A 284,838-nucleotide genomic window follows, 5' to 3' on the forward strand; every position below is an offset into this window, starting at 1 on the left:
ATCCTCAGAGGTCAGGGGCGGGAGAACCGGGGCAGCTAGTGACTCTGCAATGGAAATATTGCAGGTTTCCTCCCCCGGGTGTCATTCGGCTGCATGTCCTGGGAGCCCATATTCCCTGTAAGCTGCGGGCATGCCTGGGGGCAGGGACCTGGAGGTGGGAGCTGGACCAGGCACAGCAAGCCCAGGAGCAGCTCACCCTGGCAAGAGAGACACGAACGGCTGGGACCCCGCTTCCCAGCCTGGAGATGGCTGCACCTTACTAAGCCTCACTCCCCGTGTAGAACACCCAACCCCAGACCCCATCCCTCCACCGCCCCGTTCAAACTGAGCTTCTGTCACCTCTGCCAGAAGTGCTGGGAGTGAACTTGCCTTCTGGGGAAATATGTCCACGAGTTCTTAGCCCACCAGGGTGCTGGCAAGCGTTACGGGTCCCCAGAGAAACAGCCCAATAGCATAAGATTGAAATGACCAGGAACCGGGACCTGTGTCTCTTTCACCTCGTTGTTTTAATGGCTGGATGTTGCTCCTGGTTTCCAAAAGCCCTTGGTCTTGGCTCCTTCAACCCTACAGTGACTGTAATGCCAATTCTGAGCTCCCCTTCCCATCCCATGAATTATGACAAACACCCAGAACATCAAGAAACATCTAGCAACTTCTGCTTGGGGAAATCAGACCTGTTGGCCATCATGGAATGAACAGGAATAAAGCTACATCTCCCCTTAGAGACAGGAGTTCTCCGGGAGATCTGTGCATTGCATGCCCATGCCCATATCCTGTCCTGGCTGGACAGAGGGGAGCACTGGATCGCTTTCCACCAGGGCTTTGCAATGCAGGGCTATGAATTTGGGGGGCTGCTAGCCCTTTTAATGCATATCATACTGCCTCACTTAAGCCGCTCAGGTCATTTCCTCTAATGCCAGGCTCACCTGCTGCTGCTGGAAGCTGCCTGATTCCCTGAGCACAGCTGTGAAGAAAAGCTTTCCGGAGGTAATGTTCAGCCTCACTTTGACGATCTCCCTCTCCCATCCCCAGGCTCTTTCTCTTTCTTTAACTTCTGCAACTTTTCTGGCTATCCTCACGCCCCTGTCTGGTGGCCACGATCCTGCAGTGCTCACTCAGGCAAGAATTCCAGGGCAGTAAATGGGAATTTTGGTCATGTGTTTCTGCTCTCCTTTATTTGGGTGTGTTCTGTCCCTGATTTGCTTTGGCTGCACAAATACTGCTGGTTTCCTGGGGATCCCCCAGTAGAACTGGGCTAAAATGTCACTGCACTGCCTGGATTTAGGTGCAGACTATCTCCCCCATCTCCCTACAATCCTCTGCGTCTTAGTGAGGTTTGCACAGCACCTAGCACAACGGGGTCCCTCGTAGGTGCTACCACAATACAAATAATCATTGATCCAAAGTAACAGCAGCAACATGGTCCAGAGCACCGAGCAACAGGACTTCTGGGTTCTTTTCCCAGCTGTCACTATATAGGTCATGCAAGACCTAGGTGTTGGGATCCACGAAGGGACTTAGGCGTTGCAATGCTGAGTGTGACAGTGCCTAGAAAATCACAGGCACAACACCATGATTCACAAAGCCGAGGTATGCCCCTAGCCTCCCTCCCTATGAATGGGGAGTGAGAGACCCCTTAGCCTGTGCTCCATAAACCCAGCAGGCTAGGCAGGGAGCCGCCTGAGCTGGGCCATGGGAGATGCTGAGAAGAGGGCCATGTGCTACGCTAAGCCCCACCACTGTCACAGAGCTGAGCACCAGCGGCCAGGCTGCAGGGCACACCCAGCTCTGCTGGCGATTCACGAACAGAAACCCGCTGCCTCGGTCAGACGGCTTCTGGGCCTAACACATTCCTGCAAGGAACACCTTAGGTACTCCACCCAAAACAGCCCAAGGAGGAGGAGGTGCTGCAGCCCACCTCATAACTTCTAGCCTACTGCTTAGAGCACGCACCTGGGACAGGGACCCAGGTTCATTCCCGTATCTCTGTCAGAGAGACAAGAGGATTTGAACAGGGGTCTGTCATCTCTCAGGAGTGCTCTAATCACTGGACTCTGGGATACTCTACAGTGGGGCTTCCTCACTCTCTCTCTGCTGTGGACAAATAACGAAGGAGTGATTGGCCTGGACCCACCCCCGGACTCTCTCTCACACCTCCAGTGACTGTTCCACGCAGGCTAAATACTGCGACAGTCAGAGAGTGAGTGTGCAAAAGACTCTGTGGTCCAGTGTCTAGGGCACCCAGCTGGGAAGTGGGAGACCCTCGGTCCATGCCCTGCTCCAATCACTTTTTCATTGTTTATAGGGTGACCATATTTCCCTAAACTGAAAACGGGATGCCCCCAGTTGAGCCAAGTAGCAAAGCTGGGGGCGGGGGGCAGAGGAATGGGTACGGGCTGGGGTCTGGGCAGCAGCGCATGGTATGACTGTGTGTGAGTATTTGCGAGCTCAGAGCCAGGAGGTGAAGAAGGGCAATGCCCCTTTGGGGGCTGGGAGGGCAGAGGGGCAGGAAGGAGGCTCCAGGTAGCGGCAGGGACCAAGGCGACTCCAGAGAGCAGCCCTGGGGAGGTGGGGGAAGGCCAGGATGCAGGACCAGCATTTCAGATTTTGGTATGGGGGAGGCAACTTCCGGCCGGTGAGGGGTGGGGGGGAGGAGCGAGCGACAGAGTGGTGTGTTGCTCCTGGTTGGTGGTGGGGGGAGCGAGCGACGGGTGGCGGGGGAGGGTTGCTCCTGAGGGGTTGGGGGAGAGGAGCGAGTGACAGTGTGGGTCGCTCCTGGCCAGTGGGAGGAGGCCTGCAAGCAGGGGGGGAGAGGAGCAAGCAATGAGGGGGATTGCTCCTGGTGGGTGGGAGGCGAGTAACGGGGGAGGGGTGTCACTCTGGGGGGTGAGAGGGGAAGGGGGAGGAGCAAGCGATGGGGCAGGGGAGGTGTTGTTCCTGGCCAGTGGGAGGTGAGGGGAGAGGAGCGAGTGACTGTGTGTGTGTGGGGGGGTCACTCCTGGTCAATCGTACAAAACCCAGGGAGGGCAAGTGCCCCCCACTGCCCTCCCTAAATGGCAGCCAGGTTGGCTAGTAGGGCCTGGGGACCACCAGTCAAGCTGCGGCTCTGCGGCCTGGCCAGAGAAGAGTTTGAATTAGGGCCCTGCCCGCACTTCCCTCTGACTGGGCTGCGGAGTGCGCATTTGACATGTGTCGCATTGGAGGGGCAGGGCATAGTGGAGAAACATGGGCCAGACTCCTGTCCCCGAAACGTCACTGCTTGTCCCCCCATGGACGTCGCTCTTAAGAGCAAACAGGATAAATGCCCCATTTTGCCAAAAAAGTCAAGGTGTCAGGGACAGGGCTTAAAAAGGGGACTGTCCTGGCCCAAATGGGACACATGGTCCTCCTGATTTACCAAGCGTGGAAGAGCTCCAGTGGGAGAGGCTGAGGGAGCCCCCGTTGCTCGGTGGGTAGAGCAACCTCCTGTGACATAGGCAAGCCCGAGTCAAACCCTTTCTCCCCTTCGGGCAAAGTAAGGGGAACTGACCCTGGGCCTAGGCTCCAGTGAGTGCTCTAACCACTGGGCCAAAGGGTGTAAGGTGGGCACCTTCATCTCCTCTCCTGTCTGGATTCGGGATGGGATCTAGGCCGGGAGATGTGCTCAGAGATCAGATCGGGCCCTGCATGCAACGTAGGCAGCCCAATGCCCTTCTTTCTGTGGATCGCTCAGGGAGCGGTGCCCAGACACCGAGAGCGAGGCCGCAGTGTGTGTGCCCAGAGGCAGGAACACAGGTGCTGAGGGCACTTACACCCAGAAAATGTAGGCACCAAGTGAACCAAGGCTCCTACAGGGTTCGGTGGGAGCTTTGAGGATCATAGTGGAGCCAAACCTGGACTTTGGCACCTACCTGTGGGGTGTGGTGGCTAAGTCCCTTCGCAGACCCTGCCTAGTTTGTCTGAGCCTCAGTGACCGGGGGATACTTATACAGATCTGCCTCTGTGGGGCTGGGAGGGTTAATTGGCTCCCATTTGCAAAGCACTAATTACTAGTCACCTCTGCCCATAGCCATGGGCCAGCTCTGTTCTCAGTTACGCACCTGCACCCCGAGCACCATGGAGCCGCCCCCTCTGCCCGTTGTTCAGTGGGAACCACGGCGACTCTGGTCCGGAACGCTTATGAGCCTCTAGACTTGGCCTACCCACAATGCTGAGCTGACGACCTGCCAGGGCTGCACCTAAGTGCCTATCACAGCTTAAACATGGAAGTGCAGCCACAGAGAGGAAGCTAGAGCAATGCAGGCTGAGACCTGGAGATCCTCAAAGGTACTTAGGCACCTAACTACCAATGATGTAAATGGTAGTTAGGCACCTAAAAACCTTTCAGGGTATGGTTCTTTCTGTTTAAGGAGGCCACAGGGCTCTGGGCTGCATTTTGCCACCATGCCCATGGGCCTTGGTTTGGCTGCCCCTGCCCTAAAGGAAGATCTACATGGATCTCTTTAGGGTGATGTCGTGGTGGGAGTCTGCTATAGACCACCGGACCAGGGGGATGAGGTGGATGAGGCTTTCTTCCGCCAACTCGCAGAAGCTACTAGATCGCATGCCCTGGTTCTCATGGGAGACTTCAATCATCCAGATATCTGCTGGGAGAGCAATACAGCGGTGCACAGACAATCCAGGAAGTTTTTGGAAACTGTAGGGGACAATTTCCTGGTGCAAGTGCTGAAGGAACCAACTAGGGGCAGAGCTCTTCTTGACCTGCTGCTCACAAACCAGGAAGAATTAGTAGGGGAAGCTAAAGTGGATGGGAACCTGGGAGGCAGTGACCATGAGATGGTCGAGTTCAGGATCCTGACACAAGGAAGAAAGGAAAGCAGCAGAATACGGACCCTGGACTTCAGAAAAGCAGACTGTGACTCCCTCAGAGAACTGATGGCAGGATCCCCTGGGAGAATAACATGAGGGGGAAAGGAGTCCAGGAGAGTTGGCTGTATTTTAAAGAATCCTTATTGTGGTTACAGGGACAAACCATCCCAATGTGTAGAAAGAATAGTAAATATGGCAGGCGACCAGCTTGGCTTAACAGTGAAATCCTTGCTGATCTTAAACACAAAAAAGAGGCTTACAAGAAGTGGAAGATTGGACAAATGACCAGGGATGAATATAAAAATATTGCTCAGGCATGTAGGAGTGAAATCAGGAAGGCTAAATCACACCTGGAGTTGCAGCTAGCGAGAGATGTTAAGAGTAACAAGAAGGGTTTCTTCAGGTATGCTGGCAACAAGAAGAAAGCCAAGGAAAGTGTGGACCCCTTACTGAATGAGGGAGGCAACCTAGTGACAGAGGATGTGGAAAAAGCTAATGTACTCAATGCTTTTTTTGCCTCTGTCTTCACGAACAAGGTCAGCTCCCAGACTACTGCACTGGGCAGCACAGAATGGGGAGGAGGTGACCAGCCCTTTGTGGAGAAAGAAGTGGTTCGGGACTATTTAGAAAAGCTGGATGAGCACAAGTCCAGGGGGCCGGATGAGTTGCATCCGAGAGTGCTAAAGAAGTTGGCAGATGTGATTGCAGAGCCATTGGCCATTATCTTTGAAAACTCATGGCGATCGGAGGAGGTCCTGGACGACTGGAAGAAGGCTAATGTAGTGCCCATCTTTAAAAAAGGGAAGAAGGAGGATCCTGGGAACTACAGGCCAATAGCCTTACCTCAGTCCCTGGAAAAATCATGGAGCACGTCCTCAAGGAATCAATTCTGAAGCACTTAGAGGAGAGGAAAGTGATCAGGAACAGTCAGCATGGATTCACCAAGGGAAAGTCATGCCTGACTAATCTAATTGCCTTCTATGATGAGATTACTGGTTCTGTGGATGAAGGGAAAGCAGTGGACGTGTTATTCCTTGACTTTAGTAAAGCTTTTGATACAGTCTCCCACTGTATTCTTGCCAGCAAGTTAAAGAAGTATGGGCTGGATGGATGCACTACAAGGTGGGTAGAAAGCTGGCTAGATCGTCTGGCTCAATAGGTAGTGATCAACGGCTCCATGTCTAGTTGGCAGCCGGTATCTAGCAGAGTGCCCCAAGGGTCGGTCCTGGGGCCAGTTTTGTTCAATATCTTCATAAATGATCTGGAGGATGGTGTAGATTGCACCCTCAGCAAGTTTGAGGATGACACTAAACTGGGAGGAGTGGTAGATATGCTGGAGGGTAGGGATAGGATACTGAGGGACCTAGACAAATTGGAGGATTGGGCCAAAAGAAATCTGATGAGGTTCAACAAGGACAAGTGCAGAGTCCTGCACTTAGGACAGAAGAACCCCATGCACCACTACAGACTAGGGACCGAATGGCTCGGCAGCAGTTCTGCAGAGAAGGACCTAGGGGTTACAGTGGACGAGAAGCTGGATATGAGTCAACAGTGTGCCCTTGTTGCCAAGAAGGCCAATGGCATTTTGGGATGTATAAGTAGGGGCATTGCCAGCAGATCGAGGGACGTGATCGTTCCCCTCTATTCGACATTGGTGAGGCCTCATCTGGAGTACTGTGTCCAGTTTTGGGCCCCACACTACAAGAAGGATGTGGAAAAATTGGAAAGCGTCCAGCGGAGGGCAACAAAAAGCATTAGGGGACTGGAACACATGAGTTATGAGGAGAGGCTGAGGGAACTGGGATTGTTTAGTCTGCGGAAGAGAAGAATGAGGGGGGATTTGATAGCTGCTTTCAACTACCTGAAAAGGGGTTCCAAAGAGGATGGATCTAGACTGTTCTCAGTGGTAGCTGATAACAGAACAAGGAGTAATGGTCTCAAGTTGCAGTGGGGGAGATTTAGGTTGGATATTAGGAAAAACTTTTTCACTAGGAGGGTGGTGAAACAATGGAATGCGTTACCTAGGGAGGTGGTGGAATCCCCTTCCTTAGAAGTTTTTAAGGTCAGGCTTGACAAAGCCATGGCTGGGATGATTTAGGTGGGGATTGGTCCTGCTTTGAGCAGGGGGTTGGACTAGATGACCTCCTGAGGTCCCTTCCAACTCTGATATTCTATGATTCTATGATTCGGTGACAGGGCCATTCACAGTTACAGATGTAGGCCTTATAAGACTCAATGCCCAATTACAGTGCAGCACCCAGCCCCAGAACAGTGGGGAGGAGCTGGGATGGAAGGGCCTGGCTGTGAGAGGCATGGGATGCCCCAGTTATGGAGTGATTGAGAGGCTGAGGAGGGAGACCTTCCTCGGGAAGCCCATGCCATACAGTGGAATTCCATTAATAGCTGAGCTAAGTGACTTATTCTTGGGTCAGAAAACCAGTGAGCAGCTATAGACAAACACAAGCAGCACAGAGGGGGAGCCTGCTGTCAAGCAGGGCTGAATGAACTGCTTTGGATAAAATTGGAGCTGACTGACCCTCTGCCCACAGCTAAAACCAGCCTGAACCCTGGATTAATTCTTTTTTTTCCCCTCCCATCTTCATGTTGATTTTTTGCAGCTGCCCTAGCCATTCTAGGTTCTGGGAGTGGATCTGATGTGGGGACCCCTGCTGCAGAAACCCCATGAATAATGAGGATCTGCATCAGAAGTTCCAGAATCCAAGCTTGGCTCCAAGTGGAAACTGAACCTGAAGCCCCTTCCCCAGACTGGCACAAGTGAGTTGTGTTTTAATGTAAGGATTTACCTAGGCTGCAGCTAAGGACAGCTGCAGATCCTAGCACTTCCTCTGGTATGTCTTGGGTATGTCAGCAGTTTGGATCTGGCTTCCTACATCCTGGATCATTCTGGGACCAGAAGCAGATATGCTGTGCTGGAAAGATTGTTCTTGTGAGATTTCCAGTCTTGAAGGCAAATTCTCTGCGGTGTCAATCGGTGGTACTCCACTGACTTTCGTGGCACTGCATTGGTGCGCGCTGGTCGTGCAATGGGCCCATGGTGTGGAGAAAAAACACACTGTGGGGTGCTTACTGGAACCGAAGGTCAATTGTGTGAGGTTTGCCTATCGCTGCCTGAAGGCCCATCAAACCGAGAAGTGAGCCAAGAAAAATGTGACCCAACGTGAAGATTTGCAGGTTAAGACTGTGGAGAATTGCAAGTCCTGGCACAGTCAAGGAACTAGGATGTGACTGGAACAACAGAGACTTGGTGGGATAACTCACATAACTGGAGCACTGCCATGGATGGGTATAAACTGTTCAGTAAGGACAGGCTGGGGAGAAAAGGGTGAGGAGTTGCACTGTATGTAAGGGAGCAGTAGGACTGCTCAGAGCTCCAGTATGAAACTGGAGAAAAGCCTGTTGAGAGTCTTTGGATTGAGTTTAGAGACGAGAGCAACAAGGGTGATGTCATGGTGGGCGTGGCTATAGACCGCTGGACCAGGAGGATGAGGTAGACGAAGCTTTCTTTGGACAACTAACAGAAGTTTCCAGATCACAGGCCCTGGTTCTCATGGGCGACTTCAATCATCCAGATATCTGCTGGGAGAGCAATACAGCAGTGCACAGACAATCCAGGAAGTTTTTGGAAACTGTAGGGGACAATTTCCTGGTGCAAGTGCTGGAGGAACCAACTAAGGGCAGAGCTCTTCTTGACCTGCTGCTCACAAACCGGGAAGAATTAGTAAGGGAAGCTAAAGTGGATGGGAACCTGGGAGGCAGTGACCATGAGATGGTCGAGTTCAGGATCCTGACACAAGGAAGAAAGGAAAGCAGCAGAATACGGACCCTGGACTTCAGAAAAGCAGACTTTGACTCCCTCAGGGAACTGATGGGCAGGATCCCCTGGATAATCTGAGGCTAATCTGAGGGGGAAAGGAGTCCAGGAGAGCTGGATGTATTTTAAAGAAGCCTTATTGAGGGCACAGGAACAAACCATCCCTATGTGCAGAAAGAATAGCAAATATTGCAGGCAACCAGCTTGGCTTAACAGAGAAATTGTCGATGAGCTTAAACACCAAAAGGAAGCTTACAAGAAGCGGAAACTTGGATAGCTGATGAGGGAGGAGTATAAAAATATTACTAGAGCATGCAGGGGTGTAATCAGGAAGGCCAAAGCACAACTGAAGATGCAGCTAGCAAGGTATGTGAAGGGTAACAAGAAGGGTTTCTACAGGTATGTTAGCAACAAGAAAGTGGTCAGGGAAAGTGTGGGACCCTTACTGAATGGGGAAGGCAGCCTAGTGACAGATGATGTGGAAAAAGCTGAAGTACTCAATGCTTTTTTTTTGCCACATTTTTCACAGCCAAGGTCAGCTCCCAGACAGCTGCACTGGCCAGCACAGTATGTGGAGGAGGTGAGCAGCCCTCAGTGGTGAAAGAACAAGTTAAGGACTATTTAGAAAAGCTGGACATGCCCAAGTCTATGGGGCCAGATGCAATGCATCTGAGGGTGCTGAGGGAGTTGGCGGATGTGATTGCAGAGCCCTTGGCCATTATCTCTGAAAACTCGTGGTGATCGGGGGAAGTCCCGGACGACTGGAAAAAGGCGAATGTAGTGCCCATCTTTAAAAATGGGAAGAAGGAGAACCAGGGGAACTACAGGCTGGTCAGCCTCACCTCAGTCCCCAGAAAAATCATGGAGCAGGTCCTCAAGGAATCCATTTTGAAGCACTTGGAGGAGAGGAAGGTGATCAGGAACAGTCAACATGGATTCGCGAAGGGCAAGTCATTCCTGACCAACCTGATTGGCTTCTATGGTGAGATAACTGGCTCTGTGGATGAAGGGAAAGCAGTGGACATGATTTATCTTGATTTTAGCAAAGCTTTTGATATGGTCTCCCACGGTATTCTTGCCAGCAAGTTAAAGAAATATGGCTTGGATGAATGGACTATAAGGGGGATAGAAAGCTGGCTAGATCATCAGGCTCAATGGGTAGTGATCAATGGCTCCATGTCTAGTTGGCAGCCAGTATCAAGCGGAGTGCCCCAAGGCTCGGTCCTGGAGCCGGTTTTGTTCAACATCTTCATTAGTGATCTGGATGATGGGATCTGGATTGCACCCTCAGCAAGTTTGCGGATAACACTAAACTGCGGGGAGAGGTAGATATGCTGGAGGGTAGGGATAGGATACAGAGGGACCTAGACAAATTGGAGGATTGGGCCAAAAGAAATCAGATGAGGTTCAACAAGGACAAGTGCAGAGTCCTGCACTTAAGATGGAAGCATCCCATGCACCGCTACAGGCTGGGGACTGTTCGGCAGAAAAGGACCTGGGGAATACAGCGGATGAGAAGCTGGATATGAGTCAGCAGTGTGCCCTTGTTGCCAAGAAGACTAATGGCATATTGGGCTGCATCAGTTGGAGCATTGCCAGCAGATCGGTACTGGTGAGGCCAAATCTGGAGTATTGCGTCCAGTTTCCCCCCGCCCCCCACTACAGAAGGGATGTGGACAAATTGGAGAGAGTCCAGTGGGGGGCAACGAAAATGATTAGGGGGCTGGGACACATGACTTATGAGAAGAGACTGAGGGAACTGGGTTTGGTTAGTCTGCAGAAGAGAAGAGTGAGGGGGGATTTGATGGCAGCCTTCAACTACCTGAAGGGGGGTTCCAAAGAGGATGGAGCTCGGCTGTTCTCAGTGGTGGCAGATGACAGAACGAGGAGCAATGGTATCAAGTTGCAGTGGGGGAGGTCTAGGTTGGATATTGGGGCTTGGCTACACTTGCAAGTTAGAGCGAACTAAGTCAGCCCCAGGTGCCCTAACCCCTGAGGTGTCCACACTGGCAAGGCACGAAGAGCACCCAGACTCTGCGGCTGGAGTGCCCCTGGTAATCCACCTCCACGAGAAGCATAATGCTTGCTGCACCCTGGCTGGAGCACCGCGGCACCAGTGTGGATGCTCTGATTGGCCTCCGGAACTGTCCCACAATGCCTGTTCTAGCCACTCTGGGCATCACTTTGAACTCTACTGCCCTGTCCTCAGGTCCATCAGACCTGCCTTTAAATTCTCTGGGAATTTTGAAATTTCCCTTCCTATTTGCTCAGCCAGGCATGGAGCGCTCTCAGAGCATCTTCCCAGGTGACCATGCCTCCACCTGCCAGGCGATACCCTGTATGGAGCAATGGCGAGGTGCTGGACCTCATCAGTGTTTGGGGGGAGGAAGCTGTCCAGTTCCAGCAGCGCTCCAGCCATAGGAATTATGATATCTTCGGGCAGATATCAAGGGACATGCTGGAAAGGGGCCATGACCGGGACACACTGCAGTGCAGGGTTAAAGTGAAGGAGCAGCAGAATGCCTACCGCAAAGCCCGCGAGGCAAACAGCCACTCCAGTGCTGCCCTTTCTACAAAGAGCTGGACGCGATACTGGGGGGCGACCCCACCTCCACTCCGAGTATCACCATGGACACTTCAGAGCCCAGTCCAACAAGGCAGGAGGAGGAAAGTGGGAGCGAGGATGCTGAGGAGGAGGGGGACAGCCCAGCATCCCTAGATGCATGGAGCCAGGAGCTGTTTCAAGCCAAGAGGAAGGTACCCAGTCGCAGCAGATGGTGCTTGGAGAAGGACAAACAGCAGAGGAGGTGCCCGGTAAGTGGCTTTTATTTTGGGAAGGAAGTTGTTCGGTGCGGGCTCTTGGGGCGAGGAGGGTTAGGGCTGCATGCATGCATAGATGCGGAATAGGGCCTTGATGTGCTCTCTCACATTGCAGTAATTGGCCTCAGTGATCTCTTCAAAGGTCTCATGCAGAAGCTGGGCAATGCACTTGCGCAGGTTCCTTGGCAGAGCTACTGTGGTCCTTGTCCCAGTCAGGCTAACTTGTCCATGCCACTGTGCCATGGGGGGCAGGGGGACCATTGCTGCACACAGGCAAGCTGCATATGTGGCAGGGCGGAAGCCGCATTGCAGTAGAAGACCCTCCTTTGCTTCCCAGGTCACCCTCAGCAGTGAGATATCTTCCAGGATGATCTCTTGTGGAAAATTTAGGGACAGTGTTCAGTATAGGAGCCCCCTGCCACTGTTGGCTCTCCCCAAGGCACAGAAACCCAGAGGACAGTATGGCCATGAAACAATCAGTCCCCCTTGCCTCTGTGCTTATTCACCCTTTTTGGGGCTCCTGTGGGTTATGTGCCCTCACTTTGGGATGGGAAATTTCTGCTATTGTGTACACTGTACTTGTCTTTAAGTATAGCCGAATCATTGCTCTGTCTGGTGTGAACAATGATGCCTCTGTTAAGTGTTGCATTTTGGCTTTACAGATGCAACCTTGAGATCCCAGCCGTCCTTGTTATCAAAGGCCAAAAGACTTCAAAGAATCAGGAAGAGTCCGTGAAGAAGCAAAGAGGACCTGCTTCATGAAGTCATGCAGCAGTCCCTTAATGAAAATCAAAAAGTGCAGGAGTGGCGGGAAAATGAAAGGAGGCTCCGCCACCAGAATGCGGATTGCCGGCACCAGAGCGGCTGCTAAGAATCATGGAGCGCCAAGCGGACTCGATACAGGCACTTTTAGCAATGCAGACAGAGCGCATCTGCGCCCGCTCCCCCTGCAGCCCTTGTCCCAAAACTCTTTCCCTTGTGTCCCCATGTCACCGCCAACCCACTTTCCCCAACATCCAGGTTCTTATCACCACCAGCTGCCTCCAACACCTGTAGCTTCACCACCCAGCCCTGCAAACTACAACCCTTACCCACTGCATTCAACCCCCATCACCATGCATTTTAGCCAGCCCGAAGTGCAGCATTCATTGCATGGCACTCCAGACAGGAAGGCTGAGTATGATAACAGGATTAACAGGATGCAAATCTCTGATTGTCACATTCCCCACCCCACCCCCTTCCCTCGTCCCACACAGCACAGATGTGTCATGCCCTTTCTGTTTCCCAAGCAGTTGTTTCTTTTCAATAAATGAATTTTGTGGCTTTGAAAACATTCTTTATTATTGCATTGCATTGCAAGTAAGTGCATCATACGTAGCAAACACAGATTCCTACTAACATTGGAACCACTGCACTTCACGCCCGTGCAGGGCACCAAACATTACTGGTGGCTTTCAGCATCAAATTGCTCCCTCAAGGCATCCCTAATCCTTGCAGCCCCACACTGGGCCCCTCTAATAGCCCTGATCTCTAGCTGTTCAAACTGAGCCTCCAGTTGTTGAACCTCCGAGGTCCATGCCTGAGTGAAGCTTTCACCCTTCCCTTCACAAATGTTATGGAGGGTACAGCACACGGATATAACCGTGGGGATGTTGTCATTGGCCAGGTCCAGCTTCCCATACAGACAGCACCAGCGGCCCTTTAAACAGCCAAAAGCACACTCCCGCCACAATGTCACGCACGTTACCCAGAGTCACGGTTCTTCTGAGCAGGATGCGATTAATGGCCCTGCAAATTTGCATCAACACGATTCCAATGGTCGACTTTCCCACTCCAAACTGGTTAGCGACCGATCAGTAGCTGTCTGGAGTTGCCAGCTTCCAGACTGCAATAGCCACCTGCTTCTCCACCGTCAGGGCAGCTCTCAATCTCGTGTCCTTGCGCCGCAGGCTGGGGGCGAGCTCCTCACACCGCCCCATGAAAGTGGCTTTTCTCATCCGAAAGTTCTGCAGCCAGCTCGTCATCCCAGACTTGCATGACGATGTGATCCCACCACTCAGTGCTTGTTTCCCGAGTCCAAAAGCGCCATTCCATGATGGTGAGCATGTCTATGAATGTCACAAGCAATCTCATGTCATATGCGTTACTCGAGTCAATATCATTGTCGAAGGCCTCACTGTCACTTTGGATCTTAAGGAGCAACTCGACTGCCAAACATGACGTGCTGGCAAGACTCGTCAGCAGACTCCCCAGCAGTTCGGACTCCATTCCCGCAGACCGAAAGGGAAGACAGAGCGCACAGTACAAAAAACATTGAAAGATGGTGCCAAATGTGGCTGGAAGCACAGAGACTGCTGGAATGCGAAGCAATGCATCACGGGGTGCTGGGACAGGACCCAGAATGCCCTGCCCCCAGCCCCCTTCCCACAAGCCACAGCGCCAGAATGGGAAGAGGTGCTCTGGGGGATAGCTGCCCACAATGCACCACTCCCAATGCCGCTGCAAGTGCCACAAATGTGGCCACGCCAGTGCGCTTGCCGCTGTCAGTGTGGACACAAGGCAGCACTTCCCTGCTGCGGTCTCCAAGGGCTGGTTTAACTCACAGCGCTCTACATCTGCAAGTGTAGCCAAGCCCTTAGGAAACACTGTTTCACTGGGAGGGTGGTGAAGCACTGGAACGGGTTCCCTAGGGAGGTGGTGGAATCGCCGTCCTCAGAGGTTTTTAAGGTCAGGCTTGACAAAGCCCTGGCTGGGATGATTTAGTTGGGGATCGGTCCTGCTTTGAGCAGGGGCTTGGACTAGAACCTCCTGAGGTCCCTTCCAACCCTGAGATTCTCGGATTCTATGAAATATCAGAGCTCTGTGTGTGGGAGAGGCAGGGCTGAAATACCAGGGGCCCTAATGTCAGCATGGAGGTGCATCATCAGAGCTGTGGATGGGGAGAGCAGGGCTGGGCTAACACAGATAAGGTGGGCAGGGTCAGGACTGGAACAGCAGCGGAAAGGAGGAATGGTGCAGCATTAAGAGTGCTAGCCCAGGCCTCGGGAAATCCCCGTTCAGTTCCCTGCTCTGTCATAAACTTCCTGGGTGATGGCAGGTGAGTCACTCAGTCTCTCTGTGCCGCCCATAAAATGGGGCTGCTGTTGCCGTGCTCCCAGGGGTGAGGCATTAGGGCGTGCACGATGGCTTAGGGCATGCACAGTGCTCAGACCCCAGGGAGAAGGAAGTACAGGGACATCTGCAGGGAAGTGAGTAGAGTGTAAATAACCCTCACACCTGCTGAGTGCCACCTGCCAGGGAGAGCCTGGGCTTGAAAGGGGAAATGTGCTCGAGGGCAGGGCTGGGCGCTGGAATGTCAGCAATGTTGGCAAGGCCTGCTGCCCTTCTGGCGTCCCCATTGTTCTGAGTGTGCTGTCAGTTGACTGGCATTAGCAGCGCCCCAGCCAGAGGGCATCAAAGCCGGCGCCAAGATGAATGGGTCGCGGCTGCCTGTCACAGCCGAGAACCTGGTGCGCCACTGGTATGCCTGGGAAGAGCTGAGCAGGGGCCCTGCTGGCTAGGCAATGGCCCTAGCAATGACCGCGTCAGACCTGGGCCTCTGGAGAACCTCCCTGGGCGTCTGACAAATGAAGATTACTGATGGCCCCGGTGCTTGGGCAGGGGAACCCAAAGGCCAGGGGTGCTGGAACAATGTGTATAGTGGGGGTGCTGCGAGCCATTGGATCAAACTGTAACCCCTGTATATGTGGAAACCACTTCAAGCCAGGGGGTGCGGCAACCCCCACCTCAACCCCTAGTTCAAGCACCTATGCCAAAGGTTCCCTTCCAGCGCCCATCCATATCACTGCAGAGCAGCATGGGGCCAAGTTTTGGAAGCTGGTGCCCGTAGGGTGACCAGATGTCCCTGTTTTATAGGGACAGTCCCGATATTTGGGGCTTTGTCTTATATAGGTGCCTATTACCCCCCCCAGCCCTGTCCCGATTTTTCACACTTGCTGTCTGGTCACCCTAGGTGCCCACAGCAATAAAGTGGGGGCCTCAGTCAGCAGCTGCCAGGGAGTCTTGTTTTCAGTGACTGTATTTCCAGGACTAAGGCCTCGTTGGCTGCAGTCCTCTCACAGCTGTTCCTTGCCCAAGGCAGCCATCTCTGGGTCATGGCATGGCACAGGAATATACTCGCTGCAGCCTTCTTCACAGCTGGTGCTGTGCCTCTCTGGCTGGCAGCAATGCCTGGACTGGGCTCTGAACCTGAGACCGGACACTTCCCTGGGGCCAAGCCCCTGAGGAGGCAGCGTTGGCAGGCGAGCTCCCATTGAGCGGGTGGAGCTGCTGCCCTCCTGACGCGTGATGAGTGCAGACGAGCTGGAATGAAGAGTTGGGGCATCCGGGCCCTGCACCCGTCCCCTTCCTGTGATTCACCTTGACTCTCAGCCAGCCAGTAAAACAGAAGGTTTATTACATAGACAAGAGGAACACAGTCCAAAACTGAGCTTGTAGCTACAGACAACAGGACCCCCTCGGTCAGGTCCATCTTGGGGGGGCAGGGAACCTAGAACCTGGCCCTGGGACTCCCTCCGTTTCCCCAGTCAGCTCCAAACTGAAACCCCCTCCAGCAGTCTCACCCAGCCGCACACTCCGGCTCCTCCTCCAGCCTTTGTCCAGCTTCCCCGGCAGAAGGTGTCACCTGGCCCCAGCCCCGTCCTGGCTCAGGTTACATGCTCAGGTATCATCCCTCAAGTGAAGTCACACCCTGATATCCCATCCCCAATGCAGACAGTCCCAGTAAAACTCCCCCGCAACATCCCCAGGTCAATCCTCCCTGCTCCCCGCTCCGTCACACGAGCCCATTAACAGCCGATGGTTCGGAAAGGAGCTCATCCCAACGGGGAGGGGAGAGCGGGTGGATGGGAGACCTAATCACAACAGCAATAACAAGCCCAGTAGATCGAAAAGTGCTTTAGGAAGGGGTCAGTATTGTTATCCCTGATTTACAGCTGGGAAAACTGAGGCGCAGCTAGGGGACATGCCTGTCCCAGGTCACCCAGCAGCAAAGCCAGGACTAGGACCCAGGTCTCAGCACAGTGCGTTCTCCATTAGAACACACTGCTGGCGCCTCTGAGCTCAGCCTGACTGGCCCAGCTCCACCAAGGAGAACACCCCAGCGTTCGTGCTTAAGTCCCAGTTTTAGACTCCACTGCCATCCCCAAACCCCCATTCGGCTGCCCCTGAACTCAGCATCTACGTGTTCAGGGCACAAGGTGCCTCGGCGCCCATGCTGCTGCCTCTGGGCGTGTGTACTAGGCATCCGGTCAGCCCAGAGCAATCCACAGGGGACTCAGACCTGCAGACTCAAGCAGCTGGGCGCGCTCAGAGCATGCCAACGGGATAAGCCCTATCTGATGGTGTGTCTACCTTACTGCTTTGAGCCCACTGGCTAGAGCACATTCCTGAGTGGTGGGAGAGCCCTGTTCAAGCCCCTTTTCCCTCTCAGGCAGAGGAGGGAATTGAACCCAGGTCTGCCACATTCCACGTGAGTGTGCCAACCACTGGGATGGGCACCACCATGTCCTTCTCTGGCTGTTTTGTGTGGTGCAGGCCGGTAGCTGACTCAGTCCTGCCAGCATGACTTGGGCACCTGAGCTGCCTGCCCCAGAGAGGGGCACCCATTTGTGGCTCCCTAGCAAAGCTAGTGCCTGCCTGCAGCCCAGACATGGTGGCCTAGCTCCAGGAAAAGGCAGGGCTTAGGACACACCTCTCAACAGTCTCCCACTGGCGAGAATAGGCGGGTCCCTGTTAAGCATGCTGGCTTTTGGGGAGCACGTTCTTAGGCGCTGGTGTCTCCCCATTCATCGGCTTTGTGCACCCCAGTATTGTACCCATGGCCCCTAAAATGTAGGCCCTGCAACGCTCAGCATTGCCACATATAAGTCCCTCTGTGGAGCCAGGCATTCTGTCCGGCCCTAACTTCCCTCTAAGCTGCACCTCTCCCCACTGGCCCCAGCCCAGCCCTGGACCTCCTGCGGAGAGGTGCCCATCCTGTGGCCCCAATCCAGCCCTGGCCTGGACCTCCTACAGCCTGGGGAGAGGTACCTATCCTGTGGCCCCAGCCCCGGAGCTCTGCCCGAGCCCTGAGCCCCCTCCCACACTCCGAACCCCTTCGCCCCACCCCGTGCCACACATCACCTCCCTGTTGGGGCACATAACAAAATTCATTCCGCACATGTGAGGGGAAAATCGGAGGGAACACTGGTACGGCCTCTTCTGGGCATGTGACAAACGGCTGGGCCTGAGGGAATTCCCGACAGCCCGTGTAATCTCACCACAGCTGGGAGGCCCAGAGCTGCTGAGGCGCCAGGCGTTTACACCCAGTCATTTAACTCCAGTGCCGGCAGCCGTTGCCTAAACCCCTGCCCACGGCGGCAGGAATTGGCCCAAAGGAGCTGGAAGTGCTGTCAGCACCAGGTCTGAGGATTTGCTCGAGTCTTTGGGGGCCTCAAGTCTTTCCTAAAAGCTGCTGTGTCGAGGTGGGGGAGGGAGAGCTCAGTGGTTTGAGCATTGGCCTGCTAAACCCAGGGTTGTGAGTTCAATCCTTGAGGGGGCCATTTAGGGATCTGGGGTAAAAATTGGTGGTTGGTCCTGCTTTGAGCAGGGGGTTGGACTAGACGACCTCCTGAGGTCCCTTCCATCCAACGCTGATATTCTATGATTCTATGGGGGAGCAAGGGGGCTTTCCCCTATGCAGGCTCACTGAATGGGAACATCTCCTGTTCTAGCAACTGGCGGGGCTCTGCTTAGACTCGGGTATTCCAAAGTCCTTGTCCCCACTAACACCCCAGGAGACTTGGAATTGAATCCTGCACTGATTGGAAATGAATGTTTGGCTGCCTTGCAAAATTCCCAGCCACCTGAGCCGTCTCTTCTCAGAGGAAGCCAAGGCCCCATCAGTGGGTTAGAGGATGGCACCTTTCTGGAGAATGTTTAAGCCAAGCTATTGAAGTCTCGTACAGTGGTAAGCTGCTCTATGCAGTGTCCTAGAGGGCTCTGGACAGGCCTGGTGGATTATTGGTTACATTCCTAATAAATTCTATGGCAAGTGTCCATAATGGCTGGGGGCGGAGAGGTGCGATCAGGCGCTCAGCCGCCATGGGGATGAGCCCACGGGAGCTGTCAGGCTCGGGTGGGAGCTGCCTGTTTCCCAGCGCTCGCCCTGCGGGCTCTACCCTTTGCTGCCCCTGCTTGGCCGCCAGGGACCCTCTGGCTCTGCCGGTGCCCCTGCTCTGGCTGCTGCCTCCTCTGGGCGAGGGCTGGGGCTGGGCCAGCGCAGCCCTGGCCGGGGGCAGACCCCACAGGCCACCGGGGCCCACGGCCAGGCCTGACGCAATAGGGTCACAGCACCATCTAGTGGCTCTTGGGAGTGTGGCACCAGCATAACCCTGAGCCCAAGGACGAGGCCCCAGAGCTGAGCAGGTGCCAGGCGGCCAGCTACGCACCAGGAGGGGGTCCGCTGCGAGGGCTGATCCTGCACCTCAGCTGACACTGGCCGGGGGCAGAAACTGGCGGGGACGAGCACGGGGACAGCTGTTTCCTGGTGGGGAGAGGGAGGTGAGGGAGGGAGCAGGAGGGAACCCAGTGAAGTCCAGCTAGCACGACCCCCCTGATCCAGAGACCCACAGGGAGCAGTGCAGCCCAGGCAGGAAGAGCGCCTGGCCACATGGCTGCTGGGCTCGGCTTGGCCCCGGCGCTCCAGAGTCATTGGGTCCCAGCCTGGTGTCATGGGCTCTGGCTTGAAGCTGGCCCCCGCACACTTTGCCTTACTGTGGCTGAATCTAGATGTGGGGACCCCCCTCCCCACCATCTCCTTTGCATTGGCTGAGGGCTCTGGGAAGGCATGCTGCTGGAGAGCAGGAGAGCGGGAGAAGTGGGGGTTGAGCTCAACTGACTTTAGGCAACTTGAGATGCCGGGGCTTGCTTTGCAGAGGTGCGACTTCACTGAGTTCAACAGGAACAGAGGGGGTAGCTGGCCCTTTCAGAAACAAGGCTCAAGGGCCTGGAGCCTCAAACGTATTACGCCTCCTAACTGCCATTGACTTCAATGGAATTAGGTGCCTCAATACCTCCATGGGTCTGGGCCAAGGTGCTTCAGGTCTGGCACCAAAAGCAGGGAGCACCTTAAAAAATTAGTCTTAATCTGCATCAGTGTCACAATCTGAGAAATGGGGCATGTGGCATGGCCCTGCCTTGGAGTGGGATTTATCCCATCACCACTGAGATCGTTGCCTACAAAATCCTTGAGCTATGCAAAGTATGGTCCCTGTCTGGATGGTCCAGGGCCAGGCCAGATGCCTTGGCCCTCGGCCCCCTGCTCCTCACACCCACCTTGGAGCCGCACAGGGGGTTCACCTTATTTTCCAGCCTGTGCCTCTTAAAAATCATTTTTGCAAAGAGTGTCATCTTACAATAGCGATAAATAGAACTTTATTTTATACATATTTCACCAGAAACACAAACACAATCTCAGATTTTAAAAAAATTAGTTTCTGAACATTAATTTAGAATTGGATCCAATGCATTTTATGTCGCTTTAAAAAAAATGAATACAACACAGACATAAAATACCCCTGGGTGTCCACAGCATAGTTATATTACACAGACAGTCAGCAGTTTAAAATTAAATACACACACATCAGGGAGTTGTACCTTCCTGCCCGCAGAGGAAGCCAGTTCAATATATATTTTTTTTACAATGTGCAGTGCATGCCCCCACATGAAAACAGACCCCCATGGCTACACACCAAGGTCATCCTACTTCAGGCGCTAATGGACTCAGGGTGGCTGGTGACCCCTGTGGAGGCCAGGAAGCTGCGCTGGACAGCAGCGTAGGTCTGCTCTTTGTAGTGCATCGTGCGCGCTTTGTGACCGCAAAACGGCCTGCTGCCCGTAACCCTGGGCAGTGGCACAGAAGAGGTTAATATCACAGCTGGCAGACTTTTCCCCCAAAAATGTTTTTTTCCAACAAAAAAGGTATTTTTCAGCAAAATGACTTTTTTTGGTGGAAAATTTTTATTTTGGTCAAATTTTCCCCCCTGCCCAGTTCTGGGGGACCTTGGCTAGGTTCAGGGACTTCTGGCAACCCTGCATCACTTTCGTCAAAATGTTCCAGTCTGTCAATGAAAAAACATAAACGGAACATTTCTGGGTTAAAATATTTTCACAAAAAATTGGAAATTTGACCAGAAAGGTGTTTGTGAAAACTCACCAGTCGGGGGTTTAGGAGTAATTTTTTTCATCAAAAACAAAAACCAAAAAATAGCTCAGGAAGCTTTTTGGGAAAAAAGTATTTTTTAAAAAAATCCCTGAAAAAACAAATTGGCTTTTCCCGCCCAGGCCTGTCGAACCTCCCTTGTGCCTCTGGGCTCTTGGTGCAGCATGCAGCATGGCAGCTCACTGGCCGGTCACCTGCAGCAGGAGCCGGGGTTAACCCAGGTGGCTGCAATGGGTCTGCTAGAGATTGTCTGTCAGTGTGTCATGGCTCTTTGGGATAAACTTACTCTAAAGTCATCAGGCGTTTGCCCAGTCCTGGGTTCACACACGCTCTGATTCCACCCTGATCGGGCCTGGGTGCCCCAGAGCTGGGCAGTCGTGAAGCCTAATGCAGCCGAGCTCTCACAGACCCCAGTCTGAAGACACTGCCCCCACTTTGCCCCCCACAGCCATCCACGTGCCCACCTGGCTGGCACCAGTAGCTCATGCTCTCCATTTGCTCTCCGCAGGACCCTGCTTCCAGGGCGCAAAGAACAGAGTGGGGGCTGGGGCGCCCCCTGCTGGCCATGGGGCAGAGCTACCATGGTGTTTGTGGAGTGTATGGGCGTCGCTGAGGGCGGGAGAGGAGCAGCGGGCAGAGCGGCTGGCGGACGCCTGTGTGCACAGGGAGCCCTCGTGCTGGGGCCCAGGACGCTGCCGGGCTCATGGAGCAGCTGGGACACAGGGTGCCATGGCGAGGGCACTCTGCAGAGGGACACTGCTGGAAAGGCTGCAGGCACAGCCCTATGTTACTGGGGGGCCTGCGGGGGCGGGGATGCTACCAGCAGTGGATGCTGAAGAGTCTTGGCTAGTGTCCCACAGCACTGGGGCACAGACCACAGGCCAGCCACACCCTCACTGCAAATCAGTCCGGCATGCGGAGATGAAGGGGAGGGGGAAGCAGCCCTCCGTCTGGCAAGGCAGAGCTATTCCAGGCCTGGCTCTTTCCTCCGCACCTGGGCATCAGCCCAGCACCACGGCTGCTATTTGAGGCCATGCTAGGGGGCTGTGTACAGATGTGGGTGGAGGGGGTATATACCCCTGCCACTGGCAAGAGCCAGGTGCTGGCCACATCCCTGCAGACAGGTCAGCCTGTCAGAGAGCTGCAGGGGGGCTGGCAATGCACATTTGGAGGCATGGCTTTCCAGGCCAGGGCCAGAGACAGGCCTTCTCCCTTGGCCCAGGGTCCCACTTCTAGTTTGCCATATCTCCCAATCCCTCCTTCCCCCAGGACTCCTCCCTAGCCTGGGCTCTGCCAGTGATGCTAGGCTGGTTCCCGGGCACCCTTCACCCTAGGTATCATCTACGTGCCACCCTTCCTCCTCTGGGGCTGGGTCAGACTCCCAGGGATGACCCTGAGGGAGGCTTTCGGGGTGAGACTGGCCAAGGTGGCCCCACAGGTGGGGAACGAGGACGCAGCTGGCCAGGAGAGGTGGGGGCTGGAGGATCTAGCTGCCAGAGGTTATTGGCCTGTCACTGGGGAGTTGCTGGGCTCTAACACACCATAGTGTCATTCCTGGCAGCTGGGTGCCTGGGTACAAATGGCTTCCTCTCTGGAGAGGTTCCTTCAAGGCCTGCCAGGTGTTCTGGGCTGCAAGGCATGTCCCAGGGTCCGAGGGCTGGGCATGGGTGAAGTGTCTGGCACCGCATGTCCCGTCAGCAAAGTGCAGAGCAGGTCGAGCTGGTTGGGGGCTGGGCACACGACAGGCAGGCCACTGGGAATCTCTTCCAAGGTCTTGGTCGCTTGCGGGAGAGGCTTTGGGCGTGGGCGGATGGCCTGATGCCCCCTCAGCCATGCGGTGGAGCCTTCCCAGTGTGCCAGCTCCAGCTGTCAAGCAGCCAGCGCCTGGCCGCAACGTGGGAAGGGAAGGAGGGAGCTGGCCCGGCCATCTAGGCCACAGGCTTCGGCTGCTGGCTTTGGCGATGGGCCAGTCGTCTTCGGCTGTGACAAAGCTCGGGGCCCTCCGCAAGCCCTTCAGCTTGTGCTTCTTGTGTGGGTGCTGCAGGGGAAGGAGAGTGGGGCGAGGGCGCTGGGCACAGGCCGTGAGAATTCCCATCTTCTCCAGGCTAGGGGAGAACAGAGATGGGGGTAACCATGGGTACAGAGGTGGAAGGGACGACAGGCCAGTGCGTGGGACATGGGGAAACACAATCCGTGGCCCAAGATCTGGGGAGACCACAGCCCAACAGGAGCAGGGACCCCAAAAATGATCCATATACCAGCTGACCTCGGGGTGACATCCTGCCCCGGTGCTGGCAGGTCCCGGAGCCCTGCAGGCTCTGCACACATGGAGAGAGCTCTATATTCTGGGCATAGCATGGGCCGTATGCCAGTCATGACCTTGAGGTAGGCTGGGAAATCTGAGGATTCAGGGCTGTGAGTGGGGGATTTCTCACCCTCCAGCCTCCCCGTGCCAGCTGTCGACTGGGACTAACAGATGCAATGGGGATCCCTGCCGGGGGGCCTGGAAACCCCTTGCCCAGAAGCACCAAGGAAGCAATACAGACAATCCACAGAACGTGCTGCCCTCCGTTGCCTCCTTCATGGACGGGGCGGGAGTGGGGCAGCCCAGGAGCTCTGCCCGCCCCAGACACAGAGGGCAGCTCAGAACTGGCTCAGCAGCTCTTGGGCCAACATGGCACAAGGCAGCTGCCCAAAGGCCCAGGGCCTGGCTCAAGTGCCAGCCCCCACCCCATAGCAGAGCCCGAATCCCGGGCAGCCGGGCTGGGGGGGCGCTCGTACTCCCAAGAAGAGACCAGCCTCAGCGGGAGGGGGAGACCTGCCCTTCCCATAACCATCCTGCCCCAGGCTCCGGCAAAGCCCTGCCCCCACAACCATCCCACCCCTAGGCACCGGCAAAGCCCTGCCCCCTCCCAACTATCCCACCCCAGGCTCCGGCAAAGCCCTGCCCACCCTCACCCCCCATAACTATCCCAGCCCTAGGCACTGGCAAAGCCCTGCCCTCCCCCACACATAACCATCCCTCCCCAGGCTCTGGCAAAGCCCTGTCCACCCTCCCATAACCATCCCACCCCAGGCTCCAGCAAAGCTCTGCCCCCCCCCATAACTATCCCTCCCCAGGCACTGGCAAAGCCCTGTACCCCCTCCCATAACCATCACACCCCCAGGCTCTGGCAAAACCCTGCTCTTCCCCGCACATAACCATCCCTCCCCAGGTACTGGCAAAGCCGTGTACCCCCTCCCATAACCATCCCTCCCCAGGCTCCGGCAAAACCCTGCCCACCCCCACCCCCCATAACCATCCCACCCCAGGCGCCGGCAAATTAGGCAGGACTGAGAGGGTGCTGACCTTCTGGGGATGCACGTCCACGGAGGCTAGGTGAGGGGCTAGCAGCTCTGCATGGACAGACACACAGACAGGGACATTAACCACAACCCTGGGGTCACAAACAAACCCACAGAGAACCACTGCTTCGGTGTCCATCTGGCCCTGGGGCAGGCGTGCCTTGGGTGCAGCTTGGGTTAAATAGTTCTGTGTCTGGCACACTGGCTAGGCCAGAGTGAGTAGCCGTTCCTGGCCCAGGGATTGTTGCCCCTTGTCCCACGAGCAGGGACTGAGACGCTCGGTGCCCCTGGCTACCATGGCCCAGCCCTGAGCAAGGGAGCGGATGGAGACTCACAGGCAAAGCTGGGATAAGGGTGAGTTAGAAGCATTTGACCCCCAGTGTGGCTGTAGGCCACAGGCTGCCCATTGCCCCAGGGGCTCTGGACAAAAGCTGTCTCCTTGGGGGCAAAGCACTGCCCACTGGTGCTGAGCCTACGACAGCCGCATAGATCTCCGTGAGGGTCTCTGGAGCCCCAGACCAGGGACATGCTCAGGCTTCCAGGCCTGCACCAGGCAGGATGGTGGAATGCCCAGAGCTGGATCTATCGTGGCTTCTTTGCAGCCAGTGGTGCTAGCTACCCCCGGGGGAGGGAGGGGAGTCCCTGCTGAGTGCTTTGGAGAATCCCACTTCGCACGACAAGTTCCAGCCGCCCCCATGTGCCCCCTTCTGCTGCTGTTGGCCAATGCCCCAAAGCGGGGGTGACAGGGGTCTGAGTGTCCTGCACAGGGGGCACAGCGAGGGCCAGAACGCTGCAGCTAGCCAGGCAAGGCTGCCCAGAATTGGCGGGGCATGGGGGCATGGTGCCATGTTCACTGGCCTGAGAGAGATGGTCAGGAATTGGCCCTCTATGCGCCAGGCTGTCAGGTGGGGGAGGGGAACAGATACTGCTTCTCTTCTGCAAAGCCGTGCTGGTGCCAAGGTGCTGAGTAGTGGGGGCTCCTCGGGGTAGCGCTGGAGTCCCTCTAGCTCCCCCGCCCCTCGTGGGCAAGCCCTAGGAGTCCTGCATGTAAACGCCCACTGGCCTCTCCCCGGGCTCTGGCCCTTAGCCCTAGGGCACTCACCAGGTGGGGCGTGTGCTGCTCAGACTTCTCCAGCTGGATTTTGATTTCTGGACATGCAGGGTCTCCAGGTTTCCTGGGCTCCGGCTGGGGAGATTGGGAGGGGCCTGGAAGGCAGAGTCAGACAGGAATGGGAAACGTGAGCTCCCAGCACGGCTGGGAGAACTAAATGCCCAAAGCTTGGTAGCCAGAAACCTGGCGCACAGGCAAGTGGTGGAGCCATGTTCATAATGGACGACGCAGGGGAATGATTCCCATTCGGCGCAGGCCAGAGCTTGGGCAGAACCCTCTGGGAAGCAGAGAATAGCTGCAGGGCAACACCCCGATCGACCCCTGGTGTGCCTCCTGGCCTGCCCTGGCTGGGAGCAGGGCAGGTACAGAGGCCTCGCTCCAGTGTTTCACTGGCAGTGGAAGCCCCCTGCACACGCAGGCTTCACTGGGTGCATTTCTGCTCCCCTTTAAGGCTGCTTGACACTTCCAGAGAAGCACAAAGGAACCTGGCTACACTGAAGCCAAACCCAGCGTGCTTCGCATTACCAGCTAGCTCCCAGCTGTGCTATCTCCAGCAGCGTGGAGCAGCGTGAGCGGAGACGGCAGCTTCAGCCCTGCTGTGGCCTGAACTCAGGGCTCTGCCTTTCCCCGATGCCCCACCGGCAGCATCTCCCTGCTGTGGCATTTCTAGTGCCCCCCTGAGCAGGCTGCCCAGCTGGCAGCAGGAAGATTTCCCAGGCATTTGGAAAGTTTGAAGCCTTGCAGTTCTTTTCCTGATGCTACGGCCCCCTGAGACTCCGCTCCCCAAACTGTGTGTATCCCCCCCCCGCCCCCGCAGCTCTGTACCCCAGCATGGGAAGCAGTGTGGCCTAGTGGACAGTGCATTACACTGGGATTCAAGAGACCTGGGCTCTATTCCCAGCTCTGCCCGTGGCCTGCTGTGTGAACTTGGGTGCACAGTTCTCCCATCTGTAAAATGGAGAGTCGGATTCCCCTGCTAACAGCATCTGAGCGCCCAAGCACTTTGACATGTTATACAAGAGCTAGTGATTATCATCTGCCCCTTTGGCTCTCCCAGCAACCAAGCCCAGATGCCAGGCTGTCTTGCCCATCCCCAGAGCCATTGGCTGGCAAGACAGGTGCACAGCTCTCACGCGGACACATGGGCAAACAGAAGCTTGAGGGGGTTGCTGTGCCATGGTATCGTGCTTGGCAGAGTGTGTGAACAGGGAGGTGGGGGTGGGGGGGCACTCAGTTCCCCTTCCTGCTATGGCTGGGGTCCGGTGCAGTGTGGCAGGTCTGTGGCAGAGGCCAGGCTCCTGCCCCATAGAAGCATCGGGAGGGTCTCAGAGAGGCAGCGCTGAGGAAAGGGGGAGGGGGCAGGTGGCGGGGGCAGGGGCTGGTGGTGGCTGGGGCCGCGATGGGTGGGGTCCCGGTCGGGTACCTGGAGAGCTCCCCCTGCTGGCAGTGCTGAGGCTGTCATCCAGCCAGGTGCTGTAGATGAAGGAGTCTCGCTTGTGGGGCGTCCCCGAGGCCTGGCTCTCCTGCGGCACACACAGGAGAGGGAGGGAGGGAGGGAGGTGAGGCAGACACTCCCCGGCTGATGAGCTCTTGAAATGGGCTCCTCCTGGGAGACTCAGAGCCCCCTCCCAGCTGAGGGTACTGGCTCCACCCCAGCCGCCGAGCCCCCCCGGCCCTGCTGACAGGAACCCCCCACCCAGGGGACACGCTCCGTGGCTGCGATCTTCCCTCAATGCCCCGTGGCCAGCAGGGACCTGCTCTGTGCAGCGAGCACCCCTCCAGACCGAGGCCGGGAGGCAGGGAAAGGGGCCAGTGCGCCAAGCTCCACCCTGACTTACCATGCCCATGTAATCATCGGCACCCTCATTCTCCTCCACCACGCTGCCAAAGCTGCTGGCGCTGGATGACGAGCGGGAGAAATCCCGCAGCACCTCGGGCCTCTGCAACGCCGGCTCCCCCCTGCAGACATGGGGCAGTCAGACCCACTACCGCCGTAAAGCCCCCCCCCCCCAAGACATGGCAGTGAGACCTAGCACCCCCCCGCACCTCCCCGAGACACAGGGCAGTGAGACCCAGCACCCCCCTATGCCCCCTTCAGACACAGGGCAGTGAGACCCAGCATCCCCCTTCTATCCCCCCGAGACACGGGGCAGTGAGACCCAGCTACCCCCCTGCATCCCTTGAGACACAGGGCACTGAGACCCAGCATGCCCTAGACTCCCCCTCCAAGACACAGGACAGTGAGAGCCAGCACCCCCCTGTACCTGCTCGAGACACAGGGCAGTCAGAGCCAGCACCCCCCCTTGCCCCCCCGAGTCACGGCAGTGAGACCCAGCACCCCCATATGCCCACCAGAGACACAGGGCACTGAGACGCAGCACCCCCCTAAGCTCCGCCCTGAGACACAGGGAAGTGAGACCCAGCACCCCCCTATGCCCCCTGAAGACACTGGGCAGTGAGACCCAGCACCCCCCTGTTCCCCCCCCCCCCAGAGACACAGGGCAGTCAGACCCAGCACCTCCCTGTACTCCCCCAAGACAGGGCAGTCAGACCCAGCACCCCCCTAAGCTCCGCCCTGAGACACAGGGAAGTGAGACCCAGCATCCCACTGTTCTCCCCTGAGACACTAGCCAGTAAGACCCAGCAGCCCCGTGACATTATTGACATGAACTGTGACTGTATAGATCATTATTGCAACCAAGCTCCTATAGTTGCACAAAATCTGGTACAAAGGAGGTCAGGTGAGGTGTCTATGAAAAGGGTGTAATTTGCCTTGTAAGTAGCACCAGGGAAGCATTTCCTCAGTTTCCTGAGAAAGAATTCTTCAGATTAAGTGCCCAATCAAGAAACACTTAACTGACAATGGACCTTGGGAGACTCCAATCTACATATGAGGAGCCTTCCTGGGAACATTCAACGTAGCACGTGAGCATTGGCTGCTCCACCTGTAAAGACCTGAGTCATGCAGGGACATGTGACTTGCCCATGTGACTCCAAACTCCATCTTGCTGCTGTGATTTTCCACAGTAAGAACAAAGGGGTCCTGCCACATGGCGGAGGATATAAAAGGCCCTGGAAACCCTCCATTTTGTCTTTAATCCTGCTTCTTACTGCTGCAAACTGAAGCTCTGAACAATGGACTAAATGACCCATCCCAGCTGGGGATGTTCTCCACAGACTTGATTTAAGCCAGCAGTTTACTCCATCGCTGCTGCAAGCCTGAACCAAGAACTTTGCCATCACTGTATGTAACTGATTCCATTTAACCAGTTTTAACTCTCATCTATATTTCTTTCTTTTTATGAATAAAGTTTTAGATTTTAGATCCTAAAGGACTGGCAACAGTGTGATTTGTGGGTAAGATCTGACTGGTCTATTGACCTGAGTCTGGGGCTCGGTCCTTTAGGATCGGGAGAATCTTTTTTCTTTTCCTGGTGTATTGGTTTTCATAAGCATTCATCCCCCTATGGCATGGCACTGGTGGTGATACTGGGAAACTGGAGTGTCTCAGGGAATTGCTTGTGTAACTTCTGGTTAGCCGGTGGTGTAAAACCAAAGTCCTCTCTGTTTGGCTGGTTTGGTGTGCCTTAGTAGTGAAGGACCCCCAGCCTTGGGCAGTGACTGCCCTGCTCTCAGCGATTTGTCCTGAATTGATACTCTCAGTTGTGTCCTGCCAAAGGCCACTTAGTTACACCCACCCCCCACACGCCCCGTGAGACCAAGCACCAGCCCCCCTGCACCCCCCCACACCCGAGACACAGGGCAGTGAGACCCAGCACCACCCTAACCCACCCATAGAGACACTCCCTGCACCCTCTTGAGACACAGCAGTCAGACTCAGCACCTCCCCTGTACCCCCCCCGAGACATAGGGCAGTCAGACCCAGCACCCCCCTAAACTCCTCCCCGAGACACATGGCAGTCAGACCCAGCACCCCCTTAAACTCCCACCTGAGACACAGGGAAGTGAGACGCAGCACCTCGCTAAGCTCCCCCTCCAAGATACAGAGCAGTCAGACCCAGCACCCCCCTGTTCCCCCCCCCCAAGACACAGGGCAGTCAGACCCAGCACCCCCCTAAACTCTCCCCTGAGACATAGGGAAGTGAGACCCAGCACCCCCCTTTGCCCCCCCAAGACACAGGGCAGTAAGACCAAGCAACACCCTAAGCTCCCCTAGGGCCACCCAGAGGATTCAGGGGGCCTGGGGTCTTTGGCGGCAGGGGTCCTTCTGCTTCGGGTCTTTAGGGCACTTCGCGGAAGACGTGGAGCGGAAGGACCCCTCGCTGCTGAATTGTCGCCGAAGACCCGGAGCAGAAGAAGCGGCGGCCGGTCTTTGGCGGCGAGTCCTTCACTCCAGGCGTGTTTGGCAGCACTGAAGGACCCGCTGCCGAAGTGCTGCTGAAAACTCTCGTGGGGGCCCCTGTGGGGCCCAGGGCCTGGGGCAAATTGCCCCACTTGTCCCCGCCTCTGGGCAGCCCTGAGCTCCCCCTCCAAGATACAGAGCAGTGAGAACCCGCACCCCCCGTACCGCCACCCTGAGACAAAGGGCAGTCAGACCCAGCACCCTGTCATAAACATCCAGCTAAGAGTAGCATAAAATCCCTCCTTTACCTGTAAGGGGTTAAGAAGCTCAAATAACCTGGTTGGTACCTGACCAAAAGGACCAATAAGGGAAGAAGATCCTTTCAAATCTGTGGGGGGAGGTTTGTTTGTGTGGTCTTTTGTTGTTTTCTGTGGGACAGATAGGGACCAGGGAAGGAAAAACCATCTCCTAAAACCCTACCTGATATAAGCATCTAGATTACAAAAATTGTAAGTTGTCCTAGAGTCCCCGGGCGATGCTCTGGAACTACTCCCCATGAAGCCAGGCAGGACTCTGGGGGAGCCTCCTCTCTGGGAGCAGACTCTCTGCAGGACACACAGCTCACCCGGCTTCCACCTTCCTGGGTCTGACCGCGGAGCATTCAGCCTCCTCTGCCCCTCCGTGTGCTTCCCACAGCGAGTCCTCCCAGGCGGGCTCCTGGGGAAGCCAGAGGGTCCTGCCCCCCAAATCTGCAGTCAGCCATGACTCTCAGTGAGTCAGTAAAACAGAAGGTTTATTAGACGACAGGAACATGGTCTAAAACAGAGCTTGTAGATACAGGAAACAGGACCCCTAAGTCAAGTCCATCTTGGGGCCAGGGAGGCCAGACCCCAGGTCTGGGCCTCCCTCTCTTTCCCCAGCCAGCTCCAAACTGAAACTCTCCAGCCCCTCCCCTGGCCTTTGTCTCTTTCCCAGGCCAGGAGGCCACCTGATCTCTTTGTTCTCCAACACCTTCAGTTGGCCCCTTTGCAGGGGAGGGCCCAGGCCACCAGTTGCCAGGAGACAGGGTGTCGGCCATTCTCTGTCCGGACAGCCTCACACTGGCCCACTAGGGCTCTGCAACAATCACACACCCTTATCCCACCACCTAGATACTTAAGAAATGCATAGGGAAAACCGAGGCACCCACCCAGTATTCAGAGAAAACATTAAGAACAGTCCCACTTCATCACATAATCTAATGCATTTCCTTACTTTACTTATCTTTTGTTTTTAGCTTGTGAATTTTCCCTATGCTAAGAGGGACGTTTATTCCTGTTTTTGTAACTTTGAAGTTTTGCCTAGAAAGGAATCCTCTGTATTTTTAAATCTTATTACCCTGTAAAATTACCTTCCATCCTGATTTTACAGAGGTGGTTCTTTTACTTTTTTCTTCATAATAAAGTTCTGTTTTTAGGAATCTGATTGGTTTTTAGTGTCATAAAACCCCAAGGGTCTGGTCTGTGCTCACCTTGTTTACCTATTTGGTTGGTATATTATTCTCAAGCCTGCCCAGGAAAGGGGGTCAAGGGGCTTGAGGGGATATTTTGGGGAAACAGGAAATATCCAATGAAGTGATCTGTAGCTCACGAAAGCTTATGTTCAAATAAACTGGTTAGTCTCTAAGGTGCCACAAGTCCTCCTTTTCTTTTTGAGGAACTCCAAGTGGTTCTTTTCCTGAATCTTTGTCTAATGCACTTGGTGGTGGCAGCGAGACCGTCCAAGGTCAAGGAAGGATTTGTGCCTTGGGAAAATTTTAACCTAAGCCGGTAGAATTAAGCGTAGGGGGTCTTTCATGCGGGTCCCCACATCTGTACCCCAGAGTTCAGAGTGGGAAGGGAACCCTGATACCCCCCATACCCGCTCCCGAGACACAGTGCAGTCAGACCCAGCACCCACCCTGCACCCCCACCCCTGAGACACAGGGCAGTGAGACCCAGCACCCTCCCTGTACCCCCACAAGATGCAGGTCAGTGAGACCCAGCAGCCCCCGTGCCGCCCGAGACAAGGGCAGCGATACTCAGCACCCCCCACCCGAAAGCGCACCCTGAGACACATGCCAGTGAGACCCAGCACCTCAGTAAACTCCCCCCGAGACAAAAGGCAGTGAGACCAGCACTCCCCTATGCTCCCCCAAGACACTGGGCAGTGAGACCCAGCGCCCCCCTGCTCCCCGCAAAGACACAGGGCAGTCAGACCCAGCACCCCACCTGTACCCCTACTGCTACAGAGACACAGGGCAGGGAGACCCTGCACCCCCCCTGTACCCTCCCCCCGAGACACAGGGCAGTCAGACCTAGCACCCCCCTGCTCCCCCCAGAGACACATGGCAGTGTCACGGAATATGGGGAGTCAGAGCCCTGCACCCCCCCACTTCCTACGATTCACTGCGACTCTCAGCCAGCCAGTAAAATGGAAGGTTTATTAGACGACAGGAACACAGTCCAAATCAGAGCTTGTAGGTACAGATAACAGGACCCCCTCAGTCAGGTCCATCTGGGGGGCAGGGGCTTAGATCCCAGCCCTGGGGCTCCCTCTGTTTCCCCAGTCCCCTTCCAAACTCCAGCCCCCCTACAGCCATCTCCCCTAGCCTCCCCCCGGCTCCTCCCCCAGCCTTTGTCCAGCTTCTCGGGCAAAAGGTGTCACCTGGCCCCAACCTCGCTCCTGGGCTCAGGTTACAGGCTCAGGTAACGTCCCTCCAGTGAAGTCACCCTCTGCTATCCCATCACCAATGCAGACAGTCCCAGTAAAACTCCCCTACAACATCCCCAGGTCAATCCTCCCCACTCCCTGCTCCGTCACATCTCTCCCTCCTTTGAGATTGAACTGAGCGAGGTCACTCTGACCCGTGACCCGGGGAAGTTCAGGGCCCCCCCTCTGGGAGAGCGCATCCACTATCAGGTTGGCACTTCCCTTCACACGGACCACGTCCATATCATAATCCTGCAGGAGCAGGCTCCATCTCAGGAGCTTGACGTTGGCTCCTTTCATCTGGTGCAGCCAGGTCGGGGAGAGTGGTCGGTGTACACGGTGAAGTGTCGCCCAAAGAGATATGGCTCTAGTTTCTTAAGGGCCCACACCATGGCCAGGCACTCCTTCTCGATGGCTGCATAGTGTTGCTCCCGGGGTAGCAACTTCTTGCTCAGGTACATGATGGGGTATCTCTCCCCCTTTTCATCCTCCTGCATTAACACCGCACCCAGCCCCGTGTCTGAGGCGTCGGTGAACACCATAAAGGGCTTGTCAAAGCCTGGGTTTGCCAGGACTGGGGCACTAACCAGAGCCTCCTTCAGCGCACAGAGAGCCTTCTGGCACTGCTCGGTCCAGACCACCTTCTCTGGTTTCCCCTTCTTGCATAGCTCAGTGATAGGGGAAGCTATGGAGCTAAAGCGGGGCACAAACCTTTGATAGTACCCCACCATCCCCATAAAGGCTTGCATCTGCTTTTTGGTGTGGGGAGTGGGCCAGTCTCTGATCACCTCCACCTTGGCTGGTTCTGGCTTTAGGCAGCTGCTCCCCACCCGGTGGCCCAGATAAGATACCTTGGCCATCCCCACCTTGCATTTCTCAGCTTTTATGGTCAACCCAACCTCCTGGAGTCGGTCCAGCACTTGTCTAACCTGGGACACGTGGTCCTCCCAGGTCTGGCTAAATACACAGATGTTGTCAATATACGCCACGGCAAAACTCTCCGTCCCCCTCAGTAGCTGATCCACCAGACGCTGGAAGGTGGCCGGCGCTCCCTTGAGGCCGAAAGGCAGGGTCAGGAACTCATAGAGCCCCAGGGGGTGATAAAGGCCGATTTCAGCCGGGCATCTGCATCCAGTGGCACTTACCAGTAGCCCTTTGTAAGATCCATGGTGGTAAGGTAGCGAGCTCCTCCCAGCTTGTCTAGGAGCTCATCAGGCCTGGGCATGGGGTAGGCATCAGACACGGTGATGGCACTGAGCTTCCGATAGTCCACACAGAACCGGATCGACCCGTCCCTTTTGGGGACCAGCACCACCGGCGAGGCCCAAGGGAAGATGGCTGGATCACCCCCAAAGCCAGCATATCATTGACCTCTCTTTCCAGGTCCTGAGCAGTTTTCCCTGTGACTTGGAAGGGGGAGCATCTTATAGGCGGGTGCGATCCTGTCTGCACCTGGTGGACAGTCAGATTAGTGAGTCCAGGCTGGTTGGAAAACAGCTGTCGGTACAGATGCAGCACCCCTGTGATTTCAGCTTCCTGGGCAAGGGTTAGCCAATCAGAGAGAGGAACTGTTTCCTGGGAGGAGCCAGCTCCTGTCTTAGGGAATATATTTACCAAAGGGTCCTGCTCCTCCCAATGTCCACACACGGCAAGCACTACATTCCCCCTGGCATAATATGGCTTCATCATATTCACATGTTACACCCGGCGGTGGTGCGCCCGGTTCGACTGTTCCATCACATAGTTTACCTCATTGAGCTGCTTGACGACCTTGAAAGGGCCCTCCCAGGCGGCCTGTAGTTTGTTCTTTCTCACGGGGATGAGAACCATCACCTAATCCCCGGTGGCATAGGTGCGGGCCCGCGCCATGCGATCATACCAGACTTTCTGCTTCCTCTGGGCTCTGGCCAGATTCTCCCTGGCCAGACCCATTAGCTCAGCAAATCTTTCTCGGAAGGTCAGGACATACTCCACCACTGACTCCCCATCAGGAGTGGCCTTCCCCTCTCAATCGTCGCTCATCAGGTCCAGGGGCCCCTTTACCCTCTTTCCGTATAACAGTTTGAAAGGCGAAAATCCAGTAGACTCCTGGGGCACTTCCCTGTACGCAAACAGCAGGTGAGGTAAGTACTTGTCCCAGTCCTGAGAGTGCTGGTTCATGAAGGTTTTCAGCATCATCTTTAGCGTCCCATTGAACCTCTCCACCAGCCTGTTGGATTGGGGGTGATATGCGGAGGCCCAGCTGTGCTGGACCCCACATTCCTCCCACAAGCACCAGAGCAGGGCCGACATGAAGTTGGATCCTTGGTCTGTTAAGACTTCCTTGGGGAACCCCACTCGGCTGAAAATGGTCAGCAGCGCATCTGCCACAGTGTCTGCTTCGATGGAAGATCGGGCACTGCCTCAGGGTAGCGGGTAGCGAAATCTACCACCACCAGAATGTATTTCTTCCCCAACCGGGTCGTCTTGCTGAGAGGTCCCACTATGTCCATGGCCACCTCCTGGAAAGGCTCCTCTATGATGGGCAAAGGTCTCAAAGCCGCTTTGCCCTTGTCCCAGCCTTCCCCACCCTCTGACAGGGGTCACAGGATTGGCAATACTGCCAGACGGTGGTAAAGACCCCGGGCCAGTAAAAGTTCTGTAGCAGCCTCTGCCGGGTGCGCCGGATTCCCTGGTGCCCTGCGAGGGGGATGTCATGGGCCAGGTACAGTAACTTGCGGCGATACTTCTGGGGGACCACCAGCTGCCTCCTGATCCCACAGGACTCCACTTCCCCTGGGGGAGCCCATTCTCGGTACAGGAACCCCTTCTCCCACAGGAACCTCTCCTGGCAACCTCTCCCCATGGTCTGTGCCGCACTGAGGTTGGCCAGGTCCTTAGGTTCCGCAAGGAGGGATCTTTCTGCAACTCGGCCTGGAACTCAGTGGCTGGGGAAGGGATGGGGACCTGCTCCCTCTCACTGGCTGGGTCTGAAGCCGCAGCCCCTCTGAGCCTTGTCCCTGGGCACTCCCTCCCCACTGGGGTAGGGTCCTGTGCCTCTGGTGAGGTACCCTTCGCCGGCTCTGGCTACAGGTCACGACCAGGGCCTTCTGGGGGTTGATTGGCCATTCCTCTAGGTCCCCCCCATCAACACCTCAGTGGGCAAATGGTGGTGCACCCCCATATGCTTGGGAACCTCCTTGGCCCTCCATTTCATATGTACCCTCTCCACGGGCACCTTGAATGGGGTCCTGCCCACACCCGTCAGGGTCAGGTAGCTGTTGGGCCACCACCTCGGGCTGGGCCAGCATCACCTCAGCACCCGTATCCCAGTATCCCATGACCTTCCTCCTAGCCATCTCCAGGGGAACAAGGCACTCGCTCCGCAGGGACAGCCCTGCACCCACTTTGTAAACTGAGAACCTTGAGTCTGGAGCATCCAGCCCCCCAGAGGAACTGGCCTGGGAAACTCCTCCCTCCTGAGCAGTTGGTACACTGCCAACCCCCATTGCCTGGGAAGCCTGCCCCTCGTCCGGCTGGGACCCTACCCAGTTAACTCTGTGCGGGTTTGGTCTGCTCAGTCTGTCCTTGAGCCTGGGGCACTGGGTCCGTATGTGGCCTCTCTGGCCACAGTAATAGCAGTGCATGTCCCATTGGTCCCCTCGAGCTGGTTGGTTGGTCCTGACGCCAGGCGTTCCCCTTTGGAGGGGGTTCTCCATGTTTCCCCTTTGGGAGGTCCCAGGGTGACTCTCTCTGCATCATGGCAGGCCTGTTCCTTTGGGACTCCTCCCTGCCACTCTTTGACCGGCAGTTCACAAACTCGTTGGCCAGTTGCCCTGCGCGTTGTGGGTCCTGGGGCTTTTTGTCCTCCAACCACAGCCTCAGGTCAGATGGGCACTGTTCATACAGTTGCTCCAGTACCATTAGGTCAAGCAGGTCCTCCTTAGTTTGGGCCCCATCTGCCCTCTTGTGGGCGTATCCCTTCATCCGGAGGATCAGTTCTAGATATGTGACCTCAGGGGTTTTACGCTGACTCCGGAACCTTTTCCGGTACATCTCGGGGTACATCAGCACAAACTCGCATAGCAAGGCCTTTTTGAATAATTCATAGTCCCCTACCTCCACCCCTTTCATTTGGCTGTACATCCCTATGGCTTTGGGGTCCAGAAAGGGGGTGAGAAACTGGAGCCTGTCTGCAGGGTCAACGCTGTGCAGCTCACAGGCGTTCTCAAAGGCATTCAGGAAGTCATCTATGTCCTCCCCTTCCTTATACTGGGCCAGGACACACTTATCAAATCTCCATGCCGTCCTGGGTCCCCCATCACGCACCGCAGCTGCGGGCTTGCTGCTTCTCAACCTAGCCAACTCCAGCTCATGCTGTCTCTGCTTCTCTCGTTCTTCCCGTTCCTCCTTTAGTTCCTGCTGCCTCAACTCTAGCTCTTTCAGTTTTATCTCCCTCTCCCATTCCAGCCGCCTCAGCTCCAGGGATGGGGAGCTCCGCCAGGAGGATCCCCAGCTGGCCGCAGGGGTCATGGTGCCCTCGGTATTCGCTGGGCTCCTCCCAGGCCTTCCCCTAGGCATAGATAGGAGGGGTCCCGGGATGCCCTCGGCAGCCGTCTGACCACCCGCAGCTGGGACAGACACTGGTGCCCGCCCTGCATCTGCCAGGCTGCTTCCCTCAGAGGCAGGGATTGGTTCATTGAAGCGGTCCTCCTCCTCCAGCTGGGCAGCTGTTCTTTGGTGAGCCTCCCAATACGCAGCCCCCTCTGCCTGCACAGCTCCACCAGGTCGCTCTTAAGGCGCTCATTATACATCTTCCCGCTGGCCACTCGCAGGCCTGGGTACTCTCAGCTCCCCATGGTTTCCAGGACAAACCCCTAGTGTGCCAGCCCTTCTCCAGGTCACCACCTCTCTCCCAGGGTCAAGCCACAGACTCCTCTGCCACTGAGACGTCTCGCCATAGTGCCCAAGGGGACCCCATTATTGCAACAGTCTTTCTTGCTGGTCACACAGTACCAGAGGTTGAGCGTAGCTCCTCCGACCCCCAAAACCGCTCCTCTCTGAATCTTCAGCACAGCTGGCCCTCGTCAATCCCCCTTCGTTTTACTGCTCCCCAGTCACTTACTGCAGGAAGCGCCATCCACGGGATGCAGTACATCCCACTGCTGCCACCAGTTATCATGCAGTGTGGGGGAGTCAGAGCCCTGCACCCCCACTTCCTGTGATTCACTGCGACTCTCAGCCAGCCAGTAAAAAGGAAGGTTTATTAGATGACAGGAACACAGTCCAAATCAGAGCTTGTAGGTACAGACAACAGAACCCCCTCAGTCAGGTCCATCTGGGGGGCAGGGAGCTTAGACCCCAGCCCTGGGGCTCCCTCTGTTTCTCCAAACCCCTTTCAAACTCCAACCCCACTACAGCCATCTCCCCCAGCCTCCCCCCGGCTCCTCCCCCAGCCTTTGTCCAGCTTCCCCGGGCAAAAGGTGTCACCTGGCCCCAACCCTGCTCCTGGGCTCAGGTTACAGACACATGTATCGTCCCTCCAGTGAAGTCACCCCCTGCTATCCCATCACCAATGCAGACAGTCCCAGTAAAACTCCCCCAGGTCAATCCTCCCCACTCCCTGCTCTGTCACAGGCAGTCAGACCCAGCACCCCCCTATGCCCCAGAGACACAGGGCAGTGAGACCCAGCAACTAACATGCACCCCCCTGAGACCCAGCACCCCCCTATGGCCCCCCAACACACAGGGCAGTCAGACCCAGCACCCCCCTCCCCGCATCTCTCTGAGATATGGTAGTGAGACCCAGCACCCCCCCTGGTACCTCCCCAAATAGAGGGCACTGGGACCCAGCACCCCCCAAGACACCCCCCAAGACACACCCTACACCCCCCTGAGACACTAGGCTGTGAGACCAAGCACCCCCCTACACCGCCATCCTGAGACACAGGGTAGTGAGACCCAGCACCCCCCCTTCGCCCCCCAAGACACAGGGTAGTAAGACCCAGCATCCTCCCTGTATCCCCATGAGATGCAGGGCAGTGAGACCCAGCATCCCCCTAAACTCCACCCCCCGAGACACAGGGCAGTGAGGTGCAGCACCCGCTCTGTACCCCTCCAATACACAGGGTAGTCAGACCCAGAACCCTCCATATCCCCACGGGACACAGGGTAGTGAGACCAACCAGCAGCCCCCCCTGTATCCCCTGAGACACAGGGCAGGGAGACCCAGTACCCCCCCCCACACCACCCTGATACAGAGGGCAGTGAGATCGAGCACCCCCCTGTGCTCTCCTGAGACACAGGGCAGTGAGACCCAGCACCCCTCTGAGACACAGGGCAGTCACACCCAGCAACTCCTATGCACCCCCCCTGAGACCCAGCACCCACCTATGGCCTCCCAACACACAGGGCAGTCAGACCCAGCACCCCCCTGCATCCCTCAGAGATATGGCAGTGAGACCCAGCACACCCCTAACCACTCACCAAGATACCCCCTGTAACGACATGGGGGGTTTTCTTGGTTGTTCCTTGTTTCCTATGGGGGGCTTTCTGGGTTTGCATGCAGAGGGGGTGGGATGTAGTGTTCCTGGGTGTTACTGTTTTAACAAGGGGATGGGAGAGGGAGTTTGTTGTTACAGAGGACCAGCCAGGGAACTGGGGACCCCAGCTGATGGCCTGGAGCATGGAGACCCCAGCGACTGGTGACCCGGAGGCCCAGCTCAGTTGCAGCCGGTTCTGGCCAGCGGGAGAACAAGGGCTGTGAAGAGAGGACCCCTGGGGACCTGACCTGCCAGTTCCAGCCAGAGGGGCGAGAGGGCAGATGAGAGGAGGCCCAGGTGACCCTGTTTCCTGTTTACCTGGAGAGAAGACAATGGACAGTGGGCAGGGGGGGTTTGGGGCCGGTAATATCAGATGCCCAGCTGGGCAGCAGGGGGGTCTCTGGGCTGGAGAGAGGGGGCAGGCAGAGCCCCCCTGGATGCAGGGAGATTTGGATGTGCTGTGCTGAGGGAGGCCAGACCTGAGGGTCCTGGGAGTTTCCTGGGCTGTGTTCAACACTCAATAAACCTCTTGTTTTATGCTGGCTGAGAGTCACTCCGGTCTAGAGAACAGGGTGGCAGGGCCCAGGGGTCCAGAGCGAGACCCAGCACCTCCTGGTACTTCCCCAAACACAGGGCACTGAGACCCAGCACCCCCCTAACCCACTCACCAAGATACCCCTTGTGACGCAGCAGGGAGGGGGGAGTGTTGACCTGGGAATGTGGCAGGGGAGTTTCACTTGGGATGGGAGACCTGAGAGCCTGTCACCTGAGCCAGGAGGGAGCGGGGGAGGTGACACCTCTGCCCAGGAATGTGATCAGAGGCTGCAGGAGGGAGCCTGCTGGGGGGGTTTAGTTTCAGTTTGGTGCTGGGGCGTGGAATGCAGGGAACCCCACGGCTGGGGTCTAAGCTCCCTGCCCCCCGGAAGGACTTGACTGAGGGGTCCTGGTTGTACCCACAAGCTCTGTTTTAGACTGTGTTCCTATTAAGAAAAGGAGTACTTGTGGCACCTTAGAGACTAACCAGTTTATTTGAGCATGAGCTTTCGTGAGCTACAGCTCACTTCATCGGATGCATAGCATACCGTGGAAACTGCAGAAGACATTATATACACACAGAGACCATGAAACAAAACTTCCTCCCACCCCACTCTCCTGCTGGTAACAGCTTATCTAAAGTGATCATCAAGTAGGGCCATTTCCAGCACAAATCCAGGTTTTCTCACCCTCCCCCCCCCCCACACATACAAACTCACTCTCCTGCTGGTAATAGCCCATCCCTCTTTGAAACCTCTCTTTATAATGCGCATGATAATCAAGGTGGGTCATTTCCAGCACTAATCCAGGTTTTCTCAACCCTCCCCCACCACACACCCCCCTCCAAAAACCACACACACAAACTCACTCTCCTGCTGGCAATAGCTCATCTTACAATGTGCACAGCAATAATCCAAGTTTAACCAGAACGTCTTGGGGGGGGTTTGTAGGAAAAAAACAAGGGGAGATAGGCTACCTTGCATAATGACTTAGCCACTCCCAGTCTCTATTCAAGCCCAAATTAATAGTATCCAATTTGCAAATGAATTCCAATTCAGCAGTTTCTCGCTGGAGTCTGGATTTGAAGTTTTTTTGCTTTAAGATAGCGACCCTCATGTCTGTGATTGCGTGACCAGAGAGATTGAAGTGTTCTCCGACTGGTTTATGAATGTTATAATTCTTAACATCTGATTTGTGTCCATTTATTCTTTTACGTGGAGACTGTCCAGTTTGACCAATGTACATGGCAGAGGGGCATTGCTGGCACATGATGGCATATATCACATTGGTGGATGTGCAGGTGAACGAGCTCATGCTCAAATAAACTGGTTAGTCTCTAAGGTGCCACAAGTACTCCTTTTCTTTTTACGAATACAGACTAACACGGCTGCTACTCTGAAACCTGTGTTCCTATTGTCCAATACACCTTCTGTTTTACTGGCTGGCTGAGAGTCACAGTGAATTCCAGGAAGAGGGGTGCAGGCCTCGGAATCTCCCACACTCCGTGACACCCCTACACTGGGCTTTTAGACTGAGCACCCCCCTACACCCCCACCCCAAGACACAGGGCAGTGAGACCCAACACCCACCATGTACCCCCTCAAAACACGGGGCAGTGAAACCCAGAACCTCTCCTGTACCCCTCCAAGACACAGGGCAGTGAGACCAAGCACCTGCCCTGCACCTCCCAACCCCGAGAAATGAGGCAGTGAGACCCAGCACCCCCGTATGCCCCCCAGAGACACAGGACAGTGAGACACAACCCCCCTGTACCCCTACCCGAGACACAGGGCAGTGAGACCCAGCACCCCCGTATGCCCCCCAGAGACACAGGGCAGTAAGATCCAGAACCTCCCCTGTACCCCACCCCCCGAGACACAGGGCAGTCAAATGCAGCACCCCCGTAAACTCCCCTCCAAGACACAGAGCAGTGAGAACCACACACCTCCTACCTCCCCGAGAAACAGGGCAGTGAGACCCAGCACCCGCCATACTCCCCGAGACACGGGGCAGCAGACCCAGCACCCGCCACTACCCTCCCTCCGAGACACAGGGCAGTCAGACCCAGCACCCGTAAACTCCCCCTCCAAGACACAGGACAGTGAGACCCAGCACCCGCCCTGTACCCTCCCCCCGAGACACAGGGCAGTCAGACCCTGCACCCCCTTGATCCCCCCAAAGACGCAGGGCAGTGAGACCCAGCACCTGCTCTGCACCCCTCGAAGACACAGGATAATCAGACCCAGCACCCGCCCTGTGCCCGCCCCGCCCCCGCGAGACAGGGGGCAGTGAGACCCAGCACCCGCTCTGTACCCCTCCAAGACAGAGGACAGTCAGACCAAGCACCTCCCCTGTATACTCTGGAGACACAGGACAGTCAAACCCAGCACCTCCCTAAACTCCACCCCCCCGAGACAATGAGCAGTGAGACCCAGCAACCCCCTGCGCCTTCCCTCAAGACATAGGGCAGTGAGACCCAGAACCGCTCCCCAGCACCCCTCCGAGACAGAGGGCAGTGAGATGGGATGGGATGGGAACCTGGGAGGCAGTGACCATGAGAAGGTCGAGTTCAGGATCCTGCCACAGGGAAGAAAGGAGAGCAGCAGAATACGGACCCTGGACTTCAGAAAAGCAGACTGTGACTCCCTCAGGGAACTGATGGGCAGGATCCCCTAGGAGAATAACATGAGGGGGAAAGGAGTCCAGGAGAGCTGGTTGTATTTTAAAGAATCCTTATTGAGGTTACAGGAACAAACCATTCCAAAGTGTAGAAAGAATTGTAAATATGGCAGGTGACCAGCTTGGCTTAACAGTGAAATCCTTGCTGATCTTAAACACAAAAAAGAAGCTTACAAGAAGTGGAAGATTGGACAAATGACCAGGGAAGAGTATAAAAATATTGCTCGGGCATGCAGGAGTGAAATCAGGAAGACCAAATCACACCTGGAATTGCAGCTAGCAAGAGATGTTAAGAGTAACAAGAGGGTTTCTTCAGGTATGTTAGCAACATGAAGAAAGCCAAGGAAAGTGTGGGCCCCTGACTGAATGAGGGAGGCAACCTAGTGACAGAGGATGTGGAAAAAGCTAATGTACTCAATGCTTTTTTTGCCTCTGTCTTCATGAACAAGGTCAGCGCCCAGATGCTGCACTGGGCAGCACAGCATGGGGAGGAGGTGACCAGCCCTCTGTGGAGAAAGAAGTGGTTTGGGACTATTTAGAAAAGCTGGATGAGCACAAGTCCATGGGGCCGGATGCGCTGCATCCAAGAGTGCTAAAGGAGTTGGCGGATGTGATTGCAGAGCCATTGGCCATTATCTTTGAAAACTCATGGCGATCGGGGAAGGTCCCGGACGACTGGAAAAAGGCGAATGTAGTGCCCATCTCTAAAAAAGGGAAGAATGAGGATCCTGGGAACTACAGGCCAGTCAGCCTCACCTCAGTCCCTGGAAAAGTCATAGAGCAGGTCCTCAAGGAATCAATTCTGAAGCACTCAGAGGAGAGGAAAGTGATCAGGAACCGTCAGCATGGATTTCCCAAGGGCAAGTCATGCCTGACTAATCTAATTGCCTTCTATGACGAGATAACTGGCTCTGTGGATGAGGGGAAAGCGGTGGACGTGTTATTCCTTGACTTTAGCAAAGCTTTTGATACGGTCTCCCACAGTATTCTTGCCAGCAAGTTAAAGAAGTATGGATTGGATGAATGGACTATAAGGTGGATAGAAAGCTGGCTAAATTGTTGGGCTCAATGGATAGTGATCAATGGCTCCATGTCTAGTTGGCAGCCAATATCAAGCAGAGTGCCCCAAGGGTCGGTCCTCGGGCCAGTTTTGTTCAATATCTTCATTAATGATCTGTAGGATGGCGTGGATTGCACCCTCAGGAAGTTTGCAGATGACTCTAAACTGGGAGGAGAGGTAGATACACTGGAGGGTAGGGATAGGATACAGAGGGACCTAAACAAATTAGAGGATTGGGCCAAAGGAAATCTGATGAGGTTCAACAAGGACAAGTGCAGAGTCCTACCCTTAGGACGGAAGAATCCCATGCACCGCTACAGACTAGGGACTGAATGGCTTGGCAGCAGTTCTGCAGAAAAGAACCTAGGGGTTACAGTGGACGAGAAGCTGGATATGAGTCAACAGTGTGCCCTTGTTGCCAAGAAGGCCAATGGCATTTTGGGATGTATACGTATGGGCATTGCCAGCAGATCGAGGGACGTGATCGTTCCCCTCTATTCGACATTGGTGAGGCCTCATCTGGAGTACTGTGTCCAGTTTTGGGCCCCACAATACAAGAAGAATGTGGAAAAATTGGAAAGAGTCCAGCGGAGGGCAACAAAAATGATTAGGGGACTGGAGCACACGACTTATGAGGAGAGGCTGAGGGAACTGGGATTGTTTAGTCTGCAGAAGAGAAGAATGAGGGGGGATTTGATAGCTGCTTTCAACTACCTGAAAGGGGGTTCCAAAGAGGATGGATCTAGACAGTTCTCAGTGGTAGCTGATGACAGAATGAGGAGTAATGGTCTCAAGTTGCAGTGGGGGAGGTTTAGGTTGGATATTAGGAAAAACTTTTTCACTAGGAGGGTGGTGAAACACTGGAATGCGTTACCTAGGGAGGTGGTGGAATCTCCTTCCGTTGAAGTTTTTAAGGTCAGGCTTGACAAAGCCCTGGCTGGGATGATTTGATTGGGGATTGGTCCTGCTTTGAGCAGGGGGTTGGAGTAGATGACCTCCTGAGGTCCCTTCCAACCCTGATATTCTGATTCTATTATTCTATGATCCAGCAACCCACATGCACCCCCCCCCCGAGATTCAGCACTCCCCTATGCACCCCAGATACACTGGGCTGTGAGACCCAGCACCCCCCCTGCACCCCACCAAGACCCAGGGCAATGACATCCAGCACCCCTCCGAGACACAGGGAAGTCAGACCCGGCAACTCCCGTGCATCGCCCCGAGACCCAGCACCCCTCTATGGCCCCCCGACACACAGGGCAATCAGACCCAGCACCCCACCTGCATCCATCTGAGATATGGCAGTGAGACCCAGCGCCCCCTCTGGTACCTCCCAGACAGAGGGCACTGGGACCCAGAACCGCCCTAAGCCATCCCTGAAGACACCCCCTACACCCCTCTGAGACACTAGGCTGTGAGACCCAGAACCCCTCCTTTACCCCACAAGACACAGGGCAGTGAGACCCAGCACCCGCTCTGTACCCCTCCAAGACACAGGGCAGTCAGACCCAGCACCCTCCGTATTCCCATGGGACACATGGCAGTGAGACCAACCACCCCCCCCGTACCCTCTGAGACACAGGGCAGGGAGACCCAGTACCCCCCGCCCCCCGCACCATCCCAATACACAGGGCAGTGAGACCGAGCACCCCTCTGAGACTCAGGGCAGTCAGACCCAGCACGCCCCTAAACCACTCCCCGAGACACAGGGCAGTCCAACCCAGCAACTCCTGTGCATCCCCCCGAGACCCAGTACCCTCCTAGGGCCCCCCAACACACAGGGCAGTCAGACCAAACACCCCCTCTGCATTCCTCCGAGATATGGCAGTGAGACCCAGCACCCCCCGGTACCCCCCCAGACACAGGGCACTGAGACCCAGCACCCCCCTAACCCACTCACCAAGACACCCCCTACACTGGGCTGTTAGACCGAGCAACCCCCTACACCCCCACCCCAAGACATAGGGCAGTGAGACCCAGCACCCCCCTGCATCCTCCTGAGATATAGCAGTGACACCCAGTACCCCCCTGTACCCCTGCAAGACACAGGGCAGTCTGATCCAGCAACCCACATGTACCCCCCCCGAGACGCAGCACTCCCCTATGGCCCCCAGATACACTGGGCTGTGAGACCCAGCACCCCTCCGTATCCCTCCAAGAGACAGGGCAGTCAGACCCAGCACCCTCCCTGTGCCCCCGCACCCCGAGACACAGGCCAGTGAGACCCAGCACCCCCCTGTGCCTCCCCTGAAGACACAGGGCAGTCAGACCCAGCACCCCATTAACCCGGCCCCCGAGACACAGGGCAGTGACACCCAGCACCCTCCAACATGTCCCACCCTCTCCCTCACCCACCCTTGGAGAGACAGGGCAGTCAGACCCTTCATTGGCTGCCCCTGGACAAGTCTCTTTCCTGTGTCCCGCTCATGGGTGCCCAGAGCCCTGCAGCGGGGCTGCGTCCAGACCACCCTTTGATGGGCATTTTCAGAGCAGAGCAAATGAGTGCAGAGCAAATGGAAAGGACCCTCTGCCCCCCGGCCCAACGCCTCTGTGTGGGAAATGCTCCACCCCTCTAAATATTGCCCATGTGTATATTGCTCTCTGCCCACAGCCCATTAGGCTCCCTGGGAATCCCAGCCCTGGGCCAAGGAGGAACTGACCTGTTCTTCGTGGTGGGCATCTCTGGAGAGCTCTGGTTGGACGAGTTCTCCGACTTGGGCTCCTGGGACATGTGGCCGCTGTCAGGTGTCTTCTGGGGGCCTGCTGTGCTCTCCCTGTGAGAGGCACCAGGGACATACTTGGGCCAGGGCAGGGGGAGCCATGCTAGCTGCTGGGCAGCTCTCATCTCCAGCTGCCCTCGCAGGGGGCACCAAGATCTTCCAGCCCATAGCACGGCAGGGCTGGATTGGTGACTGGTGTCCCTGTCCTCACGCCTGGTCTCCCCTGGGCTCAGTGCCAGCCACGGTGCAGCACAAACCCCCGGTGTGGCCAGGCTGGCCTGGGCCTGGCAGTGCGGGAGCTACCGCTGCTTGGCGGCATCCCCACTCCCCTCGGGGTCTAATCCAGGCTGAATTCCAGGTGAATTCCAGGAAGCTGCCCTCAGGGGGAGAGCACATGCCCAGCCCGTCCTGCCCCTGGCAGTCTGACCAGGGGCTAGGCGTGTCTGCTGGGAGCAGCCTTGGAGAGACGGAGCCGCATAGCGAAGTGCCACAGTGGAGGCTCTCTGTGCTCACTGGGGCGGCCCCTCCCTCCTCCTCCCCATCACCGCTTGGGGCTCTCCTTCCCTGCCCCCGCTGTGCCCTGTCACCCAGCAGGCTGCCTCCCATTGGCATGGGTGCAGCACCACGGGGCTGGGGCAGGGCAGGCAGGAAGGACCCAGCTGTCTCTGCCTGGGGGTGGGAGGGTGAATGGAGCTGGTCCTCCCTCTTGCAGGTCTTGGCGCCCCTGCTCCTCCCCTGGCTTCACCCACCTTTTCTCCTGCACCTCCTGAATGTTCTCGATGCCGATGGCGCTGCTCCGCCTGGGGCTGAAGGGCCCTGATTTCTTCCGGGTTGGGCTCTTCCCAGGAACAATCAGCGACTGGAAAAGGTTTGATCCCATCAGCCAGACAGTCCTGGGAAGCCCCGACTCCCTGCGGGGCACTGCCACCCTTCCAGCCCCCCACAGGGGCCCAAGCTGGGGTGGGTTGGACTTGGACCAAGGGCAAAACCAAACTGGAGCTGGAGCCAACCCAGCAAAGGGCAGGCGCCCCCATCCCTAGGGCTGCTTCCCCTACAGCATTCACCAGGGCACCAGAGTCCCCTGCTTAGCCAGGTCCCACGGTTACGGCTCACACACATCTACCACTAGGGAGACCTGTGTGCCCCCAACGCTGGGCATAGGGCTCAGGGCCTCCTCCAGCTGGAGCCCCATCAGAGCGCGAGGGGCTGGGTGGAGAGGAGGAATTCGGCGATGACTCTGCCCCATCACGTGGTGCCAGCTGCTAGCCATGGGGCAGAGACCGGGGCTGGGCGGGGCTGATGGGCTCTGGGGGCCTGATGCTATTGGGGAGTGAGCGTCTGTCCATCTGGAGAATGTCAGCACTTGAGGGGCACTTCTGGGGCGCCTGCACCATGCCAGAGGGGCTGGAGGGGCAGCACCTCGCAGACAGCGTGGCCTCTCAGCCGGGCTTCCTGACATGGGGAGAGGTGACCCGTGCCTGTGGGGCACTCCAGCACAGCTTGAAGCAGTCACAGCCCTTTGCAAAGCCCTGTGCCCACCTCTGGCACCTTTCACCTGAGGATCTCCAAGCACTGCACGGACTGGAATGAAGTCCTGTGAAGAAGGTACCGTCACCCCTCTTGTACAGGTGGGGAAACTGAGGCACAGTGAGAGGACGTGACAGACAGGAGAGGAACACAGGAGTCTGCACTCCTGTGCTCCTTGCTCTAATCACTGGCTTGCACTGCCTGCCAGCTCAGACAGGGCCATGCACGGCGGCTGTGTCCATAGCTGGATCTCTCCTTGGAACCAGCGACGCTGGCTGGGGGCAGGGCGGGGACCAGTGGGGGTTAGGCCAGGGGCCAGTCTGGATTGACCCCAGTTATGCAGATCAGCGTGCAATGAGCAGAGGGGCTAGCCCAGCTGGGGACCCAGTCGTGTCAATGAATTAACATTTGCTAGCCCCCGGCCAAGGTGAAGGGAAGGTGTGGGGCCACATAGGAACAAGCAGGGCTGGGCTGCGGGCACTGAGGGCACCCGCCTCCTGCTGGCTTCTCAGTGGGCAGAGGGCGGTGTGCACTGGGGTTAGCCCGGGCGATCTATGCCAAGAGACTCCTCTGGAGTCAGCTCAGCTCCAGTGAGCTCGGCTACACTGCGGCATAACTCTCCCCGCCATGGCCGCGCAGGCTGAGCCGAGGGCTTGTCACACTGCAGGGAGCTGGGCTGTGCCGCTCCGTGAACACCTTCCCAGTGGATAGCAGGAAAACGTGTCTGTCCTTCCAGGCACAGCGGGCATGGTAGGAAGCTCTGGCAGACTGGCACCACTGACCGCTAGCTGCATCCTCACTGAGAGCACTTGCGGCAGCAGCTGACGAGTGATGCTCACTCAAGCTGTAGTCTGTACCCACCGGGTCAGCCACGGCACGGCGTGTATGGAGGGAGAGGGAGGAGTGTGACGAAGTGGGAATGTTCTTAATGTTTTCTCTGAATACTGGGTGGGTGCCTCAGTTTCCCCTATGCATTTCTTAAGTATCTAGGGGTGGCGGGATAAGGGTGTGTGATTGTTGCAGAGCCTTAGAGGGCCAGTGTGATGGTGTCTGCACAGAGAATGGCCGACACCCTGTCTCCTGGCAACTGATGGCCTGGGCCCGCCCCTGCAAAGGGGCCAACTGAAGGTGTTGGAGAACAAAGAGATCAGGTGGCCTCCTGGCCTGGGAAAGGGACAAAGGCCAGGGGAGGGGCTGGAGAGTTTCAGTTTGGAGCTGGCTGGGAAAAGGGAGGGAGACCCAGACCTGGGGTCTGGGCTCTGGGCTCCCTACCCCCATGATGGACCTGACTGAGGGATCCTGTTCTCTGCACGTACAAGCTCTGTTTTAGACCATGTTCCTGTCATCTAATAAACCTTCCATTTTACTGGCTGGCTGAGAGTCACGGCTGAGTGCGGAGTTGGGGTGCAGGGCCCTCTGGCTTCCCCAGGAGCCCTGCCTGTGTGGACTCGCTGTGGGAAGTGCATGGTGGGGCAGGGGAGGCTGAATGCTCTGAGGTCAGACCCAGGAAGTTCGAAGCTGTGGAAGCTTCTTGCCCTGCAGACAGGCTGCTCCCAGAGAGGAGGCTCCCCCAGAGTCCTGACTGGCTTCGTAGGGAGCAGTTCCAGAGCATCGCCCGGGGACTCCGGGACAAGGGGCAAGGCTGGTGAGAACACGAGTTCACTCTGCAGTGAGGCCAGGCCCGGGCAGACGGCTGGAGGGGGAATTGCTCCACTTTGCCAGGCCTGAGGAGAGGAAAGGCCCTGAGCTGTGAGGAAGGAAGGCAGCTGCAAGGGCTGGACACTGCAAGGCGTGGAAGGCGGCAGGACCAAGGGTCTTTGGGGTGGCCAATACCCAGGCAGGGGTGAAGGCAGCAGGTGCCATGGAGGCTGACATGCCTCTCTCCCTACCCGATGCCCCAAACTGCCCAGCCGGGACGCCCTTCATGCTGGGATGGCAGCCAGGCCCAGCCAGCCAATGTCCCCACCACGGCCCAGCTACCCCATTGCATGTACAGGGCTGGCTCCAGAGAGGAGAGGGGTGCAGGGAGGGGAGGGAGGGAGAGAGAGAGAGAGAGAGAGACATCAACCTCTTCTATGGTTCCTATCCCTATGGCGCTGCCTCGACGTCCGCACCTACTTGGCGCTTTTCCAGGGACAAGCAATGACTGGTAAGCGGACAGAGGAGAGAAGCAGAGCAGGGTGGGGGGAGAAGAGAGGGGGGAGAAAAAGAGAAGAGAGTCATGCAAAAAAAATGGCTTGACCATCATAACAAAGGGCTCGTTAACAGCACCCTGTGGCTGCCCGTCGCTGGATGCGCATGAGGGTGTCATGGAGGGCTATGCGGGGAGACCCTGTACCTGTGGTGGGGATCCCCACTGAGCAGCTACTGGCGCTGGATGGTTGGTTTGGAGTTGGCAGCTCTCATGGGAAGGTCTGGGGGGGAGTTGTGGAACTTGCGCAGTGGGGAGAGAGGAGGGTGGGTGGGGAGCAGCTGGGAAAGGGGGCAGAGCTGCGTGACACCGCAGAAAGGGGCTAGCTCAAGGCAACTTTTGCAGACAAAAGCAAATTCCTCCTTGCACCCCGCCCCGGGCAGGTCAATCTCTCACAATTGGGGAAACAAAGGCACAGAGGAGGCCATGGTTTGCCTAAGGCTACACCACAAGTCAGTGTCTGAGCCAGGGATAGAACCCCAGACTGCTGGCACCTCTCCTTCCCTGAGGCCCAGCCAACGATCCCTGGGCACCAGGGGGCTCAGCTCCTGCTGTCCATGGCTTCCCGTAGGAATAGGGTGACCAGATGTCCTGATTTTATAGGGACAGTCCCGATATTTGGTGCTTTTTCTTATATAGGCACCAATTACCCCCCACCGCCGTCCCGATTTTTCACATTTGCCATCTGGTCACACTATGTAGGAGCAGGAGCCCGTGCTGGGGGACTGGCCATTGCCACGCTCAGCACAGCCATGGAGCCCGGCGTTCCAGAGCAGTAACACCAGCAGGCAAATTATCCTGAGGGCGGCCCAGTCTCCTTCCCCGCCAAACTCTGAGGCCTAGATCCTTCTTCGGAGGCACATGCACGTTTAATGCAAACAAGCCCTCTTTTGCCCAGCGCGCCCAGTAGCTGGCACGTCCCATGCATCCCTCAGACGTTGTCTGGCTGCCGCCCTCACGGAGCTGAGCCAGGGCCGCCACTGGACAAGGGGGTAGCCACACAGGAGGGCAGGAAGCTGGGTGCTGGATTGTAAACTGAGCTGGAGTGCAGTTCAGCGGCATGGCCACACGATGACGCCAGCACCTAAGAGCTTGGCAGCGGGCTGGTTCTGAGGACTGGGTGAACTCACCCACATCCTGAAGCTAGGGCTTCCTCTTCCTGCTCCCGGAAGGGATTGACACCGGTGCTTTGCCCTTCCCTAGCCCCTTCCCTCCGGGATCTCCATGCACTTTGCAGGCATCGATTAATATGCCTCACAGTCCCCACTCTCTCCCTGGAACAGATGGGGGAACTGAGGCACAGAGCAAGGCTATGACTCACCCCACGTCACAGAGCCAGTCAGTGACAGAGCTGGGCAAGGAACCTAGGAGTCCTGACTCCCACTGTTTTCAGTGGGGCAGGGGCAGTGCCACTGCAGGGATGGCAGAGCCATGGGACCCATGTGGGCCCACCCCTTCCCCTCACCCGCTCCATGAAGACACTGCTGCAAACAGAAAAGGAGGACTTGTGGCACCTTAGAGACTAACCAATTTATTTGAGCATAAGCTTTCGTGAGCTACAGCTCACTTCATCGGATGCATACTGTGGAAACTGCACAGTATGCATCCGATGAAGTGAGCTGTAGCTCACGAAAGCTTATGCTCAAACAAATTGGTTAGTCTCTAAGGTGCCACAAGTACTCCTTTTCTTTTTGTGAATACAGACTAACACGGCTGTTACTCTGAAACCTGTCATGCTGCAAACAGCAATGTTTCCATGGAAATAAAGGGCTGGTCCTGGTCCTGAAGGTCGGAGTCCAAGGAGACCTCCCACCAAGGCCTCCCAGCCCCACCCTACCTCCAGCACACACAGGAATTCGCAGCCTGCTCCTTTGATTTAAATGGCAGCTACATTTCTACGCAAATGAAGTGCAGCCCTCGGGCTCTTGGTGGGTTGCCAAGGCAGTCCTGGGTTACACATAGCCTTGGCCTGTTGGAAGAGGTCAGGGCTGCCCCTCCCTTGGACCTGCTCCCTGCCTCCAGGTCTCTGTTGGCCAGCCACCAGCTAGGCAGTAGTGCAATGACCAAAGATCCTCCTGGCACCTCCCTGGGAATGCTGCGAGGCAGGATCCCACTGCCCCCACGAGCTCTGCATGGGAACCATCCCCAGTGTCCCTCCTGCAATGAGAGAGGGGCTGGACAAGGCCCCCCTCTGTGGTGCTGGAGCTCTGGCTGCATCGAACGGAAGGGGGAAAGGACAGGTGCGGTTGTATGGCTGTGGGGGCACAGAAGGGAACAGGTGGGAGACGGGGGGTCAGAAGGGACTGGGTGGGGGCTGGGACAGAGGAATGGGGGGGTTCACTGTGACAGTCACTCATGTGCCCAGAGAAGGACCCCAGGGCCCACACATGTTTTCCCATCCTCAGCGAGTCCAGGCTCCGTGCTGCCTGATGCTGCCCTGCAGGAGGCTGAAGGGTCGGGGGGCAGGCTGGGGGGCGCAGCACTGAATAGGGAGGAGTGGGGTGGGGAAGGCAGGGGCAGCAGGGCTGAGGCAGAATTAAAGCCAGGCACAAGGAGAGGAAATGGGAGGCCCATGGCAGTGAAGTGAGCAGGGGGGCCCACAGGGAGGAAGGAGGGAGAGATGCGGGGAGGAGGAATGGGGGTGGGTCAGGGTGGAGCTGGGATGGAGCACAGAGCAGGGAGTGGGATCAGGTTGGGGGCAGGGCCCTGAACAGGGGGTGTGGTCAGAGCTCACAGCAAGAGGCGGGCCCAGAGTAGAGGCGGGGTCAGATGCACAGGGCTTGGAGCAGGGGCGGGGCTCAGGGCAGGAGGGGGTCAGACAGGCGGGGCTCAGAGCGGGGGCGGGGCTCGGGGCGGGGGGGGGTCACACAGGCAGGGCTCAGAGCAGGGGGCGGGGCTCGGGGCAGGAGGGGGTCAGACAGGCCGCGCTCAGAGCGGGGGTGGGGCTCGGGCAGGACGGGGTCAGACAGGCCGCGCTCAGAGCGGGGGTGGGGCTCGGGCAGGACGGGGTCAGACAGGCGGGGCTCAGAGCGGGGGCGGGGCTCGGGGCAGGATGGGGTCAGACAGGCGGGGCTCAGAGCGAGGGCGGGGCTCGGGGCAGGGGGGGGTCACACAGGCGGGGCTCAGAGAGGGGGCGGGGCTCGGGGCGGGGGGGGGTCACACAGGTGGGGCTCAGAGCGGGGGCGGGGCTCGGGGCGGGGGGGTCACACAGGCGGGGCTCAGAGCAGAGGGCGGGGCTCGGGGCGGGGGGGTCACACAGGCGGGGCTCAGAGCGGGGGCGGGGCTCGGGGCAGGGGGGCTCACACAGGTGGGGCTCAGAGCAGGGGGTGGGGCTCAGGGCAGGGGGGGTCACACAGGCGGGGCTCAGAGCAGAAGCAGGCCCAGCAGGGGTGTGGGGATGGTCACACTCACTGTGACCGCGGTTTTGGCCATGTCCGGGTTGTTGTGGCCGAAGCTGCCGCTGTGGCTGGTGGACACCGTGTTCTGTTTCTTGCTGCTGAGGCCCATGGCATCCATGGACTGGCTGCGGCTGCGGATCACGCGCTGGAAGGGAATTCAGTCACTGTCACTCGCTGCCAGCCCACAGCCGCCGGCCATCCCTGGGCCCAAGCACAGAGCTGCAGCAGGCTGGCGGGGAGAGACACTGGGACACGCTCCGGGGAGCAAGGAGGGGGTTGTGGGGAACAGAGCCTGAGACAAACCCCAGCCCCCAACACTGGGTGGTGGCATGCGCTGGGCCTGTCACCTTGAGCATGGGCTATGCTGGGTGGGACTGGACCACGAGCCAGACCCTGGCAATGGAGAACTCTTGATGCTCCAGAAGAAGGCAAAAGCCCCCTTCCCACTAATGTGCGTAGCAAGGGGTGCTCATGGTGGGCCAAGGCGTTCCTGCCTGATCCCTGCAGCAACCAGCTGCTGTCCTATAGCCTGAGAATTGATAACCTGTCGCCAGCCTGCGTGAATGGCTGTGGGATGACCCACGCACTGGACGTGGCCTATGAGCCCAGGCAACTCCACACAGTGACTTCTCGCCTCGAGAACAGTGAGCTCCTAGTCGCTCCCCAGGACCCTCCCACTGTCCCCACTCCCCAAGGTACCCGTCTGCCTGCTGCGCAGGTTGGGCATCCGCAGGAGGGGCAGCGTGTTAATGGTGCCTAGATCTTGGCCCCAGGACACTTTTTTGGACTCTAGAAACCTGCGTGGTTGGGGGACTGCTGAGGCCAACAACCCCAGTACTGATGGCCCCACATGCTGCCCCCGCAGCACAGAGAGCGTGAGCAGACTGGAGGGGCATTGCCCAGCTGTGGGGGACAGTAAAGCTGCCCACTCCCTGTTGCAGGCTTCCCAGTGCTTGTACCAAGGTCCCAGCCCAGTGCCAGCCCCATCCGAGCAGCTCCTCTTCCCAGCCCCGTCCTAGGGTGCCTGCCTTTCCCCAACACCTCCACCTGGGCTGGGGCAGGCTGGCAGCAGCTGGCTCAGCGCTGGGACCGGGGCAGGGAGGAGATGGGGGCAGATGGCACATCCGGCTCCTGGCCTGGGGCTGTAACTAACAGAAAGGAGCACTGCACACTTCAGTTCACTTGTACGTCCTTGGGGGGATGCTCAGGACTTGGCTGGCACAGCCTGGGACATGTTTCACTTTCCTGTCCCAGCAAACAAAGGAACCCACAAGCCAACGCGGCTAGTGCTGAGAGCAAGGACTGGCACCAGGACTCCTGGGTTCCACTCTCAGCTCTGGGAGGGATCGTGTCTAGTGCTCAAAATAGGGCACTGGCAGCCAGGACACCCTCCACGCCGGAAGGGAGTAGGGTCTAGGGCAGCCAGGACTCCTGGGTTCTATTCCCAACTCTGCCTCCCTGTGTGACCTTGAACAAGTCACCTAGGCTGGTGTTTTCAAAGCTGTGGTGATCCCCTGGGCATTGGGCACCCAACTCCTTCAGCCCCTTTCAACCCTGCAGCCACAACCTCCCAGTGCCCTGATCCCCCTGTGTAGGAGTGACCCCACTGCCCAGAGGGCTGCGATCCTTCTGCTGGGCTTGCCTGGAGGCAGGTGCCATGGCTGAGCCCTCACGAAGGGCTGTTTGCCTGGAGGAGCTTTTGCTGCAGCAGGGTGAGACAGGTGGCAGTGTGGGGGGCTGGCTGCCAAGCAGGGCAGCCGGGCGCGCTGCCAGACTCCACTCCAGCTCCAATGCTGTGCTTCATGGTGAGTGCCACATACAAGCACCGTACCGGCGGGGTGCCAGTGCCATGCAAGGGGAAGACTCAGGCAGGTGCTTGCCAGCCAGGCTGGGAGGGAGACAGACATGGGGAGGGGGGAGACAATGGGAGTCCTGCTTATTAGTGCCCCCTGCTGGCTAATATGGGGAGCTGCGGATGTGCCTGAGAGTCAAGGGAAGACACTACACACCTCTCCGCTAGTCTGCAGCCACGTCCCCTCCCCGTCCTTGGCTAGGTCTGTCCCTATGCCAGGGGGCATGCAGGAGATGGTGCAGCTCCCATGAACCCGCTTAGTGCAGGCTAAGGTCTGCGGGCCAGACCCAGAGTCACCCTCGTCCGCTGTGGATTTAGGGCTTCCCTAAGAGCTGACATTCCCCTTAGGTCCCTGGGGAGCAGCTGGACACACTTCTCTACCCCACCCATCCAGGCCAGGTCAGCAGGACTGGGCAAGTCCGTCTGCGCCCCATGCGTCACAGCGCTGCTGGGAACTTGGGTGTGCCCCCTGGGCTGGGCGGGTAGGAGCAAGAGTCCCCCCCCCAGGTGAGACCCAGACAGCAAAACTGATGAGCAAACTCAGCACACCGGCCACTCACAGGCAACTCTGCCAGGGGAAGCATTGAGCCCTCTGCAGAGATGGCTGGGCCACCAGGTCAGCCTGTGATGTTGCACTCCATTTGATTTTATGAAAATATGCTAATGAGTGTCAATATAATATTACTAGAATATGCTCCATGCAAAAGGTCTCCTGTAAGGTATCATTACAAAGCTTATAATCTATTGAGTGCAGTCATCCTATTTGTATAAATGTATCACTCTTGTATCTGAAACTAGAAATATGAAATATAACTCTGAGGGCCTATTGTAATTATGCAAAGTGAGGGCCATTAATGGTGGTTTGGAATCCCGATGGCTCCCATCAACTAGGACCATTCGTTGTAAATGGCTGTTTACTTGCTAGCCTTCCTGTGAGTCAGGCCAGGAAGAATGAAGGCTTGGGGTCTCACAGGACATATGACCATGTCACCTGGTATTGGAATCCATCTTAAACCTGGTGCTTTTTCATTGAGAAGGAGGGTTGGGGACCCAGAGAGACAAAAGATTCCCGCCCTGTGCCAAGGGGGTAGAACAGAACAAGGGGGTGGAACATATAAGGGAGTGGAACAGAACAAAGGAGGGTTCAGTCATGAGAAATCCCCTAGTTACCACCTGAGCTGGAGCTTACAAGAACTGTACCAGGGAAAGGATTGGGCCCAGACTAGGAAGGAGTCCAGTCTGCAAAAGAAGCTTATTGGAACATCTCTTAGGGTGAGATTTTATCTGTAATCAGTTTCTTCATGTATTAGGCTTAGACTTGCGTGTTTTGTTTTATTTTGCTTTGAAACTTACTTTGTTCTGTCTGGTTTCAGAGTAACAGCCGTGTTAGTCTGTATTCGCAAAAAGAAAAGGAGTACTTGTGGCACCTTAGAGACTAACCAATTTATTTGAGCATAAGCTTTCGTGAGCTACAGCTCACTTCATCAAATGCATACTGTGGAAACGTTTCCACAGTATGCATCCTTTTCTTTTTGTTCTGTCTGTTATTACTTGGAATCACTTAAATCCTACTTTTTATATTTAATAAAATCACTTTTGCTTATTAATTAACCCAGAGTAAGTGATTAATACCTGTGGGAGCAAACAGCTGTGCCTATCTCTCTCTCAGTGTTATAGAGGGCAGACAATTTATGAGTTTACCCTGTATAAGCTTTATATAGAGTAAAATGGATTTATTTGGGGTTTGGATCCCATTGGGAGCTGGGTGTTTGGGTGCTAGAGACAGGAGCACTTCCTAAGCTCTTTTCAGTTAAGTCTGCAGCTTTGGGGGATGTGGTTCAGACCTGGGTCTGTGTTTGCAGTGTGTCTGGCTCAACAAGGCAGGGTTCTGGAGGCCCAAACTGGCAGAGAAAATGGGCTCAGAGGTAGTCTCAGCACATCAAGTGAGAGTGCCAAGGGGGTTTCTGTGATCGAACCCGTCACACAGCCTACAACAGAATGGCAATCCTCCCCTAGCCCCTTCCATGCGGGGAACCCAGAGGCCGGTCAGCACGCTGTCCCCCTTTGACAGATGGGGGAACTGAGGCAGGGTGGGGAAGTGACTGACCCACAGTCACACGCAGAACTGGGAATAGAACCCAGGACTCCTGCCTCCCAGCCTCTGCTCTCACCATTGGATTCTACTACATCCCTTTAAGGCAGAGCCCTGCAACTGTGGCGTGTGCCCACCTAGGGTGGCATGGAGGAACTTTGGGATGAGCGCAGTGGGGCCCTGGCCAGCCCTCAAGGGGGGTGCAGTTGGAGTGCCACGCAGCTCCCCTCCGCCCCCAGGCTCCCAGCTCTGCTCCAGCAACGGCCCCAGCCCCAGCCTCACCCTCAGCCTTCTCCCTCAACTGTGGCCCAGCCATGGCTTCCGTTCCTGGCCCTGGCCCTAGCCCTGCCCCCACATGAGGCTCTGCTCCCAGCCCCAACCCCAGTCCTGCCCCCAGCTTCAGCCTCTGGCCCCGTTCCTGGCCCCAGAACCACCCTCCAGCCTCTGCCCCCCCACCCACCCACCCACTCAGGAGCTGTGGCCCTGCTCCTGGCTCTGGCTCGCAAGGGGGTTGTGGGGGGGGTGCAAAGAGGGGTAACGGGGGGCATGACTGAAAAGTTTGGGGACCACTGCTTTAAGGGCTAAAAGCGTGGGTTCCCCCTGCCCTCCAACACATGCCTAGATCTTCTGTCTTCTTGCAGTGCTCTGAGCTGCCACACAGCTTCCCAGGCCTTGGCAGTCCCTGGCTGGAGAGCTGCACTGCCAGGGACTGTGCCACGCCCCTCTCACCTTGAAGGACTCGAAGAAGCCCCCGCTACCCCCACTGCCGTTCTCCAGCTTGTCCTCGTCCCCGCCCAGGCCCATCATGGATTGGCTATTAACATGCAGCTCCTCGTACAGCGTCTCCAGCAGAGCTGCCCGCGTGCGTTCCTGTGACAGGAGGGGCACAGGAGGTGTTAGTGACATTGGAGGGACGGGCTGGGGGCACTAGGGATCAGAAACAAAGGGGGCAGAGGGAACTGAGTACTGCGGGGAAAGAGGACGAGTTGTGATTCTGCCCCTGGCTCCTGCTCGGTGCCCGGCTGTCGGCCCTGGAGAGCGGGCCATCCCCAGGAGCCTTTGGCACGTGCTGCCCTGCCACAGAACCAGCTCAGTGCCTGTATCCTGGGCCCGGCGTAACAACTGCATGCAAGTATGCAGCGAGGCACGGCCCTGGCCCTGGCCCCAGAGCCGACGACCAAGGGCACCGTCTCGCCATCCTTGCTCCCAGAGCCCAAACCGGGCCCTGCAGCACATTGGCTCTCACAGGAATGAGGGCTTGTGGATAGACAGGTCGGGCCGGAATGAGGCAGGGGCAATGGGTGAGGGGAGGACAGGTGCTGGGCATTGCTGGGGGGGCTAGGGAGGATGCCAGCTCAGAACGCAGCCCCGGCACGTGGCTCCTGACCCACCTCCAGCTTGGCAAACTTCTCGGCTTTGTAGCAGGCATACTCGGCGTTGATCAGCTTGGTCAGCAGGAACTCCTGGAAGTCAAGGCCCTGCGGGAGGAGAAACCCCATGTCAGTCTCTGCCTTTCCCTCGGGAATGAGCTTGCCAGGCAGCCAGTATCCGCCAGGGCGACTTGGCAGCGGCTGAGCACCCCCTGGTGGTGGGACTAGCACATAGCAGGAGGAAGCTCCACCCAACTTGGCTCTGGCCTTGGCCCTGCCAGCCCCAGAGTTCCAGGCATTACCGCAATGGGACAGGGCAGTAACCAGCAGACTCTATGGCTGGCTGCCCAGATCCCTGCTCTGAGGCCTCCCTGGGCTCCCTGTCCAGTGAGAGCGGCATTCCCAGCAGAGCGCGTGACTCCCGCAAGCACACAGCCCCGGCCAGCCTGGTCTGGAAGTGCAGATGGACGAGCTGGCCCCAGGAAGCTCCCTGGAACTCGGAAGTTCAACATGTCCCCTCTGGGCAGGTCAGTGCCTGCCTGGGGCCAACAACTGGCCCTCCTCGCCTCTCACCTTTCTGAAGACGGCTGGGTCAGGCAGTGGGGGGCCAAAGAAAGGCACGTCGTCCCGGGCTGTGACAGAGACCTGCAAGACATGGCGCTGTGAGCCCCTCCTCTGCCACGCGCTGCCAGGCCAGTGGGTACGTCTAGACAAGGGAGGGCCCAGATGGGGTGGGCAGCTCTTTCCTTCAGGGCCCCCTGCCTTGCACCACTTACTGGACACTGGGGTGTCTTCATGGCACAGGGGAACCACCCGCCCGACAGCCTGGGCAGGAGCGCTGGGGCCTGCTGGTGCCCGGGAGCATCCCTCCGAGAGGTACGCCTGCCCAAGAGCTCACCTCCCCGCCCCGCTAGGCTGTGCTGAGCAGCGTCCTCCAGCCCCCTGACGATGGGCCCAGCCCTCTGGCCAGGACTCTGCGGCATGTGGTGACAGCCGTGCTGCTGCCCCCAGAGCTGCCATCTCCCCAGATCACTGGGACCAGGGGCTCAGCATTGAACCAGGGCCTTCCACTTCAGGTCCACGGAGTGTCCTTGGGTCAGCGTCAGCCTGACTCCGGGTCCAAGCACCTCATGCCCAGGCCATGCGCTCTGGACAGGGCTCCCCCTCCTCCAGTGAGCATCCCAGGGGAGCAGTGATAACACCCATGCTTCACCTCGGGACTCACATGATCATTAGCCCCAAGAGGAAACTGAAGCACAGAGAGACAAAGGGACTGGCTCCATATCACACAGAGTCAGTGGCAGAGCAGGAACAGAACCCAGGAGTCCTGACGACCAGCCCCCTGCTTTCATCCTGAGACCTCACCCCCCGCCCAAAGCCAGGAACAGAACCCAGGAGTCCTGACGACCAGCCCCCTGCTTTCATCCTGAGACCTCACCCCCCGCCCAAAGCCAGGAACAGAACCCAGGAGTCCTGACGACCGGCCCCCTGCTTTCATCCCGAGACCTCACCCCCCGCCCAAAGCCAGGAACAGAACCCAGGAGTCCTGACGACCAGCCCCCTGCTTTCATCCCGAGACCTCACCCCCCGCCCAAAGCCAGGAACAGAACCCAGGAGTCCTGACGACCGGCCCCCTGCTTTCATCCCGAGACCTCACCCCCCGCCCAAAGCCAGGAACAGAACCCAGGAGTCCTGACGACCAGCCCCTATCTCTAACCTCTAGGGACTGTCACTCCCATATTAACAACCTTGTTCCCCATTTCTGAGTGTCATGGATTGCTTCCCATGCCCAGTGCTCTGCCCAGTCCTGTTCCCTCAGCTCCCAGTCTCTAGCTGGGAGCAGGTCTGTGGCCCAGCCCCTGCCCTGTTAGTGCCCTGGTAACTCGGTGGTGCTGCACCCATTGGGCTGGGTCCCTGGCGGGCTGCGAGCAGGCCCCTGGGCATGTGCTCACCTTGTAGAGCGTGCTCTCGGAGCAGGGCTTCTCCGCCTGCACCACGATGTAGGCATGCAGGAAATTGGAGGCGATCATGTCCGGCACGAAGGGCGTGTTCTCGTCCTGGAAGACGATGGCCACAATGTCGTTCCCGATGTGCCGCTTCCTCTGCAACTGAGCGCAGCGGGGAGGGCGTCACTCCCGCGGCCCCAGCCCCGTGCCAAGACAGCCAGGCCCAGCGTGGGTCGAGGAGGGGAAGTGGTGGGAAATAGAGCAGGGAGACTGGGAGCTCAATGAGGGGCAGGAGCATGGACAGGCTAAGCCAGAGGGATGGGGGATCCCCTGGCTGCCCCTTGTCAATACCCCACCTCCCCTCTGGCCCGAGTTAGGGCCTCGGCACTAGCGAGTGTCTCTTCACTCCAGTGGGGGGCTGGGGCTGGGTTAGAGCTCATGGGGAGCAGGCCAGGGGCTGCGTGTGGGGTGCGGGAGGGGGCTGGCTTGGGGCAGAACCACTTGGGATGGGAGTCACACTGGTCACAGGGACTGCGTAGAAAAAGGGCCACAGGCGGGTGCATGAAGAGGGTGTGCACATGACGGCCGAGGGGCTGTGCGGGGCTGTACTTTAGGGTGTGTGTACACGTGTGCGCCCACATGTGCAGACCTGCATGTCCGTGCACAGCCCCTGCCGGGGGGGCACTGCAGCTCTCTCCTACCTGCTGGGCGTCACCCTCGGTGTAGGGCAGCTTTGTGGACACATGGAACATGATCTCCTTGCTGCGGAAGGTGCAGTAGACAGATTCTGTTCCCGTCTGGCCATGGGTCACGTCCAGCCCCCCCCGGAACCTGCCATCAAAGAGACCCAGGCCTCAGGCAGATGCCCACCCCGCCCTGTCCCTCCACTCCCAAGGAGCCTGGGACAGCAGCTGCAAGGCCAGGCCGATCTGTCCTGCAGAGACCCACTGGACGGGACAGCGAGTGGCACAGGCTTAGCAGAAAGGGGCCAGAGCAGCGCAGGGGACCAGCCTCCCTCCTCTCCACACACAGGCCTGGCAGAGCCAGGCTGGCAGGAGCTCGCTCACCCCTTGAAATCCTGCAGCTGGACTTTCTGGCCCAGGAAGTTGAGGAACTCCATGAACGCCGGGCTCTCCTCGGTGGTGCCGAACAGCTCCTCCTCGGACGTCTGCAACAAGGCCAGCAAACCAGAGGAGTTAGGACAGGGCCGGGGCCCCTGCCCAGCTTAGCATGAGCCCAGGGCTGTGCCAGGTTGAGGCCTGTCCATACAGCCTGGCTGGAGGGAAGCTGAGTCTGTGAGGGGGGGCAAAGGAGCCCCTAGCGGAGATGGCGCTTGGAAGGGCGCAGGAGCAAAGAGCCTCTGCTGCGGCCGAGCTCCCCCCAAGTCTATGCCGTGAGCTGAGCTCTGACCCGCAGAGTGAACCCGCAATGCCCCTGCAGCACCTGCCGATTGCCGTGCCTGCAGAGAGCATGGCAGCCACTGGGGCCCAGTTCCGGGTAGAAGCCATCGCAATCCTTCATCTGGTGCTGTCGCAGCCCCTAACCAACAGCCTGTACGTTTACCCAGCTTCGGGGTTCTCCCCATTTGTCTGGTGGGGAAACTGAGGCACGGGGACATGACTTGTAAAGGGTCACTGGAGAAGCAGGGAACAGAACTCTCCAGACTCACAGTTCCCAGCCTTAACCATTAGGTGGTGCTCTTCACCCCACCCCAGCCCCAGTAACAGAACCAGGGCAAACGCTATGTAGTCAAGGGTGTGGTTTATCTGGATAGTCCCGGCCATGGCTCCTGAATCCATTATAGCTCTTGGCAAAGCAAATGGGCCGTGGCTGTGCTCAGAGAAAAGCAGCTGGGAGGGTGGGATGCCAGGGAGACGTCCCCGGTGGGTTCAGGCAACCCAGTTCCAGCCGCTTTTGCTCACCAACGGCCATGCTGAGCTGGAGCAGTAGCTGGAAGGTTGGGGGCTCCTGCCCCCGCCGCAGGCTGCTTGTCAGAGGGGAAAGCCAGGGGTGGAGACTGGCAGGCTGGGGTAGCCCCAGCTCCCTGTGGGATCGATTCACTGTCCCAGAAAGCCCAGCCCCCACCCCACGGAGACTGACCCACCTGGCCCAACTTCTGGTAGATGACGCCGAACTTGAAGTGATTGCTGAGGACATGCTCGTCGAAGGTGACGATGAGACGGGAGGCCTGGGGAGACGGGAGAGGCTGATTACATCCGGCTGCCAGGAACCGCTGCTCCCTCTGAGTTGTGACGGGGACCCGGCCCTGGTAGGACTCACGATCCATGCAGGGCAGGGTTGCTGCATGGGGCGGGTTCCTCTCAGGGTGGCAGGTGTGGGGTGTGAGGCGTGGGGCAATGCAGAATCTGGATTTCAGGAGGGGCGGTCTCATGATTTCAACATTTCTTCCATCCCAGAATGAAAACAACATTTGAAATTTCTCACAAAAAAAATTCTGAAAGAAAATTCATCTGGGGCCAATCGAAGCTCTGACAAAATCTAACCTTTCCCTTTCCAGCACCACTTTCTGCCCTATTTTTATAAGATACGACGCTCAAAAATTAAAAAAAAATGGAAGGAAAAGTTGTTTCAAAATGGAAACCTGAAATGCTGCATTTGGAAAAGATCAAAATGGGACACTCCGAATGGGACGCCCTCAGCCCTGCATGGCACCTCCAGCCCCACATCCAGCAAGGACGCCCCACACCTGGCAGGATGCCCCCAGCCCTGCAGACAGCACTTCATTTCCATCTGGAAAGGAATTTACCAAGGCGAGATGATTCCATGGAACGTTTGCTGTCTCTGAACTGGCATTTCCAGAGGAAAAACGTCCCATTCGAAAATTTCCTCCCAGTGGCAGGTGGGTGAGGGGAGCCCTCAGATCAGGAACAAGCCGCACAGACAGGGACTGGGCCGGCTCTAACAGGCTTTTCCCATCTCTGAGATCTAGGACTCTGGTTCTTGTCCCCACCTGGCGCAAGTCCAGGCCCCTCACACAGCTCTGTGTGAACTCCTAGCACAGCGACCAGGAACCCCCGCAGAGCAGGGCCCTGGGGGCAGGGGACCCGCGGAGCAGAGGGTGCCGGGTGCAGCCAGAACCTGAGCTCTTTTCCAAATCCAGCCCTTTGTGCCTTCATCCACATGTAGTTACCCACAGTGCTCTTCTGCCTGTCAGCAGACACAGGATGGAACCAGAGCTCTGGGATATGTGGTGGGAAGGGGGGTCTGGGAGTCACCCAGGGATAGGGTGACCAGAGGGCAAGTGTGAAAAATCGGGATGGGGGTGGGGGTAATAGGTGCCTATATAACAAGAAGCCCCCAGAATCAGGACTGTCCCTATAAAATCGGGACATCACCCAGGGATGCCCCTCTCTTTCCTGCTGGCTGGGGAACCAGAGTGCTTCCTGGCATCCCCCCCCTTGCCGCAGTGGACTTCAGATATGTGCTGTGGGAGGGGTGGACTCTCCCGAGTCCCAGGGCTTCCTCTGACCCCCCACCCCCAACCCAGAGGTGGGAGTTTTGCCATGGAGCAGCAGGACCCCGGCCCAGCCCAAGACAGAATGCCCTGAGCTGAGCGCTCTGCCAGAGGCGAGCTCCCAGCAGGAGCGGCCTTTCCACACAGACCTGCTTTTCGGGCTGCGCTTCACCCCACCATTAACTGCAGGTGCAAATCCCACCCGTCAGTGCCTGGGCACTGGGGACGCCTCAGCACTGGAGTCAGGGGGCAGAAGGAGGCCAGCCCTGTTATAAACCCAGCCGGTGAGGTGAGCCCCTGGGGCGGGGGCGCCTCTCCTGTGAAGCTCCTCTAAACTCCTGGGTGGGGCTCTGTGCTGGGCCGGGAGCACTCTGAGAAAGGCTCCCTGGTGGGGCTTGGCGGTGCCGCTTCTGGCCACCGGCAAACCTGGCAAAGGAGCCAGCCAGGGTCAGGTTTGGGGCTAAAGCTGGACTAAGTTCTGATTGGCTGTGGAATGCCCAGCCTGCCCTTCCGACATCCTGCTGCCTGCTGAAGGCTGGGGTTCCCTGCTGGGCGCCCTGGTGGGAGCCCCCAGTGGTGCGGAGGCAGGCTGGGGGTGTGAGCGTGCGCGGGAGCTGTCAGAAAGTTCAGGCTGGCTTCCCTCCCCCTGCATGCTGCTGCCAGCCTACCTTTGGGTACAACACCGGATAGAACCGATCCACGTTCACGTCCTCGCACGCCAGCTGAAACAGTGACGAGAGAGTGAGAACGTGCGACTCAGAACCGCATGTGTGCACGTGTCACGGGGAGGAGGAGAAGGGGAGCGTGGATGGGAGCAGCCAGAGCCCACATGTGTGGGGTTTTGAGATGACGCTCTCTGCTCTCTCAGGCTCCCTTCAGGGAGCACGGTGGGGGTTTGTGTGTGTGCCCCTGCACAGCCCCTGCCCCCCACCAGGCTATCGACCTCAGTGCCCTGAGAGAGAATGGGCTGTACACCCACCGTGCCCCGGCCTGGCGGTCACGGCCGCTGGACAGGCTGCAGATAAATGAACCCCCGCTGGAGCCAGAAGTGGCCCCGGCCATAGGGCACTAATCGGCCCCCACGGCCCAGCGCTCTCCTCAGCACTCCTCAGGCAGGGAAATGGGGCCTGGCCTGTGCGAGGGCTGAGTGAGATCAGGGTACAGGCTCAGCCCATGGTAACCCTGGGCACCAGAGCTGGAAGGGTCCCGCCGAGGTACCTGCCTTGGCCATCTGCACGACGTTGGGAAACTCGGTCAGGCAGGAGATGGGGATGACGTCGTGGTAGGTTCGGCACTTGGTTCTGCAATAAGAGGCGAGGGTGTCACAGGACCAGGCGGGGTGCCCCGAGAGCCCTGGCACCTGGCCCCCCCCAGAGTGGAGGAGGAAGCATGATCCAGGCTCCTGTGGCTCGGGCATTGCCCCGGGGACGCAGAGGGCCCCTCGCTCACCTGAGTAGCAGCCGCAGGTGCTCCTGGTCACCAATGACATCGTACTTGAGGGAGAAGACGAGGTGGCCCAGTGCCGTGTCCAGGCAGTAGTAGTTAAAGTGCTCCTGGGGGGAAACAGAGGAGCCACTGAGAGACCAGAGAGCAGCCTCCCAGCGGGGTGGACATAGCTCTTTGGTTCCCTCTCCTGGGGGGGCACAGCCACTGGGGTAACGGCTGCCCTCCTGGGCTCACACGACAGCCCAGCTCCCGTGAGCAGGAGCTGAGGATTTCTGCCCCTTGGGCCCCAGCGCTGAGCAGGGTGGGATGCCCCCACCAAGGCCTGGGGCATCTCCAGGCGACAGAGGGAGGGAGGGGCAGTTTGCTGGCTAGGGCCTTGCGCAGCCTGGCAGGTGAGGGCCAGCTGGTGACCAAGGAGCTGGCGGACGGTTAGGCTCAGGCAGCAGGTCAGACACCTGCCACCAGGCATGGGAGGGCGGGGGGCTGCGAGTGGCTGATGGGTCCCATGTTGGCTGCTCCAGCTCATACGCCCGTTGGAAGAGGCACATACCCCTTCCACTCCCCGGCATGCTGAGCGCTGCCCCCCACAGGCTGCTGGGCCAGGCTGGCGTGTCCTGCACAGCCCCCCCTCGGGACTCGGAGCAGGACCCCACGATCTGGAGATGTCCCACAGGGTCTGTCAACACCTCGCGCCCCTCCACGGCCTGCTGCAGGCTCAGGGGTCAACAGAGCCAGGGACCCAACGAGCCTCAGAGACCAGCGGACAGCGCAGCTGGGGGATGCATCCAGGGAACCACAAGGAGTCTGGGCTGCTGTTCGCACTTCCCCGCAAACTGCAGGTGAACTTGGCCAATGAGCCATTCCCAGCTTCCAGCGGCGCACCCCTGCACGCCAGACCCCTCAACTCCCGGCTGCATGAACCGGGGCCGGCCGGGACCTGGAGGTGCCATCCGGGGGGGTCAGATGCTCTAACACAGCGGCACCACAGGGCCCTTCCCAAGTGCCCCGAGCCCCAAGCGAGGGGCACCCAGAGCAGCTGCATTGTGGGATCCAGCCCATAGCGCAAACTGCCCCCTCTGCGATCGCGGTGCAGTGGGTCGGCCTTGCCCACGGGGAGAGGGAAGGGCCGACACACGGGGAGTAAACCCCAGAGCAGGGTGGGCCATCCCTACCCCCAAAGGCAGGGTCTATTTCCAACACTGGCAGAGCTTGGGCTGCCAATCTGATGCCTTTGGATTTGAGCGCCATCCCTGGGACCAGTGGACATGGCCCTGGGCACATTCCAGAGGGATTAGCCATGGGTAGCCCCGACTCACGCCAAGTGACTGGGGATGTGCAGTAATGGTCCGTCCCGCAGCACTGCTGGGGCGTCACACCCTTTCCCCAGAGCATTTCTCCCCACCAAGACACCAGCGCTGGCCAGAACATTGTGACACAGCCAGCAATGCGCTCCAGCCTGCCGCAGGCCCCAGAGTCCTGCCGGCGTGGGGTGGAGCACAGTGCAGACAGACAGCTGAGTCCAGGGAGCATTTCAACCCCACGGGGCGGATACAGCCGGAGCTGTACGGCGTGTAACAAGGCCCCAGCGCAATGCTCTGCTGGACAGTAGGAGCAGAAGGGATGCAGCAATGCAATCGGCAGGGGGCGGGAGACGTTGGAGGAGGGTGCAGGGGTGATTCATGCTAGCATGGCTCAGGGCCAGTCCTCATGAAAGAGACAGGCTGCGGCCAGGTGCCAGGAAATTAATCCCAGCAGCAAGGGGTGCAGAAAAGCAACAGCATGTAAGTACTCCAGCAAACAGCGTGAGATCCTTGGGCAAACAGAGCCTGGGACTGCAGCTCACACCCTGAAGGAGAGCCCAGGGGCCCTCAGGCCATGGCATGGGCTTTCCCAGGCTTAGGCCTGTTTGACTGAGAATAACAGAGTGCTGCGCTTCCAACCATGTAGCCCTAGCAGGATCATGTGATCCGACCTGCAGAGACTGGAGTCGGCGCCAACCTCACCTGCCCTCAGGTACCCCAGTTCTGTGCATGTGAGAGGTAGGGGGAGGCCTGAAGCCAGATTTGAACTCCCCCTATTTGGTGACTTGCCCAGCCCCTGGAGTGGGGTGGAGGGCCCCTGGGAAGCAGAGAACTGCTGTAGAGCAGCAAATGCCAGCCATGCTCCCGATCCACCCCCTATGCCAGGGCTGGGAGTATGGGTGGCACAGAGCCCTGACACCAACTCCATACTGCTCAGGGAGGCCCCCGCATAGGATGGCTTTTCCGGAAGCCGTTTCTGCTCCCTTAAAGGCCTCTTTACGGCCCCAGAGCATCTTAAAGGGGCCTCAGCTCACCGGCTAACCAGACCCCTAAACTGGATCCAAACGCTAGCAGGATCCGCTCCTCCCCCTGAGCCGCAGGAAACTGGCTAGTCCCCAGCTGCATGTCCCCTGGGAGCTGGCGAACTGCCAGAGCTGCTTGGGAGTCCCAGGCCTGGGAGGAGGGATTGGGAGCTGGGAAGGGCAGGGCTCTTGGGGGATCTGAAATCAGACAGTGGTTTGTGTGTTAAGGAGCCCTGACAATGGGACATCCTGGGCGCCCCCGATGGTAAGATGTCCCAGGTCACCATTGCTTCCCCAAGCTGCTCTCCCCAAACAGGAGTTGAGGCAAAGGCCTTTCTTTTCCTTGTTCAATTCCCACAATCCCAGTCCCCCTGTCCTGTTCACACAGGAAATTTGCCACATGGCTTCCTTGGGGGGCCTGATAGGGCTCGGCCGGGTTGTTCCAGGGGCAGAGAACACAAGGATTAGCCCCAGTGTGGGCGGTCCTGAGCCTGCAAATGAAGCAGAGCCCCAGTATGAGCCTGCTCCAAAGTCCATTGAAACCAGAGGGAGTCTGAGTCCCACAAGCACCGGGAGCCAGGGAAACTGGTCTGGTCGGGGAATCACCAGCAAAGGGACAGAGAACGGCCGGTCTGTGCTAAAGGCAGTGCATGGCGAGCGCCTGGATCATCTTCCTGCTGGGCCAGGGCCGGGGGTGCTGGGGGGCGGGTGGGGAAGGAGTGCTTACCTTGCCCAGGAAATGCTTCCTGTAGATCCTGGCCATGTGGTTACATTCCAGTTTCACCTTGGAGGTTGGAGATGGGAGCGACACGCTTTCGGGGATGCTGGTCAGCTCGTGGTTGGTGCCTTCGATCCAGTAGCCCCCGAACTGCGGTAGCAGGATGAGGGGGAACGGCCCCTCGCGCCCCAGCACCTGGAGGGAGAGGGAAGGCCAGGAACTGCACTGGGGCATGCTTACCCGCGATCCTGGTGTGGAGACACAGCCTGCGGAGCATGCGCCCAGGACCTCTACAACACCACTCTTCGGAAGGAGCCCAGGGGCCTTCGCAAACGAAGTGTTCGCCTCGTCGGCCTCAGGGGCCCAAGGGCACAGCAGAGGAATGGGAAGCCGAGAGGGCACTGAGGGAGGCAGGACGGTGCTCACTGTCAGGAACCAGGCCCATAGGGAGCACAGGCTGAGCACTGACACAACGGGGTGGGGGAACATCTTTCTTTGAGCCTAACTTGCACTTTGAGGTGATGAAAGGTCTCCCCTCCCACCCGGCTCTCTAATATCCAGGGACCAACCCTGCTACACCAACACTGCAAACTGCGGAGGGGCTTGGGTTTACCGTCCAAAAGGCAGCGCTGCCAGGAGCACAGCACCCCACGGCGCCGTGCTGGGGCAATCAGGGAGAAGAGCACTCACGACTGGCTAATCACCACCACTCCCCACTCCCCCATCCACAGCCTGGCCAGGCCAGATGCTGCATAGCGTAGGAGATCTGCTAGGATCCGAGCCCAGCCCCACACAGCTGGGAACAGACAGCTCATGGGCTCACCAGGAGGCTTCCAAAAGAGGGGTACACTGAACCCTCTTACCTTATCACTTGCCTTAGAGCAAGATAGCGGGGACTAGTGCTTAGCGCACTGGCCTGGGCCTCAGGAGACTTGGGTCTGTTCCCAGCTCTGCCCCTGGCCTGAGGGGTGACCTTGGCAAGTCCCTTCCCCTCTCCGTGTCTCATTTGTAAAAGGGGGCTGTAAAGTGCCTGAAGAGCTCTGGGTGGCAAGTGTGATCCAAGAGCTACAGCTTGTTCTCAGAGCGGCCTGACACTCAGCAGCACCCTAGGAGATCAGCCAGCGTCGGGCCCAGGATGTCTGTGCAGGAACTGGCTGATGGGGAGGCAGCTAAATTTCAATAGGAAGCACTTCCCTCTTGGTCTCTATTGAAGCAACGCTCCAGCCTGCTGCTGGAGAGATGGACACCTCTGCCAGTCGCTAAGGCAGGGCAGGGAGGCTAATGCTTGTTAAAGACCCTGGGGCTCTTTTCCTACACGATGGAGCCTTGGCCTCAGTACCCTGGCCTGGTAACCATGCCCACCCCTTCCACTCCAACCCCACCCTCCTGGTGCTACGCCGAGATCCCCGGGGAGCCGGGGGATTTCCCAGCGCCCCCTGTGGGTTGGCACCGTCCCCACAAGCGCCCAGTGTACCCTGCGATCTGGCAGGGGCAGCCAATGGCTGCAAGGCTCAGGCACTGGTCTGGCGCAGCAAGGGGAAGATCAGCAAGTGCTGGGGACGCCGCAGAACAGCCCGCCCCTCCCTGCTTGTCTCCTTGTTACTCACCGCACTCCCTACCCCCGCCCACCTCTTTCATCCCATTCACTCTGTGCCTTCCCAGGGACTCCCATCCTGGGCTGGCCACTGCCCTCTTCTAGACCTGCCCTGCTGCTATGCCAGTCGCGGGTGGCTGGGCAGAGCGGGCCCCACCCTGCCTTTGTCACCTGCCTCCTTAGACTGGAAGCTCCTTGGGGCAGAGACCATGCCTTGGGGGATGTGCAGCACCCCAGACCGGGTTCTGGTCTCCACGGCAACACAAATATGACACAGGCAGAGCACAGGCACCCTCGTTACCTCATGGACACTGGGATATGGAATATAATCCTCTTCGGTCTGAAAAACACAAACACACCAGAGGCTCATGGACTGGGGGAGTCCGTCCTGTGTGAGAGCCAGGCCTGCTGCTGCCCTCCCTGGGCCCCGGCCCCCCAGCCAAGCCTGGCCTTCCTCCAAGGACCTGCCAGACGGAGAAGAGGCTTATTCTCAAAGCCTAGCATCCACATCTCCCCTGGGGGGTGGAGCTCAGAGGGCAGAGCACTTTGGGGTGTGCACTGGTAGTGGAAGCTGTAGTGTAGACAGGTCTCTACCACCGGGGAGTTGCAGTGGTGCACAATAATGGGACGCCTCACTGTCGAAAGTGGTGCTGCACAAGGGGCTTGGCAGGCACTTGAAAGGGGAGCAAATATCCCTGATGGGGCAGGCAGGACCCACCAGACCCACTAGGCACCAGCCTCCTGCAGAGGCGATCGAGGAACAAAGCCAGAGAGGTGACTGCTCAGAGGCTATCATGTGACCCCCTGGACATCATTAAAGGTTAACATTCAGATCAGCAGCGACACTGACGAGCGCCATTGTGGGTGGCATGCAGTCAGGCCAATGAACGGTGCTGGCCCACTGTGCATCCTGAAGTGCTTGTTGTCTCTGCTTGCTCTGTCAATCAATGGTCCATTCTCCTGCCAACAGCCCAGCTGGGACGTCTCCGCGGCCACTGGCCTCCCGCACAGCTGCTGCAGACGGTGGACACGCTACAGCCAGCCTCCTGGGAAAAGGTGATGGCTCTTGCGGACGCCCATCCCAGCTGGAGCTGCCCTCTGAAGGCATTAGCTTGTCACCTCTGGAGATCGGGGTTCAAATCCTGCCTAAGGCGACCAGGAGAATGAGTCAGAGAGTCTCATTCCGCTTCCCACCTGAGCACAACAGCAAACTACGCTGCAGAACAGCTGACAGCTTCTCTGTGGAGGCTGCAGGTCACACTGAGGGGGTCGGCAGAGCTGTGTGTAGGGGGTCCCCAGAACTGGAATAGCTGAGGGGGCTGCGGGTCAGCACTGAGGGGGTCGGCAGAGCTGTATGTAGGGGGGTCCCCAGAACTGGAAGGGCTGAGGGGGCTGCGGGTCAGCACTGAGGGGTGTCGGCAGAGCTGTGTGTAGGGGGGTCCCCAGAACTGGAAGGGCTGAGGGGGTGCGGGTCAGCACTGAGGGGTGTCGGCAGAGCTGTGTGTAGGGGACCCAGAACTGGAATAGCTGAGGGGGTGCGGGTCAGCACTGAGGGGGTCGGCAGAGCTGTGTGTAGGGGGGTCCCCAGAACTGGAAGGGCTGAGGGGGCTGCGGGTCAGCACTGAGGGGTGTCAGCAGAGCTGTGTGTAGGGGGGTCCCCAGAACTGGAAGGGCTGAGGGGACTGCGGGTCAGCACTGAGGGGTGTCGGCAGAGCTGTGTGTAGGGGGACCCCAGAACTGGAATAGCTGAGGGGGTGCAGGTCAGCCCTGAGGGGGTCGGCAGAGCTGTGTGTAGGGGGACCCAGAACTGAAATAGCTGAGGGGGTGCAGGTCAGCACTGAGGGGGTCGGCAGAGCTGAGTGTAGGGGACCCCAGAACTGAAATAGCTGAGGGGGTGCAGGTCAGCCCTGAGGGGGGTCGGCAGAGCTGTGTGTAGGGGACCCAGAACTGGAATAGCTGAGGGGGTGCAGGTCAGCACTGAGGGGGTCGGCAGAGCTGTGTGTAGGGGGTCCCCAGAACTGGAAGGGCTGAGGGGGCTGCGGGTCAGCACTGACGGGGTCAGCAGAGCTGTGTGTAGGGGGATCCCAGAACTGCAATAGCTGAGGGGGTGTGACAAAGTGGGACTGTTCTTAATGTTTTCTCTGAATATTGTGGTGGTGCCTCAGTGTCCCCTATGCAGTTCTTAAGTATCTAGGTGGTGGGATAAGGGTGTATGAGGACCCTCTGGCTTCCCCAGGGCTCGCTGTGGGAAGCGCACGGAGGGGCAGAGGACGCTGAATGCTCCGAGGTCAGACCCAGGAAGGTGGAGCCGGGTGAGCTGTGTGTCCTGCAGACAGGCTGCTCCCAGAGAGGAGGCTCCCCCAGAGTCCTGCCTGGCTTCATGGGGAGCAGTTCCAGAGCATCGCCCGGGGACCCCGCGATAGGGGGTGCGGGTCAGCACTGCGGGGTGTCGGCAGAGCGGTGTACAGAGGGGACCACAGAACTGCAATAGCTGCGGGGTGCGGGTCACGCTGAGGGGTCGGCAGGTCGAGGCGGAAAAGCAAGGAGGGCCGGTGGCCGTGCAGTGGCTGGGAACCCTGTACAGCTCCTGCTGAGCAGCCCTCAGAGCCGGGGGCACATCAGTTTCTCTGCCTCTCGTCAGAGCCCCTCTGGTTGTGGGTGCTGAGCTGCAGCTCGCGCTCGGTACGGAGCGCGAGGGGCGTCAGAGCCGGCTGCAGCCCGCAGCGCGCAGCATGGTGCAGAGCGCAGGCCCCATCTGACACTGCAGAGGGCATCCCAGCATAACTGGGTAACCCCAAATGTGCTGGGGGGAGGGAGAGCCAATGCCCCTGCCCCCATGCAGCATCCTCTGGGGCCTACCTTGAGAGGGGGTGGGAAGGAGCATCGCTGTTCATCCATTCTGCTTCCCTGCGAGAGACAACAAGGAAGAGGGAGTCAGTGGTTGGCCCTGAGCGCAGGCCCTGGCACCAGAGTGTGTGTTTGCTTTGCGGGTGGGGGCTGCTTCCTGCTTGGCACCGATCTGCAGGCAGCTGTGGGGCACAGCCGCCTGGCTGTCCCCGCTCTGCAGCTCCTCTGAGTCGATGGCTGTGGGCGGGACTCGGGGGTTGTGTCTACCTGTGGCAGCGCCTGGCAGGAGCGCTCTGCGAGCGGGGGCCTGAACTCACAGCTGGGGCGGGGCGCTGGCTGTCACCGCGGCTGCGCAGCCTCTGCAAGGCTCTCCATATTGCCGTGTGTCCGTGCAGCGCACCAGGACAGGGGCAAGTCCAGGGCACAAAGCCCCAGGAAGCCATTCAGCTCTGCTCACTTGGAGAGCTTGGCTTCGCGTGCTGAACCCGCTGGGCAGAGCCTGGTTCCCAGTCTGGGCCCCGCTCCTGCAGACGCTCCCGCTAGACGACTTAGCCACTGCCAGCAGCCTACTCAGAACTGGAATAGCTGAGGGGGTGCGGGTCAGCCCTGAGGGGTGTCAGCAGAGCTGTGTGTAGGGGGACCCAGAACTGGAAGGGCTGAGGGGGCTGCGGGTCAACCCTGAGGGGGTCGGCAGAGCTGAGTGTAGGGGGATCCCCAGAACTGGAATAGCTGAGGGGGCTGCGGGTCAGCCCTGAGGGGGTCGGCAGAGCTGAGTGTAGGGGGACCCCAGAACTGGAATAGCTGAGGGGCTGCGGGTCAGCCCTGAGGGGTGTCGGCAGAGCTGTGTGTAGGGGGACCCAGAACTGGAAGGGCTGAGGGGGCTGCGGGTCAGCACTGAGGGGTGTCGGCAGAGCTGTGTGTAGGGGGTCCCCAGAACTGGAATAGCTGAGGGGGCTGCGGGTCAGCACTGAGGGGGTCGGCAGAGCTGAGTGTAGGGGGACCCCAGAACTGGAATAGCTGAGGGGCTGCGGGTCAGCCCTGAGGGGGGTCAGCAGAGCTGTGTGTAGGGGGACCCAGAACTGGAAGGGCTGAGGGGGCTGCGGGTCAGCACTGAGGGGTGTCGGCAGAGCTGTGTGTAGGGGGTCCCCAGAACTGGAATAGCTGAGGGGGCTGCGGGTCAGCCCTGAGGGGGTCGGAAGAGCTGAGTGTAGGGGGACCCCAGAACTGGAATAGCTGAGGGGGCTGCGGGTCAGCACTGAGGGGGTCGGCAGAGCTGTGTGTAGGGGGACCCAGAACTGGAAGGGCTGAGGGGGCTGCGGGTCAGCAGTGAGGGCGTTGGCAGGTCGAGGCAGGAAAAGGAAGGAGGGCCGGTGACCAAGCAGTGGCTGGGAGCCCTGTACAGCTCCTGAGAGACGGGAGCCCAGTGCAAAGGGCCTTTCCAGAAAGCACCCTGGGGTTTGCAGCACCCCCATCTCCCCGGCTCTGCTCAACCTGCTGCATCAGAGGAGACCCTCTTCATGCCCCGTCCCCTCCAGGAATGTATTGAACCAGCTGCAGCAAAACACTGAAAAACTCAGTTAAAAGCTCTTCAGGCTCCAGCCACAGCGACAGCCTCCACTGAATAATACGAGTTGACAACCTGTCCAGCCTCCTCCGATCCCTGAGCCCCAAGGGCTGCTCCTGCCCTGGGCTCTCCCAGGGGACACAGGGCCTGTCACAGGGGCCCTGACGGATCTCTCATCCCAGCTGGGGGTGGCGTGTGAGGGAGATCTCTCGGCTGAGATGGTAATTGCTCTCCCAAACCAGCCTCCACTTCTTGGCTGGCTCACCAGAGCCCACGTGCCCCCCATGCCTCCTAGTGTGTATTGCACTTCCTTCCTTCCTTCTGCACTGCTCAGCCAGCCAGGGGCCCAGCTCTAGGGAGGCGACTCACCTGCATCTTTTCGATCATCTCAAACAACTCTGAGGTCTGCAAGAGAGAGAAAGCAGCCTGCATCAGCACGAAGGGCCGAGACCACTGTTCCCTCTAAGCTGTGTGCGTGTGTGTGCGCACACAGATCCTAAACCCTGCGCACACAGCAAAACACAGCGCACACAAACATTTGCACAGAAACTCAACATTTTGCATAGAAGAAATTTTTTGCGCACACGGCCTGTCAAAAATTAGAGGGAACACTGACCCCGGTCTGCAATCCCAGCAGGCCTAGAGCCCCCATTGCCATAGGGCAGCCATCAGTGCCCTGCATGAGATAGCCAGGCTGCCCCCATCAGCCTCAGATGGGGCAGGCTAGGGTAGCGGGAGGACTTTAGGGGTAGGTCTGATGAGACTCAGAGACAGCCTGAATTCCAGCCAGATCCCAGCCCCTGTCCCCTTCACTCCCCACATCTGCCCCACCACTGCCCTCACTAACTGCGCTGGCCTCAGGCCTCTGCTGACACCCCCACAGCCGCGGGACTCCCTCCCCAGCTGAGTCTGATCTCGGGGCAGTCAGTGAATCACGCTGGCTATGTGACCCAGGGGTAACACTCCCTGCTCAAGCCAGTCAGCCTTTGTCCCAAAGGGAATGAGAGCTGTCCTCCTTTTAGGCCATGCGCCCCTCAGCCTGCAAGGTTGGGGCAGTTCTGGCCTGTCCCAGGTGGGAGTTGACTGAGCCATTGATGGTGCTCGGATACAATGGGCTGGATTTCCCGAGACACGTTACATGGAGAGCCCCAATGTGCCCGGCTCTGTGGGCACTAGCAGGGGGTGGGGGCAGTAGGAGCTCGCTCGCCAAAGGATAGAGCTGCTAGATGGGTGAGGCCCTCCCGTCAATTACTGAGATACCCACATGCAGGGTTAGCCCCCCAGCGGATACGTAGCTACAAATGTACACTCACTTGTGTTGAGATACAGCTGTGTACATGGGCACATGGCCCCGTACAGGAATCCACACACAGGGAGAGAGAGAGACACACACACAGAGACACAACTTCCCCTCCCTCCCATAAACGCCCTTGTGCACCTAGACACACTCCTGAACATAGACACACCTGCCAACATGCTTGTGCACACAGACACCCTCCTCAAACACCCGCATGCAAACACCTACAGCCACCCTGCGCACCCCCCCACCCCCATGTGCACCCCTGAGAACTCATTCACACGCACTCCTGGACACACACCCCACATGCACACACACGGTGCGGGCCCCTGCTCACCCCCAGGCGTGCAGGGTTAACCACTTTCCCTTCTAACACAAGCAATAGCCCTTAATTACTTGTCTTGGCCGCGGCTCAGAGCCCCGTGAGTGCTCAGCGGCTCCCAGCTGGAGCGGGCAGAAGGGCTGGAACACAGAGACCTGAACTTCATATGGAACAGCTAGACTGGAAAGGACGCCCTCGTCGGTTTGGGGGCTCCTCCCACCCACCCAATCCCCCTCCAGGCCAGCTCTTCTCACTGCCTCCCCCGCATCCCAGCCCCATCCACCTGCTTTTTGCATCCCCTCCTGCCCTTCTGTCACCCTGGCCTGCAGACCTGCCACAGCATGGACCAGTGGCAAGGGTCGGGGTCACTGGTAGGCACCACCCGTGAAAACCCAGCCAGGACAGACAGAGGCTGCTGGAGGCCCCAGGGTCCCCGACGCTGATGCCGCTGCGTGCCCGAGATGCTGCCCTTGCGCCAGACTCACGTTCCAGCTGTACTTGGCCGAGGGGCTCCTGCACAGCCCTGGCGCACCAGAGGAGAAGGGCTGTGGCCGAGCCATCCTGATGGGCTCGGGCTCTCCTGGGGCACTTCCCCGAGCACCACACAAGCCCTGGCTGCTCTGAGCTCTTGTGGGGCAGCCAGCCACCGCCCCCTCGGCCCCGAGATTCCAGGAGACATGGAGGTGAGTGCTGGCTCTCCCGGTGCTGCGATTCACTGGCGCTCGGCTCCATGTGTACTTTATGGGCGTGGCGGCAGGTGCAGAAGGGAGCCATGCCAAGGGGCAGGTCTCGCTGTTCTAGCCTGCCCCAGGCTGTGCAGAGGAGCCAGGGAGCTGGTTGCAGATCACCTGGATGGCCAGGGGTCTCCACCATGCTGCATCCCTGGTGCCTGGGTGTGTGAAAACTCAGACTGCTCCTGCCAGCTCCCGGACCTGCACTGTAACAGATGGCAGCACCGCTCAGCCCATGCCAAGCTCTCCACTGAGCCCTGGCCCCGCATCCTCAAATACTGCCCGAGGAATTGCGGGGGTGTCACGGTGTGACGGGGAGTCAGGGCCCTGCACCCCCACTTCCTGCAATTCACCGTGACTCCCAGCCAGCCAGTAGAAGGTTTATTAGAGACGACAGGAACACAGTTCAACCCAGAGGTTGTAGGCATAAACAGGATCCCTTAGTCAGGCCCTTCTGGAGGACAGGGAGATTAGTCCCAAACCTTGGGGCTCCCTCCTCTTTCCCAGCCAACTTCCCAAAACTGGAAACCCCTCCAGCTGTCTCACCCAGCCTCCCCCGAGCTCCTCCTCCAGGCTTTGTCCAGTTTCCCAGGCAGAAGGTGTCACCCTGCCCCAACCTAGAGAGGTGGTGGAATTTCCTTCCTTTGAGGTTTTTAAGGTCAGGCTTGACAAAGCCGTGGCTGGGATGATTTAGTTGGGGATTGGTCCTGCTTTGAGCAGGGGGTTGGACTAGAACCTCCTGAGGTCTCTTCCAACCCTGATATTCTATGATTCTATGATTAACCCCCCTCCTGACTCAGGTTCAGGCTCTGGTATCTTCCCTCAAGGGAAGTCTTCCATCCCCAATGAAACCCCTGCAACATTCCCAGGTCAAATCCGCCCCACTCCCTAATGCGTCATATCTCTCCCCCCTTCGAGACTGAACTGAGTGGGGTCACTCTGACCAGTGTTCAGGGCCCCCTCTCCGGGACAATGCATCTGCTATCATGTTGGCACTTCCCTTCGCAAGAACCACGTCCTTGTCATAATCCTGCAAGAGCAGGCTCCACCTCAGGAGCTTGGCATTGGCTGCTTTCATCTGGTGTAGCCAGGTCAGGGGAGAGTGGTCGGTGTACACAGTGAAGTGTCGCCCAAAGAGATAGGGCTCTGGTTTCTTAAGGGCCCACACTATAGCCAGGCTCTCCTTCTCGATGGCCGCGTAGTTCTGCTCTCAGGGTAGCAACTTCTTGTCCAGCTACACAATGGGGTGTCTCTCCCCCTTTTCATCCTCCTGCATTAACACTGCACCCAGCCCCGTGTCTGAGGCGTCGGTGAACATCATAAAGGGCTTGTCAAAGTCTGGGTTTGCCAGAACTGGGCCACTGACCAGAGCCTCCTTCAGCGCACAGAGAGCCTCCTGGCACTGCTCGGTCCAGACCACCTTCTCTGGCTTTCCCTTCTTGCATAGCTCGGTGATGGGGGTGGGGATGGTGCTAAAGTGGGGCACAAATCTTTGGTAGTATCCTGCCATCCCAATAAAGGCTTGGACCTGCTTTTTGATGTGGGGAGCAGGCCAGTCTCTGATCACCTCCACCTTGCCTGGTTCCGGCTTTAGGCGGCCGGTCCCCATCCAGTGGCCCAGGTAAGATACTTCCGCCATCCCCACCTTGCACTTCTCCGCTTTTACAGTCAGCCCAGCCCCCTGGAGTCGGTCCAGCACTTGTCTAACCTGGGACACATGGTCCTCCCAGGTCTGGCTAAAGACACAGATGTCATCAATATATGCCATGGCAAAACTCTCCATCCCCCTCAGTAGCTGATCCACCAGGCGCTGGAAGGTGGCCGGTGCTCCCTTGAGGCCGAAAGGCAGGGTCACGAACTCATAGAGCCCCAGAGGGGTGATAAAGGCTGATTTCAGCCGGACATCTGCATCCAGCGGCACTTGCCAGTAGCCCTTTGTAAGGTCCATGCTGGTAAGGTACCGAACTCCTCCCAGCTTGTCTAGGAGCTCGTCAGGCCTGGGCATGGGGTAGGCATCCGATACAGTGATGGCATTGAGCTTCTGATAGTCCACACAGAACCGGATTGACCCGTCCCTTTTGGGGACCAGCACCACCGGCGAGGCCCAAGGGCTGGCAGATGGCTGGATCACCCCCAAAGCCAGCATGTCCCTGACCTCTCTTTCCAGGTCCTGAGCAGTTTTCCCTGTGACTCAGAAGGGGGAGCATCTTATCGGCGGGTGCGACCCTGTCTGCACCCGGCGGACAGTCAGATTAGTGCGTCCAGGCTGGTTGGAAAACAGCTGTTGGTACGGATGCAGCACCCCCCTGACCTCAGCTTGCTGGGCAGGGGTTAGCTGATCCGAGAGGGGAACTGTTTCCAAGGGGGAACCAGCTCCTGTCTCAGGGAATAGATCTACTAGAGGGTCATCTCCCTGCTCCTCCCACTGTCCACACACGGCCAACACCACATTCCCTCTGTCATAATATGGCTTCATCATATTCACATGGTGCACCCGGCGGTGGTGCGCCCAGTTCGACAGCTCCACCACATAGTTTACCTCATTTAATTCCTTGACAACCTTAAAAGGGCCTTCCCAGGCGGCCTTTAGTTTGTTTTTTCTCACGGGGATGAGAATCATCGCCTGATACCCGGTGGCGTAGGCATGGGCCCGCGCCGTGCGGTCATACCAGACCTTCTCCTTCCCCTGGGCTCTGGCCAGATTCTCCTTGGCCAAGCCCATGAGCTCAGCAAGTCTCTCTCGGAAGGTCAGGACATACTCCACCACTGACTCCCCATCGGGAGCGGCCTTCCCCTCCCATTTGTCGCTCATCAGGTCCAGGGGACCCCTTGCCCTCCTTCCGTATAACAGTTCGAAATGCAAAAATCCAGTAGACTCCTGGGGCACTTCCCTGTACGCGAACAGCAGGTGAGGTAAGTACTTGACCCAATCCTGCGGGTGCTGGTTCATGAAGGTTTGCAGCATCATCTTTAGCGTTCCATTGAAACTCTCCACCAGCCCATTGGACTGGGGGTGATATGCGGAGGCCCAGCTGTCCCGGACCCCATGTTTCTCGCACAAGCACCGGAGCAGGGCCGACATGAAGTTGGACCCTTGGTCTGTCAAGACTTCCTTGGGGAACCCCACTCGGCTGAAAATGGTCAGCAGCACATCTGCCACGGTGTCTGCTTCAATGGAAACTAAGGGCACTGCCTCAGGGTAGCGGGTGGCAAAATCTACCACCACCAGAATGTACTTCTTCCCTCACTGGGTCGTGTTGCTGAGAGATCCCACTATGTTCATAGCCACCTTCTGGAAAGGCTCCTCTATGATGGGCAAAGGTCTCAAAGCTGCTTTCCCCTTGTCCCGAGCCTTCCCCACCCTCTGACAGGGGTCGCAGGATCGGAAATACTGCCGGACAGTGGTAAAGACCCCGGGCCAGTAAAAGTTCTGTAGCAGCCTCTGCCGGGTGCGCCGGATTCCCTGGTGCCCTGCGAGGGGGATGTCATGGGCCAGGTACACGAGCTTGCGGCGATACTTCTCGGGGACCACCAGCTGCCTCCGGTGCCCCCATGACTCCATTTCCCTTGGGGGATCCCATTCTCGGTACAGCAACCCCTTCTCCCACAGGAACCTCTCCTGGCAACCTCTCCCCATGGTCTGTGCTGCACTGAGGTTGGCCAGGTCCCTTAGGTTCCACAGGGAGGGATCTTTCTGTAACTTTGCCTGGAACTCAGCGGTTGGGGAAGGGATGGGGACCTGCTCCCTCTCGCTGGCTGGGTCTGAGACCTCAGCCTCTCTCAGCTGTGTCCCTTGGCACTCCCACCCCACCGGGGTGGGGTCCTGTGCCTCTGGCAAGGTACCCTCCCCAAAGTCAGGGCATAGTGTCCCTTGCCGGCTCTGGCTACGGGTCACAACCAGGGTGCACTGGGGATTGCTCGGCCAGTCCTCCAGGTCACCCCCATCAACACCTCAGTGAGCAAATGATGGTACACCCCCACGTCTACGTGGCTCTCCTTGGTCCCCCATTTCAGATGTACCCTCACCATGCTTACCTTGAATGGGGTCCTGCCCACACCCATCAGGGTCAGGTAGGTGTTGGGTGTGACGAAGTGGGACTGTTCTTAATGTTTCCTCTGAATAGTGTGGGGGTGCCTCAGTTTCCCCTATGCAGTTCTTAAGTATCTAGGGGGTGGGGTAAGGGTGTATGATCATTGCAGAGCTCTAGAGGGCAGGTGTGTGCAGGAGTCTGGACACAGAGGATGGCCGACACCCTGTTTCCTGGCAACTGATGGCCTGGCCCTTCCTCCCTGCAAGGTGAGAGCTAAAGGGTTGGAGAACAAAGGAATCAGGTGACCTTCTGGCCCGGGAAAGGGGAAAGCGAGAGGAGGAGGGGCTGGAGGGAGTTTCAGTTTGGGGCTGGCTGGAGACATGGAGTGAAGGGCAGACGTGGTTGTCTGGCTCACTGCCCCCCAAAATGGACCCAGCTGAGGGGTCCTGTTCTCTGCACCTGCAAGCTCTGTTTTAGACCACGTTCCTGTCGTCTAATAAACCTCTGTTTTACTGGCTGGCTGAGAGTCACGTCTGACTACGAAGTTGGGGTGCAGGACCCTCTGGCTTCCCCAGGAGCCCCGCCTGGGTGGACTGGCTGTGGGAAGCGCACGGAGGGGCAGAGGATGCTGAATGCTCTGAGGTCAGACCCAGAAAGGTGGAAGTTGTGTGAGTTGTGTGTCCTGAAGACCGGCTGCTCACAGAAAGGAGACTTCCCCAGAGTCCTGCCTGGCTTCATGGGGAGCAGTTCCAGAGCATCACCCAGGGACTCTGTGACATTGGGCACCACCCGATCTGGGGCCACCACCTCAGACCGGGCCAACATCACCTCAGCACCCGTGTTCCAATATCCATTGACCTTCCTCCCATCCACCTACAGGGGAACAAGGCACTTGCTCCACAGGGACAGCCCCGCGCCCACCCTGTAAACTGAGAACCCTGAGTCCGGAGCATCCAGCCCTCCAGAGGAGCTGGTCTGGGGCCCTCCTCCCCCTGAGCAGTTGGTAAGCTGCCAGCCCTCCTTGTCTGGGAAGGCTGCCCCTCATCCGGCTGGGTCCCTACCCAGTTAACTCTGTGCGGGTTTGGTCTGCTCAGTCTGTCCTTGAGCCTGGGGCACTGGGGTCCGTATGTGGCCTCTCTGGCCACAGTGATAGCAGCTCATGTCCCGTTGGTCCCCTCGAGCCGGTCGGTTGGTCCTGACGCCGGATGTTCCCCTTTGGAGGGGGTTCTACGTGTTCTCCCTTTGGAAGGTCCCATGGTGATGCTCTCACTGGATCAGGGCGGGCCTGATCCTTTGGGACTCCTCCCTGCAACCCCCTGACCGGCTGTTCACAAACTGATCGGCCAGCTGCCCCGCGTGTCATGGGTTCTCTGGCTTCTTGTCCTCCAACCATAGCCTCAGGTCGGATGGGCACCGCTCATACAGTTTAACCAGGTCCTCCTTCAGTTTAACCAGGTCCTCGTACCATCAGTTTAACCAGGACCTCCTTCATCTGGGCCCCATCTGCCCACTTGAGGGCATATCCCTCCATGCGGGTTGCCAGTTCCAGATATGTGACCTCAGGGGTTTTATACTGATTCTGGAACCTTTCCTGATACATCTCAGGAGTCAGCCCAAACTTGTGTAGCAGGGCCTTTTTGAATAGTTCATAGTCCCTTTTCTCTGCCCCTTCCATTCGGCTGTACATCGCCACGGCTTTGGGGTCCAGTAAGGGGGTGAGAAACCGGAACCTGCCTGCAGGAGCAACCTGGTGCAACTCACTGGCCATGTCAAAGGCAATCAGGAATTCATCTGTGTCCTCCCCTTCCTTACGATGGGCCAGGATGCACTTATCTAAATTCCATGCCACCCTGGTTCCCCCATCACTCACTGCAGCCGGAGCCTCGCTGCTCCTCAGCTTGGCCAACTCCAGCTCATGCTGCCACTGCTTTTCCCACTCCTCCAGCTCATGCTGATGCTGCCTTTCACGGTCCACTCGCTCCTTCTCTCAATCTTCCAGCTCTCTCAGAGAATCAGAGAATATCAGGATTGGAAGGGACTTCATGAGGTCATCTAGTCCAACCCCCTGCTCAAAGCAGGACCAATCCCCAACTAAATCATCCCAGCCAGGGCTTTGTCAAGCCTGACCTTAAAAACCTCAAAGGAAGGAGATTCCACCACCTCCCTAGGTAACGCATTCCAGTGCTTCACCACCCTCCTAGTGAAAAAGTTTTTCCTAATATCCAACCTAAACCAATTTTATCTCCCTCTCCCATTCCAGCCAGGGTGCCCTCGGTATTCGCAGGGCTACTCCCAGCCCCTCCCCTAGGCATAGGTAGGAGGGGTCTCAGGATGCCCTCAGTAGCAGTCTGACCCCTCCCAGCCAGGTCAGGCACTGGGGCCTGCCTTGCATCTGCCAGGCTGCTTCCCTCAGAGACAGAGATCGGTTCCTCCGAGCGATCTTCCTCCTCCAGCTGGGCAATCAGCTGTTCTTTGATGAGCCTCCCAATGCGCAGCCCCCTCTGCCTGCACAGCTCCACCAGGTCGCTCTTAAGGTGCTTATTATACATCTTCCAGCTGGCCACTTGCAGGCCTGTGTGCTCGCAGCTCCCCACAGTTTCCAGGAGGAACCCCTAGGGTGCCAGCCCTTCTCCAGGTCACCACCTCCCTCCCAGGGTCAAGCCACAGACTCCTCCGCCACTGAGACTGCTCACCGTAGTGCCCAAGGGGACCCTGTTATTGCAACAGTCCTTCTCACTGGTCACACACTCCCAGGGGATAAGCATAGATCCTCCACTCCCCGAAACCACTCCTCTGAATCTTCAGCACTCCTGGTCCCTGTCAATTCCCCTTCATTTACTACTCCCCAGTCACTTACTACAGGAAACGCCGTCCACACCTGTGCCATCCCACCTGTAGATCCCACCTGTGCCACCAGCTGTCACGGAGTGAGGGGGAGTCAGGGCCCTGCACCCCCACTTCCTGCGGTTCACCGTGACTCTCAGCCAGCCAGTAGAATAGAAGGTTTATTAGAGACGACAGGAACACAGTTCAAACCAGAGCTTGCAGGCATAAACAGGATCCCTTAGTCAGGCCCTTCTGGGGGACAGGGAGATTAGACCCAAGCCTTGGGGCTCCCTCCTCTTCCCCCGCCAATTCCCCAAAACTGGAAACCCCTCCAGCCGTCTCCCCCAGCCTCCCCCCAGCTCCTCCTCCAGCCTTTGTCCAGTTTCCCAGGCAGAAGGTGTCACCCTGCCCCAAACCTCCTCCTGGCTCAGGTTACAGGCTCAGGTATCTTCCTCAAGAGAAGTCTCCCATCCCCAAAGAAACTCCCCTGCAACATTCCCAGGTCAAATCTGCCCCACTCCCTGCTGCGTCACGGGGTAGAGGGGCAGCAACTTTCTCAGCACTACTGCTCAGGTGTCATGTGAATAGCAGACCAAGGCTGCTTTCACACACAGCCCTCGGCACCGGGGAGCAGCACCCACTAGGCCAGTGGTTTTCAAACTGCGGGTCGTGACCCAGTACTGGGTTGTGGAATGGAAGGCGCTGGGTCGCGGCAGCTCTGGTCAGCACCGCCGACCGGGCCGTTAAAGGTCCCATCAGCAGTGCTGCCCGGCTAAGGCAGGCTAGTCCCTACCTGTTCTGACACCGCGCTATGCCTCGAAAGCGGCCAGCAGCAGGTCCAGTGCCTAGGCGGGGGGCCATGGGGCTCCGTGCACTGCCCCCACCCCGAGGACTGGCTCCGCACTCCCATTGGCCGGTTCCCAGCCAATGGGAACTGGGAGGGGAGGGCAGTGCCTGTGGGGGAGAGTCACATGGAGCCACTTAGGAGCTGGACCTGCTGCTGGCCGCTTCCAGGGTGCAGCGTGGTCTGCGGTGGCAGGACGCCTGCCTTCGCATCCTCACTGTGTCGCTGACTGGGAGCCACCCAAGGTAATCCCGTGCCCCATCCCCACGCCCCAATCCCCAGCCCCAGCCCAGAGCCCCCTCCCACACCCTGAACCACTCATTCCCGGCCCCACCCCACAGCCCTCACCCCCACACCCCAACCCTGACCCCCTCCCACACCCTAAACCCCTCATCCTCAGCTCCGTTGGGTCACAGGCATTAACAATTTTCTTCAACTGGGTCACCAGAAAAAAAGTTTGAAAGCCACTGCACTAGGTCAGCCAGCCACCAGTGCTCCCTCCCTCGTCCCGCCCCACTGATCCAGAGCCACCCCCTGCCCCTCGAGAGTTAGGATGCTCTAGTGCCCCTGCCAGAGTCTTGGAGCTAGGAGCCCAAGGTCATCATCTCAGCTCTCCGCCGACGTGGGTGACATGCAGCCTTCGGTGCCTCAGTTTCCCCTCTCAGGTAAAGGGACCAATCCCCCTTCGCAGAGTGCTCTGGGATCCTCTGATGGCAGGTGCTATAGCAACACGAGGCGCATCCTAGGTGCCAGGGCAGCTCTCGGCCTCCTCAAGTGCTAGCCCCACACGCAGTGGCTTATGCGTTTGCTACTGGCACCTGCTAGGCGAGCTGGGCCGCCAGCTCCAGCTGTAGGGACTCATGCTTTCAGATCTGAGGTCCTGCACTCAGCCTCCACCCACGACACCCAACGGTGGCCTGTCCCATGCTGGCGTGGCTGACACAAGCAGTGGTACGCGAGGGACTTGGGCTTGTCGGAGCCTTTCTGTGGCTGGGATTGTAAGAGCCAGGCTGGCCTGTCTTGCTGTCCCCAGCTGCCCGGAGCATCAGTGATGACCCATGCTACCCCGTGTCTCTGCTTAGCTCAGGATCCAGCGGTGTTTGCTCTGCCAGGGGAGCTCCAATCTGTTGACTCTGGCATCTGCTCAAGGCTTGGCAGCCACGACCCAGCCTGGAAGTGACGGGGGTCTCACCGAACGAAACAAAAATCTCTTTCCCCTCTCGGCAGCTTGCTTGAATCGCGCCTGACGTGCAGGCAGCCAGCCCGCCCACACGTGTGGAGTCCAGACAGGGCTCCCCGATGGGGTGACAAGACAGCACAGGCTGGGTATGTGGGCCGGACAGCCAGAGAGCGCCCCAGCTACACTGTGCTGTAAACCAGGGCTCAGACTGCGGCTTGTGCCAAACCCCCTCCTGTCCACACACAAATCTGTCTAACTCAGGAAGTGAGAGCCAGGGGGACACACAGGGTCAGAGCCCAAGTCCTGCTGCGACTTGGGTCCAAGTCCTGCCTTTGCGCAGTGTGGTCACAACTCAAGCCGCAACCCGGAGTCAGAAGGTCTGCACAGTGCAGTGTGGATGCATTCACATGGCTCAGACCCGCGTCCTGCTGTTGTAAGCCCAGCTTTACAATGCACTGGGGACACTCAAGCGCGGGCCTGGAAACTGAATCCACAAGACCCAGTTTCTGATGCAGTGTGGATCCAGCAGCCACAACAGAGAATCCCCTGGGCAGACATCACAGCCCTGGGGTTTCATTTCCAGCTGTCACTGGAAGTCCCATCCCCAAGTCCCATCCCCACACTGCTCCTACCCCCTGTCTGTGTGGACTGGAAGCCCTGTGGGGCAGGGACTGGCTTGCTGTGGGGTACAGCCCAGCAAAAGGAGCCTTGGCTCTTGGCAGGGACCTCTGGGCACCCCTGCAACATAAGTCATTCCGAATACTTCGAATCAGAGGCAGCAGCTGTTTGGATTACAGTCTCTTTAAGGGAAGTGGCCGGCAGTAGTTGTGTGCTATTAGCCAGGTGAGGGTAATTATAGCAATTAGCAGGCTGCAGGAATGAATTTCCTGCCTGCGAGACATGGCGACCAGAGCCAGTGTGTTTCACTGGCACAAATGAAAGGGAAACACAGGTCCCCTGGCTAGAATGGTGCTGCTTGTGACAGATGGAGCCAGAGAACAAAGCCACAGGAACTGCAGTGACTCAAGGTATCACATATAGCCCGTGTGCGTCATGATACCACATGTCAGAAATAGCAGCAGTTAATCCCAGTACATCCGTCAGTGCTTTATACAGGTATACACAGGATTCCTTTCACCCCCTCTGGGGAGGAACGCGGCAGCCACTCTCTACAAAACTGCACAACATTTTAGGACAGGCAGGGAAGGAGAACGCCACCTCCAATTAAACTGAAGGAATGTAGGTAGGAAGAATGTAGTTACTACTGCCAACTGCAGTGTGTCCAGGACACCAGCAATAATGATCCAGTTTATGTGAACAGTCCCGTGGGATCTTTGATACCAAGTGCTCAGTGCTTTGGTTCTGCAGGCACTTTAACAGGGCTGAACATAAATGTCTATATCTAGCAACAAAGAATGCCGGTCACACTTAGAGAATGGAGGCTCGATCCCGGGCAGCAGTGACTCTGAAAATAATCTGGGGTCATGGTCACCAGTGCCGGAACCGGGGTGGAGGGGGGGGGGGACGGGACAGTGGGCCATGGCCTCCCACTTTTTAATAAAAGAAACGTATGTGCTCTCTGTGGGATATTTAAGTATTAATTCCTCCACCACTTTGACCTTGGCCCCTCAACTTCTACAAAGGTCCCAGCACCCAAATGGCCATTGTCTCCCCGGCCCTTTAAAACCTGGGTGGGAGGGAGCATGCAATGACCTGGCCCAGTTGGTTGGCACCAAGGTCCCGCTTTGCACTGAGCCACATACCAGCATCTGGGCTCTCATACAGGCCGTTGGGACAGGTCTGGGGATCTGGAAGAGCCAGGCCATTGTGGGGGAGGGGTTTGGGGATTTAGGAGGGTCAGGCCATTGAGGGGAGCTTGGTCCCGCACTCTTGCAGTCCTTCCGGCGCCCGTGATCATGGGGGATGATCAGCTGAACATGAGCTGCCAGTGTGATGCTGTGGCTAGAAGGGGCTAAAGCAATCCATGGACGCCTAAACAGGGGAATGTCTAGTATGACATTTTCCTCTCTGCTTGGCCCTGGGGCACCTGCTGCTGGCATCCTGGCTCCAGTCCTGGTGCCACAGCTCAAGGAGGATGCTGATAAACTGGAGGGGGTCAGAGAAGAGCCAGGGGAACGATTAAAGGGTGAGAAAACCAGTGACTGACTCACGGAGCTCCATCCATTTACCCTAACAAAGAGAAGGTTCGGGGGTGACTTGATCCCAGCCTGTAAGTACTTATGTGGGGAACAAATATTTCATAAGGGGCTCGTCAGTCTGGCAGTGACAGGTCTGACCCAACCCAGTGGCTGGTAGCTGAAGCTAGACGCATTCAGACTAAGGTGGACATTTTTACCAGTGACAATAATTAACCATTGGACCAATTCACCGGGGTCATGATGGATTCTCCATCCCTGACCATTCTCAAAGCTCTGCCCTAGGGATTACTGTGGGCAGGTCTCTGGCCGGGGCTATCTGGGGTCACACTAGATGGGCACAAGGGTCCCTCCTGGCCTTGGAAGCTATAAGCACAGGGCAGCAACCCAATGCTAACTGAAAGGGAAGAGTGCCCTCTACTGAATCATCACCTATGTCTCCGCAGCAACTTCAAGTTTTCTTGGTATCCCATCCAAGTACCAGCCTGGCATGAGATCGGCAGGGCCACAGGCCAATGGGCTCGGCGGGGGGGCGGGGGGGCAGGGCTGGTCTTGACTGCAAGCACGTTAGGCAGCTGGAACGGCTAGTGCATGTGATGTTGGAAGGACTGGGATTGGGGATGAGAAGGGTTCAGGTTAGAGCTGTGGTGGTCAAAGATTTGGGGAGGGCTAAGAGGGGATGATTCTTTCAAGCAGAGAGCAAGAAACTGCCCTAGTATCTGTCATTCCATCTAAATCAACGATTCTCAAACCAGGGGGTGGGCTTGGCAAGGTAGGCGTGGGAATGTGGCAAGGGAGGCATGAGTTGTGTGCTTTTTTTTTTTTAAGCGCTCTGGCTCTCAGCCCCGGGTGGCTGGGCTCGTGCAGAAGGACTGTGCACACCAGGGAGGTGGGGATAAAGGAGACAGCTGGAACCCCACCACCCAGGCTCAGGCTCTACTTCCCCTCCCCCCGTCAATTCCTCACCAGGAGGCAGCGGGGTTCTGCTGTCAGCCGGGGGGGGGAGGGGGCAGCACAGAAGTAAAGGTGGCAATGGGGGCTAAGTCTGCTGTGAAAAGTGATACTGATGAATATTGCTTTTCACATTACCACCCTTACTTCTGTGCTACTGCTGGCACAATGCTGCCTTCAGAGCTGGGTGCCCAGCCAGCAGCCGCTGCTCTCCTCTCTGCCTTCAGAGCTGGGTGGCAGTATATGTACTTGGGTGGGGTGGAGTGTAAACAAGTACAAATGCAAAGAAGGGGGGCTTGGTTAAATAAGTTTGTCGCTTAGACCAGTGTTCTCAATAGATAAGCACACCAGCTAGACGGTTCTGCTAAAATGATTGGCAAGAAGAAGTTAAAAATGTTGGCATGTAAACTGATATCACTAGGTTTCAGAGTCAACACCCCATTAAGGATTAAGGATTGCAGTATCTTGACTTTGGCCTTGTCTACACTACAAAATTAGGTTGATTTTATAGAAGTCGATTTTTAGAAACTGATTTTATACAGTCAATTGCGTATGTCCACACTAAGCGCATTAAGTCGGCGGAGTGCGTCCTCACTACCGTGGCTAGCATCAACTTACAGAGCAGTGCCTGATGGGTAGCTATCCCACAGTTCCCGAAGTGTCCGCTGCCCATTGGAATTCTGGGTTAAGCTCCCAATGCCTGATGGGGCAAAAACATTGTGGCGGGTGGTTTGGGGTACATGTCGTCAGGCCCTCCTCCCTCCCTCCCTCCCTCCCTCCCTCCATGAAAGCAATGGCAGACAATCGTTTCGTGCCTTTTTTCCTGGGTTACCCATGCAGACGCCATACCACAGCAAGCATGGAGCCCGTCACCGTACATCTCCTGGGTGCTGCTGGCAGACGCGGTACTGCATTGCTACACAGCAGCAGCTCCTTGCATTCGCAGCAGATGGTGCAGTAGGACTGATAGCCGACGTACGTCTCCTGGATGCTCCTGGCAGACCTCAGTGAGGTCGATCAGGGGCTCTTGGACAGACATAGCTATCCTCCTCTTAGAGCACCAAATGGGAGCCAGCGACTCCAGGTCATTCTCTTCTTTAACTTTCATCTTATGGGGATTCAGTCCTGCCTGAAATATCATGCGAGCTGGAGGCTTCTGCCTCAGGCTGCTCTCCCAGCCGGCAGCACTGCACGGTCACACCTACCCCAGCCTGCCCCTTGCTCCCATGGCTCATGAAGCCTGGACAGTAGTAAGGAGCAGGTCAACTATAGGCTGAGCAAGTGCAGACTGGTGGTCGAATGTGCCTTTGGATGTTTAAAAGCTCGCTGGCGCTGTTTGCTGACTAGGTCAGACCTCAGCGCAACCAACATTCCCATTGTTATTGCTGCTTGCTGTGTGCTCCATAATATCTGTGAAAATAAGGGGGAGACATTTATGGTGGGGTGGAAGGTTGAGTCAAATCGCCTGGCATCCGATTTTGAGCAGCCAGACACCAGGGTGATTAGAAGAGCACAGCAAGGCGTGCTGCGCATCAGAGAGGTTTTGAAAATCAGTTTCATGACTAGTCAGGCTTCAGTGTGACAGTAGTGTGCGTGTCTCCTTGATGCAAACCTACCCCCTTTGTTGATTTTAATTCCCTGTAAACCAACCACCCTCCCACTTTGAAATAAAGTAACTATTATTTTGAAACCATGCATTGTTTCTTTATTAATTTTTAAAAAAATGAGATAATGGACAAGGTAGCCCGGGTGGGGTGGAGGAGGAGGGAAGGACAAGGCCACATTGCTTATTGTAGCCACATTAAAAATCAAACATGACAGCCTTCTGTTGCTTGGGCCATCCTCTGGAGTGGAGTGGCTGGGTGCCCGGAGGTCCCCCCACGTTCTTGGGCATCTGGTGAGGAGGATATGGAAAATGGGGAGGAGCGGAGGCGGTTATACAGTGGATGCAGCGGGAGTCTATGCTCATGTTGGCTTTCCTGCAGCTCCAACAGATGCTTCATCATGTCCGTTTGCTCCCACATTTGCCTCAGCATCGCATCCTGCCTCCACTCTTCGTGCTCACTTAATTCTTTCCTGGCCTCTGCCATTGAATGCCTCCATGCATTAAGCTGTGCCCTATCAGTGGGGGAGGACTGCATGAGCTCAGAAAACATGTCATCGCGAGTGCATTTTTTTTTGCCTTCTAATCTGGGATAACCTCAGGGACAGAGATGACAGGGGGAGTGTAGAAACAGTCTATGCTCTACGATTCTGGAGGCACTACATGGTCACCTGTGCTGCTGAGTGCTGCTGAGTTCGTCACACTGACCAAACAGGAAATGAAATTCAAAAGTTCCCGGGGCTTTTCCTGTGTACCTGGCTAGTGCATCAGAGTTCAAAGTGCTGTCCAGAGCTGTCACAATGGAGCACTCTGGGATCGCTCCTGGAGGCCAATACCATCAATTTGCGTCCACACTACCCCAAATTTGACCCAGCAAGGTCAATTTTAGCGCTACTCCCCTCATCAGGGAGGAGTACAGAAGTCGATTTTAAGAGCCCTTTAGGTCGACGGAACGGAGTTGGTTGTGTGGACACAGTCATTTTTAAACTGACCTAACGCAGCTAAATTCGACCTAACCCTGTAGTGTAGACCAGGCCTTTGTGTGTAATCATAGAATCAGAGAATATCAGGGTTGGAAGGGACCTCAGGAGGTCATCTAGTCCCACCCCCTGCTCAAAGCAGGACTAACACCAACTAAATCATCCCAGCCAGGGCTTTGTCAAGCCTGACCTTACAAACCTCAAGGAAGGAGATTCCACCACCTCCCTAGGTAACGCATTCCAGTGCTTCACCACGCTCCTAGTGATGTATTGGTTGGTCAGCCCACACTGCAAGGATAATGGATCTACTAATGATGGCTCTATTATAGCCAGACTCCTTTAGTTCAAGTGTCAGCTGCCTCATTTTTGGAGCTGTAGGTCCAAGGTTCTAAACCTGGCTCCCTAGAAGCATTCGTGACTTATAGCATCATCATTTCTTATCTGTAGCCATGAATGTGTTCCACTGGGTACTGTGGACCAGGGGTGGGCAAACTTTTTGGCCTGAGGGCCACATCAAGGTGCGAAACTGTATGGAGGGCCAGGTAGGGAAGGCTGTGCCACCCAGACAGCTTGGCCCCCCACCCCCTATTTGCCCTCTCCCACTTCCCGCCCCCTGACTGCCCCCCTCAGAACCCCCGCTCCTTGTCCCCTGACTGCCCCCTCCTGGGACCCCCCACCCCAAACTGCTCCCCAGGACCCCACCCCCTATCTAGCCCCTCTGCTCCCTGTCCCCCTGGGACTGCCCCGATCTATCCAACCCCCTGTTCCCTGACCCCTGACCAACCCAGAACCTCCGCCCCATCCAACCGCCCTCTGCTCCCTGTCCCCTGACTGCCCCCTGGGATCCCCCACCCCTAACCGTCCCCTGCTCCCAGTCCCCTGACTGCCCCCCTGGGACCCCCTACCCAACCCCCCCACCACTGCACGCTTGCCGGGGCAGGAGCTCGCAGCCCTGCTGCCCGCGCGGTGGTGTGGATGCAGGGGAGGGGGAACAGTGGGGGAGGGGACGGGGCAAGCCTCCTGGGCCAGGAGCTCAGGGGCCAGGCAGGATGGTCCCACAGGCCAGATGTGGCCCACGGGCCATGGTTAGCCCACCTCTGCTGTAGACTGTTACCAAAACTCATTCCCATCCGATGAACCCCAGGTGAAATGAGCTGGGGGTGTCAATGCAGTTCCTAGAAAGGTAGCATCCACGTCCCTTCAGCTGCCCCCATTTTCATAAGCATCCTCAGCAATTAGGACCTGAATGGACCCTAGAGTCTGAGCCCTCCACTCTTGGTTCGTAGGCTTGTTCATGAGGCACAATGGCTGGGGCAGGGAGTGCCTGGGGGCTCTTGATCTGCAGCCAGGCAGTTTGCAGAGTGAGTGCCCAGCCTTCACCCCAGCACCTTTCCTCAGCACACACCGCGCTTGGATCCTCAGCTGGTAAGAACCCATGTCCCTCCACTGTCTCAGGGTCATAAAGGACTTTCCTCCCGGGTCAAATTGGTAGCACCCTGGGGGAGAGGTCATCTCCCTCTGCAATATGGGGTGCAAATCACCCGCTGGGACCAGCTGGGTAGGTCTCAGCTAATTAATTTCCTGCAATTTTTAGAGTCTTGAGCATTGCGTTACCAAGGAAGGCGGTGGAATCTCCTTCCTTAGAGTTTTTAAGGCCCGGCTTGACAAAGCCCTGGCTGGGATGATTTAGTTGGAGATTGGTCCTGCTTTGAGTGGGGGGTGGGACTAGATGACCTCCTGAGGTCCCTTCCAGCCTTGGTATTCTGTGATTCTGTGACCGGTGACCTCTTGCTCTCTCCTGGGCTCTGCCAGTGGGTCACAGCAGTTTAGTTTCCTGAGGGCTGAAAGGTTTTAGTCTAACCCAAGTTATGAGGCTCAGTATCAGGTGATGGTGAAATTTAAGGGCCTGTGACACACAAGAGGACAGACTAGATCGGGGTGGGGAACATTCTTTCCACTGACCCACAGGGAAATCAGTTGCAGGCCACACACTGTGCCGCGGGGGGGGCGGGGGGCGGTTGCAGAGGCTCAGGGCTTCCCCTAGGCTCCGGAGTGGGGCCAGGAATGAGAGGATCAGGGTGCAGGAGGGGGCTCCAGGCTGGGGCACGGGTTTGGAGTGCAGGACGAGGTTCAGGCTCTGGGAGAGGCTCAGGGCTGGGGCACGGGTGTGGGTGGGGGTACGGGATCTGGGAGGGAATTAGGGTGTGGGAGGGGGTTCCAACCTGGGGCAGGGGGTTCGGGGTGTGGGCTCTGGCCGGGTGGTGCTTACCTCAGGTGGCTCCCAGTCAGTGGCACTATGGGGCTAAGGCAGGCTCCCTGCCTGCCCTGGGTTCATGCTGCTCCTAGAAGGGGCCTCCATGTCTGGCCCCTAGGCGGAGGAGCCAGGGAGCCCACAGGCGCCACCCCTGCAGCTCCCATTGGCCATGGTTCCCGGCCAATGAGAGCTGCGGAGCTGGTGCTGGGGGTGGGGGCAGCACACGGACCTTCCCTGATCGTCCCTGCACCTAGGGGCCACAGGGACAGGCCAGCCGCTCCCGGGAGCTGTGTGGAGCCGACCAGACTTTTAATGGCCTGGCAACCCCAGCTTCTTCCCGCAGCAGGGCGAGCTGGCGCTCACGGCTCCAGCCCCATGTTGGGGCGCTGAAGCTCGGGGCTTCTAGCCAACAGCACGGAGACTTGCCGTGGGCCAGATGAAATGAAGAAGGGGGCTGGATCCGGCCTGCAGGTTGTAGGTTCCCCTCCCCTGGACTAGACGATCACGTGTTCCCTTCTAGCCCTAGGCACTGTGGTCTCACCCCTGGGGAGGATCTGGGCCATGACAGTTTCATTGTGTTTTAAAAGGGCCATTTCCCTAATGAAATATGGTGGTGCACAGCGTGAGCCAAATGCTAATAAATTGCCCACTCATATCCAGCGCCATCAGCAGAGCATAAGAATGGCCACACTGGGTCAGACCAAAGGTCCATCTAGCCCAGTATCCTGTCTTCTGACAGTGGCCAGTGCCAGGTGCCCCAGAAGAAATGAACAGAACCGGTAATCATCAAGTGATCCACCCCCTGTCCCTCATTCCCAGCTTCTGGCAAACAGAGGCTAGGGACACCATCCCTGCCCATCCTGGCTAATAGCCATTGATGGACCTATCCTCCATGAATTTATCTAGTTCTTTTTTGAACCCTGTTATGGTCTTGGCCTTCACAACCTCCTCTGGCAAGGAGTTCCACAGGTTGACTGTGCATTGTGTGAAGAAATACTTCCTTTTATTTGTTTTAAACCTACTACCTATTAATTTCATTTGGTGACCCCTAGTTCTTGTGTTATGAGAAGTAGTAAACAACACTTCCTTATCTACTTTCTCTACACCAGTCATGATTTCATAGGCCTCTATCACATCCCCCCTTAGCCATCTCTTTTCCAAGCTGAAAAGTCCCAGTCTTTATACTCTCTCCTCATATGGAAGCCGTTCCAGACCCCTCATCATTTCTGTTGTCCTTTTCTGAACCTTTTCCAATGTATCTTTTTTGAGATGGGGCAACCACATCTGCAGGCAGTATTCAAGATGAGGATGTACCATGGATTTATACAGAGGCAATATGATATTTTCTGTCTTATTCTCTCTCCCCTTCTTCACGATTCCCCCCACAACATTCTGTTTGCTTTTTTGGCTGCCGCTGCACATTGAGTGGATGTTTTCAGAGAACTATCCAGAATGATTCCAAGATCTCTTTCTTGAGTGGAAACAGCTAATTTAGACCCCATCAGACACTCATCGGATACTCATTTAGACACTCATCAGAGCAGAGAGTTGCTCCGAGGAAGCCTGTGGATTAGACTCATCTCAGAGCTGCACCAGCCAGACCCCAGGAGTTTTGAACCAAACCGCCAGCCACACAGCAAGCAACCGAGAGGCAGACGTCATGGCTCAGATCTCGGAGTGGACCTGACTCGAGCACTGCCGTCACTCTCCCTGGGGCTGGTGACTGCTCCTGGCAGGTTCCTCTGTTGTCTAATGTTGCTGCTCGTGAGTCGTTCTGCTCCTCAGCTTCCTTGTTAAACATGCCCGGCATGTGGAAAGAACCTGTTCCCCAGTGCTGCCCAGGCTGGTACTGGAACTCCCTGGTGAGTGTGTGGTACAGGTGCCCTTTGCGCTAACCCACCTCCTTTCACCTGCTGAGTTCATTCCTCTAGCCCCAAGTTCAGATGTGGCCCAGCTGGAGGTCACATCGCTGAGCCACCTGCAGCACACAGTGCGGACTCCTCTGCAGCCACCTTCACCTGGATTATGGGACTGTGTGGTTCAGAGGCTACGAGTAAGAGAATCATAGAATATCAGGGTTGGAAGGGACCTCAGGAGGTCATCTAGTCCAACCCCCTGCTCAAAGCAGGACCAACCCCAACTAAATCATCCCAGCCAGGGCTTTCTCAAGCCTGACCTTAAAAACTTCTAAGGAAGGAGATGCCACCACCTCCCTCGGTAACGCATTCCAGTGCTTCACCACCCTCCGAGTGAAAAAGTTTTTCCTAATATCCAACCTAAAACTCCCCCACTGCAACTTGAGACCATTACTCCTCATTCTGTCATCTGCTACCACTGAGAACAGTCTAGATCCATCCTCTTTGGAACCCCCCTTCAGGTAGTTGAAAGCAGCTATCAAATCCCCCTCATTCTTCTCTTCCATAGACTAAACAATCCCAGTTCCCTCAGCCTCTCCTCATAACTCATGTGTTCCAGTCCCCTAATGCTTTTTGTTGCCCTCCGCTGGACGCTTTCCAATTTTTCCCATCCTTCTTGTAGTGTGGGGCCCAAAACTGGACACAGTACTCCAGATGAGGCCTCACCAATGTCGAATAGAGGGGAACGATCACGTCTCTCGATCTGCTGGCAATGCCCCTACTTATACACCCCAAAATGCCATTGGCCTTCTTGGCAACAAGGGCACACTGTTGACTCATATCCAGCTTCTCGTCCACTGTGACCCCTAGGTCCTTTTCTGCAGAACCGCTGCCGAGCCATTCGGTCCTGTGACAAAGCTCTGTCCTTGCCTCTGTGGGTCCCGCGTTTCCTGGCGGATTTCGCTAACCTCAGAGGCTCACTGCGACCCTCCATGTAACCCTTCTTTCTCTAGAGACAAGGGTCACAGTCTACTGAGCCATTTTCATCATTAGCCAGCGAGGGAGGAGAGGAGAAATTATCCTTCTTTGCACAGTCTCTGTTGTCTCCCAGTCTTAGTGATTAATCAGGGGGCAAAGGTCGGGGGGAGCCCGGGCCCAACCTCTACTCCGGGCTCCAGCCCAGGGACCCTAATAGTATCAGCTATGGTAGCTGACCTTTTAGAAACATGACATGTACAATTCCCTGGACTACTTCCCCCACAGCAGCCCTCACTTCCTCAAGCTCCACTTCACCCTTACCTCAGGGCCTCCTTCCTTGTGCCTGATGTGGTGTGTACTACTCTGCCTCTCCAACAGCACAACTTCCTCCCACAGCTCCTGACATGCACACCCACCTGACTAACTGGGAGGCTTTCAACTAGTTTCAGCCAGCCCCTGATTGGCTTCAGGTCCCAATCAACCTAGCCTTCTCCCTGCCTTCTGGAAAGTTCTTAATTGGCCCCAGGTGTCTTAATTGACCTGGAGCAGCTTCCATTTCACTTAACCTGGTACCAGGGATTTGTTTAGCCTGGAGCTAATATATCTATCTCCCACTACTTTTCTATAGCCATCTGGCCTTGCCCCGTCACATATCCTTCCCCTCCCCGCCCGCCCCCCGCTCAACACCATAGAGCTAGGCAACTTGGGACGCCAGGCAGTATGCTCGTGACAGACCATCAGCGTTGCCATGGTGGCATCCAGCCCTGTGCTGTATGCGGAACTGGAATGGTTGGAGGGATAAGAACCACCTGGTGACCCTTGCATTCTTTTCCTTATTCCGCTGCATCCACTGGAGGGATGCATGGTCCGTCACAAGAGTAAATCGCCGGCCTACGAGGTAATAACGCAGTGTCTCCGTAGCCCATTTGACAGCAAGGCATTCTCTCTCGACTACTGCGTATTTCTGTTCTCTTGGGAGAAGCTTTCTGCTTTGGTAGAGGATCGGGTGTTCCTCTTCTCCCACCATTTGCGACAGAACTGCTCCCAACCCCACCTCGGAAGCGTCTGTTTGTAAAATAAATTCCCTGTTAAAGTCCGGGGCTATGAGTACGGGGTCATTACAGAGGGCCGTCCGAAGGTCTGTAAATGCCCCATCTGCTGCGTCGGTCCACTTTACCATGCCTGGACCTCGGGCCTTCACCAGGTCCGTTAGGGGACTTGCCCTCGTGGCAAAGTGGGGAATAAACTGTCGGTAGTAGCCTACCACGCCTAGGAACGCATGGGCCTGCTTCTTTCGGGTCGGCTGGGGCCAGTTTTGAATTGCCTCTAGCTTATTCATTTGGGGCTTCACTATGCCCCTTCCCACAATATATCCCAGGTACTTAGCCTCTGCTAGCCCTATGGCGCATTTAGCGGGATTAGCAGTGAGGCCAGCCCGCCTTAAGGTGCGCAGTACTGCCTCAACTTTCTCCAAGTGGGTTCCCCAGTCTGGCGTATGGATGATGACATCATCTAGGTATGCAGCTGCATAACTAGTATGGGGGCGCAGCAGCTTATCCATGAGGCGCTGGAATGTGGCTGGAGCCCCATGTAGCCCAAAAGGGAGGACGGTGTACTGGAATAGCCCATCCGGGGTGGAGAATGCTGTCTTTTCTTTAGCTTCTTTGGTCAGAGGAATCTGCCAGTACCCTTTTGTCAGATCCAGTGTAGTGAAGAATCGGGCATTACCCAGTTGGTCAACCAGTTCGTCGATGCGTGGTATGGGGTATGCATCAAACTGGGATATTTCATTCAGTCGGTGAAAGTCATTACAGAATCTCATGGTACCATCAGGTTTAGGCACTAGAACAATTGGACTAGACCACTGACTGTAAGATTCTTCAATAACCCCTAATTCTAACATTTTCTTTACTTTGGCCTTGATTTCTTCTGTTTTGGCTGCTGGGATTTGGTAGGGTCTCAGTGTTACCTTGGCTCCGGGGATCATGCGGATATGGTGATAGGTCTCAGTCATCCGCCCTGGTTTTGTAGAGAACACATCTCTGTTGCGATTAATCATGTCGGCTGCCTCGATCTTTTGGATCGGTGTCAAGTCGGATGATATCCTCACTTGCTCGTGTAAGTTATTCTCCTGGGGAAGGGTCTCCTGCATGACTAAGCATGCCTCTCGATCGTGCCAAGGTTTTAGACAATTGATGTGGTAAATTTGCTCCGATTTCCAGTGGCCTGGCTGCCGCACCTTATAGTTCACCTCTCCCACGGCTTCGATTATTTCGTAGGGTCCCTGCCACTGGGCCAACAGTTTACTTTCTGCTGTGGGCACCAGTACCATCACCCGATCCCCTGGTTGGAACCGTCGAAGCTTCGCTTGGTGGTTATAATGGGTTCGTTGGGTCTCCTGTGCTCTCTCCAAGTGCTCCCGTACAATGGGCGTAACTCGGGCTATCCGATCTCTCATCTGCAGTACATGCTCAACTATGTTCCTTCCGAGATTTGGCTCCTCTTCCCAGGTTTCTCTGGCTATATCCAATATGCCCTGAGGGTGGCGTCCATATAGTAGTTTGAATGGAGAGAAACCCGTGGAGGCTTGCGGAACCTCCCAGATGGCAAACATGAGGTAAGGCAATAAGGTATCCCAATCTTTCCCATCCCGGCTCACCACTTTCCTGATCATGGCCTTGAGGGTCCTATTGAACCTTTCCACAAGGCCATCTGTTTGTGGGTGGTATACAGAGGTCCGTAGGGCTTGTACATGGAGCAATGAACAGAGATCTTTCATCAACTTGGACATGAAAGGTGTCCCTTGATCAGTCAATATCTCCTTGGGTAGCCCAACCTGGGCAAAGATCTGTACTAGCTCCTTAGCTATTGTCTTGGAAGCTGTGTTGTGCAGAAGAACAGCTTCCGGGTACCGGGTTGCATAGTCCAGTACAACAAGCACATGTTGGTGGCCCCGAGCTGTCTTCTCTAGGGGCCCTACCAGATCCATGGCTATCCATTCGAAAGGAATCTCTATTATTGGAAAAGGTATCAAAGGAGCCCGCAAGTGTGGGCGAGGGCTATGTAACTGACACTCCGGACAAGGGGTGCAGTATCGCTGGACATCTTCATGTACTCCTGGCCAGAAGAACCTCCGCAGGATCCGTGCCTGGGTTTTCTCTACCCCTAGGTGTCCTCCAAACAGGTGACTGTGGGCGAGACTCAATATGGCTTTTTGATGTTTTTGTGGCACCAGAAGTTGTTGTATCTCTTGCTCCTGCATTTGCACCACGTGGTACAGGAGATCTTTCTTCACTATAAAGTAAGGTCCGAGACCTTCCCATCCATGGGTATCCCATCGATCTCGGCCACCTCTTTCCTGGCGTTATCATATCTGGGGTCCTCCGCCTGGTCCCGCCCAAAAGTCTCTCTCCCGGGACTAACCTGCCCAAGCTCCCAGGGGCCGGCTTCTGCTTCTTCCAACGGCTCACCGCCATCATGGCTGGGGGCAGCTTCTGGCTCACCTTCTGTGGTGGAAGTTTCTCTGTTGGCTGCTTGCATCCATCTGCCTATGAGGGAGGTCTTCTGGCCCTGGGTCAGGATCCGGGTTCCCAAGGCCTTCGCAGCCTTCCTCTCTTTTTTTGTCTTCCGGGTCTTTCAGGGGGCTGAGAACAGATCCTGAGAAATCTCAGCGAACATTGGGGGTTGACATTCCCCCGGTGACAAGCCGCTGTCCTCAGCGTCCCCACCTCCCTCCAGTCTCTCCGGGGGGAGTAAATTATCAAACCCGGGATAGTCCCTCCCAATGACTACAGAATATGGAAGTTTAGGAACTACGCCCACGGCCACCTCAATGGGGTTTCCCTGAACCTCTATCTCCACTGGGACGGTGGGGTAATGGCTCACAGCCCCATGCATGCACCTCACTGCTACGCATATTTTTTACCAGCTTACCCGATATGAGGGTGATAGCACTCCCAGAGTCCACAAGCGCTGTAGTCTCTGCTCCATTTATCCTCACTGGCCTGGTGTAATTATGCGGGGCTAATGCGACCCCCGTGAGGTGGATAAAGGAGCATGGGACCTCCCAATCCCCCAAGTTACATTGCATAGACTCCTCAGTGCTGGGACACTATGCTGCTATGTGTCCCCACTCCCCACATGCATAGCATCTATAATTGCTTTTAATCACTCCCCTATCCTGGGGGTTAGGGGTTTAGTCCCGGGGTTCCCCCCACTCAGGCCAATCCCTTCCTTCTGGGGTCTCCGCTGGTTTTTGGCCCCCCCCCTTCTTCCACCTAGGACTCCCCGGGGTTTGGCTGCCCAACCTTCCAGGGTTGGGGTCGGGTGCTTGCTTCGAAAGGGGCCTTCCTTGGGTAGTTGGGTCAGTTCCCTGGCTGTCATCCATCTTTCTACCAGTGTGATCATCTCATCATACGTGGATGGATCATTCTGGCCTACCCATTTGCAGAGATCAGGCAGCAGTCCCCACATGTAATGGTCGATGACCAGGGTCTCCAAAATCTCCTCCGGCCTGCACAGCTCAGGTTGTAACCACTTCCGTGCGAGGTGTATGAGGTCGACTAGCTGGGACCTCGGGGGTTTGTTCTCCTGGTATTTCCACTCATGGAACCTCTGGGCCCTTATCACTGCCGTTACCCCTGATCATGCTAGGATCTCTGCCTTCAGACGGGTATAGTCAGTGGCATCCATGGCAGGCAAGTCAAAGTAGGCCTTCTGGGCCTCTCCACACAAAAAAAGGGTGAGAATGCTGGCCCACTGCTCCTGGGGCCACGCCTCATGCTGAGCAGTCCTTTTGCATGAGAGGCGATATGCCTCTACGTCATCTCCTGACGTCATCTTTGGCAGACAACCAGTGGCCCTCAGGGTTCACGTCCCGTTGGACCCCCGGGCCTGGGTGGTGAGGATCTTCAGCTGGTCCACCACCTCTCTCAAGAGGGCATGATCTTGGGTCTCAAGAGATCGTCTAGCTCTCAATAATTGATTGGTTTCCTGCTGTAGCCGCATAGCCTCCTGTTGTGCCATTGCCTGAACCCGGGTGGCCTCCTGCTGGGCTGCCGTGGCTTGTACCAGAGCTCTGACCACCTCCTCCATTGTGGTACAAAGCAAACAAACAAAAACCAAAAAAAAAAAATCCAAAACCCTAGTGCACTTTTTTTTTAAACCTCTTTCTTCTGCCACGCTGTGAACGAAATCCCACTTCTTACACCAGTTGTGACAAAGCTCTGTCCTTGCCTCCATGGGTCCCGTGTTTCCTGGCGGATTTCGCTAGGCTCAGAGGCTCACTGTGACCCTCCATGTAACGCTTCTTTCTCTAGAGACAAGGGTCACAGTCTACTGAGCTATTTTAATCATAAGCCAGCAAGGGAGGTGAGCAGAAGTTATCCTTCTTTGCACAGTCTCTGTTGTCTCCCAGTCTCAGTGATTAATCAGGGGGCAAAGGTGGGGGGGGAGCCCGGGCCCACCCTCTACTCTGGGCTCCAGCCCAGGGACCCTAATAGTATCAGCTATGGTAGCTGACCTTTTAGAAACATGACATGTACAATTCCCTGGACTACTTCCCCCACAGCAGCCCTCACTTCCTCAAGCTCCACTTCACCCTTACCTCAGGGCCTCCTTCCTTGTGCCTGATGTGGTGTGTACTACTCAGCCTCTCCAACAGCGCAACTTCCTCCCACAGCTCCTGACATGCACACGCACCTGAAGTGGTTCGGGACTATTTAGAAAAGCTGGACGAGCACAAGTCCATGGGGTCAGATGCGCTGCATCCGAGAGTGCTAAAGGAGTTGGCAGATGTGATTGCAGAGCCATTGGCCATTATCTTTGAAAACTCATGGCGATCGGGGGAAGTCCCAGATGACTGGAAAAAGGCTAATGTAGTGCCCATCTTTAAAAAAGGGAAGAAGGAGGATACTGGGAACTACAGGCCAGTCAGCCTCACCTCGGTTCCTGGAAAAATCATGGAGCAGGTCCTCAAGGAATCAGTTCTGAAGCACTTAGAGGAGAGGAAAGTGATCAGGAGCAGTCAGCATAGATTCACCAAGGGCAAGTCATGCCTGACTAAACTAATTGCCTTCTATGATGAGATAACTGGCTCTGTGGATGAGGGGAAAGCGGTGGACGTGTTGTTCCTTGACTTTAGCAAAGCTTTTGATACGGTCTCCCACAGTATTCTTGCCAGCAAGTTAAAGAAGTATGGGCTGGATGAATGGACTACAAGGTGAATAGAAAGTTGGCTAGATTGTCGGGCTCAACGGGTAATGATCGGTGGCTCCATGTCTAGTTGGCAGCTGGTATCAAGTGGAGTGCCCCAAAGGTTGGTCCTCGAGCCAGTTTTGTTCAATATCTTCATAAATGATCTGGAGGATGGTGTGGATTGCACCCTCAGCAAGTTTGCAGATGACACTAAACTGGGAGGAGAGGTAGATACGCTGGAGGGTAGGGATAGGATACAGAGGGACCCAGACAAATTAGAGGATTGGGCCAAAAGAAATCTGATGAGGTTCAACAAGGACAAGTGCAGAGTCCTGCATTTCAGACGGAAGAACCCCATGCACCACTACAGACTAGGGACTGAATGGCTCGGCAGCAGTTCTGCGGAAAAGGACCAAGGGGTTACAGTGGACGAGAAGCTGGATATGAGTCAACAGTGTGCCCTTGTTGCCAAGAAGGCCAATGGCATTTTGGGATGTATATGAAGTGGCATTGCCAGCAGATCAAGGGACGTGATCGTTCCCCTCTATTCGACATTGGTGAGGCCTCATCTGGAGTACTGTGTCCAGTTTTGGGCCCCACACTACAAGAAGGATGTGGAAAAATTGGAAAGCGTCCAGCGGAGGGCAACAAAAATGATTAGGGGACTGGAACACATGAGTTATGAGGAGAGGCTGAGGGAACTGGGATTGTTTAGTCTGTGGAAGAGAAGAATGAGGCGGGATTTGATAGCTGCTTTCAACTACCTGAAGGGGGGTTCCAAAGAGGATGGATCTAGACTGTTCTCAGTGGTAGCTGATGACAGAACAAGGAGTAATAGTCTCAAGTTGCAGTGGGGGAGTTTTAGGTTGGATATTAGGAAAAACTTTTTCACTCGGAGGGTGGTGAAACACTGGAATGCGTTACCTAGGGAGGTGGTAGAATCTCCTTCCTTAGATATTTTTAAGGTCAGGGTTGACAAAGCCCTGGCTGGGATGATTTATTTGGGGTTGGTCCTGCTTTGAGCAGGGGGTTGGACTAGATGACCTCCTGAGGTCCCTTCCAACCCTGATATTCTATGATTCTATGATGCATCCGGCACCAGCTACTGTCGGCAGACAGGACACTGGGCTAGATGGACCATTGGTCTGACCCACTATGGCTGTTCTTATGGGTGAGAAAATATCTTTTAATGGACTGTCTTCTATTGGTGAGGGAGACAAGCTTTCGAGCTTACACAGAACTCTGGAAAACATACTCTTATGTTACGTTAACCTACAGCCTCAAATCAGCAAGTCCAGACAACCCATACTAGGAGTGCAGGGGGAGAGAGAGGACAGACCTTGTGAACCTCTGCCAACAAGATCTGAAACATCACCGAGAGCTGAAGTGGGCCCAGGTGGTTAAGAGGGAAGCAAACCTGATACTGATCTTCTGAAAGCAATCCCGGCAATTCTCATTGCATAAGACTAACTATAGTCCTGAGTCAAAGAAAGATTAGGAGAAAAAAAACAATCACTAAACAGTCAATAGGAGTTTTTCTATTTGCTTCAAGGCCCTTTGAGTCTGGCCCCAGGGGAGAAACAGACCCAGGAGCAATTAGCATCCTGAGGGTGTACAGATGAAAACCTGCCAGTAAAGAAAACCAACCCGAGTGGCTGCAGGGCTTACAGAGGGTATCCAGTCTGAGGACTGGCTGGGCCTGGATCCTTCAGGAGCAGCTGTGGATTTCCTCAGAACTCTGGCTACTCTGGTCTCCCTAAACTTCACTCCACAATTAACCCAAAAGGAGTCAGAGAGATCAGAACCCTGGGTGTGGCAGATGCAGGCTGCCATTTGGGGTTGGCAGGGGCACTGACCCTGCCCACGGTGGGCGACACCTTGGGGTGTGAGAGGACAGCAAAGCAGAGTGGGGCTTAGAACATGACGTGGCAGGGAAAAGGGCAATGGGCTTCTGGGTCACGTCCTCTGATACATCATTTCAGCCAACAAGGAGGGACCAGTGCCCTTGTCCACAGCTCTCCTGCAGTCACCCTGGGTCTCTGAGGACATGGCACCAAAGGGAGGGACCCTGCCCTGTCAGGAGCTGGGCTTGGTGATGGGTGTGTGCCATCTCTGATGCTCATCCTCACCCCCTGCCCTGGCACCCACTCTATGAGCCAGGCTGGTGAAGCAGGGACAGGGCAGGTCCAGGGCTGGCTGGCAGGGGCCAGAACCCTCTGCCCTCTAGGCAGGCCCCAGCACCAGGCAGAGCTGCAGGCTCCCACCTCTGCCCTGCACTCATTTCCCTTTCAAATACTGAGGGGAGGATCAGCTGGGGCAAATGGGGGAGGGCCTGGGCATGAAGAGGGAAGGAGGGGCCTGAAGAAAGGGAGCCAGGGAGTGGCGTGGGGAGGCTGTGGGGGGAGAGGGGAGGGAGCCTTAGGCAATGCTGGATTCAAGATCAGCTCAGGGACCTGGACTCAACTACACATGGAGCCCTGCTGGCCAGCAGTGTCAGTCTGACACGAGTACGAGGCACTCTGGGGCTCCAGGCTGGGCAGGAGGTCTGGAGTGAGGTTCAGCCCCATGGGAAACCAACGACTCCTGAATTAATCTGGCATCCCCGAGCCACCCCGCGTACTGGCACAGCGGAGTGGCGCCAGGACACAGCAGCACATGTGAGGGTGCACCCCGAGTCTTCACAATCACAAACCAGCGTGCACAGCCCCAGCGTCCACAAAAGACCCTACAACAACAAACCGGAACGCCTAGCCCATCATTCACAAGAGACCCTAAAATAACAAGGCAGGATGCATTGTGGGCAACCCTACAATAACAAACCGGAAGGTATAGCTCTAACATTCTCCAATGACCCTATAATAACAAAGCTGCAGAGCACCCATTAACAACCTACAGCCAAACGCCAGTCCCCGCATCCCAGCCACCCCACCAGCGCACTCTTCAGAAGGAAGAAGCCGGGCCAGATCCCCCTCCTGTCGCTCTGCTGACCCTAACAGGGTTACCCCAGACCTGAATCTGGCCCACTGTGTTTTGGGGGCATTCATCTACTGTGAGGCAGCAGGGACTGAGTGAGGCAGTTTGACCTGGGAATGTGGCAGGGGAGTTTACTGGGACTGTCTGATCGGTGATGAGATAGCAGGAGATGGCTTCACTGGCTGTCACCTGAGCCGGGAGGGGGGTTGGGTCCAGGTGACACCTTCTGCCGGGGAAACTGGACAAAGGCTGGAGGAGGAGCTGGGGGGAGGCTGGGGGAGTCAGCTGGAGGGGGTTTCATTTTTGGAGTGGGCTGGGGAAGAGGAGGGAGCCCCCCCCCAGAAGGACCTGACTAAGGGGTCCTGTTTATGCCTAACCTCTGGTCTGGATTATGTTCCTGTCGTTTCTAATAAACCTTCTATTCTACTGGGTGGCTGAGAGTCACGGTGAATCGCAGGAAGTGGGGTTGCAGGGTCCTGAGTCCCCCAACCTCTGTGACACCTATCCCATGTGGGGGAAGTGTCTTTGGGACAAAATCCCCAGCAGGACACTAGAATGCAAGCCTGCAAACACACAACCTTTCCTTCCTGCCCAGCTTGAGCCCAGCCCCAGCACCACCTGCAGGAGCTGGCACAAGTCCTGGAGTAGAGCGACCCCAGGTAGAGGGAGCTTGGCTCTGTTGTGCCAGTGCAGTGGGGAGCTGGCAGCTACCCACCTCAGACTGCCCAGGCTGCAGACACCTACCCATGACACCTTCACACGTGGTACACACATCCACTAATCAAAGGCCCCAGGCAGCAGCTCAGTATCGAGACCCTCCAACAAATAGAAACTGAGGCACAGAGCGGGCAGGGACTTGCCCAAGCTCGCATAAGTCAGACGCAGGGCTGGGAGTGCAACCTCAGAGTCCTGACTCCAGGCCTCCTGCTTAGGCCACTATATCCCACTGCCTACCATGGCAAGTGCTCCCCCTGCAGAGCCTGCAGCTGGGGTGTCTCCCCCCCCCAGGGCCTGTCTGCAGCCACGGCCCCCGGCTTGGTCACTGCTGCAGGGACACACACCTGGGTGTCCCAGGGGACTCGGAAAGCTGCCGTGACGTGGGGGGGTACGGAGAGGACTCTTACCTTGGGGTGTGGGGGAGCAGAGCCCACCCAGGGCAGCTCTACGGTGTGTGAGACACACCGGCTTGGCTCATGGTTCTTCCTGAAAGAGAAGAAACCCGCATATTACAGCAGGCCCCATGGCTGTGACCTCTCCAGCTGGGCTGGGGCCGGAGGGGCCGGGAGGAGAGAGGCCAGCAGTGGGGATCCCAAAGAAGTCGAGGAAAGGGTCGTCCTGGGGAGCCACCAGGTGCCGCTCAGCTGCCACATCAGAGAGGAGACGCAGCCTGGTAACGCGTCCAGGAGAGACGCGGCGCTGGAGGGGCCCACCAGGAGCTGGCTTCAGGTCACTTGCATTTCATGAAGATCCCCAGGAAAGTGCAGCAGCAGCAAGCTGGACCGGACAAGTTACAAACACGCTACCGAAGCAGCCAGTGGAGAGAGCAGCTGCTCCAAGGACTGCAACAGATGCTCCAACTCCTGCACCTGGTACCTTGCGTCTGGCTAGTGGACTGCAACCTGCGTTCCCCCTTCCATCACACCTGGCCAGGGCCACGCAGAGAGCTACTGAATTGCCACCCGCAGGAGGAGCAACAGCAGTTGCCTCGCTGCGAAGGAGACTGGGTTATTACCCAGGCAGCTGGTACTAGTGACGAGGGGCTCACACCGGCACAGGTGTGGAGCTGCAGCAGGTGGCCCCTTCATGCCACTGCAACTTTGAGGAATTGAACTGGGAACTCTGCCCAGCTGAAAACGAGGGCGACAGCTCAGCCCCTAGCCTGAGAAAGCTGCCTGCTGGATGGCCTGAGGGGAAGCAGATTACAGCTCCCCGGCTCTCAGGCAGCACACCGAGCCACAGATCGCAGCATGCATCATTGTCTGCTCCCGCATGGAGCATCTGGTCTGGGCACCGGTGCTCTCACTGGAGGCACCCAACAGGGCAGCGCCAAGCTCTGGGGTGCATTTTCGCTGCCCCACGGCAAAGAATCCACATGGCCTGGTTCTCAGCATGCAGGAGCCACAGATCCCAGTGCAGGGAGCCCTGGCTGCTCAGACCCACTGATGGGCAGGCCAGCTGAGTTTGCCTTCCTCCAGCAAATATTAATGCTGGCACCGCTGGACGGGCTCACCAGTAATGACAGGGGCAGGGCTACCATGCTCTGCATCCAGTGAAATCCTTCTAATTGCCATGTAGACCCTGCGCCAGTGAGCCTTGCACTCCTGCTCCCTGAACGCAGGGGCCACACTCTGTCACCCCCCTCCTCCCACTAGGGCAGGGGCAGGCAAACTTTTTGGCCTGAGGGCGCATCGGGTTTCAGAAATTGTATGGAGGTCCGGTTAGGGGAGGCTCCGGACTGAGTCCCCAAACAGCCAGGCGTGGCCCAGCCCCCACCCCCTATCCGACCCCACCCTGCTTCTCGCCTCCCTGACGCGCCTCCCCCCCCAGGACCCCTGTCCCATCCAACCATCTCTTCTCCCTGTCCCCTGACTGCCCCTGCCCCTAACTGCCCCCCACCGCCCCATCCAACCCCTCCTCTCCTTCCTGACTGCCCCCCCCAGGACCCCTGCCCCATCTACCCCCCGCTCCCTGACCACCCTCGGGACCCCGCCCCCATTCAACCCCCCTGTTCCCCACCCTCTGACCGCCCTGACCCCTATCCACCCCCCCACCCCCTCAAACTCCCCTGCCCTCTAGCCAACCCGCCCTTCTCCTGCCCCGTCACCACGCAGCACAGAGCCCTGGTCAGGCCGGGCTCTGCAGCTGCACTGCCCCGGGAGCTCGCAGCCCCCCCACCTGGAGCATCGCGCCAGCAGGGCAGTGAGCTGAGGCTGCGGGGGAGGGGGACAGCGGGGGAGGGGCCGGGGGACAGCCTCCCAGGCCAGGGGCTCAGGGGCCGGGCAGGAGGGTCCCACGGGCCAGATGTGGCCCACGGGCCGTAGTTTGCCCACCTCTGCACTAGGGTCTGTCTCACAGCATGGGCTGGGCTCTGAGCCCACGTGTGCCAGCCAACCCCACCCTGGGGTCAGGGAGTCACGCTGGATTGACACCACACATGTTTTCACACCGGTTACAGCAGCGCCTGGAAAGCCCAGCTGCAATCAGTGCCCCTGCATGACCCCGCACAGACACAGCAAGCCGGGCCCTGCCCGCAGGGCTGAGTCTGAGCAGACCAAGCACCTGTGGCTGGCTCCATGGGCGCGCGCCAAGGCTGGGGAGTGACTCACAGGATTGGCCCCGGCCAGGAGAGTCACCAAGATCCTCGACAGGGCCCCCAGTGTGCAGCGCCAGCAGGGACTCCTGGGCACCCACTGCCCTGCCAACCTCCCCAGGGCCCAGATCCACAGCACGCTGGGTGCCCCTCCCCCAGGGCCCAGACCCACGGCATGCTGGGTGCCCCTCCCCCAGGGCCCAGACCCACGGCACGCTGGGTGCCCCTCCCCCAGGGCCCAGACCCACGGCATGCTGGGAGTCCCCCGAGGGCTCAGAGTCATGGCACTCCCCTCCCCCAACCCTCGCAGGGCCTAGACCCAGAGCACACCAGGCACCCCCCACATCCCTTGCAGTGTGTGCGGTGTGACACCCTGGCACCCCAATATTCACCACTGTCATGTAATTAGGATGTGTTTTGTACAAAGTGCTCCTTGTGAGGTGCCATTCTAAAAGTCTTGCTCTGCTAGACAGGCATATCTCGTTGGATTGCACGTGCTACCGTCGTGTGTGACATTATGAAGCTGGGCTACGTATGTGTCACTGAAACGTGGTGTGACGTTGAACGCACCCACAAGCCGCCTTGCGGGTACAACAGTAAAAAGCCAAACAGTGTGAACGGCTCATGGAGGAAATGCACAAGCACCAGGGTTACCCCAGGAACTGTGGACAATAGAAACCTCTCAGAGACAGCACTGCCCAATGGGAACTGTTTGACGCAGGTCACAGCAAAGGTGCTTTCCAGCAAGTTGGAAGAAGATATAAAAGGGGGACAATGACATCCTGGGGGGACCTCACTCTCCCTACAACACCTCACCTGGAAACACCTGAGGAACAAAGACTGAACGGGAGGAAGTGATGGTCTCAGGCTAACAGATTTCTAGCCTGTGTATGAAAACCTGGGAAACCCAAGCTGCAAAGCCAAGGCCGCTTGTGCCTTAAGAATCTGCCAGCCTGTTTATCACTCAGGGTGAGAATTTGCTAATACATCTCCCACCTGTCTAGTGTGTTAAGCTCAGTTTGTGGTTTTGTTTATTTACTAGGTAATCTGCTTTGATCTGTTTGCTATCACTTATAATCACTGAAAGTCTATCTTTTGTATATAATAAACTTATTTCATGTTTTAATCCAAACCAGTGCGTGTTTGACTAAGGTGTCTGGGGAAAATCTCAGCTTGATTTCCGCAAGTGTGCATGGTCCTCTTCACACTGAGTGAGAGGCGGACTGGATATTATAACCCACATACGGCCAGATTTGACCAGGGCAGGACGTACTGCTCTGGGGTCTCAAGCTGGGAGGTTCGTGGCTAGAGAGCCTGCGTGTGACTGCAGCTGGGTGTGTCCCTACCTGTGTGAATGATGGTGAAAGTGCAAGCTTGGAGGACTTTGCAACTTGTCACACCAGTAGAGTGCAAAGGGAGCCCAGGCTGGTGGGCCAGCGGGCCCAGTAGTACCCCAGTTCCAGGTGGCATCCCGGGGGCGGGGGGGACTTGTCACACACGGCACACCAGGCACCCCCCTCATAGGTAGGGTTGCCAATTCTCCAGGATTGCCCTGGAGTCTCCAGGAATTAAAGATAAATCTTTAATTAAAGAATATGCCATGTGATGAAACCACCAGGAATACATCCAACCACAACTGGCAACCCTACTTGCAAGGCCCAGAGCCACAGCACACTGGGCACCCCTCCCCCAAGGCCCAGAGCTACGGCACAGCTGGGCAAGCCCCTCCTAAACCCCTCGCAGAGCCCAGAGCCATGGCACACCAGGTACCTCTCCCCAGGGCTCAGCACACCAGCTGCGCTCTGTGATCTAAGAAAGCCTCCCCCAGGGCTGTCAGAGGGAGACCTAGGCACCACCCTTCTGTAGGGCAAGTTTGGGGGATGCTCCCTCGGGGGCTGGCTGTCGCTGCAGCAATCTGTGGCACCAAGTCTGCCTAGATCCAAGCAGGAGGCAGCCACACAGTAAATCACTGGCCAGCATCTGTCTGGGAGCAGGATCAATCTGGAGGTGTGGGACTGACATCGGCATCTGGGGATCCAGCCCTGGGTTCAATCAGCTTCTCCAGCCTGGCACTAGTGGGTATCGTGGCCCACAAGGCACCAGCTCAGCTTCAATGCCCTTTGGAAACATCAACTAGCTTCGTGGGGCAGCTCTCTGCTCTCAGCACCCCATACTACAGGTGGGGAAACAGAGGCATTGAAGGGGCCCACAGTGACAATGGCAAGGCTAGAATCTAGCTGTTCTGAGGCCACTGAGCCCCTTCAAACCCTGGAAGGAACCAGAGCTGTGGCAGGGGGTTGGTTTGTGTCCCTCGTACCCACACTTATCTCCATGGCACCCGGCAGGCACTGCTGGGAATGAGGCTGCCAGGCCCGGGAGAAGTGGGGGGCATCAGAATGAGCTGGCAAGGCCCCCACATATTAGAGGTTTCCCCAGAATATGTGGGGGGTCCCCAGAACACCCCTGGGGGCGTGCCCCATATCACTCTCTGCCAAAGGACCAATGTGGTGCGAGCTCGGCACCCACAGCCAAACCCAGACACACCGCAGGTCCCTGCTCCCTGCTAGGAGGAAGAGGAGGGTTTATCCATGGCGGGACGATGCCCTCAGGGGAGCTGCTCAGTCAGAGGTGCCCAGTATAGTCCCAACGGCTGCCACGCTTGCCTGCCTGACCAGACATGAGGGATTTGCAATCTGCGCCTAACCACATAAAGGAGGTGGGGGATAGCTCAGTGGTTTGAGCATTGGCCTGCTAAACCCAAGGATTGTGAGTTCAAACCTTGAGGGCGCCATTTAGGGATCTGGGGCAAAAATTAGGGATTGGTCCTCCTTTGAGCAGCGGGTTGGACTAGATGACCTCCTGAGGTCCCTTCCAACCCTGATATTCTATGATTCCTAGGCTAGGCTTGAGCTGGCCCAGCAAGGCAGGAAATGGGCAAGCTTCCCACAACTCAGCTCAGCTCTTCGATGCCTCTCACTCCCGACCTGCAGCCCCCACTAGTCCAGTGCTGGACCTGTCCCAAACAGCAATCCAGCACATGTGGTTTTGCACCATGTGGACATAGAGATCTCAAGCCCATTTCCCCTCACATCCATCCTGGCAGTCAGGCCCCCAGACCCCCAGTGGGAACTGGAGGCCCTGGGGGGCCTTTGACTCTGACCCTGGAGTGCAGAACCCACGGTGGGGACTGATGCCAGCAGGTGCCCTGGCTGCTGCAGTTCCCAGGCAAGGAGGGAGGGAGGGAGGGGCATGCAGAGGGAGCGCTGTTTCTGATACATTCAGATGCATCTGGGTCACACTGTGCCTTTCTCCTCCCGCACATGGCTTCCCTGGGCCGATCAGGGACACGACCTGCCCTGCAGCTGCACTCCCCAGGCAGCCAGGAGTGTCTCACTGCTCGAACAGGGAACGTTTTGCTGATGCAGTAGCTAAGGTCTGCAGTGTTTGGCTCCCTGCTGCTCATCCAGGGAGTGCTCCTCCCGCCTGCCCAGGGAGCTCTCTGCCTGCCTGCCCACCTGCCCGGGGAGCTCTCTGCCTGCCTGCCCGCCTGACCGGAGAGCTCTCTGCCCACCTGCCCGGGGAGCTCTCTGCCCACCTGCCCGGGGAGCTCTCTGCCCACCTGCCCACCTGCCTGGGGAGCTCTCTGCCCACCTGCCCACCTGCCCAGGGAGCTCTCTGCCCACCTGCCCGGGGAGCTCTCTGCTCACCTGCTCACCTGCCTGGGGAGCTCTCTGCCCACCTGCCCACCTGCCCAGGGAGCTCTCTGCCCACCTGCCCGGGGAGCTCTCTGCTCACCTGCTCACCTGCCTGGGGAGCTCTCTGCCCACCTGCCCGCTCGCCCGTCCGTCCGCCCGCCCGCCCAGGGAGCTCTCTGCCCACGTGCCCGCCTGCCCGGGGAGCTCTCTGCCCACCTGCCCGCCCGCCCAGGGAGCTCTCTGCCTGCCTGCCCGCCTGCCCAGGGAGCTCTCTGCCCGCCTGCCCGGGGAGCTCTCTGCTCACCTGCCCGCCTGCCCAGGGAGCTCTCTGCCTGCCTGCCCGCCCAGGGAGCGCTCTGCCCACCTGCCTACCTGCCCGGGGAGCTCTCTGCCCGCCTGCCTGCCTGACCGGGGAGTGCTCTGCCCACCTGCCCACCTGCCCGCCCAGGGAGCTCTCTGCCCACCTGCCCACCTGCCCGGGGAGCTCTCTGCCTGCCTGCCCTCCCAGGGAGCGCTCTGCCCACCTGCCTATCTGCCCAGGGAGCTCTCTGCCTGCCTGCCCTCCTGACCGGGGAGTGCTCTGCCCACCTGCCCACCTGCCCGCCCAGGGAGCTCTCTGCCCACCTGCCCACCTGCCCGGGGAGCTCTCTGTCCACCTGCCCACCTGACCGGGGAGCTCTCTGCCTGCCTGCCCACCTGACCGGGGAGCGCTCTGCCCACCTGCCCACCCAGGGAGCTCTCTGCCCACCTGCCCACCTGCCCAGGGGGCGCTCTGCCCACCTGCCCGCCCAACTGGGGAGCTCTCTGCCCACCTGCCCGCCCCGCCGGGGAGCGCTCTGCCCACCTGCCTGCCCTGCCCAGGGGGCCCTCTGCCCAGCTACCCGTTCACCTGGGGAGCTCTCTCTGCCTGCCTGCCTGACCAGGGAGCTCTCTGGCTGCTGGGCACACAGATGGGCTCCCAGACACAAGTAAAGCTCCGGAGCAAACAAGTAGGAAAATGCACAGAGCAAACGGGTAGGAAAATGCACTTACAAAGCAATTCTCCATCGGACTGGGCCTGCCAAGGGGAGGAGACAGTCTGAATTATTACAGCACAACATCACAGCAACACAACCCCACCCAGCACAGAGCCACAACACCACAACACAGCACAACACAACCCCAGCCAGCAACACAACAGAGCAGAGCCACAACACAGCATAACATAACCCATCTAACACAGAACCACCCCACAACCCCACCCAGAGCCAGAGGACAGAACCACAACACAACCCCATCCAACACAACCCCCAGAACCATAACACAACAAAACCCCAATCTAACAGAGAACCACAACACCAGCACACAGCACAACACAACCCCATCCAGCACAGCACAGCACAGAACACCAGTACAGCACTGCATCGCAACACTGAAACACAGCACCGTGGCAAAAACCAGCACAACTCAGCAACAGAACAGCAACACCGGTCAGTACAACTGTGCAACTCAGACCTGCACTAAGCCACCAAGTAATGCAAAGCAAAGTCACAACACAGCCCCGTGAGCAGAGCCTGCAAACACCACACCGCCGTTATAAAAACGGAACAGTCCAACCCCCTCCGCTCCGCTGTTGGGTTCTGGCCTGAGTGCAATGCCAGTCCCACCGCGAAGGACGGGGGCGGGGGGTCTGGGATCCTGGCCAGCCCCCAATCAGTCCCACACAGAGGGGCCACTACACACTTTGCTGCTTTTTCTAAGCAGCAGCCCTACGCACAGGCCTGGCTCTGCTCGTACACCCCAAGACAGTACCACTGCAGCCTAGCCCTGCACTGCCCACTCAGGACGCTACAGGGAAAGGGACGCCCATGGCTGAGCCAGGATTCAGCCACCCTCTTTCCGCGGCCTCCAGCCCACTTGGTTTGACATGGTTGAAGGTCCAGGCTGTGAGCTGTGGAGAAAGCAGTGCTAGGAAGACAGGGGTGACCCGCCGGGGTCCTGCTGCAGCCCTTCCTGGGGATGGAGTGCCCCACACACCCACAGAGCCCCCCATGGCTCCCTACACACACACCCTGCACCCCTACACACACACACCAAGAGCCCCCTGTCACGGAGTCCCCAGGCGATGCTCTGGAACTGCTCCCCATGAAGCCAGTCAGGACTCTGGGGAAGTCTCCTCTCGGGGAGCAGCCTGTCTGCAGGACACACAGCTCCCTCGGCTCCACCTTCCTGGCTCTGACCTTGGAGCATTCAGCATCCTCTGCCCCTCCGTGCGCTTCCCACAGCGAGTCCGCTCAGGCTGGGTCCTGGAGAAGCTAGAGGGTCCTGTCCCCCAACTCTGCAGTCAGACGTGACTCTCAGCCAGCCAGTAAAACAGAAGGTTTATTAGACGACAGGAACACGGTCTAACGCAGAGCTTGTAGGTGCAGAGAACAGGACCCCTCAGCTGGGTCCATTTTGGGGGGCTGGGAGCCAGACAACCACGTCTGCACTTCACTCCATGTCCCCAGCCAGCCCCAAACTGAAACTCTCTCCAGCCCCTCCTCCTCTGGGCTTTGTCCCTTTCCCCCCAGGAGGGCACTTGATTCCTTTGTTCTCCAACCCTTTAGCTCTCACCTTGCAGGGGGGAAGGGCCATGCCATCAGTTGCCAGGAAACAGGGTGTCGGCCATTCTCTATGTCCAGACCCCTGCACACACCTGCCCTCTAGGGCTCTGCAAGGATCACGCACCCTTATCCCACTGTGATGAAGTGGGACTGTTCTTAATGATTCCTCTGAATAGTGTGGGGGTGCCTCAGTTTCCCCTATGCAGTTCTTAAGTCTCTAGGTGGTGAGATAAGGGTGTATGATCATTTCAGAGCCCTAGAGGGCAGGTTTGTGCAGGGGTCTGGAGACAGAGAATGGCCGACACCCTGTTTCCTGGCAACTGATGGCCTGGGCCCTTCCCCCCTGCAAGGTGAGAGCTAAAGGGTTGGAGAACAAAGGAATCAGGTGACCTCCTGGCCCGGAAAGGGACAAAGCCCAGAGGAGGAGGGCTGGAGAGGGTTTCAGTTTGGGGCTGGCTGGGACATGAAGTGAAGTGCAGAAGTGGTTGTCTGGCTCACTGCCCCCCAAAATGGACGCAGCTGAGGGGTCCTGTTCTCTGCACCTACAAGCTCTGTTTTAGACCATGTTCCTGTCATCTAATAAACCTTCTGTTTTACTTGCTGGCTGAGAGTCACGTCTGACTGCGGAGTTGGGGGGCAGGACCCTCTGGCTTCCCCAGGACCCCGCCTGGGCGGACTCGCTGGGGGAAGTGCACGGAGGGGCAGAGGATGCTGAATGCTCCGAGGTCAGACCCAGGAAGGTGGAAGCTGTGTGAGCTTTGTGTCCTGAAGACAGGCTGCTCACAGAAAGGAGACTTCCCCAGAGGCCTGACTGGCTTCATGGGGAGCAGTTCCAGAGCATCGCTCAGGGACTCCGTGACACCCACCACCTAGGTACTTAAGAACTGCATAGGGGAAACTGAGGCATCCCCACACTATTCAGAGGAAAGATTAAGAACAATCCCACTTCGTCACATCTCTCCCCCCTTCGAGACCGAACTGAGCGGGGTCACTTTAGCCAGTGACCTGGGGAAGTTCGAAGCCACCAATGTTCCCATGAATGCCCCAGCATCTCTCCCATTCCTTGGTGGGAGTTACACCAGGCCCTTCCAGTTTCACGCCCTCCCATAGGTCAGGGGTGGTCGATAGCACTCGCATGCCACATGTGGGAAGGTTTATGCAGCCCGTGCCCTTTGGCCACCCCAAAACCCCCGGGGATCAAACTGGGATCGGGTCTTCTCCCAGCGCTCCAGTCTGGAGGGCTGCAATTCGGGCTCTCTTGGTTAAGGGCCCCCATCTTGACCTGGGCCACATACTATTCACTTACAGAACTAGCATGGAGACATCCCTTTCTCAACAACCTTGTCTCCCCAACAAGCTGGCCCAACACAGCCACTTGGTTATAGGACTGTTTAACTTTCTTAACAGCTTTCATTTCATCTGAGACCTTCTCAAAGCTATCCACACTGGATCCTTCAACAGGAAAGTCCGTGGATCCATTCACAACAGAAAATTTCTGGCTGTTAGGAACTGAAACTTCCTTGATTAAATCACTTTCACACCCTTCAGTTGCAGTAAACTGCTTGCAAAGACTCCATGAGGATTCCTTTCCCAAGGGCTTTTCTATGCAACAATTCACCCCTCACAGAAATTCTGCCCTTACCCTCTTCACCGAGGGCTTGCTCTGGAGGAACACTTTCCTGAACAACAACAGACTCTTTCTGGGTCTCACTTACATCCAGAATTACCTCTGGCCCATCCGGCGGATTCCTACACAATCCCCTTTCAGGCAAACTTACAGACTTCCTAGATAAAAAGTCAGAAGCATTCTCCTTCCCTTTGCCACACACAAGTTCAGGAATCTTTTCCTTCTTGCTACAGGTTTCCACACCCTCAGTAGATAACACAATCAAATCACCTTTCTGCTCTCCTTGTGCCCTGGCTAGGATCTCACCCTGATCAGACAGAGTTGTGACACTCTTTCCCAACAACACACTAGCAACAGGCAAAATACAAGCACCAGAATTGTCTGGTCTCTGGGGTTTTACATAGACACTAACTGGATGCGACCTAGTTACAGTGCCATTCTCCCGAGCAGACACAAACTTAGGACCCTTCCCTTCCTGGGCTTTAGCTGAATCCAGAACCAGCTCTGAGACAACTGCACCATTCTCAACCATCACAGGCTGAAAGGCCCCTTCTGTCTGCTCCACAGACAAAGAAGAGCCGGACACACTTTCTCCTTTCCCAGACACACAGCTTGGGATCTCATTCCCCTTGTCCCAGCACACAAGGCTGGTCACAGACAACTGCTTGGAGACCAGGGTAGCTCCCTCCAGAGGCAAGTCAATACCCCTGACAGACACAGGCACGTTTCCTTCCCTGTCACACTTCTCCACCCAGCTAACAGGTAAGGTCCAGGGACACTCATCTTCCACTCTCCTCGCCTTCCCACCCTGCTGACTAGACAAAGCCATCAGCTCACAAGGCTGCCTAGGCTCATCCAAACTTTCCTTACCGAGCATCTTGCCACTCCCAACAGATCCCCTGCCCTGCCTGTGTCTCCCCCCACTCAGCTGGGGTCTCAGCTCCCACTGTGCTCAGCGCTGCCCTGGCTGTCCCAGTGGGGTAGGCAGCGAGCTCCCTGCTTTCCTCACTGCATCAGAGCCAGCCTGAGCCCCCTCTCCGGTGTGCAAGAGGGCGGGAAGCATCTCTCTGTCCCACCCAGCCCCAGGGGTCTGGTTACAGGCAGGCAGGTATCCTGAGCCTAGCGGCTCCTCCCTGCTGCCAGCCAGGTCATCTGCATTTTCACTGACCATTTCCCTCTCCACCGATTGGTTCCCTGGATTCAAATTCAAACACTTGGCAGTTACAGGAGCAAGGCCTGGATCCTGTCCCAAAGAGACACAGTCACCCCACAACAGGGTCTCGCAGCTGGTATCCTGGAGAACCCCAACGGCCAGCCAGCCCGACCCCTCCTGTGTCTGCACAGGGATCTGGGCCATAGGCAGGGCGAGGGGCTTCATCCCTGGGACCCTCACCCAGCTCACACAGCCCCTCAGCATCTGAGGCTGCACCACCCAGGGCCTGACAACAGTTCTCTCTGTCCCAGGGTCTCGCCACCCCAGGAATGTCTCCCCATTGACCATCACCTTCCGCTCCCACTGGGGGTCCGAGGGGCCTGGCCCCAGGAAACTCCACACAGACATATAGGTTGGGGTCAGGAGTGGGAGCCTGTCCACCTCCCCACCCATCGGGCTGACGGAGTCTATGGCCTTGGGACCCAGCAAGGGAGCTAGACACCGGGGCTTTTCTGCAGGGTCCCCTGGTTCAAATCGCCAGCCTGCTCAAAGGCAGTGAGGTGGGCATCCAAATCCCCCCCCTCCTTAACCAGGGGCAGCAATTTAGTCTCGAGGTTCCCTGCGGAACTGGCCCCCCGGGGTCTATCCCCACTCACCCCGGGGAGGTCCCCTAGGCCTCTCCGCTCCCCCACCGCCAGTTCATGCTGCTGCTGCTTCTGCAGCTCTTTCTCGGGCTCTCGCTGTCTCTCACAGTCCTCTTCCTCTCTCGGACTCAGCTCCAATCCTGTCCGTCTCTGATCCCCCGATGGGGAACCCGATCGTGAAGACCCTCATCTGGTCGGGGACAGGAGTCTTGGGGGTGCCTGGCTACCACTCCAGCTGCTCCCAGATCCTGCTGTAGCCCCATTTGGGGTCAGGAATCTGCTCCTTAGAGCGGTCATCTTCCTCCAGCTGCACGATTAACTGTGCTTTGGTGAACTTTCCAATGCTCAACCCTCTCTTTCTGCACCGGGTTACAATGTCCTTCTGAAGGAGACGGTGACAGGCCATCACTCCGCTCTTCCCAAGTTGTTGTGGACTCACAGGCCTGTATGCTCTCAGCTCCCCATGGTTTCCAGGGAGAACCCCTAGTGTGCCAGCCCTTCTCGAGGTCACCGCCTCTTTGCCAGGGTCGAGCTTCAGACTCCTCCGCCCCTTGGACCGCTCGCTGCAATCCCCAGGGGAACCCTGTTACTGGAAAAGTCCTTCCGTCTCCCAGGGCCAAGCCACAGGCTCCTCCACCTCTGAGACTGCTCACCGCAGTCCCCAGGGGGACCCCATTACTGCACAGTCCTTCTCGCTGGTCACACACTCACAGGGGTTAACCGCCCCCCAAAACCACTCCTCTCTGAGCCTTCAGCAAGCCTGGTCCTCGTCAATCCCCCTTCGTTTTACTGCTCCCCAGTCACTTACTGCAGGAAGCGCCATCCGCGGGGTGCAGTACATCCCAACGCTGCCACCAGTTGTCACGGAGTTCCCGGGCGATGCTCTGGAACTGCTCCCCATGAAGCCAGTCAGGACTCTGGGGAAGTCTCCTTTCTGTGAGCAGCCTGTCTGCAGGACACACAGCTCACGCAGCTTCCACCTTCCTGGGTCTGACCTTGGAGCCTTCAGCATCCTCTGCCCCTCCGTGCGCTTCCCTCAGCAAGTCCGCCCAGGCGGGGTCCTGGAGAAGCCAGAGCATCCTGTCCCCCAACTCCGCAGTTAGACGTGACTCTCAGCCAGCCAATAAAACAGAAGGTTTATTAGACGACAGGAACACGGTCTAACACAGAGCTTGTAGGTGCAGAGAACAGGACCCCTCAGCTGGGTCCATTTTGGGGGGCCGGGAGCCAGACAACCACGTCTGCACTTCACTCCATGTCCCCAGGCAGCCCCAAACGGAAACTCTCTCCAGCCCCTCCTCCTCTGGGCTTTGTCCCTTTCCGGGCCAGGAGGTCACCTGATTCCTTTGTTCTCCAACCCTTTAGCTCTCACCTTGCAGGGGGGAAGGGCCAGGCCATCAGTTGCCAGGAAACAGGGTGTCGGCCATTCTCTGTGTCCAGACCCCTGCACACACCTGCCCTCTAGGGCTCTGCAATGATCATACACCCTTATCCCACCACCTAGACACTTAAGAAATGCCTAGGGGAAACTGAGGCACCCCCACACTATTCAGAGGAAACATTAAGAACAGTCCCGCTTCGTCACACCCCCCCCCCCACAGCCCTGCACACACACAGCCCTCCCATGCCCCCTGACACACAGCATTCCCTACACACACACCCTGCACCCCCTACACACACACCCAGAGCCCCCCCACAACTCCCTACACAAATATACCCATGAACATGCACTTCCTTGCTTGTGTAATGCACCTGCCATCCGTCTCCCTCCCTCCTTGTGGATCTAGGTACCAGACGCAAAAGGGATAAGAAAACACAGGGCTGGCAGGAATCGCACTGAGGCCAGCTGCTTTCTCAGAGGCCCCCACTGCGGCCCTGCCCACTCGGAGTTGGCAGCCTGGAGGCTGATGGGGCTGGGTCCGCTCTCGTGCTGCCCAGTCAGCGCCCGCTCCCTGTGCTGGGTTGAAGGCAGAGGAGCTGGCAGGAGAGCTCCCCGACGTGATGCCTGCCCTGGCCTGGCACTAGGCCTGTGGACTGTGTGATGAAGCAGGGAGCAGGGAGGATTGACCGGGGAATGGCGTTGAGTTCTACTGGGACTGTCTACACTGGGGATGGGTGAGCTGGGGATGAGCCTGTAACCTGAGCCAGGAGGGGGGTGGGGCCAGGTAACACCTTTGCCTGGAAACTGGACAAAGGCTGGAGGAGGAGCTGGGGGGAGGGGGAGAGAGCCTGCTGGAGGGGTTTGGGGCTGGCTGGGAAGACGCAGGGAACCCCAAGTCTGGGGTCTAAGCTCTTTGCCCCCCAGAGGGACCTGGCTGAGGGGTCCTGGTTGTACCTACAAGCCCTGCTTGGAACTGTGTTCCTGTCGTCTAATAAACCTTCGGTGTTACTGGCTGGTGGAGAGTCCCAGTGAATCGCAGGAAGTGGGGGTGCAGGGCCCTGACTCCCCCACACTTCGTGACAGACTGCAGATGTTTGGCAAAACCAAGGCCAGGGCCGGTTTGCAGGAACCTCCCCCAGGCACCACCTGCCTGGGAGTGAGCAGACCAGCTCCCCATTGCCAAGGGGACAGGAAAGCTCCAGCAGGCCAGAGCACACGGCCCTGGAGCTGCAGCAGGGGAGAATGTGCCAGGACTCCCTGACACCTGTCTGATCCAGCCTCTGGGACAAACCTCCCTCCACTGCAGACTCCAGCCTCCCTGCACAGACTGTCTCCATTCGAGGGCTCTCCCCACCCCCTCGGTGGGTACATCACCCCCTGCATCATCCCCATCCCTAATGCAGCACCCAGCCCACAGCTCACCCACATCCTCCAGCCCTGCTCATCTGTTGCCTTAGCAGGATTCCAGAGCGGCCCCACTCTCCCCACATACCCCTCACCCAGGACATGATGCTGACAAAGCCATTGACCCTGTGCTGGGACTCAAACTCCCCCCCGGCAGAATGGGGGAGCTCCAGCTTGGGTCTGGGGAGCTGCCTGGCTGTTGCTGGGCTGCCTGGACGCTGGCTGCCTGCTCTGCCAGGGGAATAGCTCTGTCTTGGTGTTGGTTTAGGCATCTTATGTTTCAAGAAGGGCTGGCACACACTGCCCACGGTTAGTCCTTCCTGGGCCAGCACCTTACAACCAGCCAATGGCCCACCACCATCCCACAGCTGCTCCTGCACCCACTTGGCTCTTCCCACCTTACTTCCCCCAATCCCATCACTTTCACGGGGGTCTGTCCTGACACCAAGCCTTTGACTCTTCAGAGCTCATCAACTGCACCTGTGATTCCTCAGCTGAGCTGAGCAAGACAGGTAAACCACTAATGAATAAAGGGTCGGTGAGGCAGCTGGGCTCAGGGGAGCTCTGGAGCGTGCGTCTGCAAGGATGCATCCCAGGTATACAAGCTGGGACTGCTGAAAACAAGGAGATGCCATTGACTCAGCTGGAGGAAATGGAAGCTCCCAATCAGTTCCACCAAGTTTGTCTCGGCCCCGTGGTCCTTCACAGATTGTAAAAGAAATCCTGGAACAGCTAACCGTGCGATGTCCCAGGCTGTCACTGGTCTCAGCTGGCCATGCTTGCTAGGGCTCAGCTCCTTTGGTGCCAGCAGCAGCCTTCAGCTCAGGCTGATACAGATCCCAGCAGCAGCAGAAGGCACCTTATGCTCAGTGGGGCTGCAGCCAGACTCCTGGTGCCCAGCAAATCTGCCTTCAGAGATGGCTCAGCAGTGCACAGCCACCCGGGCAAATTCAGAACAGCCCAGGACACAAGGTAACTCAGGGCACAGTGGGGCCCGAGTCAGAGGGTCTGAGTCTCCTCTTGCTTGCCCCTTAGCATCACTGGCATGCCTCCTGATCTACGCCAGGGCAAGAGATGGATCTGGCCCAATGCCACTGAAGAGCCAGAAGCCAGTCCCTGCCTCTGGCTTCTCCTGCAGATCTAGGGCTGTCTGATCTCCATATGCAAATATGCAGATGAGATGTTCGTTTGCTGCTGTCTCCTCAATAGGGAACTAAATGGCAGCCGAGCTGCCTTCTAGTCCACGCCTCTGTGACAGGGAGCTCGACCTCGCTGGCATCTCGCTCTGCACCCCATCCTCTCCTCTGAGATGCCTGCCCTGCCAATCTAGGCACTGCTCAGGCTGCAAGGACCAAGGGCCCTGTATGCCACTGGGCACGGCCAGTTAACACCCCACCAGGCTCCTGGGGAGACAGTGGGGAATGGAGGGAAAGGGCGACCAGCTGTTCTGGCCAAAGTCCATTCCAGCTGGCCCCAGAAATCCATCTGGGGTTCTCCTTGCATCAGCACCATTAAGTCCATTCCAGGCGGGCCATCCTACCTTGGGATCTTCCCCTCTTCCCCCAGGGAGTGTGGGACAGTGGGTGTTGCACCCTCCCTTTCAGGGCGCAGGGCTCAGACCCCAGCTTGGGCAGTTAATTTCACATCCGGTGGCGCATCTTGTCCTTCTCTGCGCATGGCCCCAGTGCACCAGTGCAGACGCTGCAGCCGTACCCAGGCTCTGTGCCTGCCCCACTGCAGCTGCTGCCGAACTTTAACTCAAAGCGAAGGGGCCACAGTCAGGCCCTGGCAGGCAGGGGCAGTGCCCAGGGAGCTGCCTGGCCTTGCTTCGGTACCTACTTGGTTGCATCAGCCTGGAGCCCCCTCTCTGCGAGGAGGTAATGAAGCTGCCGCCATTCAGTCCCCAACTAACCTTCGCAACCTGATCGGCGATGCAGAGCTGCTGCCCCACCAACAGCTCCCTGCAGAGCAATTCCATCAGGGGCAGGTGCGGGGCCCAAGAAAGCACTGTGTGAGGACTCCTCGTCAAACACCAGGGCAAACCCTGGGGCTTGCTTTGATGTCTCTGTGAGGATGGGACGCAGCAGGGAGGGGGGAGTGTTGACCTGGGAATGTGCCCTGGGGATGGGAGACCTGAGAGCCTGTCACCTGAGCCAGGAGGGGGAGGGGGAGGTAACACCTTTGCCCAGGAATGTGAACAGAGGCTGCAGGAGGGAGCCTGCTGCGGGGGGGAGGGGGGGGGGTAGTTTCAGTTTGGGGCTGGGTGGAGGAATGCAGGGAACCCCAGGGCTGGGGTCTAAGCTCCCTCCTCCCCCAGAAGGACTTGACTGAGGGGTCCTGGTTGTACCCACAACCGCTGTTTTGGACTGTGTTCCTGTTGTCCAATAAACCTTCTGTCTTACTGGCTGGCTGAGAGTCTCAGTGAATCCCAGGAAGAGGGGTGCAGGGCCTGGACTCCCCCACACTCCGTGACAGTCTCATGTTCCTGCTTTTGGGCCCTCCTTAGGCAATGGGTTTGCTTTACATTCCCCGACCCTTAGATCCAGTGAATCCTTCGGGATGGGGAGGGAATCCAGCTCTGTTGCAGGTGGCCTGCGGGATGGCTGTAGGTCACTGCAGTCCCCGCATTGCTCCTGAGCAAGGGGGCAGCACCAGGGCCTTGCAGCGAAAGGGGGCAGGGATTTCCCCTGGTGCTGCAGGCTACTCAGAGCTGTTGCATATAGGCTCTCGGAGCTCTCAGGGCCCCACTTGGCAGCGGGGGAGACAAAGTGCAGAGCTGGGAAGTGGCTTGTCCCTGGTCTTGCAGCACGTCAAAAACATGCCTTGGTCTTCTGGCTCCCAGGCCTGGGCCTTAGACACTGCTCCTGCTGCCTTCCAACCTTGCCTTTGGTAACGTCTCTTGGGACGGGGAGCCAGTGTCACTGTCACGGAGTGTGGGGGAGTCCAGGCCCTGCACCCCTCTTCCTGGGATTCACTGAGACTCTCAGCCAGCCAGTAAAACAGAAGGTTTATTGGACAACAGGAACACAGTCCAAAACAGAGCTTGTGGGTACACCCAGGACCCCTCAGTCAAGTCCTTCTGCGGGACAGGGAGCTTAGACCCCAGCCCTGGGGTTCCCTGTGTTCCTCCACCCAGCCCCAAACTCAAACTAAACCCACCCAGCAGGTTCCCTGCTGCAGCCTCCGATCACATTCCTGGGCAGAGGTGTTACCTCCCCGTCCCCCTCCCAGCTCAGGTGACAGGCTCTCAGGTCTCCCCTCCCCAGGGCACATTCCCAGGTCAACACCTCCCCCTCCCTGCTGCGTCCCATCGTCACAGTCACAAACTAGCATAAGAGGATTTAGGGGGCCACACGGGGTGTGAAGAGCTTCAGTGCTGCAGTCCCAGGTCTCCGAGATGGGAAAGGCCCTGTTGAGGCCCTGGGGAGTCACAGCAAGACTCTTCCCCACAAGAGTGGTCAGGCCAGTCATTTTCTCTCCCCCGCGACGCCGTGGCTCTCTTCTCCACAGGCTGCAGCAGCTCTCCGGTCAGCCTACTCACTGCCCCGCGTTCCTCCTCTCCTGCCTGTGCATTTCCATCCCCGGGATCTCAACGGGGGCATTAATGGGTTAAGGCTAAGATTTTGTTGCTCGAGGCTGTTGCCCGTGACTGGAACCCTGCCGGGGCCCCGCTGGCTGCCAGCTCCAGTCCTGGCCCCGGGGCTGAAGCCAAGAATGTCACAGAGGTCTCTGGAAGTCACGGGGTCCGTGACCTCTGTGACATAAACGTAGCCTTAATTAGTATTGATGGACGCATCTCTAGGGCCACTGCTTGGCAGGACACTTCACAGTGCCCTCCCTGAGGACCGAGAGCCTAACTCTGCCCCCAGTACCCCCATGCAGCCCTTCCTCCTCTCTCGCTTACCCCCTGGTGTAAATTAGGAGTAGCTGCACTGGCTCCATGCTAAGGTAGGGCGAGAAGACTCAGGCCCAGCTAGAACACGATGGGGAGGGGGAGTGGAAGCCTCGGAAGGAAAGCAGGGCTCCCATCATGCATCCCCAAGTCACAGTTCAGACGTGTCAGTTCTGGAAACAGGCCTTACTACTCCTGGCCCTGTGCCTTGGCCACACCGGCCTGGGAAGGCTGCCCAGGGCACTGCACGGCTCTCTGGAGAGACAAAGCCAACTCTGGCGTTTCCAGCCCTGACGGGAGTTTGGTGATGGATGTCGCTGACTTGACTAGCAGAGCTCTCTGCCAACCTAGCAAACTTTCAGCCAGGGGACTTCTGAAACCCCAACTGCAGGATGCAATAGACGCAACAGACCTGATCTTTACGGGTTCCTGCTGTTGCCCGCACTGCAATGCCCAGCGCAAAGCTGAGCTGCACAGAGCTTGGCCAGCCGTGGGGGGACTGCGCATCGCAGCACGGTGTGGCTGTCTCACTCCAGGGCCATGGTGGGGCTGACAGGATGCCATGGTGCCCCCACCCCCCAGCCTAAGGGTGCCTTACAGGCAGGGCCAGTGCAAGGATATTCTGCGCCCTACGCGAAACTTCCACCTTGCAGCCCTCCTCCGGCCCGGGGAGCCCTGCGGCAGCTCCCCGCCCCCACCCTGCAGCAGCTCCCCGCCCCTGCCCTGCGGCACCCCTCCGTCCCCCCTCCACCTGGGGAGCCCCCCCCGTGGCAGCTCCCTGCCCTGCAGTACCCCCCCTGCGGCTGCTCCCCGCCCCAGCTCACCTCCGCTCCGCCTTCTCCCCGGAGCACACCGGCGCCACTCCACTTCTCCCGCCTCCCAGGCTTGCAGCGCCAATCAGCTGTTTGGCGCCGCAAGCCTGGGAGGGGAGGAGAATTAGAGCAGGGGCGGCATCTCAGGGGAGAAGGAGGAGCGGAGGTGAGCTGGGGTGGGGAACGGTTCCCCTGTGTGCCCCCCCACCCCCATTACTTGCTGCGGGTGGCCCTCCCTGCACCCCCCTGCCCCAGCTCACCTCCACTCCACTGCCTCCCCTGAGCGCGCTTTTTGGCGCTCCCAACCACTTGGCTCCCTAGTGGTCGCACCAGCCTTGCTTACAGGACTAAGTACTGTGCCTGCCATACTTTGAACTCCTTGGAGCCCCAGGTTCAAGCCCTGCTAGGGTCAGCTCAGCTACCCCTCCCTTTGAGGTGACAAAATGGAGTCTCTTGAAAGTTTATCCCACAGTGGTTTTCTAGGTAAAGCATCTGCTCTGAGGGCATGAGAATGCTCCCACAGAGCAGGAATTGTAACCACCACAACCCCACTCTCTGCTACTTCAACAAAGGGAGGTTGATGTGAAAAGAAATTATTATTGCAGAGAGTTCCATTACATGGTGCCCAAAGCCATATTTTCCCCTAGCTCCGCTGCTGTGCAGGCTGCAGCAGGCTGTTGTCTGCCACCCTCCGCCCTAGAGGTAGCTGAATTTCAGGGGTGCTGCATACATCCAGACCAGACCCAAACACCGGGGTCCTCACTCTAGCAGATTCTCCTTGACTTCGTTCACAGAACTGACTGAGTGAAAACAAAATGAGAGGCCAGATTCTCCACTCACTCACACCAGTGCAAATTGCAGCCCCTGGAGCCGCCCCCGCATAGAACTGGGGTGAGCCAGTGGTGAGTCAGGCCAAGGACTCCATGACTGTGGTTTGTGAAGTGCTTTGGCAGGAAAAGTACAAAACCTGCTTTCAGCCCCTGCTTTGGGGTGAGCGTTGTCCCCTCCTAGGCTGCCCGGGAGCTATTGCGGAAGGCAGGCTGACTGCTAGCATCACTTGGCACATTCTGAGGACCCTGCACAGGAGAGACACCAGATCAAACCCAGTCCCCGTCCATCCCCCGCACAACGGAGCCCGGCTACGCTCTTCTCTTTGCACTCTGCATCCCCAGGCTGGGACCTCACTGCAGGGGGGCACACACTGTGTCTGGCTTCTCTCCATCAGACTCCTGGGATGTAATCCTGGCTCCCCGGACATCAACAGGCCCACCCCAATCTCCAGATACCCAACAGCACCAGCCTGACTGTGAGGTGGCACCTTGTCAGCTTAGAAGCGACACTACTTTGGGGTGAGCAGAGCAGCAGGAAAGCATCGACACTGCTGGACACTGAATAGATTTGGGAGACAGACATCCACTGAAATTCAGGATGGCGGAACAGGATTAAATCCATAGAGCCCTGGACTGCCCAAGGGGATGGGCTATTACAGGAACTGGCCATTAGGTGACACTTTTGCTCCAAGCAGAGCTCTTCAATTAACCACATTTCTAGTTTGAGAGAGGAAAGCGAAATCCTGATAAATATCAGAGCAGAGATGGGCCCAATCCCCAGCTCCAAACACCCCGACCCAGTGCACACTAGACTCAGCTGAAATAACAGAGGGGATTCTGGGTAGGCCCCTGCTCCAATAGTAAAAATAATGCTTAGTGCTTGTGCTTTGCAAAGTACTGTGCTGAATGCAGTGCACCCACACTCCTCCGAGTAGCTGCTGGGATCCAACAAGATCGCAGCTGCAGTCATGCAAGCCCACCTTTGAGACCATTCTGTGCGGGGTCTGGTGCCAGCCTGAGACTCCGGACACCTGGGTTCTAATCCTGGCTCTGCCACTGGCCTGCTGGCTGACCGCTACCCCTGTGTCTGCCCTGTCCATTTAGATGGTGAGGTCTTTGGCTCAGGGCCTGTCTCTCACCCTGGCTGCAGAGCCCAGCACAATCGGGTCTCTGGCTGCTGCTGGATTACAACTACTGATAGTAACTTTTGCCTTTTTGCACCATGTGATTCTGTGCCCCTCGAATGTCACACTCCATGAGGTGGCGTTCCCTTTAGCACTGAGAGCAAGAACGTGTTCTCAGGACTAAGCCGCCTGCCCTTGAGAGCGGCCTGGTTCAGAGCCACATTTGTGAGACTCAGTGCATAACACGAGAACAAGAACAGGGCCGTGCTCCTGATGGAATGGGAAAGACCCTGAATTTCCAGCACTCCTGCCTGTCGTCATGGCCATTTCACAACTATTGCAAAACACACCTTGATCACTTGTGTAAGCAGAGTCAGGATGAGCTCCACCCTGACATCTGGTGGTGAGGTGTGGCAAGTTGTGGAAAAGAACTTCAGGGGCTGATCTCATTTGCATAGGCACACACCCCCGGCCCCTGCACTTCTAGTTCTAGCACTGGAGGGTCCAAGGTGCCCAGGACATCCTCTACCTGTGTGTCTCCACTGTCCAGTAGCCTGCGTGTGTCATCACACGGGGGTCCCATCAGCGGCACCCGGGTGTCAGAAATGGGCCTAAATAATTCCGCCGTGGGGTTTAGGACAGAAGAGGGGGAACTCTCGTTTGGTTCAGCTGATCGAGACTGAAATCTTGTCTCCATCCCAGGATATACCAGGGTTGTGTCTTCTCCTCAGACTCGCTCTCGGATGTGCTGCATGGGGTAGGTTAGCTGCAGGGGGCCAGCTGTCCATGTTGGATGGTGGCTTTGGTCTAGCACCTTTATCCTGCCCGGTTGCCCTGTTATAGCCCATCTCATAAGGGGTACTTACTAATTCCCCCACAGGTTTCTGTGCACTGTCTTTATTTGCCCTGGACCCTCTTCAGGTTTGATCTTGTAGACCGGCAGGTCTCCCAGCTTTTCCATCACCAAGTAAGGTATTGCCTTCCATCTGTCAGCTATCTTGTGTTTGCCAGCAATACCCAAATTTCACAGCAGGACTCTGTCCCCCGGCTGGAGCTCCTGTGAATGCACTCTAGCATCATATCGATGTTTGTTGCGGTCTGCGTTCTTCCAAGCCACAGCGGTAGCTAAGTGATAAGCATCCCGCAGTTTTTCTCTTAGTCGGGATACATATTGCTGATGAGTTTCATAGCTATCTCCACCCTCTGATACACCAAAGCACAAGTCTATGGGTAATCTTGGTTCTCGCCCAAACATCAAGATATATGGGGTGACTCCCGTAGCATCGTTCTTTGTGGCATTGTAGGCATGCACCAGAAATGCGACATGCTGGCTCCAGGTTGCCTTCTGCTCTGGTCGCAAAGTTCCCAACATATCTAGTAGGGATCGGTTGAACCTCTCTCGCTGAGGATCACCTTGGGAGTGATTAGGCGTTGTCCTAGACTTTTTAATTCCTGCTATTTTCAGCACCTCCTTCAGAAGGTGACTCTCAAAATCCCGCCCCTGATCAGAGTGTATCCAAGCTGGGAATCCATAGACTGAGAAATATTTGTCCCACAATACTCGAGCGACGGTGGTGGCCCTCTGATCACGTGTGGGATATGCCTGTGCATACCGTGTAAAATGGTCAGTCGCTACTAGAATGTTCCCAACATTCCTCTTGTCCACCTCTACGGACAAGAAATCAATGCATACCAGTTCCAAAGGTTTGTTGCTGGTGATGTTCTTGAGATATGCAGCCCTAGTGGGCAGAGTTTTCCTTTGAACACATCGAGCGCAAGTCTCACATTTCCTGCGAACATCTTCAGCCATTAGGGGCCAACAGAACCTACTACGAATAAGTTCCAGGGTCCTCTCCATCCCTAAATGCCCAAAGTCATCATGCAGGGCCCTCATGGCCAGGGCTCTGTACTCTCTTGGCAGCACTAGTTGTGCTCGTTGTTTTTGTAAAGGGTCGGTGGTCATTCGGTGTAGCACTCCCTGAATCAGTTTTAGTTTGGTCCATTCTCTCAATAGTAGTTTACCCTCTGGGTTAGGTGGGACAACCACAGCTGGGCTCCGCCCCTCCCTTTTGGCAAGTAGTGTATCACGAATGTCAATATCTTGCAGCTGGGCTTCTTGTCAGTCAGCCGCACTGAGCATGGGCAAGGGAGATTGGTCCAATGCAATATAGTTCACTGAAGCAGAAGGCATGCATTCAGGGGGCAGGCCCAAAGCTTCTGCAACACATCCCTGAAGGCTCTCACGGCCCTCTGGCTCTCGGCGACTCACACTGCAAATAGCTCTCACTCCATCTGTGGGTATCACAGCAACTTCTGGTGCCTGCGGACGCCTGGACAATGCATCTGCATCTACATTGCTTCTCCCTGATCGGTACTGAATGCTGAACTCATAGCTAGCCAAGGCGGCCACCCATCTCTGCCCTGTAGCATCCAGCTTAGCACTTGTTAACACATAAGTCAGTGGATTGTTGTCTGTCCACACCTGGAACTGAGCACCATCCAAGTAGTCTCGAAATTTCTCAGTGATAGCCCATTTCAAGGCCAAGAATTCCAGCTTGTGGGTGGGATAGCGAGTTTCACTATCAGACAATCCTCGGCTGGCAAAGGCTACAGGTTTATGTTTGCCTTCCACTTCCTGGTACAGGACTGCTCCCAGACCCTCCAAACTGGCATCAGTATGCAGGATAAATGGCTTGCTTGGGTCAGCAAAAACTAGGACTGGAGCATCAGTTAGGCAAGTAATGATTTCTTGAAAAGCCCTTTCACATCTCTCATGCCACCGTGGCCCAAATGGTTCAAAGGGGCCATAGTGTCTCTGCACAGGAGGCTTTGGAGACCTCCCCTTATTCTTGGTCTTAGATTTGTTCTTGCTGGGCTGGTGTCCCCTGGTAAGATCATTCAGAGGCTTTACAATCGTAGCATAGTTTTTCACAAATCTGCGGTAGTATCCACTAAATCCAAGAAAGGTCTTAAGTTTTCTGTAGTTACTTGGACATGGCCATGTAGTGAGTGTTTCTATTTTATCAGGATCAGTACACACACCCTCTTGGGACACGATGTGACCCACATACTTCACTGAGGTTCTGCAGAACTGGCATTTGTCAATTGAAAGCTTCAGACCATAATCCTCCAACATATCAAGCACTTTAAGAAGTCTTTCTTCATGCTCCTCTAAGGTTCTTCCAAACACAATCAGGTCATCCAAATAAACTAACACTTGCAGTAAATTCATGTCCCCCACAACTTTCTCCATGAGACGCTGAAAGGTGGCAGGTGCTCCAGAAATCCCCTGGGGCATGCGTTCGAACTGATAAAATCCTAATGGGCAGATGAAGGCTGTCTTCTCCTTATCTTCTTCTCCCAGGGGGATCTGGTAGTATCCACTTCGAAGATCCAACACAGAGAACCACTGGCTTCCCAGCAAACAGTCTAAGGCATCTTGGACTCGAGGCATAGTGTACTGGAGAGGTATTTTTTCATGTTTTGTGTGTATAAAAAGATCTTCTACACTTTCCACAGTATGCATCCGATGAAGTGAGCTTATAGCTCACGAAAGCTTATGCTCAAATAAATTGGTTAGTCTCTAAGGTGCCACAAGTACTCCTTTTCTTTTTGGTCAACCACAGTACGGCTGTTTAGGGTGCGGTAGTCAATACACATCCGGATTTTCCCGTTCTTTTTACGGACTACCACAATGGGTGAGGCGTATGGGCTGCGGGACTCTGTAATGATGCCATTCGCAGCCAGCTCCTGAAGATGATGTCGCACATCTTCCATCTCAGAGAGAGCAATCTTCCTAGATCTCTCCCTGAAAGGTCGAGAGTCATGTAGTCTGATATTGTGCTCTACTCCTTTTGCACATCCCACATCCCACTCATGTAGTGAGAACACCTTGGATCTTTCACAAAGTTTCTTCCTCAGGCGATCTTTCCACTCCTCGGACACTGGTGAATCTCCAAAGTCAAACTTTGCTGGGTCTATTGTCGCAACTTGAGTTTCACGCTGGGGTGTTACAATCGACTCAGGCTCAAAGAGGTCTGCTATCTTTTGTCCTTGCTTCACAAAAACATCACGACTCGTTTCATTAGCAATCAGTATAGTCACCCTTTCCTGGGCGTCAGCAGGTAGGGTTATGACTCCACTAAGAACCAGCCGTCCTTCAGGGAGCCCTCCCTCGGTCGGCTGCTCTACCACTGCTAACGTTCTCTTACTGCCTTTCAGGCGGGTACTCATGACAATCACCTCCTTTTCTGTCATTGCAGGCACCACTAAGGGGACCAGGCCTGCGTACCTCAATGCTCCCACCGGCAAATCAGGCATCACTCTTTTTGTGTCCTCAATTTTTCTGTAGGCTGCGGCACAATGTGTGTGTATCACCAAGGTATTCAGGTATTGGTCCCCTGCTCGCTGTCTGCAGTAATCTGCAAGTACCTTAAAGAGGCTGGAGTTGGTCCCTATTAGCACGGACACCTCAGAGACACATTTAGGGTCAGGGCATATTAAAGCTGCAGTGTCCACCTCCTGTCTTACCCCAGCGATCTCTTCTGGGAATTCCAGGTGTACAATGACATATCCCCGATACGGGTATTCATCCATGCTGAGGCCACACAGGCCAAGCCCTGTCAAGGGCTGTATAGGCAGATGCGTAAGCATCTGCTGGTAGAAAGACTGGAATATGATAGTCACTTGGGATCCCGTGTCAAGCACTGCTCTACATTCTGTCCCTTCAACCTTTACAGTGACCTCCGCTCGAGGTCCTATCAATCCTGGTGGGATTTGGGTGGCATGGTTCTTTGCAGGGGAGCCTCCAAACCCTGCAGGCCTAGGTGGCTCCCTTCCCAGGCCCTGGGGCCATTTCCCGACTTTCCCCAGGTGGTCCTCAGCTTTTGATATACTAGCGGGGGATTCTCTGCATTCTGACACCTGGCAGGAATGTGCCCACCCTGGCCACACCGGTAGCAGAAGAAGGATTGCCCTTTCCCATGTTGCCGGGGTGGGGCAGAGGTTCTAAATGTAGTCTTCTGGACCGTGGTAACAGGGGGTTCCTTGTACCCTGAAGTCTTTGCTGAATCGATGGTATTCTCTAGTTCAGCCACTTTCTGTGTCAGGACCTGCACTTGTTGGGTAAGTTGCTCTTGAGGATTCACCATCAGCGCCTTGGGCATTCGTATGGATGTTGTGGCAGTTGCCTGGTGTGGCTGAACCTCCCAAACCTCACCAGCTGCCCGCCTCTCTTCCTCCTCTCGGACCTCTTTTATCAGCCGAGAGTAACCCGGTGGATTGTCTTGGTGCTCCCTTAATCGAAGGTGGAGAAGGATTGGGTTCTGATATTGAATTCCCCTCACAATCTGAGCCAATCTAGTCCGGTCCATTTGCTCAACCGCTACTGCTCCCCTCATGATGGTTCTCTGTAATAATTTCTCCAACCTCTGGATATAGGCAGAAACTTTCTCTCCCTTTTGTTGCCTGGCATTGAGGAACTTGCAATAAACATCTTCTGAGCCCTCGGTTCTCCCAAAGGCATGATCAAGGGCCTCTAGGCAGTCCTTTACCTTGACCCCAGGGTTACTGAGCTTCAGGGTGCGAATCACATCTAGGGCTGGCCCCCTGAGTCACTCTACTAGTCGCCTTCTCTTTTCAGCATCAGGTACTGCCCACTCCTGCAGCATTTCAGTGGTGTGTTCCAGCCAGGGTTCAAATGCTTCCTCCCCAGGTATTGGGGTGGGACCCCCGTGTGATGACACACACAGGTTATTGGACAGTGGAGACACACAGGTAGAGGATGTCCGAGGCACCTTGGACCCTCCAGTGCTAGAACTAGAAGTGCAGGGGCCTACGCCAGTAGACGAAGGACCTTCGAATGAAACCTCTCCGTCTGTCACTCAAGAGGATGTTCCCCCTACCATGACAACAGAGATTCTCAATAGACGAGACAGGGTAATAAGACCAGTAAAACGGTTAACTTATGATGCACCTGGGGTGACTAGTGAGGAGCCAACACATTTAGCACACAGGCTTGTGGAAGCTAAAGTGGGCTTCCTGAGGCCCTTTGGAGGAAACCAATGAGTTGGTACAAAGGGAGTGATTTGTCGGGACGACAAATTCTCAGCTGTGGGGAGGATGTAAGCAGAGTCAGGATGAGCTCCACCCTGACATCTGGTGGTGAGGTGTGGCAAGTTGTGGAAAAGAACTTCAGGGGCTGATCTCATTTGCATAGGCACACCCACCCCGCCGAGAATGAGGCCATAGCTGCCCAAGTGGTCACTTTGGCTGCTGTGGGATCCCCAGTGTCTCTGTTATTGGGGCAGGAAGAATAAATTGTTATTACCCTGATTATGGGAATCAAGGAGAGTGGAACTGTACTTGGCCTTTTGTTATGATGGAGGGACTCACCATCAACTAAGTAGCACTCGCTAGGCAAGGGACATGGGTTCCAAAACTCTGTGAATTGGGAGAGGCTTGGGACAGGTATTAGTAAGACAGTACCAGGAGGTGTGAGCCGGTACGACCTTGTGCACACACTGTGGGAAAGAGACTGAGAGGCCTTCCCCACCGGACCATATGAACTGGAAACGTAATCCCACTGAACATTAAACCCCACCAATGAGGGTAGACCCATCCCCACCCCCATATTCACTCACTGTACCCAGCATGCTGAACATAGCCGTTGTGCGGATAACTTACCCCATATCTCGATGTCTGTACTCTGACCGGTTAAACTTTCCCCCCAGTCGGGGAGATTGCAGATTATTATGTGATCCTTGTTCCACCAGCTCCTAAATCGCATTTTGTACCGCTTGCTAATCTGTACCTTATCCCCTGACAACCAGAAACTTCTATGCTTGAACTCTGTACCGTTGCTTATTTCAACATTATCTTAATAAAATGATTAAATCTGGTGGTGTGGGCCCCTTTGTGAGGGCCTGAAACACCAACTGCACCTCTGTCTCTCTCCACTGTGCAACGTCAGAGCTAATTTTGGGTCTATTAAGAGTCTTGCTACAGGTACTGTGCTGAATTCACTTTGGCCTTATGGTGCCCCAGCACTAAGGCTCCCACTACTATGAGCTGAAATCACTGAGAGCTGGAATCACTGTGCACTGTGTCAAGCAGTGGGGAGCCAGAGAATCTAGAGTGCAGTGGTGCTGTTCGTGGATAGGCTGAGGGAGTGTTTGTGAGACGGCGAGGCGAGCTGTGCAGAGCGGAGCCCTGTGGGGCAGTCAGCTTCAGGTCACGTAAGATGCCCCTTGCCTCTTTCCCTCACACACAGGCACATTTTTAGCCAGACTGGGGAGTAACACTCTGCAGATGAACTTTTGAACTCTGGGGCTGGACTTCTTGGACTTTGGGTGATTTGTGGATTGCTGGACTGAAGAGACGTTTGGGTTCTGGGACTCAAGAACCCGAGGGAAAGGACATGGCCCAATTTGCTGGGGTGGGTCTTTGCTCATGGTTTGGTTGATGAACACTAGTAGGGGTGTTTCCCCAATTTAATGCTGATGTCGTTTACCTCATGTTATTAAAGATTCTCTGCTACACGGAGACTCTGTGCTTGCGAGAGGGGAAGTATTGCCTCTTTGAGGCGCCCAGGGGGTGTGTAAGATTTTCCCAGGTCACTGGGTGGGGGCTCGAGCCAGTTTTGCATTTACTTTGATGAGAGGGAACCCCTGTGTACTGAACCCGGCCCTTGCTGCTATCAACTCGGCCTGGCAGAAGGGTTACACTTGAGCTACAGAAGCAACTTCATTACTAGCAGCAGCACTATGTTGTTATCCTCTGGACCAGCAGCTAGAAAGGAATGGCACACAGTTCCCAAGCACTGGAAAGCATCAAGCCAGGTATCCAGTGTGCATCTACCACAGTCTAACGCTCCAGAGCAAGGCTGGCTGAATGGAATGAGATGTGGCCATGAGTGGATGGCTAAGGGGAAGAGTTCAGAGGGGAACATTTTCACAAGTGCCTTAAGTTAGGAACCTAAGTCCCATTGCCTTTCAATCTTCAGTTCCTAAGGCCTGCTTCTCAAAGATTTTAGGCACCTAACACCTATTGATCTCGAAGGGAGTTAGACACCTAACCTGTGTAGGTGCTTTTGAAAATCCCAATAGGCTCCTAAATGCCTTCGACAATCTTCAGAAAAATTAATTCAAAATCATTATTGACAACTTGATATGGAGCCTCAGTGGAACATTCCCAACCTCCCAAGGTCATTTGCCTCGCCCATGCTAGTCTGAACCACACGGGCACTGCCACCCAGCGTGTGCCGCAGTGCCACACCAAGCACGCTGAGTGCACACGTGGAGCTGTGTGTGTGTACAATGTGTGTGCGTGCCAGTGAGAGAGAGAGTGAGAGAGCGTGAGACAGCTCATGTGCTCACTTCTTGGGAATGGCTAAATACATCCCTCTGTGTGTTTCTCAGAACAAGGAGCGCAGTGTGGAACCCTGAATCCAGATTTCTCAGCATTTGAAGGGGGTCTGATTTGAAACCCTAGTTAATCTGTATCGTATAAAAACCTGCCTCCATGGTTTTTATTCGCACTTATATCCAAATTAGACGCCTGTTTCAGTTCCAATCCAAAGGCTTCTAAAATCTTGCATGGTTTGGACGCCATCAGCCCAAAGCCAACTTCTGCTCCTGCCTCAGCCTCCAACCCAAACCCTGGTCCTGCCTGACCAGAAGCCCAAACGCTGGCCTAAATCCCCAGTGGGTGTGACTAGTACACCACTTCCCTGGCCTTAGCTAGTCCCCCCAGAGTTTGCCTTGCCGGTGCGAAATGGGGTCGGCTTTCCTCACATTCAGACTTGCATGGACATGTCCATTACAATCAGTATTTTTGCTGCGCAGCGGGCCGGCCGAGCTGAGGCACCAGGACATGTGTGTTTCCTGGTAGACATCCCTGAAGTTAGACATGTTACTCCCTTCCGATCCCCACGCTAGTCAATTTCCCCACTTGCCATTGTCTTCTGTGCCAGCCACAGGAGAGGACCCACAAAACCCACTGATGGGAAATACCTTTATTAATGCCATTCTGGGACCAATGTCAGTGGGTGGAGGGGAAAGCTCCTTCCCCTGTGCACCCCCTACACTGGGTCCTGGGGACGGGGCGATATCCGGCTTATTCTGGGGGGTCATTTCATCTACTGTAATAACTGGGTTTTAATCAAATCAGCCTGAAGAGCTCCTGTGGAGGGAGCAATTCCAGTTAGGCCAGCGCTGTCTGATTAGTGTGCACGTGCACAGCCCCATGGGAGTAACATGCTGCTGCTAGTGTGACTTGGGCTTAGCCAGTGGGGTAAAACCAAAGTCTTCTCTGCTAGGTTCCTTTCGCTGCCATGACTTCACTGTAGAACCAGTCATGATTTCCCCTGCCGTCCTGCTTCTTCAGCACAAAGCCACCCGAGCATCACTGGACAGCTGTGCCTGTAGAATTCAGTCCCCATCCCTCCCAGTACAAGATGTTCTCCCAGTATCCTGAATGCAGGGCAATGGATCTGCACAGGGCAGGCCATCAGATGGAGCCTGCTTTGGGAGAGGGAGGATCTGAGCAGAATGACTCTGCACATTCCCCACAAGCAGCTCCTCTGAAGCTTCCCCAGGTAACACCTGAAGCTTCAGACAGAGACCAGTGGGGTCTTCACAACACAATGCAGTACAGAGCATCAGCCTGGGGACAGGAGGGTGGTACAGCACCGAGCGGGGTCTTGCTGGCATCGCTTCTCTACAATTTCACTTCCAGTTCTTACCCATCTGTGGATTGTGTGTCTCTTACACAACACTGTGTATACATTACTGGATGTCAAAGGGGGACGGGGCAGGGTAAGAGAACATGTGAGGAAATCCTCAAAGTTAAGGATGTTGCCTCAGTCTGTGTTGACTCTGCCATGCTGTTCAGCCCAGGTGGCTAATGACAGATGGGGGAGGGATAGCTCAGTGGTTTGAGCATTGGTCTGCTAAACCCAGGGTTGTGAGTTCAATCCTTGAGGGGGCCATTTAGGGATCTGGGGCAAAGATTGGGGATTGGTCCTGCTTTGAGCAGGAGGTTGGACTAGATGACCACCTGAGATCCCTTCCAACCCTGATATTCTATGATTCTATGACTCACAGTTTAAGGCCAGAAGGGACCATCATGATTGTCTAGTCCGATCTCCTGCACCTCGCAGGCCACAGAACCTCACCCACCCACTCCTGTAACAGACCCCTGGGCTCTGGCTGAGTTACTGACGTCCTCAAACCATGATGTAAAGACTTCAAGTTACAGGGAGTCCACCATTTATTGAGCTGGCCATGTGGCTGATCTCTTGGGATTAGAAGAAATCTTTGTTTGATTAAATTGGTTTTAAATGACCACACATCATATAGTCTAGTGTCTGGGTGGTGAAATAAGGGCTGGGATACCTAAGGAGACTGCATTTCTGACTTCTTGTGAACCAGTGTGGGGAGACAGATGTTTACTTTATTACTAATGGAAGAATAACCACCAGTTTGCAGGTTTCAGAGTAACAGCCGTGTTAGTCTGTATTCCCAAAAAGAAAAGGAGTACTTGTGGCACCTTAGAGACTAACCAATTTATTTGAGCATAAGCTTTCATGAGCTACAGCTCACTTCATCGGATGCATACAGTATGCATCCAATGAAGTGAGCTGTAGCTCACGAAAGCTTATGCTCAAATAAATTGGTTAGTCTCTAAGGTGCCACAAGTACTCCTTTTCTTTTCACCAGTTTGCAGTGGGTCTGCCCCATTTCTCCGCAGTTTGTCCTGAATCTGGTTTTCTTAGCTATGACCCACTGGATCTGATCACACTTGCCAAGCTTTGACACTGGTGCAGCCCCAGTTGCTCCAGGGCAGGTACTCCAAAAGAAGCATCCACCCCACAGGAAGCCTCCAAGGGTTATCTGCTGCTGTCATAAATATAAAGGGAAGGGTAAACACCTCGAAAATCCATCCTGGCCAGAGGAAAAACCCTTTCACCTGTAAAGGGTTAAGAAGCTAGGATAACCTCGCTGGCACCTGACCAAAATAACCAATGAGGAGACAAGATACTTTCAAAAGCTGGGGGGAGGGAGAAACAAAGCCTCTCTCTCTGTCGGGGTGATGCTTTTGCCGGGGACAGAACAGCAATGGAGTCTTAGAACTTAGTAAGTAATCTAGCTAGAGATGCGTTAGATTCTGTTTGTTTAACTGGCTTAGAGAATAAGCTGTGCTGAATGGAATGGATATTCCTGTTTTTGTGTCTTTTTGTAACTTAAGGTTTTGCCTAGAGGGATTCTCTATGTTTTGAATCTAATTACCCTTTAAGGTATTTACCATCACCTATTTTACAGAGGTGATTCTTTTTACTTTTTCTTCTTTTAAAATTCTTCTTTTAAGAACCTGATTGCTTTTTCATTGTTCTTAAGATCCAAGGGTTTGGGTCTGCAAATTGGTGAGGATTTTTATCAAACCTTCCCCAGGAAAGGGGGTATAAGATTTGGGAGGATTTTGGGGGGAAAGATGTTTCCAAACGGACTCGTTCCCAGTAACCAGTGTTAGATGTTTGGTGGTGGCAGCGAAAGTCCAAGGGCAAAAGGTAAAATAGTTTGTACCTTGGGGAAGTTTTAACCTAAGCTGGTAAAAGTAAGCTTAGGAGGTTTTCATGCAGGTCCCCACATCTGTACCCTAGATTTCAGAGTGGGGAAGGGACCTTGACAGCTGCATTACTATCTATTGGTTTGTTTGAACTTCCCCAGTCCTGTCCTATCCAGTGCTGCCCCAAATAATCACTCCTGCTACTAGCGCTGCTCCTGTCTGCTGCTCTCTGTGCTAGGATCCTATCCCAGTGAGTGAAACCTTGTTAATCAAACTCAGTTAACCCCAAAGTTCCCATTTGCTAAAACCAGGGCCTTGCTTCCCGTCTCCTTAGAACATACTTGAGCAGCCATCAAATCAACTAGCAAGGACCAGTGCAATCAACAGCTGATTTGCTGGCAAAACAATCCTGGCTCCGAGCGGAAAGCAGAGGCCTCGTTGCGGGTGAACCTGATAAGATCTGCCAGTGCCCACAGGAATATGTGTGTGTGTGAGCGCGCACCAGTGCGCACAAAGGCCGCATGCAGCGAAAGCTACATAACTCTTACTGGCGGGCTGTAGAGTCAGTACAAGGCAACACACATTCCTGCGTGGGCAGCTTGGCCCCAGTGTGAAAACAGTCCCTGTTGTCAAGTATCAGGGGGTAGCTGTGTTAGTCTTATCCACAAAAACAACAAGGAGTCCAGTGGCACCTTAAAGACTAACAGATTTATTTGGGCATAAGTTTTCGTGGGCTAGAACCCACTTCATCGGATGCATGCAATGAAAATTACAGATGCAGGCATTATATACTGACACATGAAGAGAAGGGAGTTACCTGACAAGTGGAGAACCAGTGTTGACAGGGTCAATTCGATCAGGGTGGATGTGGTCCACTCCCAATAAAAGATGAGGAGGTGAGAGGCAAAGCTGCTTTTGTAATGAGCCAGCCACTCCCAGTCCCTATTCAAGCCCAAATTAGTGGTGTTAAATTTGCTAATGAATTGTAGTTCTGCTGTTTCTCTTTGAAGTCTGTTTCTGAAGTTTTTTTGTTCAAGTATAGCATGCCCAAATAAATCTGTTAGTCTTTAAAGTGCCACCGAACTCCTTGTAGTCCCTGTTGTGTGTCCTGGCCAGGGGCGTGGGGAGGAGAGGGACTCAGCGTGACAATCTCCATGGTAATACCCAGAATGAGCACTGAGAGCCAAATCTGTCCTGCCTCCTCCGGGGCTGCAGCTCCTGGGAGGCAGAGCCAGAATCCAGCTCCTGAGCCTGCTCCCCAGCCTGTCTGCTGAGCACGGGCACCTGGGCTGTCAAAGCTCCAGCAGCAAGTTATGCCCAGTCTCAGCTCTCTTTCATTCCCTCTCTCTCCCTTTCCTTACTGTTTTCTCTCTCCCTTTCTCTGGCTTTCCTTTTTTTCCTCCTCTCTGATCTATTCCTGGGCATTTCTCCATTCCTTGTGGGATTTCAGCCTCTGCTGCCCACTCCTTCAGGGACAAAGTCCCTGATCTGGGTGCAAGTTACTCTTGGCAGCCCCTTTCCAACACAAGGAAGAGCAAACCCCTAAGTCAAATGTCCACGAGAGGGGGATGGGCTGCGGCAAGGAAGTACAGCATTTGCCCATCACAGTCCAAACCTCCTACCCCATTCCTCAGCTAATTGCTAAGAGCAGCCCATCCCAAAGTGTGATTACACAGAGAGAGGTTACCTGGCACCCTGCAGCCGGGAATGCAGTCGGGACATGGATGGAGCACTAAGTCAGGTTTTCTAATCCTTTTCTCATTTTTGATGCTCTCCTCTGGACTCCCTCCAATTTGTCCACATCTTTCCTAAAGCGCGATGCTCAGAACCCGACAGAGTCCTCCAGCAGAGGCCTCACCAGTGCCGAGTAGAGCGGGACAATTACCTCTTGTGTCTTACATACAACAGTCCTATTAAAACAGCTCACAATATTTGTCTTTTTTACAACCGCAGCACATTGTTGACTCATATTCAATTTGTGATGCACCAACCCCCAGGTCCTTTTCAGCAGTACCACCGCCTAGCCTTCTTACGCCCCATTGTGTAGCTGTGCAGTATTTTGCACTAGTCTTGATTGAATTTCACCTTGTTGATTTCAGATCAATTCTCTAATTTGTCAAGGTTGTTTCGAATTCTAACCCTGTCCTCCAGAGGGCTTTTGTTCTGTTTGTACAGCCCCTGACACATGGAGTCCTGGTTCCTGACAGGGGCTCCTGTGTGTTACCACAACACAAATAAATCACAATGATAGCCCATCCCCAACCTCACGGCCACCCCACCTCCAGGTCACCATCTTTGAAGTAATATTTTAAACTTCTGTTTTTAAGATTTGGAATTCCTCAGCTCGGAGGACAGCTCTGCAAGCAATGAAATACAGGAGTGGGAGAACCCAGCCCAGCCCTCCCCACTGAGGACAATGAAGGACAAAGCAAGGGGCTCTACCTTTCATGCTTCCTCCTCTTCCTGGCTCGGTACAGCAAGCCGATGAGCATAGCCAAAGCACGCAGCTTCATTTTCTTGGAGGGCATACTGGCCTCTTGCCTTAGGGACACAGCATGAGGCTAGCACTCTGGAGTCACTTCTGCAAGCCAGCTGGCCAGGTGTGGGACCATCCTCAGCCCCTTCCCTTCTCTCCCACCCCAGGAGAGACTGCCCAAGGCAGGAACCGTCAGCAAAAGTGGATCTCCCTGTGCAGCGACCTACCAACTGGCTCGTTGCTTAGATGTGCCTGTTCTGAGACTCTGGCAAATTTCCTTTCTGTGCACGTTGGTGAACTTCCCCTTTGTTGCCCCAGCCCGCATGGCTGCTGCAGAGATCCAGGTGAGCAGCAGAGACACAAAGGGAAGGTCTCCCTCTTCTGCTTTAGCATTTGCCAGGTGAGGCCACCTGCTACTCTGGAGTGCTCCTGCTCCGCAAACTGCAAGCTGCCAGGAGACCCCAACCCCTCCCTGGGGCGGTGGGGTGTGGGAGGTTAGCGAGTCTCCATTAACTCTCCCCAGCTGTCTCTCTGGGGCGTGATGACCCTGGAGTTGGATCGCCACAGGAGACAGTGCATGGAAACCACCCCCTCACCGTCATCTGCTCCCAGCTACTAGCCACATGCAATCAGGCTGTGCCGGAGAAAGCCCCCTCCAGGTTCACTGCACCACACACCAGGGCCCTGCCACCCCGCCTTGTGCCGTCCTGAGCCCAGCTGGAGGCTCGTTCTGCTGGAGAAGGTTGAACAGTCTCTGGGACTGAGCAGCTAGCGCTGGCTGAGAGCAGATGCTGTGCTGAGCTGCGGGCCGTGCAGGAGTTCAGCACTGGGGGGGGTCTGCGGGAGGCTCTGCGGAGACTCTCTCCTCAGGGGGACTGAGTCATCTATCTGCCGCCCCGACCGGGAAAACCGAGAAGTCTGCTGCTTGCCAGGAGCTAGGATTCACGATGTGACGGAGAGACTGCCGAGACTCATCAAGCCCTCAGATCGCTACCCCTTCCTGCTTCTCCATGTGGGCACCAATGATACTGCCAAGAATGACCTTGAGCGGATCACTGCAGACTACGTGGCTCTGGGAAGAAGGATCAAGGAGTTTGAGGCGCCAGTGGTCTTCTCGTCCATCCTCCCTGTGGAAGGAAAAGGCCTGGATAGAGACCGTCGAATCGTGGAAGTCAACGAATGGCTGCACAGATGGTGTCGGAGAGAAGGCTTTGGATTCTTTGACCATGGGATGGTGTTCCAAGAAGGAGGAGTGCTAGGCAGAGACGGGCTCCATCTAACGAAGAGAGGGAAGAGCATCTTCGCAAGCAGGCTGGCTAACCTAGTGAGCAGGGCTTTAAATCAGGTTCACCGGGGGAAGGAGACCAAAGCCCTCAGGTAAGTAGGGACGTGCGATACCGGGAGGAAGCAGGAGCATGCGAGAGGGCAGGGCTCCTTCCTAAGACTGAGAAAGAGGGACGATCAGCGGGTTATCTCAAGTGCCTATACACAAATGCAAGAAGCCTGGGAAACAAGCAGGAAGAACTGGAAGTCCTGGCACAGGCAAGGAATTATGATGTGATTGGAATAACAGAGACTTGGTGGGATAACTCACATGACTGGAGAACTGTCATGGATGGATATAAACTGTTCAGGAAGAACAGGCAGGGCAGAAAAGGTGGGGGAGTTGCACTGTATGTAAGGGAGCCATAGGACTGCTCAGATCTCAAGTATGAAACTGCAGAAAAACCTGAGAGTCTCTGGATTAAGTTTAGAAGCGTGAGCAACAAGGGTGATGTCGTGGTGGGAATCTGCTAGAGACCACCGGACCAGGGGGATGAGGTGGACGAGGCTTTCTCCGGCAGCTCACAGAAGTTACTAGATCGCAGGCCCTGATTCTCATGGGAGACTTCAATCACCCTGATATCTGCTGGTAGAGCAATACAGCGGTGCACAGACAATCCAAGAAGTTTTTGGAAAGGGTAGGGGACAATTTCCTGGTGCAAGTGCTGGAGGAACCAACTAGGGACAGAGCTCTTCTTGACCTGCTGCTCACAAACCGGGAAGAATTAGTAGGGGAAGCAAAAGTGGGTGGGAGGCAGTGACCATGAGATGGTTGAGTTCAGGATCCTGACACAGGGAAGAAAGGAGAGCAGCAGAACACGGACCCTGGACTTCAGAAAAGACGACTTTGACTCCCTCAGGGAACTGATGGGCAGGATCCCCTGGGAGAATAACATGAGGGGGAAAGGAGTCCAGGAGAGTTGGCTGTATTTTAAAGAATCTTTATTGAGGTTACAGGGACAAACCATCCCGATGTGTAGAAAGAATAGTAAATATGGCAGGCGACCAGCTTGGCTTAACAGTGAAATCCTTGCTGATCTTAAACACAAAAAAGAAGCTTACAAGAAGTGGAAGATTGGACAAATGACCAGGGAAGAGTACAAAAATATTGCTCGGGGATGCAGGAGTGAAATCAGGAAGGCCAAATCACACCTGGAGTCGCAGCTAGCAAGAGATGTTAAGAGTAACAAGAAGGATTTCTTCAGGAATGTTAGCAACAAGAAGAAAGTCAAGGAAAGTGTGGGCCCCTTACTGAATGAGGGAGGCAACCTAGTGACAGAGGATGTGGAAAAAGCTAATGTACTCAATGCTTTTTTTGCCTCTCTCTTCACGAACAAGGTCAGCTCCCAGACTGCTCCACTGGGCAGCACAGCATGGGGAGGAGGTGACCAGCCCTCTGTGGAGAAAGAAGTGGTTCGGGACTATTTAGAAAAGCTGGACGAGCACAAGTCCATGGGGCCGGATGCGTTGCATCCGAGAGTGCTAAAGGAGTTGGCGGATGTGATTGCAGAGCCATTGGCCATTATCTTTGAAAACTCATGGTGATCTGGGGAAGTCCCGGACGACTGGAAAAAGGCTAATGTAGTGCCCATCTTTAAAAAAGGGAAGAAGGAGGATCCTGGGAACTACAGGCCAGGCAGCCTCACCTCAGTCCCTGGAAAAATCATGGAGCAGGTCCTCAAGGAATCAATTCTGAAGCACTTAGAGGGGAGGAAAGTGATCAGGAACAGTCAGCATGGATTCACCAAGGGCAAGTCATGCCTGAGTAACCTAATTGTCTTCTGTGACGAGGTAACTGGCTCTGTGGATGAGGGGAAAGCGGTGCACGTGTTGTTCCTTGACTTTAGCAAAGCTTTTGATACGGTCTCCCACAGTATTCTTGCCAGCAAGTTAAAGAAGTATGGGCTGGATGAATGGACTATAAGGTGGATAGAAAGCTGGCTAGCTTGTCGGGCTCAACGGGTAGTGATCAATGGCTCCATGTCTAGTTGGCAGCCGGTATCAAGTGGAGTGCCCCAAGCGTCGGTCCTGGGGCCGGTTTTGTTCAATATCTTCATAAATGATCTGGAGGATGGTGTGGATTGCACCCTCAGCAAGTTTGCAGAAGAATGTGGAGGATGTGGAAAAATTGGAAAGAGTCCAGCGGAGGGCAACAAAAATGATTAGGGGACTGGAACACATGACTTATGAGGAGAGGCTGAGGGAACTGGGATTGTTTAGTCTGCGGAAGAGAACAATGAGGGGAGATTGGATAGCTGCTTTCAACTACCTGAAAGGGGGTGCCAAAGAGGATGGATCTAGACTCTTCTCAGTGATAGCTGATGACAGAACGAGGAGTAATGGTCTCAAGTTGCAGTGGGGGAGGTTTAGGTTGGATATTAGGAAAAACTTTTTCACTAGGAGGGTGGTGAAACACTGGAATGCGTTACCTCGGGAGGTGGTGGAATCTCCTTCCTTAGATATTTTTAAGGTCAGGCTTGACAAAGCCGTGGCTGGGATGATTTAATTGGGGATTGGTCCTGCTTTGAGCAAGGGGTTGGAGTAGATGACGTCCTGAGGTCCCTTCCCACCCTGATATTCTATGATTCTATGATTGCAGGCCACAAAACCTCACCCAACCACTCCTGTAACAGACCCCTAGCCTCTGGCTGAGTTACTGACATCCTCAAACCATGATTAAAGACTTCAGATTACAGGGTGTCCACCATTTATTCTAGATTAAACCAGCAAGTGACCCATGCCCCACGCTGCTGAGGAAGCGAAAAAACCCAGGGTCTCTGCCGATCTGACCCAGGGGAAATTCCTTCCCCACCTCGAATATGGCGACCAGTTAGACCCTGAGCATGTGGACAAGACACCTGGGAAAGAATTCTCCGTAGTAACTCTGGGCCCTCCCCATCTCGTATCCCATCTCCAGCTGTTGGGGATATTTGCTAGTCGCAGATCATCTACATGCCATTGTAGGCAGCCCCCTCATCCCATCCCCTCCATGAACATATCAAGCTCAGTCTTGAAGCCAGTTAGGTTTCCCCCCACTGCTCCCCGACATGCTCCCCATCACTCATGACCATGCACCCAGACTCTAACCTCAGCCTAGGCCTGGGTCATAACAATAGGGGTAGCCTAAATTCCTCCTTATCTGTAAAGGGTTAAGAAGCTCAAGTAACCTGGTTGGCACCTGGCCAAAGGAACCAATGGGACAAAAGATACTTTCAAATCTGGTGGGAGGGAGAGGTTTTGTTTTGGGTTTTTTGTTTTCTGTGGCCGTTCGCTCTTGGGACTAAGAGGGACCAGACATCATCCATGTTCTCCAAATCTTCCTGAACAAGTCTCTCTTATTTCAAACTTGTAAGTAACAGCCAGGCAAGGCGTATGAGTTTATAATTTGTTAGTCTCTAACGTGCCACAAGTCCTCCTTTTCTAGTTTATCTTTGTTTTCTCAACTTGTGAATTTTCCCTTTGCTAGAAGGAGGTTTATCCCTGTTTTGCTGTAACTTTGAATCTAAGGCTAGAGGGGGCTCCTCTGTGCTCTTTGAATTTTCTGCTACTCTGTAAGGTTAACTACCAGCCTAAGTTTACAGAGGTGATTCTTCTACCTTTTTCTCTTTAAATAAAATCCTTCTTTTTAAGAACCTGACTGATTTTTCCATTGTTCCAAGACCCAGGGGTTTGAGTCTTTGATCATTTTGTAACCAATTGGTTAGGATATTATTCTCAAGCCTCCCCAGGAAAGGAGGTGTAAGAGCTTGGGGGAATATTTGGGGGGAATAGGACTCCAAGTGGTCCTTTCCCTGATTGTTTGTTAAATCACTTGGTAGTGGCAGCGATCCCAAGGCAAGAAGGGAATCTGTGCCTTGGGGAAGTTTTAACCTAAGCTGGTAAGAATAAGCTTAGGGGGTCTTTCATGTGGGTCCCCACATCTGTACTCCAGAGTTCAGAGTTGGGAAGGAACCCTGACAGCCTGTCTTCCCCTGCAGTCCAGCACCAACGCTGCCTGACTAGCTGAGGTGCTATAAATCCCCCATAATGGGGCAACCCCCTTCCACCTTCTGGGCCTTGTGTGTACGTGGCAGCACCCTGCCCACAGCTCCAGGGGAAAGCAGCTGAAATGCCCCTTCCCTCCAGGCCATGCCTGTGCTGGGTGCAGGGAGGGTCATTTGGAACCCAGATTCAAATGGGATAAAGAGTGTCTCCTCCAGTGTACCCCTCATCCCCACTGCCCCAGCCGTGCTGCTGCATGAGCCCTGCTCTGCCTCTCCACAGCTTCTCACGCTCCAGCATGGATCTTTCGCCCCCTTGATGGGAGTGACAACCCCCCACCCCACTGGATTCGCTCCCTGGAGGCTGGCTGCATTTCAGGTTCAAACCAGCCACTCTCACAAGGGTCCCCAGGGATATGGAGCCAATGAAGGACTCCCTCGTGGCCAGAAGATAAGTGTCTCCCCAGTGCTTTGAGAGAGCCTTCCCCATCGGCTGGATCTCCAGCTGTGGGGAGCGACGGCCTTTCGCTCATCTCCAGGGGATTTTAGTACAGATCCCCAGGCCCGCGTCCCAGTGGAGGGAGTCCACTGATTCTGGGCTTTTCATCTCAGCCTTTATTGACACTCCCCAGACGGGCGATAAGGCAAATGCACCGGGCGAGGATTATCCAGTCAGAGCCCCACAGACAGTGGCGTGGGCTCTTCCCGGGCTGCACTCAGCAGGCCTTAGAGTGTGTGCCCGGCCGGCGTGGTAACCCAGTCAAAGGCTGGCATTTTGCAGAGCACTGCTCATCCTCATGGCCCCATTAGACATTACTGCAGGGGTATGACCAAGATCTACAGAGACAGACACTCTGATTATGTGTGCACTGGCTCTAGCCTTCTCTGGAGAGCAACCCCCCACCCCAGACTGGTTACGTCGGTGGAACACAAGACATGATCAAGCTGTTTATGCTGGAAATCTAATTACACCAGCTAACGAACCCGGCAGCTGCAGTCTTAGTAACCAAGCCCACTCCCAGAGCAGCTGCAGGCACAGTTGCAAGATAAATCTCCTGCCCCCGGGGAAGGAGGGCTGGGACTAGAAGGCCCAGGCCTTCAGCACCCCAGAAACAGCCTTTTACCCTTTGTGCTAATAGAGAGCACCTTCAGCTGGGCAGCAGTTACCTGCCCAGCCGCTACGCGGCACTGTTCTCTGCGGCACACCAGGCTCGCCAATGGCTGCACGGGCTGCTCCCCACACAGTGAGAACGGGGCCGCCAGGACCCTGCCCGCTGGCGGGGGCGGGCCAGGAGGGTGCATTGCGATCCTGTTCCAAGGCTTTATCTTTGGCCTACCCCACACGTGGTGCTGGCAGAGCCAGTTCTGCAGACGCGAAGCATCACCCATGGGCAGCGTGGGCACAAGCGTCCAGACGCCGTCCTCTCAGCCCCAACCAGGCCTCTGTCTCCAGGACTTGGTTGCTCCTCAGCTCTCCACTGAGCTTGCCCCAATTGTGCCGATGGTGACGAGGCTCAGACTTACAAGCTCATTTCACATGCACCACTGAGCCACGGCCAGATATGAAGAACCGAAGGGCTAAACCCAACAGGGCTGCCTTAGGAACTCGTATCCGAGACGTGTTCTGACCATTAAACCACACTCCCTCCCAGAAGGAACACTGCTTTACAAGCACGGCTTTTGTTCCAGGAGCAGGCAGCTCGCCTACAGCCAGACGCATGCAGCTGAGGATGGATCTACCCCAAGGATTCAGGGATAGATGAGGCATCATCCGTCTCAAGTGACTCCTCACCAGAGCCTGATCGGCCCTTTCTGACTGGGCTACATGCTTACACAGTTCATCCAGTCTCAACCATCCAAGTTCCAGGGATGTCCTTGACACCTGCATCTTCTGCCAAGCCTGGCCCGTATCCCTGCTTCAACATGGCTCTTTGGGAATTTTTTGACCAAATGTGGTTCTTCCCCCCGCCCCCAGAAAATGCTGAATCATCCAAACCCAAACTTTTCATGGAAACGTGTCGGTTCCAATACAAATGGCATCAGGAAAGTTTCCCAGGCCGAGCTGGAATTTCTGGTCCAAACAAGAGAGGGCAGGACTATCAACGAGCTGATAGCCAGGCGGCAGGGCATTCTCCTGAGGGAGGGGAACCTGAGATTCAAGTTTCTGCTCTGAATCAGGCTGACCAAGGACTTGTACCTGGGCCCCCCAGCATCCCTCAGGCTGCCCTAAACAGCTGGCTAGTTGGGGCTTGCTCTCTCTTCTTTTTCAGGAAAAAATTAAAATTTTGAATGTTTTTCCAAAATGCCATTCTCCTGTCTGGTCTGTCCCTTTAGTCAGAGACACACTGGCAAGAAACTGCTGTCCAGGGAGGTTTCTGGGGCTAAAGACACTTCTGAACGAAAGGCCTCCTTGAAAGCAAATCTGCAGCTGTCACCTGTGCTCCCTGGACTTCTCTGATTGTTAAGGTGCAGCTGCGTGGGAGCAGGGGTCTCTGGTGTGGAAGAGCTCAGCTATTCCCTGGGCTTAATCCACACCCGAAGTCACAGTCCTTGGGCTGGGACATCAGGATCTATGGCCTCTAGGCACTTTGGATAATTAATTCAGTGTAAGAATGAAGTGAACGGAGTCCTTGGCAAATGTCCCCCGTAAGGATGGTACGAAACCGCCAGCAACATGTCTAATTGAAGAACCACAGCAGCAGGCACGGCCCTGCAAGGTGGGCTGGGATTTCACAGCCCCCACACCACTAATTAGCTGGTGTCTTCCTTTCTTGTTGCATTCCCATGACATAACCCCCTCATTAATCTCTGTCCTGCTCAGCTCCTCATTAAGCGGAGGAACGCACGCAGCATTCCAGAGAGCCCCAGGAGCTGACGCGAACTGGGGATCGCCTGTGGGCTCCCACCCTTCCAGCCACTCACTGTGGGAGGCGAGTCAGCATGACAAATGGGGGGGTGATTAATGTAAAGGTGAAGGAAAAACAAATTGGGTGCGTGCCCTACTTCTGCTAGAGGAGGCCTGAAACTCCCCCCCCCCCCAGCTTATTTTTAATCGTAGAAATATCAGGAAAATCAAATCTCGTCTCCCTTATTTTTCCTGGAGATTTCCCTGGAGCACTAGAGCGCCGACTGAGGGAGCCCTCGGTTGGGTGTGTCAAATCTTTCACCAAGAGCTTCGCTAGTTGACGAGGCCTCTGCTTTTGGAGCAAGGGGCCAGCCCCAGTGCTGGACAGCGGCTCATGCAGCTAGTGTCTCCTTCTGCAGGGTGCTGCAGAGGCCATGTGAGCAGCCCCGTTGGAGGGCTGTGGGGGGACCTCAATCCCAGAAGAGGCACCGAGCACAAAATGATAAAGGAATCATCCCTAGAGTAGCTGCCTTGATCTCTTCCCCCTCCCAAAACCTTAACCCCCACTCAGGTGACTGTGGGCAGGCAGAATCCCTGCCCCCACCGAGCTGATTGCAAACCTTCCCCCACCTGCACCGGGCGCCTCCAGAGCACCCAGACCCCTCTGCTGGGAGGTTCTGTGGGCACTGCCTGGTGGGTACTACTGGGGCCACGCAGGCAAGCCACGGACATGCAGACCCCCAGCTGATGGTGGTGAGGTCTCTCTCCCTTGGGCCCCACCACCCTGCAGAAGGGGGGCCCTAGGATTTGGGGACATTGCCCCTTGAGCAGCCCATGTTGATCAATGCCTGCCGAGGAATCCCCACTAGATGGACCAGTTGTCTGATGAGATCAGCCAATTCTGCTCAGTGGTTTGCAACCTTTCTATACTGTCTGTGATCCCTTTTTCCACACTGGGATGGCCTCAGGACTCCCCTTTTAGCTAGCTAGGATCCATCTCCTCCACCCCAGGTAACAATCTGGGAGGGGCAGGATGGTTGCCACCCCACCCCATATTCACAATGCCCCTGGTGGTCATGACCCCCAGCGCGATGCCCTCTGCCCTCACTGGGACCTGCAGCTGTCAGTGTAGCCTCCAGCTGTGCAACAGCCTCACTCCACTCACACCGTCACCCGCGACCAACAGGCATGAACGGGTTATGTTTCGATAGCCCTTCCTTCCAACAGGATCGTGATATGAGTCATGGATGGTACATATGGTGACCACTGCGTCAACCACCACCACTGAAATGCAGCCACCTCTGGTGTGGGGCACCACACAACAGCTAAGGACAGGAAGTGAAGAATCCTTGCTCCAGTTGAAACTGCATAGGAAATGTAGGAAGGCAGGAAGTAATGACCCAAGTTGGAATTTGGCCAGGACACCAGGATTACTGATCCTGATCTCTCAGAAGTGCCATGGGAGCCTCTTGGGAGACTTAACCACTGAAACCTTAACAGGATTCATGCAGTCTGGATCCCAGAGGAGCCAGGATAGGGCCCCAGGGGCCTGCTGGACTCTGCCAGCAGACATTTCCACCGTGGGTTTTCATGTCATCGTGGCTCCTACAGCAGGTGGGTCATTTCTGTTATGAAACCTACATTGATTTCCCCGCATTCCCCTTGATTGTCAGTTACAAGGCAGCCTGTCCTCTCTGCTGTGGAAATGATCGAAACAAACAATGCAGCTCTGCATGCCAAAGCCAGGCATGGCTCCTGCCCTGACCCATGCAGAGACAGGCAACCAGCCTGACAGCGCATGCAGGGTTAGAATGAGTGGGCACACCGATTCACAGAAGAGCCCGGCAGGTTCTGTTCACAGGAGGAAGGTAATAGCCAAACCTCAGAGTCATGTTTGGTGAATTTGCTGCTAGATTCACTTCATTGCAGAATTGTGCTTTGGAATCTAATGCTCCATTTACACATCTAGCCAGTATGGTTGGGAGGAAAACTTTCAGAATATGAAGCAAGTGTAATTGATGCAGTGCTGTCTGCCTGAGTTTGCAGACAGCCCGAAACAATACTCAGTTATAACTGTCTCATTCATCTTAAATGAATGTTGACTCTGAAACCTAATGATCACATTCCAAAATCAACATTGTTAACTTATTCAGCGCTGCACACTTCAGCAGAAACATTCAGATGATATTATTATACCATGATGCAAATCACCTTCCACACCTTCCCTGGTGCCACAAACCCAGCTGCCCCAAATCACTAGCTTCCTCCCCACATCCCAAAACAACATCTATGGGGCAGTTACATGTTATCAGTCCAAAAAGTAGGCCACCCATTGAAAAATGAAACTTTGGGGCAGAATTTAAATAAACCAAATTTCATATGAACAGAAATAACTGTTACCCAGGAAAGAATTTTCTGTAGTATCTGGCTGGTGAATCTTGCCCATATGCTCAGGGTTTAGCTGATTGCCATATTTGGGGTCGGGAAGGAATTTTCCTCCAGGGCAGATTGGAAGAGGCACTGGAGGTTTTTCACCTTCCTCTGCAGCATGGGGCACGGGTCACTTGCTGGAGGATTCTCTGCTCCTTGAAGCCTTTAAACCACGATTTGAGGACTTCAATAGCTCAGACATAGGTGAGAGGTTTTTCCTAGGAGTGGGTGGGTGAGATTCTGTGGCCTGCGTTGTGCAGGAGGTCAGACTAGGTGATCATAATGGTCCCTTCTGATCTTAGTATCTATGAATCTGTGAAACTCAGGGAACAATGTACTGGCTGCATTATTCGTGTTCCCTATTTCAGTTATTAAAACATCTCTTTTTCAATGTCACTGACGTGGTCCCCGAATCTGCAGTCTGGGTACCGCTGCTAGGCACAAAGATGCTGCCCCATTACCCACAATGCCCAAGGATACGCACATGACCCACAGTCCCTAGAGATGCACATTATCCAAGACAATCCAGGGACTGCCCATTACCCACAATGCCCAGGGAATGCACACACATTACCCACAATACCCAGAGAATATGCAGTTCCCAGGGAATACATATCACCCACAATGCCCAGGGAATGCACACACATTACCCACAATACCCAGAGATGTTTCAGAGTAACAGCCGTGTTAGTCTGTATTCGTAAAAAGAAAAGGAGGACTTGTGGCACCTTAGAGACATCCGATGAAGTGAGCTGTGGCTCACGAAAGCTCATGCTCAAATAAACTGGTTAGTCTCTAAGGTGCCACAAGTACTCCTTTTCTTTTTACGAATACCCAGAGAATATGCAGTTCGCAGGGAATACATATCACCCACAATGCCCAGGGAATGCACACACATTACCCATAAATGCCCACGCTAAGTATCTGCAATGCTAATTGTTGAACTCGAGCCCCACTGGAGCCTGGTGCTGAGTGTGTGGCTGCTGTCACCCCGTGCTGCTCACACGTCATACCCAGACTGACTGCAAAGTGAAGTCCCGAGCTATCCACACCCCAGACTCACCCACCTGCACATGGTTGCTGATATTCTCCTTCTTCCCACTAACAGCCTAGAGGTGAAAGGCTCAAAAGCCAATTGCCAAGCCCCTGACTCAGCTCGTTCCCATTTACTGTAAATTCCATCCATCCCAGCTGATCAGAAGGGCTGCTGTGTTGTGACCCTGCCCGGCCTTCTAGATGATTTGCGACGCTTCCCCCTACCCTCCTCAGGAATATGTCTGGATGGTAGAGCAGGGGGACTCCTCTGCCTCCCCTGACTGAATCTCTCTTATTCCTAGGAAAATCCAAGGAGTTCTGCAGCATTAAACAATCATTAGCTGTGGCTGTGTTTATGTCCCAGATTGCAGACCTGCATAGAATTCTAGATGATCACAATGGTCCCTTCTGACCTTAGTCTATGAATCTATGAATTCACAGAGTCACTTAAAACACACGGAGAGAGCGAGCAGCCAAACAGTTATATGTTGATAAGGGGAAAGGAGCGAAACTGTCAAGAAATTAGATCTCATTTTGGATAATTAAAGGGAAGGTGGCGGCTGTCACCCCAGTCTGCATCTTCTCAAGGAACTACAAATGCACAGAACATTGTTGGTTGCGTCTCTGCAAACACCTAATGCCCTCGCTTCCTGGGGGGTGCCACCCTGGACATGGCTGTGACTCAATCAATTAACATTCCCTAATGAGGGCTGAACTCCCCTGGCAGGGCTGTGACAGCAGGAGAGGCCTGGCACCCAGGGCGTTCCAGAGGGCGTGGAGGGAGTCCATCTAGCTCATCTGTAATGGGGCACAGTCCGAGCAGGAAGTGAACCCTCCATTACACCACAGCCTGAACCAGCCTGAGAGCACAATGAATCCCTCTGCTCCTGACAGCTGCTGGGCCAGAGCCGTGCGTGTCCTGCAGAGCCAGACCTGGTACTCGAACAATCAGCTCCACAAACACAGGCCTCCACCACTTGAGCCGGAGGAGAACTCTCGGGGGCGACACTAGGAGAGGTCTCTTATCCTCTCCGGACAGGGTGATCTCATGCATACACCCTTTTTTCTGGTGACTGGCAAAGCCTTAATCACAGCCCCTGCCTCTTGGCGCTGCTTCTTATGAAAAATAAAAGCAGGACCATGGGAAGAAGGGATCCTGCATGCTGCAGGGGGTGTTTGCTTTGAAACGTATGTTTCTGGTCAAATTGAAATAAAAATCATGGAGCCATTTTCCTGGGTCTTTGTCCTGGCCCCTGTTTGAGCAGACTGAGTCCCTTAGCTGCCAGCATCATGCTGCAGAGTGAATGACCCTCTGGACATTTGTCACTCTGCGCCCTGTGGCTTGCTGCTGTTTACATCCTGAGCACTGTAACACCACTGTGACTCTACTGGGGGGATGGGGGGAGGAACGGGGAAGAACTGCTTAGCAGCAGGATCAGGACAGGGTTTTTCCTATTCAAATCTGCATCAGAAGGTGCAGTACAAGGCTCAGGGAGAGGCTAGCTGGCTGATGTGCCATGGCACCAGTTAGACAGGGAGATTCACCTCCAGCCTTCTCCCCAGTGCCACATGGCCTGGTGGGAGCATGAATGCTCCGCAATGGCTGTGCAATTCCTGAGGGCTTTGCCGCTCTGCCAAAACCACAGCATGCGCTTCCAAAACGTGACTTCTTCAGGACACAAAGGGACTGGCTGCAGCCTCTGTACCATCCCAAACCGAGGAGTTGCTGGCATTCCCCTCCAAAAGAGGAGCTTTCAGACCTGGGCGTCTTCTGGGTTTGCATGGGAGTAGCCCCCAAGATGGCTGTGAGTTGGCCAAAAGTGGGTGGGGTGAACAGGGGATGCTAAGTTATATCAAATCACTGGTGAAAGGCAGCACAGAGAGAAACAATGTTGACCAGGAAGACTGACAGACACGGGGCTAGCAGGGCTAATTCAGCCACGTGCACAGGTATGATTCCTAATAACAAGCTTTTCCAGGACCTAAGGCCAATGTTTCCATTCAATTATGTTTCCTGCCTAAACATGGCAACAGTCTGTGAAATTGACTAGAATCAAAGTGAAACTGACTAGCCCAGCTGCGCCCAAAACACCCCCAGCATAAACAACAGGATTAATCAACCCCAAGGGAGAAGCAGTCTGATCCAGTGGGTAGGGTGCAAGCTTGAGAGACTCAGCTTCAGGTCCCTGGTCTGCCACAGCCTTCCTGTGTGCCCTTGGTCAAGTCACCTAGTCTCTCTGGGCCTCAACCCCCTCATCTGTACAAAGGGGATACTAGTCCTGCCCTGCTGCACAGGGTGTGCGAGGATAAATCCATTAGTGACTGCGACACGCTCCAGTGCTGTGGCACTGGGGCCAGGTAAGGCTCTCAGACAGCAAGGTCCCTAGTAATGATCCAAGCTGTTGTCAGTGAAATTTGGTTTTAAAAAGCACATAGGGCCAAAACCCAAAGTTCAGGGAACTGTCAGCATTTGGCACATGGCTTTTAAAGTGAGAGTGGCCTGAACTCTGCTCTCCCCAAGTTGAAATTAGGAGTAACTCACTGCACTCGCCCCAGGGTCAGGGAGAGGGAAGAACCAGGCCCAGAGCCTCTCTACTGCTCTCCTTCACAGGAATCGTTTCTGCTGGTTGTCATCCCCAAATGGGGAGCTTACAGCGTAGTGGGCCAGCCCACTGGCGTGTCGCCAGCATCCACCCCAGCAACGTGTCCCCTGCCAGCTGCAACCTTCACAGCTAGCACAGGGACTGGGGGCAGCCCCAGGAGATTTGCTAACGCAGAAAGGCCGCTGCTCTGCTATTGTTCTTGTTGGTAAAGGAAAACTGGGCCCATGCCCATCAGAGCGCTGCTCCCAAACAGCCTCCTCTAAACAGACAGCGAAATAGGAGCTGGCCCCTGAATGCCTCCCCTGAATGCCTCCGATGAGGGGGGCTGTAGCTCACGAATGCTTATGCTCAAATAAATTGGTTCATCTCTAAGGTGCCACGAGTCCTCCTGTTCTTTCCACAGGGGATGGATCACTTGAGGACGACCTGTTCTGTCCATTCCCTCTGGGGCACCTGGCACTGGCCACTGTCGGCAGACAGGATACTGGGCTAGATGGACCCTTGGTCTGACCCAGTAGGGCTGGTCTGATGTTCTTATTGTATTGTATTGAAGTCTAAATAAATAAATACATTTGTCATTTAAAAAGCTTCCTGCCTATGGGATAAGCAAAGCCCAGGGCCGTTTTCTCTGTGTCGTCTCACAGCAACCCATGTGTGCGAGCGAACACAAGAGAACAAAGCGGCTGCTCTGAGGCGCCAGCTGGCTACGGGTGTTCAGGGGAGGCGAGAGGTCACAGAGCCGTGCCACGCAGCATAGCCATGGCCACAGCCTGGGAAGCTCAGGGCAAAGCTGGGCTCAGCTTGGCTCTTGTGATTTATGCACAGGGTGGGGCCATGCCAGCCTTTGTTTGGGATTTGCATCAGGCCAGCTCCTGCTCTCGGGTTTCACTGGGAAGTGGAGCTCAGCAAAACCCCAAACTCATGGCCACAAGGATCCTTTTGGCCTTGCACTCCATGAACAGTCCTACCAGCCTGTGACCCAGGGACTGGCAGAGGGCCCAGGGGCTTACACGGGTCCGCTCCTAGGGGCTTTACAAATAGATGGTGCTCTACTGGAAACCCATAGCAGGGCTCCAGCCCCACTGACAGAACAGAAACCCCCCCACCCCCCAAGCATAGAACCACCATTCAGCGGCCCCCTCTGACATAGCTGTCCCATTCCTTTCTTCTTATTAATTACATGTATTGGGTTAGCGTCAAGAGGCCTCCGCTGAGATCAGGGCCCCGCCGTGCACTGCCCAGACACCTAGTGAGAGCCAGTCCCTGCCCCAAAGAGCTTCCACTCTAAATAAACAAGACACACGCCGGAAGGGAAAGTGATTTGCCCAAGCTCAGGACAGTGGAGTCGCTGGAAGCAGAGTTCATAGCTCCTGCTCTAGGTCTCTATCTGCTGGACTTTCAATTCAATGTAATGGGGTGATGAGGGGAGGGGGACCAGAGGGGGGCACTTCTGGGGGGCTGCTGCCCACACCTGTGTCTGGAGGGATGAAGCTCTTGGTTAGGGGCTCCTTGCTGGGGGATGAGGTCTTTCCTCTTCCACTGGGTCCCACGGCTCCTCCCTGAGGGTTTCCCTCCAGCCAGCGACAGTGGATGGTGCCATCCTGGACTGGTGCCCTGCTGCCTGGCCCCAGGTGCACACGCGCCCCTTCCCATGCCAGGGTGCGGGGTGGGTGCCCAGGGTGGCAGATGTGGCAGTGACAGCTGAGGATTATCAACACTGCTGGTTTCCACAGGTGCCAGCCCCACACCCTGTGGGCTGCTTGAGGCTCAGCCGACTGCAGAGAGGTCACGGGGGCACGTTCTTTCCCCCATCAATGGGGCTGTGGCAGCATATCAGAGCCCCCAGGATGCTCCTTCCAGGGCACCCAAGCCCTCCTCCCCCGTCAGCCCCTCCTGCCCTGCGCCCTTCGTGCACGGTACGGAGCAGGGCTCAGGCCCTCCCCAGGGCCAGTGCAGGCTCTGCCCCCACCCACGGGCTGGAGCCCGGGTGCAAGGAGGCGCCTCAGCTGGAGGCGACAACAGGCCCTGCAGCGTTGTTGCCGGTTGCTATGGCCACGCAGAAGAGCAAGTCGGGGGACGGGGGAGGGACGAAGCTGTCAGAGCCCCCAGGGGCTCCACTCTCCAAGCTGCAGCATGGGCTTGGCAATCAGCCTGACGCTCCCAGCCGCCCAGGGAGCACAAGCGAGGCCAGCACGGCACCCCTTCCCGAGCATGCCAGAACAATGGGCCCCTCCAACCAGCCTCTGACCCCCAGGCCAGTCTCCTGCCTCCTGCTGCTGTGGATCAGACCAAGAGCCCATTTAGGCCGGCCTCCCATCTCTTCCACGGGCCCAAACCAGATGCTTCAGAGAAAGATGCGATGAACCCAGTAAAGGACGAATACGGACCAGTCTCCCACAGGGGAAGTCCCCCAATCCCCGGGCACGGCTCCTCCTGCGATCTCTGGCGGAGAACTGGCAGGGCCCTGCCAGGAGCACAGGGAGCTATGCTCCCGTGCTGGCCAGGCAGCTGTCATGCAGAATGGTTCCAGCTGCGCCCTGTCCCACGGGGCTGCACTCTCTCCTGGGGATGGAAACTCCCCGAGTGAAACCAGAGGCTGCATTTCCTGCCCCCCAAAACCATCATGCATGGCTGGTGCTCAGCCTCCCTAGTGATTCCTGAAGAAACGCCTGTCCCACATCGCCCCAGATGGACGTCAGTGCCCCAGCCCTGGGCCACAAGCACCACTCTCCTGGCTCAAGAGTCCCTCAGACCACAACAGAAGGGGTCACTAGAGAGTGATGCTCAGCACACCTGCCGATGGCCCCAGCCCTGTCAGCTCTGTGAACTCCGGATCTGAGTTCACACAGCTGGCTTGGCTGCAATGTGGCTGGGAAACTATATTGGCCTGAAAAACCACAGTAAGGAAAGCGTGGGGTGGCTTCAGTGCCTCACAGATGCATGTATTTTATCCACACAGCACCATCACCATAGTACAGATGGGGAAACTGAGGCACTGGGAGGGGAGTTACCCAAGGACACCTAGTAGGTCTGTGGAAGAGCAGGGAACAGACCACAGGGCTCTGCCCAGTTCTCCATCCCCACTACAACTTTTAATGTATCTCAGCCTAGGCCAGACCCTGGTTTGATCTCTTCTCTCAGATGGAATAATTCCCACCAGCCACCACCCCTGTGAGGGCAAACCCTCCTCAGAAGGGGGCAGTGTAACACAGCAGCTAGCGTAAGGGCCTGGGATGCAGGAGACCTAGACTATTCCTGAACGTAGGAGCGGCCCGACTGGGTCAGACCAAGGGTCCATCCAGCCCAGTAGCCCGTCTGCCGACAGTGGCCGGTGCCAGGTGCCCCAGAGGGAATGAACAGAACAGGTTATCATCAAGTGACCCATCCCCTGTCGCCCATTCCCAGCTTCTGGCAAACAGAGGCTAGGGACACCATCTCTGCCCATCCTGGCTCATAGCCATTGATGGACCTATCCTCCATGAAACTATCTAGTTCTTTTTTGAACCTTGTTATAGTCTTGGCCTTCACAACATCCTCTGGCAAGGAGTTCCACAGGTTGACTGTGCGTTGTGTGAAGAAATACTTCCTTTTGTTTGTTTTAAACCTGCTGCCTATTAATTTCATTTGGTGATCCCTCGTTTGTGTGTTATGATGCGTCAATAACATTTCCTTATTCACTTTCTCTACACTAGTCATGATTTTACAGACCTCAATCAAATCTCTCTTTCATCGTCTCTTTTACAAGCTGAAAAATACCAGTTTTATTAATCTCTCCTCATACGGAAGCCGTTCCAAACCCCTAATCATTTTTGTTGCCCTTTTCTGAACCTTTTCCAATTCCAATGAACCTTTTTTGAGACGGGGCGACCACATATGCACGCATGTGGGAGTACCATGAATTTATACAGAGGCAATAAGATATTTTCTGTCTTATTATCTATCCCTTTCTTAATGATTCCCAATATTCTGTTTGCTTTTTTGACTGCTGCTGCACACTGAATGAATCATAGAATCTCAGGGTTGGAAGGGACCTCGGGAGGTCATCTAGTCCAACCCCCTGCTCAAAGCAGGACCAATCCCCAACTTAATCATCCCAGCCAGGGCTTTGTCAAGCCTGACCTTAAAAACTTCAAAGGATGGAGATTCCACTACCTCCCTCGGTAACGCATTCCAGTGTTTCACCACCCTCCTAGTGAAAAAGTTTTTCCTAATATCCAACCTAAACCTCCCCCACTGCAACTTGAGACCACTACTCCTCATTCTGTCATCTGCTACCACTGAGTACAGTCTAGATCCATCCTCTTTGGAACCCCCTTTCAGGTAGTTGAAAGCAGCTATCAAATCCCCCCTCATTCCTCTCTTCTGCAGACTAAACAATCCCAGTTCCCTCAGCCTCTCCTCAGAAGTCATGTGCTCCAGTCCCCTAATCATTTTTGTTGCCCTCCGCTGGACGCTTTCCAATTTTTCCACATCCTTCTTGTAGTCTGGGGCCCAAATGTTTCCAGAGAACTATCCCCAATGATTCCAAGATCTCTTTCTTCAGTGGTAACAGCTAATTTACACCCCATCATTTTATCTGTGTAGTTGGGATTATGTTTTCCATTGTGCATTACTTTGCATTTATCAACACTGAATTTCACCTGCCATTTTGTTGCCCAGTCACCCAGTTTTGAGGGATCCTTTTATACCTCTTCACAGTCTGCCTGGGACTTATCTATCTTGAGTAGTTTTGTATCATCTGCAAATTTTGCCACCTCACTGTTTACCCCTTTTTCCAGATCATTTATGAATATGTTGAATAGGTCTGGTCCCAGTACAGACACCACTATTTACCTCTCTCCATTCTGAAAACTGACCATTTATTCCTACCATTTGTTTCCTATCTTTTAACCAGTTACCGATCCACGAGAGGACCTGCCCTCTTATCCCATGACAACTTACTTTGCTTAAGAGCCTTTGATGAGGGACCTTGTCGAAGGCTTTCTGAAAATCTAAGCACACTATATCCACTGGATCCCCTTGTCCACCTGCTTGTTGACACCCACAAAGAATTCTAGTAGATTGGTGAGGCATGATTTCCCTTTACAAAAATCATGTTGACTCTTCTCCAACAAATTATGTTCATCTAACTGTCCGACAATTTTGTTCTAGTTTCAACCAGTTTGCCTGGTACTGAAGTCAGTACCGCAGCCTGTAATTGCCAGGGTCACCTCTGGAGCCCTTTTTAAAAATTGGCATCACATTAGCTCTCCTCCAGTCATTTGGTACAGAAGCTGATTTAAATGATAGGTTACAAACCAGTTAATAGTTCTTCAGTTTCGCATTTGAGTTCCTTCAGAACTCTTGGATGAATCCCATCTGGTCCTGGTGACTCACTGACTGCCTGTGGGGCCAGGCCCACCTGCTGTCCCTGTGTCTCGCCTCCCCCAGCTGGGAAATGGGGGGCAGATAACACCAGCCTACACCCCACACCCATTCAAAGCACTCTGAGTTCCAGAGCCCAGCACCCTGATCCAGCAGAGCCCCAGACCCAGTTGATGCCATTGCTGCTGAGCGGGGTAGGGGAGAATCTCTTCCTAGTGCAAGTACTTATCCAGCCCTGGGATTGTGGTACCTAAGCGCCTCACTAATGGCTGTCACCTCGCACCCGGTGAGCAGGGCACAGACACTGTGCAGGTGGCAACTGCAGCAGAGAGGCTAAGGGGCAGGCCCGAGGTCACACGGGAAGGCTGTGGAAGTGCTGAGGATTTCCCAGGTCTTTGCTAGTGCCCTGGCCAGTGGGCAGCCCTTCCTCCCCTCTGAGTGGCTCTGTGGTGCTGCAGGAAGCCCTGGGAGCTCGGAGTCTGCAGCTCCCGTTCCAAGGCAGGAGACCATCACCCATGGTGAAACTAAAGCCTCCCCCATGCGCTACAGGGGAGGAGAGTACCATGGGGTTAAAAACCCAGAGCACCTGCCCCTTGGCTCCCCTGGGGCTCAGCGACACTGACACTCCAGCTCTACTGTGACACCTAATGGCTGCCTGGATCAGCCCCCACAGAGCCGATGCAATGCGGGTCACCGTGCACCCAGGCCCCGAGCCGAGCCCTGCCCTCCGGAGGCCACCTCCTGCCCTGTATAGCACATGCCACAGGAACCTGCCAGGCCCCAATGTGTGCAATGCCCCTCAGGCCCACACCAATGCCAGGCTCAGCCACAGGGACAATGCCCCTTTCAGCATGGCACAGCCCAGGAACCCAGAGCATCTGGGAGGTGGCCAGGGAGCCGCTGAAGTGCCCACTGTTGCCTCTCAGGCAGTTTTGGCCCCAGTTGCAGGAGCCCTGCAGGGGATGTACCCCTGGCCCTCACGTCCAGGCTCCAGCTAAGAACTTGGTCCCAGAAATCCCCGTCCTGGCCCTCCCTTCACTCCGGCCCTGCCCCACACACTACCACAGGCAGGTCACTGCAGGGGCTGAGCCAGGCAAGCACCTACCACTGATCCCTGAGTGCCGGCTGCACACTGGGATCTGCACGGCCCCAGCCGGAGACCTGGCCCCTGCTCACTCAGCACAGATGGTGCCCCTAAGACCCAGGAGCCCACGGGATCCTCAGGGCCCCCTGGCATAACCCCAAACCTCCAGCCTCGGGCCGTCTGCTCTTCTGCAGCTCCCATGAGTCACGGGCAGAACAATGGTGACGGGAATCCTTCAGCTCGGCCATTCTAAGAGCCAACCCAGCTCCTCGTGTCGTGTCCTGAGCAGTCAGGTCCCACCCAGTCCCAGCCCCAGCAGCTGGCTCTGAGCCCATCCCAGCTCCCTGCAGCCCCCCACACCTGCTCTGAGCCCACCCCCTCTCTGTGCCCCACAGCCCTGAGTGGGTTCGGCCTCCTGCTTATATTCTCTGTCCTTCCAAGTGGGGGCTCCAGCAACTGCCCTGAGAGCCACACAGGGCCGGCTCCAGGCACCAGCAAGCCAAGCAGGTGCCTGGGGTGGCCAATGTAAAGGGGCGGCAGGACGGCGGGCTCTGGGGCAGCCGCTCCGTCACAGCGCGTTTCGCGCTCGGCGGCAATTTGGCGGCGGGGACGCGACTCTCCTACGGTCGCCGGCGGCAATTCGGCAGCCACAGCATCACTCCCCCTCCGTGTTCGGTGGCAAGGTTTTTTTGTTTTTGTTTTTTGCTGCTTGGGGCGGCAAAAACGCTGGAGCCGGCCCTGGAGCCACAACACTAACAGCCCACCCCCACCCCGACAGCCTGAGCTCCTGGCTACCCCGTGGCTCGGAGAGCCCTTTCTTTCCCCACTCCACCCCTGGCCTCCCCGAGGACGCAGCAAGGACCACGGGGCCAGTCACCTACTCACCGGAGGCTTCTGTGATAGATGAATGACTTGTCCACCCTGAAAAACAAGATGGAGAAGCCAGTTAGTCGGGTGGCCATGGTCCTAGGGAACAAGGGCCCCTCCAGCCTGCAGGGCACATCAGGGCTGCGAGGAAGGGGAGCTGTGTCCGGAGAGCTGGAGAGCAGGCAGGGAGGGGCAGAGTGCTCTCGACAGGGCAGCTGCAGAGGAAAATCCTCTCTCGCTTGTGTGTGAGGGGCTGGGCAGTCAGGGCTAGCCACGCAGGGCAGCACCAGGGGGGTGACTGGACATGGGAAGCCACAGGAGAGAGTGCCTTGCAGGCAGCGGGAACCAGGCAGGGAGAGGAGCGATCCAGGCCAGGCCTCTAGCCAACTGAGCCCTGTGGTGGAGCTGAGCCAAGCAGGTGATGAACTGGAGGGAACAAACCTCAGGCCCAATCAGCCAAGCTGGCAGAGAGAAGCCACGAACCCAGGCAGAGAGGGCACCAGCACCAGGGAGCAGCAGACCCAGAGAGCCAGCTCCCAGGCCCTGGCATCGGGCAGGACTCGGCTCAGCAGGGCTAGAGGGCTTTGGAAAGGCCAAGCATTCTACCCCATGACCCCACAGCTTGAGGTGCTGGGATCCCTCCAAGCCAACCCCACGCTCCCTACCCCACACCCTTCACACCCACTGAGCACGCCCAGGATTGGACCCTATTGAATTGTGGCTGGTACTTGGGACCGTCCTGGAGAAAGGGCTGGATGGCCGAGCCTGGTTATTATTAGTCACCATTCATCCAGGCCCTTCACATTCCCCCACTCTACCCTGTTCCCTGCCCTCAGAACTTCCCACCATCCAGGGGGAACCTCCCAAACACACCCTGGAGCCGTGGGGAGAGCTGACCCGGAGCAGCAGCAGGGGACAGTCTGCCCAGGGAGGGATCCTGGCCCCATCTCATTCAGCCTGGAGAGCCTGAAGAGCCGTTACTAGGTGTGTTGAGGGGCTGCATAAAGGCCACAATCATGGCCCACACCCCATGGGGTTTGCACAGCACTGAACACAAACAAAAAGCCAGTCCCTGCCCCTCCCCCGTTCCGCCGCCTGCAGCCCAGTCTGTCCTCGGAGCAGGGGTAAAAACAAGTCTTGCATCCTGGAACCTGTCTGGCCGGCTTAGGTGCCAGACAGCTTCCTGCACAGCCCTGGGCCTGCTTTAAACAAGCCGCTGTTTGGAAACACACCATGGACACCGCTTCCCCCAGCAGCAACCTCATCTCCAGAGGCTGTTTCACCTCGGAGGAACCCACCCCATCCCGCCACTGAGACACAAACCACCTGAAATGCGGCCACCTCTGGCACGAGGCACAGCAGCCAGGGTGCTGCAAAACACAGCAGGGAAGTGACATGCCAAGCACGGCACTGAGGCAAACCCCTCTGCTTATGCGGAGTGCAAAGGGGCTTGGAACAGCCCCCAAGCCACCCTGGCCTGGGCCTTCATTAAAATGGGGAGAATTTGAAACTTGGAGGGCCAGATCCTCAGCTGGTAGAAATTAGCGTTGTGCCATTGACTTCAATGGAGCAGCAGCAATTCACACCAGCCGGGGTTCCAGCATCTCTCACCAGCTGGGGGTCTGGCCCCTCGTTTACTCTCCTCCATGCCCTCTGGCTGCATCTTCCTGGTCTCAGTCAATAACCAGACTAGTAAGTTTCCAGTTTGTTTCTTGTCAGTTTTACTTCCATTTTCTCCTGTAGGGCTCTGGGGGCTGAACGCCCAGAGAGGAAGGGTTAACGTTTTCTTTTAAGGTAGCTAAGCTCTTTGTCTGGGTCTCTGGGGTTTGCTGGCTGCCTCCTGGGAGGAGCCCTTCTCTTTCCCAGGCAGGGCTCTTGACTCAGGGCTGGCAGCTTAGGCCTGGTCTCTATGAGAAAAGAGACAGCAGTTTAACTAGATCAATGCACTGAAACTGGGGCAAACCCCTTAACGCTGATGCGCTTAAACAGGCTTAACTTTAGGAGACGGCACTTCAGCTTGCATCAGCGAATAACCCCATTGAATTAGACTGATTTCTACCAGGGTTAAGACAGGTTCAGTGCATGCATGTGTGAGTGGCTGACACTGAGAACTGACCGGAGACTCCAGAGCTGCAGCTCTCCAGGGGGGTTGTAACAGAGGCAGGCCCTCTGCAGATACTGGGCACAGCTGGGGAGGAGATTTCTCCATTTAACTAGCTCAGGGCAGTTAAACTGGGGCAGCTTTCCTCATATGCATCAGGCCTCAGCCCCCAAGGTGAAAACCAAGCCCTGCCGCCAGCTGAAGGGTAGCAGAGGGATGAGTTGTCCCTGCTGGTCTCACTCCTGACCGAAGAGTCTGATACTGCACAGGAGGCAGGTCACAATACCCCAGCTGAGCGCCGCTAACAGAAGCATGGCATGTTTCCAGCCCCGCAAGTGCCGGGGACGGTCGCTAGGCAGCAAGGTGGGCAAAGGAGGGTGTTACAGGTGCGCCAGTTCCTCTGCCATTAGCACTGAAGGGGCAATGCAGCATGCACTGGCTGGGGCTAGAGGCACTGCATGAAGAGCAAGGAGCTGGCAGCATAGGCACTGACTCCGTGGGTGCTCTGGAGCTGGAGCACCCATGGGGAAAAACTAGCGGGTGCTCCGCGCCCACCGGCAGCCAAGCTGCCTCCTTCTCTGCCCACGCCACTTCCTGCCGCCTAACAGCTGTTTGGCAGCACTTAGGACTTTCCTGGAGGGAGTGGGAGGAGTGGTGACGCAGCACGCTCAGGGGAGGAGGCAGAGAAGAGGCAGGACAGGGGCAGGGACTTGGGGGAAGAGTGTGGAATAGGGGTGGGAAGGGGGCAGGGCTGCAGTGGGAAAAGGTGGGGTGTGGCGAGGACTTTGGGGAAGGGGTAGAATGGGGGTGGGGCGAGGGCAGTGCAGGGGCTGGGTCAGCGGCAAGGGTCGAGCACCCACCGGGCAGAGGGGAAATCGGCGTCTATGGCTGGCAGTGTGGTGCAGTGGCCAAAGCGGGCAGGCAGGAGCTTTGGGTTCTAGCCCCTGATGTAAGTGAGGCCAACAAGGCGACATTGCATAGGTGTGTGACAAATCCACCCCCGAGTGATGCCGTGAAGCCAACCTAATCCCCAGTGTAGACAGCACTAGGTTCTTCCCTCATCCTAGCTACTGCCTCTCGGGGAGGTGGATAAACTGGGAGAGCCCCTTAGGCTGGGCAGTCGCAGTGTGCCAGCTGGCACGGGGCAGTGACAAAAATGCACCCATCATAGAATATCAGGGTTGGAAGGGACCTCAGGAGGTCATCTAGTCCAATCCCCTGCTCAAAGCAGGACCAATCCCCAACTAAATCATCCCAGCCAGGGCTTTGTCAAGCCTGACCTTAAAAACCTCTAAGGAAGGAGATTCCACCACCTCCCTAGGTAACACATTCCAGTGCTTCACCACCCTCCTAGTGAAAAAGTTTTTCCTAATATCCAACCTAAACCTCCCCCACTGCAACTTGAGACCATTACTCCTTGTTCTGTCATCAGCTACCACTGAGAACAGCCGAGCTCCATCCTCTTTGCAACCCCCCTTCAAGTAACTGAAGGCTGCTATCAAATCTCCCCTCGCTTTTTTCTTCTGCAGACTAAACAATCCCAGTTTCCTCAGCCTCTCCTCATAAGTCATGTGCCCCAGCCCCCTAATCATTTTCATTGCCCTCCACTGGCTTCTCCCCAATTTGTCCACATCCCTTCTGTAGTGGAGGGACCAAAACTGGATGCAATACTCCAGGTGTGGCCTCACCAGTGCCGAATAGAGAGGAATAATCACTTTCCTCCATCTGCTGGCAATGCTCCTACTAATACATCCCAAAATGCCATTGGCCTTCTTGGCAACAAGGGCACACTGCTGACTCATATCCAGCTTCTCGTCCACTGTAACCCCTAGGTCCTTTTCCGCAGAACTGCTGCCTAGCCACTCCGTCCCTAGTCTGTAGCGGTGCATGGGATTCTTCCTTCCTAAATGCAGGACTCTGCACTTGTCCTTGTTGAACCTCATCAGATTTCTTTAGGCCCAATCCTCCAATTTGGCTAGGTCACTCTGGACCCTATCCCTACCCTCCAGCGTATCTATCTCTCCCCCCATCTTAGTGTCATCTGCAAACTTGCTGAGGGTGCAATTAATCCCACCATCCAGATCATTAATAAAAAGATGTTGAACAAAACCGGCCCCAGGACCGACCCTTGGGGCACTCCGCTTGATACCAGCTGCCAACTAGACATGGAGCCATTGATCACTACCCGTTGAGCCCGACAATCTAGCCAACTTTCTATCCACCTTATAGTCCATTCATCCAGCCCATACTTCTTTAACTTGCTGGCAAGAATACTGTGGGAGACCACGTCAAAAGCTTTGCTAAAGTCAAGGAACAACATGTCCACTGCTTTCCCCTCATCCACAGAGCCAGTTATCTCGTCATAGAAGGCAATTAGGTTAGTCAGGCATGACTTGCCCTTGGTGAATCCATGCTGACTGTTCCTGATCACCTTCCTCTCCTCCAAGTGCCTCAAAATGGATTCCTTGAGGCTCCATGATTTTTTTCCAGGGACTGAGTGAGGCTGACTGATTTTATAGTTCCTCGGATTCTCCTTCTTCCCTTTTTTAAAGATGGGCACTATATTTGCCTTTTTCCAATTGCCCGGGACCTCCCCTGATCACCACAGATTTTCAAAGATAATGGCCAATGGCTCTGCAATCACATCAGCCAACCCCCTCAGCACCCTTGGATGCATCAGATCTAGACCCATGGACTTGTTCACATCCAGCCTTTTTAATAGTCCTTAACCTGTTCTTTCACCACTGAGGACTGCTCACCTCCTCCCCATGCTGTGCTGCCCAGTGCAGTAGTCTGGGAGCTGACCTTGTCTGTGAAGACTGAGGCAAAAAAAGCATTGAGTACTTCGGCTTTTTCCGCATCATCTGTCACTAGGTGGCCTCCCCCATCGACTAAGGGTCCCACACTTTCCCTGACCTTCTTGTTGCTAACATACCTGTAGAAACCCTTCTTGTTACCCTTCACATCCCTTGCCAGCTGCAACTCCAATTGTGCCTTGACCTTCCTGATTACACCCTGGCATGCTTGAACAATATTTTTATACTCATCCTTAGTCATCTGTCCAAATTTCCACTTCTTGTAAGCTTCCTTTTTGTGGTTAAGATCAGCAAGGATTTCACTGTTAAGCCAAGCTGGTCGCCTGCCATATTTACTATTCTTTCTACACATCGGGATGGTTTGTCCCTGTAACCTCAATAAGGCTTCTTTAAAATACAGCCAGCTCTCCTGGACTCCTTTCCCCCTCAGATTAGCCTCCCAGGGGATCCTGCCCATCAGTTCCCTGAGGGAGTCACAGTCCGCTTTTCTGAAGTCCAGGGTCCGTGTTCTGCTGCTCTCCTTTCTTCCCTGTGTCAGGATCCTGAACTTGACCATCTCATGGACACTGCCTCCCAGGTTCCCATCCACTTTTGCTTCCCCTACCAATTCTTCCCGGTTTGTGAGCAGCAGGTTAAGAGGATCACGGCCCCTAGTCGGTTTCTCCAGCACTTGCACCAGGAAGTTGTCCCCAACACTCTCCAAAAACTTCCAAAAGGTTCATGCACCCAAACAACCGTCACCCCCCAGCAGTGCCCCAGAGCAATCCGGGGGACAGAGCCCCAGAAATCACTCCAGTGAGTTCAGTGTGTGGGGCTGTGCCCACAAGTGCCAAGGTGCCCGTGTGTGGGTGGGGTAGTCCTGGCACTGGCAAGAGGCACTGTGCAGCTGCGCTCAGCAGTTGCCTAGGCGACAGTCCCCACCCCACCTGGTGCATGGAGGAGCCCTTCTGGGGCTATTTGCAAGGCAAGGTGCCCTGGAGAGGTAGGTAGGTGCTAATGTGCCTGAACCCCCATGGTTCTAATGCCTGTGTGCCCGGACCAGGGCAGTAAACACAGTCCAAGGAGATGAGGGTGAATTTTCATTTCTCCCCCAGCCCAGCCTACCCTGACTCCATTCCCAGCCCTTCAGAACAAGGCCGGGGGTCATGGGGGATAATCAGCTGAACATGAGCTCCCAGGGCAGCGCCCTGGCCAGAAGGGTAATCGGGTACCTGCGTTATGCATTCAGGTATCTCGAGTAGGACCAGAGAGGTTATTTTACCACTGTGCTTGGCACTGGGGTGCCCGCTGCTGGCATCCTGGCCCCAGTCCCGGTGCCACAGCTCAAGGAGGATGCTGATAAACTGGAGAGGGGTCAGAGAAGAGCCAGGGAAACGATTAAAGGGTTAGAAAACCTGCCGGAGCTCCATCCATTTAGCCTAACAAAGAGAAGGTTCGGGGGTGACTTGATCCCAGCCTGTAAGTACTTACGTAGGGAACAAATATTTCATAAGGGGTCCGTCAGTCTGGCAGCGACAGGTCTGACCCGACCCAGTGGCTGGTAGCTGAGGCTAGACACATTCAGACTGAGGTGGACATTTTTACCAGTGACAATAATTAACCATTGGACCAATTCACCGGGGTCATGATGGATTCTCCATCCCTGATCATTCTCAAAGCTCTGCCCTAGGGATTACAGTGGGGATTACTGCCCCAGGTCTCTGGCTGGGGGTATTCAGGGGTCTGGCCACTCCCGGAGCAGTATCCCTCCACCTCAAGAGACGGGATTTCCAGCCACCTTTGTGCAATGAGAGAACAATGCCAGGTGCCTGCCCCAGGGAGGGTACCAGTTCCCCATGGGTAGGGCTGAGCCCGGTGGGCGAGGCAGGGCCAGGCCAGGGCTGTCCAGTCAGCTTGCACCTCTCCGCCAAGGCGAACAAGGAACCAAGTAATGACGGTGCTGATAAGGCCAGTCAACCCCAAACAAGTCGTGGCATCTCAGCTGTGGTCACACACGCCTGGGCTGGCCCAGGGCTCTCTGCTGACCAGGGCAGGGCTCGAAGCAGCATGGAGAAGTGAAAGGCTGCAGCGCCCATCCCCATGTAGCCCCAGAGTGGGTGTGTCTGCATATGCCCCACCGCACACGGGCTCGGGGCAGCGGCACTGGTCCCAGCGCTCAGCGATGGGAGCAACCCACCTTTATGCAAACCCAGCAGCACCCCTTAACCCTCTGCTGCCCGCTCGGCGTCTCCAGCACCTTCCTGGGCTCTGGGACAGGCCCGTGGAGTCACAGTGCAAGTGCGGGGTCCCCAGGCACTTCCAGGCAGCACGCCAGAGCCAGCAACATTTAGAGATGGGGTCCTGAGGTTCCCTGTCTGGGACCCACCAGCCTTTGGAGACACCCAGATGCTGAAGGGTCGAGGCCAGGTCCACCCAGCCCCCAGCGGCCACACGAGAGGCCGTCAATCCCTGCACCGGGAGGGATTATTTCCCCCTTGTCCCCAGCTCTGCCCCAGCCCCGAGCCACGGGCTGTCGCTGCAGTGCACGTGCTGGAGGCACCTTCCCAGGAAGCAGCAGGGCTGGGCACGGGGCCCGAGCCGGCGGGCACTGGGAACTGATGCTGCAGCTCCAGGCTCGGGGGGTGGCCGGAGCCCCATCCTGGCAGACAAGAGACCCAGGAGGAGCCGGTGCCTGCGGGGCACATTGGGAAGGAGGGCGAGGTGTCGGGCCTAAGCAGGGCCTGAAGGCTCAAGGCCATCAACTGATCACAGACCAGGGCCGACCTGGGGGGAACCTGTGGTTTTAGCCCATTGGCTGTATTGCCCTACACTCAGCGTAGACCCCCAGCACAGCACCTCCTTGCCATCCCAGACCCCCATCCCAGCACCTCCCCCCATCCTCCAAAACACAGACCCTGATCTCCCCCACACACCCCAGAGCCCCCATCTCCTCTGGAGCACAGACCTGCCCCAGCACAAGACCCCATCTCCCTCCCAGTGCCCTGCACACACTGACCTCCCCCAGCCAGATCTCCCCAAGCAGCCATCCCTGCCAGGCCACCTCATGAGCATCCTCCAGCCCCCTGCGCCCTCCACGCCTTTCCCCACAAGTGCCCCCTGGCTCCAGGCCGGGTCCATCCCCAGGAAGCACAGAACTCCTTGTCCAGGGGTCACAGGGCTTGGAGGTGCCACTCCACTGCCTATGGGTGCTCTCCCATGACGCTGGGCCCAAGCCCCTCAGCCTCAAGGCAGAGGGCCCCTTGTACAGCCCCGTGGGCAGCCCAGCTCCTGGCTGCCTGCCAGGGGGGGCCGAGAGCCACGATTCCGCCGGAGGAAATCGCTGCAAACAGCACTGGGGCGGGCGGCCCCCTGAGCCAGGACTGGCAAGTGCTGCATGAACCACTCGCGCCACACAGCTCAGCCAGTGCCCCTCAGTCCTGAACCCGCAGCCCCCGGCGAATCCCCCACCGCTCCCCAGCTCTGCCAAGCCCCTTCATCCCCACCCCCCGAGCTCTGCCAGGGCCCCTCCATCCCCACCCCTGCTATCCCCGCCCTGTCCCCCAGCTCTGCTGGGCCCTCCCATCCCCCACCCACAGCCCTGCCCTTGCCCCCCAGCTCTGCCAGGGCCCCTCCATCCCCACCCCCCGAGCTCTGCCAGGGCCCCTCCATCCCCACCCCCTGTTATTCCCGCCCTGCCCCCCCCAGTTCTGCCGGGGCCCCTCCATCCCCACCCACAGCCCCTGCTAGCCCTGCCCCCCAGCTCGGTTCCATCGCTGGTTGCCCTGTGCAGGGACGGCTAATGGCTCCAGCGAGGGCAGGAGTTACTCCATGTCTGGCCGGTGCTGTGGCGGGTACAACAGGGTCTCAGCACCCAGTGCGGTCGTGATTACTGGCTCAGTGCAAGTCCACCAGCCTGTACATGGGGGAGCTGAGCCCTCTGAGCCGGGCGCCTGCCCCCAGCTGACTCTGCAGGGCCAGGTCCTAGCCTGCTACTGGGACCCACATTCCAACGCTGGCCTGGCCGACAGCCCCATCAGCAGCCCTCCCCTCCCCTCCCCTCCCAGCTGGGGAGCGCTCACCACCCCCTCCTGAACCCACAGCACACCTTCCCCCCACAGCCCCAGCCTCTGGGAGGAAGGTGCAGCCGCGAGGGACCTTCCCACTGTCTCTATAGGCAGCTCCTTGCCCTGCTCTCAGACCCCTCCCCAGAACTGGGGGGCAGGCCAAACCAAACACCCTCCTCCTCCGTTCTCTTGCAGGGACCTGGGTTTGAATCCTGCCCCAGGTTGCAAGTGAAACGAGTTTGCTGGGCTGAATTTTTACAGAATGCCCCCTTCCCCATGAGGGAAAGAGCATCTGAAGGACTAGCATGGCCCCTGGAGCTATCGATCAGTCTTTGAAAGGCAGATGCAGAAGTGGGTTTAAAAATTCTCTTTGACTCTGACACCAGCACTTCCCACAGCTTCCAGAGCCTGAGGTGTACCCCCAAACCTCAACTGAGCTCTCAGCCCCAGCAAGCACCTTCCTCCTCCCAGATCCCGCTATCTGGGCCTGTTCACGGCTGACTCCCACCAAGCGGGGACACCTGCCCAGAGAGGAGGCAACCTCAGCTGGGGTGATTGGGAAGAGGAACTGAATCTAGGCAGGGAGTGGGGTCCAGTGGTTAGAGCAGGGGCTGAGAGGCAGGACTCCTCAGTTATATTCCCCAGCTGCCACTGACCTATTGGTGTGGCACTCAGACTCGGTCATCAAAATGGTCTCTTCTCAATGCATGACGCCCACCCGCTATATCGCCAGCACCCTCCAGCCCAGGTGTGCCAAGAGGACGGAATGAGGAAGGCAAGTGTCTGAGCGGGAAACTGGGGCCCAGAAAAGGAACTTGCCAACGGCTACATGGTGAGCCAGTGGCCAGGCAGGGAATAGAACCCAGGAGTCCTGCTGCTGAGTCGTGGGCTCTCCCCATCAGGGCCTCTTCCTTGCCTGTAGGGAGGCTGCCGAGTGGCACAAACCCTGCTTCTCAGAGCTCTGGGTGCGTGGGCACATCCCATACCCGTCCTCTCGCTTGTTGCTCACGAATCGTCTGTACTTGGTCCCCGGTGTCACGGAGTGTGGGAGAGTCCAGACCCTGCACCCCTCTTCCTGGGATTCACTGAGACACTCAGCCAGACAGAAAAATGGAAGGTTTATTGGACAACAGGAACACAGTCCAAAACAGAGCCTGTGGTTACAACTAGGACCCCTCAGTCAAGTCCTTCTGGGGGGCAGGGAGCTTAGACCCCAGCCCTGGGGTTCCCTGCATTCCACCCCCCAGTCCCAAACTGAAACTAAACCCCCCCAGCAGGCTCCCTCCTGCAGCCTCTGATCACATTCCTGGGCAGAGGTGTCACCTCCCCCTCCCCATCCTGGCTCAGGTGACAGGCTCTCAGGTCTCCCATTGAAACTCCCCTGCCGCATTCCCAGGTCAACACTCCCCCCTCCCTGCTGCATCACATCTCTTCCCCCCTTCAAGACTGAACTGAGCAGGGTCACTCTGACCAGTGACCTGGGGATGTTCGGGGCCCCCTCTCCGGGACAGTGCATCCGCTATCAGGTTGGCACTTCCCTTCATGTGGACCACGTCCATGTCGTAATCCTGCAGGAGCAGGCTCCATCTCAGGAGCTTGGCGTTGGCTCCTTTCATCTGGTGCAGCCAGGTCAGGGGAGAGTGGTCGGTGTACACGGTGAAGTGTCGCCCAAAGAGATTGGGCTCTAGTTTCTTGAGGGCCCACACCATGGCCAGGCACTCCTTCTCGATGGCCGCGTAGTGTTGCTCCTGGGGTAGCAAATTCTTGCTCAGGTACACGATGGGGTGTCTCTCCCCCTTTTCATCCTCCTGCATTAACACCACCCCCAGTCCCGTGTCTGAGGCATCGGTGAACACCATAAAGGGCTTGTCAAAGTCTGGGTTTGCCAGAACTGGGCCACTGACCAGAGCCTCCTTCAGTGCCCGGAAAGCCTCCTGGCACTACTCGGTCCAGACCATCTTGTCTGGCTTCCCCTTCTTGCATAGCTCAGTGATGGGGATGGCGATGGCGCTAAAGTGGGGCACAAATCTTTGGTAGTATCCTGCCAACCCAATAAAGGCTTGGACCTGCTTTTTGGTCTGGGGAGCAGGCCAGTCTCTGATCACCTCCACCTTGGCTGGTTCTGGCTTTAGGCGGCCGCTCCCCACCCGATGGCCCAGGTAAGATACTTCCGCCATCCCCACCTTGCACTTCTCCGCTTTTACGGTCAGCCCAGCCCCCTGGAGTCGGTCCAGCACTTATCTAACCTGGGACACGTGGTCCTCCCAGGTCTGGCTAAAGACACAGATGTCATCAATATACGCCACAGCAAAACTCTCCATCCCCCTCAGTAGCTGATCCACCAGGCACTGGAAGGTGGCCGGCGCTCCCTTGAGGCCGAAAGGCAGGGTCAGGAATTCATAGAGCCCCAGAGGGGTGATAAAGGCCGATTTCAGCTGGGCATCTGCATCCAACGGCACTTGCCAGTAGCCCTTTGTAAGGTCCATGCTGGTAAGGTACCGAACTCCTCCCAGCTTGTCTAGGAGCTCGTCAGGCCTGGGCATGGGGTAGGCATCAGACACAGTGATGGCATTGAGCTTCCGATAGTCCACACAGAACTGGACCGACCCGTCCTTTTTGGGGACCAGCACCACCGGCGAGGCCCAAGGGCTGGCAGATGGCTGGATCACCCCAAAGCCAGCATGTCCCGGACCTCTCTTTCCAGGTCCTGAGCAGTTTTCCCTGTGACTCGGAAGGGGGAGCATCTTATCGGCGGGTGCGACCCTGTCTGCACCCGGCGGACAGTCAGATTAGTGCGTCCAGGCTGGTTGGAAAACAGCTGTCGGTACGGATGCAGCACCCCCCTGATCTCAGCTTGCTGGGCAGGGGTTAGCTGATCCGAGAGGGGAACTGTTTCCAAGGGGGAACCAGCTCTGGTCCCAGGGAATAGATCTACTAAAGGGTCATCTCCCTGCTCCTCCCACTGTCCACACACGGCCAACACCACATTCCCCCTGGCATAATATGGCTTCATCATATTCACATGGTACACCCGGCGGTGGTGCGCCCGGTTAGACAGCTCCACCACATAGTTTACCTCATTGAGCTGCTTGACAACCTTGAAAGGGCCCTCCCAAGCGGCCTGTCGTTTGTTCTTTCTCACGGGGATGAGAACCATCACCTGATCCGCGGTGGCGTAGGCACGGGCCCGCGCCGTGCGGTCATACCAGACCTTCTGCTTCCTCTGGGCTCTGGCCAGATTCTCCCTGGCCAGGCCCATGAGTTCAGCCAGTCTCTCTTGGAAGATCAGGACATACTCCACCACTGACTCTCCATCGGGAGTGGCCTTCCCCTCCCACTCGTCTCTCATCAGGTCCAGGGGGCCCCTCACCCTCCTTCCATATAACAGTTCGAAAGGTGAAAATCTGGTAGACTCCTGGGGTACCTCCCTGTACGCGAACAGCAGGTGAGGTAAATACTTGTCCCAATCCTGTGGGTGCTGGTGCATAAAGGTTTTCAGCATCATCTTTAGCGTCCCGTTAAACCTCTCCACCAGCCCATTGGACTGGGGGTGATAAGCTAAGGCCCAGTTGTGCCGGACCCCACATTTCTCCCACAAGCACCGGAGCAGGGCCGACATGAAGTTGGATCCTTGGTCTGTCAAGACTTCCTTGGGGAACCCCACTCGGCTGAAAATGGTCAGCAGCGCATCTGCCACGGTGTCTGCTTCAATGGAAGCTAAGGGCACTGCTGAGGGGTAAGGGGGTGGCGAAATCTACCCCCACCAGAATGTATTTCTTCCCCGACCGGGTCGTCTTGCTGACGATGTCCATGGCCACCTTCTGGAAAGGCTTCTCTATGATGGGCAAAGGTCTCAAAGCCGCCTTCCCCTTGTCCCGGGCCTTCCCCACCCTCTGACAGGGCTCACAGGATCGGCAATACTGCCGGACCGTGGTAAAGACCCCGGGCCAGTAAAAGTTCTGTAGCAACCACTGCCGGGTGCGCCGGATTCCCTGGTGCCCTGCGAGGGGGATGTCATGGGCCAGGTACAGGAGCTTGCGGCGATACTTCTGGGGGACCACCAGCTGCCTCCTGACCCCACAGGACTCCCCTTCCCCTGGGGGAGCCCATTCTCGGTACAGGAACCCCTTCTCCCACAGGAACCTCTCCTGGCAGCCTCTCCTCATGGTCCGTCCCACCCTGAGGTCGGCCAGATCCCTGAGCTTCCGCAAGGAGGGATCTTTCCTCAACTCGGCCTGGAACTCAGCGGCTGGGGAAGGGATGGGGACTGGTTCCCTCTCGCTGGCCGGGTCTGAGGCCACAGCCTCTCTGAGCCGTGCCCCTCGGCGCTCCCTCCCCACCAGAGTAGGGTCCTGCGCCTCCGGTGTGGCACCCTCCCCAAGGTCAGGGCACAGTGCCCCTCGCCGGCTCTGGCTACGGGTCACAACCAGGGCGGTCTGGGGCTTGCTTGGCCAGTCCTCTAGGTCTCTCCCCATCAAAACCTCAGTGGGCAAATGGTGGTGCACCCCCACATCCTTGGGGCCCTCCTTGGCCCCCCATTTCAGGTGTACCCTTGCCACGGGCATCTTGAATGGGGTCCCGCCCACCCCCGTCAGGGTCAGGTAGGTGTTGGGCACCACCCGATCTGGGGCCACCACCTCGGGCCGGGCCAGCGTCACCTCCGCGCCTGTATCCCAGTATCCATTGACCTTCCTCCCATCCACCTCCAGGGGAACAAGGCACTCTCTCCGGAGGGACAACCCCGTGCCCACCCTGTAAACCAAGCACCCTGAGTCCAGAGCCTCCAGCCCTCTGGCGGAGCTGGCCGGGGGTGCTCTTCCCTCCTGAGCAGGTGGTAAGCTGGCAGCCCCCCTTGCCTGGGCGGTCTGCCCCTCGTCCAGCTGGGTCCCTACCTGGTTAACCCTGGGTAGGTTGGGTCTGCTCAGTCTGTCCCTGAGCCTGGGGCACTGGGTCCGTACGTGGCCTCTCTGGCCACAGTGATAGCAGCTCAGGTCACGTTGGTCCCCTCGAGCGGGTCGGAGGGGCCCAACGCCAGGCGTTCCCCTTGGGAGGGGGTTCTCCCTATTTCCCCGCTGGGAGGTCCAATGGTGACTCTCTCTCTGCATCGGGGGCAGGGGGCCTGTTCTTTTGGGACTCCTCCTTGCTACCCCCCAACCGACTGTTCACAAACTCGTTGGCCAGCTGCCCTGCGTGCTGGGGGTTCTCGAGCTTTTTGTCCACCAGCCACAGCCTCAGGTCGGAAGGGCACTGTTCATACAGCTGCTCCAGTACGATTAGGTCAAGCAGGTCCTCTTTAGTTTGGGCCCCCGCTGTCCACTTGCGGGCATATCTCTGCATCCAGTTGACCAGTTGTAGGTAGGTGACCTCAGGCGTTTTACACTGACTCCAGAACCTTTTCCGGTACATCTCGGGGGTCAGCCCAAACTCACGGAGCAGGGCCTGTTTGAACAGTCTGTAGTCCCCTGACTCCGCCCCATCATTCAGCTGTACACCTCCACGGCTTTGGGGTCCAGTAAGGGGGTGAGAAACTGGAGCCTGTCTGCAGGGTCAACCCTGTGCATCTCGCAGTCATTCTCAAAGGCCGTCAGGAAACTATCTATGTCCTCCCCCTCCTTACGCTGGGCCAGGAAGCACTTATCAAAGCTCTTTGCAGTCTTGGGTCCCCCCGCACTCACCGCAGCCGGGGCCCCACTGCTCCTCAGCCTGGCCAGCTCCAGTTCATGCTGTCTTTGTTTCTCCTTCTCCTGATGTTCCCTCTCGTTCTCCTCCTGCTCATGCTTACATTGATTTTCATGATCCTCCAGCTCCCTCATTTTCATCTCCCTCTCCCATTCCAGCCGCACCCACTCCAGGGATGGGGAGCTCCGCCGGGAGGATCCCCTGCTGGCTGCCGGGGTCAGGGTGCCCTCGATATTCGCCGGATTTCCCCCAACCCCTCCCCCAGGCCTAGGTAGGAAGGGTCTCGGGATGTCCTGGGCAGCAGTCTGACCCTTCCCAGCCCGGTCAGGCCCCAGGGCCCACGCTGCGTCCGCCGGGCGGCTTCCCTCCGGGACAGGGATCGGGTCATCCAAGCGATCCCTCTCCTCCAACTGGGCAATCAGCTGTTCCTTGGTGGACCTCCCAATGCGCAGCCCCCTCTGCCTGCACAGCTCCACCAGGTCGCTCTTCAGGCGTTTAGCGTACATCTCCCTGCTGGCCACTCGCAGGCCTGGGCAGCTTTCTACGGTTTCCAGGAAAAACCCCTAGGGTGCCTGTCCTTCTTTTGGTCACCACCTCTTTGCCAGGGTCGAGCTGCAGACTCCTCCGCCCCTGGGACCGCTCGCTGCAATCCCCCGGGGGACCCTGTTACTGCAAAAGTCCTTCTCTGTGGTCACACACTCCCAGGGGTTAACCGCCCCTGAAACCGTCTCTCTCTGAATCTTCAGCACACCTGGTCCCCATCAATCCCCCTTCGTTTTACTGCTCCCCAGTCACTTACTGCAAGAAGCGCCGTCCACGGGGTGCAGTACATCCCACTGCTGCCACCAGTTGTCACAGAGTGTGGGGGAGTCCAGGCCCTGCACCCCTCTTTCTGGGATTCACTGAGACTCTCAGCCAGCCAGTAAAACAGAAGGTTTATTGGACAACAGGAACACAGTCCAAAACAGAGCTTGTGGGTACAACCAGGACCCCTCAATCAAGTCCTTCTGTGGGGCAGGGAGCTTAGACCCCAGCCCTGGGGTTCCCTGCATTCCACCCCCCAGCCCCAAACTGAAACACAACCCCCCCCAGCAGGCTCCCTCCTGCAGCCTCTGATCACATTTCCAGGCAGAGGTATCACCTCCCCCTCCCCCTCCTGGCTCAGGTTACAGGCTCTCAGGTCTCCCATTGAAACTCCCCTGCCACATTCCCAGGTCAACACTCCCCCCCCCTGCTGTGTCATACCTGGGGGCTGTGAGACAGACCCCCCCTCCCCGGCTCAGCCAGACCCTCAGAGGCTGGTGGAATCTGGCCCGCGCCCAGATCCTTGCACCCAGTGCTGAGAGCTCACAGGCTCTTGAATACAGCTTCTGTCTAGCTCCCAGGTGCCTGGCGTGTGCAAACACCTGCAGGGTCAAGCAAGAGACACCCCCTCCCGCACCTATCTGAGCCACACAGGTAGGGACCCGAGCAACAGTGCAGGGGCAGAGCTGGAATAGCAGGTACTGGTGCAGGGCAGAGCACGGGGAGATCACGAAACCGGGGGAGGGTGGCCAGAACTGGACGAGTAAAGTGGGCAGGAAATAGGCTGCAGATCAGGACTTGCACAGCTGGGTGTGGGAGGGGAGCCCAGGGCTGGGAAAGGAGGGGGCTGCAGGTTGAGATTAAGGGGTGCTGGCAGAGCTGTGTGTGGGGAGCCAAGGGCTGGGATAGGAAGGGGGCTGCAGGTCAGGATTAAGGGGCACCGGCAGCCCAGATCTGGGGAAACGGGGGGCTGTGAGTCGGAAGTGAGGGGCACCGGCAGAGATGTGTTGGGGGGAGCCCAGGTCCGGGGCAGCGGGGGGCTGCGGGTCGGGAGTGAGGGGCACCAGCAGAGATGTGTTGGGGGGAGCCCAGGTCCGGGGCCGGGGGGGCTGCGGGTCGGGAGTGAGGGGCACCGGCAGAGATGTGTTGGGGGGAGCCCAGGTCCGGGGCAGCGGGGGGCTGCGGGTCGGGAGTGAGGGGCACCAGCAGAGATGTGTTGGGGGGAGCCCAGGTCCGGGGCAGGGGGGGCTGCGGGTCGGGAGTGAGGGGCACCGGCAGAGATGTGTTGGGGGGAGCCCAGGTCCGGGGCAGCGGGGGGCTGCGGGTCGGGAGTGAGGGGCACCAGCAGAGATGTGTTGGGGGGAGCCCAGGTCCGGGGCAGGGGGGGCTGCGGGTCGGGAGTGAGGGGCACCGGCAGAGATGTGTTGGGGGGAGCCCAGGTCCGGGGCAGCGGGGGGCTGCGGGTCGGGAGTGAGGGGCACCGGCAGAGGTGCATGAGCAACTTTGCCCAGCCCCCGTCCATTCTGCCCAGCTCCGTTGCGGTGCTCAGGGACCCTTCTCTGCCCACAGATGCCGGGTGCTCCCCAGGGGGCGGCGATCCCAGGCGAGTGGCCCTGCGTGGGGCACCTACCCTCTGTAGGCTCCGAAGGTGAAGCTCCGCTTCCTGGAGCTCATGCCGGCAGGCACGGGCAGGCCCAGCTGTCGGAGCCGGGGACGCTGGTGACAGCCTGTCCCGATCGCCGGCTGCTGCAGCTGCAGAGTCTAGAGCCAGTTACACCACCGGCCTCGCCTCGCTGCCTCCCCGCCCACTCCAGCGTCCGTCCCGCCCCAGCTCTGCCCGGCTCCAGCCAGCACAGACGGGCAGGCCCTGGCTCTGCCAACAGGCAAGCGTCACCCGGCAACCCTGCCGGGCCCCCGAAGCAGAGAACCACCGGGAGCAGCTGGTGAGGGGCTGCCCAGGGAGCCATTAACTCTGCGTCTCCACTGGGCACCAGGGAGCCCATTAGCTGAGTGGGGCTGGTGCCAGCCGTTCACCCATGGGAGCCCGACTGGCACCAGCCGTCTCTCTCATGGGCACAGAGACCCCAGCCCCCAATCACACCATCACGGATGGGGCTTCGGCCTCACCCACACCCGCTGCTGGAGGGTTAACGCCACAAGCGGGGCGCTCTCCTCTAGGCCACAGCTGGTCCCCAACCCGGCACTGCCACGGGGAAGCTCACAGCAGCATCACAAACCTACACACTGGGCATCACAGCATCGAACTGGAGAGAGGGAGCTGTACAAAACAGGGGAAGGTGGAGGGGATGGGTATGTTTGGGGGCGCTACACAAAATGGTGGGAGAGCCTGGGCCTATTTGGGGGGTGCACAGAAAAATAGAGGGGCTGGGAGTATTTGGGGGGGCTGCACGAATGGGGGGCTGAGGATGTTGGGGAGGATGCACAGAACAGGAGGGGGCTGGGCGTGTTGGGGGTGATGCACAGAATGGGGGGCTGGGCGTGTTAGGGGGGCTGCACAGAACACGTAGGGGATGGGCGTGTTTGGGGGGCTGCACAGAATGGGGGGGCTGCACACAGCAGATGGGGGGCTGGGCGTGTTTGGCCCCCTTTGGCCACAACCCCCAGGCAGCATGAGCCCGACAAGCTTGTGGATTGTTCCCCCTGCAGCGCAGGGGAGGCGGGGAGCAGGTTGCTCAGCGGGGGGGAGGGAAGGGACACTGGCAGCCCTTGTTCTGTGCCCCAGGGCAGCGCCCACTCAGCCCAGCTCTGCTCCTGGGGCGCCTGCCAGGCTGGGTGGGGGGGGGGAGGGTGGGAGGAATTCCCGGCCGCGGGGGCCGGCAGGGAAATCAGTTGGGTTGGAGCAGAGTATCGGGTTATAGGGCGGCCAAGCACCGACCCCCCCCGGCCGCCCAGCCCCCCACTATACAGCCCTGCACAACCCCCCCCCACTGTATACCCTTGCAGCACCCTATACAAACACACACTATATTCCTACACACATGCACACACACTATACCCCCTGCACAACCCTACACACACATACACACACTATACCCTTTGCTCCATCCTACACACACACACACACACACAGTAGATCCCCTGCATGCTATGCACACACACTGTACCCCCTCGCACACACACTGTACCCCCTCACACACACACTGTACCCCCCTTGCAAAGACACACACATACTACTTTCTGCACACACAGCTGCTCAAGCCTGCTCCACACACTATACCCTGTGCACAACCCTACACTCCTACACACATACATCTTCTGCACCATCCTAGGCACACACTGTATGCACTTTGCACAATCCTACACACACTGCACCATTCTATACACACACACACACAATACCCCTGCACAACCCTATACACCCTATGCAAACCCCCACTTTACCCTCCTTCACAACCCACCTACACACACTCTACACCCTAGAACAATCCCACACACACTGTGCATCCCGCACAACCCCCCCACAAACACACTTTACCCCTGGCAAAACTCCTTTACCCACACTATACAACCCTGCACAACCCTAAATACACAATATAACCCCTGCACAAGCCCATCACACACACACTATACCCCTGCAAAACTCCCACAATACCCTCTGGCACAACCTACACAAACACTACCCTGTGCACACCTCCCTGCACAACCCCGCTCCACAAACACACTATAGTCCCCTGCACAACCTCCCATCCACACAAGACACCCCCAGCACAAATTACACACACATACTCTGCCCTCTGCACACATACCGCACACACTTTACCCTCTGCACAACCCACCTACACATACACACGCTATCCCCCTGCAGAACCTACACACGCATACCCTACCGTACCGTACAGCACTATCTAAACACACAACACACACACTGCACACCCTGCATACCCCCCACTATGCCTCCTGCACAACTCCCACAGTACACACACACACTCTACTCTCTGCACACACCCCAGCAAACCCCACACACTATACCCCCTGCACTCACACCATACACTCCCAGCACAACCCTCTCACCACACACACGCACCCCCCCTGCGCTCGGAGCCGGCACTGGCTCTCCCATGTGCTTCCCACATAGCAGCACACCACAGCCCATGCCAGCTCCCTCACCACTGGGCACCCTGATTCCTGTTCTGTCTGCCCGGGCACCTCCCTGAGCTAATACTGCGGGATTTCAGCTCTCCCCATATTGACTGGGTACTTGTCACCTCAGGACGGGATGCAGAGATAACGTTTCTTGACACCTTAAATGACTGCTTCTTGGAGCAGCTAGTCCTGGAACCCACCAGAGGAGAGGCAATTCTTGATTTAGGCCTAAGTGGAGCACAGGATCTGGTCCAAGAGGTGAATATAGCTGGACCCCTTGGTAATAGTGACCATAATCTAAATAAATTTAACATTCCTGTGGCGGGGAAAACACCACAGCAGCCCAACACTGTAGCATTTAATTTCAGAAAGGGGGACTAAACAAAAATAAGGAGGTTAGTGAAACAGAAATTAAAGGGTACGGCACCAAAAGTGAAATCCCTGCAAGCTGCATGGAAACTCTTTAAAGACACCATAACAGAGGCTCAACTTAAATGTACACCCCAAATTAAAAAGCATAGTAAGAGAACCAAAAAAGTGCCACTGTGGCTGAACAACAAAGTAAAAGAAGCAGTGAGAGGCAGAAACGCATCCTTTAAAAAGTGGAATATAAATACGAGTGAGGAAAATAGAAAGGAGCATAAACTCTGGCAAATGAAGTGTAAAAATATTAGAAAGACCAAAAAAGAATTTGAAGAACAACGAGCCAAAGACTCCAAAAGTAACAGCAAAATTTTTTTTTAATACATCGGAAGCAGGAAGCTGCTAAACAACCAGTGGGGCCACTGGACGATCGAGATGCTAAAGGAGCACTCACAGACGATAAGGCCATTGTGGAGAAATTAAATTAATTCTTTGCATCGGTCTTCATGGCTGAGGATGTGAGGGAGATTCCCAAACCTGAGCCATTCTTTTTAGGTGACAGATCTGAGGAACTGTCCCAAATTGAGGTGTCATTAGAGGAGGTTTTAGAACAAATTGATAAACTAAACTGTAACAAGTCACCAGGACCAGATGGTCTCACCCAAGAGTTCTGAAGGAACTCAAATGTGAAATTGCACAACTACTAATTGTCATCTGTAACCTATCATTGAAATCAGCTTCTGTACCAAATGACTGGAGGAGAGCTAATGTGACACCAATTTTTAAAAAGGGCTCCAGAGGTGACCCTGGCAACTACAGGCCAGTAAGCCTCACTACAGTACCGGGCAAACTGATTGAAACTATCGTAAAGAACAAAATTGTCAGATAAACAGACGAACATAATTTGTTGGGAAATAGTCAACATGGTTTTTGTAAAGGGAAATCATACCTCACCAGTCTGCTAGAATTCTTTGAGGGGGTCAACAAGCATGCGCACAAAGGAGATCCAGTGGATATAGTGTATTTAGATTTTCAGAAAGACTTTGACAAGGTCCCTCACCAAAGGCTCTTAAGCAAAATAAGCTGTCATGGGATAAGAGGGAAGGTCCTCTCATGGATCGGTAACTGGTTAAAAGACAGGAAACAAATGGTAGGAATAAATGGTCAGTTTTCAGAATGGAGAGAGGTAAATAGCGGGCTCCCTCAGGAGTCTGCACTGCGCCCAGTCCTATTCAACATACTCATAAACGATCTCGAAAAAGGGGTAAACAGTGAGGTGGCAAAATTTGCAGATGATACAAAACTACTCAAGATAGTTAAGTCCCAGGCAGACTCGAAGAGGTACAAAAGGATCCCTCAAAACTGGGTGACTGGGCAACAAAATGGCAGATGAAATTCAACGTTGATAAATGCAAAGTAATGCACATTGGAAAACATAATCCTAATTATACATATGCAATCATAGAATCATAGAATATCAGAGTTGGAAGGGACCTCTGGAGGTCATCTAGTCCAACCCCCTGCCCAGAGCAGGACCAATCCCCAACTAAATCATCCCAGCCAGGGCTTTGTCAAGCCTGACCTTAAAAACTTCAAAGGAAGGAGATTCCACCACCTCCCTAGGTAACCCATTCCAGTGCTTCACCACCCTCCTAGTGAAAAAGTTTTTCCTAATATCCAAAATAAACCTCCCCCACTGAAACTTGAGACCATTACTCCTTGTTCTGTCATCTGCTACCACTGAGAACAGTCTACATCCATCCTCTTTGGAACCCCCTTTCAGGTAGTTAAAAGCAGCTATCAAATCCCCCCTCATTCTTCTCTTCCATAGACTAAACAATCCCAGTTCCCTCAGCCTCTCCTCATAAGTCATGTGTTCCAGACCCCTAATCATTTTTGTTGCCCTTCGCTGGACTCTCTCCAATTTCTCCACATCCTTCTTGTAGTGTGGGGCCCAAAACTGGACACAGTTTTCAGTATCTTCATTAATGATCTGGAGGATGGTGTGGATTGCACCCTCAGCAAGTTTGCGGATGTCACTAAACTGGGAGGAGTGGTAGATACCCTGGAGGGTAGGGATAGGATACAGAGGGACCTAGACAAATTTGAGGATTGGGCCAAAAGAAATCTGATGAGGTTCAACAAGGACAAGTGCAGAGTCCTGCACTTAGGATGGAAGAATCCCTTGCACCGCTACAGACTAGGGACCGAATGGCTCGGCAGCAGTTCTGCAGAGAAGGACCTAGGGGTGACAGTGGATGAGAAGCTGTGATGGGGTCTAAATTAACTGTTACCACTCAAGAAAGCGATCTTGGAGTCATTGGGGATAGTTCTCTGAAAACATCCACTCAATGTGCAGCGGCAGCCAAAAAAGTGAACAGAATGCTGGGAATCATTAAAAAAGGGATAGATAATAAGACAGAAAATATCATGTTGCCTCTGTATAAATCCCTGTTACGCCCACACCTTGAATACTGCGGGCAGATGTGGTCGTCACATCTCAAAAAAGATACATTGGGATTGGAAAAGGTTCAGAAAAGGGCAACACAAATGATTAGGGGTCTGGAACGGCTTCTGTATGAGGAGAGATTGATAAGACTGTTGGGACTTTTCAGCTTGGAAAAGAGGCGACTAAGGGGGGATATGATAGAAGTCTATAAAATCATGACTGGGTGGAGAACGTAAAGAAGGAAGTGTTATTTACTCCTTCTCATAATACAAGAACAAGGGGCCACCAAATGAAATTAATAGGTCGCAGTTTTAAAACAAACACAAGAAAGTATTTTTTCATGCAACGCACTGTCAACTGTGGAACTCCTTGCCAGAGGATGTTGTGAAGGCCAAGACCATAACAGGGTTCAAAAGGGAACTAGATAGATTCATGGAGGATAGGTCCATCAATGGCTATTAGCCAGGATGGGCAGGGAAGGTGTCCCTAGCCTCTGTTTGCCAGAAGCTGAGAATGAGGGACAGGGGATGGATCACTTGATGATGACCTGTTCTGTTCATTTCTTCTAGGGCCCCTGGCACCGGCCACTGTCAGTGGACAGGATACTGGGCTGGATGGACTTTTGGTCTGACCCAGTCTGGCCGTTCTTATGTTCTTCTTATGTTCTCATGTTCTCTCCTGCTCCTGCCAGCTCCTCCTGGCTCTGTCCTCCTGCTGGGAGGTGAAGGGGCCACAGCAGCCCCCACAGCCTAGCTGGGGCCGTGTCCAGCCTCTCATGCTGAGCAGGGCTGGGCCGGGTCCGCGCCTGGGCACAGTGCTAACAATACCTGAGCGCGCACAGAGCACTGGGGCTGCTGCGTGAGACATCACACCACGGCCCGGTCCGGCCCATCCTCAGTCACTGGACATCTCATGGCCCCTTCACACTCAGAGCCAGCCCTGGCCTCCTGCCCAAATCCCGGCGCTGGGAATGTCCCCGTCCACCTCGCCAAATCAACCCCGGCAGCAGCAGTGAGATGAGGCGTTGCGGGCGCTCAGTGCCCTACATCATGGTGTTGCTATGGGCTATTAAACAGCACCCCAGAAGTGGCTGCACCTCAGTGGCTGGGAAGGCAGAAGCTCCTTCCGTCCTGGAGGAATCACCACTAACACTCATGAGACTCATGCAGCACCCCCTCAGCCCCAGACACACAGGAATAGCGCCGGGCTGAACTCCAAGAGAGCCATGCTCAGCCGGTCCCTGCCCTGCTGCCATGGGCTCAAGCATGGCCCCCTGACCCCCACTGAGTCTGGCCCCTGACAGCTCAGACTTTATCTGCCCGGCAAGAGCCCCCCTTGTACATTACACACATGGAGTAAGTGCCCCTGTGCCAGCCCCATCTCTTCCCCTCTCCACACCCAGCGCCCTGCCGTGCCAACCTGCCTGTTGCTGGTGCACTGGGCCTCACGGGGACTCGCCCCTCACCTCCAGGGGGCACTGCTCGAAGCCAGGGATCATTAACGAGCCAAGATTCCTAACCCTGGGGCCACGGCTCTCCGGCCTGGGCGGGATGCGCAGCGGGGAGGTGCAGCCCAGCGAGTGGGGGGCAGTGCCGACGGCTAACGCTCCAGGGGGCAGGCTCACACCTGGGGCTGCTTTGCCCTTCCCCTGCCAGACCCTGCCACTGCTCCCACGGCAGGGGCAGCGCCGGAGACATCTCACCCCCCAGGCCAGAGGTGGGACCATGCTGGCCCCTTGCTCTCACTGTGCCCAATCGCTGCCTCTGGGAGACGGGGCCACCAGCAGAGCCTCCATTCAGGCCTGGTGCTCCTGGGGCCCCAACTCCAGCATGAAGGGGGCCAGGTGCCTGTTCTGCTCACCTGCCTCCCCAAAAAGCAGGAGCAGCCTGGGCCCAGTAAGGGCAGCCCCAGGGACCACCGGAAGCAGAGTGCAGCAGGTCGGGAAGGAACCTCCCAGGCACCCAGGCCAGCCCCCTGCACGTAGGCCTTTCTGCTGAAGGAGGTGGATTTTAATGCTGACACTGCAGTGAGAAGGGGGAAGGGGACTGGGGAGGGGGCTGGTCACACGGGAGTGGACAGCTGTGCATCAACTGGATCTAAATAAAGGCTTTTAAAACCCCACCCCTACCCCTACCCCAGGACCTTACTCTCGGAGGCTGCTTCTCAGCTGTGGGGCTGTAGGGATGGTCTGTGTGTTTCACAGGGGCAGGGTGGCAGGGGAGGGGGGAGCAAGTGCATTCTGACCCCCCCCAACTGCTCCCCCCAAAGCCTTTGAAAGCAGAGCCAGCCTCCCTTCCAACCCCCGTGGGCCAGCGCTTGATCCCACGGCCCCTTCTGCACAGCTCAGCCCCTTGAAAAAGCAGCCGCAAGGATCGGGCTCCTCTGAGCAGCAAATGCAGCAAGCGAGTGGCGCAGGAGAGGCTGTAATGGCCCAGAATAAACAACCCTGGGACTGGCTGCATAACCCGGGGCGCCAGGAAGGGAGGCGCAGCCGGAAGGGGTGTGAACCCAGAGGGGGCATCTCTCTGGCATGGCGGCACACCCAGACGTGCACGCCGCACACACGCGCACACCCACACACACACGCACGCACAGAACACTCCACACTCACACGTGCACCAGCCAAATCGGCCAGGCACCAGCTCACTCGCAAGCATACACGCAAAGGAGCACACCCAGACAAACCCGGGCGTGCCCCCCCTGCAGGCACTCAGGCGGAGGGTGTCCCGCTCCCTGCGGCCAGGCCAGGGGGTCCCCCGCGGTGGCAGCAGGTTGAGCGGTGGCTCTCGCAGCCCCGCCGGATGCAGCTGGGGCACGCGACACTGCGGGTGCGGAGCAGCGGGCACTCAGTGCCACCCAGCCGCAGGCCTGGGCACACGGCCCTCGCACCGCCCCTACACGGGCACAGACACCCCAATGCACAAAGCAAGCGCGGGCAGGCGCCATGGCCGGGCTCCCTTCCCATCTCAGCATCGTTGCGGGGCCAGGCCTCACCGCGGACGCAAGGACAATGGGGCATCAGCAGACCAGCCCCTTCTCCCAGCTGCCTCCCCATCCCAGGGGAGCAGCCCAGCCGGGGCTGCAGGCGCAGGACAGGCGGCCGAGGGCACCCTCAGGAGCAGCGAGGGCTTTGCCAGCACCCTGGACAGCATCGCCTGGGCCACGGGGAGCGGGGGGTTGCTGCAGCACGGGCTGGTGCCCGGCCCCCCATGTTTGCTTGCAGAGCCAGTATTTCCCGAGCCCCCCTTCCCCTCGGCCACCTGCTATTCGTAGTACAAGGCGCAGCAGGCGCGTCCTGCATGGAGGGGCAGGCGCCCGGGGGTCAGGGTCTCCATGAACAGCCAGCCACGTGCCATGCACTGGGCTGGAACTGACCGTGAAGCTGAAGAGTGGAGAGGAATCCACCCGTGGGGTCCCTGACCAGACAGCTTGGGGCGGGAGGGAGCTGGATTCCCAGATCTCAGCTGGAACCAGGCTCTTCCCAGCTTCTCCTCTCCACCTTTGCCTTGATCTCCTCTTCTCCTGCATCTCCTCTCAGCCAGAACCCCATCTGCCTTCCCCCAGCTGCCCTGTCTGCTGACAGCAATGTCTCCTCTGCTCCCATCTTAGACTTAGATCGCCAGCTCCCTTGGGCAGTGACTCTCTCTTCTACACGCATACAGCACCTAGCACAATGGGGCCTGCTGCATGACTGCCAGCTGACGCACATAATGCAGACGGAGAACCCCCTGGGCTCAGCCGAGCCTTTGCACAGGTGCCCAGAGGAGAATCGCTCCTGAAACAAGCTGGGCCCTGCTGGCTCCACTCAGGGGAACCAGGCAGCCCAGCTCTGGCTCTTCTCCTTCCTAGTGCCAGTGGAGAGCTGGGCTGGCGAAGCCGCCTGCCGCTATGGATCAGCGCAGAGACACTCGGGGCGGAGATGGAGTTTTCGAGGGGGATTTTCCACTGAGTGGACAGAGCTCGGCCCATGCTAGCACTTTACCCTTCCCCTGGGCCATTGGAAAGGAATTCAGATCACACACTGCTTCCGAACGCCAAGCCACCGCCCCCCAACAAGGTTCAGCATGAATCCGAGCCTACGGCCACAGTGGAGCCCCACCCCGCACATCCACCGAGCGACAGGCCAGACGTGAGCAGCCACTTAGAGCCCTCCACGGCCTCAGGAGCTGGCTGCGCTCGCATGGAGAAGTGGGCCCAGGCCGGGGAGCAAAGCACCGAGAGCCTGTGGGCGGGTCGCCAGCCTGCTACAACCACTGGCAAGTCGCCCATTTGGCATCGCAGAGTCCAAGCCACTGGGGCCCACCAGCCCAGTCTGGGTCATTCCCCTCACCAGCCAGCCAGGTCAAAGGGCTCATCTCCCCGGGAGGGGAGCAGCCGGGACACGCTGGGCCAAAGCGCAGATGTGACAATGTCCCACAGTGAAGGGCAGGAATGGCCGAGCCCAACCAGGCCCCAAGCCAAAGAGTCCAAAGTTTTGCAACCAACTTCTCCAAGTGCTGCTTGTGGGGGCTGCTGTGTGCGGATGTGAGGGGCAGGGCAGGAGCTGGGCGCTTCAGGTACGCCACCACCCTGCTGCCTTGTGTAGGCAGCCCCCAGACGACCTGCCACATGCCCTCTGCTAAGCAGCAGGTGATTCATAGATTCATAGATATAAGGTCAGAAGGGACCATCATGATCATCTAGTCCGACCTCCAGCACAACGCAGGCCACAGAATCTCACCCACCCACTCCTGCGAAAAACCTCTCACCTATGTCTGAGCTATTGAAGTCCTCAAATCACGGTTTAAAGACTTCAAGGTGCAGAGAATCCTCCAGCAAGTGACCCGTGCCCCATGCTACAGAGGAAGGCGATCAAAGGAGCCCCCGCCCACAGCTCTAGGCACTACTCCGATCCCACAGAGCTTGGCTGGGGAGGCAGCAGTTGCTCTGGGGTGGAGCGCAACGGCTATCACCGTGGGTGTGTTTGCAAGCCGGGGCATGGTGCTGCCCCCATCTGAACAGCCGCCAGCTCAAATTCCATCAGTGCCAGCCCGGGAGGGACCCCATGGTGTGATCAACATTCAGGTGTCATGACCCTTCAAAGCCAGCTGTGGGACGGAAGGGTAGCTGGAAGGGACGACGGGTGCCCTCTACAGCCAGAGCCAAGCAATTAGGGGTCCCAGCAGATATGACACCTTCTCCCTGCTGGCCATACTAGCCTAGAGAAGACACAGCCCTTTGCCCAACCAGTCCCCGGGGGGCTGTGTCTAACAAGACAGCCAGCCCCAGAGAGAGGCCCTTGGTGGGAGATGCTGGCACTGCCAAGTGCCATGCCCGGGGGGCGGGAGGTGAAAAGCCATTCATGAGAATGTCTGCTGGGATCGTGGCTTGGGGCTCTGGGCTAAGCCAGGAGCCAGCAATCCGGGCGTTAAATCCTATCCTCAGCATGCAGCCCCATAGGTCACTCGGCGGTGACACTCAGGGGCGGGGGGTCTACGTGGCACTGGGAGAGCTAATGAAGCCATTGCTGTGGCACCCCAGGGCAATGTGGGTGTCACGGAGTCCCTGGGCGATGCTCTGGAACTGTTCCCCATGAAGCCAGTCAGGACTCTGGGGGAGCCTCCTTTCTGGGAGCAGTCTGTCTTTAGGACACAAAGCTCACACAGCTTCCACCTTCCTGGGTCTGACCTCAGAGCATTCAGCCTCCTCTGCCCTCCGTGCGCTTCCCACAGCGAGTGCGCCCAGGCGGGGTCCTGGGGAAGCCAGAGGCTCCTGCCCCCCAACTCCGCAGTCAGACGTGACTCTCAGCCAGCCGTAAAACAGAAGGTTTATTAGACGACAGGAACATGATCTAACACAGAGCTTGTAGGTGCAGAGAACCGGACCCCTCAGCTGGGTCCATTTTGGGGGGCAGTGAGCCAGACAACCACGTCTGCCCTTCACTCCATGTCTCCAGCCAGCCCCAAACTGAAACTCCCTCCAGCCCCTCCTCCTCTGGGCTTTGTCCCTTTCCCGGGCCAGGAGATCACCTGATTCCTTTGTTCTCCAACCCTTTAGCTCTCACCTTGCAGGGGGGAAGGGCCCAGACCATCAGTTGCCAGGAAACAGGGTATCGGCCATTCTCTGTGTCCAGACCCCTGCACACACCTGCCCTCTAGGGCTTTGCAATGATCATACACCCTTATCCCACCACCTAGATACTTAAGAACTGCATAGGGGAAACTGAGGCACCCCCACACTATTTAGAGGAAACATTAAGAACAGTCCCACTTCATCACATCTCTCCCCCCTTTGAGACCGAACTGACCAGGGTCACTTTAGCCAGTGACCTGGGGAAGTTCAAAGCCACCAACGTTCCCATGGATGCCCCAGCATCTCTCCCATTCCTTGGTAGGAGTTACACCAGGCCCTTCCAGTTTCACGCCCTCCCTTAGGTCGGGGGTGGTCGATAGCACTCGCAGGCTGCATGTGGGAAGGTTTATGCGGCCCGTGCCCTTTGGCCACCCCCAAAACCCCAGGGGGTCAAACTGGGATTGGGTCTTCTCCCCAACAAGCTGGCCAAACACAGGCACTTGGTTATAGGACTGTTTAACTTTCTTAACAGCTTTTACTTCATTTGAGACCTTCTCAAAGCTATCCACACTAGATCTTTCAACAGGAGAGTCAGTGGATCCATTCACAACAGAACATTTCTGGCTGTTAGGAACTGAAACTTTCTTGATTAAATCACTTTCACACCCTTCAGTTGCAGTAAACTGCTTGCAAAGACTCCATGAGGATTCCTTTCCCGAGGGCTTTTTTATATGTAAGCAGAGTCAGGATGAGCTCCACCCTGACATCTGGTGGTGAGGTGTGGCAAGTTGTGGAAAAGAACTTCAGGGGCTGATCTCATTTGCATAGGCACACCCACCCCGCCTAGCATGAGCCCATAGCTGCCCAAATGGTCACTTTGGCTGCTGTGGGATCCCCAGTGTCTCTGTTATTGGGGCAGGAAGAATAAATTATTATTACCTGATTATGGGAACTGTGCTTGGAACTGTACTGGGCCTTTTGTTATGATGGAGGGACTCGCCATCAACTAAGTAGCACTCGCTAGGCAAGGGACATGGGTTCCAAAACTCTGTGAATTGAGAGAGGCTGGGGATAGGTATTTATACCTGGTGGCATGGGCCCCCTGGTGAGGGCCTTACATGCTTGTTGCACTTCCTCTTCTCTCCACTGTGGAATGTCAGAGCTAATGTTGACTCCATTAGGAGTCTAGTTACAGGCTGCTGAGCTGAATTCACTTTGGGCTAATGGTGCACCAGCACTGAGGTTCCCCTGCTACAAGCTGAAATCACAAAAGAGCTAAAATCTGACTAAGAGCTGAAATCATTGAGTGTTGGCATTAAGTAGTGGGGGAAGCCTGAAGATATATTGTGGAGCAATTTGTGGGACAGCTGGAGCGGCTTGTGGACTGGCTGGTGGAGCAGTTCATGGGATGGCGGGAGCTGCTTGTGGACTGGCTGGTGGAGTGGAGCAGAGCCCTATGGAGCTGTGGGACAGTCAGCTTCAGATCATGTAAGGTGCCCCCCCCCGCTGCCCCATTTCCACCCAGGTTGGGAGGTAAAACTCTGCAAATAAACTTTTAAACTCTGGGGCTGCCCTGACCAGGGACAGAGACTTTTGGGCCATTGGACTTTTGGGACTTTGGGTTGCCGGACGCAAGAACCCAAGGGAAAGGACATGCCCCAATTTGCTTGGGGTGGGCTTTTGCTCATGGGTTGTGTTATGAATCCTGTTGGTGGTGTTTCCCCAACATAATGCCACATTGTTTCTCTCTGTTATTAAAAGGCTTTTTTGCTACACTCAGACTCCCTGCTTGCGAGAGGGGAAGTATTGCCTCTTGGAGGCACCCAGCTGGGGTGGTATATATTTGTCCCAGATCACAGGGTGCGGGCTCGAGCCGGTTTTGCATTGTGTTATTGGAATAAGAAAAGGAGGACTTGTGGCACCTTAGAGACTAACCAATTTATTTGAGCATGAGCTTTCGTGAGCTACAGCTCACTTCATCGGAATGGTGTCTGTGTATATAATGTCTTCTGCAATTTCCACAGTATGCATCCGATGAAGTGAGCTGTAGCTCACGAAAGCTCATGCTCAAATAAATTGGTTAGTCTCTAAGGTGCCACAAGTCCTCCTTTTCTTTTTGCGAATACAGACTAACACGGCTGTTACTCTGAAACCTGTTATTGGAATGGAACCCCTAGATACTGAACCCAGCCCTTGTTGCTGCCAACTCTGATGGGCAGAAGGGTTACATATGCAACAATTTACCCATCACAGAAATTCTGCTCTTACCCTCTTTACCTAGGGCTTGCTCTAGAGGAACACTTTCCTGAGCAACAACAGACTCTTTCTGGGTCTCCCTTACATCCAGAATCACCTCTGGCCCATCCAGCGGATTCCTACACAATCCCCTTTCAGGCAAACTCACAGACTTCCTAGACAAAAGGTCAGAAGCATTCTCCTTCCCTTTGCCACACACAAGTTCAGGAATCTTTTCCTTCTTGCTACAGGTTTCCACACCCTCAGTAGGTAACACAATCACATCACCTTCATGCTCTCCTTGTGCCCCGGCTAGGATCTCACCCTGATTAGACAGAGTTGCTCCACCCTTTCCCAGCCACACACTAGCAACGGGCAAAATACAAGCACCAGAATTGTCTGGTCTCTGGGATTTTGCATAGACACTAACTGGATGCGACCTAGTTACAGGGCCATTCTCCCGAGCAGACACAAACTTAGGACCCTTCCCTTCCTGGGCTTTAGCTGACTCCAGAACCAGCTCCGAGACAACTGCACGACCCTCAACCGTCACAGGCTGAAAGGCCCCTTCTGTCTGCTCCACAGACAAAGAAGAGCCGGACACACTTTCTCCTTTCCCAGACACACAGCTTGGGATCTCATTCCCCTTGTCCCAGCACACAAGGCTGGTCACAGACAACTGCTTGGAGATCAGGGTAGCTCCCTCCATAGGCAAGTCAATACCCCTGACAGACACAGGCACGTTTCCTTCACTGTCACAATTCTCCACCCAGCTAACAGGTAACATCCAGGGACACTCATCTTCCAGTCTCCTCGCCTTCCCACCCTGCTGACTAGACAAAGCCATCAGCTCACAAGGCTGCCTAGGCTCATCCAGACTTTCCTTACCAAGCACCTTGCTACTCCCAACAGATCCCCTGCCCTGCCTGTGTCTCCCCCCACTCAGCTGGGGTCTCAGCTCCCCCTGTGCTCAGCGCTGCCCTTGCTGTCCCAGTGGGGTAGGCAGCGAGCTCGCTGCTTTCCTCACGGCATCAGAGCCAGCGTGAGCCCCCTCTCCGGTGTGCCAGGGGGGCGGGGAGCATCTCACTGTCCCACCCAACCCCAGGGGTCTGGTTACAGGCAGGCAGGTAGCCTGAGCCTAGCAGCTCCTCCCCCCATGCCAGCCAGGTCATCTGCATTTTCACTGACCATTTCCCTCTCCGCCGATTGGTTCCCTGGATTCAAGTTCAAACCCTTGGCAGTTACAGGAGCAGGGCCTAGATCCTGTCCCAAAGAGACACAGTCACCCCACAACAGGGTTTTGCAGCTGATATCCTGGAGAACCCCAACAACCAGCCAGCCCCACCCCTCCTAGGTCTGCACAGGGATCTGGGCCATAGGGAGGGCGAGGGGCTTCGTCCCTGGGACCCTCACCCAGCTCACACAGCCCCTCAGCATCTGAGGCTGCACCACCCGGGGCCTGACAACAGTTCTCTCTGTCCCAGGATCTCGCCGCCCCAGGAATGTCTCCTCATTGATCATCACCTTCGGCTCCCACTGGAGATCTGAGGGGCCTGGCCCCAGGAAACTCCACACAGACATATAGGTTGGGGTCAGGAGTGGGAGCCTGTCCACCTCCCCACCCATTGGGCTGACAGAATCTAAGGCCTTGGGACCCAGCAAGGGAGCTAGACACCGGGACTTTTCCGCAGGGTCCCCCTCGTTCAAATCTCCAGCCTGCTCAAAGGCAGCGAGGTGGGCATCCACATCCCCCCCTCCTTAACCAGGGGCAGCAATTTAGTCTCGAGGTTCCCTGCGGAACTGGCCCCCCGGGGTCTATGCCCACTCACCCCGGGGAGGTCCCCTAGGCCTCTCCGCTCCCCCACCGCCAGTTCATGCTGCTGCTGCTTCTGCAGCTCTTTCTCGGGCTCTCGCTGTCTCTCACAGTCCTCTTCCTCTCTCGGACTCAGCTCCAATCCTACCTGGCTACCACTGGCTGGCTCCCACTCCAGCTGCTCCCAGATCCTGCTGTAGCCCCATTTGGGGTCAGGAATCTGCTCCTTAGAGCGGTCATCTTCCTCCAGCTGCACGATTAACTGTGCTTTGGTGAACTTTCCAATGCTCAACCCTCTTTTTCTGCACCGGGTTACAATGTCCTTCTTAAGGAGACGGTGACAGGCCATCACTCTGCTCTTCCCAAGTTGTTGTGGACTCACAGCTCTTTCTCGGGCTCTCGCTGTCTCTCACAGTCCTCTTCCTCTCTTGGACTCAGCTCCAATCCCGTCTGTCTCCGATCCCCCCGATGGGGAACCCGATCATGAAGACCCTCGTCTCGTCAGGGACAGGAGTCTTGGCGATGCCTGGCTCCCACTCCAGCTGCTCCCAGATCCTGCGATAGCCCCATTTGGGGTCAGGAATCTGCTCCTTAGAGCGGTCATCCTCCTCCAGCTGCACGATTAACTCTGCTTTGGTGAACTTTCCCATGCTCCTTCCTTTCTGCACAGGGTTACAATGTCCTTCTTAAGGAGATGGTGACAGGCCATCACTCCGCTCTTCCCAAGGTGTTGTGGACTCACAGGCCTGTGTGCGCTCAGCTCCACACGGTTTCCAGGGAGAACCCCTAGTGTGCCAGCCCTTCTCGAGGTCACCACCTCTTTGCCAGGGTCAAGCTGCAGACTCCTCCGCCCCTGGGACCGCTCGCTGCATCCCCTGGGGGACCCTGTTACGGCAAAAGTCCTTCTCTCTCCCAGGGCCAAGCCACAGGCTCCTCTGCCCCTGAGACTGCTCACTGCAGTCCCCAGGGGGACCCCATTACTGCACAGTCCTTCTCGCTGGTCACACACTCCAAGGGGTTAACCGCCCCCCGAAACCGCTCCTCTCTGAGCCTTCAGCACGCCTGGTCCTCGTCAATCCCCCTTCGTTTTACTGCTCCCCAGTCACTTACTGCAGGAAGCGCCATCTGCGGGGTGCAGTACATCCCACCTCTGCCACCAGTTGTCACGGAGTCCCTGGGCGATGCCCTGGAACTGCTCCCTGCGAAGCCAGGCAGGACTCTGGGGAAGTCTCCTTTCTGTGAGCAGCCTGTCTGCAGGACACACAGCTCACACAGTTTCCACCTTCCTGGGTCTCACCTTGGAGCATTCAGCCTTCTCTGCCCCTCCGTGCGCTTCCCACAGCGAGTCCTCCCAGGCGGGCTCCTGGGGAAGCCAGAGGGTCCTGCCCCCCAACTCCGCAGTCAGACGTGACTCTCAGCCAGCCAATAAAACAGAAGGTTTATTAGACGACAGGGACATGGTCTAACACAGAGCTTGTAGGTGCAGAGAACAGGACCCCTCAGCTGGGTCCGTTTTGGGGGGGCAGTGAGACACACAACCCCGTCTGCACTTCACTCCATGTCCCCAGCCAGTCCCAAACTGAAACTCCCTCCAGCCCCCCCTCCTCTGGGCTTTGTCCCTTTCCTGGGCCAGGAAGTCACCTGATTCCTCTGTTCTCCAACCCTTTAGCTCTCACCTCACAGGGGGGAAGGGCCCAGGCCCTCAGTGGCCAGGAAACAGGGTGTCGGCCATTCTCTGTGTCCAGACCCCTGCACACACCTGCCCTCTAGGGCTCTGCAACGATCATACACCCTTACCCCACCCCCTAGATACTTAAGAACTGCATATGGGACACTGAGGCACCCCCACACTATTCAGAGAAAACATTAAGAACAGTCCCACTTCGTCACAGTGGGCACTGAGTGATCTTCCCTGCTAAATGGGTATGACTGCCTGGCAGCCCCCACTCCCACCAACACCTGCCGGAGCCAGCGCTGCGCTCAGCGGGCGTCTCTCCAGTGTCCTCCTTGGGCTCCCGGCCCAGGGGAAGAGGATCCCTGGCTCTGAAACAAGCTGTTTGCTGCAGTTGCTCTCAGCTCCTCTGTGGCTGCGAAGGGCTTTGCACGTGTCAGTCACTGCAGCAGGAGGGATCCCAGCCAAGGGCAGCAGCCTGGAGCGTCGCCCTGGGAAATGAGTCAGGCCAGCAAAGGACGCTCACATCGGGCGAGCTGGTTTCAGGCTGCAGTGGGCAAGACATACTGGGCCCGACTTATCCCCAAGGGAGCCCGTGTCTCCAGGGGCTTGATACCCTGGAGAGGTTTGGCCCAAGCAGCCAGGGCTATGAAGGGGTTTTCTTTGCAATGGATTCGGAGCTGATCTTGGAGGTCCTTTGCCAGCAGGACCCTTGTGAGGACTCCCCAGGCAGTCCCGTGTTTGCAGCGTTAGGGTCCGAGGTGCCCTGCATGTCTTGCAGACAGACCCCCTGTTCCTACGGTGGGGATTCCTGGGAACGTGGCCTCACCCGCTGCAGGCCCGATGGCTCAGGTAGGGGCGAGTCCAGCATTAGCCAAGCCGGCTCAGGCACCGGGGTGTAACCAGGGGGCTTCCGTTCAGCAGCCATTCCAGCAAATCCATTGCACGTGAGCCAAGAAGATCGCAAGATCTAACACGATCACACGCAGCCCCGCTGCAGTCGGCAAGTCCCTTGCCAGCCCGCCCTGCTCGCTAGGCCCGGGGCCAGGCCAGCAGCCTGGCTCATGCTTGGGAGCCGCTGCCCAACCAGACCCGCGCACACGGCAGAGAGAAGCCAGCACCAGAACTGCCCCCTCCTCCCACCCTCCTGCAGCGCCACGCCCAGGAAACTAGCTGGCACTACCCCAGCCGCTCCTCCTCTGACCGCCCAGCATGTAACCCCACAGCCCCCGCCCCACGCCGCCCTCCCACTGCTCCATCCCACGGGGCTCCCAAGTGCCCAGTGCAAGCCCTTGTGCAAACCCACCGCATCCTTGTGACCAAACCCTGCCCGTGCAAACGCTCCCGAGAGGGAATCCAGGGGGAAAGCAGCCCCACGGACATTTGGACACACGGGTCTGTGCTCAGGCACTGCCCCCAGCCTGCCCCGCTCCCCGGCTGCGCCGTCGAGCACAGTCCATGCCCAGCGCTCAGCTGGGGGCCAGTTGGGCTCATTTGCGTTATCCCTGCACTGTATGAAACCCTCCGGGGAGGGCGGGTAATGTGGACAGAAGGAAAACCTGGCTTTTCGCCCAGTGCTGGTTGGGCTGAATTCGGTTTGATCAGAAGGAACCAGCTCAATCGGGGCAGGTGGCTCCCACAAACCGGCCATGCCCCGACCCCCACCAGCGCTGCCTTGGGGGGAGGTCACGTGTTCTGATGCCCCATCTCAGGGTTCAGAGCTGGCAGAGGGGGGCCCTTGGGGCCCTGAGCCAGCGCTGTGGGGCGTGGGCAGGGCCGTGCAGCAGCTCAGCGAGCGCAGCGTGGGCGCATCTGACAGAGCAGCAGTGCCAAGAGGGGAGTGAGTCACCCAGAGAGACCCCAGGAGGTATACGGCCATGCCAGGCAGGCACGCACCACTGTGTCATCGGATCTGGCAGGGTGACCTGCTGCAGGGCTGGGCGGTGCCAGGAGTGGGTGGCACAGAATGAGATTTGACACCACTGTGCCATGAGTACCTGCTCCAAGAGATTCAGCCAAGTGCCCGGGCAGCCGCCCAGCCAGGCCAGCTCTGCATAGACCTTCAGGCATCTCCTCCAGACGAGAGGCCGCCGTGCACTGACACTGAGTGTCACCAGACCTCTCCTACCCACGTCCACGAAAGGGTCCTCCAGCCTTAACCCCAACCCGAGGCAAGGCACCATCTTGTCCTGCCCTCCACCTGGAGTTAGCTCACCCCAGCTCCAGCAGAGCGGGGCCGGGCAGGGGCAGCGCCTGGTGGGGAGGAAACACGATTGTTACGAGCATTAAAAGCTCCTTCCCCCAGCGTCCCCCATTTCCTGTTTGCACCGACAGGCCCCGCGGCCCTGCCAGGGGGGCAGCAGGGCACTTACGGAGCTCAGCTCCTGCCCTTCTGGCAGGGAGGGTGTGACATGAACCCAGAGCGCCCCCCGCGACCAGGCTTGGATGAAGGCAGAATGTTAAACTGAAAGACAGCACAGCCCTGCCTGTGCCCCCAGAGCCCCCCCCGAGCACAGTCTTCCCTGTGCCCCCAGAGCCCCCCCAAGCACAGCCCTGCCTGTGCCCCCCCAGAGCCCCCCCCGAGCACAGCCCTGCCTGTGCCCCCCCCAGAGCCCTCCCCCGAGCACAGCCCTGCCTGTGCCCCCCGAGCCCCCCCCCCCCGAGCACAGCCCTGCCTGTGCCCCCAGAGCCCCCTGAACCGCCCTAGAGCACAGGCCTGCACACCCCCAATAACCCCAGAGCACAGCCCTGCATGTGCCCCCATCAGCCCACAGAGCCCAGCCCTGAGCATGCCCCCAGAGCCCCCCCACTGCACAGCCCTCTGCGCTTAGAAATGGCCCCTACCCCACCACACTCCCCCAGTGCGAGTGTAAGTTACCGGGGAGACAACACCACTATATACAACCTGTGCACACACCCCTCCCCCCAATGCACCCCCTCCTGCCAACGCACCCCTCTCCCCGCTGATCTGCCACCCCCCACACACTGCCAGCCCCAGCATACAAAACGCACGTGACAAGATCTCCAAAAGATCCGGAATTGGCTTCAAATCGTGAGGTTTAAAACCTCTCTTCATTCCCGTCACCCTGTCTCCTGGAGGAGCCCGGCAGGGGCCTCCTGAGCCCCCCGTCGCACGCTGCTTTCGAGCTGCGGAGCACCAGGAACTTTTATTAAGAACTAAAGCAAGATTCTCGCCCCAGGACCTGACTCCTGGAGCTGGGGCTTGAAGACAAACCCCCTAAACTGCTTCAGAGTAGCAGCCGTGTTAGTCTGTATTCGCAAAAAGAACAGGAGGACTTGTGGCACCTTAGAGACTAACCAATTTATTGGAGCATAAGCTTTCGTGAGCTACAGCTCACTTCATCAGATGCATACTGTGGAAAGTGTAGAAGATCTTTTTATCTACACTTTCCACAGTATGCATCCGATGAAGTGAGCTGTAGCTCACGAAAGCTTATGCTCCAATAAATTGGTTAGTCTCTAAGGTGCCACAAGTCCTCCTGTTCTTTTTCCCCTAAACTGTGAGATTCCCCACAAAACTCCACAAGAGCCAGCAAGAGCTGACTGCTTGGCCCCACCGACCCCCTCGCCACATGGGCATACGCACACACCCGGTACGCGCGCACACACACACGCACACACCCGGTACACGCGCACACACCCCCTGTACACGCGCACACACACACGCAGCCCCTGTATGCACAAACACACACCTCACTCTAGGCACCTGCACACCCAGCAAACCACTATCCCAGCTCAGCACGGGGACCGACCCCACCTTCCCTCCAGCCCCACCAGCCCCACCCTGACACCCCCCAGGACCACCAGCCCTGGCTTCTCCAGACCCAGGGCTTCCCAGGTGCCCAAGAGCCATCCCAGTGGCTTCGGGCCAGTCCCTGAGCTCTCTGGAGATGGGCCCCAGGCCTGGGTGGGAGGGAGGGGATGAGCTGGGGTTTGGGTCTGGCTGCCCCTAGGGGCAGATCCTCCCGAGAGCTCGGCACAGTGAGAGCGGCGCCTTCAGCAAATCTGCCCCAGGCGCCGGCGCGGAGCAGCTGGGCATCCGGCCCCGAGCCTCTCGGTGGGAGCGGCTGGTACGCAGTGCTTGGGAAATCCCGGCTCTGGGCTGCAGAGAGACGGCGCCGGACCCCTGCCCCGCCCAGGGCCATGAGCCGGCTGCAGCACAGCTCCACGCCAGACGTGGGTCCAGCCCACGGAGAGCAGCAGGGGACAGATGGAGGCACTGAAGAGAGAGAGACGCTCCAGCCTCAAACACCTGGCCCTGCCCCCGTGCCTGGCAGCGCTGGTGGGGTGGCAGGAGACGCCCGTGCACCGTCCCTGGGGTGGGGTGTGAGCGTGGCCTCGGGAAACAAACGGGGAGATTTCTCCGGGGAGGGGGATCAAAGGCACCTCACCTACCCTGCAGCTCCCCCTTCATCTGGCTGTGCAGGCAGCTGCTTGTCCTGGTTACAGAGCGACTGGCCTGGCCCTGCCCGCAGCGAGAGAACAGGCCCATCTCTGGGTCAGAGCAACTGGATCATCTCTGCCGAGCACTGCCCAGCCCCAGCCCCGCACACACAGCCCCCCACAGAACGCAGCAGCCTCCTGACCCGCAGCTCCCGGCTCGGCCAGCGCCCCTCACTCCCGACCCACAGCCCCCTGCTCAGCCAGCCCCCCCGGCTCTGCCAGCGCCCCTCACTCCCGACCCGCAGCCCCCGGCTCGGCCAGCCCCCCCGGCTCTGCCAGCGCCCCTCACTCCCGACCCACAGCCCCCGGCTCGGCCAGCCCCCCCCGGCTCTGCCAGCGCCCCTCACTCCCGACCCCCTGCAACAGCACATGCTGGCCAGAGGCTGACCTAACCGAACCAGCCCATTTAGCACCATCCTCCCTGATGCTGCCCAGTCCCATCTCTGCCACCAGCGCCCATAAAGCACCTAGAGCAGTAGGTCTCATCCTGGGGGGGGGCGGGGGCAGCCCAGAACAGGCTGAGACCCCCGCCCCAGGTGGTTTGTGCAATGTGGCACCTCCCGAGCCCAGCAGTCCCCTAGTCTGCCAGCGGGTATTGCCTGACACAAGCGAAAAGCCAGGCTCCCACCTTCACAGGAGGTCTTGTGCGCCCAGCACCTTCCATTGTCAAACCTCATGGTTAGCACAGAAATGCCACGTGGAGCTGCAGGCTGGGATCCAGGACACCTGGGTTCTATTCCCGGCTCTGACATCGATTCCCTGAATGCCCAGGACAAGTCACTTTCCCCCTCTGTCAACAGGGATTGAAAATATCAACCCACCTGGGCAAAGTGCTTTGAGATCCTCAGGGAACAGGGGCAGCAGCCTGGAGCTTCCCCTGGCTGGGAGAGCAGTGTTACCCTCACACAAGTGGGAATGACTCTGGGATGCAGACTGGGAAGGGAATTGCTGGCAGCTTCTTCCTCCCTGCTTCACCTGGCAGACACCAGCTGTGCTAATGCTCTGGCTCCTCCTGGCGGTGACTAGCCCACGGATCCGGTCACGATCAGGTCGGAAACCCAGCACACACACCCACCAAGGAGCTGCACCACGCGGAGACAAGGAGGTTTCAAATGCTCCCTTCCCCATTGGGTCTATGTGCCACATCCCCCCTTAACTGTTGGCAGCTGTGGGAGCCCAGCTGGGCACACTGCAGCCTCCGGAGGGCAAGGAAAGGCCATTCTCCCACCCTGGAAAGGTCTCTCCTCAGTCACATTCCCCCCGCCAAGCCCAGCTACACCAGCCCAGGAAAGCTGCATGCACTTCAGCAGGCACCACGGGGGCTGGACCAGGGAAGCCAGCCCTGGCCTGACACACAATGGGAAGCCAAGTGCTCCGATCTCCAGCAGCCTGGATTTCACTGGGCATTTGCTGTGCTTGGAGTGCAGGGAGGAGGTGGTTCCTGGCCGGCTCATGGAATCAGAGGGGAAGCAAATCCTTTCACCCCTAGACCACTGGTTTGAGTCCTGCCCAGGACTGCAGCCACAGAGCTTCCCTGGGGCGAAGTGTCTTGGGGAACTCTCGCTCCAGCGGATCCGGAGCCACCAATGAGTGAACAGACCCCAGGTCTGGGACTCGCCCGAGCCCAGCAGGATGTCCCGAGCATTATTACCCTGCTGGCTCTGTATGGGTCCCCCTGGGGCTCAGCAGATGCTCAGTCTGGGACCCGCGTCCTGGCGGAAAGACCAGTAGTCAAGGTACCAGCCATGGGGGCCCTGTGCGAGCTGCACGTGCCCACGCTAAGGACCCGCACCCTGCCTGTGCCAATGGTCGCATGGCATCACTTGCAGCAGTGCGTGCCCGGCGTCGTGGGGCCCCGCTGGCTATTCAGGACCAGCAAAGCCTGAAGGGTGCTCACTCAGGGCTGCTACAGCGCCCGCTCTGGGCGATGGCCTGCACGCAGAGCTTCCTGTGCCCTCGCACCGCACCAGCCCATGGAGGCTGGGCTGGGCTGGCCTGCCAGGAGTCCTGCAGCATCCTGCCCTGTCTAGCTGGAGCGAGGCACCCAGGAAGCAGGGCCGCTCTCCCAGCCCCAGAGCTCACCCTGCTAAGGCACCAGGAGATGCTGGGGCAGACTGAGCCCCGCAGGGAGACAGGCACCTGCCCGAGATCCCCGGTGAGCCAGGACCTTGGGGCAGGCAGCGCCAGCAGGAGCCTAGCTGCATCGTGGCTGGAGGAGCAGCTGGTGCCAACCTGCCAGCATCCGCAGCAAGCCCCTTCCGAGCCGCACCCCGGGCTGCAGTGGGTGGGACACCCCGGGGGCCTCTTCGCTCCCCCTGCCCATTGCTCGGGGGGGGTAACACGGGGCCCCCGGCTCTCAGCTGTGCGGGGAGAGGCTGTGGAGAGCGAGGGGGGGCAGGTTCAGGCAGATCCACCCACGGCCCAGAGAACGGAGCCGGCGAACACCCCCAAGCCCCGGCCTCTGCCCATCTCCGCCCGCATCTCGGGGCGCGTCAGCCCAGGGGGCGAGCCGCACTGTCCGTGTGGGCAGAGACGGGAAACTGAGGCACGGGGAGGAGACGCAACTTGCCCGAAGCCGGGGGTTGGTAGAGCCGAGGAAGGGACCCAGGAGTCCGGGCTCCCTCGGTCCCCGCGAGCAGCCGGGGCCGGGGTCTCTTACCGCAGCAGGGGCGGGGGGCTCCCGGGAGCGCAGCCGGCGATGCCAAGCGGGGTGTCAGCAGCGGCGGGGCCGGGGAAGATCCGAGCCGAGCCGGGCCGGGCCGAGCCGGGCCGAGCGCTCCCCAGCGCAGCCGCTGCGGCTCTGAGCCGAGCGAGGCAGAGCCCGGCGCGTCACGTGACCCGCCCAGCCCGGCGCGCGGCCCGGGCGGCTCCGTGCACGGCGCTGCGGGGCGGGCGCGGGGCGCTGCGGGGCGCGGGGCCGGCGCGCACCAGGCTGGCGCCCGCGGAGCCCGCCGGTGGGTGAGGCACAAAGCCCAGGCCCGGGGCCCCTCCCCAAAGCAGAGGCCGGGACCAGGTCCCCCGGCAGGGCGCAGCGCCCCACGTGCCCGGCTCCCCGGGAGACAGGCGGCCCCGCGGGTCGGGGAAGCAGGGGCTGCCGGGGCTGGACTTGCCTGGGGTCCGGCCAGGGGGCAGAGCAGGTGGGGCCCGGGGCGGGGGGAGCCGTCGGGGCGCGGGGCAAGCGGAGCAGGCCGGCCCGGCTCCATGGGGCCGCTGTGAACCCGGGACTGGCCGGTGGGCTCTGGCCCCCCCGGGGCAGCTCTGCACAGGGCGGGCTCCAGCCCCCCACCCGCCCCAAGGGATCCGGGCAGGGCAGGAGCTGTCGGCCTCCATGAGGCTCCAGTATCAGCATTGGGCTAAAGCGGGCTCCGCTCTGGGGCCTGCTGGGGGCAGAGATGGGAGCTGCAGGCTGCTGTGGGTGCCACGGAGTGGGGGTGATGGCACTGAGGGCGGGGGCGGGGCATCGAGATGGGGGGCAGGGCAGAGATGGGAGTGGGGCATGAAGATGGCAATGGGGCAGGGCATCGAGACGGCAGTGGGGGCGGGCATGGGGCATCGAGACATCAGTGGGGGAGGGCATCAAGATGGGGGGTGGGGCATCGAGACGGCAAGGGGTGGGGCATCGAGATGGGGGCAGGGCAGAGATGGCAGTGGGGGCGGGGCATCAAGATGGCAGTGGGGGTGCGGCATCGAGATGGGGGGCATCGAGAAGAGCAACAGGGTGCTTAGGGGACTGCTCAGAGGGGTCTAGCCTTCCAGCAAGGGGGTAAGAAAGGAATGGCTAATTGTAGGGGATACCCCTGAAAAAAGCGTGTAAACAGACTGGGAGAGGAGGAGACTGCGGGTCAGGACTGAGGGGCAGCAGCAGAGCTGGGGGAAGCCTAGCGTTGGGACAGCGGGGGGCTGCAGAGCGGGATCGAGGGGCAGCAGCAGAGCCATGGGGAGTGAACTGTCTGCATTGCTGAGGACTCCAGAGCAGGGGTGCCCAGGGCCTCCCAGGCCAGGTGCTTTGAAGCCGCCTACAAGTTGCATAGTGACACCCTGTGATGACTCAGCCTTGCACTAGCCATTTCAAAGGCAGGCGGGAGAAAGTGAAAGGGGCCGGCCTGTACCTGAGGAACCCTCTGGGGCCCTGGGGTCAGCCATGACCGGGTGGGGAGAGGCCCCCATGGGAAAACCAAGTGCCATCCTGCAGGGGCTGGGTTTCCCTTGCAGGTCCCCCACCCATGCCCTGAGCAGGACCCACCCTAACTAGTGCAAGCAACCCAGGGCACATGGCTTTTTGTGTCCGGCATGGGTAAGGTGACCAGACGTCCCATTTGGGACAGGACAGTCCCTTCTTAAGCACTGTCCCAGCCGTCTGACCTGATCAGTTGGCAGGAGCAAATGGGACAAATGCCCACTTTTGTCAAAAAAGTGTGGCATGGTGTAGAGGAACGTGGGGGGAGGGGGGAGCGGAGATGCCAGCCCCATGCAGGGGGGCAGGGAGGGGAGAGGCAGCATTCCACAGTGAAGGGGGCCAGTAGGGTTCCAGCGACTAGCAACAGCCTCCCCTGGCGGGGGGGGGGGCATTTTCCCACAAGGCTGTTATGGGGACATGGACCCCACCCTTCCCCAAAGGGCATTGGGGTGAGCGGGGGAACTTGAGACAAGGCCCCGCAGACACAAGTGGCCTGAGAGACCCAAGTATTTGGAGAAACAGGAGCTGGGAAAGGCCAAGCACTGGGCCAGCTCGCGGGGGCGGGAAGCAGGATGGTTCGGGGAGCCGCTCAGCGAGCCCCATGGAGCACAAGGGCTTGGGGAGGCTGATGCAGGAGGCAGGGTCCTAGGCCGGGGATGGGGGATGGGTTGTCAATGATGCTCTCACAAGGCAGCTAGTCAGTTAACCTAGAGGAGAGCCCGGGCTCAAGGAAGCCCTGTGGAAGATGAAGGAAGAAGTAGGTTGGGCTTGTGGAAAGGGAGGAGGCTGAGACCAGAAGGGGGCTGGCGCTGGGAGAGGCTGAGAGCTCGGCCTGGAACTCGGGTGCCTCGGGCTGCTGGAAATACTGGCTGGAAGTTACAGTGACAAGTTCCAAGGGATGAGGAACGGCTGCAGATGAAGAAGAAGAAGCACACACTAGAAATCTCTGTCTGATGAGGGAGCAGGCAGGGCTGGCTAGGGTGTAAGGGAAAGGATCGGTAATTATCCAATCCCTCGCTGAAACTGTTATTCCCTTGAAACTAGTGGCAGGGGTTCAGTGAAGCAGGGGATATACTCAGAATGCAAGTGGAGATTTATTACTAGAAGGAGACATAAGAACAGGCTGACCAAGTTCTTTAAACAACAGTTTTAGGGAAAATAAAAGTAATTTGCCAACTACCTTTTCATGACAGACGCAAGAGGGGTAATGTCAGGGGTTCCACTAGACATGTCTGAGGCTGAAATTAAAAGGGGTCCAGGTGAAGACCAAGTGCTGTTTGTTAAGTGGCTGATTAGCAGGAGAGGGGAGAACAAAAACCATCCACAGCAGCCCGAGTAACATTTAAAGGTACAATGGTACCAAAAGGGTTAATAGAGGGTGTCAACTCTTCTGAGTTAAACCATCTATCCTGGCCCCTTTGAGACGTTGTAAGTGTCCCAGGTTTGGGCATGTGGCAGCTCTCTGGGAGGGGAGGCTGAGGTGGGGGAAATGTGGAGAACACTCGTCTGAGAACTGTTTGCAAGGAAGGAACAGAACTAAAATGCAGCAATTGTGGGATGCGCACAGTGCAGCAGACAAAGAGTCTGCCAAACCAGAGAGATACAGAAAATTTAAACGACCCGAATCATATCTTACGAAGAAGCTACCAAAAGATATTCACAGCCGAGTGTGAAGAAGGCGGAAAATGCCAGTGAGGGGAGAAAGCTGCTGGTACAACAACCCTCTTTCAGGGCAGGAAAGCGAATACCAGGGGAATAGATGGAGGGGGGCTGCTTGTAGGGACAGAGGCATTTGTAGCATTTATGATAGAAGTGATTAATTGCATTTACAGACAGGGAAGAAGACTGAGAGAATGAACATAACAAAAGTGGCAGAAAAGTATTTGCATGTAGGCAATCTCTCGAAAGACTGCATTCTGCAATGACGACAGTGTGGTTTAAACAACATGGGTCTACTGGCTTTTTGCTGGAACACACTTAGTGTAATAAAACGGGGCTAGGAATTAAAGAAAGCTGGTTTTGAAATGGAGACCAAACCTGATGTGATATACACACAGGAAACATTTCTTAGCATTCCAGGATCTGATGTAATGGGATTTGGCAGAGAAATGCCAAGGGCAGGGATCTGCAGATCGAGCTGAACAGCGTTTATATTTTAAGTACATACCTGTTGCGATTCCTCTGCAGAATAATGGCACCTTTCTGTGAACCTGCACCATGTACACCTGATATAAAACCTTGACAACGTTGAAGTGGAAGAGTTAGTTAAGGCTGTCAAAGGCCCGTATATTATTAGTGGAGACCTTAATAGCCATAATGAATTATGGGGAAGCTGATTAAAATGTCAAATGCCCAGAAGAGTTTGTTGCTCAATCCTAGAGCACCTGTTATGGTTAATTTGGAGGATGGAACCTTTGAATATTTAGATTTGGGAATTGCAACAAGCAGTACAGCAAGTAAATGCACCTCGGAAATCTGTAAAGCAGATAGAATGGGAAGTGATCACTTCCCTGTGCTAATTGCATATCACGGCCAAGGTAATGTTGAAAACACTGAAGGAATTCCAACCAGGAGCTTTAGAAAAGCAAACTGGGGACTCTTAAAGAGTAAGTGTCTTGAGTCTCTAAGTACCAATTGTATAAGTGATAATCCAGAGGCATTTCATGATAATATAATAAAGGGAGTTGTAGCAGCAGCCAGCCTAGCTATCTGTAAGACATCGAATGCCACAAACTCAGAAATCCAGTTCCCTGGTGCAATGAAGACTGTAAAGCAGCAAAGAAAGCAAGAAGGCAAACATACATTCATACATACATCCAATCAAAAAGTACAATGAATAGCAAGTACTTTATGAACTACAACAGAGATAAAGCAGTGGCACAAAGAATTATGAAAAAGGCAAAAAGGGAGAGCTGGAGAAAACATTGTCAGGAACGACAAAGATCCCAAGGTTTCAAAGCTATATACACAAATTAAAAGACTGAATAAGTGAAAGAATGAATAAAATCAGATTTATCCTTGGTCTTATGGGAAATGATAAAGTTGAAAGTTGTAAGCTAGGAAAAGGGGACATTTTAACAAAAGAGTTCCAAACAGTTCGTAGTGATACAAATCAAAGTTAAACGTTTTGTGAGGGGAATAGATGGGGGGAAAGAATGTTTGCTGAAGAAAATGGTGGGCTCTAGCACGGCTGGGTAGACTAGAAAGATGACACACTGGATTAATATGTCAGCATACAGGAACTCAGAAAAGCTACTGCCAAGAGTAAAAACGCAGCCCCAGGCAAAGAGAGCATCTGCAATGCAAGGCTTAAACACCTGCCAGGAGGGAGTTTAAGAATTTTATTGAAATTATAGAATATATGGGGGAAAGGAATACTACGGGCCCAATGGAAGCAAGCAGCGGTTTTACTGACAGGAAAACCTAGCAAATTACGCACAAGAGTTGATGCATAAAGATCTATTGCCCTCAAATCATGTGTGGAAAGGATGCGAAATGAGGTTTGGAAAAAAATGAAATTGTCAACTGTGTACAGAGTGGGTTCAGGAAAGGGTGATGCAGAGCTGATCACGTTATAAGATTAGAAACAGAAATACAAAAACAGGAGGAACAGAGAGTTTCTGACAGCTGTCTTTTTGGACCCTGAAAAAGCATCTGACATGCTGTGGAGGGAAGGCTTGCTCTATAAACTGGCTGCAGCTGGAATAAGAGGAAGAATGTTCTGGTGGATAAGAGACATTCAAAGTGACAGAACCAAGCAAGTGAGGGCAGGAGCGCTGGAACAATGTGCCTAGTAGGGTGCTGAGAGCCACAGGATCAAACTGACAGGTTTCAGAGTAACAGCCGTGTTAGTCTGTATTCGTAAAAAGAAAAGGAGTACTTGTGGCACCTTAGAGACTAACCAGTTTATTTGAGCATGAGCTTTCGTGAGCTACAGCTCACTTCATCGGATCAAACTGTAAGCCCTGGATATGATGGAAACCGAGCCCCCCGCACACCTGTCATTCCAGCACCTAGGAGTGAGGGTTGGGGGCAGCTTTGTTGACTATTTACACATGTCCTTACTAATGGCATTGCCCTAGGGAGTGTTATCGGCCCAGCCCTCTAACAGCATAATTAGCAATCTCCCTGACAGAACACAGACAGGAGCCGGTATCCCCCTATTTGCGGACGGCTGTGCGATAGGGTATATCACAGAAGAGATAAGGTAGCTGTGGAGAGGAGCAGTGAGGTGCTCAGGGGGTCTCAGAATGGGGAGATATTTGGGGATTTGAGTTCCCACTCGCTAAAACAAAGGAAATGCTATTCACCAAAAGGAGGCTTGGGGCAGAATGGAACTTCTCTCAGTGCTGGAAGAATGCAGGCAGCTCACCGGGGTACATTCCTTGGAATTATGTATGGAGAATATCAAGACTCAGTGTGAAGATGGGGTGAATCTGCTTTAAGGTATTGCTGGGAACAGCCGGGTGCAGGTGAGAACATGCTGCGGATGCTGTGGAGGGCACTAATAAGGCCAGCTGTAGATTAGGGGTGCCAAGCCAAGCCTTTCATTCAGCTTCTAGATCAACACTTACAAAATGAGACCCAAGCCCAGCCCAAGCTCTCAACTGACATGCTGCGTGAGCATGCCCACTCCGTCATCTGTGCTGCAGGGAGCAGCTGGAGAAATGCCTGTACAGCTAAGGGTGAAACTTAGAGGTAACCATCTGGGCGAAGGGTAACAGAACAGGATGAGCACTAAACAAATATACAAAGACTGTTGGGAATTAAGGAGACAAGAAGTAATTGGGCTCTAGAAACACCCGCCTGCTAACAGGGTCAAAAGGTGGTAAAAGACTTGGGTGAAAAGGAAGAACTCAAAGAAAGTAAAATCTTTAGTCCTGGGCAATCAAGCCATAGCTCAATGGCTGCCCCTGCAGCTGTGGATTTGGAATTGTGAGATCAAACAAAGGGAAGAGCAGGACCATCAAATGTGATGACTATGTTTTTGCAGTTTGTACATGGCAATTGGGGCCAGTGTTGCCAAGTCTTTACTGACGGCTCTAGAGATGGCAATGCAGGTAGAGTGAGAACAGCTTTTTGTAGCCCTGAATTTGGAGACTATCCAAACGTGTGGTCATTATGTTGGCCAAATTGATGGGCACGTGGTTGGCACTGACCTGGCTAAGGGTTGCACACCTAGCTCTGACTGCTGTCCTATCTGACGCTTTATCGTATACACTGAGGATCAGAAAAGGAGCCTCGGAATGCAGGATTGACTTTATCAATGGAATATTGTTCTCAGCTACGGAGCTAGTACCACTAGGTGTCCATACAGTCCTCGTGTGGATTCCAGCACACGTTGGGATACCAGGCAACGAAACGGCAGATAAAACAGCAAAAAATGCCTTCCAAAGGAGGAGGCTGATATAGAGACCCGTCTGAGTAAACAGGACTCCAGAAGTTTGGTTAAAAGAGAACTTAAGAAGGAATGACAAGAACCATGGGCCAAAGAGAAATGAACGATGCCCTCAGCATGAGGATAATGGCATGCTGAATACTATGATAGAAGAGGGGAAGTCACTCTATTTAGAGGGCTACCGGGTCACAGTGACTGGAATGGGAATTCACATTGACTAAACAAGCACAAAGAGGGGTTGTGTGACACGTGCAAAGGCCAAGAAACAGCTGAGCAGCTGCTGGGGCAATGCAGGGAGAATGACACAGAAAGAAAGATTCTTTATGAAGAACTGAGATGCCTCAAGGCGACAGAGCATTGTCTGAGGACCGGGGAAGTGGGGTAGCAGTAAAAACGCATCCCTGGGCTTGTTCAAGGATGCAGGACTGAGTAAGAGGATACAGATTTTTGCGTATACGAAAACTGTGATGGGTGGCGGTCGTGGTCTCGCGTGCTGAGGCTGCTGGGCCTGAAGTGACCTGGAAATAAAGAGGAAGAAGGGGGTTGCAAGGGAAGTTGTCTGCAGTCACTCTCTGGGAGGAGGGAGTTCAGACCCCTAAACCCAGAAGTGGGGCCAGACGATCAAGAGGGAAATGGCAAGAGGGCTAGAGATAGAGACAGGGTCTGGGAGCCTGTGCATAGGGTCTCTGGGCTGGAACCCAGAGCAGTGGGCAGACCCAGGTCTCCCACCAGCCACGGGGAACTGTATAAGGACTGTATAATGACCTGGCAGAAGGCTGAATCACAGAGAAGCAGCACCACAAGCCCGAGAGAGCCGGGGGGTCGCAGTGTTAGCAATTGTCGGGGGTGCGGGACAAGGGGAGGAGTCATCAGAATGGAAAGGAGCTAATCCCCAGACATGGCCACAACGAGGTGCCCCAGCGGTGAGTGACCCCCATGACAGTGGGTCAGGGAGCAGGACGACAGGAGGTGGGGAAGCGGCTGAAACTGGACGCTGCCCAACTGGGGCAGGAGAAGGTGGCAGGAACCAAACCAGCCAGGGCCAGCAAGTCACTGAGGGACAGGGGCCCGGCTGCTGCTGCCCTGCCAGGCTGATGCAGGGCTGGGTTCTCGACTCCCACTGCCTGCACAAGAGCAGCATTTTCCTCTTTGGTAATTCCTCAGGTAATTCATCTGCCTCAGGCCTGAGTCCCTCTCAGGGCTCTGCCGGTGCCCTCGATCCCGACCTGCAGCCCCTGTGCCCGGCCCTGGACTCCCCACACAGCTCTGCCGGTGCCCTCGATCCCGACCTGCAGCCCCTGCTCCCGGCCCTGGGCTCCCCACACAGCTCTGCCGGTGCCCCTTGATCCCGACCCGCAGCCCCTGCTCCCGGCCCTGGGCTCCCCACACAGCTCTGCCGGTGCCCTCGATCCCGACCCGCAGCCCCTGTGCCCGGCCCTGGGCGCCCCACACAGCTCTGCCGGTGCCCTCGATCCCGACCCGCAGCCCCTGCTCCCGGCCCTGGGCTCCCCACACACAGCTCTGCCGGTGCCCTCGATCCCGACCCGCAGCCCCTGCTCCCGGCCCTGGGCTCCCCACACACAGCTCTGCCGGTGCCCTCGATCCCGACCCGCAGCCCCTGCTCCCGGCCCTGGGCTCCCCACACACAGCTCTGCCGGTGCCCTCGATCCCGACCCGCAGCCCCTGCTCCCGGCCCTGGGCTCCCCACACAGCTCTGCCGGTGCCCTCGATCCCGACCCGCAGCCCCTGCTCCCGGCCCTGGGCTCCCCACACACAGCTCTGCCGGTGCCCTCGATCCCGACCTGCAGCCCCTGCTCCCGGCCCTGGGCTCCCCACACAGCTCTGCCGGTGCCCCTCGATCCCGACCCACAGCCCCTGCTCCCGGCCCTGGGCTCCCCACACACAGCTCTGCCGGTGCCCTCAATCCCGACCCGCAGCCCCTGCTCCCGGCCCTGGGCTCCCCACACAGCTCTGCCGGTGCCCTCGATCCCGACCCGCAGCCCCTGTGCCCGGCCCTGGGCGCCCCACACAGCTCTGCCGGTGCCCTCGATCCCGACCCGCAGCCCCTGCTCCCGGCCCTGGGCTCCCCACACACAGCTCTGCCGGTGCCCTCGATCCCGACCCGCAGCCCCTGCTCCCGGCCCTGGGCTCCCCACACACAGCTCTGCCGGTGCCCTCGATCCCGACCCGCAGCCCCTGCTCCCGGCCCTGGGCTCCCCACACACAGCTCTGCCGGTGCCCTCGATCCCGACCCGCAGCCCCTGCTCCCGGCCCTGGGCTCCCCACACAGCTCTGCCGGTGCCCTCGATCCCGACCCGCAGCCCCTGCTCCCGGCCCTGGGCTCCCCACACACAGCTCTGCCGGTGCCCTCGATCCCGACCTGCAGCCCCTGCTCCCGGCCCTGGGCTCCCCACACAGCTCTGCCGGTGCCCCTCGATCCCGACCCACAGCCCCTGCTCCCGGCCCTGGGCTCCCCACACACAGCTCTGCCGGTGCCCTCAATCCCGACCCGCAGCCCCTGCTCCCGGCCCTGGGCTCCCCACACAGCTCTGCCGGTGCCCTCGATCCCGACCCGCAGCCCCTGCTCCCGGCCCTGGGCTCCCCACACACAGCTCTGCCGTTGCCCTCGATCCCGACCCGCAGTCCCTGTGCCCGGCCCTGGGCGCCCCACACAGCTCTGCCGGTGCCCCTCACTCCCGACCCACAGCCCCTGCTCCTGGCCCTGGGCTCCCCACACACAGCTCTGCCGTTGCCCTCGATCCCGACCCGCAGCCCCTGTGCCCGGCCCTGGGCGCCCCACACAGCTCTGCCGGTGCCCCTCACTCCCGACCCACAGCCCCTGCTCCCGGCCCTGGGCTCCCCACACACAGCTCTGCCGGTGCCCTCGATCCCGACCCGCAGCCCCTGCTCCCGGCCCTGGGCTCCCCACACACAGCTCTGCCGGTGCCTTCGATCCCGACCCGCAGCCCCTGCTCCCGGCCCTGGGCTCCCCACACACAGCTCTGCCGGTGCCCTCGATCCCGACCCGCAGCCCCTGCTCCCGGCCCTGGGCTCCCCACACACAGCTCTGCCGGTGCCTTCGATCCCGACCCGCAGCCCCTGCTCCCGGCCCTGGGCTCCCCACACACAGCGCTGCCGATGCCCCTTGATCCCGACCCGCAGCCCCTGCTCCCGGCCCTGGGCTCCCCACACACAGCTCTGCCGGTGCCGTCGATCCCGACCCGCAGCCCCTGCTCCCGGCCCTGGGCTCCCCACACACAGCTCTGCCGGTGCCCTCGATCCCGACCCGCAGCCCCTGCTCCCGGCCCTGGGCTCCCCACACACAGCGCTGCCGATGCCCCTTGATCCCGACCCGCAGCCCCTGCTCCCGGCCCTGGGCTCCCCACACACAGCGCTGCCGATGCCCCTTGATCCCGACCCGCAGCCCCTGCTCCCGGCCCTGGGCTCCCCACACACAGCGCTGCCGATGCCCCTTGATCCCGACCCGCAGCCCCTGTGCCCGGCCCTGGGCTCCCCACACACAGCTCTGCCGGTGCCCCTCGATCCCGACCCGCAGCCCCTGCTCCCGGCCCTGGGCTCCCCACACAGCGCTGCCCTCCTCAGGCTCCTCCCCTCCCCCCCCCGACTAACAGCCCCCTCTCCAAGGCCTGGTCTGACATCAGGATCTGGGATCTTGAATTGGGGAGGCTCCTTAAACCCTAACTGTGTGTTTAGAGCAAGCAGCAGCTCATCTGCATCCCGCCCCAATCCCAGCCCCGGCCCCCACAACTTCCGGGAGCTGCTATTGTGCGCAGCTCCTTTCATCGCTCCAGGCACCTGGGCAGACAATGGGCACCAGCTGCCTCATCCCACAATCAGAGAATGACCCCAATCAGCAAAGGAGCTGCCTGATTGCAGCCAGCTGGAGACAGACCCCCACCATCCCCCAGCTGGGGTCTCTCCTGAGGGCTCACTCCCACCCCCATCCCCTGCTTTGTTCCAAAAGCCTCAGGAGCTGCCCTGGTTGCAGGGCTCATGGGGCAGCATCTGAAATGGCTGGAAACTCTCTGGACTCAGGTATCCAGGACGGAGAAGATGGAGGGTGGGGAGATGGAGCCCCCTGCCCCCCACCAGCCCCTCTGGGGGAGCTAGAGCTAACACAGCTGCTCCATAACTACATACATGACATTACAACCTATAACCTCACTGTAACAACCATGCTCAGGGCATCCTGAGCCTTCCGAAGACACCCGACATGACACACTTTGCATTGAACACTACGTAATCATTTTACAAGGATGAACATGGGGGTGCTGGGTGTTCCCCTGAGGCACAGAGTGTCCAGGAGCGGGCGCCCCCAGAGCTGGCAGGGAGGCTCTTCAGCCTCCTCCCCTCACCCTGCCCTTCTCCCAGCAGTGCAGCACTGGGGAGAGCAGCTCACAGCTCATCCCCCCACACAGCCCCCTGAGCCCCTCATCCCTGACATGGCATTTCACCCACCACTAGCCGGCCAGGAGCTTTCACCTTCACTTGGCCAGCTGCTCCCCCCACACCAGTGCTAGGTGTTGTGAGTAATGAGCTACTCCAGCCTCTGCACCGAGCGCTTGCCAGGCCCAGCACCGCCTCTCCCGGCCCTGCCACCTGTGGGAGGAGCATGGACAAGGGATAGGGGATGGGGTCAAGTCAGCCTTTGATGGGAAGGGCTGCTCAGCATGGGGGTTAACAGGAGTGCAGCTCAGACGAGGCTGCTTTATCCCCCCTTCCATTAGGAGCTTTTCTGGCTCCCACCCTCTCGCTGTGCCAATGACCGTCTGCCCCACCAAGGGCAAAGTTGGTACATGGTGCCCAGTCTTGCTGTTCACACTCCACACATGACTCTCACCCACATGTGACTCACCAACTCTGGGGGAACCACAGCTACTTGTGCCCGCCTAAACCGGCCCTTGGTCCACCCAGTTCTGAAGGTGGCGTGGTGCCTGGAGCCTGCAGCCTCTCTGCCCTGGCCCAGCCCATGGTGACTCTGGGAGAGGAGTCGTGGGAGGGGACAACCAGCCAGCTCATTCCAGCTGTGTCCTTCTCCAGCTGGTGGGGGTGAGTCTCCGGCCCTGGAGAGGCAGGGGAGGGGCTGCTTCATGCACTCACTGGGGAGGGGTGGGGAGGTCTGATGCCAGCAGGCACCTCTGTCTGGACACTGCGGTCCAGCGAGTTGCTCGAAAGCAGGAGCTCCCTGCCAGCAGCGAAGATGTTGTTGAAAGGCAGGATCCTGGGCTAGATGGATCATTGGTCTGATGCCCACCCAGCCCAGCCTCGGGGAGTGTGAACAGGCTCAGCACCTTGGTGTGAGTGGGGATCGCTGCTTCCTGCTGCTCTCGCCACCCCATGGGTAGGGGGGTGCCCCCAGCCCAACACCACAACTGGCTAAAGCCCTTGATGCTAAGGGCAGCCGTGCTCAGGGCCTGGGAGCTAATTATCCCACCAAGCAGCGGGCAGCTCTGGTGCTGGGCTAGGGGCTCTGCGGGAGGCAGCAAGGAATCACAGAGCACAAGCCATGAGCCCTCCCTGTGGGCCGGGTGGCTGCGCCATGCCCCTCTGCTGAGCGCCCTGCTCTGAGCCGCGTCACTCGCCCCTCGGGCTGGCTGCGGTCGCACCCACATCACAAGCTCACCGGGGTGGGACTGTCTCTGCGCTGTGTGCATGTGTAGTGCCAGCACAAGGGGCCTCGCTCCCTGACGTAGGCTCCAGTGCCATGCAGGGCAGAGCCAGTGTCCCTGGGCACACAGGGCCTCATCCACACCACCATGACACTCCCTTGGGCATCACCGGTGTGGCACCACCCCGCCAAGGCCAGAGCTCTGGGACTCTGATCTGTACCCACCCCCCACCGTGCACTGCCCAGAGCCCAGCTCATTTGGTCAGCTGCTTTGAATGCTGGCCAGTAAGGCTCTCGGCCCCAGTCCACAGCTGCCCTGCTCCTGGGGTGTCAGTTACACCAGGGCCAAGTGGTGCAGAACAGTCCCATTCTGTTCAGGCAGCATTTTGCACCCTTTGGCCCGGGTGGCTTTGTGTTCTGTTAAAGTTCTGGTGCCTCATGCTCCCATTCTCCTCTACGGGTTGGGCTCCCTGCTTGGACTACAGCTACCATGGTGCACTTTGGTGCAATTGCTCAGCTGTGGTGCATCAGGGGAGACAGAGTCCTACTGGGGAGCCCATGTCATAGAGGTGAAGGGGGCCATGAGTCATGTAAGCTCCACCTCCCAGCAGGCATTGCAGCACCATTTCAGACCCAAAGGTTTCCAGTTGGGGGGGCTGGTTTTTTCTACAAGAAATCAATGTTTCCCGCAGGAAGCAGATGCCCCCTCCTGGAACAACCCAGCTGGTTCAAACCCAGGGTTCCACCCACACCCAGCTTTGGGGCCCATTCCCACCAGCCCTAGCAGAGGCCTGTGGCCTTTTGCACAAGTCAAGGAACTCACAACGTTTTTTCACCAAAGGTGAGGGTGGAACCTGGCTCCATCCCATAATACTCTGGATAACCTGGTAACCCTCTCATGGCCACTTGACTGTAGCAATCTCCTGGCTGCAGGCAGGCTCACCCCATCCTGTGACAGCCACGCTCACAGCTCTAAGGCCCGGCTATGACCCATGTGATGTCCCAGCAATGCAGGGGAATGGCACGTCCCTCATGGATGCCGAGCTGTGGAGTATTTGCTCCAACCCCTCAGACAGAGACAAACATCTACAAGATCTCTATCAAGCATTCTTACAACTACAATACCCACCTGCTGAAGTGAAGAAACAGATTGATAGAGCCAGAAGAGTTCCCAGAAGTCACCTACTACAGGACAGGCCCAACAAAGAAAGTAACAGAACGCCACTAGCCATCACCTTCAGCCCCCAACTAAAACCTCTCCAACACATCATCAAGGATCTACAACCTATCCCGAAGGACGACCCAACACTCTCACAAATGTTGGGAGACAGGCCAGTCCTTGCCTACAGACAGCCCCCCAACCTGAAGCAAATACTCACCAGCAACCACACACCACACAACAGAACCACTAACCCAGGAACCTATCCTTGCAACAAAGCCCGTTGCTAACTGTGTCCACATATCTATTCAGGGGACACCATCATAGGGCCTAATCACATCAGCCACAGTATCAGAGGCTCGTTCACCTGCACATCTACCAATGTGATATATGCCATCATGTGCCAGCAATGCCCCTCTGCCATGTACATTGGTCAAACTGGACAGTCTCTACGTAAAAGAATAAATGGACACAAATCAGATGTCAAGAATTATAACATTCAAAAACCAGTCGGAGAACACTTCAATCTCTTTGGTCACTCGATTACAGACCTAAAAGTGGCAATTCTTCAACAAAAAAACTTCAAAAACAGACTCTAACGAGAGACTGCTGAATTGGAATTAATTTGCAGACTGGATACAATTAACTTAGGCTTGAATAAAGACTGGGAGTGGATGGGTCATTACACAAAGTAAAACTATTCTCCCCCCCCAACCCCCCACTGTTCTTCTGACATTCTTGTCAACTGCTGGAAATGGCCCACCTTGATGATCACTACAAAAGCTTTCCCCCCCACCCTCCTGCTGGTAATAGCTCACCGTAAATGATCACTCTGGTTACAGTGTGTATGGTAACACCCATTGTTTCATGTTCTCTATGTATATAAATCTCCTCACTGTATTTTCCACTGAATGCATCCGATGAAGTGAGCTGTAGCTCACGAAAGCTTATGCTCAAATAAATTTGTTAGTCTCTAAGGTGCCACAAGTACTCCTTTTCTTTTTGCGGATACAGACTAACACGGCTGCTACTCTGAGAACTGTGGATGGAAACCTCTGTGCATCCCTGCAGCACCAGGTGGGTGCAGCAGCCTGCCAATCCCAGCGTCCCTGCCAAGGCCACCGTGCTGGCTCGTCAGTCATGGCAGAGCGCCTGCAGGAGGCACAGGCAGGCTGTGGACTCCATGGAGAGAGGCCAGTCTCATGCCTGCTGGGCTGGCAACTGGGCCGAACAGCACAAACCAAGTCCCCGTCCCAGCATGCCCTGGAGGAGGAAATATCTTCCCACCCCGACCCTGGCGAGGCCACTGTGAATGTCCTCCTGATCTCTGCACACACACAATGGTGCACAGTCCACCCAGGGCCGGCCCACAACATTTTTGCACCTGAGGCGGGGAGCTCAAATGACGCCCCCATACTCCCTCGCTTGGGCCAAAAATTTGAAAGGTCTCAATTCTGCCTCCTTCCTGTTCTACTCCTCTCGTGGTCCTGCTCTGCCACCTACCCCAATAAAGGAGAACTAACAACTTAAAATGCCTTCTTCAAACATTTTAAGTAACACTTAACTTTCAAACACCTGAACAGCAAATGTAACTTGTCCTGTCTGCATAGTAAACACTGGCATTTTTAACTGTTTGAATAATCAAAGTAGGGCTTTCCCTGCCTTCTTGGCTGCAAAGATTTGAACTGCTTCCTGAAGGTCCAGTCTGGACCAGCTCATGCTCTATTGAGATGGTTGCAAGGCCAACCAGCCTCTCCTGTGTCATTGTGGAGCGTAGATGTGTTTTTATTAACTTCAGCTTGGAGAAGCTGCATTCTCCACTGGCAACTGTTACAGGAAGTGTTAGAAGTATGCGCAGAGCAACAAAAGCATTTGGAAAGAGCGTGGTCCTTATTTGTGCACATGTATTCCAGAACAGCCTTTGGAGTTGATCCTGCTGAAATGTATCTTGAAAGGGCTTTCAGTTCATCACCTAAATCACTCGCATCAATATCGCGCATGTCATCATGTGTCAACACTGTCTCTAGTGCCCTGCATTGCTGGTGTAGGTCTTCTTCAGGTATAGTGAGGAGTTTTGGAATATCATACAACATCCCAAATATACTGCTGTGTTCCCTGAGCTGCATGAAACGTTCTTCAAGTGACTGTATTGCACAATCTAGCACCTGGTTAAAGAATTCAACTTTGAATTGTTGTTTGGGGTCTCTTATGGCATTATCCCAGGCCTTGTCATCAAAATGTCTTCTTCTTCGGTGACTCTTGTATTCTTGAATGGCTGGGAAAATAGTTTCAGTGTGAAGTTCCTGTGCCAACTTCTGTGCTCTTCAGAACATTTTGAAATCCCTCATCTGACCGGTAAGACTGTAGGTATGACTTTGCTTTGCCCGGTTGTTCCATTGCTCCAGATATATCAAGGTCAACACCTTGGAGTCTCGTGCTTACAACATTTATTTCAAACAGTATGTCATGCCACAACACTAAGCCACACAGAAATGTGAAGTTATGCATGTTTCTGGTGATTCCATTTCCCTCTGCCACTGTTCTCCCATGACCAGTTCCTGTCATAGCATTATCCTCCATAATAGCAACTATGGCACCATCTATCTTCCCAGTTTGGTGTTTGATAGGCTTTCTCGCCTCCACTCAATTTTCCCATCATGTGGCACTCAGTGGTTTCAGTGTCAGAGAGGATGTTCCCATCGTGGGAGGCAGTGACCATGAGTTGGTTGAGTTCAGGATCCTGACGCAGGGAAGAAAGGTAAGCAGCAGGATACGGACCCTGGACTTCAGGAAAGCAGACTTCGACTCCCTCAGGGAACAGATGGCCAGGATCCCCTGTGGGACTAACATGAAGGGGAAGGGAGTCCAGGAGAGCTGGCTGTATTTCAAGGAATCCCTGTTGAGGTTACAGGGACAAACCATCCCGATGAGTTGAAAGAATAGTAAATATGGCAGGCGACCAGCTTGGCTTAATGGTGAAATCCTAGCGGATTTTAAACATAAAAAAGAAGCTTACAAGAAGTGGAAGGTTGGACATATGACCAGGGAAGAGTATAAAAATATTGTTCGGTCATGTAGGAAAGATATCAGGAGGGCCAAATCGCACCTGGAGCTGCAGCTAGCAAGAGATGTCAAGAGTAACAAGAAGGGTTTCTTCAGGTATGTTGGCAACAAGAAGAAAGCCAAGGAAAGTGTGGGCCCCTTACTGAATGAGGGAGGCAACCTAGTGACAGAGGATGTGGAAAAAGCTAATGTACTCAATGCTTTTTTTGCCTCTGTTTTCACTAACAAGGTCAGCTCCCAGACTGCTGCGCTGGGCATCACAAAATGGGGAAGAGATGGCCAGCCCTCTGTGGAGATAGAGGTGGTTAGGGACTATTTAGAAAAGCTGGACGTGCACAAGTCCATGGGGCCGGACGAGTTGCATCCGAGAGTGCTGAAGGAATTGGCGGCTGTGATTGCAGAGCCCTTGGCCATTATCTTTGAAAACTCGTGGCGAACGGGGGAAGTCCCGGGTGACTGGAAAAAGGCTAATGTAGTGCCAATCTTTAAAAAAGGGAAGAAGGAGGATCCTGGGAACTACAGGCCAGTCAGCCTCACCTCAGTCCCTGGAAAAATCATGGAGCAGGTCCTCAAAGAATCAATCCTGAAGCACTTACATGAGAGGAAAGTGATCAGGAACAGTCAGCATGGATTCACCAAGGGAAGGTCATGCCTGACTAATCTAATCGCCTTTTATGATGAGATTACTGGTTCTGTGGATGAAGGGAAAGCAGTGGATGTATTGTTTCTTGACTTTAGCAAAGCTTTTGACACGGTCTCCCATAGTATTCTTGTCAGCAAGTTAAGGAAGTATGGGCTGGATGAATGCACTATAAGGTGGGTAGAAAGCTGGCTAGATTGTCGGGCTCAACGGGTAGTGATCAATGGCTCCATGTCTAGTTGGCAGCCGGTGTCAAGTGGAGTGCCCCAGGGGTCGGTCCTGGGGCCGGTTTTGTTCAATATCTTCATAAATGATCTGGAGGATGGTGTGGATTGCACTCTCAGCAAATTTGCGGATGATACTAAACTGGGAGGAGTGGTAGATATGCTGGAGGGTAGGGATTGGATACAGAAGGACCTAGACAAATTGGAGGTTTGGGCCAAAAGAAATCTGATGAGGTTCAATAAGGATAAGTGCAGGGTCCTGCACTTAGGATGGAAGAATCCAATGCACCGCTACAGACTAGGGACCGAATGGCTAGGCAGCAGTTCTGCGGAAAAGGACCTAGGGGTGACAGTGGACGAGAAGCTGGATATGAGTCAGCAGTGTGCCCTTGTTGCCAAGAAGGCCAATGGCATTTTGGGATGTATAAGTAGGGGCATAGCGAGCAGATCGAGGGACGTGATCGTTCCCCTCTATTCAACACTGTGAGGCCTCATCTGGAGTACTGTGTCCAGTTTTGGGCCCCACACTACAAGAAGGATGTGGATAAATTGGAGAGAGTCCAGCGAAGGGCAACAAAAATGATTAGGGGTCTAGAGCACATGACTTATGAGGAGAGGCTGAGGGAGCTGGGATTGTTTAGTCTGCAGAAGAGAAGAATGAGGGGGGATTTGATAGCTGCTTTCAACTACCTGAAAGGGGGTTCCAAAGAGGATGGCTCTAGACTGTTCTCAATGGTAGCAGATGACAGAACGAGGAGTAATGGTCTCAAGTTGCAATGGGGGAGGTTTAGATTGGATATTAGGAAAAACTTTTTCACTAAGAGGGTGGTGAAACACTGGAATGCGTTACCTAGGGAGGTGGTAGAATCTCCTTCCTTAGAGGTTTTTAAGGTCAGGCTTGACAAAGCCCTGGCTGGGATGATTTAACTGGGAATTGGTCCTGCTTCAAGCAGGGGGTTGGACTAGATGACCTTCTGGGGTCCCTTTCAACCCTGATATTCTATGATTCTATGATTCTATGTTGCTTCAAAATTTGCCATCGATGAGTTGATGCAGAGAAAGATCCATCGATGCTTTGAATTACATTAAAAAATTCAGCAGCCTCACTAGAAGCTGATGCTGCATCACTGACCACCAAGTTCAATGAATGAGAACTGCATGGGACAAAAAAAGCTCGAGGCTTTAACTCTCGGATCTGTGTCTGCACTGCTCTGTTCTTTCCTCTCATGTTGGCACCATTATCGTAGCCCTGACCTCTCCTGTCAGCTATCGCAATTCCCGTCTCTTCCAGCTTTTTAAGAAGCACATTTGTCATACCAGCTCCTGTAGTATCATCAATGTCAATAAATTCTAGAAAATGCTCTCTGACAGTCACCATTGCAGGGACTTTTTCACTAGGTTCTGTTGTTGTTACAAAACGCACCATTAAAGTCATTTGATCGTTATGGCTGATGTCAGGTGTGCCGTCCAGAATAACAGAGTAATCTCTTGCTGACTTCAGATCTGCCCCAATCTTCTGTTTGACTTTTGTTGCCAGTAACTGTATGATCTCATTTTGAATGATTTTTCCAAGGTAGTGGTGTGTGTACATTTCTTGGGTGGTGACTATTCCTAGATGCTCCGGGAGAACAGCATCAAACACAGCCATCAGCTCCACAATTTTAAGGACGTTTCCATTGTTTGGCACATACAGCTGATCTGAAGTGCCACGCAGGGCTAGGATTTGGGTTGCAAGCATTCTCACAGTGACAATGAGCCTTTTCAGAACATTTGGCCAGTAAAAGACTCTGATGCAATCTTCTCTTGATGCTGATCATCAGTGGTGGCCTTTAACCTTAGTCTCATCTCAAGCTCTTTCCACCTATCGAATGCTCTCTGGTGATTTGCTGCCTTCTCATGGCTTGCCAGATTTCTAGCCAGATTTTTCCAGTCCTTTGTTCCTGTAGAACCCAATGTGGCTGGAACATTAGACCGGAAGAGTTTACAACAAAACCAGTATGCAGCATTCTGGGTTTTTGAGTACATAGGCCATGGCCTCTCCACTTAGTCACCACTGGGGATTTCACGCCAGTAATGTGTTGGATGGAAACTTCTATTTTCATTGTCTTTGGGGAACATGAAGTTTTTCACTTGCTGTGGCCCATGCAGTACAAGGAAGCCCCTCAGGCTACTGCTCAAGTGGGTCCACAGTCCTGGATCCTCTAGACTTAAGGAACTAAACTCAGCAGCAGCTGTTTCTTGCGCCTCCACCATGCTCTTCTCTGAGCTACACTTTTCTTCAGGAATGTGCATGGTTACATCCATTTGAAATGGAGATGTGGATGCTGCAGTAGCTGCCAGGTCACCTGCACTCTGACTGACTGGAAGATCAGGCATCTCCTCACCACTCACATCCTCCCTGGGGCCGGAAGGCTCACCGTGAACATTTGTGTCTGTTTCAGAGTAACAGCCGTGTTAGTCTGTATTCGTAAAAAGAAAAGGAGTACTTGTGGCACCTTAGAGACTAACCAGTTTATTTGAGCATGAGCTTTCGTGAGCTACAGCTCACTTCATCGGATGCAACTTGCATCCGATGAAGTGAGCTGTAGCTCACGAAAGCTCATGCTCAAATAAACTGGTTAGTCTCTAAGGTGCCACAAGTACTCCTTTTCTTTTTATTTGTGTCTGTGTATCTCAGGAGAGCTCCTTCCTGCTTAGATAGAAAAGCTTCCTTTGCTTTCTTCCTTTTTCTGAATGCTGCCCCAGAGGGGCGTTTTCTTCTTGAGTGAGGGAAGATATCATCGTATTAAGGGCCTAACTGGCTTCTACTACTTCAGCTGACGGCCTGTTCTTCTCAAGTGGGTTCAGGGAAGCAGCAGGACACAGGAAGCTCCCTGAGAAGTTGGGGTTAATCAGTCCAGGCTCCTGGGGTGCTAGTGAGGTACATAAGAGGCTCCTCCTCCTCTCTCTCCCTGCAGCTCCTGCTGCTTTCTGTCATTCCCTCTCCCCTTTTCTCCTGCCTGCTTGTTCTGTCTCTTGTGCCCTCCTCCCTCCAGCCCAGCACTCCCCCCTCTCTGTGCATCCAGAGCAGAGAGAATCCAGATGCACCAGCAGCAGACACAATTGTCTACACTCTGGGTCCGAGTGGTGCACCTCCCACCCCACAGTCTGGCACCTCAGGCGGCCGCCTCAGTTCGCCTCATGGTAAGGCCAGCCCCAAGTCCACCCCTCCCTGGGGCCTACCCTGAGTCCGACTCAGGGACTGGCAGGGCCAGATGACATACAGTGCAGCCTGGGCTGCTCCAAACACCTGTACCTCCAGACCTGGCCTGCCTCAAGGACACTCAGCCTTTTGTACTCCTGAGCTGGAGCTGATGAGACCCCCAGGGTCCGGCAGTCAGGGTGCATCAGCTGAATAAGCTCTGCACCACCACACAGTGTGCTTTTCAAAACCCATTCCCTTTATTTCAGGGGTTCTCAAACTTGGGGTCGGAACCCCGCAGGGGGTCACAAGCTGTCAGCCTCCACCCCAAACACCGCTTTGCCTCCAGAATTTCTAATGGTGTTAAATATATAAAAAAGTGTTTTTAATGTATAAGGGGGGGTCGCACTCAGAGGCTTGCTGTGGGAAAGGGGTCATCAGTACAAAAGTCTGGGAACCTCTGTTTTATTTCCTTCTTTGTTCTTTGACTTACTGCCATCAATTGCAACAGGCCAGCTCTGCACCGGGGCAGAGCATGGACTGCCCAGCCAGGGAGAGTCAGTGGCTGCATGGTTGTGTGAGGGCTTCTCCCAGCAATCCACCCTCCAGTGCCTGGCCTGTGAGGGGTGGCTTTGCTCCTAATTTCTGACCCACACAGGAATCACACCTCCAGGGGAAGCCGCCTCTTCATCCATCTGCTTGCACAGTCTCTGATTGGTCAGCAATGCACGGCCCTGGTGCGAGCTGTGTGCGCCATCATTGTCAATGTGACAGGGCCGCTGGCATCAGGCAGCATGGGCCACGTTTCCAGCGCCTTCCTATGTCTGCATACATCAGGAGCCTCTGCATTGTGTGGGGACCGTGCCACAGCCGGGTCCCTGGCAAGCTGCAGCTAATCACCACTAAGAACATGGGGGCCAAAGCCAGCCCTGGTGCAACTGGGCAGCATTGCCATTGACTTAACGAGGTGCTGACCCCACCCAGCACAGCTCCTCCCCCACGCTCCTGGGAGCCCCCTCCTGCTCAGAATGGGCAGAGAGCAAATGCCACTCCACTCTCAAGTCCCATGGAATCAGCCTGGAGACTCTTCCATGCCCCTCGCCCCCTGCCTCTGGGCTTGGTCCTCTCACTGGTGGGAGGTGGGGGGATTTGGCCATGTGCCTCGAGCTCCATTTCACCCCACGTGGGAGCAGTGGAGCAACCCCAGCTCTCATCCCCCGCGTTACGCAGCCCCCACCCGGCAAGTACAGCAAGGAGCAGCAGGGCCAGTCATGGTACACGCCGGCACACCCACTGGGGGCGGGAGGTTGGTGCTGCACCAAGAGTCCAGGCTGGGGCCCCGCTCGTGTTGGCTGAGAGCCTTCCCTGTGTCCCTGCCCTGCGCACCTGGGGCAATTGGAGAGCCCCAGTGCCCCGTCTGGGGATTCCGCCCTGCTCTCGGCAGCACTTGGAGGGCTGGGGAGTCATGCGGGGGTCAGATGAGGCCAGGCTCAAGGCGTTGACACTGGCCCAGCCCCAGCCTCAGGCAGTAGCCTCCTGGCTGCAGGACTGAAGCGCAAAGCCCTCTCTGCCCTGGGCACCATCAGTAGCTGCCCCAGGTCCACACACAGGGCACAGGCCCTGCCAGCGTCCCGCATTGCTGCAGGTCACCTGGGCCAGGTGCTCCACTGTGCCCTGCTGGGCTAGAGACCCAATGACAAGGCTGAAGTTTGCTTCCACAATGGCTTCCCCCATCAGCCTCACAGGAGCTGTCATCAGGCCGCATAGGCAGGGCAGGTGTTCGCCTTCTAACTGGCCACCTGTGTGTAAGCAGAGTCAGGATGAGCTCCACCCTGACATCTGGTGGTGAGGTGTGGCAAGTTGTGGAAAAGAACTTCAGGGGCTGATCTCATTTGCATAGGCACACACACCCCGCCTAGAATGAGGCCATAACTGCCCAAATGGTCACTTTGGCTGTTGTGTGATCCCCAGTGTCTCTGTTATTGGGGCAGGAAGAATAAATTGTTATTACCCTGATTATGGGAACTGTGCTTGGAACTGTACTGGGCCTTTTGTTATGATGGAGGGACTCGCCATCAACTAAATAGCACTCGCTAGGCAAGGGTCATGGATTTTAAAACTGTGAATTGAGAGAGGCTTGAGACAGGTATTAGCCATTGGAATTCTGCCTTCGGAGCAGGAGGTCGCAACACGTGCGCCACAGATGGATTCCCTGGCTGCCATCTTTGAAAAAATCGACGCTGCTTTGAAGGTCTATTCTACCGCTGCTGCCTTGGAAGAAAATCCTCCTCCTGCTACGGAGACACCCTCAGCTGCTCCGTGTACCACCGCTGCTGTTCTCCACAGAAGGCCCCTCAAGCGACGACTACAAAGAAGACCCTCGGTGCCTCCAGGACGTTACTGACCAGCAGCACGAAGAGGAAGACCGGTGGCGACTCGAAGAATCCCCTCCGAGATGCTGTTCCAGACAGATCCTGCGTTCGGAGGCCAGCCTGCCGGGACATCACCGCCAGAAGGAACATCCCCCCCGCTCCCCAGCAGCGCCCGCCACCGAGAGCAAGCCCCCCCACCTTACAGCAGCTGCTGACCAAGAGCCCCCCCGCTCTCCAGCAACACCGGCTGCCACTGGAGAGCCCCCCCGCTCTGCCGCCGCAAGAGGCTCCCAGGCGACCACCTCCCACCCCCGAAGCTGCCCAGATGCCTGGCGCTGATGGTGCTCTCACTGCTCTACACACCAGCAAGAGAGGAATCTCCACTGATGGGACCAGCATCTCTCCAGAGACCACCCAGAGGGTCACCAGCGCCCTGCCGGATGCCTGCCCAGCCTCCGAAGCCGCCCAAAGAGACCGCAGGCCCCTGCCGGATGCCCGCCCAGCCGGACCCCTCGATCCCACCTGCCCATGCCAGGATGAACCAGCCAGCGATACCGCTGGTGCTGCTGGCACCCCCCCGCTGCAAGGTAACGAAGACACCATCTACCTGCAGTACCCCCTCGTGGCGGACGTGCTCATCTGCCCCATCTGCTTCCCCCCCCGAAGCTTCCACCTCCTGTGTGGCGTCACCAGGCACCTGAAGAGATGCCACAGCAAGCAGGTCGCCTTCAGCTGCGCCCTCTGCAGCCTGCCCTTCGAGACGCAGAAGCAATGCAAGACGCACCAAGTCACCTGCAGGAAACGCTCCAAGGGAACCGCACAGCCTCCTGCCCCGGCTCCCAGCCCTGCTGCTGCGTGCCGGCCCACCGCTCCTGAGCCTCAACAAAGAACAGCGAATGTGCAAGCTGCCGTCAAGAAGCCTGCCCCCCCCGTCGCCAGACCAGCGCAACGGGGTGCTGCGATCGAGAAGGTGCCTGCTGCCGCGGGGAGCACCACCCAGGTCCTCGCCAGCAGGAGACCCATCTCACCCTCCCACATCGCCAGGCAAATCTCCATACTGAGACGACTCAGCTCTACCCTGCCCCCTGCCCAGCACGTCCCCGTCCCCAGAAGGATCAGTGCCGCATCGCGCATAGCTGCTCAAGATCCTGTCGCCAGAAGAGTCAGCGCCGCCCCTCAGACCACCCCACGCACCCCAACCGCCGGAGGAGCCAGAGCCCCACCTCAGACCGCCCTGCGAACCCCAACCGCCGGAGGAGCCAGAGCCACACCTCAGTCTGCCCTGCAAACTCCAGCAGCCGAGGGAGCCAGTGCCCAGCCACAGGCTGCTCTGCAAGCTCCAGATATTGCTGAAGGAACCAACCCCACAGCCACAGAAAACCACCGGGCCCTCATCACCAGACGGCCCAGCACGGCCCCCGAGTCCATCCTGCGGGACGCTGCCAACAGCGGATCTCACGTTCCAGCAGCAACCGCCCAGGCAGCAGCCGCCCCTAGAAGGACCAGCGCTGTCCCAGCAACCCCCGAACCGGACCGCGTCCCCCCAACCACTAGTAATGCCAGGATCCCGCCAGAGATCCCGCCAGAGATCCCGCCCCAGCTCCCAACCAAAGGGAACGATGGCTCACGGGATAGACGGCAGGTCGACTGTGCAGGCATTGAGTCGGCTTCAAATGAGGTCGAGGACCATGAGGGCCAGCAGCCGGTGGAGAGGGCTGCCACTCCGTGGCAGACTGCCTGGACCGAGAAGCTACAAGCGACAGCTTCCTTCGACGACTTTGACCTCCTCGTAGACAGTCTCACCCAAGCACTATCTGCAGAAACCGCTCCCAGGAGACGTCCCAGCCAGGAGAACGCCCCGCCTGCCCACAGAACGCCTGCTCCAAACCTCAACACCACCACCAGGGGAACCAGAAGGAGAGGCGCCAACCGCCACTACGATCCAGCAGCGGCTTCAAGGATCCAGAAGCTGTACCGGGCAAACCGCTCCAAAGCCATGCGAGAGATCCTCGACGGGCCCTCGCCCTACTGCACAATCCCATCTGAACGTCTCTACAGCTACTTCAAGGATGTATTTGACCACACAGCCCAGGATGGCGCGCTGCGCCCAGAGTGCCTCCGCCCCCTGCCCCGTGTCGACGACGCAGGTGCCCTGGAAGCTGACTTTACGCCCAAGGAAGTGCTGGCCAGACTCCTAAAAACAAAGAACACAGCTCCCGGGAAAGACGGCATCCGCTACAACCTCCTGAAAAAACGAGATCCCGGCTGCCTGGTCCTCGCCACGCTCTTCAACCAGTGCAAGCGATTCTGCCGGACTCCCAGCTCCTGGAAGAAGGCCATGACGGTTCTGGTGTACAAGAAGGGTGAGCGGGATGACCCCAGCAACCGGAGGCCCATCTCCCTCTGCTCCACGATGTACAAGCTCTATGCCAGCTGCCTGGCGTCGAGGATCACGGCGTGGTCGGTGCATGGGGGGGCCATCAGCTCCACCCAGAAAGGCTTCATGTCCTGCGAGGGCTGCTATGAACACTACTTTGTCCTCCAAACCATCATCGAAACGACCAGAAGGGCGCGGAGGCAGTGTACGGTAGCATGGCTCGACCTGGCCAACGCCTTTGGGTCCATGCCCCACCACCACATCTTTGCCACGCTTCAGGAGTTTGGGATGCCACAGAACTTCCGCCGTGTGGTCCAAGAGATGTACGAGGGATGCAGCACCACCATTCGCTCGGTCGAAGGGGAGACCGCTGAGATCCCGATCCTGAGCGGAGTTAAGCAGGGCTGTCCCCTCAGCCCCATCGTCTTTAACCTTGCCATGGAGCCGTTGCTGCGAGCAATCTCCCAGGGCGCAGACGGCTTCAACCTCCACGGTGAGAGGGTGAGCGTCTTGGCCTACGTGGACGACCTGGTCCTGACCGCAGACGACCCAGAGAACCTCCAGCGTATGCTAGATGCCACCAGCCAAGTTGCCGATTGGATGGGGCTCCGCTTCAATGCAAAGAAGTGCACATCCCTCCACATAGACGGCAGCAAAAGGGACTTGGTACAGGCGACAGAATTCCAGATCCAGGGCGAGCCCGTCATCCCCCTGGCTGAGGGGCAGGCCTACCGACACCTTGGCACACCGACGGGTTTCCATGTCCAACAGACACCCGAGGACACCATCCAAGAGATCTTACAGGATGCCGCCAAGATCGACTCCTCACTGCTAGCACCGTGGCAAAAGATAAACGCCCTGAACACCTTCCTGATCCCCCGCATCTCGTTCGTCCTGAGGGGATCCGCCGTGGCAAAGGTACCCCTCAACAAGGCGGACAAGATCATCCGGCAGCTGGTGAAGAAGTGGTTATTCCTTCCCCAGAGAGCCAGCAACGAGCTGGTCTATATCACCCACAGGCATGGCGGTGCCAATGTCCCCCGCATGGGTGACCTGTGTGACATTGCGGTGATCACCCACGCCTTCCGCCTGCTGACGTGTCCCGACGCCATGGTAAGGAGCATCGCAGCGACAGCCCTCCATGACATAACACAAAAGCGGATCGGTAGAGCCCCCTCCAGCCAAGACATCGCCAGCTTCCTGAGCGGCTCCCTGGCTGGCGAATTCGGTCGAGATGGGGGCGACATCGCTTCACTGTGGTCCCACGCCCGCAATGCCACGCGCCGCCTGGGGAAGCGCATCGGCTGCCGCTGGGAGTGGTGCGAGGAGCGCCAGGAGCTGGGAGTCCTGGTGCCGCAGATCAGGTCCGAGGGCAACACCATCGTCACCCCGAGTGCCAGGGGCCTGCTGGAGAGGACCCTGAAGGCAGCCACCCACTCGCTGTATGTAGAAGCCCTGAAGCGCAAGCCGGACCAGGGAAAAGCCTTCGAACTGACCAGCAAGTGGGACGCCAGCAACCACTTCCTCGCCGGGGGCGGCTTCACGCGCTTCGCCGACTTGCGGTTCATCCACCGCGCCCGGCTCAACTGCGTCCCACTCAATGGAGCCATTCGCCACAGGAACCGAGACAAGTGTTGCAGGAAGTGCGGCTACGCCAACGAGACCCTGCCCCACGTCCTGTGCAGCTGCAAGCCCCACTCCAGAGCCTGGCAGCTGCGCCACAACGCCATCCAGAACCGCCTGGTGAAAGCCATTTCACCGCGCCTGGGGGAGGTCGCCGTGAACTGCGCCATCCCCGGTACCGACAGCCAGCTGCGACCCGACGTGGTCGTCACCAACGAAACCCAGAAAAAGATCATCCTCGTCGACATCACGGTCCCCTTCGAGAACAGGTCCCCGGCCTTCCGAGAAGCCCGAGCTCGGAAACTGGAAAAATACGCCCCTCTGGCCGACACCCTGAGAGCGAAGGGCTACGAGGTGCAGCTGGACGCCCTGATCGTCGGAGCCCTGGGCGCTTGGGACCCCTGCAACGAGCGTGTGCTGCGGACCTGTGGGATCAGTAAACGCTACGCACGGCTCATGCGGCGCCTCATGGTCTCGGACACCATCCGATGGTCCAGGGACATCTACATCGAGCACATCACCGGCCACCGACGGCACCAGGAGGAGTGAGCTGGTACGACCTTGTGCACACACTGTGGGAAAGAGACTGAGAGGCCTTCCCCACCGGACCGTCTGAACTGGAAACGTAATCCCACTGAACATTAAACCCCACCAATGAGGGTAGACCCATCCCCACCATCGTATTCACTCACTGTACCCAGCATGCTGAACATAGCCGTTGTGTGGATAACTTACCCCATATCTCGATGTCTGTACTCTGACCGGTTAAACTTTCCCCCCAGTCGGGGAGATTGCAGATTATTATGTGATCCTTGTTCCACCAGCTCCTAAATCGCATTTTGTACCCCTTGATAATCTGTACCTTATCCCCTGACAACCAGAAACTTCTATGCTTGAACTCTGTACCGTTGCTTATTTCAACATTATCTTAATAAAATGATTAAATCTGGTGGTGTGAGGGCCTGAAACACCAGTTGCACCTCTGTCTCTCTCCACTGTGGAATGTCAGAGCTAATTTTGGGTCTATTAAGAATCTTGCTACAGGTACTGTGCTGAATTCACTTTGGCCTTATGGTGCCCCAGCACTAAGGCTCCCACTACTATGAGCTGAAATCACTGAGCACTGTGTCAAGCAGTGGGGAGCCAGAGGTGCTGTTTGTGGATAGGCTGAGGGAGTGTTTGTGAGACGGCGAGGCGAGCTGTGCAGAGTGGAGCCCTGTGGGGCAGTCAGCTTCAGGTCACGTAAGGTGCCCCTTGCCTCTTTGCCTCACACACAGGCACATTTTTAGCCAGACTGGGGAGTAACACTCTGCAGATGAACTTTTGAACTCTGGGGCTGGACTTCTTGGACTTTGGGTGATTTGTGGATTGCTGGACTGAAGAGACGTTTGGGTTCTGGGACTCAAGAACCCGAGGGAAAGGACGTGGCCCAATTTGCTGGGGTGGGTCTTTGCTCATGGTTTGGTTGATGAACACTATTTGTGGTGTTTTCCCAATTTAATGCTGATGTTGTTTACCTCATGTTATTAAAGATTCTCTGCTACACTGAAACTCTGTGCTTGCGAGAGGGGAAGTATTGCCTCTTTGAGGCGCCCAGGTGTGTGTGTGTAAGATTTTCCCAGGTCACTGGGTGGGGGCTCGAGCCAGTTTTGCATTTGCTTTGATGAGAGGGAACCCCTGTGAACTGAACCCGGCCCTTGCTGCTATCAACTCGGCCTGGCAGAAGGGTTACATGTGCACTCCCCTCCCCAGACCAGGCAGCAAGCAGGCAGCACGAATCATGCAGGCACCTATGAATGGCAGCTGGAGCCTCCCAAGGGCTGCAGGGACAGTTGTTCTTTGGTAGCCAATGGCGGCTGAGTTCGTGGATCTAGGTCCAGCCCCAAGTGGAGAGTGGCCACCCCCCACACTGCCATTGGCAGGGATTGCCCCCCACCACATAGTGCCCTATGCAGAGAGGCAGATCAGGCTGGGACTGGGGATTTGGATTCTAGTCTGTCTCTGCCACTGACTTGCTGGGTGACCTTGGGCTTGTCCTGCTGCCCCCCACACAGTGCCTATTCTGGCTGAGCAGAGGCCTTCAGCCCCTGGAGCCACCTGCCTGGCACCACTCACTGTGAACAGCGTGTTCCCACATAATCTGAGTGGGCAGATGGGACAGATGAAACAGAAAGTACAGAATCGTGGAATCATGGAATATCAGGGCTGGAAGGGACCTCAGCAGCCCACACAAAGGAGTCTCTGGCCATGACTGAGCTGCCAAAGGAGTGGGTGGGCAGCAGGTACTGTGCTTTACTAGCCTGGGGCAGGTCCCAGCTTTCAGGGCTGCACAGCCATGGCCTCCGAGCCCGGGAGCAGCAAGGCCAGGGTAGGGTTAATGTGGCTGATACAGCGTGAGCGTGCTGAACCCACGCTGGAGCCAGGCACGTGCCCCTGCCAAGCAGCCCCCGAGGCGGGCGTGCGGGGGAGCCGCAGGGCGGGGGCTCGTGCTGAGCCAGCCTGTCACTCGCTTGTCATTTCTCACTGACGAGCTGCCTGGCTTGGCGAGAAGAGAAGCTGCCGGGACTTGGCTGGCAGTGGGGGAGCAGCTGATGAGCGACAGGCTGAAGCCGAGGAGGGTCAGAGGAGGCCCAAAGCTGCTGACTCGAGCGCGACGCTCAGGAACCAGCAGAGCCCTGGGCAAGTCCCCTGGCGCTCCACTGCTTTGATGATTATGATTAGGAGCCCTGGGAGAGAGGCTCAGAGCTCGGGAACGTGGCGGGAGAAGCCACGCGTCTGAAGGCTGCAGGTAGGGAGGGGCTGGCCAGCAGAAGCAGCTCGCAGAAATATTTAGGAACATGCAGCCATGCGTCTATAGAGGCTTGGAGGCACCACCCCCATTTGTGTCCAGTCTGCTACCCTGCCAGCTGGCGAAGCCAAGGCCTGTCTAGGTCTGCCTGTGCTTCGCCTGGAACAGCAGGCCCTGGGCATAGCTGGGGTGCAGCACGGTGCTTCTGCCAGGAGGTGAGTGACGGCAATGGGGGGGAAGAGGGAGGGAACTCTAGTAACTGACAAATAACTAGACTAGGGGAAACTAAAGCTTCCCTCTCTGGCCGGGTATCCTCCCCCTGCCCCACTCCCAAGTGCTCCGAGATGGCATCCCAGCAACAGGAAGGGAACAGCCGCGAGATTGGCAAACACAGCAGTGGAATGCACTGGCGCCAGAACAGCGGGGCCAGGAGGCCTCACCCATCTACTTTTCGCCAGGGCAGAACCTGCCCCCTTCCCTTCCTCTTCCCCCCAAGGCCCCACCCCCGGGGCAGGCCAGCGTGGAGCCCGGACAGTTGTGGGAGCTGTGTGCACGGACCCTCCATCTGCCCGCAGTGCGGGGGGCTGACAGGTAGGGTTGCCAGTTTTGGTTGAACGTATTCCTGGAGGGTTGATCACATGACAATCTTTAATTAAAGATAAATCTTTAATTCCTGGAGAATCCAGGACAACCCTAGCCTGGGCCAGGGCAGATGGAGGGTCCGTGACTCCACGCCAGCTCCGCACAGCTGCCCGTGCGGCTCTCCCTGACCTGGCTCCAGCCAGGGGGCAGGGCCTCAGAGCCGCAGCCTGACATGGTAAGTGCCGTGCGGGCTGCCGTGGTATGAACCCTCCACCTGCCCTGGGCAGGGGGACCTGTCGCACCACGGACAGGTGGAGGGTCTGCTGCAACTCCCCACTGCTGCCTGCACGGCTCTTATCATGGCTGGGCTGCAGCTCCAAGGCCCCCCTGCTGGAGTTGGGTCAGGGAGAGCTGCGCAAGCAGCTATGGGGAGCAGCATGGACCTTCCACCTGCGCCTAGCCTGGGCTGGGCAGGGGATATGGGCATGGGGCTGCTTTTGGCCCCACCACCACCACCATGGGTGGGCTCCCCAGCCCTGCTCTGGCTTCCAGCTTGCCCAGGGGCAGGGCCTCAGGGGTGGGGGCCCTCAGCCCTCTCCCCACAACTTTTGGGAAGGCTCGACGCCCTTAATGGAATGTATCTGCAACTAGAGTCCAGGGCCTTCTTCAGCTGGTGGAATATCTCGGAGAGAACAGGCCCTTGGCTGCACCGCCCAGCCAGCCCCACTCACACCTGGGAGCAGCGAGCAGCCATCCTCCAAGCATCCCTTCACTGGTCCTGCTCCAGTCCCATGGAAGCTATGGCTTGGTACCACCTGTGACGGGTTGGATCACAGAAACTCCTTTGGGACTGCCACCGGATGTGCCTAGACTACCTCTGAGCCCATTTTCCCTGCCAGCCTGGGACTTCAGTACCTTGTCTTGTTTGAGCCAGACATACTTGCCTGCTGTAACAGGCAAACAGATCCAAGTCTGAACCACGTCCGCCACAAGCTGCAGGCTCTACTGAAAACAGCTTAAGAAGTTGCTCCTGTCTCCAGCACTCAGATACCCAGCTCCCAATGGGGTCCAAACCCCAAATAAATCCGTTTTACCCTGCATAAAGCTTATACACGGTAAATTCGTAAATTGTTTGCCCTCTGTAACACTGATAGAGACATAGGCACAGCTGTTTTCCTCCCGCGCCCCCAAGTATGAATACTTACTGGGCTAATTAAGAAGTAAAAAGTGATTTTATTAAATACAAAAAGTAGGATTTAAGTGGTTCCAAGTAATAACAGACAGAACAAAGTAAACTACCAAACAAAATAAAATAAAACACACAAGTCTATCCTAATACAGTAGGAAACTAAATGCAGGTAAATCTCACCCTCAGAGATGTTCCAATAAGCTTCTTTGATAGACTAGCCTCCTTCTAGTCTGGGTCCAGCAATCACTCACACCCCTGTAGCTACTGTCCTTTGCTCCAGTTTCTTTCAGGTATCCTTTGGGGTGGAGAGGCTATCACTTGAGCAAGCTGAAGACAAAATGAAGGGGTTTCCCTGGGGCTTATATAGTCTCTCTCTTGTGGATGGACACCCCTCTCTCCCCCTGTGTAGAATCCCAGCTACAAGATGGAGTTTTGGAGTCACATGGGTAAGTCACATGTCCATGCATGACTCAGTTCTTTACAGGCCGATGCCATTGTCCACATGCTAGTTTGAGAACTTGTGGCACCTTAGAAACTAAAAAATTTATTTGAGCATAAGCTTTTGTGAGCTGAGCTGTAGCTCACGAAAGCTCATGCTCAAATAAATTTGTTAGTCTCTAAGGTGCCACAAGTACTCCTTTTCTTTTTGTGGCTACAGACTAACACGACTGCTACTCTGAAACATGATAGTTTGAATGTTCCCAGGAAAGCTCAGATGTGGATTGGCGTCTATCAAAGTCCATTGTTAGCCAGGTACTCCCAATTACTTGAATAACCTCTTCACACTATGTTGACCAGATTTGTCTTAGGTGCTTCCTACAGCAAACACTTTAAATACAAGCATAGAGCCATAACTTTAGATATAAAAATGATACATGCATACACCTTTGCAAAGATGTGTTACATGGCATATGTAGCATAAAGCATATTCCATTTATGTCATATTTACATTCATAAGCATTATAAAGCATTATGGGGTGCAATGTCACACCACCACCTCAGCTTCCCCAGGGCACTGGGTAAGGCAGGCCTCGCCTCAGGTTGTGTTTGCTCACCAGCGAGGTCCTCACCAGAGAACAGGCACCTGCAGCCCGAGAGCAGAAACTTGACTGGACAGAGAGAAGCTCAGCCTTGTCTGGCTGGGGAGAGCCTGTTACCCTCCCAATGTGCCAGTTTATAACTTTTGCTGTAGCTGTCAGGGATTCCCAGCCAGCCATGCCCACACCCTGCCCCACGCCCAGCTACCCTCCCAGCCATGCCCAGCCGGAGCCAGCAAACACAGCAGGGAGCTTTGGGATATGAGTGGTGGGGGAAGGACACGTTGTCTGTAGGCTGGAGCAGCCAGTTTGGCAGCTAAAACTCCAAGGCCTGATTGTCTGGGGGTGCTAAGCACCCACCGGTGTCTACATGCCCATCAGTGGCTCTGCCTAGTGGAGGGCACTGCTGTAGTCTATGGTGGGTGTCTGACTCTGCTTGAGAGAGGCAGCTCAGCACCCCTGCGAATCAGGCTTGCAGAGGCTGTGGGTCTATCAGACGCCCTGGACTGGACGCTGGCAGAAGCAGCATTACATGGCTGTATGTCTCCTCCACTGCCTCCTTTCCTCCTCCCTTCGCTCCCTCCTCCACACTCCCTTGTTTCTCCTACGTAATCGACAGCCACAGGAGCTTGGAGAGTGAAGCTGTTTGTTCCAGTCGCAGCTCAGCTGTGTCACAGCCCATGGAAACCACGCAAGAGATGAGGATGGGGTGCAGAACCCCTCCCACACATCCAGAACCCCTCCCACACGTCCAGCACATGGCAGAGTTAGCCAGGAGAGGACCTGACTGTAGAGCACAATGCATCAGCCCAGAAGCTGGCCCCACGGGTGAACAGGGCCCTGAAGCCGACGGAAGGAACAAAATGTTCCCATTGGCACCCACTGGCATCTGCATTCCCATCAATGGCTCCATCTACTGAGGGCACTGCTGTAGTCCATGCTGAGTATCTGTCTGACTCTGCTTGAGATAGACAACAGCTGCTGTTCCCATGGCCAAATCAGAGACAGCACATAGCCAATGGAGACTGCTTGACTCACGTCAAAGCAAAGGGTCTTTTCAGCAAGCTGGAAGAAACTATAGAGGAGGGGAAGTGACATCATCACTTAGCCTCACTCCCTCCACAACTCAACACCTGGAAACACATCCAGAGGACAAAGACTGAACTGGGGAGGAGGTCCCAGGCTGAAGGAGTCTTCCAGCCTGTGTATGGAAGATCTGTAACCTGTCACACACAGTTAATTGCAGAGGGGCCTATTGGTGACTTTGTGCAACTATACTGTCCAGCAGACAAAACCCTTCCTAACGCAGACAACCTCACTCATAAGTATCCGAAAGAAAATGACGATGCTTTAGCGTTTAAACTGCTGGAATCAGGTGATGGAAATGTGGTGTCTAGTCTGATTCTTGATGAGTCTGCTGATGCTTTGGACCATACGATTCTTGTCCTTTATTTCAAAGTGAATAAACCCACATTGTTTTGTGCTGACTTGACATTCATCCCCTTTGCTGACAGCCATTTTGTCAAAGCAGCAAAAACGGACATTTTTGAGATGTTCCAGCTAACTTGGGAAAATGTGACCACAACCAACACAGATGCTGCTTCCTACTTGATAAGTATGCCTGGGAGATGAAACTCAATCAGAAACCGGAGCTGCTACGTACTACCTGTCCTACTCATCTGATAAACATTGTGCTGTCAGCAGCTACTGCTGCAGAGGAAATGAAAGATGTGAAATCTTGCATCATTGGATTTGGGTCCATTTTCAAGCCCACAAACTACCCCTGGTGTGCCACTTTGGTGAACAAGCTTGTTCTTTGCTGCCTGTCATGAAAATAACGTGTGGACTGTGCTAATGTGTTCCCTAGATCATCCTGAGTTTGTTGGGTCTAAAGCGGGGGTGGGAAGAGGTGGGGTGGGGTCTTGGGGGAAGCGGTGGAGGGGGCGGGCCTGGGGCTGAACAGGGGGCTTGAGTGTCTGTGAAAATTTTTAAATCAAAATGGAGGTCATTGGGTTGCTAAAGTTTGAGAACCACTGCTCTAAACAGAATAATACAGTTTAGATTCCATTCCATCTCCCCCTTTAATTTCTACATTGCTGTAATGTGCACAATGGATTACAAGTATTCGCCTTGCAGATCAAAGTAAACCGTCCAGGAGACGGGGTGTTTGGGAGTTTCCTCCATGGTGAATGGCTCATGCTTTCCTGGGCAATGAGGAAGGAGGGCTGCAAACTATAGAAAGGGTCAGCCTCAATTTAAACCCATTTTAGACCACAACATGCCTGGGTTTCAGAAATGAAGGCCTGATTCAGCAGACAACCTCCCTACCCTTTTGGGGGGTCACGTAAGCCCCAAGAAACCAGTGTCTAGCCACATCCCTGCCTTCCTGTGTGTCCTCAGGCCAGTCATGAACGCTCTCTAAGGCCATTGGCCGAAACCTCTGTGTGCCTCAGTTAGCCCGTGTGAGCATGTGTGTGTGCGAGTGTGAGGTGTCTGCACATACATGTGTGGGGTGTGTGTGCATGGGTGAGCATGTGAGTGAGCACGTGTGTGAGCACATGTGAGTTAGCATGTGTGTGTGTGTGAGCACACGTGTGATGTGACAAAGTCTCAAGCCTGCATTGGTGGGTCCGGCGCGTCTGAGCGGTTTCAGGGGTCTCAGAAACTCGGTACGGCCCCAGTGTGACCTCCCTTTCTCAGCGTAGCGGCAAGAGCCACAGCCTATGGAGCGACTTGCCTCACTGGCCAGTGTGGGAGATGGGAAGGGGAAACACCCCCCAGTCTCTGTTGCTCCATAGTGCTCAGAAGGCACATTTCGGCCTCCTGACAAGACCGAGTCCCGCTTCCCTTCTCCAGGGAAATCTCTGTAGAGCATGGGGTGGGGCGGGGCGGGGCGGGGCTGGGGAAGAACCTGGGCCCACCCTCTACTCCGGGTTCCAGCCCAGCGACGCTAATGGTAGCGGCTGTTGGTGGATTTCCCTTCACCACTGACGCCGCTTTCCCCGTGGTCCCGTTCCTAGCTTCACCCTTAGTTCAGGATTCAGCAATGCTTCCTCACCTCCAGCTCCTTTCACCTCAGGCTCCTGGAGGGCCCTGGAAGGACAGTTTTTAAACAGTATAAGTGGGATCTTGATTGGTTCCAGCTGTCCCCATTAGCCTAATGGCCTTAACTGTTAATTGGCATCAGGTGCTTCAATTGGCCTGGAGTAGCCTTTGTTCGGCTATCCAGGGAACAAGGGCTTGCTCATGCTGAAGGCTGATATACCTGCCTTCCAGCACTCTCTTATATTCTTCTGGTCTGAATCAGTCACAGTGGGGGTGTGTGTGTGGGTGTCTGAGTGCGCACACACACGTGCATGTGTGTGTGAGAGTGTGTGCGCACACGCACATGTGTACCTACATATGTTTTCCTACATTTGCAAAGTGCCTGAAGACAATGCTTCATTACCGGAGAGTGGGCGGACCCCCCCAGCTCTTTGCACAGAACCAGTGGGTGGAACACAGAAGCAGCAGCGCTAACCCTTTGCACAGCTTTACGATGATGATGAAGGCTACGTTCATGTCATGGAAGTCACAGAATCTGGAATCCCAGACGTCCAGAGACCTCCATGACATTCTCTGTTTCAGCACCAGGGGCCCAGGGACTGGAGCTGGCAGCCAGAGGGGCCCCAGGAGGGTTCCAGCGACAGGCAACAGCCTCCTCATGGAGTCCTCTGCAGGGATCCAGTGACAGGTGACAGCCTCGCGTGGGGATGTGGGGAAAGGGTGCCTTGTGCGAGTGGCAGGGGGTGTCCTCTTTTCTCTTTGGGAAATATGGTCACCCGTCAGCTCCCAGCCACTGTGGGTGCAGGGGAGCCCCCCTGCAGCTTCCAGCTGCCGTGGGAAGAGGGGGAACCCCACAGCTCCCAGAGTGGGGAACCATGGGCCCGCAGCAGCAAAAGTCACAGACAGATCATGGCTTCTGTGAATTTTTCTTTTTTACCTATGACCTGTCTGTGACTTTTACTAAACATAACCATGAGAAAATCTTAGCCTTAACAATGATCCAAGGGGCAGCTAAGCCCCTTGTCGGATCAGCCTGAGAGGAAACTCAGGACTGCAGCAATGTCTTTGCTGTGCCCAAAGACACTTTCAGTGAGGTAAGAGAAGCAGTTCCCCAGGTGAGACAGGTTCCGTTCCATGGGTTTATGAGGGGAGAGGAGTGATGTGAAAGTCTCTATCAGCACGAGCCCCATGGCCCTACAACACCCTCAAAATAAGCGTGTAGGAATAAATACCCATCTAACTGCAATAGCGTCCCCTAATTTAACACCATAAGAGCGTCTCTAATGTCTCAAAAATAATGAGGAGTCCTTGTGGCACCTTAGAGACTAACAAAATTTATTTGGGCATAAGCTTTCGTGGGCTAGAACCCACTTCATCAGATGCATGGAGTGAAAATACAGGAGCAGGCATAAATACATGAAAGGATGGGGGTTTATTGTGAAGCAACCCCCATCCTTTCACGTATTTATACCTGCTCCTGTATTTTCACTCCATGCATCTGATTAAGTGTGTTCTAGCCCACGAAAGCTTATGCCCTGTCATAAATATAAAGGGAAGGGTAAACACCTTTAAATCCCTCCTGGTCAGGAAAAGGGGTGTAGTGCTTGGGGGGATATTTTGGGGGGGAGACGTTTCCAAGTGGGCACTTCCCCTGTTCTTTGTGTAACACTTTGGTGGTGGCAGCGTTTAACCTAAGCTGGTAAGAATAAGCTTAGGGGGTCTTTCATGCAGGTCCCCACATCTGTACCCTAGAGTTCAGAGTGGGGAAGGAACCTTGACATGCCCAAATAAATTTGTTAGTCTCTAAGGTGTCACAGGGACTCCTCGTTATTTTTGCTGATACAGACTAACACGGCTACCTCTCTGAAACCTGTCTAATGCCTCAAGTCACTGAACAATAAATGTCTCACCTGATAATATTCTGTTAGCAACTTCTTTCATCATTCAGCACTGATGGGTCACTGACCCCAGCCTCTGGAACTCAGAGTCCAAAGTTCTTGCTAGAAGCTCCAAGACTAAGCCCACCCTTCCGCTCATGCCCCAGAAGAGTTATTCCAAAGCTGTAGGAACACTCCAGCAGCCCATTATTAGCATTAAGACAACATCTGGATTAGTTACTCTTAAAACAATTCTATGTCCAAGTCTCCTGGTCATTTCCCAGGATGGGTGGAATGAGGAGAGAAGACACCTAAGAAAATGACCAGTTAAGAAAGGTCTCATTGCATTGCATAGCTTCTGGCCTTGTTCCTCACTCATGGAAAGTAGCGAGCAGTGAATCAGAAAGGTAGAGGGTGGAGGGAGGGAAGGTGTAACGATGCTGGTTCTGGCGGGACCCAACTGAGAGTGCCAATTCAGGACAAATTGCTTAAAGCAGGGCAGTTACAGCCCAAGGCTGGGGTTTCTCCATCTCTAAGGCAAACCAAACCAGACAAACAGAGAAGACTTTGGTTTTACCCCACTGGCTAACCACAAGTCACACGAGCAATTCCCTTAGTGTAGCCAGACAGCCAGCCCCCCCCCCCAGACCAGCATTGCTGGAAACACACGGGAGCCAAAACACCAGGGCACTCCAGCACAGCCTTTGAAGCTGTGAGAAGCACAGGTGTGCTGTGACAATGTGCCTCTGGGAACGTATACAACGATTAGGCTCACAGCAGGCAGAGGCCCTGTGACAGACATGGCTCTTAGCCCTTACTAAAACAGCATGATGCACACACACCAACATCCTAGGTGGGAAAATATTTACCCTGATAAAAGAAGTGTCCAGTAGTCGAAACTTATTGTTTCTCCCTTGCAAGTGTGAACTACTCTTGCGAGAGCTGGCGTCACCCCGACAGACCAGCCCCAATTTAGCATAGAAAGGAGAAAGAGAATAAAGGAGTACAGAGGTATAAGTAGGGGACCTACAGCACCATGATTTTTGAGTGCTTTTCACTATCTATCTGCTGGTCAGATAAGTGACAGCCTCCCAAGGCTTCTGCAGCTAAGAGGGTCCCTAAGCCTTGTCCCTTATTCGTCTTTCCGCGGAATTGAGTGACCGATCCTGGCTTGGCACCGCTGGAATCGAGAGATGCAAGGAGGGTAAGAAGCACCCACACCTGATCTCCTATCTTTAGTGTACACATATTTTGAAATAGAGCTCTATACTTTGTTTTCTTTCTTTGGGATTGTGGCTTCAGTTTTTGTAACTTGTTTGTGTGTGTAACATCTCTACATTTAAATAAGTAGGCACTAGCAATTTTTGTAACCACATGATTAGAATCTAGTTTAATAAATTTTGGTAACCATTGTGCATAAGCCTGACTTGTTTCTCTGGTTTACTGTAAAGCAGCCAACACAATTAAAGAACCTCAGCCGTTTTGGCTAGAAAGCCTGGCCATTAGGTGAGAGTACTAAGAGCCTAGCGTTGAGTTGTGCCGCCTCCACGGGGCAAACTCTTGGGGCACCTGTCAGTCAATCCTGGCTGCCCGCTGCGAAGGAGCTCTGAGCTCTAGCAGTTAAAGTCACGGGTGTGGAGAGGCTCTTAGTGCTGCCATTGGGGCACCTGTCAGTCAGTGTTGACTGCCCGCTGCGAAGGAGCTCTGAGCTCTAGCAGTTAAAGTCACGGGTGGTTAGGACCTTGGGGCATCCGTCAGCCTAGCCCGGGCTGCCCGCCGCGAAGGGACAGTGCGTCCTAGCGGTTAAAGTCACGGATGGTATAAAACGGGCATAGCTGGCACCTCACCAAACATCCCTGGCCATCGGCTAACACTTAGACACTCCAGTTTCCCAGTATCACCACCCGTGCCTCTCGTTATGGGGACAAATGGTTATGAAAACCAATACCCCAGTAAAAGAAAAAAGGTTCTCTCGATCCCAAAGGACCAAGCCCGAGACCCAGGTCAATCTACAAATCAGATCTTACCCACAAATCACGCTGCTGCCAATCCTTTAGAATCTAAAATCTAAAGGTTTATTCATAAAAGGAAAAGGACAGAGACGAGAGCTGGAATGGGTTCAATGGAATCGATGACACACAGTCATGGCCAAGTTCTTGGTTCAGGCTTGCAGCAGTGATAGAACAAACTGCAGGTTCAAATCAAGTCTCTGGAGAACATCCCCAGCTGGGAGGGGTCGTTCAGTCCTTGGTTCAAAGCTTCAGTGTAGCAAAGTCCCTCCAGAGGCAGGAAGCAGGATTGAAGACCAGATGGAGGAGCTGCAGCAGCTTTTTATATTCCCTTGCCATGTGGTCTCTGTCTTTCTTTTCCCAAAGACACGCTGTCCATCCCATGGCCTGGAAACACCTCAGCGTTCTGTCCCTAGGCAGGTCCCTGCACACCTTGCTGAGTCCCCAGGGTGTCTGCCTTCTCTCAGTGCGTCACTTGTATCGCTGATGGTCCTTAATGGGCCATCAAGCAGGCTAGGCAGTGCTGATGTCACAATGTCTGGGGTGTCACCCAGAAACACAGCATAAGTTTGAACTACAGACAGTACAGAGCCAATATTCATAACTTCAACTACAAAAATGATACACATATACAGATAGCATAATCCGAACCAGCAAACCATAACCTTGTCTTAGACACCTCATTTGACCCCCTTTATACAAGATTTGGTGCCACTACAGGACCTTGGTTGCAACAATGATCTATATGGTCCCAGTTCAAGTCATTAACGTCACAGGATAAACAGAGTTTTAGTTATAATAGAACACCAGGCAGGAATGGAAGTTCCCCCATAGAAAGCAGGGAATGATGTGGGAACCAACCCATTCTTCCTACTGAAGGATATCTCTGCAGAAGAATGGAAACTTATTTTGCAGATCTTCTTCAGACACACACTTTTCCCTCAGTGCCCCACGAGCCATCAGTGAATAGCTGCCCAGATGCCTAGCACACCAACAGGTGCAACCTCTTGCCTGCAGCAACTTTAGGGCCCTCAAGTCTTGGCATTTTGTTTGGCATGAGATGAACAGGGTACAAATGGGGTATGTTTCTCCCTATATTGGAGATATGCCCTTAGCGCACTAGGAATGCCCGTTTGTGCCACAACCTTCCAAAGGATTGTGCTAAGGGTTAGAACAAAATGATGGGGAAATGCTTTCCAGGAATTGTGGACAGAGGAATTTACGCTGAGCAGAAAGGGCTCTGGAGCTTTGCCTCACCATAGCAGCAGGGTTCTCCTGTAGATAGGGAAGCTAATTCCAAACTATAAGGGTGACTAGCAAGGTCAGCCACAGGCTTCTCTAATCTGGCATTCAGAGTCATCTTGGCGCCTGCTGCTACTCAAATGGAGAGCGCGATATGCCTGCCTACAGAACACCCCGATGGCTCTACTCAGCCATTCCAGGGTAACAGGTCACTGCATATATTGTATTTCGTAGCCAGAGGGCCGTGCACAGCTTAAGGGGCAGTCCCTGCCCTGGAAGCTTTCTGTTGCCCCTTGCACAAGAAACATTAATTTGGCCAGACCAAGGGATGAAGCATGCTGGTTGAGTTCATTCGGGATCCCAGAAGGTGCCAGAGGCCAGCGGAGAATCCCGGCGGAGCGACATCTCTCTTCTCACGCCGGCTGTTTGTTGCGGGTACTCCTGGTCTGATGAAGGAGTCCCTGTTTCTATCAGTGAGGTCTTTTCTTTTTCGAGTGATTGCTCATGTGCATTCCACAATAGGTGATTCCAAGCTATATTTGTTGGAGGTGGGTGGGAGTTCACAGACACTCAGGACGGAGCACAGCCCTGCCGAACCGGCATCTTCCCTGGTTTAGGAGACAATCACATAATGAGATGTGAATGTGTGAACCGACGACCACGTAGCAGCCCTCCAGATGACCTACATGGAGACATGGGCCACAAAGGTGGCCAACGAGGCTTGCACCCTAGTCAAGTGTGCCCTCACAATCAGCGGCGGGGGGACTCCCACCAGGCCGTAACAGGTACGAATACAAGAGGTGATCCAGTTGGAGAGCCGCTGAGTGGAGATCAGCTGGCCTCTCATGCGTTCGGCCAAGTCAATGAACACTTCCTGCGAAGACTTCCTGAATGGTTTTGTACATTCCAGGTAAAAATCCAGTGCCCGTCTCACATCCAACGTGTGGAGGAGGCGCTCCTCACTGGACGCGTGGGGTTTGGGACAGAGCACTGGCGGGAAAAATGTCCTGACCTATATGGTGGGCGGATACCACCTTGGGGAGGAACGAAGGATGTGGTCAGAGCTGGACCTTATCCTTATGGAACACCGTATACGGGGGTTCAGAGGTCAGGGCCCGGAGCGCCGAGACCCATCTAGCGGACGTGATCGCCACCAGGAAGGCTACCTTCCATAAGAGGTGCGACCAGGAATATGTAGCTAGCAGTTCAAATGGGGGACCCATCAACCTGGTCAGCACCAAGTTCAGGTTCCACTGCTGGACTCGGGGCCTAACACATGGGAAGAGGCGATCCAAACCCTTAAGGAATCAGCCAGTCATGGCATGGGAGAACAGCGTGTGGCCCTGCACCAGCAGGTGGAAGGCTGATATGGCTGCCAAGTGTATCTTGATGGACAAGGGCTCTAGGCCTTGGGCTCTAAGGTGAAGGAGGAAGTCTAATATAAGCTGAATTGGAGCAGCTACAGGCGAAACACCCAGCTCAGCTGCCCACTGGGAAAACCGAAACCATTTTGCCAGGTAGACCTGACATGTGGAGGGCCGTCTGCTTTCCAGGATGTCGCACTGAACCCCTTCTGAGCAAGTCCTCTCCTCCTGGCCTAACCATTGAGCAGCCTCGCCGTGAGGTGGAGTCCCGCTATGTTGGGGTAGAGGACGCAGCCGTGGATAGAAGGTCCGTGCAGCATGGCAGCGGCCATGGCAGGGTGACTGCCAGCCTCATGAGAGTCCCAAACCAATGTGGCCTGGGCCACGCCGGGGTGATCAGGAGGACCCGGGTCCTGTCTGTTTTTATCTTTTCTAAGACCTTGCCAATCAGCAGGATTGGGGGACAGGCATAGAGAAGCTGGCCCACCCAGCAAAGGAGGAAGGCAATGGAGATGGCGCCCACACCCAACCCTCCCCAGAGCAGAAGCTGGGACACGGCGGTTCTGCCATGTCGCGAACAGGTTTATATGCAGGGCAAGGTCCTGCGCGGACCACAGAGCTTGGGTCTGAACATTCCCCACATGGGGTCCCCACCCCAGCTCCAACACATCGGACACCAGCTCCATGGACGGGGGTCGGCCCCTGTCATAAAAATAAAGGGAAAGGTAACAACCTTTATGTATGCAGTAACATAAAATCCCTCCTGGGCAGAGGTACAGACAGAAGTACAGAATCATTTTACCTGTAAGGGGTTAATCAGTTCAATTAACTTAGTTGGCACCTGACCAGAAGGATCAATGGGAAAAGAAGATACTTTCACATCTGGGGGCGGGGGAGAGTTTTGTTTGTGCTCTCTTTGTTGGTTCCCTCTCAGGACACAGAGAGAGAGACCAAGCAGGTAAACGAGCTCCTAAAAAGATCCTGAAATGCTACATCTAAAATTACAGAAATTGTAAGTAATAGCAAGAAAATGCATTAGATTATCTTTTGTTTTAGCTTGTGAATTTTCCCTATGCTAAGAAGGAGGTTTATGCCTGTTTTTGTAACTTTAAAGTTGAGCCTAGAGAGGAATCCTCTGTGTTTTAAATCTTTTATTACCCTGTAAAGTTACCTTCCTGATTTTGCAGGTGTGATTCTTTTATTTTTTTCTTTATAATAAAGTTCTTTTAACAACCTGATTGATTTTTAATGTCCTAAAAATCAAAGAATTTGGTCTGTGCTCACTTTGTTAACCTATTGGTTAGTATATTATTCTCAAGCCTCCCCAGGAAAGGGGGTGAAGGGGCTTGGGGGAATATTCTGGGGAAACAGGAACTCCAAGTGGTCTTTTTCCTGAATCTTTGTCTAAATCACTTGGTGGTGGCATCAATACCATTCAAGGACAAGGAAAGGATTTGTGCCTTGGGGAAGTTTTTAACCCAAGTTGGTAGAAATAAGCTCAGGGGATCTTTCATGCAGGTCCCCACATCTGTACCCCAGAGTTCAGAGTGGGGAGGGAACCCTGACAGCCTGTGAACGGGACCCCATGGAGCATGTTCCCCTGGGAGGCCCACCATCGCAGAGAGGCAATCACCGGTTCGGGCACAGTGAGGACTTTGTCCATCCTGTCTCTGGACTGGGAGAATACCGAGGCCAACCAGAGCTGGAGAGGCTGCATCCTGAGTCTGACGTGGCGAACCATATATGTGCATGCCGACATATGACCCAGGAGCTGGAGGCACGCTTTGGCTGTGGTCACAGGGAAACTTGTGACTGGGTTGATGAGCTCCCTTAGGGTTTCAATCTGTCCAGTGGGAGGGAGGTCCTGGCTGACATCACATCCAGAATCGTCCCAATGAACTCTATGCGCTGCACTGGGACTAATGTGGACTTGGTGTCATTGACCAACAGGCCCAGTATGGTGCATGTCGACAGGAGGAGTGTTACGTGATCTTGCACCTGTGACCTGGAGCTGCCCTTGACCAGCCAGACTTTGAGATAGGGGAAGATCTGGGCCCACCGAAGTCTGAGGTAGGCCACTACCACAGACATACACTTTGTGAAGACCCTGCAAGCAGTGGACAGGCCAAACGGGAGGACAGTAAATTGGTAGTGCTCCTGCCCAACGGTGAAACGGAGGAACCACCTGTGTCCCTCAAATATATGAGTGTGGAAGTAGGCATCTGCAGATCAAGGGTGCCATACCAGTCCACGGGATCTTGGGATGGGATGATGGAAGCCAGAGAGACCATGCGTAACTTGAGCTTTGCCATGTCCTGGTTTAGGCCTCGCAGGTCCAGGATGGGCCTGAGCCCCCCTTTTGCCTTTGGGATAAGAAAGTAGCGGGAGTAGAACCCCTTGTGTCTGAACTCCGCTGGCACCACTTCCACCGCTCCTAGGCCAAGGAGCTGCCTCATCTCCTGCTCGAGCAGGGCCTCGTGAGAGGGGTCCCCCAGGAGGGAGGGGGACGGAGGGTGGGTAGGTGGGGTAGAGAGAAACTGGAGGGTGTGGCCCCTGGAGAGGGTGTTGAGGACCCATCGGTCCAAGGTCAGCCGCTCATATCTAGAGTGGGTGGCCTGAGTGGGAGCCTGCTGCAGTTTAAACTTGGTCCTGGCCAGGGCCGGGATATAGAGGCCGAGGGTCCTGTAAAGAGGTCTGCGCCTTGCTGGACAACCCAGACAGCAGGAGCCACGACGCCCTTCTCATGGATACCGTGGAGGCCATAGACTTTGCAGCCATATCTGCGGCATCCGAAGCTGCCTGAAGGTCTGCCCTGGCGGCAGCTGTACCCTCCTCCATCAGAGTGTTGAACTCTTTTCTGTCACGCTCTTGGAGGGAGTCCTCAAATTTGGGCAGAGAGCCCCACAAATTGAACTCATATCTACCCAGCAGGGCTTGGTGGTTCACCACCCTCAGTTGGAAACTCGAGGTCAAATAAACCTTTCTACTGAATAGAGCTAGTCTCTTCGAGTCCTTATTCTTAGGAGTAGGGGCTGGTTGGCCTTGCCTCTCCCTATTGTTGACCAGCTCAACCACTAGGGAGTTAGGGGCAGGGTGGGCATACAAGTATTCATGACCCTTGGTGGGCACGAAGTACTTCTGTTCTGCCCTCTTAGAGATGGGGGGCAAGGAAGCCGGGGTTTGCCACAAGCCATTTGAGATCTCTCCCACCCCTTCATGGAGTGGGAGAGTCACCCTGGCCGGTGCTGAAGCCGAGAGAACATTGAAGAAGGAGTCCAAGGGTTCTTCCACCTCCTTGGCTTGAAGCTTGATGCCATACTTTTCAACAACGCTTGGTGGGCTTTAGAGTCCTCCTGAGGGACAGATGGAGGAGGGGCCGTGATCGCCTCATCAGGGTGGGGGTGAGGTACTCTGCGTCCCCACCAGTGACGCAAGTCCCACCACTCAGTCCCCCTCTGGGTGTGATGGGGGAACGCTGGGATGAACGCTCCATCGACTCCTTTCTGGGAGGCTGAGAAAGGGAGACTGACAGTCTCTCCGAGGCTCCCACCACCAAGCGAGCCAGCACCGGGGGCTGCTTGGGGGTCATGGGGCCCATTGGTACCATGGTGCTGGCCAAGGAGCCTGATGCCACTGCACCTGCTGTGGCACCAGTGGAGTAGGCTGCTCGGGCTGATTCGCCTGGCCCATCAACTGACGACTGTGAAGGGAGGCCACGCTGGCATGCGATCTACTGCTATCTCGGCACTGGGATGAGAGGTGGTGTTGGGAGCGGTGCCGACCAGGAGACCGTGATCCTGGTGGGGAGGAGCAAGAGTACTACCGGTAGTAGCTGCTCCGCGACTGGCTCTGATGGGTAGATCCACGACGGCGAGGTGCCAGCGATCGATGCCTGGGGCTGCAGGAGCGGTGCCGCGGCAGGGACCTCAAGTGAGACGAAGAATAGGAATGGCGTTGATGCCCGTACCACGAAGGGCTATGGTAGCTTCTCGGAGACAAGGACCTCTAGTGCCATCTGTCCCGGTCTTGATGGGGTCACTCCCCTCATGAAGTCTACAGACCATCGAAGCGGAGCAGTCCCTGGGGCCCCTGTCAGTCGGAACCCAGCCAGACAGCCTGGTGGAGGTCAACGGGGACCAGAGTGGACTGTGCACGGGATGGTCACTGAGCAGCGAACAGCGTCGGGAACCTTCCCTTGACCGTGAACGGTACCGTCCAGGCGGCGACTGCAGGGATCCGAGTGGCAGCTTGCCTCTGGACTGGGGAGTTGATGACTACAGTGCCCCTGGTACCAGCAGAGACATAATGTCCCAGGCCACCTGCAGGGCCTCCAGTGTGGAGGGCACCCGAACGTCCGGGGAGGTCGGCTCGGAGTGGGCCAGGCTACTCTGCTGAACTTGAGTCGGCGGCCGCAAGGCTGATGGGGACTGAGAGCTGCCCAACGTGGGTCTAGTCTCTCCCCCAGTCTTGCTCCGGTGCCTCGGTGAAGACCTCTTCTTCGCCTTTTTAGAGTGTCCCGGGGACGGGGAGCGATGCCGGCTGGTGGAGGGCACTGTTAGGGTGCCCTGCACCGATGCCGTGGTGCTCGGTGCTGACTCGGAGAAGTGCAGCAGTGTCGGGGTCAGGGCCAATGCCATCAAAATGGCTTAGAGCCTAATGTCCTGCTCCTCCTTGGTCAAAGGTTTAAAGGATCTGCAAATCTTGCAGCGATCGCTGAGATGGGTTTCTCCCAGACAGCGTAAACAGTCCATGTGCGGATCACTCACGGGCATCGGCCGCTTGCAAGTGTCGCATAACTTAAAGCCCGGGGCACGTCCCGACCTGGGCGCACTTAACTAACTACAGGTACTACTAACTATGAACTAACAGAGTCCAAGAGGGAAGCTGCAGCCCAGCTGGAGCAGAACAGTTCCGACGCACCTTCACTGGCAGCAAGAAGGAACTGAGGGTGGGGGAAGCGCACAGTGCCCCTTATACCGTGCAGTGGCGGTGCCACTCCAAGGGCTGCTAGGGGCGCTCCCCTACGTGTACTGCTAGGGGAAAAACTTCTCGCACCGGTGCACGTGGCGAGCATGCACATTTATTGTGGAATGCACATGAGCAATCACTCAAAGAAGAACAGTTACGAAAGGTAGGTAAGAGTTTTTTCTTCTTCGAGCGCTTGCTCATGTCATTCCATTTTGATGACTCACAAGCTGTATCCCTGAGGTGGTTCACCGTCGTGCAGCTTGTAGTACGGCTCTACCAAAGCCAGCGTCGTCTTGCACCTGCTGGGTCAGTGTGTAGTGCGACGCGAACGTGTGGACAGACAACCAGGTGGCGGCTCGATAGATCTCTTGGATCAGCACCTGTGCCAGGAAGGCTTCTGAAGATGCCTACGCCCTAGTCGAATAAGCCATCTCAATTGCTGGTGGGGGCACTTTCGCCAGCTCGTAGCAGCGATGGATGCAGGCCGTGATCCAAGATGAAATTCTCCGGGCTGGCACCAGTCAACCTTTCATCCTGTCCGTGACAGCAGCGAACAACGGAGTTGGTTTACGGAACGGCCGCGTTCTATCGATGTAGAAGGCCAGTGCCCGTCTGATGTCCAGCGTATACAACCTGCGCTCCTCATCTGATGTGCAAGGCTTTGGTCAGAGGACCAGTAAGTAGATGTCTTGGCCCGTGTGGAACTGGGACACAACTTTGGGCAGAGAAGCCAGATGCAGGCTGAGCTGGACCTTGTCCTTGTAGAAGACCGTACAGAGCAGCACCAACATGAGCGCCTGATCTCGGACACCTGGCATGCTGACGTTATAGCGACCAAGAGCACACCTTCCAGGAAAGGAGCAGGAAGCTAGAGGTTCAAAAGGAGGCCCATGAGCTTCAACCGCACCAGGTCCCACGGGGGAACAGGGTCTCGAACGTGCAGGTACAGGCACTTTAGACCAGTGGTTTTCAAACTGCGGGTCGCAGCCCAGTACTGGGTCACGGAATGGAAGGCACCGGGTGGCAGTGGCTCTGGTCAGCATCACCGACCGGACCATTAAAAGTCCCGTCGGCAGTGCTGCCCGGCTAAGGCAGGCTAGTCCCTACCTCTTCTGATACCACACTGTGCCCTGGAAGTGGCCAGCAGCAGGTCCAGCTCCTAGGCAGTAGGGAGCGTCACAGGGCTCCACGTGCTGCCCCCACCCCGAGCACTGGCTCCGCACTCCCATTGGCCAGGAACTGGGCCAATGGGAGCTGGGGCGGGGCCTGTGGGTGAGAGCGGTGCGCTTCTGCCTAGGAGCTGAACCTGCTGCTGGCCGCTTAGCACCCCCACTGTGCCACTGACCAGGAGCTGCCCAAGTTAAGCCCGTGCCCCAACCCCACACCCCAATCCCCTGCCCCAACCCCATGCCTCCCCCAAACCCAGAACCCCCTCCTGCACCCCAAACCCCTCATCCCTGGCCCTACCCCAGAGGCCTGACCCCCCTCCCAAGCCCCTGCCCCAGCCCAGAGTCCCCTCCCACATCCCAAACCCCTCATCCCCAGCTCCGTTGGGTCGCGGGCATCAAGAATTTTCTTCAACTGCGTTGCCAGAAAAAAAGTTTGAAAACCACTGCACTAGACCTTTTGGGAATTGCACCATCATGGGACAGGCGAAGACAGACCTGTCCTGAAGCGGAGAGTGGAACACAGAAATGGCGCATCTTGACTGAAGACAGGGACAAGTCCTGGATCTTTAGATGCAGCAAATAGTCCAGGATGTCCTGCAATGAGGCCTCCTCAGGACGAACGCTTTTGTCCAAAGTCCAACATGGGAAGCGCTTCCACTTAGCCACATAGGTAGCCCTGGTTGAAGGCTTCCTGCTGCCCAGCAGGACCTGTTGGACCGCCGCGGAGCACTCTTACTCATCTCTGCTTAGCTACGGAGCAGCTACACTGTCAAGTGCAGCGACATTAGGTTCGGGTGCAGCAGATTGCCATGGTTCTGGGATAGCAGATCCGGATGGAGAGGTAACTGCAGTGGGTCGGCCACTGACAGACTCAGCAGCACACCAAATTAGTGCTGGCGAGACCACGCCAGGGCAATGAGAATGACCCACGCTCTGTCTTGCTTCACCTTTAGCAGGACTCTATGGATAAGTGGCACTGGTGGAAAGGCATACATCAGTGCTCCCAACCAAGGGATCAGGAAGGTGTCCAACAGGGAACCCTTGTCCCTGCCATATAGGGAGCAGAACATGTGACACTTTCTGTTCTGCCTGGACGCGAACAGGTCCACCTGGGGAGTCCCCCACCATCGGAAGATCAAGTTGACCACCTCCGGATGGAGGGACCACTCGTAGCGAGAGGAGAAGGTCCTGCTGAGGTGATCTGCCAGGATGTTCCAGGTAGGTGAGAGGCCACCAGGTGGATGGCATTCTGCACACAAAGGGTCCAGAGGCTCAGCGCATCTTGACACAGGGCTGAGGACCTGGCACCGCCCTGCCTGTTGATGTAATACATCGTGGCTGTGTTGTCCGTGAGGACCTGTATCACCTTGCCTTTCAGGTGGGGCAAGAACACCTGACAGGCCAGGTGCACCACCGTGAGCTCCCTGGCGTTGATACGAAGAGCTAAGTCGTGCTGCATCCAGCGACCCTGGGTGCTGAGCTCACCCAGGTGGGCTCCCCAGCCCAGATCTGAGGCATCCAAGACCAAGGTGAGCGATAGTAATGGGGACACAAAGGGAATTTCCTTCAGCACTGACTTGGGGTCTAGCCACCAGTTCAAGGACGAGAGGACTGCTCGGTCTAGGGGGTGCCTGCTAGGAACGTAGACTGTTGCTAGCCATGTTTGCGGGAGTCGCAGATGAAGCCAGGCGTGCCTGACAGTGTACGTGCATGCTGCCATGTGGCCCATCAGCCTAAGGTAAGTGTTGGCTGTGGTGACTGGATGTCTCCTCCTGGGCAATGAGATCCACCATGGCATGAAAGCGTGCTTCCGGAAGGAAGGCCCTGGCTCGTGTGGAATCAAGAACTGCTCCAATAAACTCTATGCGCTGGACTGGTGTTAATGTGGACTTTTCTGTGTTTATTAACAGTCCCAGGTGGTTGCAGGTGGAGGCCACCCGATTGAGGCTTCTTTGCACCTGCTTCAGAGACTTGCCCTTGATGAGCCAGTCGTCGAGATACGGAAAGAGCTGGATCCCCTGACATCTGAGGTAAACCACTACTGGAGCCACACATTTTGTCAACGCTCTAGGGGCCGAGGACAGGGCAAAGGGTAGCGCCATGAACTGGAAGTGGCACCTGGCCACTATGAAACGCAGGAACCGTCTGTGTCCTGGGAATATGGAAACATGGAAATAAGCGTCCTTTAAGCCTAGAGTGCGTACCAGTCCCCTGGATCCAGGGAGGGGATAATGGAGGCCAGGAAGACCATATGGGACTTCAACTTCTTGAGAACATGTTGAGGCCATGCAGGTCCAGGATGAGTCTGAGACCCCCCTTGGCCTTCAGGATTAGGAAGTATCTGGAATAGAAGCCTCTGCCTTCCATGTCCCGAGGAAACGACTCTACAGCCCCCAGCTGCAGGAGCTTGCCGACCTCCTGAACCAGGGCTTGTGAGAGGGGTCCCTGAAAAGGGACAGGGAAACAGGGGGGTGGAGAGGAGGGGTATCCACAAACTTCAGGGTATAGCCCCGAGCTACTATGTCCAGGACCCAGCGGTCTGAGGTAACCCACAACCAAGCCGAGCAGTAGGGAGAAAGGTGCTTGAGGAAAGGGTCTGGCTGGCTGACTGGGGTGTTGCTCTCAAGTGCACCCTCAAAACAATCGCTTTTGGCCTCCCGGGTGCTTAGCGGGTCCAGGCTGGGTTGGTGAGTGAGAGGAGGAAGGGTGGCGATGGCTAAACCCCACATCCCTTCTCCTTCCAGATCCCTGCTGGGCTTCCAAGGCCTCAACGGTGGCAGAGGCCAGAATGGCTTTCTAGCAGACTGCAGGGTGTGCGTGCCCAACGAGAGAAGGATACCCTTAGTGTCCTTCAACCCGTGCAGCCTGGCATCTCTCTGATCTGAGAACAGCCCAGCTCCATCAAAGGGGAGGTCCTGAATTCAGGCCTGCAACTCCTGGGAGAGGCCTGCTGTCTAGAGCCAGGAGCCGCGTCGCATGACACCACCGATGCGACCACCCTCGCCGCCAAGTTCACTGCGTCCCATGCCCTTTGCAGGAAGCATCTGGCTGCCGTGGTCCCTTCCTCCACCACGGTGCCAAACTCCTGAGCCTGACCCCGAGGAAGGGAGTCCTGGAACTTCTGGAGGCTTTTCTCAAAATTGTATCGACCCAGCACCGCCTGACGGTTGCCACCTGGAATTGTAGGCTGGCTGTTAAATAAATTTTTCTGCCAAATAAATCAAGTTTCTTGGCTTCTTTGTTCTGGGGGTAGAGGTGGTGGGGACCTGCTTGTCCTTCTCATTAGCCATCGACCCCACCAGCGAGCCCGTGTGGGTATACAGGTACTCGAAACCTTTGGTTGGCACAAAGTACTTTTTCTTGGCCCGTTTTGAGGTGGGTAGGCTGGAGGAAGGGGTCTGCCACAGAGCCTTAGCAATCTTGAGAACCCCATCATGAACAGGTAGGGCGATATGGGCGGGCACAGAGGCTGAGAGGACACTGAAAAGGGTGTCTTCATGCTCCGCCATCTCCTGCACTTCCAGCCCCAAGTTCTCGGCCACCCGCCTGAGAAGGGCTCGCTGTTCTTTAAAGTCATCAGGGGGCTGGCCCTGGAAGGTCCCACAACTGCCATGTCCGGGGAAGAGGAGGAGGCCCTCGCCTCTGGCGGAGGCACTGAGGGCCTGGCAGCCACTGGAGAGGGAAGTTTGGGGGTGGGTATTGGATCCTCCATCCGGACCTCGGAGCGAGCTTCTGGTACCAGGCCCAGTGCCAGTGGGGCTGTCGATCTCCACTCCGATATGGCCACTGATGCACGCTGTGAAGGGGGCATCATCATCACCAGAACACCCCATGCTCCCCAATATGGCCACCTTTTTGGCCACTAGCCTTGCTGCCACTGTGGTGCCATGGACAGCGGAGCTGTTTCTGATGCCCAATCCTGTCACGGAGACCGGGGCGATGGGCTGAACTGGGCCTCCATGCCAGAGGAACCACTCTTCAGCAACCAGAGAGGAGCCATCGATGCCTGGGTCTGCTTGCTGGTCATGGCTACCGGTGACTGCTGACCAGGCGTAAGCGATCGGTGGCTATACCGGGGAGAACAGTCCCAGTGCTGGGGAGATAGGTGTCAGGGGGAACGGTGCCGGGGAGACTGGTGACATGAGGGGGAGCGGTCCCATGGTGCTGGCGACCAAGACCGATGTCTAGACATGGATCGGTGAGAGGACAAATGGCATCAGTCATAATATGGGGAGCATCGACCCCGCACTCGGGAATAACGTCTTGGCATCCGGGGGGAGAGTTTGGGTGACCGGTGGTGTGGTTGCGACCTGCCATGGGATTGCTCGTCCAGTGACCGACAGTGCTCCCCTGCCCCCGGAGGGGTCTTAACGGCTGGCTTGCCCTCTCAGGGACCCTTAGCCTGGTCCTGCAGCACCAGAGATGTTATAGGAACAGGAGGAGACCTGTGCGCTCTCTGTGCCTGGGCTTGGGGTGACGAGGGTGCAGGTAGGCTGGTGGCTCCCATACCATTCACCAGAGTCAGTGATGGACCTTTAAAGAGGGCTAAGAGCCCCAGTTGCAGAGGCACGCTCACGCTGTTCCAGAGAAGGCTGGTGGATAGGCCCGGTCCCTCTACCGGATGACCCCTGGGCCTTCTTGCTCGGTGTCGGTGAGCGCTTCTTCACCTTCTTCTTCGGCACCAGCAATGGTGAACTGTGCCAAGAGGAGCCAGGTGCCAGCGGTGCACTGCGAACGGAAGCCGAAGTACTCGGTGCGGCCTGTATTGAGGGCTCGGAAGCCGGGCAGAGAGTGGACTCCATCAGGAGAGCCCTGAGGTAAATGTTCCGTTCCCTCTGGGTGCAAGGCCAAAAGTTCTTACAGATCCAGCAATGCTTCAAAGCACTTAAGACAGCTGTCGTAGGGGGCTACTCACAGACATAAGCCCGCCGCAGAACAAGCAGGGCTTAAACCCGGGAGCTCGGGGCATGCTCCGCTTGGGACGAAGTCCCTTCTGGGACCTTAACTATCAGCTATACGCATTAGTGATGGGCTGCCAGCCTTGAAAAACCAACCAGACTGCTGCCATGGGGAAGCATACCAGTGCTTCTAAATGTCCTTTATTCCAGCTTTTCAGCACAAGCATTTGTTTCTGAATACTTGTGGTCTGCTGTGGAGTCACTATCGCCACCCCTATCCAGTGGGTGGTAACAGCTGGACAGGAAGCCGTGGGAGCAGGGAGGAAGAAACAGCGTGCATTTCCTGGAGTCCCACTTCCTCCCCCTCTCACCTGCAAGAATCAGGTTAAGATCCAAGGAGGATGTGACATTACCCAGGGTACAATCTGGACTGTCAAACAGTTGTGTCCCCTCAATTCTCCTATCTGGGTTGCTTTTTACACTGCTTCAATGTGAGAGCTACCACTCCTGGTCTGCCCACGCACAGCCTCCAGCATGTGAATTACTCCCAACTATACAGTATGAATGCTATGGCCAGCCACCCATGAATTACACTGCTGGGCAACACCAGCAAACTTCCAGTCCCAGACCTTCCCCCAGAAATGTGCATCTTGTACTGCCCAGCCCCTCCTGGACAACACAAGCTCATATAAAGTCTGTCATTTATTAACAGAAAATAACATGCACAAATCCTGTTATCTCAAATGGAGTTTCCCAAACATTTCAATCCAAACACACTAGTTTAGATAAAATAAGTTGATTAACTACAGAAAGATAGATGTTAAGTGATTAAAAATAAATGAGGCATAAAAGTCAGAATTGGTTACAAGGAAATAAAAGGTAAAACACAAACTAACGCTTAACAAGCTAAGTGAATTCCAAGCAAAAGTCTCTCTCACCACATGCTTAAGCCATCTTAGAGCCTGAATTCCTTTCAGATAGGATCCCTCCTTCACTCCAAAGCTGTTTCTTTGTTCCTCATATGTTACGGCTGCCATGGGTAGAGAGAAAGGGAGGAATAAAAAACAGTTACTTACCTTCCCGTAACTGTTGTTCTCCGAGATGTGTTGTTCACGTCCATTCCACATTAGGTGTGCACAAGCATTGGAAACTTTTTCCCTTAGCGGCTCCCATCGGGCCGGCAGGGCCCCGAGTGGTGCCACTGCGCCGTGCATATATACCCCTGCCACTTGCCCCCCTCTGGTTCCTTCTTGCTGGCGACTCCGACAGAGGGGTAGGAGCGTGGGTGTGGAATGGACGTGAACAACACATCTCGAAGAACAACAGTTACGAGAAGGTAAGTAACCATTTTTTCTTCTTTGACGGATGGGGGGCTCACCTGGGGGACTTCATGACGCAAGGGTTGTGGTCTGAGGCAGAGCGGTTGCTCCATATCAATGTGAAGGAGCTCAGGGCAGTTTGTCTTGCCTGCCAGACCTTTCACGCCACTCTGAGTGGTCACAGCATGACAGTTCTGACAGACAACACTACTGCCATGTTTTATATAAACAAGCAGGGCGGGGCGTCCGGTTGTGGGGCGGCAAAGGGGATGCCTTCGCAAACCACAGCCTGGGACTGCCACCACAGCAGTGAGTCCAGCACGTCCCTTGGGGCTGTCACTACCAAGTCTAGGGGGTCCCTGCCTGGGCGGTACACCCGATCGAGCCACGCCTGCAGAGTCCTGAGTCTCAGTCATGCTGCCATGTGGCCCAGCAGCTGCAGGCAGCACCTGGCTGTTGTCATTGGAAACTGGCACAGGGAGGCCACCTCTTGCTGGATTGCTCAGAATTGGGATAATGGAAGGCTTGCCCTGGCCTGCACCGTGTCCAGGACCACCCCATGAATTCCACTATCTGCGTGGGCACGAGAGTGGACTTGGGGATATTGACCAGGAGCCCCAGTTCACGGAACAATCTCAGGGCCACCTCCATGTGGCCCCGCACCCCCGCCTCAGATCGGCCCGCCAGGAGCCAGTCATCGAGGTACGGGTACACCCAGACCCTTTGCCTCCGTAAGAAGGCCGCCACTACCGCCATGCATTTCGTGAACATCCATGGGGCCGCAGCTAGACCGAATGGGAGAACCGCAAACTGGTCATGTTCTTGGCCCACGGTGAAGAGCAGGAACCGCCGATGTGCTGGGTGGATGGCCATATGAAAGTACACGTCCTTCATGTCAAGGGCGGCGTACCAGTCCCCCGGATCCAGGGAAGGGTTGATGGTGCCCAGAGAGACCATGCGGAACCGGGCCTTGACCAGGAACTTGTTGAGTCCTCGCAGGTCTAAAATGGGTGAAGGTCCCCTTTGGCCTTGGGGATGAGGAAGTACCGGGAGTAGAAACCTTTCCCCCTTAGGCCGTGCAGCACCGCCTCTACCGCCCCCACCTCTAGCAGCGAGCGAACCTCCGTCTCCAGGAGATGTTCGTGAGAGGGGTCCCTGAAGAGGGATGGGGAAGGGGGGTGGGAGGGAAGAGAACTGCAGCGAGTACCTGTTCCGTACCATGCATAAGACCTTACGGTCCGACGTAATGCTGGACCACGCACGGAAGAAACAGGCCAGGCAGTTCAGGAAACAAGGGGATGGATCCGAAGACTGGTCTGGTACACTGTCCTCGAGCGCACCTTCAAAAGCCTGGCTTAGTGCCTGGCTGGAATTTGTGCTGACCTTGGTTCTGGCCCGGCGCATTATTGTTACTGTTGTTGCTGCACCGTCGCCTGTTATCCCTGCCTCGCCTATGGTAAGGCTCATGCCTATGGTGAGGCTGGTACTGGCATTGAGGGGGAGGCTGCAGCTTAAACGGCTTCCTCCGCGTCACCGGGGTGTGCATACTCAGCGACTAGAGCATAGCCCACGAGTCCTTGAGGCTATGCAGCCTCGCATCTGTCTGGTCCAAAAAGAGCCCGGACCCTTCAAAGGGGAGGTCCTGAAGTGTACTCTGGACCTCCAGGGGCAGGCCTGACTCCTGGAGCCACACCGAGCGCCTCATGACCACCCCAGACTTGATTGTTCTGGCCGCCGCATCTGCTGAATCCAGGGAGGCCTGGAGAGAGGTCTTGGCTACTGCCTTGCCCTCGTCCACCAGGGCTGTGAACTCCTGTTGGGAACCTTGTAGGAGGTTGTCCTTAAACTTCCCCACTGCTGCCCAGGAGTTAAAATTATGCCTGTTGAGAATGGCCTGCTGGTTAGCAATCCTCAACTGAAGGCCCCCTGACGAGTACATCTTTCTGCCAAAATGGTCCAGGCGTTTTGCCCCCTTGGCCTTAGGTGTCGGGGCCTGTTGTCCGTGGTGCTCCCTTTTGTTTACCACCAAGACCACCAGGGAGCATGGACTTGGGTGGCAAAACAAGAATTAGCTCTGTGGTCTAAGGGTGGAGGGTCGGACACCGCTGTTCCCGCCACCGCCTCATCCAAGGATGATGAGGAGGTTAGCAGCTGCTCAACCCCCTCTGGCTAGTCCTCCTGCTCCCCTTCTCCCATGGGAGGGGCCTCCAGCTCGGTCCGGGGCGGGAGACCTCGGGGCAGCACTGTACTTGGTGCAGGTCTCTTCCGTTTGCCCTGGGGGGATACTGGAGGCCTGGATACTGTGACCTCTGGCACCATCAGGTGTCGGTGCGGGGACTGGGACCACTGCACCAAGTAGCTTGCCTGGGATGGGGCCCCTTGGTGCTGTTAATAGGCACAAGGAGTCCAGAAGGACCAATGACCTGGAGGCCCCCATTGGGGGTGCCACCCCGTCTGAGGGTCCTTGCTGTCCGGAGCACAGTGTGAGTAACTGTAACGCCCTGAGTCAGCGCTAGACTGTGGCGACGCCGACCGCAAAGGCAATGGTGGTGCCGATGATTTGTGCCGGTGGGAGGTCGATGAGCAGCTCCTAATGGAACAGGAGCGAGACTGGTACCAATATCTAGTTCTTTTTTGAAGCCTGTTATAGTGTTGGCCTTCACAACATTCCTCTGGAAGGAGTTCCACAGGTTGACGGTGCGTTGTGTGAAAAAATACTTCCTTTTGTTTTAAATCTGCTGCCTATTAATTTCATTTTGTGACCTCTCATTCTCGTGTTATGAGTGAATAACACTTCCTTATTTACTTTCTCCACACCAGTCATGATTTTATAGACCTCTATCGTATCCCCCCTTAGTCATCTCTTTTCCAATCTGAAAAGTCCCAGTCTTATTAATCTGCTCCTAATATAGAAGCTGTTCCATACCCCTAATCATTTCTGTTGTCCTTTTCTGAACCTTTTCCAATTCCAATGTATCTTTTTTGAGACGGGGCGACCACATCTGCCCGCAGTATTCAAGATGTGGGCACACCATGGATTTATATAGAGGCAATATGATATTTCCTTATTATCCCTTTCTTAATGATTCCCCAACATTCTGTTTGCCTTTTTGGCTGCTGCTGCACATTGAGTGGATGTTTTCAGAAAACTACCCTCAATAACTCCAAGATCTTTTTCTTGAATGGTAATAGTTAATGATCATTTAATATGTATAGTTGGGATTATGTTTTCCAGTGTGCATTACTTTGCATTTATCAACATTGAATTTTATCTGCCATTTTGTTGCCCAGTCACCCAGTTTTGTGAGATCCTTTTGTATCTCTTCACAGTCTGCCTGGGACTTAACTATCTTGAATAATTTTGTATTGTGACATTGCACTCCGTATGTTTTAGGGAAATCTGCTTATAAGCATAAATATGATGAAACTGGAATATGCTTTATGCACAAGGTCTCTTGTAAGGTATCATTACAAAGGTTATAATCTACTGAATATATTCCTCCTATTTCTTTGCGTGTATTGTTTCTATGTCTGGAGTTAGGAGAATAAGACATAAACTTGTATCACTGATGTAAAACATATTAAGTGGAAGCCATTAAGGGTGCTTCAGAATCAATGAACCATAAATGTCTCTGTTTACTTGCAAACCTTCCTGGGTATGTGTGGGCCAGCCCTGGAAGGATGGAGGCTGGGGTCTCACAGGACATGTGAACATGGCACCTGATACTGGAATCCAACTTAAATCTGGTACTTTTCCATTTAGAAGGAGGGGTGGGGACCCACAGAGACAAAAGATTCCCACCTTGTGCCAAAGCTATAAAAGGGGGTGGAGCAGGACAAAGAGGCTTCCAGTCATGAGAAAACCCCTGCTTTCCACCTAAGATGTCTGCTGGAACTAACAAGGACCTTACCAGACTAGGAAGGGGTCTAGTCTGTGAAAGAAGCTTATTGAAACATCTCTTGAGAGTGAGATATTACCTGTAATCAGTTTCTTTATGTATTAGGTGTAGACTTGCACATTTTTGCTTTATTTTGCTTGGTAAACTTTGTTCTGGCTGTTATTACTTGGAACCACTTAAATCCTACTTTTAATACTTAATAAAATCACTTTTATTAAAAAGAAAAGGAGGACTTGTGGCACCTTAGAGACTAACAAATTTATTTGCGCATAAGCTTTTGTGAGCTACAGCTCACTTAGCTCACAAAAGCTTATGCTCAAATAAATTTGTTAGTCTCTAAGGTGCCACAAGTCCTCCTTTTCTTTTTGCGGATACAGACTAACACGGCTGCTGCTCTGAAACCTTTTGTTTATTAGTAAACCCAGAGTAAGTGATTAATACCTGGGGGAGCAAACAGCTGTGCACATCTCTCTATCAGTGTTAGAGAGGGAGGAGAATTTATGAGTATAAGCTTCATAGAGAGTAAAACGGTTTTATTTGGGGTTTGGATCCCATTGGGAGCTCGGTGTCTAGGTGTTGGAGACAGGTACATGCTGAGCTGTTTTCAGTGAAGTCTGCAGCTTTGGGGGTGTGGACCAGACTCTGGGTCTAGGTTGCAGCAAGCTAGCATGTCTGGCTCAACAAAACAGGGCCCTGGAAGACCAAGGCTGGCAGGGAAAACAGGTTCAGAGATAATTTCAGCACATCAGGTGACAGCCCCAAGGGGGTCTCTGTGACCAAACCCATCACATGTATCATCTGCAAATTTTGCCACCTCACTGTTTACCCCTTTTTCCAGATCATTTATGAATATGTTGAACAGCACAGATTCCAGTACAGACCCCTAAGGGACACCACTATCTACCTCTCTCCATTCTGAAAACTGACCATTTATTCCTATCCTTTGTTTCCCTTTTTTAAATTCATTAGTGATCCATGAGAGAACCTTCCCTCTTGTCCCATGACAGCTTACTTTACCTAAGAGCCTTTGGTGAGGGACCTTGGCAAAGGCTTTCTGAAAATTTAAGTACTATATTCCCTTGTCCAAATGCTTGTTGATCCCCCGAAAGAATTCTAGTAGACTGGTGAGGCATGATTTCCCTTTACAAAAACCTCGTTGACTCTTCCCCAACAAATTATGTTCATTAATGTGTCTGACACTGTTGTTGTTTACTATAGTTTCAACCCGTTTTCCAGGTATTGAAGTCAGGCTTACCAGTCTGTAGTTGCGGAGATCACCTCTGGAGCCCTTTTAAAAAATTGGTGTCACATTAGCTACCCTCCAGTCATTTGGTATCGAAGCTGATTGAAATGATGGGTTACATACCACAGTTAGTAGTTCTGCAATTTCACATTTGAGTTCCTTCAGAACTCTTGGATGAATCCCATCTGGTCCTGGTGACTTATTACGGTTTAGTATATCAATTTGTTCCAAAACATTGTGAACTCCTCTAATCACACCTCAATCTGGGACAGTTCCTCAAATCTGTCATCTAAAAAGAATGACTCAGGTGTGGGAATTTTCCTGACATCCTCAGCCATGAAGACCGATGCAAAGAATTCATTTTGTTTCTCCGCAATGGCCTTATCGTCCTTGAGTGCTCCTTTAGCATCTCAATCATCCAGTGGCCCTACTGGTTGTTTAGCAGCTTCCTGCTTCTGATATACTTAAACATTTTTTTTGCTATTACTTTTGGAGTCTTTGGCTCGCTATTCTTCAAATTCTTTTTGGCCTTCCTAATTATATTTTTACACTTCAATTGCCAGAGTTTATGCTCCTTTCTATTTTCCTCACTAGGATTTAACTTCCACTTTTTAAAGGATGCCTTTTGTCTCTCACTGCTTCTTTTACTTGGTTGTTTAGGCCTGGTGGCACTTTTTTGGTTCTCTTACTGTGTATTTTAATTTGGGGTATACATTTAAATTGAGCCTCTATGTCTAGTTCGCAGCCAGCATCAAGCAGAGTGCCCCAAGGGTCGGTCCTAGGGCCAGTTTTGTTCAATATCTTCATTAATGATCTGGAGGATGGCGTGGATTGCACCCTCAGCAAGTTTGCAGAGGACACTAAACTGGGAGGAGAGGTGGATATGCTGGAGGGTAGGGATAGGATACAGAGGGACCTAGACAAATTGGAGGATTGGGTCAAAAGAAATGTGATGAGGTTCAACAAGGACAAGTGCAAAGTCCTGCACTTAGGACGGAAGAATCCCATGCACCACTACAGACTAGGGACCGAATGGCTCGGCAGCAGTTCTGCAGAGAAGGACCTAGGGGTGACAGTGGACGAGAAGCTGGATATGAGTCAACAGTGTGCCCTTGTTGCCAAGAAGACTAACGACATTTTGGGCTGTATAAGTAGGAGCATTGCCAACAGATCGAGGGACATGATCATTCCCCTCTATTTGGCATTGGTGAGGCCTCATCTGGAGTACTGTGTCCAGTTTTGGGCCCCGCACTACAAGGAGGATGTGGAAAAACTGGAAAGCATCCAGAGCAGGGCAACGAAAATGATTAGGGGACTGGAACACGAGTTATGAGGAGAGGCTGAGGGAACTGGGATTGTTTAGTCTGCGGAAGAGAAGAATGAGGGGGAATTTGATAGCTGCTTTCAACTTCCTGAAGTGGGATTCCAAAGAGGATGGATCTAGACTGTTCTCTGTGGTAGCAGATGACAGAACAAGGAGTAATGATCTCAAGCTGCAGTGGGGGAGGTTTAGGCTGGATATTAGGAAAAACGGTCCTTGACAAAGGCTTGACAAAGCCCTGGCTGGGATGATTTAGTGTGGGATTGGGCCTGGTTTGAGCAGGGGGTTGGACTAGATGACCTCCTGAGGGTCCCTCCAACCCTCATATTCTATGATTCTACTGTTTCTTTAAAAGGTTTCCTTGCAGCTTGCAGGGATTTCCCTTTTGGCACTGTACTTTTTAATTTTTGTTTCACTAGCTTCCTTATTTTTGTATAGTCCTCCTTTCTGAAATTAAATGCTACAGTGTTGGGCTGCTGTGGTGATTTCCCCACCATAGGGGGATGTTAACTTTAATTATATTATGGTCACTATTACCAAGAGGTCCAGCTATATTCACCTCTTGGACCAGATCCTGTGCTCCACTTAGGACTAAATCAAGAATTGCCTCTCCTCTTGTGGGTTCCAGAACTAGTTGCTCCAAGAAGCAGTTGTGACAGGATCCCCAGGGTGCAGCTTGGGACCATGGGACCACTGTGCCCCCCATAACTCTCCAGTCTGGGCTCTCTCTCTCTTTCTCTCAATGCTTTGCTAGTGACAAGCAGCAAGCCCCTCCAGGTGCTGCTATCACTCAGCACAACAGCATGTGGAGCCCCCACACCCAGCTAGATTGCATGGATGCTCCCAGAGCCACTCATGAATCACGCAGAGAAAGGCCCTAGAGCCAAATCCCCCCAGCTCCCAGCACTGTACCTCAGGAATATACCGTCTTGCACTGCTCAAGATGAGCAATGCAGATTTATTAATTGGTTCACCACTTCATCAATGGAAAGTGAATATACACCAGCCTTTGTAAACCTGAGCAAACACCCTTACCAAACACTTCAGGCAAAGTCCCTGGTAAAGATAAACAAAATAAGTTTGACTACAAAAGATGGATTTTAACTATTAGTGATAGGTAAAAAGTCATAGTTACCAAAATAAAATATAGGCACACTGTCTAAACTCTCAACTATTAGACTGGGCAACATCTAGATTAAGCAGTTTTTCTCACCCCACTGGATACTGCAGTCCTTAATATACAGGTTTGTCCCTTAAACCTGGGCCAGTCTCCTCTGTTGGAGTCTTCTGAGGACATGTCTACACTGGCAGAGTTACAGCGCCGCTGAGGGGAAACCGCTGTTGTGTGTTCACACCGTCAGCTGCCTGCGCAATAGCGTGTTCACACTTGTGGCACTCGTAGCGGTATTCAGAGCAGTGCACTCTGGGCAGCTATCCCACAGAGCATCTCTTTCTTGTCTGCAGCTAAGAGTTGTGGGAAGGCGGAGGGGGGTCACGGGGCACCTTGGGTCCTGTCCCAATGCCCCGTGACGCATTGTTTTGCATCCCAGCAATCCCTGTGCTTCCATCCGCATCTGGCGCCATCCTTCCATGGTTTCTGTATTTCACGACCTGCCTCTTTGGGCTGCAGGAATGGATCCCAAACTGCTGACCAGTATGTTGCTTGCTCTGACCAACACATCACAAATAGCAATGGAGTTATTCCTTAAACTACAAAGGCAAGAGGAGTGCGACATTGATCTCGCCACACATAGTAGCTACGACATGAGATTGCTTGTAGCATTCACGGAAGTGCTGAACACAGTGGAACGCTGCTTTTGGGCTTGGGAAACAAGCACTGAGTGCTCGGATCACATCGTGATGCACGTCTGGGATGACGAGCTGGCGGCAGAACTTTTGGATGAGGAAAGCCACTTTCATGGGACTGTGTGATGAGCTTGCCCCAGCCCTACGGCGCAAGGACACGAGAATAAGAGCTGCCCTGCCGCTGGAGAAGCGTGTAGCAATTGCACTGTGGAAGCTGGCTACTCCAGACTGCTACCGATTGGTCGCTAACCAGTTCTGAGTGGGAAAGTCGACCACTGGACTCCCGTTGACAGAAGTCTGCAGGGCCATTAATCGCATCCTGCTCCAAAAGACCATGACTCTGGGGAATGTGCGTGACATTGTGGATGGCTTTGCACAAATGGGCTTTCCTAACTGCGGAGGGGTGATAGATGGCGTGCATATTCCAATTCTGGCACAAGACTACCTAGCCACCGAGTACATTAATTGCAAGGGCTATTTCTCAATGGTTCTCCAGGTGCTTGTGGATCACCGTGGGTGTTTCACAGACATTAACACAGGCTGGTCCAGAAAGGTGCATGACGCATATATTTTTCTGAACATGGGCCTGTTCAGGAAGCTGCAAGCAGGGACTTTCTTCCCAGACCAGAAGATCACTGTAGGGGAAGTCGAAATGCCCATTATGATCCTGGGAGACCCCGCATACCGCTTAATGCTGTGGCTTATGAAGCCATACACGGGGCAACTTGACAGCAGCAAGGAGCGGTTCAACAACAGGCTGAGCAAGTGCAGAATGACTGTTGAGTGTGCTTTTGGCCGTTTAAAAGCCTGCTGGCGCTGCCTCTATGGGAAGCCGGACCTGGCAGAGGACAATATTTCTATGCTTATAGCTGCGTGCTGTACACTCCATAGTATTTGGGAAGGGAAGGGTGAAAGCTTCACTCAGGGCTGGACTGCAGAGGCTCAGCACCTGGAGGCTGAGTCTGAATAGCCAGAGAACAGGGCTATTAAAGGGGCGCAGCGAGGGGCCATAAGGACCAGGGATGTCTTGAGGCAGCAATAAAGCGGTAAAGAGTCCTGTGGCACCTTACAGACTAACAGACTTATTGGAGCATAAGCTTTTGTGGGTGAATACCCACTTCGTCGGATGCATGAGGCAGCAAGTTGAAGCTGAAAACCGCTTATGCTAGGAGGTGATTGGTGCAGGCAACGAAACATGAAGGTTTAACATAATTGTATGTTGCTCTGCATGGCGCTTTTTGCTTTCAATTCATAGAATAAAGATTGCTTTCAAACCAATACAATTCTTTTATTAAAAAACAACAACCGGAAGAGAGTCAAACAAAAAACCCCCACAACAACAGTAGTAAAGGGGGAAGGGAAGGTCCCAGGAGGAGGAGGAAGGGTCCCGGGATGGCTAAAGATTTTGTATGTCCAGGAATTATACCCAACCTTCTCCTTTGGAGTACAATGCAGTGGGTGCTGTGCTTCAGCAGGGCCAAACTGCAGAGGGACGGGTGTTGAGTGCAATGGGTAGTAGGAGTCCGCAGTGCTGGACTGTGATGGGGGAGGAGTGGAATGCTACGGATATAGACTGGAGCCAGGAGGTTCATAAGAGTGTGTTGGCGGTGTCTGGGGGGAACATGAGAAACAGTTTTGCTACAGCAGCTGCAGGGGCGGGCGGGCATGGAGCTGCTCGGTTTGAAGAGCTAGTAGCATCTGGAGCGTGTCCGCCTGGCACTCCATAACCTTTAAGAGCTGCTCCATGGCTTCATTCTGGCATGCCATGTTCTCCTTTCGGTCCCTCTTCTCGCTGTCCCGCCACTCCAATTCCTGCTTCTCAGCAGTGGAGTGCATCATGACATCAAGCAGAAAGTCCTCCTTAGTTCTTCTTGGCCGCTTTCTAATTCTGCGCAGCCATTCAGCCACCAATAACAAAGAGGGAGGTTGGGCTCCCAAGGTCATCTCTGTGCAGTTTAATACTATTTCTGTAAAATACTGCGTTTGTTTGCAACACAGAGAACACTGATTCAGTGATTTAAAATACAGCCAGTAATCTCACACCTGTCACTAACTGGCTGACCCCAGGCAAGCAAACATGAGCCACAAGACCCTCCAAAATGGTGAGTAGCTGCAGGGGCAAGATACATCACTTTTCCCGGACCCTGCTGTACACTGGGCTCATGGCTCTTGGGGAGGGCCAGCACTGTAGGGTGGGCCTGATAATCATTCTTGTCCCCACACTTTCCACAAGATGTGATCATTATGGAAGATATCTCGCTGATGAGGGTCAGCAGGGAATCAAAGGAGGGTCTTCTCCAAGACTGCAGCTTCTGCCGTGGCCTCTATGTGACTCGCCTGTGTGCAGCAGTGATCCCCCTCCCCCATCCCGTGATGGCACAGTGGTGCAGGAAAGTTACCGTTAATGGGGCAAGAAACAAAGAACCTGTGACAGCAGATTGCCCAGTATCTCCATGAGAGTTTCCTGGAGATCTCCGAGGGAGATTCCCATGAAGTGAGGGAGTCAATCAACAGACTATTCTGCCACTCAGAGTAGGCATGCAGTGGGAGACAAGCCTGCTTTCTGCAACCCTCCTTTCTCCCACCAACTCGCTTCAGCGATTCCCAAAATCAGATCCACTTACCAGGGGCCGCCTCTCCTGTTTGCGCTTCGCCAAGATCTGACTGCTGTAACTGGCTAGCCTCCTCCTGGGTAGAAAAGAGCTCCTGGCTGCCTGCATCTCTGACCTCCAAATCATCCTCTGCCTCTGGGTCCCCCACTCCACATCCTCATCCAAGATTTCCTCCTTCTGGCTCATTCCACTTTAGACTGGCATGCGAGCCACCTAAGTATCCACAGTGGTGTTAGCAACGGAGGTAGAGTCACCGCCGAGTATTGCGTCCAGCTCTTTGTAGAGCCAGCAGCTCGTGGGCGCAGCACTGGAGCGGCGGGTTGCCTCCTGTGCCTTGTGGTAGGCGTTCTGCAGCTCCTTCACTTTGACCCTGCACTGCAGTGGTCCCGGTCATGGCCCCTTTCTGTCATGCATTGTGACATCTGTCCATAGATATAATCCTATGGCTGGAGCACAGCTGGGACTGGCAGCCTCCTCTCCCCAGATGCTGATGAGGTCCAGCAGCTCGGCATTGCTCCAAGCGGGGGATTGCCTGGTGCGTGGAGCAGGCATGGCCACCTGGAAAGATGCACCGAGACCACTACACACTTCACCGAGCAAACAGGAAGGGGACTTTCAAAATTCCAAAGGAATTTATGGGGTGGGGATGACGGTTGGTAACCTGAAGGCAGGGCAGTAGAATTCAAACTGATGACCAGAGAGGTGAGAACAGGCATTGTGGGACACCTCCTGGAAGCCAATCGCAGCCCTGTAATTGACCAGTCACCACGGTGTCTACACTGGCACTGCAACGCAGTAGCCCCGGCACAGACAGCTGAAACCCTCGTTGGGGTGTTTTTTTACAGCACAACTGCACAGTTTCTGCACACGAAGTGGCTTGGCCGTGTGCACACCTCGGGAGTTACAGCGCAGAAAACTGCTTTACTGCACAGAATCTTGCCAGTGTAGACACGGCCTGCCTTTGTTGTTTGCAGCATAGATGGGGGCAGGAGAAAGGCCAAGCATGGGGGCCCTGTGTTCTATTTTATACCCTGGTCCCATGTGCTAGAGAACACAAATCCAGGCATGTCTGATGGGCATTGCTGTCACCAGGCAACGTTGAGCAATTCCCCTGGTGTGGCCTTATGCTGGTGAGTCACTGAATTGTAGCTCCCTTGCTGGACAATGGCTGTTAATGGTTGTTTGACACCTGCCCGGGCGTTGGTTACTTTCCTTGGTGTTTCTCTGTAGAGCCAGTATCTGGGCACTTCCCAAACCCATTGCATATTTTAGTGACAATGATACAACACAATTCTCACAACTTCATATGCATTAATAATATACATATTTAGATAGAACCGTGACTTTCAGCAGATCATAACCTTTCCCCTGAACCTCACATAGCCTGCTTTATATGCAATATCACAATTATATATAAATGAAGAATACAGGGGTTACAGGACACTCCCCCAAGGTATAGAATGTCACAGCAGTCAGTTAAGGTGTCAAGAAACTTTATCTCTGCCTCCCGTCCTGAGGTGACATACCCAGTCAATACAGGGATAGTTGAAATCCCCCATTATTGTTGATTTTCTTATTTTTATAGCCTCTCTAATGTCCCATAGCATTTCACAGTCACTATCACCATCCTGGTCAGATGGTCAGTAGTATATCCCTACTGCCATATGTTTATTATTAGAGCATGGAATTACTATCCATAGAGATTCTATGGTAGAGTTTGATTCATCTAAGATTTTTACTTTGATTCTATGCTTTCTTTCGCATATAGTACCACTCCCCCACAAGCATGACCTGTTCTGTCCTCTGATATATTTTGTACCCTATTACTGTGATCATAAGAATGGCCATACTGCGTCAGACCAAAAGTCCATCCAGCCCAGCATCCTGTCTGCCAACAATGGCCAATGCCAGGTGCCCCAGAGGGAGTGAACCTAAAAGGTAATGATCTAGTGATCTCTCTCCTGCCATCCATCTCCACCCTCTGACAAACAGAGGCTAGGGACACCATTCCTTACCCATCCTGGCTAATAGCCATTAATGGACTTAACCTCCATGAATTTATCCAGTTCTCTTTTAAACCTTCTTATAGTCCTAGCCTTCACAACCTCCTCAGGCAAGGAGTTCCACAGGTTGACTGTGCGCTGAGTGAAGAAGAACTTCCTTTTATTTGTTTTAAACCTGCTACCCATTAATTTCATTTGGTGGCCCCTAGCTCTTATATTATGGGAACAAGTATATAACTTTTCCTTATTCACTTTCTCCACACCACTCATGATTTTATAGACCTCTATCATATCCCCCCCAGTCTCCTCTTTTCCAAGCTGAAAAATCCTAGCCTCTAATCTCTCCGCATATGGGACCCATTCCAAACCCCTACTCATTTGTTACCCTTCTCTGAACCTTTTCTAATGCCAGTATATATTTTTTGAGATGAGGAGATCACATCTGTATGCAGTATTCAAGATGTTGGCGTACCATGGATTTATATAAGGGCAATAAGATATTCTCCATCTTATTCTCTATCCCTTTTGTCCCATTGATTATCCTCATTCCATCAAGTTTCTGTGATGCCTATTATATCAATATCCTCATTTAATACGAGGCACTCTAGTTCACCCATCTTATTAAGACTTCTAGCATTTGTATATAAGCACTTACAAACTTTTCAGCTGTCTGCCATTACCTGATGTAATTGAATGGGCCTCTTTCATTTGACTGTTTCTTATCAGAGCCTACCCATATTTATCACCTTCCATCCTCTCCTCTTTACTAGGACATAGAGAATCTCCATTAACAGATCTTCCCCTAAGGGATGCCTCTGTCCAAACCACGTGCTCCTCTGCACCTGTCAGCTTTCCCCCAGCCCTTAGTTTAAAAACTTTGAACCTTATGACTTTACATACAATGTTGCCACATGTATTTTACCAGGATAATAATAATCAGCGAATTATGAGTTTTCAAATGATACCTCACAAAGCATACATTGTATAAAATTTATCATAATCTTGTAAAAGGGAACATATGGGTACAGACTGTCTCAGAGCTTTCTTTAGAAAGTGATCGAACTAAAGGGAGCTAGCTGGGATGAGAGAGAGAGAATGAAGGTATCTAAGTTTGCAAGTCTCATTAGCATCCCACTGCTTATAGCATGTGGGTGCTTCTGCGAGGGTGGGGAAGAGGGACCGAGCCCAAGTATCCGCTCAGCTGTTCCTGGCAGCCTTTCCACAGGGCCCAAGCAAGGGGCTAGTTAAACGTGCACATACACAAATCCATTTATAGCAGGAGTCCAGGCTCAGGTGAGGGAGTGATGGAGGGGATTGGTAAGTATTTGAATGAAAAAAAGGAAGTTGGGGAAGCATGACCCACAATGGGAAGTGTAAACAGCAACGGCTTTTCAGAAGTGGTAACCCAGGACTGGGATGGGAAGTGCAATAGGGCAGTTGATCCCACATTCACTTCAAAAGCCATCACACATTCATTAAATTATTTTAAACCCTCCTTCTGCCACTTCCCACTCAGATATAGCAACTCTTTCCTACCTGACATATGGAAAGCACAAATGCGCTTACTATATGGGATTATCAATGGTAGATCTGTTGTTGTTTATATATTAGAATTGGGAAGTTGACAGATCAAGCTCAAAGTGATTGTGAGGATGGAGAGAGAAATCCAAAGCTGCATCTATAAAGGCAGTTGGTGGGAGGTCAGAGCTCAGGACTGGAATCAGCCCCTATGCAGGCACAAATGCACTGGTACAGTAGCAGCAGAAGCCCAGAGATCACACAGTAAGAATGCTATTACCAGCAAGAGAGTGAGTTTGTGTGTGTGTGGGGGGGGGGGGGGGCGGAGGGTGAGAAAACCTGGATTTGTGCTGGAAATGGCCCAACTTGATGATCACTTTAGATAAGCTATTACCAGCAGGAGAGTGGGGTGGGAGGAGGTATTGTTTCATGGTGTCTGTGTATATAATGTCTTCTGCGATTTCCACAGTATGCATCCAATGAAGTGAGCTGTAGCTCACGAAAGCTCATGCTCAAATAAATTGGTTAGTCTCTAAGGTGCCACAAGTCCTCCTTTTCTTTTTGTGAATACAGACTAACACGGCTGCTACTCTGAAACAGTAAGAATGGGCCGCGTCACACTGAGCAGAGCTAGTAAGAGTTTTCCTGCCCCCATTACCAGTAGCACCAGGATACCACGGATGGGATTTGAAGCGGAGAACTGACATTTCATGTTGATGTTTTTGTTGCCATTATTTTGTATTGCAGGCAGCAGGTTGTTTTAAAACATTTTGCTGACACACAAAAGTAATCCCACATGCTTGCATGCAGCCCCAGCTCTTTTATGTGCATTTTCCACAAACTTCTCAACCATCAGCCCCCAACATTAAAATATCAGCAAAGCATGTTGTGGGCCTGGCAGGACACTCAACAGCAGGCCACGGGACCGCTGCTAATATTGCACCTCTTGATGAGGGCTCAGCTTCTTTACTCTGCACACCCGTAATGCGTAGTGATCCGCTGGAGTCCAAGCGGCACATAGGGATACCCCACTGCAGTGCTTCACGGGGTAAAATGAGGAGAAATACTGACCTGCCTCGCAGAAGGGAGACACCCCAAGACATAGTTACAAGAAGCACAACAGACACTAGATCATTCCATCTCTATGGCCATTTTTCTTAGTACACAACAGAGCACCGCAGAAGGTGAAATGCTGTCTAAACTACAGCTGAAGGGGGGTTTGTTCTGGCATGCATTAAGTGTATCTTCCTTTGATACAGAAACACCTCTGTCATGAAGGACAATTGCTTTATCAGTTATTTTCACTTCTGCAGAAGAACAGCTGCCAAAGTTTACACTACACAAAGAAGTCTTCTTGAGCCATTAACTCGGTACGCGATAGTCGAAGAGATCACAAGACCTAGAGTGAGGAAAGACTGGTTTTACTGATGTTTTTATGGTTTCTCAAACATCACCACATGCAAAGCCAGTCATTCTGCTGTAGTAGTTTCTGGACATGCAGTTTGATTTGTGTATGTGAAGGCCCATATTTAATCATAAACCTAAGCTGGAGCTGACTCGCCTTCTGGATTCACTCAGCATGGATTCTTTCACAACTATGAAGTATTTAGTACTACGGGAATGTTTCTGTAACCCTTTCTAACACATTAGACTGTGCCTCCATAACTTCGCCTCTGCAATACAACTAACGGTAGATGAGATCCATATGCCTAAGTATCTGAACAAGATTATTCAATTTAAGCTGCTGTCTCTGATATTAATTTGGGAACAGTGAATAGACAACAATGAGAAAATCAACTGGGACTGCGCTTAAGTGTTTACATGTATAGTGTTTCTTACTAGAGGAATCTGTACTATTGTTCTGCTACAGTTTAAATATCCTGAGACCCACGTGAAATTTGGTTTTTTTACTCAACTTTCCTCTTGGCTTTATTTTAGTAATCTATTGTTCCTGCCATCAAACAGTCAACTACCCACTTTATGGCACATTCAACTCATGGAAAAAAGTTTCCAACTGTGGAATTCTCAGAAATACTAGAAAAAGACGACAAATTTTACAGAAGATATCTGAACCGATCAATGTAAAAAATGCTTTATGCAATACATTAAAATATGAGAAGACAGACCATGTGTATGTACTTTAATAAGGCTTCCACAGCTCAAATGACAATTTTAGTCCAATATGTTTGCAAATACAGACAAAACAGTTAATGTGCCTTTGATCACATCTTGTACCTGTTTCCCTTGCACAGCTGAAAGATATAGCGATACCAAGGCCACTAGGTACATCTATACATCACATCTTAATTGTGTCCACTTATACATCATGGTTTACAGTTCTTCCCTGTGAAGTTTAAGAGACTTAGTTTTGGAACATTGTAATCTCAAGGAAGAGACTCTAGTAACAAAAAAACAAAAATAAAAAACAACCCCCCGCCTCCCCCCCCCAAAACCAGCAAATTGAAAAAAATATCAAATTTCCAGGGGCTATGTACATGAGTGAGTGCTTCAGTCTAAAAAGAAGAATAAAATCTCTTTCAGGCGAACAAGCCTGTTTTCAAGGGAAGTAGAGTTGCTTAATCAAGCACTAACAATAGCATATTGAACTTTTACTGAAGTCTTTACCTTGGGAAAGAATAAATTGCTCAGCTGCACTGTTTCACCTCTCTAAGATCCAGCCCTTTTATTGGATCCAAATCCCGTATCTTGAAGTACAAAACCAAGATACATTAGAAATAATCTCAGTTTTAAATCCCCTTTTCTGAATCATTTCCAAGCCATTATTTATGGCTTTATAACTGCTCCAAATAGAATATTTTATATCAATTGTTTTGCCACTCTCACTGGTACAGACCTGCTGCCTGAATTCCCTACCACCTTCCCAAAATGGTTTTGGAGGAAGGGAGGGAGGGGGGGAAAGATGGATTAAAACAGTACAGAGAAAAAGAACAAAGGTTAATCATTTTATGAAGGGGAGCTATAACTATTCTGATAAAAGGTAAATTTTAAAAAGAACACTATCAAGGGCCCATGTTTTTATATATCCTCCACGCTCCACAACTGACCCCTTAAATCTGCCTGCAATGCTCATGGGAGTGTTAAATACACTAGTTTTGCTCTAAACAGCCAATTTAAAAACAATAATAAAACACTGCCGAAGCCCAAACTGAGCAAGAGGCTATTTTGCTAAGGGAGCACAGTTGAGCATGAAGCTACCAGGAAATATTTAACTTTATTATTAAGGATACCTTGACAGTGTCCTTTTAAATATTTTAGTGGTAAACTATTTCCAGCTAATATTTAATAGGGTCAGGAAGAGATCCTTTCTGGGAATTACAGGTGGTTAAAAAAAAAAAAAATTAGTGCATTCCTGAAAACAATGAAAACAAAAGGAAAATCTCTTCACATGAAAAATGTGTCCCAAGTATGACACCTCATCCCCTTCAGTATCTCTGATTCTGATGTTCTAGTGAAGATTAATTCAACATTCCTGAATTGATCAGTAGAGCGGAAATGGATTTCTGGCTCTTGGCAGTAGCATACTGGAGAAGATGTTATCAAAAGTTGTTAAAATAGCCAACATTTCTAAAAACACGTTTCACAGAGAAAGACCATGTGATTATTAAAGTTAGGATCATCTTCAAGTTTGAAAGTGAAACTGCAAAAGGACGGGTGTGTGCTAGAGCCTCCAGAGACAGCCGAGAAGGCAGTTCCTTATACCCCTCATCTCGGTATTGAAGAGCCACTGATGGAGGCTTTCACAGGCAAGCCACAGTTTACATTTTGGGGTACATATCTGAAGTCTGAAAAAGCTAGTCATTCTTCACAATTAACAAATTCTTTACTTCCATGCTGCACTGAGAGAGTAAGAGTGGATCAAAGACAGGGTGTCTGTTAGCAGGGTGATCTCTAAAGAGTTACTTTAGGGCAGATCAAGATGTTTTTGATCTACTGTAATACTATTTCTTTATGGACAGGCGACTGTGGTAGGAAATCAGAGCAAGGAAACAGCAGAGCCTCTCCCCTTCCTCAGCTAGAAACTTCTGTCTGTAAACATGATGTATTGTTCCTGCTACTATACTTTAACTTTTGTTTTATTAAATATAAAATTTGAAATGCTCTCTTGAAGTCAGGATGTCCCTTCAGTGCAATCTGCTTTGACATAAGGCATTTGGGGCAGTCATTTCAGAACGGGTTTCTGCCTTCTGGAAGAGTCAAGCAACTGTTTAAGTCCTATATCCACCTTTGTTTTAATGCCCTACCATGTCAAAATCCTCTTCCTTTCTGGTCATTTCTCTGCTGCCAGCGGTTATAAAAAAAAAAAAAACATTAGTGTCCAAGAAGACCAGTCCCTGTAAGTGAGAAAGAAACAAAGAAGATTACATGCATTCAAGATGAAATTAAGTTAGGTTCAAAAAAATGAAGAAATAAGTGTCTTACCTTTAAATCCTTCTTCAGGCATACAAACTGAAAAGGAAAGATACCACATCAGAAACCTCTAATTACAACGTGACTTCTAAGAGAAGAATCAAGTGTTTGAATTATAGCAAATTGCAAGCTTCAACAACTTTCAGGTGCTGGCTACAGGGAAATCTTGAATGCTTCTGTCTTCTGCTAATTTCTCCTACCTTTCTCCTCCTGACTTCAGCTCCACAAATAAGCCTGTCCCAAATGCAGTACTACATGACCATAAATAATTTTTGTCAAAGCAACCAACCAGGAAAGAGTACAGTGGTAATAATGTGTTTTCACAAAGAAGAATGTTTCTAGATTGTAATTATGAAATCCTCTTTACCTTGCATAACATCATCCATTGCTGCATAATCTGCAATTGGTTCATCAGCCTGTAAAACAAACCCAACAGAACTATAAAACAACATGAATACTGGAAGTTTACTGGTCCTATTAGCTAAGCAAGAGACTCTGGCAGATGTGCATTTAAACAGGCTGGAGAAGAAAATATATGCTGCCAAAGAAAGAAGTTTTCCCAGGGCGGTTTGGGGGACAATAAAAAGAGGACTGGAAGCACTTTTGAGGCTTTAGGATCCCCACTTCAGTAATGTATCTTTGTTGAGGAAGGGCTGTTTAAGCCTGTGCTTTAGTCCCACTGAAGTCAACTAAGCATATGCCAACTGGGGCCATTGTATTTTGTTGTGCTGCATGCTTACGAAGGCATGTACATGCATAGATATGGAAGCACTTACTGTCCTTGCCCAACTTGCACCTGTTAAATTTACAAGTGCACAGGTTACTAGTGACACTAGTTAAGGCATTAGTTAGCCTTCACCATCAACAGCTCTTTATAGAGTTTAAGATTTTTCTTCCCTCAAAAAGGAGGACAGGAAATAAAGTATGAAAAATTATACTTCGATTATACAGTTCAGTGCTCAAAAATCTAAGTGTGAAAGTTGAGTGCACAACCTTAATTCTGCTGGCCTTGCGCTTATGCGCTACAGAAGCTTTCACATTCATTACACACGTATACCTTCAGTTGTAGAAAAAATGTTAACTTCTCAGATACCGTATCTCAGACAATTAAAGATAATGCATGCATCCTAGGAGGAGAGTTCTGACTCAAATACTTAACTGTGTAATCTCAATATAGTGTTAGTGTAATTCTAAGTTGATATCATTTCTGTTGCCAGTCAGCATTTCCTTTCAGCAGACCACCACAATTCTCATGTTACCTTTAATAAAATGACTGACTCTGGAATGACTCCAAGGGCGCCAAGTGTTGCAGTATCATCATTTAGTATCTTCCCATCGATCGACAAATTCTGGTCAAACGGAGCAACTGAAAATGCGTGCATGATCTGTGCCAACACAATAAAACACATTGATTTTGTGCAAAAGCAAAATATGTAAGTCACACACACACCAATAATAGTCAAAAACCATGCGTCTTAGGACACCATAAAAACAGAGCCACTGATTAGTATATCATTGTGGGTGCTACTGCCCCACCCCTTCTATGTCATCACAGAGAACCACTGAGCAGTGCTTTGCAAGAGCCCCCTTGTGCACTGCCGCCATCTGGTGCAGAAATGTGGCAGTTCTACTGTATTTAGAGCCTTCCTCATCCATGAAGTGGGAAACAAGATTTGGCTGTGAGTTACCATGACAGATCTTGGAGTATTTTATAAGTTCTTCCACAGAAAAATCTAAAACAATGGCAAAAGCTAGGAGTACAAGACATCTAGATTTACTTCCTTGTCACCATTGTGCGCTCACACACGACAGCAGAGGAGAACACTGTTTTTAGGAACAAAGGAAGTTCCTCACCTGTATTTTCAGCTCTTTCAATGTCTGGTTGGCGGAAACAAGTAGTGCCTTTTCCCCTCTGACTTTTCTGTGCCGTGTACTCCGTCTGATGCCTTGCTTTTGATAAACAATGTAGTTCTGATGGGATATCTTCTGTCGTTTCGCACCACCATTAGTCTAGGAACAAGGGTCAGAAATAGGAAGTTTGCTTACTGAATTCACTGATAATGCAAATTCTTCAATCTGCCTCTTGCCCAGATGGCCTTGTAAATAAGCTATTTAAACAAGCGAAGCCACAAAACATTAAAGTACATCTGTGATAATCAACTGATGCACACAGGCATCAGAGAGGTTGCAAGTACTGAAGGACTTGCTCAAAGATAGCCACATTTTCATTTTTAACTTGAGGACAGCATGGAGTACGGAACCACTTTTCAACATGTGTTAAATATTTAATGTTGTAGTAACCACTTCTCTCCAAAAAAAAGTACAAGGAGGAAGACACTGCCAAAATCAGGGGTAAGACAACAGTATGCCTTACCACCACTTGAAGGAAATACCTCCGTATTTCTATGCGTACCAGGAAGATCATGCATCAGTGTTAGGACAGATGTACTAGGACTAGGAATGTTTAAGAATTCTAAGCCCAAATTTTCATAGGTTCCAAACCTATGAAAGTCCTCTAGGTTCCAAGTTTCTTTTAAAGAAGGTAAGTTAAGTAAGGTAATATCTTTTATTGGATCAACTTCTGTTGGTGAAAGGTACAAACTTTCAAATTACACAGAACTCTTCTTCACTTACCTAGTGCCTCATATACTGGGACCAACATGGCTACACTGCTTTTAAAGAAGACGACTTAATATCCACATTTTGTGGGGTTCACAAAAACTACATGTTCAGTAATTTAATAAAACCTTGAACTTGGAGAGCACCTTCTATCAGAGCTTTAAAATGTGCTTTACATTTAATACATTTTCACAATGCCCCGTAAGATGTACTAACAAGGAAACTAATCAAAACAATACTAGTTCCACAACCATACTAGACACACAGGAGCAAAGAGCAATTGGTTTGTCAAATGGAACAAAAGGGTAAGGAAATTTTAAGAACATAAGAATGGCCACACTGGGTCAGACCAAAGGTCCATCCAGCTCAGTATCCTGTCTACTGACAGTGGCCAATGCCAGGTGCCCCAGAGGGAGTGAACCTAACAGGTAATGATCTAGTGATCTCTCTCCTGCCATCCACCTCCACCCTCTGACAAACAGAGACTAGGGACACCATTCCTTACCCATCCTGGCTAATAGCCATTAATGGACTTAACCGCCATGATTTTAATTTTAAGAAGGTATTACAACAATAAGCTTAAAATAAAGAAGCTTATATATTTCTGGTTTCAACTGCTAACAGTAAATATAAGAAGATTCCTGTATTGTCAGAGTTGGACACTTTGCTATCTAGAGGGAAACTCAAAATTGCAAACCTTGCAGCGTTTTAGATCTTTACCTGGTTAAAATCTGGATCCTGTTCCCCTTCTGGTTTGGCTTCTTCCCTTTCCTCTTCAGCTTCTGAACTGCTCACATTCAGTTCTGGAGCAGCTTCCTTCATTACCTGAAGTTACACAAATCACACACTGTGTAACTCTGTTCCAACAGCACAAACTCAGGTTGTCCCAGGCCTTTTAGCAAGTTCCTTATAGAGCGTTTTTAAGGGTGCTACCTTAATATAATGAGCTTAAATAGGGCACAAGGACAAGTGACCATAGTGGATAAAACGCCAACTGCCCTAACCCAGGCAGATACTTGGAGTGCATGAACCTAGGAGATAAACTAGAGCCTTGTCTCTTGGTAACACACATATAGCTTTTAACAGATTCTGGATGCTGGCTAAAATGGGAGAAACCATTGCAGAGATCTACTGCTTCCTGTAGCTCAGGAACTCTTTCCCTTTCTAGACAAAGCGAAAGTCTTTGGGGCTGGATTCTTTCCCCTTCAGCCAGCTCTTTCTCTGACCTGACCTCAGTGTGTTGAGAGAGCTGTAACGAAGAGAAACTAATATTCTCCATAAATGACACATACAGGTCAGTCGTGTGGTTGCATTTAGAAGATGGACAGAAGTGCTCATTAGTGATTTATTGGTCTGTCTGCAGTTAATCTGTAAGTAAGCTACAGATAAATAATTTATACATATCTATCCCTATGTCACTTCATGATAAATGTACCTACCCTACACTAATGTACGTATTTACACTTGTGCTAGGCTCCTCAGATAGTGTCGGAGGTTGGAATTTTCAAGGGAACTTATGGAAGTTACGCATACTCCCACCTGAATGCCTCAGAGCATGCTAACCTATCTAGGTGTATGCTTGTCCATACATGTATTTTGCGATTAAAGAAACCAGCACATCTTCTAAACACTGAGCATGATTTGCAGCATTCTCAAAGTTATTAGCAGTTTATCAAAGTTCTCATGTTTACAGAATATACAACCGTGGCTGCAAGGTGAAGAGACAAACTGCCCATCTTTCACCCTAAGTTTAGTTATAAATGCTGAATGTATATCTTTTACTAAATCTCTACTAGTTACTGCTAAGTAGCTATATCTGCCATGAACTGAAGGCAAGTGCAATGACAAATAAAGCTTAATTGATTTATGAAGCCAAATAAATGTGTTGCAGAAAGTTATTAGTTAAAATACCCACTGTTTAGTGAGCAGTCACTCCCAGGAACACACAACATAAGAATGGCCATACTGGGTCAGACCAAAGGTCCATCCAGCCCAGTATCCTGAGTGGGTGGGTGAGATTCTGTGGCCTACATTGTGCAGGAGGTCAGACTAGATGATCATAATGGTCCCTTCTGACCTTATATCTATAAATCTACCGACAGTGGCCAACGCCAGGTGCCCCAGAGGGAGTGAACTTAACAGTAATGATCTAGTGATCTCTCTCCTGCCATCCACCTCCACCCTCTGACAAACAGAGGCTAGGGACACCATTCCTTACCCATCCTGGCTAATAGCCATTAATGGACTTAACCTCCATGAATTTATCCAGTTCTCTTTTAAACCCTCTTATAGTCCTAGCCTTCACAACCTCCTCAGGCAAGGAGTTCCACAGGTTGACTGTGCACTGAGTGAAGAAGAACTTCCTTTGTTTTAAACCTGCTACTCATTAATTTCATTTGGTGACCCCTAGTTCTTATATTATGGGAACAAGTAAATAACTTTTCCTTATTCACTTTCTCCACACCACTCATGATTTTATAGACCTCTATCATATCCCCCCTTAGTCTCCTCTTTTCCAAGCTGAAAAGTCCTAGCCTCTTTAATCTCTCCGCATATGGGACCCGTTCCAAACCCCTACTCATTTTAGTTGCCCTTTTCTGACCCTTTTCTAAGGTTCCTGCTCATTAACATCTGGTGATGACACCACATGTTAATGGGCAGTAACAACATTTTGGTACTACTGATTTTTCTCAGTGTAGGATGGTTTGATACATGTGATCATGTACAAGGGCATTTAAAAAAAAAAAACTTTCCTGAGTAGAGGGCCAGTTGATTAAAAATCTCATCTAGAAATAATTTGCAAGGTCCCACCAGTTCTACCTACATGCAGATTCTACTCTAGTACTCAAAATCTGCTCATCTCTGCAGAGACAGAGCAAATTTCTGTGCATGAGAACTATGACTTTCAGCAACTCGCAAGCCAGCTGCTTCTGTTAACTCTTATACTCAACATTTAAAGCTCGATTCAAACATGCAAGGAGCTGAGCCACTCAACTATTATAGGGCATAAGCTACTATAACCATTATTAGGGCATGCATCCGATGAAGTGGGTTTTAGCCCACGAAAGCTTATGCCCTAATAAATTTGTTAGTGTCTAAGGTGCCACAAGTACTCCTCGTTCTTTTTGCTGATACAGACTAACACGGCTACCACTCTGAAACCTGTCAAGTATTACTGACTTCACTGGGCACTGAGGGTGCTCAGCACCCTTCAGAAGGCAGAGTCCCTCCCAGAATCTGGTCCTGACCAAAAGAAAACAATTCTTACTGTTCCATTTATTTTCCTCTGAAACTGACAGCAGATGGGATAAAATGAACAACAGTTCTTTCACCTTCTTTGCCCACACGGGCTAGCTTGTACGCTTACAGCTACTAGTGTAACCCCCACACGGCTCCTGGAACACTGGCCTGAGCCTCTCAGTGTTTCTTAATGACTGGTCCGCATACGGGCAGTCCCTGAGATCTCCCTGACACAGTTTAGGAAGGCAGCAAGCCAGTCCCTGGTATCAAAATGTTGAGAAACACTGCTCTAGAGGGTCCTACCCTATGGACTACATTTAACAATAATGGCTACCAGGGCCCTATGACATCATTTCCCAGCATGCCTGCAGTCAGGCATGGAGACAGAATGCATTAGAAACTCCTACTGAGGTCAAAAGGGAGGCTTCTGCATGGGGTGATCTGGACAGGCAATTTACTGGGGCTGCTCAGGGAGTCTCTGATTAACCCCCCTCCACAAAAGGGAGCCTTTGATCTGCTGTGGGATTCAGTGGATAGGTCAGGCAGCTCCAGCCCTACAGAGACCAGTATCCAAAGTGGCAGAGATACGACCTGACACCACTGACTGAGCCAACGGAGACCTCCACAGGACTCCAGATCAGGGAGCCAGCAGAGGACCCTGCCCCACAATACAACGATACAATAAAAGGGCCCCCTCTTAAGTTGGCCAAAGCTCACAGCACTGCAGCATTTATCTCTGGATTCATTCCCAGCACACATTCTACCTTTAAAAAGAATCTTTAAAAAAGGGAAGAAGGAGGATCCTGGGAACTACAGGCCAGTCAGCCTCACCTCAGTCCCTGGAAAAATCATGGAGCAGGTCCTCAAAGAATCAATCCTGAAGCACTTACATGAGAGGAAAGTGATCAGGA

At 55.2% G+C, this 284,838-nt stretch overlaps 2 protein-coding genes across 14 annotated transcripts in view; both read right to left on the minus strand.

Moving 5' to 3' along the window:
• Positions 1-20,770: 20,770 nt before the first annotated feature.
• Positions 20,771-204,733, minus strand: LOC102942935 (RAP1 GTPase activating protein). Of its 10 annotated transcripts, none has more exons than XM_037881353.2 (26): positions 204,568-204,733; positions 163,333-163,368; positions 113,323-113,347; positions 106,410-106,488; positions 74,478-74,513; positions 72,557-72,604; positions 69,999-70,037; positions 68,113-68,298; positions 65,066-65,169; positions 64,839-64,917; positions 64,285-64,338; positions 62,246-62,329; positions 61,209-61,309; positions 60,843-60,972; positions 60,148-60,303; positions 58,769-58,840; positions 58,217-58,303; positions 57,555-57,695; positions 52,895-53,026; positions 49,361-49,438; positions 46,515-46,624; positions 45,706-45,819; positions 27,057-27,177; positions 26,642-26,741; positions 25,210-25,313; positions 20,771-22,867 (listed from the first exon to the last, which is right to left on the minus strand). In XM_037881353.2, exons 5-26 carry the CDS (start codon positions 74,493-74,495, stop codon positions 22,691-22,693), a joined length of 2,235 nt encoding a protein of 744 aa, XP_037737281.1. In that variant the 5' UTR covers positions 74,496-74,513; positions 106,410-106,488; positions 113,323-113,347; positions 163,333-163,368; positions 204,568-204,733; the 3' UTR covers positions 20,771-22,690. The 10 variants fall into 10 exon arrangements, with proteins under 10 accessions (XP_037737281.1, XP_037737283.1, XP_037737282.1 ...); XM_037881355.2 differs by lacking the exon at positions 204,568-204,733 and adding an exon at positions 177,950-177,955; XM_037881352.2 differs by lacking the exons at positions 113,323-113,347; positions 204,568-204,733 and adding exons at positions 24,112-24,158; positions 180,388-180,536 and having other exon boundaries at positions 22,729-22,867.
• A 70,983-nt stretch (positions 204,734-275,716) lies between these two features.
• The window catches only part of USP48 (ubiquitin specific peptidase 48), a 60,621-nt gene continuing 51,499 nt past the window's right edge, over positions 275,717-284,838 (minus strand). For all 4 annotated transcript variants that reach the window (XM_037880926.2, XM_037880927.2, XM_043531612.1 and 1 more), the window contains 6 exons: positions 281,408-281,512; positions 279,923-280,078; positions 279,328-279,453; positions 278,436-278,484; positions 278,081-278,107; positions 275,717-277,992 (listed from right to left, as the gene is read on the minus strand). In XM_037880926.2, the coding sequence (XP_037736854.1) occupies positions 277,970-277,992; positions 278,081-278,107; positions 278,436-278,484; positions 279,328-279,453; positions 279,923-280,078; positions 281,408-281,512 (486 nt within the window). In that variant the 3' untranslated portion in view covers positions 275,717-277,969. The remainder of the gene's footprint in view (positions 277,993-278,080; positions 278,108-278,435; positions 278,485-279,327; positions 279,454-279,922; positions 280,079-281,407; positions 281,513-284,838) is intronic.

This window comes from Chelonia mydas, chromosome 18 (genome assembly GCF_015237465.2).
Source record: "Chelonia mydas isolate rCheMyd1 chromosome 18, rCheMyd1.pri.v2, whole genome shotgun sequence".
NCBI classification, from domain to species: Eukaryota; Metazoa; Chordata; order Testudines; family Cheloniidae; genus Chelonia; species Chelonia mydas.

Coding starts and splice junctions, on each gene's coding strand:
- LOC102942935 (XM_037881347.2), bottom strand. CDS start 180,431: ATGAGCTCCAGGAAGCGGAGCTTCACCTTCGGAGCCTACAGAGG. Junction 64,918..65,065: donor CACCTGCGGCTGCTACTCAG/GTGAGCGAGGGG, acceptor CTCTTATTGCAG/AACCAAGTGCCGAACCTACC. Junction 58,841..60,147: donor CCGAGAGCACGCTCTACAAG/GTGAGCACATGC, acceptor CATGTCTTGCAG/GTCTCTGTCACAGCCCGGGA.